This window comes from Prionailurus viverrinus, chromosome F2 (genome assembly GCF_022837055.1).
Source record: "Prionailurus viverrinus isolate Anna chromosome F2, UM_Priviv_1.0, whole genome shotgun sequence".
NCBI classification, from domain to species: Eukaryota; Metazoa; Chordata; class Mammalia; order Carnivora; family Felidae; genus Prionailurus; species Prionailurus viverrinus.
The window spans coordinates 37,768,883-38,012,675 of record NC_062578.1 but is presented as its reverse complement, the minus strand read 5'-3'; the positions used below and the strand labels follow the sequence as shown (position 1 = coordinate 38,012,675).

The following is a 243,793-nucleotide window of genomic DNA, read 5'->3' as shown; positions in this document are numbered from 1 at the left end:
GCTTTCTGGCTTTATTGAAAATGACTTAGAACAAGATGCCACTTTGTTCTCCGGGGCAAATGTTCCTGGTTTAAAAACTGGCAGTCTTCCAGTTTTGGCCGGGAGCTGTTTATTGTAATTCAGAAATCAACGATTGAAAATCCTTTAAAGCTTTTTCCTCAGTAATGATCAGGTGAAGATTTGCTGGCATCTGAAAACTTCCTCACAGGAACATTGGAGTCAAATGGGAGTTTGGTCATATTTAAAACTGAAGACTGCTGCTTTAGAGTTCTTAAGACTTGGATGCTGTTTTTATTTTGCAAACTGAAAACAATTACTGGCTTTGGAAAGGAAGTTGCATGCCCTGGGTGGGCGGTGCCACCTTTTCATAATTCATTGTACACACTTCAGATCTCAGTGGAAATATTAGAAACACTACAGGGTAAGAGGAAGATAAGAGGCTTGCATAGCAGGCAGAGTGTTTGGGAAAACTTGGGTTGCAGGGGCAAATGCTTGTGGTTTAGAGGGAAAAGTGCAACTCAGGGGAAGAGACCGAAAATCACAAAAGAAAGGAGACAGCATCGCAAGGTCAGAAGAGGCACGAGGGCTCGAGAGAGAGGCTACCCTTGTGACAGAAGAGGTGCAGTCGTGGACTTAGAAGAGGAAAGGAGAAGTGAGGATAAGTACTGGTTGGGTAAATGTGGGGATGGAATTTGGAGGTCACGATTATTTCAGTGACTAGGGTACAAGTGAGACAAAAGTTTGAAGGCAGAAATGTTCAGGATAATATTTGTGAATAATGTGAAAGAAAGTCAATTCAGTGACTGAAAAACAAAAATGTTGACTGGAAGGAGGGCTGGGGCCAGGATGCACATCACAAGTCTAGAAGAGAACGATCAGCTAGGCTACGCTTTCTAAATTCAATTAATAATTTTAAAATAATTTTAATATAGATAAAATGAAAATCAGGGTAAATCTTTTAAGGCAAATGAGAAATTTCAAGTAAATTAAATGTTTGTGGTCAGCAGCTCTTAATTACAACTCCCAACACTCCCAGGACTCTACAGGTGTCTGTTCATTTCCTTCCGCCAATGAGAGCAACGTCTGTGGACAAGTCTGGGGTGCTAGGGTGCTGATGTGCCTGCCAGTGTAGACAGCGTGAGCAGGAGCAAGGAAAGCAGAGGATGGCTTCCTCCCCGGGATTGGCAAGGGCTGTCGGCTGACGAGGTGAGAGATTCCAAGGCATTTGTGCAAGGTGCCATAGGTGGCCTTTCGCTCCATAAGATAAGGTGATTCTCACCACCCTCTGCCCTAGATGTTCTATTATGTCTGTTTTAGAGCTTTAGAAACTGAACCTCAGAGTGCTAAGTAATTTGCCTAAGACACACAGTTGATCAGGAACAGGGGAAATGAGTGAGTTTGGGAGGGCTCTGATGGCTTAGGAAACCAGACATGGAAGGGATTGCAGGCCTTGATGAAGGCAAAGGCAAGAGCCGCAGGGGGCGGGGCTTAGGCAACGGAAATACAACAAAAGGGAGACACAGTTATTCGTTGGTTGTTTGATCCAAAGTCATGGCTTAGATTTATCAAAATTTTGTAAGCATCAGTCAAAAATGTCAAATCGGCAGTCAACCTCCAGCCAGCTGTTCCGGGTGGTTGTTCCTCTGTTTCTCCATTCCCCTCTCCCAGTTAAAGAATCCATAACGGGGCTGAGATTCCCTTCCTCTGTTGCACGTGGATCACAAATTCTACAGACCTCAAGAAACTGGAGGAATCTATGTTGGATTAGTTCTAAGTAGCTCAGTTTCTACACTATCTGTTTGGAGAAAGGAACAAACGAATACATTGCATCATCCTGCTTCTCCTCAATAACATACATATAGTGTACTAAAGATCGTGGGACCTAAAAGAACTTTTGTGCCTCCTAGTTACACATCATTGAGGCTTCTCTGTGGTCTATGCTCAGGCTTCTCTGCTACTTAAATTTTGTTTTACATTTATTTATTTATTTTGAGAGAGAAACAGAGAGGGTGAGCAGGGGAGGGCCAGAGAGAGAGGGGGAGAGAGAGAATCCCAAGCACACTCCACACTGTCAGCAGAGAGCCCAATGTGGGGCTCAAACTCACAAACCATGAGATCATGACCTGAGCTGAAACTAAGACTTGGACGCTTAACTGACTGAGCCACGCGGGCACCCCTCCTTTGCTACTTTAAGAGATTTATTCCAAGTAAACATTAAGAAGAACTTTTTCAGTCTCTTGGGGATTTAAAATTATTAATACCGTTGCTCACTTGATATGTTTTTCTTGAACTCCAACTACATTTTCAACGTTGTGCTTTTATTTATTTATTTTTGGGGGGAAAGGCACTGAGAGACTTATTTATAACCCAGGAATCATCTTTAGCAGCTACCTACTTTGCCTATGAATCATTCCTGAACCCATGAAAATTCTAAATTACTAAGGTCAAATGTAGGAGGAGTTTGCAGTAAGCCTGGTTGGTAGAGATTGGAACCTGGTGTTTTGAGAGAAGCATGATCCAGGAGAGTGTAGGAGTCAGGCAGGGGATTTGGGGCACTAGCTGCAAGGTGAAATCATCAGCAGAGCTGGAAGGTCACAGTAAAACTCTCACAAATTAGGGAGGTCGACGTTCTGATTGGTGGGCTGTAAAGTACATTCGTCAGCTGCATGCCAGGCTGGTGGAAATGAACCAGCGCATCTCCACCCCTACCCAGGTTCCCTTCCTCAGTCCAACCCGCCAGCAGGAGCAGCTGTCGACTGAAAACAGCCATAATAGCTCTGAGTCTGCTAATCCTGCACACATCCTCCAGGCCAGAGAGGCCACTGTGTCTATATGTTGGATGATTTTGTCAACAATGTCCCTCTGCCATGATGTAAGCCTGGGAATGGAAGAAGCAAATGCGAATTAGGAGACTTATCTTTCATAAATGAGGTCACTAGATTTCTTTATTAAGAACAAAGTGCAATCTTGCTGCCTTGTCTGGGAACAAATATTTCCAGATTCTTTTGGTATATTTTGTTCAAACAGTGGAGGCTGATTGCAGTAATATTACTGATTGTCAGATTAGGCAAGTTAATTGTTAACCTAATACAGACTGACTTAACTAATGTACATCTGAGTTGACTGGAGGAACCTCACCCCGTACAAATCGGTTTCTAAATCAAAAGAATATTTGAGATCATACCATTTTGTTAAAGGCAAACGGACTAGTAATGGAAAACACTGCAGGCCTAAATAAGGCTAAGTAAGACACATGAATAATCCATGATTGTATTTTGAATGTCAAGTCGGTAAAAATCTGAACATTATCTAGTTATTCAAAAACAATAATGCAGAAATGTCATGAAAAACATAAATGTCGAATTCATAAAGTACCATCTGACAGACATTTCAGGGGAAGCGTAGCAGCGTGATTTCAACAACAAAAGCATTAATAAAACCTGAAGGGTCTTCCTGGTCTCTCCATGAGACATATATATGACAAGTGTGGGGATGTCTTAACAGGGAATTTGGTGGTTTTATCAGAATGACGTTCTTCTTCATGGATTCTAAGGAATGGGACAGGTACCAGTGCATGGCATTAGGGCAATTATGGAGATTAAGTGTCCTCCATAGAGGTATGCAACACTCATTAAACATTTCTGAGTGGGAACTGTGTTCCAAGCACTAGGCCAACTCTGGAAAATCTACTTATGCTACTTTTTAACCATTAAATGGAAAGAAGGGGTGTGGGGAGAGAGGCAGGGTGAAAGTAGCACTAAGAGGGACATGCTGAGAACATACTAGAAAATCAAAAGAGTTTCCTAACGCCCGGGCAAATGTAAGTATGTTTAGGAGAGGCAGTTTAGAAATCACGAGTATAACGTGGACTGGAAATTAGAGACCGGAGTTTGCTTTTAAGTCTTTTAACACAGATATAAGTGGAATTTAATATTGGAACTTGTGTTCATATTTTTAACTAAGCAAAATCAAGAACATTGTGATCTTCACCAGTTGAGGGAGCCTTGTTTGAACAATTACTTTCCTTTATTCCCGAACTGTGGCTGTGTAACAAAAAAAAAAAAAAAAAAAAGAAAAAAAAATTCTTTTTTTTTTTTTTTTTGTTTTGGAAAGTGAATTCACATGGTTTTGGATTTCCTCTATTCCTGTCGGAGAGGACCACATGGTTGTCTATTTCGGGAAAGCAACAGTTGATTGAAAGGCAATGGGTAACTGAAAGTCAGGGGTAAGGAAGTATCACTGAGCCCTTTCAGACCCACCCTGACTGCCTCCCACAGCCTGCTGTCAACAAAAGGCACCAAGAATGGTGGCCACAGGGTGCCTCTTAAATCAATTTCTCTCCAGCTCCTGCCCCACTTTAAAGCAAAAAGCAATGTATCCCTTGTCCTCACTGAGGAATTGACCTTTAATGTAACAATTTACTCTAAATTTAGACTTCTGCCATCTTTACCCTGGAGACCAGAGATTGTGTTATAATAGCAACTATTTAACTCGTGTTAATCTCTGGCCATTCAAAAAGAGAGGTCACCTCCCTGGAGCAACTTGCCATCTGAAAGAAGAGGGGAAATTTAAGTGGGGAAACTGAAATGGGAAGGGCATTTCAACTTCTATACTAAAAAAATATTTTTAAGTGAGTAACATTGAATTGTGATAGTGATGACAATGACGATGACCAGGAGGAGGAGGAGGAGGAGGGGGAGGTTCTGAGCCAGCCTTCTTGCTTTGAGCCAGCTGCTACAGAGGACTGCTTTCAGGGGGGATGATTTTTCATCTTCAAACTAACCTCGTGAGGCTTGCCCTACTGTCTTACCTTCTAGGTGGGGAAACTGAGACTTTACGATTAAATCCTTGTGCAAAGTCAGACAGAAAGGGTCAGACTCAAGCCCATGTGCACTGTAGAGTTCACTGTTTGTTCCTGCCTTTCATTCTTCTCAGGCTAACAGAAAAGGGAAGTAGGAGTATTGTTGTGATAAATACAGAAAAGGTAGCTAGAAACAGGAAAAGAGAAGAGAAGGTCAGGATACCACAGGAAGAAAGATGGACTGAGGAAAAAACAAGGAAATCACAGAAGAACGAGAGGAGGGGTGTACTGGCAGAAGGGGAAACTGAGGCAGAGTGTGTCTGTGGGGCTGCTGCTGGAACAACAGGGAGGTCTGAGTTCAGATCCTCACCCCTCTCTTACAAGTGTCTGCCTGAGCTTGTTGCCTCCTGGGCAGGGAGAGGGGCCTAATGTATGAGCTGAGTGTGGCTCTGGTGGCCACACCCCCCAGCTTTTAGCAAGTTACTTCACCTTCCGCAGTGTTGCCGTTTCTCATTTGTAAAATGGGGACAAAATCAATGCTCAGCTTACAAGGTCACTGTTAAGATTAAAAGGCCACAAGTAAGATGCCCGGAATACGTGTGGTGTGGGCTCAATGACTACTCACATTGTTGTATGAAAAATCGGAACCTCATTAACAATGATCATCACAAGGAGGATCAGATATTAAGTATAAAGTAAGCACTCAATCAACTATTGTCATTTCTTGCCAAAATTTAATCTTTTCTTTCCTTTCTCCTTCTTTCCTGCCTCTCATCCTTCCTCCATCCTTCCTTTCCAACCTTCCTCTCTTCCTTCCTTCCCTCCTCCCTGCCTGCCTGCCAGCCTTTCTTCCTTCTTTTTCTCTTTTATTTCTTTCTTCCCTTCCTCCTCTACTCTCTTTTTTCTTGCTTTTAAAAGCTTTCTTTTTTCAACCATAAATCAATGTACGTAGCCTCTCTCAGTTGAATACTTTTAAAATCTGGCTTTACCGGCAATAATTCTAATCTCTGGACATGATTCTTCCCAAGGCCCTTGCCCTCAATAAACCAGTTTGACTATTAAGCTTCAAAAATTCAGATCAACACAACTAGCTCTTTCCAAACCTAGAGCAAACATTGACAGAACAGATTGAAGATCTGAGCTGATTTCTGCAAACCTGTGGTGAATTCACCTATGTCTCATATCGGGATCTTTCATTTCTATTGTGTCATGGACGACCTAAGTCAGATTGGGATGGAGTTGAAGTGAACTGTGCCCTAAGGGGCAACTGAGAAGAGCTGCAACCAAAAGCAGGAAGCAAGACTAGAGAAGAGGGAAGAAGACTGAGAGAGGCGAAAAACGGACACACAAACCAGGGTAAGAGTCAACAGGCACATAATGGAATCACAAAAGCAATCTTTTTTAAGTCTTACAAATGTGCACATTGGCGAATGATGCCTTGCTTCAAGCTAGGTGAGAGCAAACTGCAGTAAACGCTTGAGATAGTTCCAAACATCCAAGGTTGGACAGCTGTTGGAACAAAGTGCCAGGATTTTTCACTGAGTTGCTTCTGTAACAGTGCAGGTGGAATACAAAGATTATTGTAGACGCTTGCTCTGGTTCTTGAATAATTTACCGGCAGTAATTGCAATGGGCCATTCTAGTTGCTTGGCACTGAAGGCAGCTTGTTACTATATTTGGAGAAGGGGTGGGGAATGAAATCGCATCAGTTACAATTTAGAATAACCACTCTGGTCCTTCAGTCTTTTCTAGATGCTTTGTTGAATAGGTCTAACAAAATGTGGGATCCTGGCATGAAATTTGTATAACAAAAAGAAAAATCTGCTATGTGCATCTAGATGAAGTTAGGCAGACACAGAGAGTGGAGGACTACAGTAATAAGTAGCTTTCCTTCCTTTGAAACCCAGGAGCTGCTCCTGGAGTCCTTCCACATTCAGCTAAAGTATCAACCTCATCTTTTTAGTTAAAGGTCAGTGCTATTCTTAGAATATGAAAACTATAATTGTTTTATCTCTTGTCTGACAAGACATTTCTTATTTTTAAAATGTTTTCTTTTTAAATTTATTTTTGAGAGAGAGACAGACAGAGTGTGAGCAGGGGAGGGGTAGAGAGAGAGAGGGAGACACAGAATCCGAAGCAGGCTCCAGGCTCCGAGCTGTCAGCAACAGGGTCCGACGCGGGGCTTGAACCTGTGAACCGCGAGATCATGACCTGAGTCAAAGTTGGACACTTAACCAACTGACCTACCCAGGTGTCCCTAGACATTTGTTTATTAAAATGAAAAATAATTAGCCTATTAAGGTATCACTCTTAGAATCTAATGACTGCAGAAATTTATGTCAAAAAATGTTAATCAAAACAGTGTAGGTAGAGGGACAACGTTGTGTGTGTTTTCAGAGGCCTACCTCAATTGGAAGTTTTTGTTTTAGGATGAAATGAATCTGTAGATCCTTTAGGAGGATTCCCTATGTTCTTAACTCTTTTTAAAGTTACTTCATTCTAGATGCTAACTCTCTCTCTGATACTTTGGGGAAACTTCATACAAGTAGTCCAAATAAGATAACACTGTAGTACTGAACATAACCACAGGATGGCAGGATGCTAACACTTTTGACTCAGTATTTCATTAAACCTTGCTACGTCTGGAAGTTCCCTTCACGGTATTTTTGGAGAATGGGGTAGAACAGTGTTTAAAAGACTCGTGTGTTCTGTGTGTGTGTGTGTGTGTGTGTGTGTGTGTGTGTGTAATTTTACTTAATTTCATGTATGTGTGTGATAAGTGGATAAGTGTGATGCCAATCAAATATTTCATGTGCAGGGATCAACATAGACAATAAATACATATAAAATATTTATATTTCATAAAATAGTTACGCATTTCTGGACCAAATAAACGCACATCATAACACCCTAACTACTGGCTTATTGCAAATCCTTTGTGTGTCAGTTAATTAGTGAAGGATATAATTCCATTTCTCAGGTAAGCTAGAAGAAACAATAAACCTATTTCTGGATCCTCAATTTTAGTGCTTCCCTAAGGAAAACAGAATTTGCACTACTTTCGTTTCCAAGAGGTGTACAGAAAAAATACGACTGATTCTATGCTACTGAATTGATTTAGAATCACTATTTGGGTTTCAGAAATAAGTATCTCAATTGAGCTTTCCAGAGTTCAGGATAAAAAAGCCTACATAAACTTAAATTTAAATAGGATATTAGAATATACTGGGTAAAACTAGCATTAAGTAGGGATCAGTCTTTCGAACCATCTTTTTTACATCGAGTTAGAGTTTTTGTATTTTTCTTAGTTTTTATACTTACTGATAATTAAATAGTTTAATAATCACTAATTAAGTATTTGAAAAAAGAAAGCTTAGTTTAGAAAACAATTGGAATGAAATAGAGTATAAGGACATGGTAACATTGTAAGACTTTTTTTTTGTCACTGAATTTTCCTAAAGCAAGCTTTGAAGTTTTATTTTGAATTTAATTGCTCCATTTAGTGGTCTTCCTTTACGTATATAAATGTCAACTTTTAACTATTAAATAATTTGTTTTCTCTCTGAAAGACACATATACACATTAACTAACTACCATGAATCTAACTTCTTTATTTGTAGGCTTTTAAGTCAGGGAAATTAAAGTATATTATTTCTTTTATAAGTCTTCCCAAAAATATTCCCAAAGCTACCAGAGACAAAAAAAAGAAAAGAAAAGAAAAGAAAAGAAACAGTTGATTAAACTCATGTGAATGAATTAAATCTTGCAAAAATTAGTTAACAGGTGTGTATTTTTATACTTAGTGTACATTTATATTTGTGTAATTATACAGGGTAAATATATAATTTGGTAGAGTCATATATGTGTTATAATATATGTGTTGAGTATTGGAAATTTGTCGTATATAGTGAATCTGAAATTTTCTGGTTATGTCTTTTCATATAACAAAGATAACATAATATTGTACTCATCTATTCATCTTAAAAAGAAAGATAGTGTCTAAAGGGAAAAATTGACTTCTGGAAATGTTTCTGTAGCATTTTAAAGACATTGCTCTTTAAAAATGAAATGCTCTTCCTTATAATAACTGTTAGCAATTTTTGCACTATGGAGTTTCATTTTCTTACCCTTATCACATGACTGGCATTATATATGATTTATAACGATTTGAAAATATGAAAGGCTTTTTATTTTATTTTATTTTATTTTTTTCAACGTTTATTTATTTTTGGGACAGAGAGAGACAGAGCATGAACGGGGGAGGGGCAGAGAGAGAGGGAGACACAGAATCAGAAACAGGCTCCAGGCTCTGAGCCATCAGCCCAGAGCCTGACGCGGGGCTCGAACTCCGGGACCGCGAGATCGTGACCTGGCTGAAGTCGGACGCTTAACCGACTGCGCCACCCAGGCGCCCCTATGAAAGGCTTTTTAGATTTCCTTTTTAGTTTTGCATATTTTCTGTGTCTGTCCTAGGATACAGACCACTTCATAAAAGTGGGAAGGGGTGTATGTATCTACCTGTCATACACCCTCAGCTACCCTACAATTGTTTCTTCAGTCACTCCATACTCTGTACTAATATATTGGTCTGTGTCATCTGTCTTCTTGCTTAGTTGTGAGCTCCACGAGGCCAAGACTATATCTGTTTTGTCCACTATTGTATCCTCAGTGTCTAGAATAGGACCTGGAACTTAATAAATGCCCTGCAAATATTTGTTGAATAAATGGTTTGCGACCAGTTACTACTGCATGAAATTGATATAACATATCAGGACCTAGAGATACAGGCAGTCCTCGCTATCTATTCGCTACTTCACTAACTCCATTCAAAACTCTCTCCCAGGTACATCCCTCCATTAGAAGATTAAGGCGGGCATTGGTGTTTTCACTGGGCCAACAAGTATTATGGAGGAAATGAAAATCACTTGATCAGTCTAACTCAGTGCCCACTGTTTGATAATATCTTGAGGTGATCAGCCTGCTGGGGACACTTTTCCCTGGAGGAGGTTTAAGGCATATGAGAAAAGAGGAAGGAGAAACGAGGAGGTGTATGCTTCTGCTTTCACCTCGTCCATTCTATTTCCCTTCTCAGTGGACTCTGCTCATTCTGCCCTTGTGAATGCCTGACCGTGGACATACCCTTGACTCCTCTCTTTGTTTCACATTCCACATTCAATCCATCTGCGCATTCTGCAGGCACCTCCATTGCTATAATCCTGGTTGGAGACACTGTTGTCTCTCACTTAAATTACCATAATAACCTCTTGATTGGTCCTCCTGATTCTGCCATCGGTCCTTGCACTCAATTCTCAACACACTGGTCAGAGTGATATTTGAAAACCCCAAACAGGGGCGCCTGGGTGGCGCAGTCGGTTAAGCGTCCGACTTCAGCCAGGTCACGATCTCGCGGTCCGTGAGTTCGAGCCCCGCGTCAGGCTCTGGGCTGATGGCTCGGAGCCTGGAGCCTGTTTCCGATTCTGTGTCTCCCTCTCTCTCTGCCCCTCCCCCGTTCATGCTCTGTCTCTCTCTGTCCCCAAAATAAATAAATGTTGAAAAAAAAAATTTAAAAAAAAAAAAAAGAAAACCCCAAACATATCATGTCAGTTCCCTGCTCAAAAACTTCCACTGGCCTCCCATTTTACATAAAATGCCAAAATCCTTACAACAACTGCCTGTAAGATCTGGTCTCCTGTATTTCTCTGTCCTCATGGTCTATGGTTCTTCTCCTCAGATAATTCGCTTCAGCCACCCAGGCCTTCCAGCCATTCCTGAATCCACAAGACTCACTCTTGTCTCCCGGGGCCTTTGCACAACCAGACTTTCTGCCAGGAATACTTTTCTCCCAAGATATCCTCATTCCCTTACCTCTTTAAACTCCTTGCCCAAATATTAAGCTCCAGTGAGAGCTTTCCTGAGCACTATACTTAAAATCATTACCCTTCGTGCCCCTCCACTCCCAGCAGTCCAGATCTCCTTCCCATGTTTAATTTCTCCCTAAAGCATATAATACCATCTGATGGCTTATATTTTGTTCACTATCTGTTCTGAAATCTCAACAAGTGAGTCCACTCACCAGCCAAGTACTACAGGTACTTGCCTAGGTCCCTGGGGTAAGAGATTTTGTTTGCCTTTGTCAGTGCTATGTCCCCACTATTAGAGTACATGACACATTTAGGTACTCAGTAAACAGTGTTGAATAGATTACTCACTGAAGGACAAATTCAAATCCTTTGGTAAATCTTCATGTATCACTGACTCTTCTGCAGCAACCTTCATAGGGAGACTTTAGTTTCCACTGTGGTCAGTGTTTTGAAGGCCAAAAGAAAGATGCCTGCTGCATGACCTTTACCCTCCCCTTGTCTCCAGGAGGGCAGCTCCTGTCCTCCTAAAGCTCTGTGGGGTTGCGTGCTGTAGGTCAAGAAGGTGGGGACATCAGCAGGAATCTAGGAATTTGCACCAGGATTTCAGAAGGCAGATTGGGAAGTCATGTGCTTTTTACCAAATGAAAAGTAAACAACATAAGACAGAATGAGCATACACATTGGGGATCAGAGGAGAGACAGCATTTCTGGTGTATGGGAACATTAGCTCCAAGAGAATGGGACAATTTTGTTAGCAGAGAACAGGAAAAGAGAGTTCTCATGAATGTGTGCGTTGGGAGTGAACAGTGTGAGTCACAGGCTGAGTCAGAAAAGTGGACAGCATTTTGAAGGGTAGAGAGCACAAATTTGTTGTCAAGTAACCCTTGAGAAAAGGGTTCCTGTCCTAGTTTTGCAAGGGCTCCCAGTATCATCATAAGTTGTGTAGAACCCTCAGGATTCTCATTTGGGAATCAGGAGAAGCCTCTACTGGGACACATGCCATCAAATCAGCATGCTGGTCCTTAAAGAAACACAGAAGATATCAAGATCTGATCCTGGAGAATTTTTGACTCTTTCAGAATGTTCAGGTTTAAGTTTTTCTCCAAATTAGCTCGACTTGGAATCTCAAGAAAGGAACCCACTTGCCAACTAAATACTATAGGTAAAAATGATTCAGACAGGAAATCAAAGTGAGAAGGCTAAATAAATAATCAAGGAATTGACCCAGGCCTAAAATGACTTTGCTGCCCCCCTCTAACAGGATCACATATGGACTGTGACGAACAGCGAGCACGTGATGCCATGACGCCAGTCATTGGAAGATTTATCTCAAAGAGAAACACTTCTATGTTTCTTGTTAAGATAGGAAGCATCACAGCTAGGTCAGGTCCAGGGAAATCAAAGGGGGTATTTGGGAGGAAGGAAAAGGAGGCAGCATCATCACCAACCGGCCCTTCTAAAAGCTACCTGTAATTACCTATAGTTTGTAATCCACAGAAACAGTAATCAACAGAAACTTTCTCCTTTGGTTGAGGAGCATGACCTAGAGGGCAAAGGAAAGATCCGATCATCCAGGTGTGCATGAGGTATAGGGAAGAAAGTAAAATTCCCAGTGACCAGAAAAGAAGAGACAAACTTAAACACAATTTCGTGACGTCACCACATTGGATCCCGCTGGTATATAACAGGGATTAAGTCATCAGGTTCACACAGGCTTCCTTAATTTCTCATGGCTTCATGGAGCACAATACGGGAGAAATCAAGATGTTAGCCACGTGGGAGGGAAAGAGTGTGGACCACTTGTAATGTCTGCCTGCAAGGAGGAGAGAGAGAGGGTTGATGCATTTGCCAAACTTGGTGGAGCTCTGTTGTCATGAAGGAATTTGAAACCCAATTTGCAAAGTTTTTTTTTTTTGTTTGTTTTTGGTGGGGGGATGTGTTATTTTTTTCCTCAAAGATCTTGCTGCTCATTGTGTATTAAATCCTAAAATCTCAGCAAAGACAACGTGCCCGCTTTTTCCCTTTGACTTGAAAAGGTCATAGTTATGAAACCCTGTAAAAACATCCTGGGTGCGAGAGGGGATTTTGTAGCTGAGTGAGGCAATGAAAGTGTTCTTCTTTGGGCACACCAGGGACACCCACTATTTGGTGGTAATTGCCAGGAGTGTATGCTCTGAAAGCTATGATGCACTAACTGGGCGACGGAGGTTAGAGCCTTCAGCACCAGCAGTGATCCCCCATCCTCTTGCTTTGCAAACTCAGTGCTGTAAAGGTCCCCATTTGGAGCCTTCTCTAAAACCCTCCTGCTCTGGAAGTTTCTGTTTAGGCCTCCACTCTCCTTTTGGCATTGCCCCTTCACTTCCTGACTCCACACGCCAGGTACCAGGCCTCTGATGGCTAGCTCAAGGTGCTAAATATGCCTTGCACCCATCACCCCCCACCTTGCTCCCTCAACGTGCCCAGCCCAATCTGTTCCCATACTTGTCAGTGCCCTCTTTTTGAACTACCCACAAAAAAGAGACATCTGACAATCATTTACACTCCAAGGCATTAGTAACTGGAAACAACTAAAAGTGTTATTCCTTCATTCTAACGGGTAAACCAGGAGTCAGTGCCCAGCCCAACTGTCAAGTGATGGAAGGAGGGGTATTTGGGTTGAAGGTGCGCTGCAAGGCCTCTGTTGATGCATAAAACCAGCCCTTTCCATAGTTTCTGCTGATAATTCAGGATCACAAGTTCTTACAGCAAAATATTGATGAGCAAAATGTTCTTTTTTTTTTTTTTCCTTAGAACGATATGTCAACATAGGCTGGAAGCAGAAACAAAATCTCTTTAATGTTTTTTTTATTTTCCTTTGCAGTCCAGCAGGAAACTTTTGTAAACTACTGAAACATACGTTTTAAAGCTTTCCCTTATGTCTTGGTTCCCTTACTACAGAAAAAAATCTTCAAAACATTTTAGAAAAAAGGTGAGTTGCCTGTGAAGAAAGAATTTTAAAAACTAAAGAACTGTAAAGAAACCATACTTGAGGGATGAGAAGAGACTAACAGTGGAAGAAAGGTGAAAATTTAACTTGGAAAGCGAAGCAAAAAATAGATGTGAACAACTAGAAAATATAAGATAAAGAAGTCGAACGTTAAGGTGCTTCTTTTGAGGAGCTGAAACAAAGTGCAAATGCGGACATTGTGAAACGAAGTGAAAGGAAGAACAGAAAGAGAAGGAAGTCAGAAAAGTCTTTGGGGGGAAAAAAGGGTCAAAATAAAAGTAAGTTATGAATATTCAGTTTTTTATTTTGCCTAAAATTTGTTTTTTCAACATATGAGGTCATACTGAGACCAGACTGGACTTATCACATCATTTTAAATTTCTGTTGAAAATTCAAGCCAGTACCTGATTAAAACCGTCTTTATGAAGAGAAAGGGGCCCTAGGAGAGGAGAAGGAAGACAAGTAGAAAACAGAGGCAATATAAAAAAAAAGAAAAAAAGATCACACTACTATAGTTACAAAGGTTTGTTTGCAAAATCTGAGAGGAAACACTAGGTGGTGGCTAACACGTTTGTAGCTTGGATTTAAATTCTGACCTTGGAGCTCTGATGGCAGTGTGGCCCTTGGCCAATTTTCTCATCTGTATGCTTTAACTCCAAACCTTACAACAGGGCCTGGCACACCCAAGGAATGCAATTAGTATTTGTGAATGAATGAATGAATGAATGAATGAATGAATGAAAGACTCCTCCAACAGGAATAATAATTCCCATCTAATGGGGTTGTGGTAAGAATCAAGTTAGACAATATCTATTAGCCTGTTATTAGGATGTTGCCTGTGTTGAAAGTGGACTGTATTCTGGGTAATGTGGAATTACACATGCAAGGGCCAGCTTTTCATAAGCTCTTGACACATAATTTAGGATCCAAAGTTGTACTTAGGTATATGTGGCCCCAGAGCTTCTGCTATGTCATCTGCACCCTACAACCTATAACATCCCTGTTATACATTATTATATATTTGCCCCGTAAGAGAGTCTATTGATAAATAATATAGAGTTATATACACATGCATGTATTAGTTGCACATACTAAGTATTTGATAAATGATTACTAAATGAATAAATGAGAGGAAGCTGGAGGAGAGGGTAAGAGAGCTGTTGGGCACCATTGCCAAGAATCCCCTTGCGACTCATACAACCCTCACGGCCACATTATTCTGCTGCTCCACACAGTGGAGGTGTCGCAGGTTGCCAGTCACTGGATTCTTAAGTCTGTCCCTCCATACTCAGAACACACTTTGATTCATGTCTAGGACCCTAGTTCCCTTGTATCCAGTTATCATCTCCTGAGGTAAAAACCCAAGGTTGGGAGAATGTGGGGTATGGATAAGTAAAAATACATGGATTCAAACAATTTTCTGGTTCAGGGGAAAAAAGCAATTCAGACAAGGACTAAAATCCCTATAGTTGGGGTGGATGTGAGCTAGCATTGCAACTACACATCCTCAATCTTCAAGACTGCTTGATTATTATTGGAGGTGACATGGTGGCCTGAGAAGATGTGGATATCACCAGCCTCCTCCTCTGCCCTGCCCAGGTTAAACATAAAGAGATACTAGATAAAATATGTATTAAAATATTATATCTCAGATAAGTTGAAAAGAAAGAACCAGAACTAGTTCGGAGTCTGATACAAAGTGGAAGCTCAAAACCATTACGATAAACAGAGTTGAAGTCATGTGGTTTTTGCTGGTATGTGCTATGGGATATTTTCCCAGCACCTACAAGGTGATGGGAAGTTGGTGATGGACTCCTTCAGTGGTGGAGCCATGAAGGAATATCCAGGCTGTGAATTATGAGCAGATGAACTCTGTCCGTCAGTGGCCATACTTGGGCACAGTTGGATGCCAGATCACTTTACTGGGCTCTAACAGATAAGCATCCACAAAAATATGAACATCAACCCTATGGTTGGTATGTGAATATATACTACCTTCATATGGTAGACACCTTGATGAAACACCAATGTTAAAAGTGGCGTGAAACCAATGAGACTCATAAAATTGGTAGAGGCAAATGCTGAACTTCAAGAGGCAGAAACCCCCTCCACTGCTCCAATCCAGCATAGGAAGCATTTCCACAACATCCACCAGAAATGACCTCAAGTAAAAAATGTGCAAGAAATCTCACTATAAACAGAGGTTCAGAGCACAAAACACCTGTGACCCTTGACAGCCAGCCTCTACAGACTGAAGAACTACATAAAAGGGGATTTTCAAGTAAAAATTTAAATTAATCAAGGAGGTTAAAAATGAATCAAATCTATCAAGATGAATTCAGGACATTGGAGAAAAGGAAACTGGATATATTAAGAACAAAATAGTAATTCTAGAAATAGAAAATATGACACTGAAATTTAAAATAATAAACAGACCCAGTTGAAGGAAGAATTTGTGAATTAGAAATTAGATCTCAGGAAATCACTCAGAATAAAACATAGTGGGGAAAAGAAATGGAAAATACGAAAGTTGTAAGACACAGAGGAAATAATTAAAAGCTTCACCATAAGCACTAGGATTTCCAAAGAAAATGGGACACATGCAATAATCAAAATGATAATGACTAAAACTATTCCAGAATTGAAGAAAAAAAGATGGGGTAGAGGAAAGGATTCACCTTAAGGCTTATTTACTTCCCTGATTCCACAGAGTGGTTTGGCTGTCCTTGATCTGTGCTCTAATTTTATGTACGTTTTTCACTGCCCCTAATACACTGTGTATATACGCTTTGGGCTCAGGAATGATGCCTTATGAATCATGTATATCTAGTGCCTACTATTCTTGGCACATAATAGGTACTTGATGAACATTTGTGGAGGAGGCAAAGAAGAAAGAAGGTAAGGAAGAAAGGAGAGAAGGCAATGGAGGCAGGGTAGGAGAGAGAGAGAGAGAGAGGGAAGAGAGAGAGAGAGAAATTGTTCAGCCCTAAATGCTAAAGAACTCCTTGAAAAGATGTTGTGTGTGTGCATGTGTTTGTGTTCACACACACACCAGGTGTTGCATAATAAACCTGATTACTCTGTATATAAGCCTAGTGTTATGTAAAAAACTCCCTCTATTTCCAGAGAGATGGGAAAACAATTTTCAAAGTTGAAAATGCTATACATTCAGTATCTTTTCAAAATTTATCCATGATGAATAATGACGAGTAACCAGTTGTAACAAAACAAGTACAAAAGATAACAAGGACAGTGAATGTTTAGTGCTGACTTGGCAAGTGACGTCCTGCCTGACGTTTGAATGTATCTTACAGATTCAGGGATTGAAATATTTTTACTTCCTACTCAAAGTTGAGCTGAACAGTATCTGTTTAAAATTTACATATTCTACTCAGAGACTCTGCCTTTTCAGCAGTAGCTGACATGATAAATGCTAAAGCATGCTTTAAAAAACTTCTTTAAAACAGTGAAGATTTGAAGTCATAAAAATTATGAGAAAGTGTTTCTGCAAGAATTTCGGTATATCTTATCGGACAAACTTTATCCTCTCAAAATAGACTTTCATAGAAGTACCTGAGGAATAAACTTCAACCTATTGAAGACTTCTGTGTAATGATCTCTAGTGGGAGGTTCATACACCTTGTATCCTTTCCTCTTTCCCCCAAATCCTCACTTAGGGATGAAGAAAGTAGGGCCATAAACTGTATCTACTGAATAAGGTCACGCCGTAGAAAAAAACAAAGTTGACATAGGCCTGGCTGTCTTCAAATCCCTTACTTTTCCCTCTATCGAGTACAGACGGTTTTATAGATTATTTGCATTGTTTTAAGAGTCTATGTGAGTGGTTTTTGATAAATAAACATGAGTGATATAAAGAGTTAATGCGATATACTTTCCCGTCAATGATGGAGTGACTGATCTCAGACTCCTCCTCCCACTGTAAACAAACAAACAAAAAAACTAGATAAAATATATGAAGCAACGTTTTCAGACATTAAACAACAGATAGCACAGGACTATGATCCCTGAGAAGGGAGAAACACTTAAGTGAGCTCTGTAATTACCCTAACTTTTTGCCTTAAAATTTTTTGGACCAAAGTACCAGAAATGGAATCCATGCAGATCATAGATATCTCACTAAACTGATGTGGCAGAGATCAGAGTTCACAAAGGGAAATAACTAGAATGAATTCTGGAGTGCTGGATTGGAATTGAGGTACTAATGTGAACTCATCGTTTACAATAAATAAAGGTATAGAAATAAATGTAGATGTATATGTATACATATGTATACATATATATGTGTACACACACACACACACACACACACGCACACATGTATTTCCTAGCATATCTTCTGAGAATTTTTGAAAGCAGTTGTACCTCAATAGCAATTAGCAGAGCCCAAGTATTGGCTTCTATTTAAAAAAAAATTTTTTTAACTTTTATTTATTATTGAGAGACAGAGAGACACAGAGTGTGAGTAGGGGAGGGGTAGAGAGAGGGGAAGACACAGAATCTGAAGCACGCTTCAGGCTCTGAGCTGTCAGCACAGAGCTCAACGTGGGGCTTGAACTCACGAACTGTGACATCACGACCTGAGCCGAAGTCAGTCGCCTAACCAACGGAGCCACCCAGGCGCCCCAAGTATTGGCTTCCAAACATGATTTTTCCCTACAAGGAAATGTCTATTTACTTCAATCATAAACTGTTAGATCTTATTGGCCTTTGTATATCTTGTCTGGAGAAATGTCTATTTAGGTTCTTTGTCCATTTTAAAAATTGGGTTGTTTTGTTTTTTGTTTTTAATTTTTGTTTTGTTTTGTTTTGTTTTTGCTATTGAGTTGCATGAGTTCTTTACATAGTTTATTAACACCTTATCAAATATATGGTTTGCAAATACTTTTTCACTTTCCATAGGTTGTCTTTTCACTTTGTTGATTTTTTTGTTGTTGTTGTGCAAAAGCTTTTTAATTTGATATAGTCCCACTTGTTTATTTTTTATTTTGTTGCTTGAGCTTCAGGTGTTACATCCAAAAAATCATTGCTAAGACCCATGTCAAAGAGATTTATTCCTATGTTTTCTTCAAGGAATTGCATGGTTTTATGTCTCTCATTTCAGTCTTTAACCCATTTTTTGTTAATTTTTGTGAGTGGTGTAAGATAAAGTTTCATTCTTTTACATGTGAATAAGCAATTATATTAGCATTATTTATTGAAGAATCTGTCTTTTCTTCAGTGAATATTCTTGGCTCCCTTGTCAAATATTAGTTGACCATATATGCTTGGGTTTATTTCTGGGCTCTCTATTCTATTCTGTTGGTTTATTTATCTGTTTTTATGCCAATGCCATACTGTTTTGATGACTTTAGCTTTAAAGTGTAGCTTGAAATTGGGGAATGTGTTGCCTCTTGCTTTGCTCTACTTTCTCAGGATTCATCTGGCTATTTGGGGTCATTTGTGGCTCCATATAAATTTTAGGAGTGTGTTTTTTGTTTTTTTGTTTTACTTCTGTAAGAAAAAATGCTATTGAAATCTTGAGAGGAATTGCATTGAATCTATAGATGCCTTTTGGTGGTATTCACATTTTAGCAGTATTAATTCTTCCAATCCATTAACATGGGATACTTTCTATTTATTTGAATCTTCCTGAATTTCTTTCATCAATGTTGTATAGTTTTCAGAGATCTTTCACCTCCTTAAATTTATTTCTAAGTATTTTATTGTTTTTGATGCTATTGCAAATGGGATAGATTTCTTTTTCAGAAAATTCATTGTGCATAAACATGGTACTTATTTTTTAATGTTAATCTTGTATCCTACAAGTTCACTCAATTCATTGATTAGATCTAACAGTATATATTTAAAGATTTTATTTTTATGTACTCTCACACCCAGTATGGGGATTGAACCGACAATCCCAAGATCAACAGTCACACTCCACCAACTGAGCCAACCAGGCACCCTGGATCTAAGAGTTTTTGATTGAATCGTTAGGACTTTCTAGATATAAAATCATGCTATCTGCAAATAGAGACAATTTTACTTCTTCCATTTCAGTTCTGATACTTTTTATTTCTTTTTCTTGACTGATTGCTTTAGTTAGGACATCTAGGATTATGTTGATAAAAGTGGTGAGAGTACACTGTTGTTTAACATAGTGTTGGAAGTTCTAGCATCAGCAATCAGACAACAAAAGGAAATCAAAGGCATCAAAATTGGCAAAGATGAAGTTAAGCTTTCACTTTTTGCAGATGACATGATATTATACATGGAAAATCCGATAGACTCCACCAAAAGTCTGCTAGAACTGATACATGAATTTAGCAAAATTGCAGGATACAAAATCAATGTACAGAAATCAGTTGCATTCTTATACACTAATAATGAAGCAGCAGAAAGACAAAGAAACTGATCCCATTCACAATTGCACTAAGAAGCATAAAATACCTAGGGATAAATCTAACCAAAGATGTAGAAGATCTGTATGCTGAAAATTATAGAAAGCTTATGAAGGAAATTGAAGAAGATATAAAGAAATGGAAAAACATTCTGTGCTCATGGGTTGGAAGAATAAATATTGTCAAAATGTCAATACTACCCAAAGCTATCTACACATTCAATGCAATCCCAATCAAAATTGCACCAGCATTCTTCTCGAAGCTAGAACAAACAATCCTAAAATTCATATGGAACCACAAAAGGCCCCAAATAGCCAAAGTAATTTTGAAGACCAAAGCAGGAGGCATCACAATCCCAGACTTTAGCCTCTACTACAAAGCTGTAATCATCAAGACAGCATGGTATTGGCACAAAAACAGACACATAGACCAATGGAATAGAATAGAAACCCCAGAACTAGACCTACCAACATATGGCCAACTAATCTTTGACAAAGCAGGAAAGAACATCCAATGGAAAAAAGACAGTCTCTTTTACAAATGGAGCTGGGAGAACTGGACAGCAACATGCAGAAGATTGAAACTAGACCACTTTCTCACACCATTCACAAAAATAAACTCAAAATGGATAAAGGACCTGAATGTGAGACAGGAAACCATCAAAACCCTAGAGGAGAAAGCAGGAAAAGATCTCTCTGACCTCAGCCGCAGCAATTTCTTACTTGACACATCCCCAAAGGCAAGGGAATTAAAAGCAAAATTGAACTACTGGGACCTTATGAAGATAAAAAGCTTCTGCACAGCAACGGAAACAATCAACAAAACTAAAAGGCAACCAACGGAATGGGAAAAGATATTTGCAAATGACATATCGGACAAAAGGCTAGTATCCAAAATCTATAAAGTGCTCACCAAACTTCACACCCGAAAAACAAATAACCCAGTGAAGAAATGGGCAGAAAACATGAATAGACACTTCTCTAAAGAAGACATCCGGATGGCTAACAGGCACATGAAAAGATGCTCAACGTTGCTCCTCATCAGGGAAATACAAATCAAATCCACACTCAGATATCACCTCACGCCAGTCAGAGTGGCCAAAATGAACAAATCAGGAGACTATAGGTGCTGGTGAGGATGTGGAGAAATGGGAACCCTCTTGCACTGTTGGTGGGAATGCAAACTGGTGCAGCCACTCTGGAAAACAGTGTGGAGGTTCCTCAAAAAATTAAAAATAGACCTACCCCTATGACCCAGCAGTAGCACTGCTAGGAATTTACCCAAGGGATACAGGAGTGCTGATGCATAGGGGCACTTGGACCCCAATGTTTATAGCAGCACTTTCAACAATAGCCAAATTATGGAAAGAGGCTAAATGTCCATCAAATGATGAATGGATAAAGAAATTGTGGTTTATATACACAATGGAGTACTACGTGGCAATGAGAAAGAATGAAATATGGCCCTTTGTAGCAACGTGGATGGAACTGGAGAGTGTGATGCTAAGTGAAATAAGCCATACAGAGAAAGGCAGATACCATATGTTTTCACTCTTATGTGGATCCTGAGAAACTTAACAGAAATCCATGGGGAAGGGGAAGGAAAAAACAGAAAAAGAGGTTAGAGTGGGAGAGAGCCAAAGCATAAGAGACTCTATGCTTATCGATGGGGGGTGGGAGGGAGGGGAGGGTGGGTGATGGGTATTGAGGAGGGCACCTTTTGGGATGAGCACTGGGTGTTTATGGAAACCAATTTGACAATAAATTTCTTATATTGAAAAAAAAAGTGGTGAGAGTGAACACCCTTGTCTTTTTCCTGATCTTAGAGGAAAAGCTTTCATCATTTCACCATTGAATATAATGTTAGCTGTGGCTTTGTCACATATAGCCTTTATTATGTTGAGATATGTTTTCTCCATGCCTAAGTTGTTAAGAGTTTTTATCATGAATGGATGTTAAATTTTACCAACTGCTTTTTCTGCATCTATTGAGATGATAATATAATTATTTGCTTTCACTGTATAAATGTGACCTATCACATCAAATTGATTTGTATATGTTGAACCATCCTTGCTTCTCAAGGATGAATCCCACTTGATCATGCTGAATGATCATTTTTATTTTTTTATTTATTTAATTTTTTCAACGTTTATTTATTTTTGGGACAGAGAGAGACCGAGCATGAACGGGGGAGGGGCAGAGAGAGAGGGAGACACAGAATCGGAAACAGGCTCCAGGCTCTGAGCCATCAGCACAGAGCCTGACGCGGGACTCGAACTCACGGACCGCGAGATCGTGACCTGGCTGAAGTCGGACGCTTAACCGACTGCGCCACCCAGGCGCCCCCTGAATGATCATTTTAATGTGCTGCCGAATTTGTTTTGCTAGTATTTTATTGAGAATTTTTGCACATATATTTATTAGAGATACTGGCCTGCAGTTTTCTTTTCTAGTATTATCCTTTCTGGTTTTGGTATAAGGATAATGCTGGCCTTATAAAATAATTTGGGGAGTGTGTTCCCACCTTTTTGATTTTGGGGAAGAGTTTGAGAATGATTGGTATTAATTATTCTTTAAGTGTTTGGGAAAATTCAGCTGTGAGGCCAGCTGTTCCTGGGCTTTTCTTTGATAGGAGATTTTTGATTACTGATTCAGTCTCCTTATTAGTAATTATTCTATTCAGATTTTCTATTTGTTCCTGATTCAGTCTTAGTAAGTTATATGTTTTTAAAGAATTGTTATTAGTATACAGTTTTTCAAATAGTCTCTTATGATCTTTTGAACTTTTGTAGTATATGTTGTAACGTCCTCTTTTTCAATTATAATTTTGTTGATTTAGGTCTTTTCTCTTTTTACTTGGTTAGTCTAGCTAAGGGTTTGCCAATTTTGCTTATCTTTTCAAAAGCAAACTCTTAGTTTGGTTAATTTTTTCTATTATTTTTCTGATCTCCATTTCATTTATTTCTGGTCTAATATTTATTATTTTCTGTATTCTGCTAACTTTGGGCTTAGTTTGCTCTTTCTAGTTCCTTAAGGTTTAGAGGTAAGCTGCATATTTGTGAGCTTTCTTGCTTCTTAATGCTGGCATTTGTTGCTATAAACCTCCCCCTTAGAACTTCCTTTGCTTCATCTTACAAGTTTTGGTATGTTCTGTTTCCATTTTTATTTGTCTCAAGAAACTTTTAAATTTCCCCTTAATTTCTTCTTTGATCTCTTGGTTGTTTAGGAGAATGTTATATTCCATATGTGAATTTTCCAGTTTTCCTCTTGTTACTGATTTCTAGTTTCATGTCATTGTTGTCAGAGAAGATACTTGGCATGATTTCAATTTTCTTGAATTTGCTAACACTTGTTTTGTGGCCTAATATATGGTATATCCTAGAAAACATCTTATGTATGCTTGATAATAATGTATGTTCTGTTGGTGTTGGGTAGAATGTGCTACATGTGTCTGTGTTTGGTCTATAGTGGTTTTTGTTTTTTTTTAATTTTTTTTTTCAACGTTTATTTATTTTTGGGACAGAGAGAGACAGAGCATGAACGGGGGAGGGGCAGAGAGAGAGGGAGACACAGAATCGGAAACAGGCTCCAGGCTCCGAGCCATCAGCCCAGAGCCTGACGCGGGGCTCAAACTCCCGGACCGCGAGATCGTGACCTGGCTGAAGTCGGACGCTTAACCGACTGCGCCACCCAGGTGCCCCGGTCTATAGTGTTTAAATCTGATGTTTGCTTGGTGATTCTCTGTCTGGATGATCTATTCATTGCTGAGAATGGGGCATTAAAGGCTCCAACTATAATTATATTACTGTTTAACCCCTTTTAGCTCTGATAGTTTTTGCTTTATGTATTTAGGTACTCCAATGGGTGCATAAATATTTACAACTGTAATATATTCCTGATGTACTTAACCCTTTTATTACTACATAATGATCTCCTTTGTTTTGTTTTGTTTTTACTGTTTTTGGTTTAAAGCCTAATTTGTCTGATAAAAGTATAGCTCCCCCTGTTTTTTTTTGTTGTTGTTGTTCTTATTATTTTCTTGAAATGTTCTTTACCATTCCTTCTCTCTCAGTCTATGCTGTCCTTAAGGCTAATGTGGTTCTCTTGTAGGCAGCATATTATTGGATCTCTCTCTCTTTCTTTCTTTCTTTCTTTCTTTCTTTCTTTCTTTCAGAGAAAGAGAGTGCAAGCCAGGGAAAGGAGAAGAGGGGAGGGGGGAGAGAGGGAGAGAGAGAGAGAGGGAGAGAGAGAGAGAGAGAGAGAATGAATGAATATTAAGCAGGCTCCACACTCAGTGCAAAGCCTAATGTGGGACTCGATCCCACAACCCTGGGATCATGATCTGAGCCAAAATCAAGAGTTGGATGCTCAACCGACTGAGCCACCCAGGTGTCCCAAATCTTAATGCACTCAGTAATTTTGTGTCTTTTAATCAGAGAATTTAATCTGTTTACATTTAAAGTAATTATTGAAATGTAAGGACTATTGTTGCTATTTTGTTAATTGCTTTCTGGTTCTTTTGTAGATTCATTTTTCTTTATTTTTCATCCTGCTCTTTTTGTGTATGTGTTTTGGTATCTATTGATATCAGCATGCTTTCACTTCTTTATCTTGTTCTTTTATCTCGTCACTACAGGATTTTTCCTTGTGGTTATCATGAGGCTTACATAAAATATCTCAAACACCCTATTTTAAACTGAAAACCTAACTTTAATAGAATTCATATACTTTACAGTTTTACTTCTTCCTCTCACATTTTAGGTTATTGCTGTTACAATACATGTTTTTTTATTGTAATAAAATTCACATAACATAAAATTTTAAGGTGTGCAATTCAATAACAGAGCATTCATGTAATGTGCAGCAATCACCTCTCTTAGTTCAACATTTTCATCATCTCAAAGGGAAACCCCATATCCTTTATGCACTCACTCTCCATTTGCCTTCCCTCAAGCCCTTGGCAACCACTAATCTGCTTCCTGCCTCTATGCATTTACTTATTCTGGATATTTCATATAAGGGAAACAATCAATACGTGATCTTTATGTCTGATGATTTTGACCAGGGTCTTCACCTTCCCCATATTCCTTAGCCCCGAGGGCAGGAGAAAATAATTTATTTTTAAATGTTACGCAGTGAGTTTAAGCCCAAATTAGGGATTCTGACTTGACGTCATGACTTAGAGAGCTGGCAGCAGAGCTCTCAGCACCTTTCTTAGAATGTCATGAAATCCAGTTGAATTACTGGTGGTGGCGAGAACAGAGCTGCAGTTTTTCCCAGGTCATGGAGGAACCTGTCAGTGATCCAGAAAGATCAGGGACTCAGGGCAGAAGTTATGCCATTTAAAACCACTTCAGTAGGTATCTAGTGTGGTGGACAAGACAACTGCAAGGGATATGGAAGCATTGCTTCTAGCCCCTGCTCAGCCAGTGCACATTGGTAAGCTGGTAGGTCACTTCACTTCTCGGTCCTTGATTTCTCAACATTAAGATGAGTAGGTTGACCTACAACAAGTCCAAAGTCCCTTCCTCTTATAAACTTCTCGGACTCTCCAAGATGGAATGCTGTTAGCATAAATACATAAATATCAAGGTTATGTGAGAAGAGACATTGCAGCCTGGAGGCTGATTTCCAGTTTGGGAACATTACTATGTAACAATTTATTACAGAGGAAAGAAGAAATGGATAGTAGGATAGATAATTGTAAGAGCTAACATTCATTTAGTGTTTTCTATCAGTTATTGTGTTAAATACTTAGATGTATTAATTCATTTGTGTGTCACAACAACCTGTGAGGTAGGCACTATTACTACCGTCTTTATTCTCAGAAACTCAAGGCTTAGAGAGATTAACTTTTAAAGGCAGGTAGAGGGGGCCTGGGTGGCTCGGTTGGTTGGGCATCTGACTTAGGCTCAGGTCATGATCTCCCGGTCGGTGGGTTTGAGCCCCATATCGGGCTCTGTGCTGACACCTTGGAGCCTGGGGCCTGCGTCGGATTCTGTGTCTCCCTCTCTCTCTGACCCTCCCCTGCTCCCGCTCTGTCTCCCTCTCTCTCTCAAAAATAAATAAATATAAAAAAATCTAAAAATAAAGGCAGCTAGTAAGTGGGGGAGCAGGCATTTTACCTATAGTTTATTTATTTTGTAACATGAGAACTGAATCATTACATATTAGCACGTATTAAGTAAAATGATTTTTTTTTTCAACGTTTATTTATTTTTGGGACAGAGAGAGACAGAGCATGAATGGGGGAGAGTCAGAGAGAGAGGGAGACACAGAATCTGAAGCAGGCTCCAGGCTCTGAGCTGTCAGCACAGAGCCCGACGCGGGGCTCGAACTCACGGACCGTGAAATCATGACCCGAGCCGAAGTCAGCTGCTTAACCGACTGAGCCACCCAGGCGCCCCTAAGTAAAATGATTTTTAATAACTCCTATATCCAGTGTCTTATATCGTATGGCTATAAGTACATCCACTCTTAGGGACAGTTAAACAGAGATTCAGTGATAGTTCAATCAGACAGGACATGTTAGGATAGCCATGTAAGTGTTCAAGTTCCAGACCTCAAAATTCCATTGGTTACATTAAAAGCTCATTGGGCACTGGTTATAGGACTAGAGATTTTTTTTTAAATTTTTTTTTAACGTTTTTATTTATTTTTGGGACACAGAGAGACAGAGCATGAACGGTGGAGGGGCAGAGAGAGAGGGAGATACAGAATCAGAAACAGGCTCCAGGCTCCGAGCCATCAGCCCAGAGCCTGACGGCGGGGCTCGAACTCCCGGACCGCGAGATCGTGACCTGGCTGAAGTCGGACGCTTAACCGACTGCGCCACCCAGGCGCCCCAGGACTAGAGATTTTAATTCAATGTGGTAGTATCCCTAAGCCCTAAATCTGGAGAGTTTCTTTCTTTCTCTCTTTCTTTCTTTCTTTCTTTCTTTCTTTCTTTCTTTCTTCCTTCCTTCCTTCCTTCCTTCCTTCCTCTCTCTCTCTCTCTCTCTCTCTCTCCCACATACTTAAAACACTGTTTACAAGAAGAAATTGCATCATGGATTGGCCATATGCACTTAGATCTTCAAAAAGTACTGAAGATATTTTTTGTATTAATCATGAGTAATTTTGCAACTATTTGTAGCTTATGAAAAAGGATTAGTTATATAACTCTATTTTCAGGCTTACGGTGACTGCTAAATATTAATTATCTGTTGTTAGTTAATTAGAAAGTTACTGTACCAGAGTCCTGGAGAAAAGATATGGCACTCCCCAAAAAGAAGCTTTGGTAAAGACTTTTCAAAAACTTTAGTAAAGATTTTTCAGTGGTTAAAGTGCTACTTACTGGGTGAAGGGTGAAGGGTGAGAAGGTGGTGAAAAAATATAGGGCTAATAATTGCAGGAAACCAACATCAATCCTAGGAGGGGCAATTAATGGAACCCTGCAAACGTAACTATAGCTCTTACAGGACCTGTGGCCTTGTGGAAACAGAGGCAGTTTACCTATGGTAACCTGTAGGGAGGGGGACAGTGGATAAATGTACTGAACTCCCTCTCTGCCACCTTCTGATTCACTGCTTATGCCACAAGGACATAAGGGGACAAGCAAACTTCTTAGTAGAGTCAAGGAAGGTCAGCTGCCAGGCAACAGAACAGGACAGAAGGGGTAGAGAATAGATCTGTAGGGGTAAATGTAAATGTTGTAGAAATAAATATTTTATGTAGTTACAAGTTTATTTCATCTTTCTATGCCAATCATAGCCCATAAGACAGGAGGAAAATGAGAAAAGATTTTGGCATCCTCTCCCTGAGTCCCTGACCATTTCTCATGCTAATAAGTCAAACAAGGGACAAATAATCATGTATTAATATTTACACAATGGTGCACTTTAATTCATGTTAAAGATAATCAAGGAGATTCTCACTATAAGAGGATAACTCTGCCTTGTGTGGCTGCCAGGTAGTTGATAAGTTTGTTGCACTAGGTGAGTCCTAATGAAGGCCTTCAGACCTCTGTATTCACAAATATATGATCCCAAGGGCTGTCCAAAGGCAAAGACAATGAAAGCTGGGATTTATCTTCTGTGACTGTCCTTACCTATTTATTTGTGTATCCCTTGGGCCTCTGCCAAATGTCCTCATTCTATCCCTGGCTGTCTAAGATACCCACAGTGTGCACCGTCTAGGTCTACACTCATAAAATAGTCCATGATCTAGATATATTTTTGTATTTTTAAATCTTGGCCCTTACTAAAACTTACTTCTCCTAGATCCCTTTCTGATGAAGCCTGCATAGCAACTGGATACACAAACTGAGAAACCAATTCAAGAAGAAATATGCTTCATGGTGAATAAATTTTTAATACAGTGCCTCATTTGTAATAGGAAAGGGATCTTCAATGGCTCATCGTACAGAAGTTTCTGAAGTAGGAGATTCTTTGCTTACATGTCAAATCACAATGGGAACCATCTTGACTACACATGGCATAAAGTTAAGGTTGTCTAATGTCTTTAAGCTGTCATTCGTTTATTCAAACATGCATTTACTCAAGATCTGCTATGTGCCAGGCATCAAGTTAGTGCTGGGAGTGCTGAGATAAAAGTACTCTGGTCACCTGAAAAATGCTCACAGTTAAGATGCTCTGAACCATGTCAAAGAGATACAGTGAGATGAGTTCTACAAGTGCACAATTTCAGGGGCTACTGGAGCAGAGAGTAGAAGAGACTATTAAAAATTGGGAAGCAGAAGGTGATGAAAGGACAGGAAATTCTTTCTGAAAGGCTTTCTTCAGCTGAGCCCTGAGAAACTAGTAGGCAAGAGTTAAATGAGGAATGGAAAATTTTCTAGGGCCCCAAAATGTCATGACAGCATGAGACATTTGAGAAACAGTCAAATGGAAAGAGTGTCTGTAAGAATAAGCAAGAGATGATACTGGGAAATGAGACAGAAATAGGTTCTTAAGGCCATTATAGGTTAAGCAAAAGATTTTGGACTTTATGCATTATCCAATGGACTTTATTTCATCATCCAATCAGGATGAAACTCAAGAGATAATACATAATACATTTGTCTTTTTCTGACAAGAGATGTGATGGAGGCAATGTTATTCACTGTGCCATTTAATTTTCTTTCTAGGCATATCCTCCAGACTCCCATCATCTAACTGGGGCCTTAGGACTTATTCTGATCAATGGAATATGTACAAAAAGTAACATACACCATCACTCCAAAGGGTGAAGCTTCAAATGTCCTGCATCATGTTCCATATTCTCTCAATTCACCTGTCAGGTAATTAAATGTAGGTGATCCAGTAGAGAACTCCATGGAAGCCCTAGGAGATAGTGGAGCTATCCTTTTGTCATCACTTGTACAACTCTAGGAGAGCAGCCATTGGACTATGGCACGAGCAGGGAGGAAACTTTGTTGAGGTAAGCTCCTGGGATTTGGTGACTGTTTTTTAGAGTAGATAACATGAATTACACCGACTAATACAAGAGAGTCCATTGGATCCTCAGCAAGGGAGTGAAATAATTAAGTTTATGTTTTAGTAAGATTACCGTAGCAGTATATAGAGGATAAGCTAGAGATGGCATGGAAAACTTGGAAGCAGGGAGACGAGTCATATGATTAGTGCAATAACCCAAGCAGGAAATGAAGATGTCTTGATTTACAGCAATGGCAGTAAAGATGGCAAGAAGATACAGTTACAGGATATTATTAACATGCCAGAATCGCAGTACTCAGGGATTAGTATCGGGGATCTAGAGTAGTGGTTCTTAGCCTTGCCTGCAGCCTAGGAGCTTTTAAGGAGGCTAATATCCATGCCACATTTGAGATCAAGTAGGTCAGAATCAGCATATTCATAAACTCCCCTTGTTATTCGAATGTGCAGCCAAGGATAAGAACCACTCGTTTAGAGCCATGGTCTCAGAATATAGTCCCTGGATGAGAGGTATCAGTTTCACCTGGGAAGTTGTTAGAAATGTAGATTCCCATGCCCTACCTAGGGTAATCAATTACTCCTGTTTATCTGAGACTGAAGGGTTTACCAATAAAAGATTTTTAGTGTTAAAATTTGATAGTCCCCCATATCAGACCTACTACACTTCAATTCAAGGGGTGAGACCCAGCAATCTGTATTTATATAATCAGTCCATAGCATCCTATTTGGCACACAATAAGCTCTTGCCAGGTTTTTGAATGAATAAATGAATGAAGAATCCAAAATGTCTTGCCTATACTCTTTGTACTAAACCAGACACCTTTAGCTCAGATCACACTGATAATAGCATTTGGAGCTACCCAGGTTAGCTCTTCAGTTTCAGAAGACTCAAAATTAATTCCTGCCCCGAACTAAATTAAGACTTTGTTCTAATCAGCAATCTTTTTGGGGCACTGGTTTTGTCTTGTCTTTTGCCTAGTGCTGACTCTTCTGGGCATTAAGCCCAGTTGGAATTAATCTGTTTTTTTTTTCTTGGACAATGCTTCTAATTTAATGGAGAAATGGTCAATTTACTTATTATTATTATTACTCCATTTACTAGAATAAAGTTGTCCTGAGATATAGGCACAGGGTTAAAAGTCAGACCTCTAGGTTTTGCTCCTGCCTCTTACTGAATGACCCCAACACATCTGGATAAACAGTCAGTCAAGCCAAGTAAACACAAACACACCCACTATAGCTAGAGGTGGGTTAGCCAGTGCAGCCTTGTTTTCACACATAAGGAGAGCAACCATACACCATGATTTGGCAGGATATGTTGTCCCTGAGTAATTATTACTCATGCCCCCCTTCATTGTTAAGAGTGTCTCCATTTAGAGAATTAATTATATGGTTACCCAATACATGAGGGATTTGAGAATTGCTTTAATCTAAGCCTCCAACATGCAGAAGGTTAGTGACAAAACTGGACACATGGAAAAAAATATTTTCACCTCTTTCTACATTAACCTGATTTTCCAACAGCTCAGGATATGATGGTTTTTAGTTCCAAGTTTTATTATAATTATCACTGCAATAATTTGACAAAAATATGAATATCACCATATCCAATTTGAAGTCCTAGAGGATCCCACTAGGATTAGTCCAGCATAACACACTGAGTCTAAAGCTTCTGATTATATTTTATTTTACTCCATTTCAATATTATCTATCTATCTATCTATCTATCTATCTATCTATGTACCTACCTACCTACCTACCTATTTTTCTATCTATCATCTAAGTTTCTGATTTGAAAATCCAACTTACATAAGGGGATTTCACACCAGCAATAAAGCGGCAGCTAAGCACATAGACCTGCAACCAGATGCCTGCCATGTATTCTAGATTCATCAAGAGCCCGCTCTGGCTTTAATCTCTCCACGTCTCAGTTTGCTCACGTGTAAAAGACAGATAATGACAATAACAATAGCACTTAACTCTGAGGGACTTTTAGAGACTAAATAATGAATCACGCGCATATTATATAAACTACTTAGTCATTGCCTGGCATGTAGAAAGCACCATGCATGTGTGAGCTATGATTATTGTTTTTATGATCACCTCACTTGCTACTAACCACTCTTCTCTCACTGGCACATCAGAGTCCAGCAGCACTAAACCCTGGCCCAGATTCCTGTGGCTTCATGAAGCTGCATGTCCCTGAAAGTGAGCATGGCAAAGGCAAAAGCTACAGCTTACTGACTACTGTATCCCAGCTACTCACTATGGAAATGGCAGTAAGATTGGCTCTTAATACATGCTTCTTGAATAAATGAATGAAAGGATGAATAAAATAATTGAGCTATTTGTAAGACAGATGTCTCTGCTCCAACCTCCTTTTATGACTTTGTCTTTTGAAGGGAGTACCGTAAAATAAATCCCACAAAACCTTGGATCTTTTAGCGAGTTCCTGATTCGGAAATGGAGCAGGAAAGACTCTGAATAAAGCAGGAGTTAGAATTACTGACAATCAGGATACAATGCGAGATGCAATTTCCCTGTTTTTGTGGTGGTCTATTGTGGACTATCTCTGGAGTTTTAAAATTTAATTTTCTTACATTGCCTGTAATTCTATCAGTTGGACAATAACGTAGATTCATAAATATCTGCTTTGAAAGAATGGAAATACCTATAGGGAGGGTATAGTGTTATTAATAAAGAAAGATTCATACATTATAGCTCATTCCAATTTCATTTTTACTGATACCAGGTAAGATAACTTCCACTGAATTTAATGGAGATTTTGACTGCAGAAGATGAAAGGAATAATAAATTACGTGGGATCATGGAGTCCTTAATGGAAAGGATTAGGCCTAGAAGTGTGTTTCAGAAAAGTTTAGAGCCTGGGGAGCAGGATAGCATGAGATGAGAAAGAGATACAAAAGGAGAGAAATATTAAAATAGTGTTTTCCTGGTTTTTGGAATTTTTTTTTAACCCAGAGCCACAGCTAAACACAAGAAAGAGAAGAAAACTTCCTTTTTCTGTCTTGTTTTTTTTTTTTTCTCATAACTACATGGACACTACATTACAGAGTTTATGGTAGATGTTGGGAATAGCATAGAAACTATTTATAGATATGGATATAAAGGCAAGAATGGGTCATGTATTTCAAAAAGTAAGGTGCCTGGGTGGCTGGATGGCTCAGTTGGTTAAGCATCCAACTTCAGCTTAGGTCATGATCTCACTGTTTGTGAGTTCAAGCCCCACATCCGGCTTCGTGCTGATAGCTCAGGGCCTGGAGCCTGCTTTGGATTCTGTGTCTCCCTCTCTCTCTGTTCCTCCCCCACTCGCACTCTGTCTCTCCCTCAAGAATAAATATTACAAAAAAATTTTTTAAAAAGCATCTTGATAGAATAAAAAAGAGACATAATCTAAATGATTATGGTCAACTTATTTATATTAATCAAAGGAGACAGAAGGATGTCAAAATTAAGATAAGCAATAAACCAGATATTACTAGAACTGAAGCTCCTTTTTTTAATTAAAAAAAAATTTTTTTTCAGGGTGCCTGGGTGGCTCAGTAGGTTAAGCGTCTGGTTTCAGCGCAGGTCATGATCTGATTTTGTGAGTTCAAGCCCCACATTGGGCTCTGCCCTGGCAGCGAATGGCCTGCTTGGGATTCTCTCTCTCCCTCCTTCTCTGCCCCTCCCTCACTCACACTATCTCTGTCTCTCTTAAAATAAATAAACTTAAAAAATTTTTTTATGTTTATTTACTTTGAGAAAGAGAGAGCGTGTGCAAATGGGGGAGGGGCAGAGAGAGGGAGAGAGAGAGAATCCAAGCAGGCTCCATGTTCTCAGCACAGAGCCTGATGTGGGGCTTGATCCCATGAACCATGAGATCAGGATATGAACCACAATCAAGAGTCCAGCACTCAACCGACTTAGCCACCCAGGTGCCCCTAGACCTTAAGTTTCTTGAGCAGAGGGGCTGAGCCTTACTCACCACTGGATCCCTATAACCCAATCCACAGACAACCACATAGATTATATGGAATGAAGGGATGGATGAATTTGGGGTTAGAATCAAGTCAGGGACACACATATATTCTCTCTTCTTTGTTTTACTCTTTTCTTCCTTTTCTCATCTTTCTCTCAGCCTGCCTCTGGGCCCTTTTTGACTTAGCTCTGATGTTTGAGGTAAGAATTATTTAAAAGTTTTCAAGCCAGCATCTGTCAAGGACACAGACTACATGGAATCCAAAAAAAAAAAAAAAAAAAAAAAAAAAGGTGAACCAACCAAGAACCCAGAAATGGGCCTTCAAGAGGCAGGGTCCACCCAAAAGGTGTGCCATTAAAGATAGCTATCTACTTTTCCAGTCTAGCTTTCTAGTTAAGAGTTATGAGAGACTTTTATTGGCTAGTGCACAGTCAATGGGTTTTCTTCCTTGGACTTGTGTACTTCCCTGGACCAACTGGTTGTGGGCAGAAAGAGTAGAATCAAGTCAGTCTAGGTCTTCCCACTTTGGGCCGATGGAAGAGTGTTTTCTTAGTTTTCTGGGGCTGCTGCACAAGGCACCATGGATTGGGTGGCTTAAACAACAGAAATTTATTTTTTCACATTTCTGAAGTCTAGAAGTCTAAGATCAAGGTGTCATCAGGATTGGTTCCTCCCGAGGATCATGAGGGCAGGAGCTATACCAGGTGTCCCTCACTGGTTTGTGGATGGATCTCTTCTCTCTATGATTCACATTGTCTGCCTTTTGTGTGTGCATGCCTGTATCTAAATTTCCTCTTCTTACAAGGACACCAGTCACATTAGAGTCCATTCTAATGACCTCATTTGACTTTATTTACCTCTGTAAAGATTCTGTTTCTAAATACGATCATGTTCTGAGATACTGGAAGATAAAGCTTCAACCTTTGAATTTTTTTGGTGGGAGAGACACAATTCAGCTCACGGCAGGTAAATTCTTTTAAATGGTAGCAAGAAAGTATGAGCATTTCTTATATTCCTGCTATTGACACTTTACTCTGATTGGTTATCCAGGGATAGTAATGCTCAGATAACAAATAGTAGGGAGTATCACACACAATACTACTATGTCCTATTGGAAAAAATTATACTTCCTTTTAAAATGCAAGTACTTATTTTCAGAATAGTGAGAAAATATTTTTTTCCCAGAGGGTGATAAAACTCTCATTATAATATTTATATGTTAAAATATATATTTCAAAATTATGACTTATTAAGAAAATAGTAAGAAATCTAAATTACTCCCAACTTGATGTGGGAAGTCCTCTGTATCCCAGTTCATTTTTGAGGTATGTGTTACATATGGGGTATAGTAATTATTCCTGATATTGGAGCCTGGCCCTTGATGTTACAGAGCATACTACACCAAATCAGCATAAAAAGCTTCTTACAAGGCATACCAAATTAAGCTCCTGTTCAATTTTCAATTATTCATCATCCCCAGGGCATGGGGAGTGGATGCCAGAATCAAAACAATGGAAACAAGCAGTCTGGATTAGGACTCGGTGGTATAGAGCTGTGTACAATGCAGCAGAGACAAGAGGGGTTGACAGAATGAATATGCAGTTCCAGCAGTCAGTGCCGCTGCCTTTAATCCTACTGGACAACAGCAGCCCCTGAGCAGTGGAGTCACAGTCCTCATAAACTATGCATATACACAGCAAACGAGGGAGAAACAGGAAAGCTGAACGAGGAAAGATAGATGTAAATGAACAATTTTGGAATGCCGCCTTTGTATCAATGGAAGGATAGGGAAAGCACTTTATGGGAAGCTTACTATCACTAAGTAGAACCCCAAAGCCTACATACTCTGTACCAAGATGCTCTTAGTTTTATCTAGAAGTAAGAAATTAATTCCACGGTAAAGTTTCATGTGTGTATATACATATATGTACACACACACACACACACACGGATGTACTATTTCTATTTCACATTAACTGCTATGTAGTTTAATCCTAATAGGAAAAGAGTGATTTCAATGTACTAGAAAAGATCAGCCCAGGTGGAGCACAAGCAGGTGACAGTACCCGGCACTATTCTTTTTTCAGGGCAACAGTGACACACGCCCGCTCATAGAGTTGGCATTGCAACTCCACTGCCTTACTTGGCAGGAACCAAATGAACTTGCTAACGTTCACACTGACCCACAAGGCCTGTCCACTGAGAAACACTTTCCACTGAAAATACTTTTCCACTGAAAAGTACTTTGTTGTAGGTTTTTTTTTGCCCTGAAATTTGATAAACTGTTTTCATTTTTATTGAATTTAGTAAAAATATTGCTATGGACTGAATTGTGTATCCCCAAATTCATAAGTGGAAGCCCTAACCCCCAATGTGATGGTAGTTGGAGATGGAGTCTCTGGGAGATAATTAGCTCTAGATGAGGTCATAGGGATTAGTGCACTTATAAGAAGGGACACCAGACAGCATGCACGTGCACACACACACACACACACACACACACACACACACACACAAACACACACACACATGCATGCACACATGCACATGCACTCACACCCCTTCTCCAGGAAAAGCCATGTGATCACACGATCAGAAGGAGGATGTCTGAAAGCCAGGAAGAGCGCCCCCACCAGAACCTGATGATGCTGGCTTTCTGATCTTGGGTTCCAGTCTCCCAAAACTGTAAGAAAATAAATTTCTGCTTCAGCCACTCAGTCTACGGTATTTTGTTATGGCAGTTGAGCTGAATCAGACAAATATATTAAGCATATAAGGTGGAGTTTGAAAATTCAGAAGAGAAAAATTTCAAAAGGTCTTGGAATGGCAGAGGCATTCTATGTTTTCTCAATGCACAGGTAATAATGTCTCATTTCTTAATGAAGTGTAGGAGGTAGAAAGGAGTTTATTTATTGCGTACCTGAAAGTCTGGATGTGTTCCAAGAATATGCATTTTATCATTAAATCCATAATCATTCTATGAAGCACATTGTCTTTATAGCAGAATGTGAACATAATTGCTTAAGTATGAAAACTTACTTCCGTTTTGCTTTTCCTTCATTTCTTTTTCACATTGAAAAATGGAATGCAACTATTCCCTCCGCCTCCAAGACCCACCTTCTACTTCTTGGGAGGGTTTACGGACTAAGTCCTTCCAGTCCTAGATGAAAAAGCACATTTTTTTGGTAATGATTTTCCTTCTAATTAGGACCAATTAGGAAATAAACAACAAGAAAAGAGTAGAGAGATTTTCTTAAGAAGCAGAGTGACCTGGAAAAAGAGAGTAGAGAGAAACCACAAAACCTTCACTTCCCAACCCATCAAGAAAGAGGGTTTTCCCCAGCTGGGATAGGATGGAGAGAGTTCTGAGGGCCTCGAGCTGGAAAGTTGAATGATCCCGGAGAAGTGTGGCTTGTGGACATGGCTAGGGCCAAGAATCATACCTCCTCAAAAAACGTCTCCACATTGATGAAGAAGGGCTTAACACTCCCCTCAGCTTGTCTTAACTTTAGATAGGTTTCTTCTGTACTATCAGCCTCCAACTTCCCTTTTCTTGGAGCAGTTACTTTAGAAAACTTACCAAGTAAAATCCTCTCTGCTCCTTTGAGATGTAAATCATCTCCCAGCCTCCTCCCAATTTTGCACTCCAGGAATTGGTTTCTTGAAGGTCTGCCAGCTACCCATTTGAAAAGTAATCATCAAGAAAGATAAGGCACCTATCTCCTAATCTTTGTGAGAGTGTAGGAGCCTTAGATAAGCACCAATTAGCAAACATAGAAATCCTAAGCACCTTGACAAACCCCAAGGATAAAAGCAGGCTGGAGTACTTTTCCACTACCTCACCCCACACTTTAAAACTCTCTGGCATTTTAGGGGAGCCTGGGTGGCACAGTCGGTTAAGCGTCCGACTTCAGCCAGGTCACGATCTCGCGGTCCGTGAGTTCGAGCCCTGCGTCAGGCTCTGGGCTGATGGCTCAGAGCCTGGAGCCTGTTTCCGATTCTGTGTCTCCCTCTCTCTCTGCCCCTCCCCCGTTCATGCTCTGTCTCTCTCTGTCCCAAAAATAAATAAACGTTGAAAAAACAAATTAAAACTCTCTGGCTTTTTGGTTTCAACTAAGTTGAATTTGGTCTCTCTTCCCAATTGCAATAGTTGTGAATGAAGTAGTCCTTGCTTGTTTAACTTCTTCTGGTAATGTTACTTTGAGAATATCCCAAGGCTAGAGGAAAAGAATGGAGAGAAAGGACAGTGTAGGCATCAACATGAACACCTCAGCATGAATCTGTGTGGAGAGATGACCAATTACCAGAGAGACCCTCTTCTTAATTCTTTGACATCACATAAAATACACACTGTGGAGGGCACCTAGGTGATTCAGTCAGTCAGTTGAGCATCTGACTTGACCTCAGCTCAGGTCGTTATCCCAGAGTTGTGAGATTGAGCCCCGTGTTGGCATGGGTTAAGATTCTCTCTCTCTGTCTCTCTCTCTCCTCTCTCTCTCTCCCTCTGCCCCTTCCCCCCTCTAAACAAAAACAAAAACAAAAACAAAACTTCAAAACAGATTGGTGAACCTATGACTGTGATTAAATTTCCTACCAGTCCAGCAGAACGGGAGCTCATGGTTAAGACACATAAAACATGGGAATGCAAACTGGTGCAGCCACTCTGGAAAACGGTATGGAGGTTCCTCAAAAAACTAAAATAGAACTACCCTAGGACCCAGCAATTGCACTACCTGGCATTTATCCAAGGGATACAGGTGTGCTGTTTCGAAAGGACGTATGCACCGCCATGTTTATAGCAGCACTATCAACAATAGCCAAAGGATGGAAAGAGCCCAAATGTCCATCGATAGATGAATGGATAAAGAAGATGTGGTATACATATGCAATGAAATATTACTCAGCAATCAAAAAGAATGTAATCTTGCCATTTGCAACTATGTGGATGGAACTGGAGGGTATTATGCTAAGTGAAATTAGTCAGTCAGAGAAAGACAAAAATCATGTGACTTCACTCATATGAGGCCATTAAGAGACAAAACAGATGAACATAAGGGAAGGGAAACAAAAAGAATATAAAAACAGGGAGGGGGACAAAACAGAAGAGACTCATAAATATGGAGAACAAACTGCAGGTTACTGGAGGGGTTGTGGGAGGGGGGATGGGCTCAATGGGTAAGGGGCACTAAGGAATCTACTCCTGAAATCATTGTTGCACTAGATGCTAATTTGGAAGTAAATTAAAAAAATTAAAAATAAAATTAAAAAAAAATTAGGGGGGCGCCTGGGTGGCGCAGTCGGTTAAGCGTCCGACTTCAGCCAGGTCACGATCTTGCAGTCCGTGAGTTCGAGCCCTGCGTCAGGCTCTGGGCTGATGGCTCGGAGCCTGGAGCCTGTTTCCGATTCTGTGTCTCCCTCTCTCTCTGCCCCTCCCCCGTTCATGCTCTGTCTCTCTCTGTCCCAAAAATAAATAAAAACGTTGAAAAAAATATATACTTTAAAAAAAAAAATTAGGGAGGGGAGGGTGGGTGATGGGTATCGAGGAGGGCACCTTTTGGGGTGAGCACTGAGTGTTGTATGGAAACCAATTTGACAATAAATTTCATATTAAAAATAATTAAAAACAACAAAAAAAATAAACTGACTAGATCCAAAAAAAAAAAAAAGAAGAAGAAGAAGAAATGTGAAACTCTTATTTCCTGCTGTTGGGATTGCTACACCGGAAGTCTGGAATGGATGTGTATCACTGAAGTGCTCTTGCCACTAGGGTGAGATACTTTAGAACAACCATGGATAGATCATTTGATCTGGAGCCAGCAATTCTAGAAATCTTGTGCCTGTATTTTTTCAGTATATATGCCAATAAAACAAGTGTTCCTTCTCATCTCCACATATTTGTTGCTGTGTCACTGCCATGATACCCAGTCAATTGAGAAATGACAGAAGGAGGCTCAGATTCAGTTAATGGGTCAAGAGACATGAGGATAGGGTGGAGCCTAGGACATCTGAAAAGGAGATGCCACGAGAAGTAAAGGAAGTTAAAGTGACAAACTAGTTGAGAGGTAATAGCCTGGGAAAGTGGAAGAAGAGTTATAAGACGTTGCAGGTAAAATGCGCGATGTTACAACAGGCAGGGTACAGGGAAGCCTGCTTAATTCTGGAAAATGGGGTGGGTTTGACCTAGAATTATTTTTAGCATTACTCCTGGACCACAATATCATTATCATCATCATCATCATCATCATCATCATCATCACGCTAACATCCAATAATTACTAGAGACTTTCTATCGTCCAAACCCGGGATTTACACTATTTTCACAATAATAAGCAATTCAGATAACATAAGACTTAGAGCATTAATAGGACCACTGTTCACTCAGTAGCTTTGAATCCTCTTCTCTCGGCCTTCTCATCATATATTAATAAGTCCTGATAATTTTTAAAGTAGTGGATTCCAACCACTTTTTCCCATTTCTTACAACCATTATCACTATCCAAGCCACCTTCATCTCTCCCATAGGCTATTGCAAGTATCCCTTCTCGTCTCCCTCTTTCCACACTTGTCTTTCTATGACCTATTCTCCAAGGGGGAGGATGAATAATTCTTTTTCCAAAAATGCATATTAGATCTTATTACTCAACTGTTTAAAATCCTCTAATGGCTTCCATCACCCTTAGACTAAAATTGCAATTCCTCACTCTGATATGATCTGCCTCTGGCCATGTCTGCAATCACATTTCAGATCTCTACCTCAGAATACTCTCGTTTGCCCTGTCCTCTACAGAGAATGCTTTTTCATCAGCCTTTTTGCCTCCTCGTGATTGAGTCCTCAGTTTAAATGTCCTCTTCAAGCAAGCCTTACATAACATTCCTAGCCAAAGAGCCTAGTCACTTTTTACTTCACTGCCCTTTCATTAATACATTTCTGTCTGAAATTTTTATTATTTAATTACTTATTTTCTCCCCTGCTAAGAATTCAATGAATACAGGGATTCCCTGTGTCTCTTGTTCACTGATATATATACCCCCAGGATCAGAGTGGAGCCCAAGCTACTCAACTGAGACTATTCATTGAGAAAACAAGAGAAACGGATGTCAAACATCCGTTGAGTTTATCACCAAAAGAGAACACATAGGATATTTTAAAAATATTTCTGTTCCAATGGACAATTGAGGATAGCATTTTCTCAGATTTTTTTATTTTATATATATTTTTTTGAGACGCTACATTGATGTTGGCAATAACTGTAATTTTTGTGCTTAGTGACTGGTAATATCTGAACAGAACAAACTCTACAATTGCTACCATAAAAAAGAAAATATTTGACTGCCATGAAAATAATGACTGCCATGTCTTTGCTATTGAAATCATTCTTTAATTCTTTATAGCAGATCCCTATTTTATATGTTTCACAAATGTTATATGATGTTGAATCCAAATTTTTTTAGGATAAGATTCAAGGCTAACTCTGACCTTGCTCCTGCTGACCCATCTGGCTTCATTTTTCAACTATTCTCCCTTGTCTCTCTCTTGCTTCTATATGTTAGCTATATTCACACAGAACTTGTGCTTCCTCTAAAGTGCCATGCACTTTCTGGTTGGGATGCCCTCACACTGTCCTGCCAGAGATACTATTTTCCTCTTTTTTAACCTCGATAGCTTTTGTACATTTTGCAATCTCGTCTAAAGTGTAATCTCCAGGAAGCCTTTCCTCACTTCTTCCCTTTTCCCTCTCAAGGTTAGTTGTGAAGCTGACACGTTTGTAACTGATTTCCATGTGCCTTCAAACCTTATCATTCCAGGGCATACCAGCCCAAGTTCCAATTGCCAGCATCTACCCCCCTTAGCCAGAAGCCTTCTCCTTCTCTGCTTGCTCTCACAGCAGGTGGACAATGCTAGGAAATTAATGATCTAGCCCCATTCCTCCAAGGTGTGTGTTCCACACTGTTTCCCTGAGTTCCCTGGGAGGTGGTACCTCACAGTGGCACCTTGCTTTATATCGCGTCCTTCCTTTCTCACTTCCCCACTTCCCTACTGGTGTTTCCTTCACCCCTCAAATAAATCATTTTTACTCAAATCCTTGTCTGAGGTTTGTTTCCTGGGGAAACAAGGCTAGGAGAGCATCTCATAGCACTCACCACAGGGTATTACAACTATTTGGTTGCTTTGGATCTTGCTAGAGTGCTTTTGAGAGCTGGGATTGTATTTTGTAGCTATATTCTCTGCATTTAGTAGAACGTATGCACCTAGTAAGCATGCAGTAAATGTTCACCAAATCAGTGAACAGTGCTTAATAGATACCTGCTGAGCTGAACTAGAAAATAGGATTTCTTAATCTAGGAAAGAAGGAGACTGGTACTTCTCACATGGCTTGGTTTTGAGGATGCTTTGCAGTTTCTAGCAGTTTCTGCAACATAATTCTGTTAGTAGAGATTTGTAGAATAATTTTTTCCCAACTCTGATTTTGTTCATTCCGTTGTATAGATTATTTATAACATATAATTTAGCAGCTCTCAGTGTCCTGGGCTGCTCTTCAGCAATGAACAAATATGCTGAGATTAATTCAGAAAGTCCATTTGCTATCCCTCATGGCACAGCCATTGCTTCGGGATTGTGAATTCTGCATTTCCTTTTAATTCTGGAAAAATCATGCCTCCGCTCTTTATTTTAATTTTGGTTATTGTAATCTAAATCAATCCAGAAAAAAACTTGATAGAGAAAAAATATTTTCTCTTTTTATGGTAGCAATTTTAGACTTTATTCTGTTCAGATATTACCAGTCACTAAGCACAACAATTACAGTCATTGCCAACATCAACATAGCATCTCAAAAAAAAAAAAAATCTAAAATAAAAAAATCCAAGAAAATGCTATCCTCAATTGTCCATCGGAGCAGAAATATTTTTAAAATATCCTATTTTTTTTTCTTTTTTGGTGATAAACTCAAATTGCATTCTATAGGTATTAAAACTAAATCTGTGCCAGAAGAGATTAGCCTGTATGATTCCGTCTGTGGATCAACACTCACCTTCTCTTTCTCTGGTGCCCTATTCTTTGATGATTCCAGAAGCTTATGATCACATATTTAAGTATTCTTGAAATTTCCCAATAAATTTCTCTGCTGTATTCCTAACTCTACTCTAGTCTTCGCATCTGTTGTTCAGGAAGTACTCACTGTTCCCCTTGCCCAGCACAAAGAGTAAACATTTTTGCTCCATTAATATTGGACTTAACTAGGTGCCTTGCATTGGGGTATCAGAGAATGTGATCCATCCGTACGGAATCAAAGGCTTTGCACAGGCTCCACTGTTTGGCTTGCTCAGCCTCTTTCACGACTGTCTTTGTCCTGAGAAGGTGAGAAGGTAGTGCGCCAGAGGTTGCTGTCTCTTTGACCTGAGTTCCAGAACGGGAGACAATGGAAGCCAACTTAGACATGTTCTGTAGTCCATGGTGGAGCCACCACAGTTCTGGGAATGAGACATTAGTTTATGTTGGCAGGCATGGAAATAGTTTGGGGAGTGTTTGTTATGGATTATCACCCTAAAGCAGACAAGTGCAGCAAATGTCCATGCAAATAAGTAAAACAGTTAAAACTGTAATACTCAAAAGTTGGTTTAACATTTAGCAAGTTTATTATCTATATTCGCTATGAATAGAATTCAAAACTTGATGTCATAAAACAGCACCAATAAACACAAAATGGAGTACTTTGAAAAATGTCAGAGAGTTTACAGTTGGTATTTCTTCCTTTTTGAAGTCTGAGCTAAACTATTTGTCTATTTATGCATTCTGATACTTCCAAATGGAGCTAAATAATTTACTCAAAAGTATCACAACTTTTTAAGAAATTAGTTTTTTGCTTGGTTTCACCAGCATGCTTATGAGGCTAATTTGGGCACTCATGGTATGTAGGCTACATGCTGGGGGGGGGGGGGGGGGGTGGGGGCCAGAAAATGCACCTTTCCTTGTATTCATGGCTTTTGCACTGTGATGAATACACTGTAGGTGATTTATAAACATTCGATTAAATTTAACTGCAGTGTCTTGACATTATTCTACTCTGTGCTTAACACTAGGGTTGAAACAATACCATGGTAGAACAACTTGGCTCTAGGGCTTCCAGATAATAGTTCTATGAATCAGCCATGCTTTCCTTTTAAAGCATCAAAAATTATTATTAAGGATTTTATTTATTCATAAGACAAATATATATTGATGATCAACCTGGCTTGGGTATCTGTGTTCCCACCCCAAAGAAGGTCACAGTGTAGTTGAATAGAAAACACTAATGTGAATCAGGAGAGAGGTAAGAGGTGTTCTGTTGCCTGCCATTGAGGACAGTATGTTTCCTTTCCTTTCCATGCTAGGAGAGAGAATCAATGGCCTGGTAATTATGCTCATTATTGGGAAAAAGGAGTTTTCAACACATAGCTTGATTTTGCTCAAGCTAATTCTGATGATAATTTTTCTTGACCATTCATCGCCATTTTAGTTTCTAGCGATGGTGCCAGTAATGTTAACACCTGCTTGAAGAAAAAATATAAAAATGTTCTATTTAATTATGAGATATTAGCACATTTTTCCAAGAAATTCAGTTTTGGAACAGATGCCTATAGTGCTTATCTCTCACTGAAGGCTTGGCACATGGCTTGTTTCAGGTCTTACTTACAATTGACTTGATCAGGGAAATAATCCTTACAGCTAATTCATCAAGATCAAATTTTATATTTTCCTGCTGGCAAAAGGGCTTTAAAGTTGAATTCTAACATTCCTGAGACTCTGTTAATTATAAAAGGAAAGTCCTTATGAAGTTTATTCCATTACAGAAATCAGCAAACTATGGTGTGTTGGCAAAATCCACCTAGTGCATTTTTTTTCCATGTATAATTAACATATAACATTATGTTTGGTCTAAGTGTACAATGTAGTGATTTGATTTTTGTATATATTGCAGAATAATCACCACAGTAAGTGATTTATCACCACAGTAAGTCTAGTTAATGTCCAGCTATTGTCTGTTTTTGTAAATAAAGTGTTATTGGAACATGACTGTACTCATTAGTTTATGTATTGCCTACCACAGAAACAATATAGCCTGCAAAACCCAAAATTATTTCCATGTGGCCCATTGTAGAAAAATGCTCCAGACTCCCTTATTAGCTATATCATGGTCAGTGACAGACTATGATCTTTTTTTTTTTTTTTTTTTTTTGCATTATTATCTAAAATCTGAGTTAGGCATATCCCCTGAATTGGATCTTAATTGCTAAGATGTTAGAGGTAAAATAATATATCATATTTGAAAGGCCCTTTGTTAGGAGATGAGAGGACTTTTGTCATGTTGTTTATTCATTCCTTCATCGGACCAGAAAGAAGGATGAGAAAATTTTTCAAATGATGATGACTCTGTTATATTACCTTTAAGTATTTTCAGGACATCCTTTTCAAGTGTACGATAAATGTGGATAAACAAGGAAGAAACAGGAAGTAAGAATATTGAATTTCTTTAAGAAAAAACAAAAAACAAAACAAAAAAAAACGTCTGTTTTCTTACTTACTCTGTTACTTTTCCACAACAGTCTTCCAGCACATTCTGATTTTAGTGAGTTTCTATAACATCTACTGATGCCTTCTCTCTATCTCTCCATTAAAGCATATGTTATCTTTACAGGACATTAGTAATTGTCCAGATTATTTATGTTACTCAATCTGAAGAGAGAATAAGAATGATTTTTGACTTGCTTTTCGCTCATGTTCTTGTATTTATAAGATGCTGTCATGATTACTTGGAAAATACACAAAGCGAACCACATCTGTTGGTTTTGAGATGGCACAGCTGGAAGTTCCTTAGTTTATGTACTAAACTTTTTATATGGGTATGATTTTTAGTTGCCTATTCTGTCTGTATTTATGCAAATCACAGTTTATTTATAAGTAAGTAAATAATCATTTCTAAGACAACATCTGCACTACTGTCTGATTATTAAACACCTGCAAAGTCAGCTTGCTATGAATTGAAGGCCATATACTGCTTGAATCAGACCACAGCCTGAAATAAATTTCAACCATTTGTGTGCTTATTGATCTCAGTGTTAATTTGAGACATTTATTTATTGGTGATTGGTCTTAGATACATCTTTTATTTAAAAATATTTTTGGATCTTCCAAATATAAAAATCTGATGCAATAGGAACTAAAGAAAGATGTAAATTTGAATTCTGGACTCCCACGTCACTTACCAAGCGTGTGACCTTGCGACCACGTGGCTGAACTTCTTAGTTCCTCTTCTTTCATCTGTGAAGTAGGGATCGCAACACCTATCTTGTAGGGATTCTCTGAGGATTAAATAAGAAAATGTATGTAAGCATCACGCACACTGCCTGATGCCCAGTTACGTATGCAGTAATGATTGGTTATCTTTCTTTACATTCTTGTTATCCATTCTGAAGCGTAACTGCCCTTTCCTCCAGCCCATCCAAAATGCCAGAAATTGGGTTGCAAGAGGTATTCAGAGACAGAAAGAGACTGCTTGAGGAGGTTTTAAGTGATGCCTAGGACTACTAGAATAACTATTATTCAAATGCATACAAATTTCTTTTGGGAAACAATGAAAATCAAAAGGAAAATAAACAAACTGGAGGTAGAAGGTATAAATTTTAATATTTGAATGTCTTATAGGTAAAAGGATGGAGCTGTGCATAAATTATTTTTGAAACCATTAATGCCAGAAATATGTCACACAGTAATGTACCCTATATCTAAAGTTTTTGTCAGACATTAAAACACAATTTAAAAATTTTACTGATTTTTGTTTTATCTCTAGCATTAATATTTCTGCTAACCAAATAAGTCACAAACATGTTGATAACAGGAAATTGGATTAAAGTGAGTTCATAATAGATTAAAACTTATTTCAATTCAGTATCTACTGGTTAATGAGACCGAGTTTATTTAATCCATCTTCTGTATTTACTTCTTGGACAACCACTAGCCAATTATATTGAAACCTTTACTGCTGTTTTTCTAACTCCTCTATTGATCATTCTTCCATCAGTGGTGCTCTCACATCTAACTCATTTATTAATTTTTTCTGCCCCGTCAATGCTGACCTCTATTCATTAGAGGCAACATCTGTGGACTTGAAAGCAAAAAAAAAAAACCTGGGTTCTCATCTTTTCTCTGCCACAATTAGTCACATAGCTGGAGAAATCACTGATATTCTCCAAACCTCCAATTCCCTTTTTTGTTGGGTCCTTACAGAGTTGTGGATTCACAGAGTTGTGGATTAGTTGAAGAAATACTGGACCAAAAATCAGAAGACGTGAAATGTAGCATTGTGTGACCTTAGGCAATTTAATTAATCCTGTTGGGCTTTACTTTGCTCATTTGCAAACTTTCATGCAAGTACTTTCCACGGTTACTGGTGCCATCTACATTCCTTAACAACTGAGCATCCGGTCTCTAAGTGATCCATACCAAACAAGTAGACTGTCCTAATTGGTAAAGGCAGTTTCCTTTATTTAAAGGGTTATAAATCGTTTGGTCTGCCTACTCTGGGCAGTTTAGCAACATCATACTTAAGACAATTTTGTTTTTTTTTTAACTTAAGTAGAGCTGACACAGTATATTACATTGGTTTCAAGTGTAAGATATAGTGATTCAACTTCTCTATACATTATTCTATGTTCAGTACAAGTGTAGCTAGCATCTGTCCCATTACATTGCTATTACAGTACCATTGACTATATTCCATATGCTGTGCCTTTTATTCCCCTGCCTTTTATATATTCCATAATTGGAAACCTGTGTCTCCCTCTTTTTTTCACCCATTTTGCCCAACCCCCACATCCCTCCACTCTGGCAACCATCAGTCTGTTCTCTGTATTTACAGGTCTGATTCTACTTTTTGTTTGTTTATTCTTTTTTTATTTTTTTTTTAAGATTCTACTCATGAGTGAAATCATATAGTATTTGTCTTTCTCAGCCTGACTTATTTCACTAGGCACAAACCCCCTACGTTCATCCATGTTGTCTCAAATGACATGATCTCATGATATTCCACTATATAATATTCCATATAAATATTCCATATAAATATTCCAATAAAGCTGCATAATATTCCATTATATAAATGTCACATAATTTATATAATGGCAAAATAAGAAATCAATAATAATCAAACCACACGCTGAAATGAGAGTTATATGCATTTTCCACACAAGGAACACAAAAATCATATTTAAGCAAGAGAATAGAAATAAATTTAGTCAGATTATGTCATAACATTCTTGACCTCCTCCCTAAGGAAGCGTGTTTGCTATTGGGTATGGAGTTGTCTTCTCCTGACATCTTTATTCATTCATCCATTTTCCTCCCTCTGCCACATTGACCTTTCCCCATGCCAGTCCATGTTGCAATGATTGTTCCCATTTTACTGAATTTCTAATATAATTGGTAGAGGAATTCTTGGTTTCTCTGTTTGCAATTGTTCAATGGTTAGATTTTAACAAGAAATTGCTTACCAAATAACTCATTAAAGAGGTTTGGTTTTGCCTATATGCTAAACATATTTGTATTTCTGAGAATTCTGGTTGACATTTTCTGTTACGCCTTGTGTATCTCTACTGATTTATGGTAGGATTTAGGGACAATACCATCACACCCTCTGTTTGATTGCAAGAGAACTTATTGATCAAAACCTATATGCAGATAATTCCTCCATTGGTAGAGGAATAACCCCATGGTCATCCTTAGGAGATACCCCTCTCTGATTATAGTAGTCTGAACCTTTTTCTATTTACTTTCGCATTATATCTGCTGTTGTATAGAAGGAATTTAGTTTCCATAAATGCCAGTCTGTTCTGCTTCTTGTGCAGAGATTAAGTCCACATCCCCAGCCACCTCACAAACTGGTATCTCACACTCTGCATCATTATACATCTGCCAACTTATACCTATGGCTATATACCTAATTGCTCCAGGGTCAAGTACTGGACAACCAGAGACAGCCCCTGTGCCCCAAAGCCTACTGAAATTATCCAAACTAGCCAACCCAAAGTCTGCCTATCCTGCCTTACCTGTTTCTTCCCACAGAAACCACGATAAAGGTGCTTGCATATAATTCCCCTCTCTCCCTCTGCCTCTGGAGCAAACCCGAGTGGTCTTGCATGGTATGCGGTGTTCTCCCCCAGGAAACTGTGACTGTAACAAAACTGCCAAATACTTTCTGGTTTCTCTCTCTTGACCTGTATCTGGCCTCACCATACCTCATCCAATGTGATATGGTTAAAAGAGTAGGTCATATGTATTTCAAGTTTTTCTCAAAGATTATACTTCTTATCAGTAACCCTGATAAATACCGAGAAAGGGAAGAAAAAGGACATGATGCAACAGCAAATAATTTGCCATTTCTTAACAGATCCTCAGAAGTTTCCAGGTAAATATCTGAAACAGTTTTACGTAAATACAATTCATGCTGGAGCTGACTACTAGAGATTACATTGGATTCACCAGACATTTCTCAAATGGTTTGTTTTTATCTCATCACTTCTAGCATTTGAAGATTCATTCTTCTTGACATTATTTAAGATCCCTACACTTATTCACTACCAACTATTCTTCTGAAAAACTTTCAACAACAGCCAAATTATGGAAAGAGCCTAAATGTCCATCAACTGACGAACGGGTAAAGAAATTGTGGTTTATATACACAATGGAATACTACGTGGCAATGAGAAAGAATGAAATATGGCCTTTTGTAGCAACATGGATGGAACTGGAGAGTGTTATGCTAAGTGAAATAAGTCATACAGAGAAGGACAGATTCCATATGTTTTCACTCCTATGTGGATCCTGAGAAACTTAACAGAAGACCATGCGGGAGGGGAAGGAAAAAAAAAAGTTAGAGAGGGAGGGAGCCAAACCATAAGAGACTCTTAAAAACTAGAATAAACTGAGGGTTGATGGGGGGTGGGAGGGAGGGAAGGGTGGGTGATGGGCATTGAGGAGGGCACCTGTTGGGATGAGCACTGGGTGTTGTATGGAAACCAATTTGACAATAAATTTCATATTAAAAAAAAAAGAAATGAAAAACCACACCCAGGAACAAAATATCTAAACCTTCATCAAATTCTGGAGATGAGATGATTAGTTTTGGTTCCTTTGAACTCACCCAGGTTCCTAGCTCAGGAGGCTGTGACTGTATCTTGTAACTCAGATAGCTGGTGAGTTCATTTCATCCCTGGTGTCTGCGTAGCCTTTCAAGGACCCAATTATTTTCTCTAGTGTTATTATGATCTGAAGTAGAACTGGGTACACTTTTTCTGTAAATATGTCATATGCACTAGCTGTTCTCTAAACTTAAGAGTGAGGCAACATTGGGGGAACCAAAAAGTAGAAAACAGGAGGCAATAAATAGGAAGAAGGAATTCCTGTTTGTTGCAGCATATTTTTAATAGTGAGAAATAGTGTCACCTGGCTATATAATTCTGACTCTATAAAATTGGCACTTAGTCTTGAGCTGTATCTACACACATACTCTAAATAAAATTAAGAATTCAAAAACATTCTTTGATTTATTTACCTCACTCTGTGTCCTCTCTCCCTATTTTTCCCAAGATATTTGGCTCTGTTCTCCATTTTCCTTCACTTATATATCTAACAACTGCTATATAATTTTTAAAACAAGTTAATGAGGGACAAATACTGTCACTAAACTTACTACTGACCAATGTTTCAGGGTACAGTTAAAAAACTGTCCCCTAAAGGAAAAAAAAAACACTACTCTGAAATCTTTATAATACAATCAATAATTTAGAGCTACCATAAATAAAGAACTTTTGAGTTTATTTGAGACAAATCTTATCACTGTCATCTATGAGCACCTGATGGGCCATTCATCAATAATTAATCCAAAAAAAGCTTCCCAGTTGGTGAATTCAAATAGAATTTTTCTCTCTAATTAGCGTACTGTAGAAATGGGTATTTCCTACGCTCATTGTATATTCTTGAATATGCATAAAAAGATACTAATGAAAATTGCTTAGATGGCCTAACAATACTGAATGGTGGTAATTGGACTAAATTTTACATGCCTGGATTCATTTAATAAAATCTTTCCTGTGCATAAGAAATAAGAATCAGTTTCTAAAGCCCATACATATTACATAACTCATATCTCGAGAATCTTGCTTTAAATAGCGGGTCATGTTAGCAAAAGCAAAAAAAAAGACCACTTGTTAATCAACAGATTTTATGACTGGCTTTTTTTCCTCTCTTTGAATCTTGCAAGTCCATTCAATGGACAGTGTCTTGTGGTTCTCCTTTGGGTCCATGGGTGAAGATGCAGCCTGGGACAAGGTCCTTGAGAAGTAACTTGCTCTCATCTTCTGACTTTCAGTCTCTGCTTCCATCTCCTATCTCTGTGAGGGCTATCCTTCTTTGTTTCACATCCCCAATTTCTGTGAGTGTATGTCAAAGGTTCGGTCACATGTGTAGACCAAATCCTGTAAGTTTGAATCTGATCCAGTTTTACTAAGTGTCCACCCCTGGCCAGACTACCATTTCTAAGGAGGTACAGTCATAGGGTATCAGTATGGCTGCTGGGTCATACACTGGGGCCTGGGGGGAAGCTCCAGGGGGAGCTTCCTGGGGGGTGCAAAGTGGATCGAATAGATAACTTAAAGTTGCCCACAATGAAATATCCATTTCTCATTTTCCAGGTCTTTGCCTGCAGCATTCACTTCCAAGTGAAGAACCAGGTGGTAGCTCTAAAGCCGATATTAAGTCTAGGTGTCATTATGAACATTATATATTTCATTCCAGAGCTGGTTTCTGTTGAGAGAAAGCAGTCTATCTACCGTTCTGTTGTATGAAGTATCGTTAAGTTATGCGTCATCTGGCTATTAGCCATCTCTTTCCAAAACCAATTACTATAGGATCAATAATGTTGGATTTTCTCTAATTTCTTAGATTGCTCCTAGGACAAGTGTTTGTACTACAACTTGCATAAAAGAAATCAACTGGGTGGTACCTAGCTGGACCCTATCTTTTGATATTTAAAAAAAAATTTTGTAATGTTTATTTATTTTTGAGAGAGAGAGAGAGACAGAGTGAGTGGAGGAGGGACAGAGAGAGAGAAGGAGACACAGAATCCAAAGCAGGCTCCAGGCTCTGAGCTGTCAGCACAGCTCAGATGCGGGGCTTGAACTCAAGAAATGTGAGATCATGACCTGAGCCGAAGCCAGATGCCCAAGTGACTGAGCCACCCAGATGCCCCATATCTTTTGATATTTTCAAATATCAGGAGGAAAATCTTTTGTTTCCATGTATCAGCAAAAACTTTGGTGCACTAATTTGTACCTTTATGTAGAGCACAGCCAAATGAATGCTGTGATTATGTCATAAAATTTTTAGATATAGAGAAGGAATTTTTGGTTTTTCAGGAAATTTCAGAGGAGGTCAGTAAGCATAGAACAAGTGGTCATTTTTTTTTCCAGAATAAATGGACTGAAGGTGCTTAGCATTAACCTGTGACACCCCCCCCCCCCAAAAAAAAATAAAAGTTTAGGAAAATATAAAAGGGCCGTAGCAGAGAGTTATTTAAATTCTTACTTAACATACGAAGAACGTAGCAATTTCTCTTTGTACAATTATCAGCACATCACACACGTTGCAGGAAAGCACAGTTGCTCAGAGCTTGGACTTCGCATCACGCAGACCTGAGCTGGAGTCCTAGCTCCATCATTTTCTATATGTGTGATGCTGACCAATAACTTGGGATCTTTGAAACTCAGTCTCCTCACCTACAAAATGTAAGAGCTTGCTCCGTGGATTGTATTGATGTTGATAAAGGGCTTATTATGGGAACTTGGATTGGATCAACAACACTCAACAGGAATGACTAACATTTCCTGAGTACTTAAAATAGGCCAGACACCATTCTACATACCTTACGTACTCATCTGATCCATAACAATCCGAGGAGGAAGGTCCCCATTATTATCCCTGTTTTAAAGATTAGGAGATTGAGGCACAGAGAGGTGCAGGATAGCCTGGCTACAAGTGACAAACCCAGGATTTGAACCCAGGAAGACTGGCCAACATCTGTGATCTTAACACAACGCCAGACAGCCTTTTCAGGGAATGTTAGTTATTACTGTCAATGTTCTTGTGTTGTTGCTGCTATTACCTTAAAATGAGAGCAGAAAGTAACACGCACTCACACACTAAAGCATGGTTAACTAATTTGCGAAAGAGGACAAGCCAAGGGCAACCAAGTCTGATATATCCAGAAAAGGGCATCTTATTATATTAGAGTGTCTGTAAGGATATTTAATATGAGTATAGGTTGAACTTTCCTCTAGTGCCTTTTCTGCTTTTAAAATATCCTAGAAACTTCAGAACTTCCTATGGCTGTCCAAAGTGCCAAAGATGTGTGTGCCCCCCACCTGCCTCTTGCTCCTTAATTACTTCTAATTTCTGTTCATCATTAACTCTTTTTGAGAGAGAGAGAGAGAGAGAGAGAGAGAGAGAGAGAGAGAGAGAGAAGAGAGGCAGAGGGAGAGAGAGAGGATCTTAAGCAGGCTCCATGCTCAGCACAGAGCCCAACATAGAGCTTGATCCCATGACCCTGGGATCATGACCTGAGCTTAAATCAAGAGTTGGATGCCCAAATGACTGAGCCACCCATGTGCCCCATCATCATAACATTCTTAATCCCTTGGTGACATGTATCCCAGCCATGAGCTAGCAGGATATATAGCTAGTTAACTAGTTAATCCACTAAAGTAGATTTCTTGATATACTCCTAAAGAATTGACATTTTGAAATAAAAGCTCATTAGCATAAATGAGGTTCTAATCTCAGACACTGTGTTTAAGAGATGAATTTCAGGAAGTATAGGGTTTGGGGTTGGGAGGAGGGTGTGGGCAGGTGTAGGGCAGAAAATGATTTCCTGACGGTTAAAATCACACTCCACAGTTTTATCCTGCTACTAAGTTATCCTGGTCATTAGGTTATTCTTGGATAATTAGATAGCCTCTGCACCATGAATTGTAATGCTCCTTAAACATTATTTTGAGTAGTTTTCATTTGACCAATTCATGAGATGCATTTGACTCTTCTCATTGAGATCGTGTTTTCATGTTAGCTCTTTTCAGTGAGAATTAACACTATAAACTCATATTAGAAGGGTGTGGTAGGGCATATGAGTCACCACCAGCCTCTCAGTTGACTTCAGCTTATAGGAAATATAGATTCTGAATAATAACATAATCAGGGAGGAGGTTGATTAAATCAAAACTTAGACCCTATTTTGGGTAAAGAGGTGATTTTTATAATAATTGCGTATTTAAAGGAATAGTACTTAAAAATCTATGTTTCCCACCTTGCATTATGGCTTACAATGTACACAGTCATGGACTTACATTAAACACACACTTTTAGGGATTGATGTTAATAATTTAACTAATTGATGCTCACTTAAGGACCATGTTGGGCAATATTTACAAGATTTGTGACCTAAAACATGCAGACATTGATGTTAAATCTATTTTTCAAAAGGAGGAAAGTGGGGTTCAGAGACATTAAGTGTTTTCTGCAGGGCTTAGTTGGTTCACGGTTGAATCAGGAATTGAACTCAGGTCATCTGACAAGAAAGGTGGTGCTTTCTTCATGGTATCTTATGGATTAGAGGCCAGACTGTCTTGGTGGCTCTCATGCCTCTTTCCACTTCTCCACTCATGTAATAATAGCTCACCCTGTATATACTTCAGATCACCATTTCACGTATGTTTCCATTGTTATTTCTTGCCACGTTCTCTGCCTCTTTATTCTATAAGAACGCCACACTATTTGTGATTCAATGCACACATCTTCATTTTTGTCTCCTCCAAGTTTTTGTTCACAATGTACTCTCCATTTAGAATATCTTCATAGCAGGCCTGACCTCCTGTCTTCTCCTCTCCCTTTGGGATAGGTGGGTTCTTTCCCTCTTTTAAGGTCAACCTCAGTTGCTACCCACTTCAGGAAATCTTACTGATGGATGCTAAAAATAATTATGCTTATTTATTTAATAAAATACATGCACTACTATGTTAATATAATGTGTAACATCCTCAAAAATGGAATTTATAAAAGGATGAAATAGAAAAAAATAGAAATCAAATTTCCTCTATTTTCTTGCCATACCCTACTAAACTGTCATGTGTATTCCACTTGGGAGACCACGGGTCTATCGCTGTGGTTCTCAAGTAAAATCCACCAGGAGATCTTGTGAAAATGCATTTTCCCAGGTTCCCCTTCAGGCAATGAATTTGGTGGAGATTAAGTGGGGCCAGGAATCTGCCATCTTCAGATACATCTCTAGTAATCCTGAGGCAGAGTTTAATAGACCACATTTTGAGAAACACTGTTCCAGAGAAAAGAAGGTGTTTGAAGCCGGTGCTTATGAAAATACAAGTTCATGTCAGGATTCCTTTCTGAGTAAGACTGTTTTTCCTAAGAAACCCGTGAAGTGTCTGTTGCTGTGTAACAAATAATGCCGAAATGTCGGTGGCTTAACACATGAGTTATCTGCTCACGACTTGGTAGACTAACATCTTGGACTGGACTCAGCTATTGTCCTGCTGATCTCGCTGGGGGATACTCATTGCAGTTACAGTCAGCTGGCAGATAGGCTGAAAGGAGGGGGTCTGGGGATCCTCAGCTGGAATGCTTAGTTTGTGTTCCATATGTCTCATCTCACAGTCGGCTAGTCTGGATTTATTCACATGGTGGTTTCAAAGTGGAAGGAAAGGATCAGGTCCTGTGCACAAGCACTTTTCAAGCCTCTGCTTGCATCACATTTTCTACCGCTCCATTGGTCAAAACAAATCACATGGCTAAGCTCAGTGTCACTGGGGAAGGGTACTACACTAAAACATGGATACAGGGAGGTGTGCTTCATTGAGAGAATGGCTGTAGAAATGTACTAAAATAAGGACTCATTTTACATAGACTATCGACAATATTTAGCCAATTTCTTATTAAGTTAAAATCTAATTTATAGCAATGGCTGGCAGTACTTTAAAAACAAATATTTTCTAAAAATAACTGAGGAATAGTATATGAATATTATTACCCCTAGCTGCCTCTGTTTCAAAGAGACACAGCATAGAATGGAAAAACAAAATTATGACATAGACCAGGAAACTCTTTTGCTTCATAGTTTGTTTACGGATTAAAGTAGAAGGTAGATCATCCCCACTTCAGATTTCCCTCAACAGCAACTTTTAGGTTTGCATGGAGGCTGCCAGAGTCCCATATACTTGGGTCAAACAATGTCAAACACCAAAGGCCAAAGAAGTTGTTTATGGCACTCTGTGGGTACAGCTGGCCAAGGTGGGTACCTGGGTAGAAGTCATAAGAGAAAATGAAAATCATGCGACATAGGCTTTCAAGGATGTTGGGGCTGATAGTATATTTGTAGAAATCAGGGAAATAAAAGGTTTATGTTAGTCAGTTATGAACATCTTAGGGTTTTTAAAACAAAAAATCTACCAAGCAAAATCAAGTAACAAATGGATTATAGAGTAACATAGGGGAAATTTAAGTCATGTTAACCAACGAAAGAAAACAACTAGAGTTGATTTCATCTAAAAAATTGTTAGTGGAAATCTGAACCCCCATTCGACAAACCAATTGATACTTACAAACCAATTGATACAAACCAATTGATAAGTACCTCTATATGTAAAGTACTGATTATGTTGAATATGATATTCAAATTTATAGTATATTAAAAAGCTGACAGTTCAGTTACCTGAAAGGCAAACCATCTCAATTCTTGCTTTAAATTATTTTTACTAATAGGGAAATACAGCACATTAGCAATTGGTGGGAACCATTCATTTAATTTTGGCTCTAAATTTTCTAATTTGCATTTTACCTTTCTGTTCTTTTGGCTAATTTGAAGTCTAGGGTCACAGAGTCATAAATCTCTATTGATGGTCCAAGGTTAATAACACTTGGTAAGAGAAAGAAAACCCTTTGTTTATATCAAACACATGTATTTAATCAGGTATCTAAATACTAAAACTGTTTCTGTTCTAAAAGGCTATTTTCTAACCTTCCTGGTCTCCCTTCCATTTCACAAGTCTTTAGTAAGTACAAGGCACTTCTTACAAAATGAGAAACATCTTGGTCAATACCTAATTTATTTGATCTGTATAGACAGCTGGACCAGAACATCTTGGCTCAGAGAAGGACTATTTCATCACTTTTAAGTGATAGGAGCATGGATTCAAAGCTCAGTGTGGTACTATAGAGATCATCCCAAAGTCAAGAAACAGGACACTCAAAACAAACCCAAGATGAAGGGGTTATTGTCTTACAGCTGATGGGCCTCGTTCAAGGGCTTCCTTAGCTTTCCTTTCAGAGTACTCAGATATAACCCTCAGTCACATTCCAAAGGTTTTTCCCTTGGTGGATTCTTTCTCTCCCTATATCCTTCAGTCTCTGCCTTAACTGTTCCTCTTTTCTATGAAGATAAATTTGTCCTGAATCATCCAGATTATGAATGGGTACAAAGTAAATGTGTTCTAATGTTGCTGAGCATTGCATCTGCAACATACATTGATAGATGTTCTACAGGATGCCAGGCATATTTTTAGGTGCTGGGGATACAGCCATGAGGCATTACAAAGTCCGTGCCCTCAAGGGACTAACACTCTCTTGGGAGAGATGGATAATGTAGATTATGATCCATTAGTGTAAGCTATACATAAAATAGAAACTAGAGTTAGGAGACGACATAATGGTGGTTATTAGTTTAGCTGGATGGCTAGGAAGCACCTTTCTGAAGAGGTAATATTTTAGCATAACCCTGGATAAAATGAGGGAGCCAGTCATGTGTGCAGTTAGGGGAAGAGAATTCCAGGTAGGAGAGCACCAGCGTGTGATAAGGATTTTGGGTCTGATTCTTTTTTTTTTAATTTTTTTTTCAACGTTTATTTATTTTTGGGACAGAGAGAGACAGAGCATGAACGGGGGAGGGGCAGAGAGAGAGGGAGACACAGAATTGGAAACAGGCTCCAGGCTCTGAGCCATCAGCCCAGAGCCTGACGCGGGGCTCGAACTCACGGACCGTGAGATCGTGACCTGGCTGAAGTCGGACGCTTAACCGACTGCGCCACCCAGGCGCCCTGGGTCTGATTCTAAATGTAAAGGGAATCCGTAGGTGTGACATGATCTGATTTATATTTCAACTATTTCTCTTAAGATCTTCACTTTAGCTAACAGCATAATAACCACAACTTACGTAAAAATCATGTCATGGCGGCCATTGTTTAGGTTTACACAGTATTTCATTTAATCCTAACCCATAAAACAGATAGCATTCCATTCAATTTATAGATGGGGAAATGGAGGTATAAAGGGTCTAATTTATGAGTTGTCTCTGCTAATAACTGATGGAGCTGGGATCCAAGCCCAGGACCGTCTTGTTCTGAAGTCCATACTCATTCCATCCTGGAGCTGCTTCTCCTTTTCCTTAAGGAATCTTATATAGACTAAACAACCAAATGTAAACACACACTTTCAGTAAGTCAGGAATGACTTAGGTATTGATCTGGGTATTCATGGCGCAAGAAGTTGGAAGGATTCTGCATTCCTGAACCTTGGGTCTCCTACACCAGCCTTGAACACCTTGATTCAAGAATGTTACATGGTCAGGGGCACCTGGATGGCTCATTCGGTTAAGCTTCCCACTCTTGATTTCATCTCAGGTTGTGATCTCACAATTCGTGGGATTCAGCTTCTTGTCGGGATCTGCACTGATGGTGCAGAAAGGCTTGGGATTCTCTCTCTCCCTCTCTCTCTGCCCCTGTGCCTCTGTCTCTCTTGCAAAATAAATAAACAACAGCAACAACAAAAGAATGCTACATGGGGAAAAAATAACCTTCTACCTTATTTGGGGGTTTCTGTAACAGCAACTAAGCTAGATAATATTGATTTATTTAGATAATAAAGAGTGTGAATATCTTGAGAACAAAGCTTTCATTTTGTATAACTCTCCTTTCCACTCCTGTTCTCATATACTGTTCTTTACATTGCAGGTGTTAGGTATTTTCTTCAAGTATTTGAGCATGTTTTTTAAACGTTTATTTCCATTTCTTGTCAAAGTCATATGCATACTAGATTTACCTATCAAATAATACTATAAGTCTCATCATGGAGACAAGCTGTCTTCTGTCTCCATCTTCTCATTCACCACTCCCATTTCCCAAAGCCAAACACTTTTTTAAATTTTTTTTTCAACGTTTTATTTTATTTTTGGGACAGAGAGAGACAGAGCATGAACAGGGGAGGGCCAGAGAGAGAAGGAGACACAGAATTGGAAACAGGCTCCAGGCTCTGAGCCATCAGCCCAGAGCCCGACGCGGGGCTCGAACTCATGGACCGCGAGATTGTGACCTGGCTGAAGTCGGACGCTTAACCGACTGCGCCACCCAGGCGCCCCCAAAGCCAAACACTTTTTAACTGTTTTCCTCTGGATTTTATCTCCATGTTTCTAAATAATATGTTTAGGAGCACCTGGGTGGCTCAGTTGGTTAAACGTCTGACTTTGGCTCAGGTCACGATCTCATGGTTGGTGGGTTTGAGCCACGCATTGGGCTCTGAGCTGACAGCTCAGAGCCTGAACCCAGCTTTGGATCCTGTGTCACCATCTCTCTCTGTCCCTCCCCCAATCATGCTCTGTCTCTGTCTCTCAAAAATAAAGAAACATTTGGGGCGCCTGGGTGGCGCAGTCGGTTAAGCGTCCGACTTCAGCCAGGTCACGATCTCACAGTCCGTGAGTTCGAGCCCCGCGTCAGGCTCTGGGCTGATGGCTCAGAGCCTGGAGCCTGTTTCCGATTCTGTGTCTCCTTCTCTCTCTGCCCCTCCCCCGTTCATGCTCTGTCTCTCTCTGTCCCAAAAATAAATAAACGTTGAAAAAAAAATTAAAAAAAAAATAAAGAAACATTAAAAATTAAAAAAAAAAATAATACATTTATACTTTGTTTCTTGAATTTTCAGTTTTAGATAGTATCTACTGACTTCCAGCTTTGAAAGATGAGGACTTATTTTATTATTTTATTTTATTTTAGTAGTTTCAAACTTTTATGTAAATTCCAGTTGGTTAACATACAGTGTAGTATTAGTTTCAGGTGTAGAATTTAGTGATTCATCATTTACATACAACACCCAGTCAGTGCTCATCACAACCGCCCTCCTTAATACCCATCACCCATTTAGCCCATCCCTCCACCCCCCCCCCCCCAGCAACCCTCAGTTTGCTCTCTGTAGTTAAAAGTCTGTTTTATGGTTTGCATCTCACTTTTTGCACCCCACCATGTTCATCTGTTTTGTTTCTTAAATTCCACATATGAGTGAAATCATATGGCATTTGTCTTTCTCTGATTTATTTCACTTAGCATAATACTCTCTAGCTCCATCCATGTCATTGCAAATGGCAAGATTTTATTATTTTTATGGCTGTATAATATTCCTCTGTGCATGTGTGTGTTCTTTATCCATTCATCAGTTGATGGACATTTGGGCTCTTTCCATAATTTAGCTATTATTAATAATGCTGCTATAAACATCAGGGTGCATATATCCCTTTGAATCAGGATTTTTGTATCCTTTGGGTAAATACCTAGTAGTACAATTCCTGTATTGTAGGGTAGTTCTATTTTTAACTTTTTGAGGAACCTCATACTGTTTTCCAGAGTGGCTGCACCAATTTGCATTCCCACCAACAATGTCAGAGGGTTCCCCTTTCTCCACATCCTTGCCAACATCTATTTCCTGTGTTGCTAATTTTAACCATTCTGACAGGTGTGAGGTGATAGTTCATGTAGTTTTGATTTGTATTTCTTTGATGATAAGTAATGAACATCTTTTCATGTGTCTGTTAGACATCTGTATGTCTTCTTTGGAAAAATGTCTGTTCATGTCTTCTGCTCATTTTTTAACTGGGTTATTTGTTTTTTGGGTGTTGAGTTTGATAAGTTCTTTATAGATTTTGGATACTAATCCTTTATTGGATACATCATTTGCAAATATCTCTTTTCCCATTCCAAAGGTTGCCTTTTAGTTTTGTTCATTTTGACTTTCACTGGGAAGAAGTTTTTTATTTTGATGAAGTCCCAATAGTTTATTTTTGTTTTTGTTTCCTTTGCCTCAGGAGACATATATAGAAAGAAGTTGCTGTGGCTGATGTCAAAGAGGTTACTGCCTGTGTTATCCTCTAGAATTTTGATAGTTTCCTGTTTCACATTTAGGTCTTTCATTCACTTTGAATTTATTTGTGTATGCTGTAAGAAAGTGTTCCAGTTTTGTTCCTCTGCAAATTGCTATCCAGTTTTCCTAACACTCTTTGTTGAAGAGACTGTCTCTTTTCCATTGGATATTCTTTCTTGCTTTGTCAAATATTAGTTGACCATATGGTTGTGGGTCCATTTTTGGGGTTTTCTACTCTGTTCAATTGATGTATGTGTCTGTTTTTATGCCAGTTCTTTGATACACACTTCTAACACACATACTTACACTCACACACACACACACACACACACACACACACTTGCACACACACATATACATACAGATGTCTTTCTCATCTTCCTCACTTCTTTAATATATTTATATTGCTATTTTGGTTTAATTCAACATTAAGGGTTTACATTATTTTAAGATTATATTTTTCTATATTCCCAATAACACTGTCTTTTCCATATACTTTCAAAAGTCTATCTACTTCTCATTGCATACATGGCTAAAGGTCTGGCCCAAGGAATCTTCACCTCTTGCTAAATTATTTCAATAGCCCACTAAACAGTCTTACTGCTTCTGCCCTTGTCCACCTACAGATAGTTTTCAACAGAGCTGTCAGAGTGAGCTTTAAAACTCTTAAATCAGATTCTGGCAGTCCTCTGCTCAACAACTAATGGCTTACCATCCATTTAAGTAAAATCCAAAGCCCTTGAAATGATCTTTCAGATCTCAGGTGAAGAATTGGCCCCAGCCACCTCTCTAATCGCATGTCACTTTCTGTCATTCTCACCATTCTCTCCAAACCCCGCTGGCCTGCATGCCATTTCTCAAAAACGCCAAATGTGCTCTGCCTTGTGTCCTTATACTTATTCTTTTCTGGGAAGACTCTTACTTCAGATACCCCATGACTCAATCCCTCAGTTTCTTCTGGTTTCAGTATAAAAGTTATGTCCTGTGTAAAATATACCCCACAGTGCTCCTTTTCCTCCTTGCCTTACTTACGTTTTCTCTGACCTATGATGTTTGTTCATTGTATGCAAACACGGTTGTAATTTCCATGATGATGACAAAATTGTCTATTTCATCCACTGTTCTATTTCCAGGGCCTAAAATAATGCCTGGCACACAATAGATGCTAATTACATATTTGTTGAATGAAATCAATGAATTGTTTATATGTGAGCCATATAACATACTACTGTTCATTTTGTTTCTTGTGCAACTATTTGTCTGCCCTGGCATTAATGCTGCTTTTGTTTGCTGGATTGTGTGGTTTCTAAGTTAAGTTGCACTTAATCAACTTAGGCTAAATTATGCTGACGTAAAAAATACCCCCCAAATCCTAGTTGCTTATGACAACAAAGGTTTATTTCCTGTTCAGTTCTTTTTAACTTCCAATGGCTATGGGTCACCTCCAGGTTCATTTTTCTAGGATCTGGGATGAAGAAGCAGCCCTTATCTATAACCTGCTAGGAGACAGAAGAGAGAATGGAAAAATTACGTGATGTCTTTAAAACTTTGACATAGAAGTGGCTATACTACTCTTGCTCTCATTCCACTGACCAATACAGGTCACATGGCCATCCCTGCTATCAGTAATACAGAAAATATACTCCTCTCATAGAGAAGAGTGTAAGAGAAACCCAGCAAATATTGTTGAGTAAATAATGCTGTTATGGCACCATTCCTTCTTTCCCAACTGTCTTGTAGAATGACACCACACCTTTCAATATTATTAAACTCATAAGGTAACTTTCTTTTGGAGGCATCTCCATGGAGCATCTTTCCTCCAACGTAGCTTTCTTTTTCTCTAGTCCTGTTGGTATTCCTAATAGTTCACTAACACTCTAGGAATTTTCTTTCCCCTCTTTCTTTCACTTAATTCCTAGTTGCTAGCCCTTCTCCCTCTTGGTGTCCTCTTAATCTTTGTGAAGCACTATCTCCAGTGTGTCCTTGACAGTAAGTTTTTGGCAACATTCACCTTTGGTTAATGTCTTTGTTTTATCTTCATATTTGATTATTTGTATCTCTAGGTTATAAGTCATTTTATCTAAGAATATTGTCTAAGAATTATACATCCTAGGCTATAAATGATTTTTCCAGAGCATTGTGAAGGCATTCCTCTATCTAGTATCCAACGTTGTGCATCTGAGGCCATTCTACTACTAATGTTTGGAATGTTGTCCACTCATCCCGGCCCCACAAACTTTCAGAACTTTTTTTTTTTTATCCTTGCTGTTTGGAAATGTCACGATAATGTACTCTAACCATCAGTTTTGTTCGGGAGTTAGAATCAAATATTCCTATATTTTCTAGATATTTCAAGTAGGAGTAGACTTAATACAGTGAGTTACAAGTTGCCACAACTAGGGAGTGAAGATGAGGAAGTGCAGTTCTCGCGAGAGGGCAGCGGTTATCGATCTCAGCTTCTTGTAGCACCAAAGTGGGTGGTTCTCAAGAGGAATTGCAAACTGTGTGGAAAACTTCACGTCTGGCAACATCTAGTAGCCTCTCCACCGCTGGTGCCTACGAATAATGGCTTTTCCTTCTCCTCTGCCTTCCAAAGCTCTTGTGAATGCTTCTTGTTGGTAACATGAACAGAAATCCTGAGGTAAGGGAGCATGGGAAACAGTTTCCAGGTTTTAGACTAGGGATGACCTTGCTGTGGGTCTTTATTCTTCTGGCACTTGGTGGGCTTTTCCAGTCTGAAAACTTATGCCATAGGAAATTCTGTTGAATTCCTTACTTGATAATTTCTCCATTTCTTTGTTCTTGGTTATCTCTTTCAGAAATTCCTATTCATGAAATGATAAAATGAAAGTGCTTCAGTTTTTGAGCTTACTCTCCTCTTTTCCATTTTTTTTTTGTGATACATTTTTTTCTAAGATACTTAATTTTATTTTCTAACACTCTATTGAGTTTTCAAATTTTCAGGACATATATATATATCCATATATCTGTATATCTGTATATCTATATATATAATTCCCAAGAGCAATTTTACACTTTTAGACTCTTCCTCTTTTAAAAAGTAACATTTCCTGGGGTGCCTGGGTGGCTCAGTTGGTTAAGCATCCAGTCAATGCTTGATTTTGGCTCAGGTCATGACCCCAGGGTCATGGGATGGAGTCCGGTGTAAAGTCCCACTTTAAGCATAGAGCCTACTTAAGATTCTCTCTCCCTTTCTCTCTGCCCCTCTCCCCCACTCGTGCTCTCCTCTTTCTCTCTGTCTCAAAATTATTAAAATTTTGTTTCTGTTCCATGGGTTATCTCTGTTTTCCTCTTGTGGTTGTCTCTGGCATTATTTATTAATAATTATAAATCTCTACTTTATAAGCATGTGGTAATATTGTGCCTTTAGACCATTTATTATCGAATGGCCCCATGCAACTAGTTCAAGTGGATAGTAGTGAGCTGAAGGGATGTACAAGTCAGATCATGTAACTGCTCGTTCAAGGCCCTCTAGAGTTTTTCCCCTTCAATCTCTGGCATGGTGATTGGCCAGGTTTGAGATCGTGGTTGTTCTATAGGTTTAGGTTGCTGAGCAACTATAATGTGCAAATCCGGCCCAGCAACCTGTGGTGAGGACATGGCAGGAGTGTTATTTTATACCACTGGAATTTTCAGGTTGTTTGTTTCATAACATAATGTCACCTGTCCTCACTAATTGGGATTTGTTTTGTCTGGTTAGTGTCTTCCGTCTTACAGAAATATGTCAACCAGCTGGGGATCCTTGGCCATCCTGTCATATTTCAGAGTAAGGCTCTGAAAAGGTAACACATACTTGGTGGATGGGAGCAGGCTTTCAACCAGGATAATTGCATGGAAGTCTATATATGCATGCCATAGTTTGGGGACATGCTAGTGTTGTGAGAGGAATTCTCCAATATTCTACCTGGTGGTGAGAGGGAGGAGGAACTATAAACCTGGATTCCAGCTTCCTGAAGACTGAGGAGGGAAGGAAATTTGGAGTCTCCCTCTAGCATCAGTATTGACCCTGTTTTCCTCCAGGTCTTTTACCTCTTCCTTCCGATCTGACTTGTATCACAAAGTCTGGAGTCTAATTTCTCCAGAGAATAAACCTCCTCTCTCCCACTGGGCTTGGCAATGGGCTTGTTGTCTGAGTGCACCAAACAAGGAACAGGATATTGAGCTCTAATTTTTTGAAATATAGACTTTCAATTGGTCTATTTTGAGTTTTGCCCCTCATCCCAAATGTGTCCAAAATTACCTGGCACCTCAAAATCCAGGTACTCTTTCTGCAGAAAATTTCAGCTTTCCATCTTTCAAAACATTATCCACGTTTCTTGTTTGTTGTTATTTCCTCTTCGGTTCTCTTTGTCTTTGTGGATTTATGCCAGCTGTATTCTGTTCCTACCACATTAGTGTTATTTGAGGAAGAAATGGAGATAACTGTGCTCAATCTTACATTTTTAACCAGATGTCCCCCCAAAATGCATACTCTTGTTTAACATGGCTATTTTAGTCCACTTGAGCTGCAATACTAAAATACCAGAACCTGAGTAGCTTATAAACAGCCAAAATGTATTGTTTACTGTTCTGGAGGCTGCAAGTCCAAGATCAAGGTGCCAGACTTCTCGTTGTTTCCTCACATTGTGGAAAAAGTCTAGGGAGCTCCCTGGAACCTCTTTTATATGGCACAAATCCTATTCTGGGATTTACCCTCATGACTTAAATACCTCCCAAAGGTGCCATCTACTAATATCATCACTTTGTGGGTTAGGATTTGAACATATGAATTTTGAGGGGACACAAACATTTAGACCACAGCAAAAATGTAAAGCTCCCACAAGTCTTCTAAAAAGTCTGACCCAAGTTGCAGTTTATGCCATCCAGCTGTTGGTACACCATGGTTTCCATGGCCAGATTATCAGATACAGAGCAGAAGGAAAAGAGAAGGAAAAATGTCTCATTGGGTGACACTCTATGCCCGGCACTTTGTTACGTAGTTCAATTTTTTAATTGAAATATCATTCCCATGCCCCTTTCAAAATATAAAATTTGGTGGTTTCTAGTATGTTCACAAAGTTGTGCAACCTGCTCTGTACTTTTTCATCTTATTAATCTGATCAGTCTCAGTAGTAGCTATCATTAACATCATCTTTGTGATAAACGCACTAAATCAGGCTCATAGAGACTAAGTAGGTTGCCCAAAGCCTCACATGTATTTTAACAAAGGTTTACAGGACTTCAAAGTCTAAGCTTTCCCACTGCATCTTGCCACCCAATAAATGGTGATTTTTTTTTACCATGTTCTTGATCATACCTGTGAACCCTGAGAAATTACTGTGTTAAACTCTATTCAGCTTGCTCATTCATATGATGGAGAAGATCACAACGATCATCACACTTTCTCGTTTGTATTGAACTTTTTTTCTGAGCTCCTTCACATGTATTACCTAACTTGATTTAAATGGATATGATGGGAATTTAATATGCAATACTAACCAAATGCAATGAAGTTCATATCTATGTAAATTAAATAAAAGATAACATAGCTTAATTAAATGTGAGAGGCTTGATCCAAAATTATGTTTTCATCTCTAATCCTGACGGCTCATAGGTCAGAGACCTTGTACTCTTTTAAGAAATTCATCTAAAACCAGGCTGATGGCAAAGAACTCTGATTCTGTTAGAAAGGCCTGGAATGTGGCAGAAAGTTGTCAGAATATAATACCCAGTGTCATCTCTTCTTTAATGGTAACTTTTACACATTTTACAGATAATCCCCTGATATTGTCCTCCAAGAGATTCATTTCAAAACTTCATGTTCATTCGTTAATACGTGTTGTAGAGGAAAGAGCACATAATCCCATGCTCTTGTGAAATGTACTGCTATTCTCCACACATATTGCAGCCATGGTAACAGGAATGAGAGGCAGCAATATTGTATTTCATGTACTTGACCTATGGTCCTCTTTCTCTTTGGTTGGGTGCTTGTGCTATCAATATCAAAAATGTCTGCTGGAAGGAAATGAGAAACACTCCCGTTCCCCTACACCTCAAAATAAATGACTAGAGTAAATATTACTAATGAAAACAGAGCATTTACTGCTTTAAATAAGCTTACAATAGAAAATCAAAATGATCAATGCAAAGCAGTGGCTATCAAATGTTGTCTTCAAAGCAGCAGCATCAGTATCATCTGGGAACTTGCTAAAAATGGAAATTCATGGCTGGACTCCTGACCTACTGAATCAGGAGCTATGGGGTTGGGGGTCCAGCACTCTAATTTGACAGGCCTTCTACCCTGCTGCTGCTAATGCCTGGTGAAGTTTGAGACCTGTGCTATAATGATTAACAGAAAAAAAATAATCACAATGAGATCACAATATACTCAAATTATTTTTGAGCAGTGTTCTATAGTACAATCATAAGATGATTGAGCCTGAATGGAATTCCAGGACACATTTGGTCCCGGTCTTTGTATCCTGTCAGGTGATACCTAAACAAGAGAGAACATTTCTATTCTCTTACTGAGGTACAGGAATGGAGAGTCCTCCATTGTGGTCATTTCTATTTCACACTACTAGCTATCATGAAGATTAGAAAAATCTGGTAGGATCCAACTATGACTCAAAGAATGGTATCCATCAGACAAAAATCAGAGGGAAGACAGCAAAGATGCTAATTGTGAACTGTGTTTTATGATATGAGAATCAATAACTTCTTCCTCAAGTCTGGCTACTCTCTTTATTCTCTGGGAGACAGGAGCCTCATTTTGGAAATTTTCTAAATGGATATAGATTGATTGTCCTTATTTTAATAGTTGACAAAGTGAAATACTGGTGCCTCCAAACGAAGCTTTCTGAGAGCTAATGCACATTGCACACCATATCTGACTTATTTAATGTACTTGTTTAACTTAAAACATAAAATAATATTCTTTATTATATCTTTGGAGAACAAAGAAAAGTAAATGAAAAGTAAGTTACGTGTAAAGCCCCCTGAGTTAACCAGCATTAGTATTTTCTACATAGTCTTCCAGTCTTTTATCTGTGCATCGTGGTTCTAGGGTACTTGTAATTTTGTACTTTCTGCTTAATTAACCCAGTTTATATATCACAAATACTTTATGTCATTAAGAAACCTTCATAATCATTGCTTAATATAATCACATAATATGTCAACATATAGATATGCCATGATTTATCTATGTTTTTATAATTTGGGGAATTAGAACTATTTCCATTCTTTTCTTTTTTAAACTTAACTCTTTAATAAAAATCTTTGCCCATAAGGCTATGTCTAAACTGCTGGTCATTTTCATTGAGTATTTTCCCAAAACTGGAATTAGGAGGCCTTAATGCCATGACTATTTTAAAGCATTTGGTACTTTTTGCCAATTTTCCCCCAACAATGTTGTATTAATTTCTCTACCCACCAGCAGATCTTAAGATCTGTCTCATTTCACCTTCACCAGCAAGGTTTTCATTTTGTTTTAATTATAGGTGAAATATGCTATTTCATTATTATGTGAATTTGCATTTATTTCATTACTAATTAAGTAGAACATATATTCCAATGTTCATTTATTTGTATTTGCTCTTTTTAGAATTCCTTGCTTGTGCTGTCCATGTTGTTAGAGTCTGAGCACTTTTCTTATTGATTTTATAAACTTTTTCAAGAGTTTTTTCTCTATTAAGAGTATTGAGATTTGAATCTACATTAAACAGCACATTAAATAATAAAAAATGGAAGTAGTCAAATATAAGCCCGGGCAAAATTCAATATAAAGGTTTGTTTATAATGAGTGTCTTCCCTAGAGTGCTTGGTGGACAGCTCACCCAGCCTTATGTGCTCAACTGGAAACATCTGGTCACCTGCAAATACGCCTCTCCTCCAACCTCTGTTATAATCCTCCTGGATCCATCACCTTTGCTTCTCTCTAGTCTAAGCCATCATCAACCATCACCTGGATTATTGCAAGCATCTCCTGATTCCTGGCATTATAACTGACTCCAATTTAATGGAAGTCAGATTATATTCCCTATCCCTTCTCAAGCTTAAACCTTGAGGTGGATTCAGTGCCTACCTGTAGATTAACTTGATGTCTACCTACTGTGCTTAGTACATGACTTGTGTCTCTGTTCTCAAGCTTCATTCAGTACCGTGTTTCCCCCTCCCATCTTTGCTTCACCCACACAGTTTGAGTTTGAGTTTCTTTGAGTTCCTGTAAATCACCATCCTTTCTTCAATTGCAGGATTTTGCCCAGGCTCTTTTGTCTTCCAGAAACATTTATTTATGCCTCCCCTCCCACCACATTCCCTTTATCTAGTTAACTTGTGGTCTTTTACAACTTTGAGGTTTCTGCTCAATTTTTTTTATTACAATTCCCCACTGCACCCTACCCTCAACCATCTAGGTTAGATTTTTTGTGCATTCATAAATCTGTGCATGCATTATGTGCATTCATAAATCTGTGTTCCACTGCATTGTAGCACTCTTCTGATTGCAATTATACATTAATTACTATGAATTTGATTAATGCCTGTCTTCCTCACTATAGGGGCTAACTTTTTGTCTTCCTGAGAAGAGGTAGTTTTACAACTTGGAGCTAGGTGGCAACGGAAGTTAAACTCCTACCCTCCCAAGGACTGGGAGACAGAGGTGCTATCTTCCTTGATAATTACAAGTCAAAGCGATGGCTCCTTGAGAAGGACATTCCTGTCTTACAGAATTGGCAAAAGGCAATTAATAATTAATTAATCATGTGAGAAAGAGAGAGTGAGCATGAGCAGGGGAAGGGGAGAGGAAGAGGGAGAGAGAGAATCTCAAGCAGGCTCCTCATCCAGCTTGGAGCCCAACCCAGGGCTTGATCTCACAACTGTGAGATCATGACCTGAGCTGAAATCAAGAGTTGGATGCTTAATGGACTGAGCCAGGTGCCTGGCAAGAGGCTTTTAAAAGATTTACATCTCAAAGGGACAAAGAAAGAATTCACAAGTTTTCTAAGGTAAATATTGGAAGAAAAGAGAGGCCAGAGGTATAGTCAAAAACTGTTTAAATTTAGAGTGGCATTAAGGCTGTTCCGGTCACTCCCCAGGTGCAAGTTCCCTACCTTCTACTCAGGATGCTTGAAGGAGACCAGGGCTGCTGATAGGGAAGGTTCCCAAGAGAAGGTTCAGTGGAGTTGAGGGTATGGGCCTGGATCTGTGCTGGAAGACTGCTTTATCTTCTGAGACTCTTCTACTCTGCTCCAGGGTGACTGAATCTTCTCACCTTCCAGCAAACTCCTTCTCCTTCCTTTCATTTTCACTTCATCGTTCTCCTCTTCTGACCTTCTCTAGTATCTTGGAAGTGCTTTTGTTTCTGTTGTTGTTTGTTTGTTTTTGTTTTTTAAAGAACCTCTTAAAATGGTTCCAAGAAGAGAATCTTTGCCTTGAATTTAGGTCCACCATCTCTCTGAATCTTGTTATGACTTCAGTAAAAGCTGGAGAGAGGAAAAAAAAAAAGACTCTCTGGGTACCAGAGAGAGACAGAGAGAGAGAGAGAGAGAGTAAAAGGAATTAGAAACATCACATATAAACCGAATAATGCTTTGAGATATAATCCTGCCTCACAGTAAAGCCCTGTTAGGACCCTTTGTGGGTCCACCTGTTCCAAACAGGCTCCTTGTCCAAAGGTGGCACTGGATCTGTGGAGACTCTTCTTCCTAATAAGCTGTACACTGTGAATTTCCACCCATCTTTTAGATAATCCCATTCCCTACCTCCAAAGTATGTTCTTAACCCAGAACTCACTCCATTCTTCTCCCAAATATCAAATATTTATTGACCACTGAGGATACCCACAGCAACAAACAAGACAAAGCCAACCAAACAAAAACTTCCCACTTTCACAAAACTTTTATTTTAGTGGGGAGACACTGATAATAAAATAACAAGTTAAATGGTATAGTATAGCACAAGTTAAGAAGGGCTGTAAAAAACCTAAGTCAGGGGAAAAGGTGGAGGAGTGAAAAGAGGGAATAACCATTTTAAGCAGAAGGCAGTCGTGCTGGGTCTGCTGGAGACGATACAGTTGAGCAGAACTTGAAAGATTTGGGTAACCGGGGAAGAGCGCTCTAGGCAGAGAGAACAGTGCCATGGGAAGTTTTGCAAACTCAGCACTGTTGACATCTGGGGCTAGATCACTGCTGTGAGGGGCTGTCTATAGGATGTTTAGCTGCATCTCTGGCCTCTACCACCAGATATAGCGACCAAAAATGACTCTAGACATGGCCAAATGTTTCCGGTGGAGGTGGGCAAGTAGTCCCTGGTTGTAACTGCCGATTTAAGACAAAGGTGCTAAGCTAGGAGTTTGCTGAAGTCAGGATAACCTTTCCTTTTATCCTCTCAATTGCATATGACTTATAACTGATGCCCAACGTGTGTGTTATAGTAACTGGAACATTTTGGGCCTTAATAAACATTTCCTGACTTAATCTTCTCTGAGCCTCTTCCAATTTCTCCATCATCATCTAGAGAAGAAAAAACAACCTGAATATTGTAATGTCTTTTCTTTTTAATTAATAAAGGGATTAGTTCCTGGTTCTTATGGATCACAATAGTCTTACGTATCAGTCTCTCTAGTCTCCCGGGAGACCAGGGTTGGGTTTATTCTCTCTCTTCATCCTGTTTAACTCAGTCTAAAGACACTCTTCTTTCTCCTCTCTTCATTGCTTTTTGTTATTGTTCCTCATCCTCCTCCTTCTTTATTTTTCAGTTCCCTTAAACTTTCTTGTTAGGCTTCACCTAGTGAGACCTCTGGAGCTTCTCTTCAGAGTAAGATCAGCCCAGGAAGTCCCAGCAGACTTTAAAAACTTTCCAAAGATGATAGAGAGATGAGAAGGAGGAAGTGAGAGAAGAAGAAACAGAGAGAGACAGAGAGAAGAGATTATGTATACAATTTAAGCCATTATCATAAATAATTGAGAAGTAATTGACACCCTTTGTATTGGATATAACGCTGGTAGCCTATTTTTAATTTTCACTATGATAATTAACTTGGATTGACCCATTTATTTATTTATCTGATTTTTAGCTCAGACCCCTGCTTATTAGCAATGTGCAGTTACTTTTATTATCTGGCAATAATAAACCAATAAGCAGTAACATCCTTGCCTGAAGTAATAAATCTCTGAACTCCCTAACATTTTAGTTTTAATTTTTCTATTAAACTTACCACTCACTATCTTTTATAATAATTATTGGAATATGCATCTTCTCTCTTCTGCTACATTCTATGAAGACAGGACCTTTATTTTACATACCTTTATATAAACCTACATAAATCACCAACAGCACCTAGTTTACTCAAAATTCCACATTCTCAGGAAACAAAAGAAGAATAACATCAAGCAGAAACTTGCATTTCCCGATCGTAAACCATCCCCTTAAATATATTTTGATCCAAGTCCTTCCTTCCCTGCTTTCTGATCTCAGTGGAATAGCTGCCATTTTCCTATCCAAGGCTAATTATACTTCCCCTGCCTGCCCTGCTTTGAGCTTTCCCACCTCTCAGTAGACACCTCTTCATAATGTATTCCTTCCCTCTCTTTTGTATTTTTACCTCTATCTCTTTACAGGCTTATTAAAGGTATAAAATACTCAACTCTCTCCAAACTTTAAAATAAGGGGGGGAGAGAAGAAGAGAGAAGAGGAAGGTAGAAAGAGGAAGGGTGTGGAGCAGAAGGTCTCTACCCCTTGGTACCTTGTACCCAGACAACCTTTTGGCTCTAAAAGACAATGTGTTTTGTCCTCAGGTTCTTTACTTTCTGAATGTCCTCCCTACTAACCTCACTTAATTGCTATTCAATCCTGGAAACTCAGACTAAGTCATTTCTCTCAAGAAGTCTTCTTTGATACTTCCAGGGTCAGTTAGGTATCCCTCCACTGTGTCCACATAATAATTACCATATGATACTTTTATTGCTGCTTGATTGTCTCCTGCACTAGACAAGTTGATAACAAAAATTATATACTTCAGTTCTGTCTCCTTGTATGAATGAGGGAACAGATGATAACTACGTAATACACATTTGTGGAATGGAAAGTATTATTCCCACATGGTTTGACTTTGTAATAGTGTAGTATTTCATTTTAATAAAAAGGATATAACTAAACACTACAAGTGTTCATTTCTAGGTTCCATTTTTCGAAAATAAGTTGTATAACATGTTTACTTTTACAACAAAAATGGAATGTTTTCCTTGTGGAATAGTCGCACATAAAGAAATGTTTCCTATATCCCTGTCCTAATTGATTGCCACTCTTCAAAAGAAACCTAACAATCTTTTTAGGCAGACATACACAGATAGAACTTTAGTTTTAAATATGACAGGCCGGTTTGGAGTATTTAATTTTTTTTTAACAAACAGTATTTTCCTTAAAAATTTTCCTTAAAAAATACTCTTGCCTATTACTCCACTCCTAGTACATCTTCAATCACTGCCCCAACTACCAGCAGTGAGGGCAGTCCTCAGACTCACATTTTCCTGGCATGACTATACTACACAAAAACATAGTAAAATAAGTTGGACAGGATATCAAAGAGGTGGATTAGAGCAGGATTTCCCAACCTCAGAACCAATGAAATTTTGGACCGGATAATTCCTCAGTGTGAAGGCTTTCCTATGCATTGTAGGATGTTAACAGCATCCCTAGCCTTTCCTCACTAGATGCCAGTAACATCTCCAGTTGTAACAACCAAAAATTTCTCTAGATATTGGCAGATATCCCTCGGGAGGCAAACGCACCCTTGGATGAGAACCACCAGTTACAGTAGTGGTTATCATTGCCTGCTGCTACTCATAATATCATATCTCTTGCCTTTGGATATGCCAGGGGTTGTTCATGATCTGGTTCGTGGCTATAGCTATAAACATACAGACAGATGTGGAAAAAATATATATTAAGTATATTATATATAGAATACACAATTTATATATATAAATAAATAATATATAATACATATTATATATAATAAATAAATAATATATAGTATATAATGTATTATATTATACATATTTTATATATAACTCAGATGGCAAGTGAATAAGAGTAAACTGGCGGCAGGAACTACAGTCAAAATCATGCTCCAAGAGGGTCTGGTTAGGAGCCATAGCTGACATCAGCACTCTCGCTATAGATACCTCTGCCCTAGGTTGGGAATTTTCATTTGTACTTTTGTCTGCTCTGGAGACAAAGTCCAGGGTAGGGAAGCATTCGAAGGGCTGATCTTCGTCCAGTAGCTTCTGTTTTATCTTCTAAGAAGTGAAAGATAAGAAACAATCTGCTCTCTTTGGTCTCAGATTGGGTATTTTTTAACTCAAAATTATATGTGTTCATAACACAATCCCTCTGTGGTTCACTTTGGTGGTTCTTTAGAATTTTCTGCTCCTTTTCTCTGGACTTCCTTCTCATTACTCTCTCCTCACCATGCCCTCTAGGTCTTTTCTACCTCCTGACTTGCCCTCAGGGTAGTGGCTACATCGGGAGGAGTATCCAGATCCTTGGGTCTCTGAGTGGTGACTTCATGCTCTATCCTGAAAGCCAGCATTGAGATTTAGTGACTGTATATTGAAAAAGGCCCTAAATCTTCTCTAACCCTCAAAGTGGAGCAACTATAAGACAAGTTTTCTCTTGCCAATATTGAGCTCAATGCAATCAATAGGGTTTCTTCAATGAGTTATTGTATGAAAAGGATGCCATTTTTAAATTGTCATATCAAATATTCTCTCCTCGCCTAGAAGGAAGGTGTTAAGGGAATGCCGAGGAAAGAATAAAGAAAGGGAAGAGGGGAAGAAAAAATATATATGTATATATACATGCATACATATATATTGGGCAAAAAAGTAATTCACATCATCAGAAATGATAAGCTTCATGATCATCATCTTTGGGAAATATGTTTGACACATATCTCAGTCATCACCAAGGAAAATCTGTAATAAAGAGCAAAAGCATGCTGGAATAAGAGTTCAGATTCCCTTGGACTATGGTTCCCTTCCAAAAGCTGAATATTAATATAATCAATGACTTTTGTTAAAAGGCAAAAATTCTCTTCAAATTATGCTAAATTCATTATGGCTATGATTAGACATTGGGTTTGGTTCTTTAGCCAAAATGCATCAATCACTGCAAAAACACTGCATTTCCGACCCTATGTGCCTATGCTAGGCACTGGTCTTGTGAAAAAGTGGTCTCTGCTCTCATGATCTAGGATCATAATATACATAATAACACATGCAATTCTGATAGATCCCATGGCTGACAGGTCCAGGGTGTAGTGGGGGCACAAAAGATGATTGGGAAGGGAGATTAGGCTTCCTAGTGAAAGTATTATTTGAATTGGTTCTTGAAATAGAATTTAAAAAATAACTTTATTGTGGTATAATTTACCTATCACAAAATCCACTCATTTTTAAGAGTCCAATTCAACAAATTTAGTAAATTTCTAAGTAATGCCACCATCACCACCATCCCTTGTGCCCAATTGGAGTTCCTTCCCTTTCCCAGCCCAGCCCCTGGCTGCCAGTAATCTACTGTCCACGTTTACAGATTTCCTTCTTCTGGATAGTCCATATAAATGGAATTATAAAATAGTCTTTATAATGTCTGTCTTTAGTGTCTTTAGTGTCTGTCTTCCATCACTTAGCACAATGTTTTTGAGGTTACTTCATGTTATAGCATACATCAGGATTCTTTTCCTTTTTACTGCTGAAAAGTACTCTGTCATATGGATGTTTTGTTTTTGTTTTTCCATTCGCTGATTGATTGACATTGGGGTTGTTTTAATTCTAGGCTATTATGAATAACACTGCTTTGAACATTCATGAACAAATCTATTTGTTGATACACTGCAGAGGAGTTAGGCCAACCCTAAAGTTTAAAGGGAGTACTATCCTCCACAAGATGGCCTCCTTTGCCTTATGCTTCTTGTGAGTCAGGAGAATCTTTACGGGAGGAAATGTGTTTGAGAGAAAAAGATAAGGCCTTATTTACTACATAACTATATCCTATTTCCTCTTTGTTTTGGATTTAAGAACTAATCCCTCCTTTATCTAGACAAACAATCTCCATATACTTTGGAAGAAAATGTTTAGTCTTCCATGGAACAGAAAAGACTGGGGTAAAATGTTATATAGCTGTATGGAATGGATTTCAAATTTAATAGGATACGATATTTTAGAGAATCTCATTTTGTGTACATGGTAAATAGAGTAGGTATCCTGTAGTTTAATAACTCTATAATGTTAGCTACAATACATCAATGTTTTGGCTGTAGAACACTTTTAGGCCTCCAAGGGCTCATTTAATGGGATAAAGTTAAGGTGAAAGAGTATTCTATCATAGTGATGTTACTTTAATGCAATCAAGCCAGGGTCAACTTATTCTTACGGCAGGCACATTTACCAGAGGGCTTACAAATCCATAAGAGTAGTCCATTTTTCTAAAGCATATTTTATATTAAAACTAAGTTGCATAGATCACAAATGAGAATGCCCAAACCTCATAAATTCTTAAGATTAAGCACGAAGCTCTAAAGACAATTCACAACTTCAGTAGAAAGTTTTCAGACTAAGTGTGAGGGATACATATTTATTCCCTTCTGTTGCTGTTATTAAAGTTTAAAATTTTTGAGAAGCTCTTTCCTATATGTCTCTGTGTATCTGTTTTGCCCATACCTCCACAATTTAAGTGGGGACAGCGGTTTTCCCTCCTCTTGTTGGATAAATAAAGCTCAACGGCAACAGCACAAAATAGCAGCCTTGTGACCTGACTGATTTAGGACAACTTTCTCTAACTCCAAAGAATTAAGCCTAGGCAAAGAAATTCACTGTTCTCACTGGGAGTAAAGATTTTCATTCACACCTGGGAACATGCTCCCTCTGTATAGTGATGACCCTCCTTTCATTGCTTTCCTAGTTAGACCAAAAAATACTCCAGATATTACCCACAATTATGTTCAGCTTTGCATCATGAAAGAAAGAAAGAAAGAAAGAAAGAAAGAAAGAAAGAAAGAAAGAAAGAAAAAGAAAGAAAGAAAAAGAAAGAAAAAGAAAGAAAAAGAAAGAAAAAGAAAGAGGAAAAAAGGTAATTAACAGCTTACGATGGATGGGATGTGTGATAGAACCAAAGAGGACACCAAATAAATTGCCACAGCTCCCTCTTTCTTTCATAAACCTTCCTAAGAATTCACTCCTTTGTTAGAGTGAACCAGAGTGAGCACATGTGTTCATCGTATTTATCTCTTGTAATGTTAAAATTCTAATATTTTGCATACTTTATTTGTAACAGATATACTGAGTGCATTCTAAGTGCCAAGGACTATGTTCAGCCCTGAAAATGCATGACTATCTTTCCATTCAACTAAGGACTGAAAGGGTCGTTTGACTTGAATATTGAAAGTTGCTTGTTGTTCTTAAAAAGGGGATCGCCAGTGGAGGGGTGAGAAGTGAGATTGTAGTAGGTTGGAGCAGGTGGGGAATGCTGACTAGTAGTTCCAGAAAGTTAATTGAGAAGGAAAGGTAATATATGTGACAGTAGCTAGATGATGACATTAGAGAAACAGTGAGAGTTTGTAAATCCTCCCACCCCAAGATTAGAGAGATTGAGGTATATGCATTGTGTTTAGAGAAAAATAACAGAAAATATGGGAAAAAAATAGAATTATGGTCAGAAATGTAGGGACTGAGTTTGAAATGAACCTCTGGGTGGGAATAAAGGATAATGTTTTTGCATGTTGCAGATGGTCTTCTACTGGATGATGAGGGTAGGTGGGTCAAGGACAGAAATCTTAACACACAAAGAACTCTAAGATTCAGAAAACTGATTTCTGCTCTGTTTTATGTTAGCAGTACAAATGCTTTGTGGAAGAGGTAAAAATCTAAAAAACCATAAACAATAAATTAATATACAAAAATATGTGATCTAGACATATCATTTAAATTATCTGGGCTTTAATTTTCTCATCTATAAAATTAGGGGCCAGATTAGTTTCTAAGATCCCTTGTAATTCCAGAATTCTAGTCAATGGGAATTTTAAGGAAGGTTAATATAAAGACCAAATAGTATTATACATATGGCCCAGGGACTTGATAAATATGAGGTTCTGTCATCATTACCTCTTTCGCTGAGTTACGCTTATTATAATTCTTCCTGTTTAATAACTTTTCACTTCAGATTACAAACGAGTTGGTAGAGTTAATGTGTTTAATGGCCTCAAGTAAATGGCACCATGTAAATAAAATATAATTATTAATACAATTAGGAATTACAATGCTATTTCTAGATCAGTTACCCAAGTTTACAAGCACCTCTTCCAGGAAATTATAAACACATTATTTAACTGCAATTAAGCTTGACAAATAGACCTGGCCTATATTGTTCCCAGAATGACAAGGTAATTGCCTCAACCTGTTAATATTTAATAACTGTTCACACTTGACAAAGCTGGTTCAAAACTCTACTCAATTTACTGCAACTACTTAGAACAAAAGAATAAAATAAAACACACTTTTTTTTTAGATGGGGAGAAAAAAGGGTTAGTGAAGGTGTGGAAAAAACAAAAGCCATTAAAGTTTCTTTGTCCTTATATTCACCCAAATAGTAGCCCATGATGGAGGCACTCAGCACAGCCTGAAGCAATGTGACATCAAGCTTTCACGTCTCCCAACACTTCCAAACCCAGCCTTTACCAGCCTTCCTCCTGCTCCACCTGTCCTCTTTCCAGATCTATTGTTTCTTTTCCTTCAATTTCTGGGCACTCTTTCCCACACAGATCTCTCAAATGATCTCACGTTTCTCAGTTCTTTCCTCTCGCCCCACAGGCCCCCATTTACTTATAGTTCTATTACCTACAGAGAAAAACGAAGCTGCCTCTCAGACCCAGGTCTAAATTTGTGGGACAATCTGTTTGCCCCACCCAACACAGGACGGGAATCCAATGCTTCTCGGTCATCACAACTGCCTTAAGGGCAAGATCACCCAGTTCATATGCAGCTGCCAGATTTTAACCTCCAAGGACTTGATAAGGAACATGAGGGGAGAAACACTTGGGGGGAAGGAATGATAAGGGCATTTTAGAAAGGCATCATCCATATTGAATCCAACAAAATAAAACAGGGTAAAAAGAATATAAGAGTTCATTGTAAATTATCAAATGCTATTTAGAAGAAAGAACAGCATTGCTCTAAATGATGACATGACAGGAATAGCTATACTTTTAGGTCTCTGTCAATTGCATTTCCAAAGATGGTAAGAGATTTCTTTTTATAAAATGTTACTGTCAGAACAGTTCTTTATTGCGTTTGCAGGAAAACAGTTATGCTCTTTTTCATATACATCAAGCTCTGTGTTAGATACAGGGGAACTAATAACATTAAATCTACCCTTAAAGAATATATGGCCTAATAAGAAATAATTATAGGTTATAATGGGAGTACTTAGGACAGGGTGGTCATACATTCAACAAATATTTATTATGCATATTTTATCACCATCTGATATATATGAGATTTTTATTTTTCATCTCCTACTAGTATGTGAGCTTCATAAAGGTAGAACTCTTGTCTAGATTGTTCAAAGTACTTGGCACAAATTAGACACTCAAAAATTTTTGGTAAGGCAATAGATGAGTGAATTTTCTTGGAGCCTGACATGGTCCTATGTGCTGGGTCTACCATTATGAATAAAAGAGATAAATTTTGCCTTCAGAGATCTTGAAATATATCAAGGTAAAGAGATATTAAGTCAATAACTTTATAAATATATAATTGAAGCAAAGTGATAGGAAGTATTACACAGTTCTATCTGAACTTGAAGGAGAGCATATTCAAAAAGGATAGGGAAGAGATACAGCCTGGAGCTGTTTTCTTCTTCTTCTTCTTCTTCTTCTTCTTCTTCTTCTTCTTCTTCTGTTTTTTTAATGTTTCTTTATTTTGAAAGAGAGAGAGAGAGAGAAAGAGAGAGAGAGAGAGAGAGAATGGGGGAGAGGGACAGAGGAGGTGAGAGAATCTTAAGCAGGTTCCACACTCAGCATGGAGCCCTAGGAGGGGCTAGATCCCACAACCCTGGGATCATGACCTGAGGCAAAATCGAGAGTGGGATGCTCAACAGACTGAGCCACCCAGGCATCCCTATATATGCGTTTTCAACTGCACAGGGGTCTGTGCCTCTAACTCCTGCATTATTCAAGGGTCAACTGAAAAAGGAAAGTCAGGAGTTTTTGTGTCACTTCCGTCCTCTGGTTTCTCATAAACATTACCTGAGGAGGGATTCTAGAAACAGGGCTACCCAGGCCTAATTCTTAGAGTCTGGTTAAACTGTACATGGGTGCGGCCTGTGTTTGTGTTTATTTTTTTTTTTTTTCTTTTATTGAGAGAGAGAAAGAGAGAGAGAGAGAAAAGAGAAGAGAGGGGCGGGAGGTGGGGAGAGAGAGATTGAGAGAGAGGGAGAGGTTAAGTAGGCTCCACATTCAGCACAGAACCCGGCGTGGGGCTTAAAGCAAGGCTTGATCCCATGACTCATGATCCCATGACCTGAGTAAATCAACACCCCAGTAGTCAACTGACTGAGCCACTCAGGCACCCTTGTTTGTGTATTTTTTAAAAGTTTGCCAGGTAAGGGGTGCCTGGGTGGCTCAGTGGGTTGAGCATCCGACTCTTGATTCCTTTTGGCTCAGGTCATGATCTCACAGTTTGTGAGTTTGAGCCTGGTATTAAGCTCCATGCTGACAGTGCAGAGCCTGCTTGGGATTCTCTCTCTCTCTCTCTCTCTCTCTCTCTCTCTCTCTCTCTCTCTTTGCCCCCCCCCCCCAAATAAATTAAAACATAAATAAATAAAAGCTTACCATGTAATGCTGACTTGCAGCCAAGGTTGAGAGCTTTGGACCTGAAGGAAATGAAAGTTCTATTTTATGCTGAACGCTCACTCCTATCTGGGTCTCAAGCATGAAATGACATTTGGGACTACTGCCTCCTTACAGAGTAAGGAGTACTGTGTACCCAGGTGTTACAAAGATGTGAGGACTTGCACGACGCTGTCTGCCAGGAAAGAAAGAGGCCATCTTGGCATGACTTGATCTTAAAGCCATTTGAGTTCCTTCCTTAGACTTTGTCTCTATTTTTACCTGATGTTTATGCAATTTAAATTTAGTTTAGGATTCTTAAGGAGTATTCTAAAATGGTGATTTTCAAACTATATTCTGTAGAATTCTGGGATCCCTGGTGGTGTCTCAAAGGTCACTTTAGGAAACAGGTAGGGTAGGCGGAAGTTCGGCAGGAAGTCCATGGACCGCCTTCCCTTTAACCTGAGCATTCCCACTCCACTTTGCTGTATGAGTGTGTGGGAGGGAGGGAGGGAGGGAGGGAGGGAGAGAGAGAGAGAGAGAGAGATACTTTCCTTTAGAAAAAAGGATGGCTTTGCAACTTCAAAAAATATTTGAAAAGCACGGTTTCAGAATAACTGAAATAGAATTGTGCTCCTAAATAATTAGTATTTACGTCTCTAATCTCAGAAGCCTCAAATATTTAACACACGAACTTTTGAGCTACTGGTAGATAGAAAAAGGAAAAAGAGAAACTTTTCCTTTGGCATAGTGATACCACCGAGGTTTAATTAACTCTCCAAACATTTTCTTTGTTAGAAAGGTGGTTACTAGGCGTGCCTGGGTGGCTCAGTTGGTTGAGTGTCCACCTTTTGATTTCGGCTCAGGTCATGATCTCACGTTCATGGGTTTGAGCAGAGCCCGCTTGAGATTCTCTCTCTCTCCCCCTCTCTCCACTGCTCTCCCACTCATGCTCTCTCTCTCTCTCTCAAAATAAATAAATGTTAACAAAAAAGAAACGAAGGGAGGGAGGGAGGGAGGGAGGGAGGAAGGGAGGAAGGGAGGAAGGGAGGAAGGAAGGAAGGAAGGAAGGAAGGAAGGAAGGAAGGAAGGAATGCCCCAGAGTATTGGCATTTTATAGAGGCTTCCTCACATAGGCATGATCAATCATTAATTCCATTTCTAATCCCTCTCCCTTCTCCGGAGGATGGGGAGGTAAGGCTGAAAATTCCAAAGCTTCTAATTATGACTTGGTCTTTCTGTTGACCAGCTCCCATTCAGAAGTGCCTCATTAGAACAAAAGATGCTCCTAGTGTTTCTAGAAACTTACAAGGGTTTCAGGAGCTCTTTGTCAAGAACCAGGATTAAAGACCAAATATTAGAACAGAAGATGCTGGGAGTGCCTGGGTGGCTCAGTCAGTTGAGCATTGGACTTTGGCTCAGGTCATGATCTCACATTTCGTGAGTTTGAGTCTTGCATTGGGCTCTGTGCTGACAGCTCAGAGCCTGGAGCCTGCTTTGGATTCTGTGTCTCTGACTCTCTCTTCCCCTTCCCCACTCACACTCCGTCTCTCTGTCTCTCTCAAAAATAAATAAACATTAAAAAAATTTTAAAAAATGAACAGAAGATGTTCCTATTATTCTTGTAACTTAGGAAATTACAAGGAGTTTAGGAGCTCTGTGCCAAGAACTCAAAGTAGAGACCAATATATATATATATATATATTTTTTTTTTCTATTTTCCTGCTATACCTACACACACACACACACACACACACACACACACACACACACACATCAGAAAGATATTAAGTGTTTGATATATATATTTATAATGTTAAAAATATTGACAATGGTTTATGTGACTAAGGTAAAGATATATTTAATAAAATTTATTTAGAAACTATTAGTTATTGTGAGGAATACCAGTAGTCAGTAGTCAAGGAAAAAACTTAGAATTGCTTAAATTTCTCCTGTGAAAGGAGTAATGGCCACTCAATAGAGTAAAAACCCAAATCATTTGTCACAGGACTGGCAAATTGAAGTAAGTAAAAAACTACAAATAGCTGAGAGTTCTTAGATAGGCATTAGGGCCGAGCTGACCAGACAGGCACAAACCCTGCACAAGGACCTAAGGGGGTTTCTCTGTCGTAGTAACAAAGAAAGGAAACGGGAAGGGAAAATAGGAAGTGGCAGGTGGTAAGAGGAACATTAAGGAAAGTCTAAATCACTGAGCTAAATAGTGAACAGGGAATATATATAAGGTGTAGTTTAAGGAGAGGAATTGCACTGAAATGCTGAAAATTGCTGCCACCTCCTGGGCATTGCTTTTTCAACTGCATGTTGCCATGGTCACTTTTATTCTATAAAATAGATGCTTCCATTAAATAGAATAATGAAAAAAAAAACAGGACTGATTTTGCTGTGCTTGCACACGATGCTGTTGTTAAGAGAGAAGAAGTGAATCTCTTCCAAGATCAGATAACAGGTATCTGCCATTTTCAGGGGCACAGAAAGTAACATAGTGAATGTCTGTTTAATTACTGAAGGAAAACAGAGCAGGCTGGTAGGGTGGTTCACAAAGCTGTCCGGCTAAGGTTAGGTTGAAAAGATAATGCAAATAATACTGAAATAAATTTGATAAAAATATTTGACATGTGGTTGCAAATAGGTGAAACACTTAATAGCTAAGAAGAAATTGTTGATTGAAAATTCAATGTGATTGCTTCTTGAAATGTTTTGGAACATTAAAAAAATTTTTATGTTTATTTTTGAGAGAGGGGGAAAGAGAGCATGAGTGGGGGAGGGGCAGAGAGAGAGAGAGAGAGAGAGAGACAGAATCCAAGCAGGCTCCAGGCTCTGAGCTGTCAGCACAGAGCCCAACGTGGGGCTGGAACTCTCGGACTGTGAGATCATGACCTGAACTGAAGCTGGGTCAGAGGCTTAACTGACTGAGCCACCCAGGCGCCCCAATTCTGGAACATTTTAAAGTAAAAAAAAGTAATCAGCATCACAATAAAACAATACATTTAAATATTCATGTCATTATTTGGAGAGGGTTTTTTTCCCCCCAAACCTATTAAAAATCATTGCTTACAGTGGGTTACACAATTTGTTTTATCAAAAATCAGAACACAGAGTTTTGCTAAAGACTCTGTTGTATTGACAAAGATACATTTAGCAAGGCTTACATTTTTGTTTTCCCCTAACTGGAGGCCCATGCTTCAAATAAGGAGGCGAACATTCTGAAATAAGCGAGGAGAGATTTGTTCCAAGAACTCTTGCTGGCTACATATAAAAGGGCTGGGAGCTAGCCAACAGACCACAAGGCAGGTTATTATGTGTGTGTGCAGATACTAATGTAAAAAGAACTCTGCTAGTTGCCACTAAAATATTTGCTGATTGTTAAATGTCAGGTATTAGGTATTCACACACACACACACACACACACACACAGACACACACACACACACACAGACGGACATACTAATTTTTCCCCAAGTCATTTAATTCCATTTATACACTACCTCATACAGTACATTAAATTTTCTTCAAAGGAAACATGAGTCATGAACTATTTTCTCTTTATCTTTTGTCCCTTCTCTGCTTTTTAGGCACACCATTGCAAGAACAGACTCACGCTTGGTTACTTCTATACATTGTGGAGAAATGTGCCCTCTTGAAGCAGAAAAGAAAGGCAATTTTTTCTATAAGCTCTCATTTTAAAAAACAGAAAAATCTTAAATAGGATGGTGCAATATACAGTTTCTTCAGTTTTCATCATATGCTCAGTTTTGTCTTGATTTTGTATGTTCTATCAATAAAAATAATTTATTTTTTTAATGTTTATTTCTTTTTGGGAGGCAGAGCGTGAGTGGGGTAGGGGCAGAGAGAGAGAGAGAGAGAGAGAGAGAGAGAGAGAGAGAATATCTGAAGCAGACTCCAGGCTCTGAGTTGTAGGCACAGAGCCCAACGTGGGCTTGAACTCACAAGCCATGAGATCATGACTTGAGCCGAAGTCAGACGCTTAACTGACTGAGCCACCCCGACGCCTCTATCAATAAAAATAATTTAAAAGAGGGGCACCTGGGCCACAGCCGTCAGTTAAGCATCTGATCTTGATCTCAGCTCAGGTCATGATCTCATAGTTTGTGGGTTCCAGCCCCATGTTGGGCTCTGTGCTGATGGCGCGGAACCTGCTTGGAGTTCTGTCTTTCTTTTGCCCCTCACCTGCTTGTACTCTCTCTCTCCCTCTCTCAAAATAAATAAATAAATGTAAAAAGTAGTTTACAAGAAAATCTATTGATCACGCTAATCCCATCAAAGCAATCTATTTGCAATTGTAGGAATGTTTAATTTGAATGAATTTTAATCCCTGCTAGGCTTTGTTATAAAACCTATTTTTACTATTTCTGTTGATCCTTTGTAATGATATAAAAATCATGAAGGTAAACATCCATAATCCAAACAAATGGCTTAGAAATAAGTAATAGTATTATGCAAATAATTGTCATGAAGAAATTTCTCATCTAATTATTTGCACCATTTGCGTGATGCAACTGAAAACTGTATTCTGAGGCATGTATTAGAAAAGTAGAAAGTTCTTAAGTTAATGATCCTAGTACTTCCTCTGTAAGAACCTAGGGAGGAAAAGATACAAGGAAATGTCTGTACCTTCTGCTCAATTATTTTGCTGTAAACGTAAAAATGCTCTAAAAAATTAAAGTCTATTTTAAAAAAGCAAATGAAATCCAGAGTAAGCAGGAGGAATGAATGAAAATCAAAGCAGGAATCAATGAAAGAAAAAACAGAAATAATGCAAGAAATCAAAAGCTGATTCTTCAAGATGAATACAATTTAAAACTCTAGCCAGAGTGATCAGGAAAAGAAAACTGTAAGTGCTAATAGCTGACTTTACAGATTACTTTCCCACAAAGAAACTTCCAGGCCCCAATGGCCCCACTAGTTAATTTCATCAAACACTTAAGAAAATAAGAATAATATCAATTCTACATAACTCTTCCAGAAAATGGGAAGCATCCCAACTCATTCTATGAAGTCAGCATTACACCGATTCCAAAATGAGACAAAGACATTACAAAAGAGGCTGATATCCCTATGAACACAAATTCTAAACATTTTTGCAAATCAAACAGAAATAAAAAGAATGAGAATGAGATGTGTACAAGATTTGTACCCAATCAACATTAGAATATAAACAAAAAATCAAAGACATAATTGTCTATATACTATGACTCCTAGGAAATTTGGTCAAGGCAAAACAAAAACAACAAACAAACATGTGTTCCGGTGGGGGAGGTCACCCCTGAAGAAGGCAATGATTTTTAGCATCAGGACAGCTGGCCGACGGGAGGAACAAGTAGCCCCTTGCCTGGAGAATACTGGACTTTTCCAGGGTGTATTTAATTGGCTGTGAAACATTGCTGTTGCTACATGGGCTATGAAGAGATGAAACTCTGGAAATATATGTGCCCATTGATGGCAGGGCCCCTCTTAGGTATTATATATGGGGAGAAGGACAAGAGTTAACACCAAGACTGTGCCTTCCAAGAGGTCAGTGTTAACCAATACCAGAGAATTTTAGGGGTTAGACTGGGGCGTACGGTCGAAGGTCTTGAATAGCAGGCTGGGAAGTGAAATGTTTATGAAGCTATTGCAATGGAATAGTAAGAAACCTCACTTAGGCAGTGACAGTGGAAACTGGAAAAAAAGAATGAATATAATTAGAGAGGGAGCTTGGTAGTCTGAATATTACTGAGAGTTGGGTTTAGTTCTCACTTCTAAACTGTTGGTTAAAACGCCACTGGAAAAACAACTTGCGTTTAATAAATTAAACTAACGAGTTCATTTAGGAAATGCGAGTAGAATCAGATGCTTTATTATATTTTCTCTCCCTGATAACCTATATCCCAAGTCTCCTTCTGCCACTCTTTCTTTGGAACCCTTTAGTATTTTTCCATTACCAGTAAGATCCTTGGGGGCAAGGGCACGAATCACAACTAATTGAAACGTGCTCTGAACAAGGAGATGAGAATAAACTGAGTACTAGACATTTATTTTCCATTTATTTTAGAGAAAGATTCGATTCTTAAGAATTGGAAAGAATGGTGCTCTCACTCAAATATGATGAGCAGCTGATGATGGAACCAAGACATTATTAACAGGCTTGAAGGGCTGATCAGCAAGAGGGTTTTCATTCACCCCTTAATATGTGTGAAATATAATTCCATCCTTAAGAGTTCCCCAGCGCATGAAACCATACAAAGACATAAAATCCCGTTTCCACAGCCTGTCACAATCAAGAAAAGAACACACATTGCAGTGCTGAAACCTGTTTAACACAACCAAAGCACAGAAATCCATTTAGGCAGAGGGCAGCCAGGAAGTTCAAAGAACAGACCTTTTTCTGACTTGACCAAAGCTCAAGGAAGTGCAGAACACTCGTTGGCTTTCATTCTCCTCATGGGCAGCACACAGCGGTAGAGCAGAAGACCAGAGAACAAATCATTACCAACAGGCTTCTTTCCCAAGGTTTTCCACCCTCCTCATATGAGGCCAATGCCAAGCTATCACCTCTCTGCAAAAGAAACGCGTAACAATAGCACTGAGCTCCAGACCCCTGTTGAATGGAGTAGCATTGTAGTAAGAAAAGGGGTGATCGGAATCTGAAGACAGATCCCTGTGTTATTTTTGCCATTAAATCACTGGGTAATCTTGAGGCAACTCACGATCAGCAGTCATTTTCAAAATATAAACAGCTGCTAGGGCTCTGGCTAATCAGAACGGATGCTGGCTGCTGGGCTAGGAGAGTGCAAAATAGACTGAATATCAGGTCTGCTGATGGGCCCAGAGACGGTTGGATTATTAGGGTTTCTCAGTCTCAGCACAGTCAACATCTGGGGTAGGATAATTCTTTGATAAGGGCTTTCCTGTGCATGGTAGGACCTTTAGCTACATCTTACATCCTTCATCTTTGGACTCTGCCTACTAGATGCCAGAAGCACTCTGCCACCCCCAGGCTACCAAAAATGTCTCTAGACGGTGGAAAATTCCCCCAGTTGAAAATTACTAAGGCATGCCCAGGTGGCTCAGTCAGTTAAGCATCTGATTCTCGATTTGGGCTCAGTTCATGATCTCAGGGTCATGAGGTCAAGCACTGTGTTCGACTGCCTCTTCGTCTCTCTCTCTCTGCGACTCCTAGGCTCGCACTCTCCCTCTCTATGGGGGGGGGGGGGGGAAGAAGAAGAAAGAAAGAAAGGAAGAAAGAAAATTACTGAATTAGATTCATTTATTTAATGAACTGGTTCATTGAATCTTTCCTCTTTTCTTTTCCCTTATTCTGAACGCCTTTCTCCAACCTTATAGATTATGATCTATTAAAACAAAACAAAACAAAACAAAATTTAGGTATGTCTGAAAATATAATGCTCTAATTTTGACTAGGTTTCAGTTACTAGGACGTTGCATAGTATTTCTGTTATATTACTAGTACAGGGAGGTTAGAACACTTAGTCCTTAATCAAAAAATAAAAATATTGTAAATACTGGCACTCATGGGCAGGATTGCATTTTGAGATTTAAAAAACTACTCTTTCCTGTTCAGTAAAAGATCACCATGGGGGCGCCTGGGTGGCTCAGTCGGTTAAGCGGCCGACTTCGGCTCAGGTCATGATCTCGCGGTCCGTGAGTTCGAGCCCCGCATTGGGCTCTGTGCTGACAGCTCAGAGCCTGGAGCCTGTTTCCGATTCTGTGTCTCCCTCTCTCTGACCCTGCCCTGTTCATGCTCTGTCTCTCTCTGTCTCAAAAATAAATAAACGTTAAAAAAAAATTTTTTAAAAAAGATCATCATGAAAGCATACTAACTACATTGTCATATATCTGTTATATGTTCTTAAAACCAACTTACATATATGAGAAAAGTTGAGTTGCAAAAAAATTAATTACAAATCTCTGTGGAATTGTTCTAATAGCTAAGCAAGGAAGAATCCAGGAAAGCAAGCAGCTGTCATTATGATAGAGATACAGCAATAAGAGCCACCATTTATGGAACCCTTATATTGTTCCATGTCCCCGACTAAGTAATTTATATGCTTTCATTTAATCTCCCAATAACACATTCATTCGACAAATGTTTATTTCATGCTTACTATGCTGTAGATACTGTTCTAAATTCTGGGATATGGCAGTAAACAGAACAAATCCCTGCCTTTATTGGAGTTATAGAAATGAATAAATCAGGGTAAAGGGGATAGTATTCGTGGGAGTGGATAGGGGGTTGCTGTTTTATACAAGGCAGTGATGGAAAACATTTGAAACATTGACACTGGAGAAGAAACCTGAAGATCTTGAAGGGGCATCTTCCAGGGACAGGGCACAGCTGGTGGAGAATTAGCAGGTGCAGAAGTTTTGAAGAAAGAAGTTTCTAGGCGTATTCAAAGACAAGCGGGATTGGGCTGGCAAAGGAGAAATTGATAGAAAATGGGATGAGACGGGGGAGTCTACGTATCCTCAAGGACCTTTGAGGCTATTGTTAGGAAAGGCTCTTATTATGAATGAGATGAGAAGCCAGTGAAGTCATGTGAGCAGAGAAGAGACCATCTGATTTAAGGGTTAGAAAGAGCTCTTTGTGGAGAACAGAGCATGGAATAAGACCAGGGACCAGTCAGTGAGGTAAACATTAAAAATTCCTTGATTTTGACAGAGGCTACATTTGTATATGTAACATTATGTATAAACTTGTTGAATCACTATGCTGTACATCTGAAATTAATGTAACGTTGTGTATCAACTGTACCCACATTTTAAAAATCCCCACTTTTATTGGTAAATAACCCAAGGCTTGTACACAACTTCCAGAAAGACACTTAGTAAATAAATGGTGGAACTGAGATTCACACTCAGAGCCTATTTCTTTTCCTGGAAAATGAAAAGGAATATAAACTCTAAGAGCAATAGGCCATTGACACTTCAGTCAAAGGAGGGAAAGGAATCAAGGATCCTTTTCATTAACGCCACCAAGGGAAAAGAAAATATGGACAAGAATTCATAATCATTAAGGATTAATTTATAAGCTTTTTGATGTATGTATTACTTAGTCTTCTTTTAATATTTACATTTTAAGTATTATGCATAAATATGCTTTTGGGGTCTGTATAACTGAATACTTTCCTATAAAAGTTCCAGTTGTAAGGAGAAGAATAATTAGATAAAAACCATATTAATCTGTGTATTTCCAAATAAAGCAAATCTATAGTGAGTAGCTGTTGAGAAATAGCAGTCCTCAATCTAGATTTCAGTACCTAGTTGGGAGTAGTATACTCTAAATTTAATTATGAGCCAATAGGTAGTTTCTTCTAAATTCCAACTTAAAAGACAGTGGCACATGTCATAATTACTTACTGGAAATTTTTTATCCTAAAGATGTTTTACTTTTCCTTTGCAGAAACATTCAAAACAAAGAATCAATTATTTTAGCTGGTATATGTCCTCAGAAAAGTTAATTCTCTTCAACATGTTTTGTGAATTATGGCGTTTTGTTGGGTTTCTTCCAGCCTCGTAAGTCTATGATTCTGTTAGGGGTGCGTTGGTTAGAGTATAAAGTCAATGAGGTCAGTACCATAAATGTGATACTTTTCTAGACTGATGAAATGCATTCAACCTCACGATCACAGTCTCTGCATCCCCTGTATTAGTTAAGGTTCACATGAAGCTGCTTCAACAGTTATTTAGCAGCTTAAATAGAATACAAGTTTATTTCTCTTTCATAGGCAGTCCAGGGCCCGTGCAACAAGTCTTCAAACTTCAGCATGTGGCTTTCAGGTTTTCTTCAGTCACTGAAATTCCCCAACTAGGGGAAAGTCAGGCCAGGGCATGAAAGGGGAAGTCAGGCAAGGAGAAAGTGCGTGCATCAGCACTCCCATTTTTTGGCTTAACTTTTCCATGTGGCCACACCAAACTGCCAGGGAGGTGGGGAAATGCAGTTTCTACCTCGCGCAAGCATGTTATCAACTAAAACTAAAAGAAGTCTACTTTTGAAAGGAAAAAGGAGAAATTGGTTATTTGGAGCATAATTTGTGTGTGTGTGTGTGTGTGTGTGTGTGTGTGTGTGTGTGTGTGTTTTGGCCACAATTCAAATTCAGGAAGTCATACTGCAAAAGCCATGGAATTCATGTCTTGGGCAGTAAAATGGTAATGAACCACTGGACTGGAGCAATAGCATATTGTCACTGGAGAGAGATTTCAGAGCTCATCCCTTAGTCAAGTTTTCGCTTATAGATGGAATACTACATGCTATCACAATTCTAAATTTGGGAGGATTCCAGTGTCCCACTGCTCCTGCAGGGTTCCCACAGTCTTAAAACAGGCGTTTAAGCTCTGTTTAGGTATGCACTACACATGTGAATATTAGCCTTTCAGTGGTGCTTAAGAAGGGATATAACACTCATAGCAACGCTGAGCGAATCAGCAATAAGGGCAATGAAATCACCATCGCAGAATTACAGTGTCTATAAAAGTATGTACAATTACGACACCAATTCCTGCGTTGACCCTTCAGCACCGTGTTATATTGAATCTAATTATTTCCTGCCTGGCCTGTTCTTCCTTATGTGTTTCAGTAGACTCTAGAGCTTATTTTGGCCCTGACTTGACAGTTTGCTCTCCCTCTCTTACCTTTCACAGCAAGTTTTATCTCACTACTTGCAAGATGCACGGCAGTCAATGTTCCACTTGATAGAATGTTACTGAAGCAATATGCAAACTCGATTAAAGCAAAACTAAATGTTACATAATGAAGGGAATTTGATGGCAAGTCTGTGAAATGTTTATGGCATTCAGAGTGGAGCCACACAGCTGTCAAGTACCCTGAGACTGCTGTTCAGGCCACTCTGAATGGCTAATTTGGAAAGGTGCCCCTTTGGAAAAGAAGAGATTTGTAACATTAACAAGTAGAATGGCTTGCTCTATATGTTGACTTAGAGTTCAAGCATAAAAGGTCATGCAGAAAGACAGTGTTTTATGGGGTGGACCTTTAAAGGTTACTACTTCATGTATTTGGATTAAAGATACTATTAGTCTTTTAATCCCCCCCAGAAAAAAGGGATTTGGGGATCTCATAAAACCAAGAGCAAGTTAAGACAGAAGAAAGGAAAGTGCCAAGGTTCAAAGTGAGAAGCAATCCTCTTGCACAGTAGCACTTAAACGTGGGGGTTTGCTTTTCTAAAACGGAACACTTTGGCTCTCACATGTTAAATCAGAAAATTCATTCAGGACTTACAATAACGAGAAGATTGATTTTTAGTCATTCTTTGGAAAATTGAAATTCTCATTAACTTGAAAGTATCACTCTTGAAACTAGCCCCGGCAATAATTACCTGATAGTGAACAAGGCACTGATAATTCTAAAGGCTCTCCTTTCTCATTTATGAACTGTAGTAAATATCAAAAGAGCTAATTAACTTGGAAGTGTCTTTATAAACTATTAAGCATATGTGAATGCCAGCTCTAAAGAAGATAAAGATGAGGTTACTTACTGAAATACATTTTAAATGAACAAACTATTGGGATAAGCTCATCACACACAAGTGTGTTGTAGGTGAAACTTATCTTCAATCTCACATCCTTTTCTTCGGTAGTGTATTTTTCCTGTCCTGTAATTGCTCCTAAGTATCTACTGTCTCATTCTTACTAACTTTTTAGCTTCGTGGGGAAAGGGAACATTGGTGTCTGCAGCTTACCTCTTCCTTGGAAGCCCCTCAGATGGCAGGTACTTATAAGACCTCTGTCACAAACTCTTTTTTTTTGTTTATTTATTTATTTTGAGAGGGAGAGCACGAGAGGAGGAAGGGCAGAGAGAGAGAGAGACAGAGACAGAGAGAAAGAGAATCCCAAGCAGGCTCTGCCCTATCAGCACAGAACCTGATGTGGGGCCTGATCTCACAAACTGTGAGATCATGACCTGAACTAAAACTCCAGAGTCAGACGCTTAACTGACTGAGCGACCCAGGTGCCCCCTGTGTCACAAACTCTTAAGTGAATCAATTGCAAAGTGAAAGTGAAGGATGTTGGATGACTTAAGGCTCTTATAAATTATGTTAATTGAATATCATCTTCATAGAAGCATTATTGCTTTAGGGATATGTGTACATATGTGACAGATATATATTGAAAAGTATGAGAAATTTTCCCTCTCAAATAAATTTCCAAATCTTGGCTGAGTGGCATAGAGAAATGGGTCTGAATGAAAAATGTGTCACTATTCATAAAAAATATTTATAATCTTCATTAAGTTGCTACATGATCACAAAATTTTAGTTCTGCACTCAATAATGCTGTGCCTGGATAAAAATATTTTTGTTCAGTACATATAATATAGCACTTAATTTATCAGACAACTTTCACCTGACTAGTAGAAGACACTCAACAAGACATGATGGGGAATAAAATGTAAATTAAACTTACTCACTGACCTTAAGATATTCACAGTATGCTAGGAGATACACGCATATCAAAATTCACAATGAAAGGGAAGCTCTAATTCAAAGAAAGGAGTAAACTAAGTGCTATAGAAAAAGTAATTCTGAATATAGAATTAATTTATAAAACAAGTGATGAAAACTTTAAAGGTTTTGGAAAGAACTGGATCCTAAAAAGTAAACCTAAAGAAGGGCTCACCTCAGCTGGAGTGGGCAGAAGAGATATAGGGACAAGGTGCAGGCAAAGCTGACGTTGAGGTATGGGGAGGGTTTGCATAGTTATTTAGGAAGGAGGAAGAAGTAATAGTAAGGAAAACCAAAAAGGTGGACAAATGCTAGGCTCGTCTGCAATGCTCTTTTCTACCTTGTTTATTTCTAACAGAACACGTGGTATTCATCTCTCAAAGTCACCTCCTCTGTGAAGACTTCCCTAAATCCTTTTGCTCTACAAATGCTCTATTCCAAACACACACACACACACACACACACACACACACACACACACACACACAGAGCCATTCTCACTTCTTGTTTATATCTGTCTTAAGTACATTTATGAATTATTGTATGTATTGTGTTGCAATATAATTATTGGTTATATTTGTTTCTTCTACTATTCTGGGTATTCCTTGAAGGAATGGATTCTGATTTACTCATCTTTGTATCTCTAGTAAACTCAAGTTACTAGTTCAAGTTACCTTGAACTGAACCAACAGAACTCTGTAGGAAGTTAGGGATGGTAAGCAGGCAATAGTAGATCGGAATGAGTTTGAGAACGATCTTAAGTGGACAAAGATAAGAATTTTGAACTTTATACTGCAGACGATAAATCCATTTTATTTTTAAAAACTGGATAGTAATCTCAAAAATCATTTGTAAGTATATTCTCCCAGGCATCACCAGCCTTTTATCACAATGTTTAGATTAACTTTAATAGCTGATTTTGTTCTCGGTATATGGCCTCTGCCATCACTTCTTCAAGAACATAAAAACCACCACACAAGTCTACTTAATTTGGAGGTCCCACACAATAAACTGCATATACTTCACAACAAACTTGTTCATACTCTACTTATCTTTTGTGGAGGTCTGTTGTTCACCAGATACTGGAGAGAGGCACCCCAAGAGCCCCAAGAGCTCTGAGAATCACTGCTCTTTCTTCATGACTATTCTATAGGCCAAATTGTTCTGATAACCTCTCCAAACCCACATAAGGCATCCATTGACCCTTGGTGGAGGACTGTCTTCTCCTTAAGTCTGTGTGGAGCTTTATCACTTGAATGCTGATGTAGAGTTAGTCATGCCTTAAATCTCACAGGCCCCATTAGCTTCTGCCTTCCCTCTCTTACACCATGCACAGATCTGGTGTCTTTGGCTAGGAAATGAGCACTCTCCATATCTCTCAATCACCCTTGATTTCTCTCTTTCACCTGTCATCCATGTCGAGTGTCTATCCATGCCCCAGACTTTTCTCTCTTTTTTCAGCCCACCTCTATCCCAGACAAAGACATCATACAAACATATTGCTAGTCGAAGAAGTAAGTCAGGAATATATGTTTCATATACCCAGTGACCTCTTAAACTCAGCCAAGACACCCTCCTAAGGAAGAGTGGTCTGACAGTTGTGTGTGAGACAGGAAGGTCCATTTCATAATGTAAGAATACAGTAAAAAATAAGGTCCACATCACTGTGGGCGGGGTGACCATGTAGAAGAAAAGATGGCTAGAAAGAGGCAGTGGAGTGGTGAGCCACTGCAGATATGACTGAGAAAGGCGCAGAACATGTCACTGAAAGAACAATAGGAACTTTCTTAGGAAACAGAGGAACAAGGAGAGAGAATTACTTTATATTGAAGTCCAGGAGCCTTAGGCTTCTTGAGTTTGGGGTGTTGGCAACATTCCAAATAGAAATGTTCACCAGGAAATAGGAAATCAAAGATGTGAACATTGAGAGCATATCGAACTAGTTGTTTTTAAATTTTTCAACAATTTTATAGATTTGTTTTGATGTTCAGAAAGAGAATGAGATTCCCAAGACAGAGAGTAGGGGAGGAGAGCAGAACATCCAGTCTCTACTGTGTTTTTAAAAGTACCAGCACTTTATCAGCTCTAAGCCTTTACAACCCTTGCTATTTTCCTGTAAGCAAAGCACAGTGGTTCTTACCCTGGGACAAAGGTACCAATGCATAAGAATGCCTGTCATTATATGATTGTTACTTAATACGGAGATAAACAATTGTTACTTAAATCTCAGTTTGTAAATAAAACACATAATTATATCCAATGTGGTTCCTAGTCAGTGTGTATCACAGAAAAATAATAATCCTGTCTCTTTATTATGCCTCTCTGGTACATATTTTTTATTCTTCTGGATTCATGTCACAAATACAGCAAATATTAACACTTCCTGAATCTGCATACATGCAACCATCTCTCTTCCATATTCATCGTCAGCAAATTACCTCTGAATTCTCCATACCTAACAAGGTGTCTGGCACATAGTAAGTGCTCAATAAATATTTAGTGACTGTGTGAATGCATCAGAACAGCATTCTATGTGATTCCCAAGTGGGAAAATTCATAAAAGCTGTAAAGGAAATTTAGCATATGGTGATATTTAGAAAACATGATGGAGATCTTCACTTTGAAATTTTTTACAAACACTGTACCTTTAAAATAGGTTTTTAAAGCTTTTCAAAACCCAAATAGCATATTTATTTCCAAAAATAAAACTGCAAACATCTGGCAGCAAGATATAAACTCTTGCCCTTGGAGAATATTCCTTCTTTTGAGACTTATCCTCTGGTGTTGCCATGACTACTGGCCACGAACTCAAACTGCTGTGTAATGCATTCTATCTCCCATTGTGATTGAATCTAAAACCAGCAGTAAATTTCGAATAATTAGAGGAGACAACCTCAAAAGCGGACTTGAGAGAAACTTCAAACATTGTCTCAAAATCTTCTCCAGAGGTGTAGGCTATTGTTGATTCAGACGCTGCATTAGCATGCTAAGGTAATCAAATATGGAGCTGAGGATTTGGTCAAGGAGATATCTTTTTGCCACATTCAAATATGTCAAGTCATGTCAAAGAAGGAAGGAGAGAGAAACCCTAAGCCAACGTTTATTGGACATGCAAGAGAGTAAGTAATGCATTTGGTAGATAAATATTGGTCCTCTGAGAGCTCCTAAAATAGTGACTTCTGACCTCTGGCATACTAATTCTGAATTGGATAGAAAGGGGTAACATTTGTTGTTCCAAAAAATAAAAAGGATCCACGTAGGCATGCTTATACATATAATACCTAATAATTTACTTTCACGGTAGTGCAAAGGTGTTTTAAATTATTTTTGCATAAGATAGCAAAGTTTGTGAGTTGTGTAGGAGAAAGTTAATCATGTTTTAATAGCATATAGTCTCTGCATTCTTCCTGAATACAGACAGAAGGCTACCTTTACCTAGTGTAATTTGGACTAGAAGAGAGGAAAGGCAAAATCAGATGCTGTTGAGAGCATTCATGTCTATTTTTCTTTATGTACAGAATATATACATATATATATATGTACAGAATATATATATATATACATATACATACATACATATATATATGTGTGTGTATATATATATATATATATATATATATATATATATATAGTGCTAAGAACCCCCACATCCTCCAAGGTCAGATGTATCTTTTGTTTTTAGAAATACTGGATTCATATCCCAGTACTTGAACCTAAAGTAGGACTTCAAGAATTATTCTAAATGAGCTGCTGCATCTAGTAAGATAATGCGTACATTTAGGAGAACAAGAAGGAATAAGCCCCCTGTCCTCATCCTCAGGGTGCTTCCACGGTAGTTGGAAATGAGATAGATTAAAGGAGAAAGAGAGACAGAGAGAGAAAGGGTGGAAGAAAAGCAAACAAGTTGATAACTGTGAAGAAAAGGAAGCAGAGTGCTGAGATTCTGAATAATGGGTGGCAGGGGAAGTGAGAAGGGACAGCTACTACATAGGTAGGGAGGTCAGGCCAAGTCCCTGTGAAGAGGTGACATTTAAGAGGGATCTGAAGGGCTTATATGCTAGAGGCAGTATGTTGGCCAAAAAAAAAAAAAAAGGAGAAATTTGGATTTTGAATCCTGTACCTCCCATTTAATCACTTATTAATTTGATAAATACTGTATGGAACCACCTTCACCATCTGCCAGTCATTTTGTTATATGCTAGAAGAAACCACAGAGAACAGAACCACCTAGTCCCTCAGTCATGCCTTCATTTTAGTGGAGAGGATGGCTGTTGACCAAATAGTTTCTATTGTCATGTACATCACTGTAAAGCTGATTCTATATTATCCATTTTAAAATAAACCGCATCATATCAAAGGCGGGATAAAGAGTGCAGAGAGATGAAACTGGTTCTTCATGAGCCACAGGGCATATAAGCCCATAACGTCCCCAGGAGATGTGAGAACTGGGCACAGCAAGGAAAGGGAAGATTTATAACTTGCTGAGTCCCATGAAGGGCTCTTTTTTGCACAGACTAAGTTATATTAAGCAGCCTGATAGCAAAGTAGGTCCAGAAGCCTCTTTTCCTCTCCTCCATTGTTCCCCAAACCTCTATCCCCTGCATCTTCTATTTGATATGTGTATGTGGCGGAGATGGGAGGTATGTCGGGAAGAAAAGCTTTTACCGGACTTCTTTTGCAAACAGATGTGAAGAACATTACTCCTTGTCTCCACTTCGGCTGTATGTAAAAAAGAAGGAGACCACAAGACGTCCTCCATGCACTCTGAACGGAATGGATTGACTCGCTCGTCAGCATGAAAGCACTCTACCCAGTGCTGGAGCTGAGTCAAATGTCCTTGTTCTGGACTTTGACCTTTCCTTAAGGAATAAGTAGACAGAGAAGCACAGGATCCCTGGTCAATAATAGTGATGAGAGATCCTCTGTACTAAGCTTATTATCAAAAGCCATGTTTATTATGTCTCCCCTTTGTACGACGTGCTCCCAAGAGCTCAGTCACCCTACAGTGCTGTAGATCCCTCCAGATCCTCTTGTATCTGTTTGAAAAAGTCTCTTAGAGTCTCTGCTCAGTAATAATACCATAAGAGAAACGAGATCTGAAGAAAACATTTGCTGCAGTTATATTGATTCCCATACCAATGGCTGATAAGAATTGCTTTTTGAAAGAGAGTACGAGTTGGCAGGGGCAGAGGGAGAGAGAGAATCTTAAGTAGGCTTCTGGCCTAGCAAGGAGCCCAACGAAGGGGCTGGATCTCAGGACTGTGAGATCATGACCTGAACCAAAATTAAGAGTTGGAGGCTTAGCGGACTGAGCCACCCAGGTGCCCCCAAACGAAATATTTTTTTATTGGAATAGCTAACTCTTAGCTTTCTAAAAGTGATATATATTACCTACTCAGCTTAACTCAGTATTTTTGGTAAAAGCAGAGTTCTTATTTGGTTTACAGAACCTAGGAGATTATGCTGTATAAGCCAAAACAGCAGTCTGTCTTCCTTAGGGAAAGTATGAACTAACAAGCTTAATGATAATTAAAGCTTTGCTTGAGTCAAGGCTTTTCATGAACTTGAAAGAAGTATCCCTTACCAGCACAGATTGGAGAAGTACAAAAGCACCATAAAAATGTGACTTCCCCATCTCTCTCCAGTTCCATGAATGGGAAGGTATTTGGTGATATATAATGATATAATGATATAATACTGAACCACAGAAAAACTTGTATATTAAAAACTGATAGGGGCGCCTGGGTGGCGCAGTCGGTTAAGCGTCTGACTTCAGCCAGGTTACGATCTCGCGGTCCGTGAGTTCGAGCCCCGCGTCGGGCTCTGGGCTGATGGCTCAGAGCCTGGAGCCTGTTTCCGATTCTGTGTCTCCCTCTCTCTCTGCCCCTCCCCCTTTCATGCTCTGTCTCTCTCTGTCCCAAAAATAAATAAACGTTGGAAAAAAAAATAAATAAATAAATAAATAAAATAAAAACTGATAAAGACAAGTAGATAAGACACTGTCAGTTTATACGGTTCATACTACTCAAGAATGTCTTGTTTTTTCAAAAGACAGAAACTAAATCATAGAAATCTAGCCATCAGAGGACAGTTCAGTACAATGAAGAATCATCATCCTCTTTTCTCATCATCTAAGGTGAAGGGAGAAGAAAAATGGCTTCGGTAACCCAACATGGCTTTCACTGTCTCATTGCTTTACCATTATATTTATTTCCTATTTTCTGTGCTTTGGTGAATGCTTATTTAAAAATAAGGAGGTTGGGGCGCCTGGGTGGCGCAGTCGGTTAAGCGTCCGACTTCAGCCAGGTCACGATCTCGCGGTCCGGGAGTTCGAGCCCCGCGTCAGGCTCTGGGCTAATGGCTCAGAGCCTGGAGCCTGCTTCTGGTTCTGTGTCTCCCTCTCTCTCTGCCCCTCCCCCGTTCATGCTCTGTCTCTCTCTGTCCCAAAAATAAATAAACGTTGAAAAAAAAATTAAAAATAAGGAGGCAGTATTGAATTGAAACAGCGATTCCTACATAGATTCATAACTCATAAGGATAAATATGCAATTTTATATCACATAAAACTCTATCCCAAGAGTATATAAAATACTGAGGCTTGGAAATTATTTCATAAGAGCTTCATCATGTGTAAAATGAATTATTACATGCTAAGAGTATTCTAATTCTAAAATTGAAGATGATATTTAGGATGTAGCTGTTTAAATGAAACTTAAAGAGAATAATTAAAACTTCAAAATTAAAAAAAATGATTACTGCTATGCTAAATGGATAGTAGATATTATAAAATTATACTGAGAAAAATTAATTATAAGAGAGAGATCTGAGGTGAAAGGTATCAAAAGTCACTGCCAATCTAAAAACATTACAATTAATATCTTACTTTTATAAAATTTTATTCCTATATTTAAATAGGAGTATGTAATATTTTCAGGTAATCATCTTTTGAGTATGACATTAACATAGTAAAGTACAAGTGATGTATTCTTTTTACTGGATTCCTGATCTCCCTTTCTACTGGGATGAGAGTGTATTACTACTTAAATTGGTGAGAAATTCTGGCCTAAAACAAAATTAACCTTCATACTTTAATCAAAAAACAAACCATTATTTTAGTTTATTAAAAGGCACGCTCATCTAGCTCATGCCAAGGTATTATCAATACCTTTATCAATAAGTGATAAAGCAGAATAGATAAAAAAAATTGTGACTTATGGGAACCTGATAGTTATTAGAAATGTGTATTTAAATATTAAGAAGGGGAATACAAATACAAAGCCAGTAGAGGGTCGAATATAGGAATAGCCTGCATACTTAAATAAAATATATCTTAGAATATTAAAGAGGAAGAATCTGACCCTTTTACATGCCAAACAAAGCAAGTAAGAAAAGAAGCTCAGTTTAGAAATGTAATAAGCAACTGGGTGATAATCATTAGGCTCCAAAGAGCCAGCATAATTTTCTGAATGAAGACTAATAGTCTAGAATCTATCGGTGCAAATGGTATGTCACGCCAAGATGAAAAAAAATATTCTCTCAAGTGGCTCCCCTTTTATTGTTTTTCCTAATTGAGATATAATTGACATACAACAGTATATTAGCTTCAGATGTACAACATAATGGCTTGATATTGGAATATATTGCAAAATGATCACAATAAGTCTAGTTACCATCCATCACTACGTATAGTTACAAATTTTTTTTTTCTCGTGCCAAGATCATTTAAGATCTACTCTCTCAGCAGCACGTGAATCAACAAGGGCATTTTATTGGTAGAAGTCCGGGGATCTTACAACAAAGTAAGTTGGAAAATTTCAATAGAAAATAAGAAGAAAATTTAAACATATGTTCAGAATTTCAAGATAAATGTCTCAGGAAGTTGACAACTTTAAGGCACAATTTTTTTTTAAAAAATCCTAGAGCTTGACTATATTTCAACAGAAAAACAATGATAAAACCCCCACAAATATGTCTGCCTCTGCACACAAGTCAGGATGAAAATGTTAAAAGGAACTACGTTTGAGTTAGTGAGAAGAGAATTGAACTAGGAATCATGTGGTTAAGTTCTGGCGCTGGTTCTGCCACTTACAGCCTGGTTATATGTAACATAACGTCTATTCATCTGTATTCTTATCTGTGAATGGAAGTATCCATGCCTAACTCTTCTGCCCTCTTTTTTTTTTTTTTTTTTTGGAGGTAAGAGGTAAGGGTCATTTGAAGCACTCTGTGTAAAGATGCTTTGAAAAGAATTAGACAATTTAAAAATATAAGGTAATGTTACTATGTTTAGGATATTATTAAATATATGAAACAGGTTTTATGTAGCACAGAATAGGGGTGTGGTAACCTAATTAAGATTTCAAAACTAGGCTATACTAAAATTAAAGAATGATATCAAGCCAGAGGTTGCCTCTAAAACTTGATTTTGACTAAGTAGTTCGGAAATAAGTAAAAATCAGTGAGTGAATTTTGAATCATGAATAATTAGGTTTAGTCTCCATTTCCTTCCACACTTCTGTTTACACTGACTGCTTGCTGCTCTGAAACTGGTCCAAGAGAAAAAAAGTGAATTGGCTTGCTATGGGACTTCAAAAGGAGGTCAATTCCTCCCTTAGCATATTTCAGATTATTCTGGGAAAAGGCCATGCTGAGCTGTCGGAGCGAAAGTGTGGTTTCATCAGGTGCTACATTCCTAACACGGGTACACAGCAGGCTGCCCACTGGGATCTCTGGACAGCTTAGGAAGTGATGGGCACTGTCATTATTTCAATGAGATGGGTTTGCTAATTGGTGGCTCAATTTGCTCCCCTCCTAAAATCTACTCAGGAGTCTGGAACCACCTGACCCTTTGTTTGGGCTAGTCCTAGAGTCTACTTAGGAGGTGGGGTCGGCACTGGCTGAGACCTGCTCTCATAAGCACTCTAGGTGAGGGCTTTGGATGTACATACAGCCTTACTCAGTTTGATGGCCATTGGAATTGCATGTTTGGGAAAGGGTGAACTTTCTGTCTGCTGCAGACCCTATTGTTCTTCCACACAAAGAAGTCAATGATAAAGATTCTAGCATTTCTTTTAGGACTTCAGGGAGAAAATCTTATGAAACCCTCTGATTATGTCCCAGTTTAACGTATGAATTAGTGATAATTCTCTCTGATTCAGGAATATGAGCTTGGCTTACATTTCACAGTGGCCCATCTGATTCCCTTTGTAAGAAATTTAGTTATATTTCTCAATTTCTCCATGATGGCGTAATTGTTATTGAAATCCTAAACATCAGACTTCCTATCTCCTTTGGTCTGATTTCTTAATGAGTGGCTTGGCCACTGAACTTGGGTTTATTAAGAAATGACCTTGTTCCATGTTTATACCCAGCTTTGTGGAAGTTTAAACTATCTAAAATATGAAAATAACAAAACGAATGACAATAAAATTAGGAGAACACATAGTAAAGGGGACCACTCAAAAGTGCCAAGTTATTTGGATAAACTTCTTCCAAGAAAATTATGAAAGTATCTAACAATATTAAAGTCAAGTTAGTGGAAAAATTACTTTGTTTCCTGTGATGAGGAAACCTAGTACAACTGAGTGGAGGCATTTCCAGCACAGATTTATAACTAAATATTTATTTGTCTGTATTAGAACTCTTAATCTGATACAAGAGGACTGGAAAGGCTGAACTCCATAGTATGCCTTAACAACCAAAAAAATAAAATAAAATAAAACCAGTTGTCATTTATTTTAGGTCTATTAACAACACTAGAACTATTATTAAATTGGAGCAGATAACAAAGGGCTCAACATAGAAAAAGCATATAATGAACTTTTCTTGACTCATTTGTTGTTATCAATGCATTCAGAGCATATATATTTATATACTTACATACTTATAAGTATATATTTATATACATATATACATATATTTATATATTTATTTATATACACATATATACAAATATATATACATATATATTTGTATACTTACGTAAGTATATATTTATATACTTATTATGTATTTATCTACCTACCTACCTAGGTACCTACCTACTTACCTATCTATCTCTCTACCTATTGATCTATCTATAAAATATATGAAAGCCTGGAACCATAAATGGTTTTACAGTACAAATTTCTTTAGGGGAATGGCCTTTATTGAACAAAGTAGGCATTATTGTTCCAGAATAACTGTGGCAAACAAATGACTATATGTCCTATGACAATAAGGACTTAATTGGCTAAGTTAAGGGTAGAATGCTAGAAAGTAGAAATTTGAGCTTCGAACACAGATTTTGCCCAGTTATGCTTGGGTAATAGGTTGGACATTGAGGAAGCATCTCTTTTAGCACAGAGGGGTCAGTTATTTCATTTGTGATATCGAAATAGATTATTACTAGTTAAGACACCTTACATTTACTCTCAGAGCCCAGCTCTTTTCTTTCACATTAACCTTTTCTACATTTTTAAACTGCTGTTTTGAAAAGTGTGAGAAATTCTGCCCTAAATATAATAGTCACCCCAGTTCTCCCTCTTTGCACAGAGCAGTGCAGCATGGAGAACAAAATGTATAGTGTTTTCGCAGGCTGGACTAAATTTAGCCAAGAGAGGAACTGCTTTCTTCCCTCGAGTTAGAAGTCCAAAGTGATGGAAGCTCATTAGAAGCCCAGAACAAATAAAAAGGAAAGGATGGATAAACTGACCGGAAGGGGGTTGATACAATCCACTTTCCCCCAAACGTACTTTTTTTCTTCCATATTCTAGTCTCAAAAGTGGGGAAGGTGGTCTTTCTTTCTAAATATTATAATGTCTATCTCTTTAGAGTCCCTTTTGAATTCCCATTATGATTTTTTTTCACACTAGTTAGATAAAAGGCCTCCAAGAGGGCTTCAACTTAAAGGAGAACGTTTTGTTTGATGCATAAAGTATAATAATTGGCTATTCATAGAGTCATCCACATATTACCAGTGACCCATTTCCAGGAGAAATGTGAGGTGAAATAAATTTCATTATTTAGAAAATAAGAAAATTTTTAGCAAAAATAATTGAAAAGAACAGGGGAAATACAGGCTGTTTACCAGGGAAATGTCACTTCTCCACAGCCTAACTGATAAGCAGGACTTTTAAGACTTAACACTCTCACCATTTTCCCCATCAATATTGTGAAACTCCCCTCTCTTGCACTATCTGCCCACTGCATCCTTCCCAATCTGTTCTCCACACTCCTGAAGGATAGTTTCTATATCCCAGTGCTCATGAAAACCTGATTGAATCACATCCTTGTATAAAATCCACCAAGGCTCGTAGCAGAACATCTAAATGCCTCAGCCTGGTTTACAAGGTTCTTCATGATCTGGAACCTACTTCATTCTCCAGCCCCATCTCTCAGCACTGTCAGCCTCTGCTCTTTACAGAAGCTTTTCTGAATTATTTTCCTTACCTGAATCTTCCAGGCTTATTACTTTAATGTCTTGCAGATGCTTCTTCCACACCTGAAACACCAATGCTTCTCCCCAGTTTGCCTCCTTGACTCTTGTTCATCCCTCACCCCTGATAGGGTATGATGTCTCCTCACTGCTTCTGTAAGACCCTCTTCTCCCCATCCCCACAGTTTTTCCCATGCTCTGTTGTAAATATGTGTCTAGTTCCATCTCTTCCAATAAAATGTCATTTCTTCAAGAGCACGGTTGATAGATTTTCCATTTCCATGACTAATTTCTAAGCTTTCCTTGAGCGTAGTACTCACTGGTTGCTAAGTTCTGGACCCTGCAGTCAGAATGCCTCCAATGGGTTCAAATCCCATTGCTGCCACTTTTTAGCTGTGTGACCTTGCGCAGGTTATGTAGCCTCTCTGTGCCTCAGTGGCCTCATCTCTAAAATGGGGGAAATGTTTCTCACACAGCATTGTGAGAAATAATGGAATATGTAAACTGCTCAGAACATGCCTGATGCTTATATTAGTATTAGTTGTTACTCTAGCCTCTGCACTGCCAGTGTTTTACACACAGTAAATGATTCATACAACTTTGCTGCAAAAATCCATGGATAAAATATTAAATGAAATGTTTTCAATTATCCTTTTTTATTGTCTTGTGCTCCACCCTATTGTCAATAATTGACCCATTAGTTCAACAAGTATTTAGTTTGCTGTCTACTCTGATAGAACTGAGAATTATATTGAAATACCTACTTCATTTTGTAGAGGGCTTTGAAAAAAAAATGCACCTGTCAGAAAAATTATAGAATTGGGTAAAAACTCATTCTCCATCTAGAGTACTCATAATAATAGCCTCCAGTTAAGTTTAAACCGGTTGCTCTCTGGGGTCTTTGCAAAGATGAAGAAAATGATTACAACTTCTGATTTTTTTCTCATTTCCAATTTGTGTGAGCTTTTTAACTTCTTTCAGTCCCTCACCTAACTCGAATGCAATCAAGATCAAAGGCAGTTTCTTAAAGAAAAAAAAAAAAGAGTAAATCTGCTGTGAAGCTAGTTATTTCATAAAACTACATCTTTTGAAAAGCAAATTATATTAACAAAACTGACCAGTAAAAAAGATTCAAAACCCCACAAGAAGTGGCAGAAACTTCTATGAAATTAAACTTATTTGCAAAAAAATCCAATTAAAATCAACAATAGACATTAGCAAATGTCCTACTGCCCCATGCTGTACTTTTTAACCTTCTTTGAAAGGAATGGACCAAGCTAGCCTTTTCTAACTCTATTTCCTAAAGGTTTCCATAATCCTTTTTCCTGTTCTATATTTCCTTCAATCTTGGCCCTGTCTTGGGGAAGTAAATTCCAGATAACATTGGAGATGAATGATCTGTATTCTCCATGTGCTCAGAGGATGTGGAGACCTTTCTGGAAATCGTGAGAGAAGAACAGAGGGGTGAATGTGTCCAATCCTAATGATTTCTGTCTGTGCCTCTCTTCTCTCCTCCTGTACTCCTGGCCTCCATTTTATTCCACAAAGGCCAGATGTCCTCCTGTACCTGTGGTGGCAGTAAGGTAGCTCCTAAGTTGTCTATCTGGTTAATGAGATCCAGCATAGGTTCTGGACACAGGTAGAGAAGCCCATTATAGGAGAGGCAGGGGCAAACATTTTATTTTGAGCTCCACTGTGAACTCATGATGAAACCCTGGCATCGGGGCGCCTGGGTGGCTCAGTCAGTTGAGCGTCCGACTTCGGCTCAGGTCATGATCTCGCAGTCTGTGGGTTCGAGCCCCGCGTCGGGCTCTGTGCTGACAGCTCAGAGCCTGGAGCCTGTTTCAGATTCTGTGTCTCCCTCTTTCTCTGTCCCTCCCCTGTTCATGCTCTCTCTCTCTCTGTCTCAAAAATAAATAAATGTTAAAAAAAATTAAAAAAAAAAAGAAACCGTGGCATCCAGTTTCTACTGAATGAGCACCTGTCATATGCCAGCCATTGGGCTATGCTGACGGGTGTTCAGGGATGAAAGACACTGAAACTCTGGCCCTTTCACATACAGCTTTGGTGACTTTGGGTTGGTTGGTTCACTCTCCAAGTCTAAGTCTCCTCTTTTTAAAAAAGGAATGATGCACACTTGATAAAGTGGTTGTAAGGATTAATTGAATAAAATTTTAGTACATTCCCTTGTGCACTGTAAGTGCTTAAAAGTGACAGCCGTTATGTTTGATGATGATAATGAAGAGGAGGAGGGAGGGGTGGTGGTGGAGAAGGAGGAGGAGGAGGAGGAGGAAGAGGAAGAGGAGGAGGAGGAGGAGGAGGAGGAGGAGGAGGAGGAGGAGGAAGAAGATAGCAAGTCATCCTAGTGTCGAAAAAGCCTAATGTCTAGTGAGATTTAATGAATCCTGACAGAGTCTCTCAAATCTTATTATTGTGCCTAAAATTTAAAATCCAGTGCAAACTCTGATTAGTGTCTGTTTTTTTTTTTAAATTCCTAATTTTTGTAATGGGTCCAAGAGTAAGCTGTGAAAGAATCTGAGATGCCCCTTTAAAACATTTTTTTAATGTTTTTATTTATTTTTGAGACAGAGAGAGACAGAGCATAAGTGGGGGAGGGGCAGAGAGAGAGGGAGACACAGAATTGGAAGCAGGCTCCGGGCTCTGAGCTGTCAGCACGGAGCCCGCCACGGGGCTCAAACTCATGGACCGTGAGATCATGACCTGAGCCAAAGTCAGATGCTTGCTTAACCCACTGAGCCACCCAGGCGCCCCTGAGATGCACCTTTTAGAATGACAATTCTGGTTCCTACAAAAAAGCAATTGATGATCACGAAGAACAAACCTCTGTTGGTAAAGAGAATCCTGGGAGAAAAGGGGGGTCATGTCAGAGCAGACACAAAGCTACCTCCTCTGTTGCTTACCCCTAAGTGAAAGAGAAAGAAGGCTGAAGCTCTCAGAACGGAAGGCTGCTCCCACGGACAAGAGAGACTTCCATCCTGGGAGGAGAAAAGGCCCTTGAGAAGGCGCTGAGGCCTCTTCTCCTCACAATTAACATAAACTGAAGGACTGATAGGAAAGCCAAAAGCAATTACATTGTTTCCTTTCGGCAACATTTTTTATGTGCTGATTATATGCCAGGAAAAATGCTCAGAGTCTTAGAAGACACTGGCGAACAAGAGTCCTTGTTCTGACTCTTGAAGAGCTCTCCTAGTTCAGGGAGGGGCAGACAAACGAATGCATAAAAAATGAGTAATCACAAACTGGGGCAAGTGCAGGAAGGAAACAGTTTGCTTTATGTAGTGGAGGCTCCACGTACCCCACACCGTGACTCTCGGTTCCCTCTGACTCGCTGCAGCTGTGGGCGAGTGGCCAGTCCTGTTGAAGGCTTCCCTCCCCATGTCCCCTCGCCCCCCACCACCACCTGCACCCCCGCCGCTGCCGGGGCCTGGCTCTGCCTGGGAAGGTATGCAGATGAGGTCCCCAGTGCAATCTGCAATCAAAAGGGAACCTAGCTGGTGGATCAATGCCCCAGCCTCCCTTTCTTTAGAAGGGCAATTCTGGAATGAATTCGACACAACTTCTCAGAGCCCTCAGCCGTAAGAAGCCTCATTGCCCACAGATCACTCTTGGCTTCATCCTCCTCCTTGTTCTCATTCTGCCTTTTCCCTCATCACTACTTCCTGGAATCACTTCCCGAATAATCTACCTGCAGCCAGCCCTCGCCCAGGCTCTGCGTTCAGGGAACTTAAACTAAGGTCTATGGGAGAGAATGGAAATGTTACGGGAGGGGAACCCGGACCTGAAGGAACAGAGGTACCGATCACAAAAAGAGGTCTGGGCACAGCGTGCTGTGCACGCAGACCCTGAAGTGTGAAAGCACCTGGCGAGACTGAGGAGCAGAAAGCAGCTGAGGCAACTGGCAAGCAGAGCAAAGGAGATGGGGAGTGCCTGCAGACCGCATCTTATCAAGATGCCATTCTGGGAAAGGAGTCCACCACTGGCTAGGGTCCTGCTAACGGCAGTGGGTGACTCTGGAACTTGGAAAGACAAGCATCATGGGGCTTTATGCCAACCAGCACCATGATTATTCTAGCCCAGAGAACGTGTCATTCTTACAGATAAGGTATTTCGGTATATTCCACAGATATCTTCTCTGCCTTGCCAAGAACCTTTCTGTTACTTACTTAATGCTCTTGGCACTGCAAAAAATAAACCCAATTTCTTTTTGTGGATTATAGGACCACCTCAGACTTGGGTTTGAATCTCGGGTTGGCCATTTATGACCTTACGACCAGTCTTGAACAAGCTGCTTAAACTTTCTTCATTTCTTATTCATCTGATAAAAGAGCTGGGCTATACGTCACTACCTCACAGGGCGATGGTGGAGATTAGGTGAGCAAACATATGCATTAAGCACTTAACTCAGCATTTCACCCACAGTCATAGCTCAATAAGTGTTAATTTTTAGCAAAAAGACCAGCAATGTACCTTTCATAGAAACTTTATTAGAAAAAAAAATACTTCAAAGATTCAACTGAGAAGCTGCTTTGCTGTGTTCAAAGAGAAAAATCTAGGTGTCCTTTCAGGGTCACAGGGTCTTGAATATGTGCAAAGGGAGCTCTGGAACCACCTAGGTACCCCCATGAAGGAACATGTGAATTTCATATGAAAGTATAAATTGTTGAGTATTTTTAAGACCACGGTGCAAATATTAAGCCTTGAGCGTAATCACCATGCTTTCTGATGGGTAGCAAATAGTGAAATGTAGCAAAGCTCTCATTTATTAAACAACATTTTTGTGTAAATTTGATTAAAGCCTCATGGCATTGGAGTGTGGCTCCTTCTGGCTATACTTGTGCATTGTGAGAAGAGCTTCCTAGAGAAGGAGCTTCCTTCTGGAGATGAATGATCAATAAAAGCTGCCCACTGTGAAATCTTTAGTCAAGCACCTTGAATTCTGATTTTCCAACTTGCTAAAGTACACTCCAGTTGATGTTATATCCTGAACTAAATTTGAGTTACTGGTCTTAAGCATTTGATTTTTTTTTTTTATGGCTATGATGCATTGAGTAGGGTTAAGATAGCTCTTTGAAATATAAATTATTGAAATGAAAAAGCTTAAGTAAAACTATATGGATGAGCATTTCAGCCCTCCACAAATTCACTTGTCTTAAAAATCCATCATTCTTTTGAATGTCACATATTTTAAGCGTCCTATAAGGAAGCACTCTGGTGCTTGAGGAAGTTACAGTTGGAAAGGCTCTTTTTTCATGATTCATATACAAAGAGATCCTGCAACATTATTTGAGAATATTCACCAACTGCTGCTTTCAAAAAAGAAGTGTTCATAGACATCGTGTACGATTTGTGAATAACATGAAACATTAAAATTAGCATTTAAAACATTAGTATAGTAATCATATTCTTCGATATGATGTTTACAGTTTATTACTATTGTGTACAAAGTTGTTTGATTTTAAACTTGTACCAGGACATTATAAACAGTAAATCATTGGTTGCCTTAGAAGTATTTAGTCAGGACACATGAAGCAAAGTATGCTATTGCTATACAAATTTGGTCCCAATGTTTAGAGGGTTTTTTCCTTTAATTTTTTGATATTTATTTTATTTTATTTTTTGAAGGAGAGAGAGACAGAGCATGAGGAGGGGCGGAGCAGAGAGAGAGAGGGAGACACAGAATCCAAAGCAAGCCTCAGGCTCTGAACTGTCAGCTCGGAGCCCAACACGGGGCTCGAAACCACGAACTGTGAGATCATGACTCGAGCCGAAGTCGGACGCTTAACCGACTGAGCCACCCAGGCACCCTGAATGTTTAGAGGTTTTGTTGTGGTTGTTAACAGGAAGAATTGAAATTTCGATACTGGCTAAAAATGGTGATTTAACAGTGAATTAATGAAAGAATTCCTTTCCTAGAGTCAAATCAGTTACTGAGTAATAATCAGCTATTAAAATTATGTCATGGGTTACTAGGCCACAAACTCAATCAAATCTTTGCATAAATTCTGCCTTCGCCTTTTCATTCTTGTTTTCAGACTCAATAAATGTCAACTATCCAGGCAGAAGATTACAGAGTGCTTGACCCTCATTTCCTAGCTATAACTTCTGCATAAAGGCATTAGGAAAAACAAGATTTTATGTTTACTGATACTTACTGTGCAGCAGGCACTACGCTAAACTCTCAAATGAATAATCGTATTTAATTTTTTACAACATGCTAACGAGGAAGATATTCTTTTTAGCACCTCCATGTTAAAAAAGGGGGAACTGATGAGCAGAGCAGTAAAGGAGCATGCCAGATATGCAGAGCCCAGGTTTCTGCCTCCAAAGCCCAAAGCCTTAACTGCTGTGCTGTGCTTTGTCTACACCAAACTTTTCCTGGCCTTTTTCACTGTCCATAAAACCAATCCACTCGAGGAAAGACCAGGTACTGACGATTGGCCCCAGGAGGCTATCACCGACTCCTGACTGCAGCAAATCGAGCTCGTGAGTAGTACCTGTCTGTACCTACTTTGTATCCCTGCAACAGTGAATCCCATTTTGCCCCTTCTCTGCTCCCTGGACAATAGCCTCTTGACTATCCTCCTGAGTTCTCGTCAGTTGTTACTATTCACCCTTGCTGTTAGTGATTTTCTTGTTCAGCACATTTCTGCTACAGGTGAAATTCATTGGCTTAGATGGCAATAACAATAAAAATACCAATTAAATAATCGTATAGTGGTTTGGTTGCTATCAATAATAATTGAATAGCTGTGAGGAATGATGATGGCTACCATTTTTTGTTGAGCTGAATGCTAAATGCCTTATATGTATTATTAAACTACTAGCACTTAATACATTTTCATAACTTCTCCATGATCAGACTACCTGACCGAAAGCTCCTACAATCCTAACTCACTGGAAAGAAGGAGAGATTGGGAAATGGCTTGGAGAATTTGTAGGATGCGCCTAAATTCACACAGCCACCAAGTGGTGAAATTTGAACTTGAGTTCAAGTCCTGGTTCAAAGTCCATAGCTTTTTCCAAAATATAACAATTGGTGGAGCATGTGCAATTTTGGAAACATGACTGACTTACTTCCAGAGTCATTTAAATTGAGTCTTTGATATTGGACTCATTTTAATGTACCCTGGTAATATACTCTGAGGGGCACCTGGGTGGCTTGGTTGGTTGAGTGTCCGACTTTGGCTCAGGTCATGATTTCATGGTTTGTGAGTTTAAGCCCCACGTCGGGCTCTGGGCTGACAGCTCAGAGCCTGGAGCCTGTTTCAGATTCTGTGTCTCCCTCTCTCTCTCTCTCTCTCCACTCTCCCCAGCTTGTGCTCTGTCTCTCTGTCTCTGTCTCTCTCTCTCAAAAACAAATAAACATTTAAAAATATATATATACTCTGGTGTCTAAGATTGAGCTAAAGGTCAGAATCAGGAATGACTGGTCTGAAAACCCCAGACCTTATTTCCTGAAGCACCTCCCAAATTAAAGTGATGGTACCACACAGCTCATAGATTATGTAACAGCTAACCAAAACTTGCAACCTTACAGCTACGGCTTTTCCATTTTCAACACGTTTGAAAGTAGAATGAAATCCATTCCCAAATCAACACAGTCTCTTTTTGTCTGTCACAGATACAAACTAAAGAATTCATTCGTGAAAGAATTAAAGCCAGTCAATTTAACCAATATCTCAAAAAAAGTGAAATTATAATTCAAACTTACATCCTGCTCTTCTCTTTAATTTATGAGGAAAAGATTATAAAGGTGTCAAACATGAGTCAATTATAAAATAGACCTGAGGAAACAGAATTTCAACAGAAGAAAAATTGGGAAATTTCTTCTGCATCCAATCAACACTGGTCCAAAGAGCAGCAGAGAACATAAAAAAGATGGAGGCTGTGGGTCAAAGATTGACAGCTCGTTCATTGAGTTTTACAACTTTGTTGACATCTAGTAAACTAAACTTAGTTCTTAGGTTCCCCAGATGATGATGTATATTTTTTCCCTTTAATGTCCAGAAGGCACGGGATTTCATAGTATTTTTATTTTTAACAGTATCCATTTTTTGAGCAATCATTTAAAATACCTCAGAAAGTGTATACATTTCATTGTGTTACTTTGTAGGCTGTGTGTGTGTGTGTGTGTGTGTGTGTGTGTGTGTGTGTGTGTCTTTTTGAGGCATTTGCATAAAATAAAATGCACAGGTCTTAAAAGTAGAATTTAATAAGTTTTTTATAATTACGGGCACTGATGAAACTGTCACCAAAACAAGACAATGAAACAGTTCCATACAAACGAAAGTTCTTCATAGACCTTTCAAGTCAATGTCCCTCTCTTCCTAGAGGCAATCACTTCCAGATTTCTATTACCATAGATGACACTGCCTGCTCTGGGACGTCACATAAATGGAACCATATGATACATAGTCTCTCTCGTTTGTTTTAAATTTTGACTCAACATAATTATTTTGAGATTCTTCTATGTTCTTGTGTGCCTGTGTAGTTCATTCTTATCTAATGAGTAATATATCATTGTATGAATATACTACAATTTATTTTTTACATTTTCTTGCTGATGGGCATTTGCATTATTTTTCATTTTAGGGTCATTGTGAAAAAAAGCGTTTTGAAGACTATTGGGTAAGTTTTTGTTTCTTGGCTTGTTTTTCGTGGACATATGTTTTCATATCTTTTGGGTAAATCTTGTTCATATTTGTGCTAATCACTTATTACCTTAAATTAACCATTTCCAGGAAGAAAAATAGTCAGTTTTAAAAAAGCCTGGAATATTTCTATTTAAAATAGGAAATACATGTGAATGATGTCAGGAATATTTAAGGAGTGAGGATTAACTAACAAACGAATATTTATTAAAATGCACATTTTGATTGTCTATCTGCAATTCCAAAGTTGCAATGAGAAAATAGTGTGGGACGCCTAGGTGGCTCAGTCGTTTAAGCATCCAGCTTCAGCTCAGGTCATGATCTCACAGTGTGTAGGTTTGAGCCCCACTTGGGCTCTGAGCTGGCAGCTTGGAGCCTGAAACCTGCTTCAGATTCTGTGTCTCCCTCTCTCTCTCTGCCCCACCCTCACTTGTGCTCTTTCTCTCTCTCAAAAATTGGCCCAAAGAAGCTACTTCTTTCCTTCTAAAACAACAACAACAACAACAAAATAGTATACTATCCTTCTCCTGGGGTAACTGAAAATCTATCTGACTTTTGTCAGAGTACTAAGTGAGAACAATTGTTTATGATACAATTTTCTAATGTGGAAACCTTTAATATATATTAAGAAGAAAGGAAATAGAAACAGGAAAGGAAGAAAGCACTGCTTTCTCTATGGCTTAGATGTCTCTATGTAGCAGGTGTTATGTTATATACGTTCACCTACTTTTTATAATAATTGTAATTTAAAAAAATTTTTTTAACATTTATTTATTTTTGGGACAGAGAGAGAGAGAGAGAGAGAGAGAGAGCATGAACAGGGGAGGGTCAGAGGAAGAGGGAGGCACAGAATCTGAAACAGGCTCCAGGCTCTGAGCTGTCAGCACAGAGCCCGACGCGGGGCTCGGACTCACGGACCGGGAGATCATGACCTGAGCCGAAGTTGGACGCCCAACCGACTGAGCCACCCAGGTGCCCCAAATAATTGTAATTTTTAAAAAGCCATGAGTACTGGAAATTTATTTGGGCCATATATGGTGGGTACTCTATGCTCTGTTGGCATTTTCTCCTTAAATTCTCGGGATTCTTGCAATTTGTCCAAGATCATGTAATTGGCGCTAATGCTCAAACACAAATCAAGTGTTATCTGAATCTAGAATCCAGGCTCTTTCTCTTGTGCTGTCCTCACTCCCACTTTATCATCTATTCCTCACAGAAACCCTGCAAAGTAACTATTTTTAAAACCCTTTTGCTAATAAAGTATAGGTTGAAGAGGTTATGTGATTTGCCCATAGTCTCAGTTACTGTTTCTTAGTGACACATAATTCCTAAGGCAAATTCTGAGGCCCGCCTCACTTTTTTCCCGATAGTTCTGAGAGAGAAATATGAAGGCTTATATTTGTTTCTTTACCATGCAGGTTTTTTCATGTAATTCATTAAAAAAAATACCTTGCTATTAACATGAAATGGTGGACAGTGGGAAAGAAGGGCAAAGACAGAAAATGTCATCTTTGAAGGGACTTTAGCAGCGTTAGCATTAGAACACACACACCACTGTCCTTTGCAGGTAACGGCCACCCTGACAAAACACAGTGTGATGATGAATGCTTATTAAGCCGTACCCACTGGCCCTTAGACTAGTGGGACCTTCTCTGTGATTAGCCGACAGGAAGGAAACAGTGCCTAATTTCTTTGATGCAATGGACTCTATTCATGTTAGTGGTGGCAGGCAGATTATGCAACAACAAAAGAACAATTCGTCTCCTTCTGAAGAAGAATGCCAGTGATGGATTCTGGAAATCCAGGAGGCATTTGACGTGACAGCTTCAGTGATTCCTGCTTATCGACAGTGTCCTAAACTGAAGCAAAGCAGTGATAGTGCCAATCATAAGAAGAAGTGGCTCCTTAGACAGAATGTAGTGTCCAGGATTCAGAAAACATTGAAGATTTGTGACTTAAAAGAAACCACTGTCTGACCAAAGGCTAGCGTTATGCATAAGTGATTATAAAACGTAAAACGCCAGTAATTTGTTCTTTACCGATAAATACCTTGAATGGATGGTTTATAAAAACGATTGTTCAGTTTTCACTGGCATTTTGATTAATTAAAACTGATGGATGGCTTTTCTAAATGACATTGAAGATTCAATACCACAGACCCCACATAAATATTTCTGACCCACTGTAAGCAACTATTCATGGAGTGTCATTCAAGAAGCACAAACAGGGCCCTCTCTCCAGATCCCTTTACTCTCGCTTTCCCTTTGCACCCCACCACACTACCCTATATGTATGTGTGCACATATGCTCGCATACACAACCTATACTAAAAGATCCTATAGGGCAGATTGGTTCTCAGAGCTTACAAGGGCTCCAGCCTAGAAGGCGCTGAGGCCGGGTTGCAAGCCCAAATTGTTTCAGTAGGAGGTATGTGCTACCCCAAGAGGAAATAGTTCAAGGGAAAAACTCCAAAGTACCTGTGTTTAAATTTGAAAGGATTTCAGGGCACCTGGGTGGCTTGGTGGGTTAAGCGTCTGACTTCAGCCTCAGGTCATGATCTCACGGCTCCTCAATTTGAGCCCTGTGTCAGGCTCTGCGCTGATGTGTGCGGACAGCTCAGAGACTGGAACCTGCTTCGGATTCTGCACCTCCCTCTCCCTCTGCCCCTTCCCTAATCACACTTTGTCTCTCTCTTTCAAAAATAAATAAACATTAAAAAGTTTAAAAGAAAATAAGGGGTGCCTGGGTGGCTCAGTCGGTTGATCGTTTGACTTTGGCTCAGGTCATGATCCCACAGTTTGTGAGTTCAAGTTCCACATCCGGCTCTGTGCTGACAGCTCAGAGCCTCAACCTACTTTAGATTCTGTGTCTTTCTCTCTCTCTCTCTGCTCTTCCCCTGCTCATGTTCTGTCTCCCTCTCTCTCAAAAATAAACATGAAAAGTTTTTAAATTTAAAATAAAAATGAAATAAATTTGAAAGGATTTCATTCACCTAGAATTAACTAAGTTTATATTTTCAGCCAAATCTCAAACAGGAAATTAAGCTATGATAGAAGAATTAAAATGGCTGTATATATCTTGGAAACTTTTAAGTATGGTGAGAATAGAGGAAAAAAATGTCATCAGCTATCTGATCTCATGTGAGCATAGACTGACACTTAAACAGAAAATGTAAACAATTTGTGAAAGATGGTCACAGGGAATCTCCAAAGAATGTCCATAGACTCAGCAGGAGCCAATGGAAGGTCTAAAAGGACAGAAGGAACAAGAAATTCATAGTTCATTCATTGCTTGCTTTAACCAGGCCAAGAAACTTTGACAAGAAATAATTTCTCTGGAATCCTACGGTGTCTGGGCTAAAAGTTTAAAATTTCCAGCCTTACTATGAACGATGTCCCAAGACCGATACAGGGGAGCTGGAGCATAGGTGGCTTTGCCCAACATTGTCGTCCTGTCCAGCCCCACTCTAGCCTTGTCCCATGAGAATCTCAGAGGTTTGTTTTGAGGCTGCCCTCTTGTTGCCAAAGGGAGGGAACAATTCTCTTTCTCTCGCTTCCATGTAAAACTTCGAAATCATCCCCCTATGAGTTCACAGCTGCATGACGTCTGCCCAGAGCATGTATGCATGGATGTGGTGTGCCTGTGGGAAACGAAGGCACTAGAATTTCATGTTCATGTCACTGCTTTTTCATATTAATATTTTACTGAGAAAAATATAATGCTTAGCAATGACTCACTGGAGTTTTTATTGAAATGAAAGGGCAACATAGTCATTAATAACTCAGCAACTCTGCCAATGCAGGGATGAGTAGGACTAATGTTACTTCACATGCAAAAAGACTGGGCAACATCTGTCTCACTTTCCACCAAAAATCCAAAACAAAGCACCGTGCCTGGTGCTCAGTAGACACTAAATACTGTTAAATAAATGAGTGATTATGTCTTTCTATTCCTAGAAAGTAACCCACAGCCTTTTTTGAGGAAATCCATTGAATCAGTAATCACTATGACTTTTTGAGAATATCTCTATATTCCTTATTAGGTGTAAGCCTCATATCATGGGACACATATGACTTATTCACTGAATTATTCCCAGAGTTTATCAAAGTGCTTGGCATGTAATAGATACTCTGTAAATACACATTGCACGAAGAAGGAAAGAAAGAGGTTGCTTCCTCTCTGAAGTTAATGCAAGTCTGTCTGCCCTCCTATCGGTTAGAGGCATGGAACTTCTTTTGAAGTTTTCAGCATGGTTATTAAGGGTTACTATGTTCCTTCTGATAGAGGCCTATGTGACACCTTAAGGTTAATCAAAATGTTCAGTGTTGAGCTACAGAATATACTAGGAGCTCTATACATTACTGTTTCACACTTTGGGAAAATAAAGGCCATATTTTTCACTTCCTTTCCTAAGTGAGTATCCATGTTGTGTCTTACCCTGAAACAGATACAACCATAAGAGGGACTTGGTTCCAAATGGTCTCATGTCAGATTCTAATTCTAACTCTGCTCATTGATTTTGTTTTACTGTGACATATCATTTCTGGTTTTCCTTACTCTCCCAGCTGAGCCTGTCACCCAGGAACTCACTTCGGGTCCCCTGAGCGTGATAGCATTATTTCAGTTGAGGACCAATGATTTGTATTATAGAGCTTCTGTTCATCATTTACTTTTCCCATGCAAATTGAGGACACGGGTTCATATTGATTTAGTAACTTAAATCCTTATCGTTTGGTTCTCTCATTAAGTGGCATAGCCTTTTCTCGGCACAAAAATGTTGCAGAGGAAAGTTCTATCGGAAGAAATCTGTTTCCTGAGGCAAGATCAAAGGACCTCCATATATCACTTTGTTTGATGCCCTTTGGTTAAATGTTTGCAGCTTTTAAAAAAATCACTGAAGAGTCTCATACAATCTATTGTAATTCAGAGTCAAACCTTGTTATAATCAGAAGTTTCAGGAAACCCTATTTAGATTACCTGCTCATGAGTTATTCCCAGAATAAACAAGAGCAATAAGAAAAGCATAGACACTCAGTCTTCATGAGAGGAATGTAATTTATCTGGAATTATTTCCATTTTAGTGATAGGGCTCCATAATCTGTGACTAGCCCAGCCCCAATTATGACCATAACACAAATATTTGCATACTTGGTACAGCTTCTTGCCTCAGCCTCCTGGTCTCACCCCCATTTCTTTTTTTTTTTTATTTAAAAAAAATTTAATGTTTATTTATTTTTGAGACAGAGAGAGACAGAGCATGAACGGGGGAGGGTCAGAGAGAGAGAGGGAGACACAGAACCTGAAACAGGCTCCAGGCTCTGAGCTGTCAGCACAGAGCCCGACGCGGGGCTCGAACTCACGGACCACGAGATCATGACCTGAGCTGAAGTCGGATGCCCAACTGACTGAGCCACCCAGGCGCCCCTCACCCCCATTTCAAGGGTCAGTTTTCTCTGCCCCACAGGAAGAAGGAAAAAGTCTTAGGGAATTCCTCACACATACCCTTCCCACAGTCTCAGGCCCCCTCAAGGCCCTGCTCTCTGCTCCCTGTCTGCCATAGCTTCCTTTGTTTTGCCAGAATACAAGGGTCAGGAGAAAGACTGAATTCCAAGGATTCAAAGGAGTTCTTGACCAACTCCATTTACTCTTTACACCCCCAATAACACATGAGGCTGGATAGGGGTTTCAGAATAAACTGAAAACTTTGGGTCATTGAAAACAACTCTAGCTTCGAGAAGAATGCTGGTGCAATTTTGATTTGGATTGCATTGAATGTGTAGATTGCTTTGGGTAGTATTGACATTTTAACAATATTTATCCTTCCAAGAAAGTGGATGATGGGCATTGAGGAGGGCACCTGTTGGGACGAGCACTGGGTGTTGTATGGAAACCAATTTGACAATAAATTTCATATTTAAAAAACTAAAAATAAATAAGACAACTCTAATGTGAAAGGGACAGTGTTAAACCTGTGCTCTTAAATATGACTTTTCCCATAGTTCAAAAGGAAGCATCCATAGTTACATCCTCCAGGACATGGGAGTGATGTCCTCTGTTCTTTGCCTTTGTGTCTCTGTCCTGAACTCTTCTAGCTTCCATCTTAAGTATCATCAACTTCCAAGAAGCCCTTACCCCTCTCACACAATTGCTGGTCTCATCCTATACTCCCTTCACCAAGGGCCTCATTCCCACCCAACATTCCCAGTGTTGGGAGGCAACCCACCTCTCTAGGTCATTTTGAAGAGCTTGAGCAGGACACTCGTTTAGAGCCGTGGGAAGCTCAAGCTCAGCAGCAGAGCTCCACATGGGCATAGGCAGTTTTACTTATGTTCCCTTCAAGACCATCTCCCCGGTGTGAATTGCATACAAGCGTATTTAATCTGCTGATTATCAAGAGAAAAGTCACTAAACCAAGTGTGCACATGGGTATCCACACACTTCCCAAGGACACACAGTTCTCAGGGATGTGTTGGCTCACGTGATTGTGAAATACAGAGGCCATTCTAATTATGCCACCCAGGATTCTCTCTTCTTCTCTCTTTTAATCCTGCTCCCCTATTCTGACTCCTTATCTCTTACATTCGGCTTCTGTACACAACCAGGGAATATAGCCACTTCGTGTTTTCCTGGCTTCACAACCCTAGTGGAAAGAAAACGTGTCTCTCCCAAGCTATATGTGCAAATCTCAGAGAGGATTCTAATCAGCACTGATTGTGTTGGACTCCAGTTTAATCGTTGTGGAAGAGGAATGGATGGATTACCATGAGTAGCCCATTCTAGTTCATGTGCTACCCTGTTGGAGAGGCAAAAGGGTGTGGGTGTGGGTGTGTGTGTGTGTGTGTGTGTGTGTGTGTGGTTATTGCCATAGTTAAAAGCTGTGCTAGAACCACATTGAGGAAGAGGAATTCCAGAGGTGGGAAGCCAGGAAAATTCATGAGCAGACAAAACATTCCCACACAGTGTGCATTCCTGGTAAGACACCAGTTCCAACTCCACCGTTTCCCTAGGTTTTGTGCTAGCCTTTGCGGGCTGTGTCTCTCCTTTCTCATCGGAATTCTCCAAAACAAAATGTGGTGTGCAGACTATACCTTCAGCCAAAACCATTACAAAACAAGTAAGCAAACAGAATTCAAACACCACTTTCAATATCCTGATTGGGATGTCAAGAGGGGGAAATGTACGTGCAAATTTTAAAAGGCTTTCCAGAAGATTCTGGTGAATAATCAGACTTTGGATCCACTGCTGTGAAGGATACAACTCTGCAGAAAGAGATGCGATACCCCAAATCTTTACAGCTACCTTTTCCTTGTCATACTGAGCCACCAGCTATGCCTGGCTTCCCCTTGACTATGACATCTGTTGACTGTGTTCAGAAGCTTCTCTGTAGAGCACGTGCTTACCTGATGATTTTGTCAAGAAACAATGACTTCTGGGCAAAATCTACTAGAGAAAAAAATGTCTCCCTAAGAAGTAGATGACAACTTCTTATTTCCTCGCTTTCTTTTCTCCCTGAATGTTCCCACTCTTCTTCTAGGAACTTTTCAGTGAGAGGCTTTGGAGTAAGACAGACCTGAGTAGGTATTCTGGCTCCCCCACTTACAAAGCTAGGAGATCTTCAGCAAGATATGTAACCGCTCAATGACTCCATTTCCTGACCTGTCAAAAGGATAATAAGAACTGAGTCCCTATATCATGAGGACTGTGTAAGAATGAGGTGATTCGTTTTAAAAAAAAAATTTTTTAACGTTTATTTATTTTTGAGACAGAGAGAGACAGAGCATGAACGGGGGAGGGGCAGAGAGAGAGGGAGACACAGAAACAAAAACAGGCTCCAGGCTCTGAGCCATCAGCCCAGAGCTCGACCTCACGGACCGTGAGATCATGAGCTGAGCTGAGGTCGGACGTTTAACAAACTGAGCCACCCAGGCGCCCCAAGAATGAGGTGATTCTTAAAAAGCATTTAGCACAGTGCCTGATGTACAGCAAACGTTCAATAAATGTTTGATATCATACTTCTTTACTTGTTCTAAGCATGTACTTGGATGTTTATTCATTAATCCAAAAGTATATTCATTGAGACTTTTCTACTTACAAGAATTATGCTGTATTAAGGATTTCAAGGTGAGCAAAGAAACGGGGCCCTTTCTTAGAGCCTAATGAAGGATGTAGATGTTAATTAAACCATTGATCATATGTGTAATTATAAAATGTGAAACAAGCTAGGAAGGAAAAGTACAGGATGCCAGGAGACCACATCAGTTCCGCCTGATCTAATGGTGTGAGGTGCTCTAAGAAAGTGCTTTGGAAGCCGAGAGTTCAAGAACAGAAATGTGACGGGGCAAAGAGAGGGAAGTCTTGGGGGAAAATGTTCCAGCAGTGGGAACAATATGGTAAAGTACCAGATGTAGGAAGGATAAGCATCTATTCAAGGAACGGCAAGAAGGCCAATATGAGAGGCACATAGCAAAGAAGGATGCAGGGCTTAGAAGAGGCATCCAGAGAGTTGGAGAGGGTTTCTCCAGTTCAGCACTATTGACGTTTGGAGTCAGATGACTCTTTGCTGTGGGAAGCTCTCATCTGTGGGATGTCCACAGCATCTCTGGCCTCTACCCACCAAATCCCAGGATCACCCCTCTCCCTTCAGTCCTTACAGCTCATAATGTTTCCAGATATTGCCAAATGTCCCCTGTAGGGACAAAGGGGAGCCAAAGAACCACTGGGTCAGATCACATAGAGCTCTCCAGGCCACATAAGGAGTTATACCCTTACATGGGAGGATCCTGAAGGATTTGAATAGGAGAGCTATGTGACCAAGTTATATTTCTCGTGTAGACTATGAAGTAGTCTGGCATATAAGGGAAGGGTGTCTTCTTTCTCCTATAAAATAATCCTTTTATCTCCTCATATACCCTCTCCAATCTCTACCAAGGCATAAACTTTTACATGTGATTGTTACCACCCATAGTTAAAATGCATATGCTTAGCTATCAATTATGTTGGAAGAATATCCAAATATTGCTTTTGAGCATATTGTTGTGTCACGATAACAGAGTTATAATTATGCATTCTTCAGGGTTCCTACCAACTCATATGTTCAGTAGCTTAGAACTTTCAGAAATGTGTCTTGGGGAATCAAATATATACTTTGGTTCTTTTTCTGAGAAAGGGATATTTAGAGCACTTTATGATGATTTTTTTTCTTGCATTAATCAAATAAGAAATAACTGGTTTTCAAGATGCTCAACATTGCTCCTCATCAGGGAAACACAAATCAAAACCACACTCAGGTATCACCTCACGCCAGTCAGAGTGGCCACAATGAACAAATCAGGAGACTATAGACGCTGGAGAGGATGTGGAGAAATGGGAACTTTCTTGCACTGTTGGTGGGAATGCAAACTTGTGCAGCCACTCTGGAAAACAGTGTGGAGGGTCCTCAAAAAATTAAAAATAGACCTACCCTAGGACCCAGCAATAGCACTGCTAGGAATTTACCCAAGGGATACAGGAATACTGATGCATAGGAGCACTTGGACCCCAATGTTTATAGCAGCACTGTCAACAATAGCCAAATTGTGGAAAGAGCCTAAATGTCCATCAACTGATGAATGGATAAAGAAATTGTGGTTTATATACACAATGGAGTACTATGTGGCAATGAGAAAGAATGAAATATGGCCCTTTGTAGCAACGTGGATGGAACTGGAGAGTGTGATGCTAAGTGAAATAAGCCATACAGAGAAAGACAGATACCATATGTTTTCACTCTTATGTGGATCCTGAAAAACTTAACAGAAACCCATGGGGGAGGGGAAGGGAAAAAAAAGAGGTTAGAGTGGGAGAGAGCCAAAGCATAAGAGACTCTTAAAAACTGAGAACAAACTGAGGGTTGATGGGGGGTGGGAGGGAGAGGAGGGTAGGTGATGGGCATTGAATCTTTTGGGATGAGCACTGGGTGCTGTATGGAAACCAATTTGACAATAAATTTCATATATTAAAAAAAAAGAAATAACTGGTTTTCAGTGGGGGATTCACTTCAGCTTCTTTTCTCTTTTTTTACTGTTATGACTCTTAAAATGGCCTTTAAAAAAAAAATTCAGATTTAGCATTTAGTAAAACCAAACAAAAGGCACATTCTGTCTGGCCAGGGGGAAAATGGCCTTGACTCCAGTCTCAGATATTTCAATATAGCAGACTTGGCAGATGCATTTTTCTTATATAGTTAGAAAGTTAGAAAAAGACAATTGAGGTAAGGATCTTGGTTCAGAGTGATTAAAAAAAAGACACTATAAAAAGGCGATGAAAGATGTGCAAATGCTTGGAGAGCTAATGGTTGATTCTTCTCAAATGGCAGAAGCTATGGGGCGATGGGGAGGAAGAGGAAAAGGAAAGAGGGGCTGCAGCTGTTGAAGGGAAGAAGAGAGAGGACAACAGAGCCGAACCCAATGCTGCCATTGCACTGCGCTTCATGAGAACTCACCTCATTTCTCCAGGAAACTGGGGGTGACTGATGAAAGTTCAGTGGGAGGAGCTGACCCACATACTCCTGTGAAAGCTGGAAAGTAAAGAAGTGGAGAGTGGGCTTACTGCCGGGCATAGGAGTGAGTAGATGCAAATTCTCTGAAGCATTGTCCGAGGGAAGATTCAGCCAATGCACAAACGGCTCAGTGAACAACCATTCCAGGTTGCCCGGGACTGGAGAATTTCCTGGGATACAGGCCTTTCAGTGTTAAAACCAGGCAAATGGGGACGGCTGGGCGGCCTGTTCCCCGTGCTACCTTCCACAGAGGATCACCACAAAGACGCAAGGACAAGCATGACAAAGTTTACCCATGATGGTGGGGCAGATGCAGCTTCAGCTGTGAAACCCACAGTGCAGCAGCAGCAGCAGAAAGTATTAGAGAATGAAGCCCCAGAACATGGAACAAATGCTGCGTGGACCCAAGCATCTCGTGTACAAACTCTCCTGAAGATGGATGTAAGGTGAGTTGATGTGAGCTCCTCTCTTTCCCCAGAGGGGTCTCCCATGGAACAGAATGACCAGAGAGCAGAGATGATCCATATTTGAGACCCTTGAACAATACAGATTTAAGCTGTACAGGTCCATTTATACATGGCTTTATATATATATATATATATATATATATATATATATATATATATACACACATATATACACACACACACACACACACACACACTACACACTACAGTAATATAAATGTATTTTCTCTTCCTTATGGTTTTCTTAACATTTTCCTTTCTCTAGTTTACTGTATTGTAAGAATATAGTATTTAATACATAAAACGTACAAAATATATGTCAATCCATTATTGATGTTATTGGGAAGGCTTCCAGTCCATAGGAGTTAAGCTTTCGGGGAATCAAAAGTTACACATGAAGTTTTGACTGTGCAGGGCGTCAGCACCCCTAATCCTGATGTTGTTCAAGGGTCAACTGTCCATATTTCTGGTCTCACATTTAAAATGTATGCAGGGGCGCCTGGGTGGCTCAGTCGGTTGAGCGTCCGACTTCGCTCAGGTCACGGTCTCATGGTCCGTGAGTTCGAGCCCTGCATCAGGCTCTGTGCTGACAGCTCAGAGCCTGGAGCCTGCTTCAGATTCTGTGTCCCCCTCTCTCTCTGGCCCTCCCCCCATTCATGCTCTGTCTCTGTCTCAAAAATAAATAAATGTTAAAAAATATTTTTAAAAAAATGTATGCAAATCACTAAAACAGTTTTGGATCTACAAAAATCCAATTTAGTAAAACCATTGCTGTGTTCACAAGACTGAGCAGTTTGAGAGAAAGGATACCAGTGGATGCCAGAGGTGATTGGTGTAGATTTGCAAAAGATTTTCTTGAAGATAGAAAAAATGTATGTCCCGTTTCCTGATCTCTTGCCAGCCTCTTCCAAATCTGTGCATTCTTTGACTCTTCTCTAAGACACTAATAGTTCATGAGCAAAATCAAATGCAGAGAGCAGCCTTATAGCATGGATTCCCATGTAAATAAACTGACAGATAAATAAGAAAATTAAACACATTGACACATGCAATGGGAGTTGTTGGAAGGAGAGGTTTGACTTAGTGGCACTATAACTTTGTGATTTTTATTACCCTCATCCTACTTTCTTTTAAACCTGAAGCTTTCCCCTGAGCCTGTTTTCCTAAGTAGAAGGGTGCCTTATCAAATTCATGAATACTTTTATGTTCATTTATTTATTTTGGGGGGGGGAGGGGCAGAGAGGAAGGGAGAGAGAGAGAATCCCCAGGACTCTGCATGCTGTCAGCCCAGAGTCCAATGTGGGGCTCGATCCCGCATGAGATCGAGATCATGACCTGAGCTGAAATCAAGAGTTGGATGCTTAGCCAACTGAGCCACCAGGCGCCCCTTCAAATTAGTACATACCTCCTGATGTCACGCTGTCCTGAAGGTGTTTATGTCTCGTTGCAGAAATAACAGGATACGTGAAATGGCCTCAAATGATGTATAAAGTATATACTTAAATATAATGATGATTCAGAAGAGGAGATCATCGACAGCTAGAGAAACTGGAGATCGTGGTAGAGCATTGAAGGATGGCTCAGACTGAGAGAACTTTCCAAGTATGGGAAGAGATGAAAGTGGAAAAAAATTAAAAAAGACAGGAAGCACAGAGTGGAGGACGAAGAGGCTGAGCTGACAATTATTGTATGTTCACTATGACACATGCAATGTCCTATGTAAATGATGAAATGCATTTCATTCTGGTGGGGACTCTTTATGGAAGGTAATTTTATTGCCCCATTTTAGAAATTAGGAGAGAAGCTTAGAGAAGTTGAGTAATTTGCCCAGAGCTTCTGAATAATCAGGTTTCAGTGCAAAGAGTCTGGCTTCAGAGCCTACGCTCGTGTGCAGCAGGCCCCGGTTCATCCTGAGCTGTGCCCAAACCAGGCAGAGAAGCAATTTCGGGGGAATTCTGGAAGACTCTGTTATTTAGGCAGTGACATGTAGACCTATGCATTACAAAGTGATTCCTTAACCTGGAGAAGATGTGATTGTTGGTGGATCTATGTGTATCAGAGCAAGGCCATTTTATCTATTTGATACATACAGTGTCTAAGCCCTTCACAGTTTTTGAAGGCCTATGAAAATGCATGTGTTATGAGATGTAGTGGCTTCAGAATATGAAAACAGTATAAACTGCCTTTAAAATGTAATTCTAATGCTCACTACCCATTTGCAATTCAACTTTCATATATGCTAATATAATGTTAAGAAGGACTCCTGAAGTTCCTTATATGCAAAAAAAAACAGGATTAAGTATGCATAATGTTGCAGTAAAATATAAAGTCATTTACTAGTGATGCTTTAAAACTTGTGGGAGGCATCTACTGTACAAATCGTTATTTTTTTCAGAAAAATTATCTGAAATTTGGGTAAAAGGTACAAAGGTGGGGTAAATCTTTTCAATATCACATGGGCAAAGGCCATTCAATGATCATCTAGAAGAATGTACTTAGTTGGTCTCATTATTTATTATTGATTAGAGGTCCAAGACTTAATGAGGTCACTTAACTCATAGATTTTTGTTTAGCAAAGGTGAAAATGATTCCTGTTCAGTAAAATAAATGCTGCCAAATTCTTATGACTTGTTGGACCATCATAAATCTGTTTTATTCTTAAATGGAAATCAGCAATCTTTACCCAGAATTTCTTTGTTAAATTTCCTATAAACATCTTAGCATTGTAAATGTTCTTTAACATGTTCATTAACATCTTATTGGTTCTCCCTGCCTAAGAATTATGCTTTTTCTCTTCTGTTCATTATACTTTGACATTTGAAAATATATTTTGTGTGCAGTTTCCTCATATCTGTGATTCTAAAAGATAGAAAAAGGACATCTGCTTACTGGTGACATGAATTCAGGGGTGGAAGCTTCTTTCGTCACTAGGGTGGATGTTCATTTTGTTCACTAAGCTCTGGAATAACTGCATAAAAATATTCTTAAAACATCTTATCCTGAAAGTGTTGTTCTGTCTCTTTACTTACAATGATCTTTATAACCGGTGGGAAACTATGGAGCCTGTAGTGAATGGGAATTAATGAAAACGTCTTGCGGTGTGGCAGCCTGCCATTTGCTCCTATAGTAACAATTTGCTTTAACATATGGCCTTCTGATTCCACACTTGCAGTTCAGCAAATTTTCTTCTTAGGATGCAAGGAGAGGCCTGACTTGCCATTATAAAAATGAAATCCTAGGATTGATTTGGCCACATTTCCACATCCATAAAAGTAGTATGGTCTTTATCTGCACCCCATTTAAAAGATAGGAACAAGACTTTTGAACAACGAAGCATTTTCTTTTCCAGGATATTACGTGAATTAGAACTTCAGCTATCAGAAAAATGACCTTTAATGCAAAGATTTCTAAAGTGTTTGACATTTGGCTAACAATGGGGTTCAAACGTAAAATGGAGAAAGTGGCCGCAAATGAGTATTTGGTTTAAAAAAAACAGGCTTTACTTTAATAGCCCTTAATTCATGCAAAGATATTCAAAACTATTAGCAGGATGAATCTCAATGAAGCAAATTAGAATAAATTAAAATATTGCTCAACAATTCAATTAACCTTTCAAAATCGAAGAGGAAACCGAGTAATGTCACGCTGTGCTTGTTACCTTAATAAAATACTATATACATAAATATGGTACTCAAAATATACTATCACTAGCATTTTTCAGGGTAAATTCTGGCATTACTTACACTTACCAGAGACATTTCCTATGTAAAAATATAAAAGGTTTAGGACAAATTCTCTTGCTCGTGATTTGGGGTATTTTGCCACAGACACCCCAGTTCTAATTATGTACTATTTATTTTTGAAAGGATAGAGGGAAAAGCACGTATGTACGTCCTGTTTGATAGCTTCCAAGGAGGCAGATTTTAAGAAAAGTGCATATTATGATCTGTGGTTAAATAAGAATGTTTGGATTCAAAAGTTGAACATATCCAAACCATCATTGTGAGAAATATGTACAGTTTTCTCTTCGAAAACCCCTCCCAAGATGCAAGAAATGAATTTTGTTTTTTTTTCCTGTGGATCAGGGGAGATCATTAAAAGGAATTCTAGCTGAGTGCTTTGCTAACTTTCCCATCAGAGATAACTAATTCTATCTCACATATGTTACCACCAGATAACAGCATTCTCCAGTATTTCACAAACTAAGGAGTTGAGAAACCAAGAAAATTTCCAACTGCATCTATTACAGTTTTGAGAAAAACGCTGGATATGCCCAATTCTTCATGTAAATATATGCCATCTTTTTCTTTCAAAGGGAGGGAAATTACATTAATGAGCCCTTACTGTGAACCAGACATTGATCTATTTTATGCTTTTTGGAACTGTTGTTCTTCTGCTGGGGGTTAGTAAAGCAAGGCGTGGAGAAGTTACATAACCTGTTCAAGGACACAGTGTGATTAGATGACAGTGCTGTTGTGTGACTTCAGAATTGTCTCACTGCAAACCTCACGTTTTTGCAACTGTACCATGCGGCACTCAGTTCCATGGGCGACACTTCAATCTCTGTTCACCCCTCCCCTCCATTGAACTAAGGTATCTCTGAAGATATTGGACAGTTTAGAACTGTCATGATCCCCTTTTTGTCATGATCTCTATTCATTCTCTCCTAGTAACATTTCAACTGTTATATGCCTCACTGAATTCCGATGAGGGAGGCAAAAGAAAGCACTTGTTCAAAGACCGATGATTCTCCCTTCAGAAAGCCTGATGAAGATTGTGATAAGATTTGTATCCACTTACTATGATCACCCCTTCTACTTCCATTCTTTCGTCTTTTCTTTTGGTTTCTGGAATAGAATTGTACATTTTCCTGAAATTAAGTCTCAATTTTATATCACCAGAAAGGAAAAGAAGGTAAGTATAGTATATGACCCCAACTTAAATAGAAGAGAGAACAATCAGGACATTATCCATTTATTAATTGAACCTAGATAGAAAGATGAATAAGAAATAAATGTAATTCAGTAGAGGATTCAGACACATAAACAAGTTGAATAATCATACTATGATTAATATTCAAATAGAGATATGCACAAATTTCATAGGCACTTAGAGGTTAGAAAAATTAATTATGCCTAAAAGGGTCAAGAGAGTCTTCAGAAATACATTAACTGAACTGCATCTTGGAGAATCACAAGAGTTTTACCAGACAGAGAAGAAGGTGCAGAAGAGATTTCTGGCACATGAGATAAAGTGAGTCAAAGGCACAAAGAAATATGAAGACATAAGAAAGGTATAGAAATGATAAATTGTTCCTCAGGTCTGGAGGACACATAGATTAGGGTGAGGAGTATTTATTGGAAGATTGGTCATTCTCAGGAGTTCGGAATTATCCTACAGCCAAAGGAGAGTAAGGAATTGAAACATGGAAGGGCATGCTTCTAACCTAATGAAGCATATGGATGGATTTTATCTGTCCAGCCAGAAATCTTACATGGTGTTTAGGATTATATATATGATGCCCTTAGGAAAGCCACTAGTTCTTAGTGTGTATCTGAGATCTGGAAAGGAAAAGGCCCTTCCTTTCCAATTCTCCCATAGTTTCCAGAACAACCAACGAATAGTTTTGAGGTCATCCTTCTAGACACTGCTGTTTGGAAGAAGGAGGAGCCAAATCTACATGTATGCATACTTTATGTTCCATGGAGATTAGAGCCAGCTGTATAACCATGTTGGCCAGCTCTGGCTCACAGCATTCCTAACCCCTTGAGCTAATCCCCTATAAAATCTACAAAACTCAAGCCTATACATGAGGAACTAAATAATTTTACATTATAGGAGGGAAAGTGATTTGGTGCAGTAAGACTTGGATTTCACTTTTTCTTTTAAAGTTTATGTATTTATTTGGTGCGGTGGGGAGAGCAGAAAGAGAGAGAGAGAGAGAGAGAGAGAGAATCTCAAGTAGGCTCCACAATGTCAGTGCAGAGCCCGATGCAGGGCTCAATTTCACACACTATGCGATCATACCTGAGCCAAAATCAAAACTCAGATGCTTAACCAACGGAACCACCTGGGTGCCCCTTGAATTTTACTTCTGACTCAACCACTTATTAGCTGCCTTGGCCATGTTACTTAACTCCCTTGAGACTGGGTTCTCTTTTATAAAATGGAGATAATGACATTTATGCTGCAGAGCTGTTGTGGGAATTAAATAGTATGCAGAAATAATAGATCCTCAATAAATGATACATACCTCTGGTACAGAGGCTTAATTTTCTTTGCCGAATAAAACATTCCTCTATTGGTAAGGGGGAATCAGGCAAAGGGGAGAAGAACATTTAGCACATTACACATGCTAATTGCGATGGGGATAAGGCATATTTTCTTTACTTCCCTGAGATTTCCTGAAGACAGATGACATTATTTCATATCCCATGCTAATTAGTCATTCACTGTTGAGAATAGCAGTGTTTCTATTTAACAACATGAAATCACCAATTGTCCGGTCAGAAGCTGAGAGATTTATGCCTTAGTGAAGCCAGCAGAAAGCTCATAATTTTCAATTTCCTCTGAGAATTTTTTTTCATTTTCTTTGATTATGAGGCAGAATATTTTCAACATCAGATCATTGTACACATGTTGACTTGCTTAAATACTGCTACCACTAAGGCTCTTTGGTGGAAGCTGAAAGTTCTCTGCTTTCAATGAGCAATGATGAGATGTGCCTGAAAATTTTCAACTGACAGTTCGCGGTATCTCTTGGTTCCAATTAAATCAAACACTATTCTGGCAGAGGTCATAGTTGAGTGCTCTATTATTCATTTACCTCACCTTTAGAGATAAAATTCTGCGCACAGAGTGTGGGTTCAATTAATATGTGTTAAGTAAAAGAAAAAAAAAGCAAGACCATTGTAAAGACAGACATCTGGGTAATTGTGTGTGCTTAAGACGGTGCGGTGGTTGCCTGTTTTCTTATTTGTGTCTTTATTAGACTGGATGCTCCTTTCTGTGTAGAACAATCCCCAGAATTAGTGTAGTAAGGAAGATACAAAATACCAGTAGAAAAAAATGGCATGACTTCTATAGCCATGTTTTCCGAGAATGTTTTATCATGCTTTAGTGGGTTGCATATGGTGAAGGAACCAATCTCAAGAATGTAATCAGTGAATTAAGGGTCCCATTAAGGACAGTCTGAGACTGGGACCTGGAGGTGAAGTATCTTCTTGCGTGACAACTGTGTGGCTGGGATTCATATCAGTTTCTTAACTGGACCTTGCCAAGAAGTCAGTAGAAAATAGACTGGGATAGAAACCATAGTTCATTCCCTCATGCCTCCCATTTTCTTCATTCATATCAAGGAAACATCCAGGTTATATAAGACTTGAAGCTCACAAGTCTTTGAAAGTGGGCTCTTTAAGAAAAATAATACGAAATTATAAATTTAAAACAAGCAGAAAAGCAATTATTTATTAATGATGAGAAAAACTCGTAAAATTTTCAAACTTTAGAAAGCTGACAAAAATAACATCAGGTAATCCAGAAAAAGAGTACAATATTTTTATTAATTAGCTGGCAAAAACTTTGCATAGAAATAGCTGCAAAACTAAATAAATATATCCCATTAAATCCAAACTAAATGCATCTAGCATTCAGTTTCCCCTTATCCAGATTTCAAAAATGCCTACAACTACTCCAACATTATCAGACATAAGAAGAAATAATGACAGAAGAGAAGTTGGAATGAAAAGAGACAACTGTGGGTAAACATCTTACTTTTTCAAAGTTTACAAACATATGATTGTGACCACATTGAGAGGGCCCCTCTGGGACTTTGGGAGAGCCTGTGCAACCCAGGAGCCTGGCAATTTCAACTCCATTAGCTTCATAGTAAATTTGCCAGGTAGGGAAAATCAAGGTGACAGTTTTCTATCTGCCTAATGACTAAAGTCACTAACAATTGACACCCTAGAAGTTCAAATAACATCTCATCAAGTGAACACCAACAGGCTTTTTAGTCTACTATAAATGCTGTGACTTTAATTCTATTTAGAAATTCTGCAGTATGCATGCTCTTATTAATTAAAGTTCCACAAGTTGGGGCACCTGGGTGGCTCAGTCGGTTAACTGTCCACTTCGGCTCAGGTCATGATCTCATGGTTCGTGGGTTGGAGCCCCGCGTCAGGCTCTGTGCTGACAGCTCAGAGTCTGGAGCCTGCTTCTGATTCTGTGTCTCCCTCTCTTTCTGCCTCTCCCCTCCCCTTGTGCTCTGTCTCTAAACTAAACATTAAAAAATTAAAAAAAATAAAGTGCCAGAAGTAAATATAATGTATGTAGTATATTTATGTATTTTAAGTATATATGTGTGTGTATATATATGTGCGTATATGTGTGTGTATATATGTGTGTGTGCACTTATTTATTTTGTATTTTTAAATTTTTTTAATGTTTATTTTTGAGAGACAGAGAAAGAGAGAGACAGAGTGCAAGCAGGGGAGGGGCAGAGAGAGGGAGACGCAGAATCGAAGCAGGCTCCAGGCTCCGAGCTGTCAGCACAGAGCCCGACATGGGGCTCAAACCCACAAACCACGAGATCATGACGTGAGCCGAAGTCAGATGCTTGGCTGAGCCACCCAGGCACCCTGTGTGTGTATTTAAATGTACATATGCCATGCTCCTACAATGTGTGAGCTATGGTGAAAACAACTTTCTTAGCCCTCAAAGAACTTAGTGTTGGAGGGCCACAAATAAATAGGTAGTCAATTATGATACATGTGATTAAGTGGTGTTACAGAAAAGTGCCACATGTTATGGAAGCATGTTGGAGGAATACAATTCCTACTGAGGGAAGAAATAAAGTCAAAATCAGGTGATCAGATGTTTTCCAAATGAAATTGGAGGAGGAAGTTGGGTAGAAATGTGAAGTTCCTGAGACAAGAGGAAATGTATGCAAAGAAATGGATGCAAGAGACTTCTTCGTGGCATGGCTGAAAAATTGAAAAAAAAAATGAGACAACAAGATTGTGGCATGTGGTACAGGAAAGGTATGATAAGAGTGCAAAGAAGGGGTGGCAGGAAATGAGAATGGGAAGCTCTGTAGGTATAAGATCCGGCAGGAACTTAGGGACCATATAAATCACTGACCTTTTTCCCAAGAGTATTGGGGAAGTCACTGAAGAGTTAAGAAAGATAGTGTCCTGATGAGAGTTGCTTTAGAAAAGATGACTCTGACTATAGCATAAGGAATGATTTGGGTGGGACAAAGTTAAAAGTCATGAGACTAGTTGGGTGTCTGTTTCAGTAATCTAGGGAAGAGTTAGCAGCAGATAAAATTAAGAGAAAGGTAGGCTATATCATAACAGAATTTAGGAACTGATAGGATGATGATGATAAGGGAGAGGGGGGAAAAGAAAAGAATAAAGGCCAAGTTTTTAGCCTGGGCCATAGGATGGCAGTCATGACATTCGTAAAATAAGAAAAACAGGCTAGTTTTGACATCTTGAGTCTCAGGTGCAAAAGGATATTCAAGAAGAGAGATCCAGGGTACATATGGTTAAAAATAAAGTTCTAGGCAGATATCTGGCTTTAGAGATGTGTAAATCATTACTGTAGCTCAGGTTGTTGAATCAATATTTCCTGATGAAATCACATGGAGTGGGCGATCCAGACCCAATGTGGGTTCAAGTTTGGTCTGTGTTCAGACTCAGATTTTTAGTTCCAGTAGGCTGTCAAGTATGCAGTGGAAGAGGCCAAATCTGCCTTATTAGTTTCCTATGCCTGGTGCCAGAACAGTGTCAGATCCATGGTGGATGCTGAACAAATATTAACTTAATAAATGAGTAAGTAGTATCAGTTAAAGAATAAACAAAGAATAAAAAATGGATTAAAAAGTAGCCAAGGAGTTCGTAGAAATACCAGAATTTTTCAGTCTCATAAAGTCCAGGGCATGAGAGGGTTTAAAGGAAAGAGCGGACAACTGAGTTATCTGTAACCGAGAGGTCAAATAAGAAAATGTACCAGGTATATCCGTTGAATTTAGCAGGAATTAAAGTTGTTGCTTACCTGGGCACAAACCTCATTCTAGATACATAGTTATGCGATTTCCATTCCACATTTCATAATGGTGGTACCAACTTAATCTCAATTCTTTTGGAAGCTCATTCTATCGTCAAGATTTAGTCAAGTTTTTGAAGAGTCTTGGCAATTGAAATGTAAGAGATGGCTCTTACCCATGATACATACAGGATGACTCTTAGACATCTCTTGTTTAGCCTGTAGGGGCTCTTAAGTCCTGAGGCTCCCAGTTGGCTTCTGTGTCTTACTTTTGAGATGAGCGTCAGTGGTCTCATTGGTTAGATATAGCAGGGAGCCTTTATGTTTCTTGGGCCTCCCTCAAAGTTGTGCCTAAAAAGCAAGGGCATCCTCTTTGCCCTCTAAAGCTACAAATATCCCCGGGGAACTGCCTTCTCTGTGAGACATTGCCTTCATTGCTTAACCTTTCTTCCCTAAACATTTCCTAAACTTTTCTGCCCTCCTCAACTCAAAGACATCTTTCACCAGGGGAGGGGGGTGTTAGGATAATCCTAGTCATTCTTCTCTTTTCCAATCATTTTGTCTGCAGTCCAAACATCTTTTTCCATAATGGAGTTAAAAGGAAGTCTCAAAGGCACATTCTTCTCTCTCTCTAGTCAATCACCCTGCTGAGAAAATTACCAAAGAGGCAACTACATACTCGAATAGAGAGAAAGAGAAATGGGAAATAATAAAAGAAATTCTTTGACGTGGATAACTTAGAAATATTTCCACCATATAAGAGGATAACTTTTTTCCAGAAATGTAACCATAAAAGGAACAACTATGGAAGCTAGAGGAGGATGCCAGTTTGAGATACGGTTTTATTTTTACTCAAGTATATTTAAGAAGGACCCAGAGAAAGAGAAACAGACATAGCTAGAAAGAGGGATTTATCAATAGAGGAAGGCCCCTGTGACAGTAGTAGAAACTGGGACCCAGATTTCTGTGGCATCGAATAGCCTTATTTTTCCCAGTTTATTGAAATATAATGGACAAAATTATATATATTTAATGTATACAATATATTTTTATTAAAGATGATTTTAGAGCAGTTTTAGGTTTATAATAAAATTGAGAGGAAGATAGATTTCTCATCTTCCTCCTGACTTTCCCCACATGCATAACTTCACCCATTATCAATATCATATATGGTATATGTACATTTTTTTTAAACCAAGGGTGAATCTACATTGACACATAATAATCATCTGAAGAGCTTAGTTTACCCAAGAGTTACTCTTGGTGTTGTACATTCTGTGGATTTGGACAAATGCAAAATGAACTATTTATCATTATAATATAATACAGAAGATTTTACTGCCCTAAATCCTTTATTCTCTGCCTATTCGTCTCTCCTTAGCTTCCCTACTCTCACTGCCACCCTTAGTAATCACTGATCTTTTGATCATCTCCATAGTTTTGCATTTTCCAGAATGTCATATAATTGGGATTATATAGTATGTAGCCTTTTCAGATTGGTTTCTTCCACTTAGCAATATGTGTTCAAAGTTCCTCTATGGCTAGTAGCTCATTTCCTTTTGGAGCTGAATAATAGTCCATTTTCTGGATGTACCAGTTTATTTATCCATTCGTCTAATGAAGGACATCAGGGTTGCTTCCAAGTTTTGACAATCACGAATAAAGCTGCTGTAAACAGTCATGTGCAGGTCGTTGTGTAGACATAAGTTTTCGACTCCCTTGGATAAATAACAAGGAGCACAATTGTTGAATCATTTTTAGTTTTGTAATAAACTGTCAAACTATCTTCTAAAGTAGCTGTACCATTCTACATTGCTACCAACGATGTATGAGAGTTCCTGTTGCTTTACATCCTCACCGGCACTTGGTGTTGTCCATGTTCCAGAATTTGGCCACTTTAATTGATGTGGAATGGTATCTCATTGTTTTAATTTGTATTTTCCTGATGACATATCATGTGGAGCATTTTTGCCTGTATTATTTGCCACCTGTGTATCTTCCTCAGTGAGGTGTCTGTTAAGGTCTTTGGCACATTTTAAAATCAGGTTTGGGGGCGCCTGGGTGGCGCAGTCGGTTAAGCGTCCGACTTCAGCCAGGTCACGATCTCGTGGTCCGGGAGTTCGAGCCCCACGTCAGGTTCTGGGCTGATGGCTCGGAGCCTGCAGCCTGTTTCCGATTCTGTGTCTCCCTCTCTCTCTGCCCCTCCCCCGTTCATGCTCTGTCTCTCTCTGTCCCAAAAATAAATAAAAACATTGAAAAAAAATAAAATCAGGTTTGTTTCCTTATTTTGAGTTTTAAGAATTATTTGTATGTTTTGGGTAATAGTCCTTTATCAGATGTGTCTTTTACAAATATTTTCTCCCAGTCTGTGCTCTGTTTTCTAATTCTCTTGATATTGCCTATTGCAGAATAGATATTTTTAATTTTAATGAAGTCCAATTTATCATTACTTTTTTCATGTGTTGTATCTTTGGTGTTGTATCTAAAAAGACATCACTGTACCCAAGGTCATCTAAGCTGTCTCCTATGTTATCTTCTAGGGGTTTTATTGTTTTGTGTTTTCCATTTAGTTCTAGGATCCATTTTGTGTTAATTTTTGTGAAGGGTGAGGTTTAGATTCATTTATTTGCATGTGGACATCCAGTGTTACAGCATGATTTGTTGAAGAAACAATCTTTGCTCCATTGTATTCCCTTTACTCCACTGTCAGAGATAAATAGACTATATGTGTGCTTTCTATTCTGTTCCATTCACCTATTTGTCTATTCCTTCACCAATACCACAATGTTTTGTGGGGTTTTTTTTGCATTTTTTCTCCTTTCATTTTTTTTAATATATGAAATTTATTGTCAAATTGGTTTCCATACAACAACCAGTGCTCATCCCAAAAGATGCCCTCTTCAATACCCATCACCTCCCCTCCCCACCCTCCCACCCCCCATCAACCCTCAGTTTGTTCTCAGTTTTTAAGAGTCTCTTATGCTTTGGCTCTCTCCCACTGTAACCTCTTTTTTTTTCCTTCCCCTCCCCCATGGGTTTCTGTTAAGTTTCTCAGGATCCACATAAGAGTGAAAACATATGGTATCTGTCTTTCTCTGTATGGCTTATTTCACTTAGCATCACACTCTCCAGTTCCATCCACGTTGCTACAAAAGGCCATATTTCATTCTTTCTCATTGCCACATAGTACTCCATTGTGTATATAAACCACAATTTCTTTATCCATTCATCAGTTGATGGACATTTAGGCTCTTTCCACAATTTGGCTATTGTTGAGAGTGCTGCTATAAACATTGGGGTCCAAGTGCCCCTATGCATCAGTATTCCTGTATCCCTTGGGTAAATTCCTAGCAGTGCTACTGCTGGGTCCTAGGGTAGGTCTATTTTTAATTTTTGAGGACCCTCCACACTGTTTTCCAGAGTGGCCGCACCAGTTTGCATTCCCATCAACAGAATACCACAATGTTTTGATTACTGTAAATTTATCGTAAGTCTTGAAGTTGAGTAGCATCAGCCCTCCAACTTTGGTCTTCTCCTCCCACAATGTGCTGGCTATTCTGGGTCTTTTGTTCCTCCACGTCAACTTTAGAATCATTTTGTTTATATAAACTGCAATTTCTTTATCCGTTCATCAGTTGATGGACATAATGGAATACTACGTGGCAATGAGACAGGATGAAATATGGCCTTTTGTAGCAACGTGGAAGGAACTGGAGAGTGTGATGCTAAGTGAAATAAGTCATACAGAGAAAGACAGACACCATATGTGTTCACTCTTATGTGAATCCTGAGAAACTTAACAGAATACCGTGGGGGAGGGGAAGGAAAAAAAAAGAGGTTAGAGAGGGAGGGAGCCAAAACATAAGAGACTCTTAAATAATGAGAACAAACTGAGGGTTGATGGGGGGTGGGAGAGGGGAAAGTGGGTGATGGGCACGGAGGAGGGCACCTGTTGGGATGAGCACTGGGTGTTGTATGGAAACCAATTTGACAATAAATTTCATATTGAAATAAATAAATAAATAAATAAATAAATAAATAAATAAATAAATAAAAACAGGTTCTCAACAACAACAACAACAACAACAAAGAATCATTTTGTTGACATTCATAAAATAACTTGCTGGAATTTTAATTGGGATTGCACGGACTCTGCAAATAAAGTTGGAAAGAACTAAAATCTTGATAATAGTGGGTCTTCCTACCCATGAACATGGAATCTCTCTCCATTTATTTACTTGAATTTGTTCATAGACTAAAGTTTTCCTCATATAAACTTTGCATATGTTTTGTTAGGTTTCTATGTATTTCATTTTGGGAGTACTAATGTAAATGGTGTCGTGTTTTTAATTTCAAATCCCATTGGTTCACTGATATACAAGAAAGCGCCTGACTTTTGTATATTGACCTTGAATACTGCAACCTTGTCATTATCACTTATTAGTTCTGGGAGGTTTTGCTGTTGTTGATTCCTTCAGAATCTCTCTATAGATAAGCACGCCATCTATAAGCAAAGGCAGTTTTATTTCTTCCTTCCCGATATGTATACCTTTGATTCCCTTAACATGATGATTTGATATGTGTACAGTTGTGAAATGGTTACCATGATCAGGTTAGTCAACGTATCTGTCACCTCACAGTTGCTTTTTTGGGTGTCAGGAGTGAATGCTTAAGACCTACTCTTTTAGCAGATTTCAAGTATACAATTCGCTATTACTAACTACAGTCACCATGCTTTATGTTAGTTGTTCAAATGTTTTCATCTTATAACTGAAAGTTTGTACTTTTTGATGAACATCTCTCCATTTTCTCCACACCTCAGCCTCTGGCAACCATTATTATACTTTCTGTTTCTATGAGGTTTTTGTTTTTGTTTTAAGATTCTACATATAAGTGATGTCATACACTATTTGTCTTTCTGTCTGGTTTATTCACTTAGCATAATGCCCTCAAGCTTCATCCATGTTGTTGCATATGGCAAAACTTCCTTTTATTTTGTTATGGCCAAATATATAACAGTCTTAGACTGGAAGAAGAGTATCTCTTACAATTAATAATAAAGGAGGGAGGGTAGTTTTATAGGTTCCCCAGAAGAGAATTGATAAATATTCATTGTGGTGGTATCTAATTTCTCAGTGAAATAGAAGGCAATTTCTACAGAAATCTGGGTTTGAGGAGATAAAGTTTGGAGAGAATAAAAGAAATTCTGAGTTCCAAGGCTCAGTTGGGATTGTTAAGTGGGTATTTACTGTTACTCATCTCAATGGTATTTAAATTTTCTTTAGCAGGATTTCACAGTCAAGATTCAGGCAAAGAAGAGGCAAACATTAAGATTGAGCCCTGTTTGGAGTTTGACCAACTAAGTATAAAGGATACACAGCCAAGTTTTCTTAATTTGCTTATTAAAAGCAGGAATAATGGATAGACAGAAATTTTCTTAATTTACTCAGAAATAATTCACTATCATATCCAAGTTCAATTTCTCCCTGATTTTAACACCATAAAATTATGTATTTAATAGATCCCCTTAAGCCTAATGGCCCCCAAGAATTGTAGCAGCTGTAAAGCAGATTTAATTAATGGAAGTCTGATTTAGTGAGGAATATGCAGTAGAAACAACCACAGAGTCTCTGGGACTCAACAGAGAAGTTGAATTTGTGTTCATTAAAAAAGAAAGAGAAGCAAGTTTACAAAAGTTTCAGTAGCAGCAGAGAGATTGTGAGAAATTCGTGTTTCACGTTGACTTCTTACAAATGAGAGTATATTTTGATTACGTGGAATCTAAGCCAAACACACTAGATGGATGTGTCCTCATTTGACATGAAAATGAACTCTAATAAATATATTTGGGTTTCAATAAATATAAATATATATTCATATATATATATTTATTGAATATATTCAATAAATATATTTGGGATGTGTTTTCTATTTCTGTAGCTGGCTTTAATTCAAAGTAATAATTAAAAAATAAATATATAAATAACACATAAATATATTCTCACTCTAAAACATTGGTTGATATAGAACTATACAAAGTAACAAAGTGTTCATCTTTCTTCTTTTCCCTTCTCTAATGTCATTCTCCATCCCCTACCCCAGAAGTAAAACTGGTGAGACATACCTATATTTGTATATAAATTCTTCCAAACATAGTTTCTGCGATTTGTCTTCTAAAAATACCATACTATTTATATCACCACGAAGAGATTATAAAATTAGTGTATACTGACTTCAACTCTAAATGTTCTTTTTTTAAATTAGACTCCATGTTGGACATGGAATGGGGCTTGAACTCACAACCATGAGATCAAGACCTGAGCTGAGATGAAGAGTCAGACACTCAACCAACTGAACCACCCAGGCATCCCCTAAGTGATCTCTTTTAATTTTTATTAATGTTTTTAATTTTGTCAACCTGATAAAATTGTGTGTATTGTTTTTTTTTCCTGAAAACTAGTAAGATTGAGGATCTTCATTTTCTTTTACAGAGATTTGTATCTCTTCTGCATATAATCTTTGCCTGCTCATATTCATCTTTTCAATTATGATACTTTTATTTTTCCTAAAGATTTATAAAAGATTATGCATTGTAGATGTGAATCTTTACCTTTTAAATAGATAATAATAAATACAGATATGTCAGTTAAATGATAGCCTTAATGAGTTTCACATGGTATTTTTTTTTATTTTACTTTGTACATAGTATAATTTATAATCCAGTAGCTTTTAATTTTAATGCATTCAAAGCCTCACTCTTTTCCTTTATGTCTTTTAAATCCAATATAGTAGGAACTTCCCCAAATTATACAACCATTTACTACATTTTCTTCTAATACTTAGACCTTTAATGCATCTTCAATTCATTTCTGTACCTTGACTGACTTTTTTCCCTTTTTCTCCCTCACTTGGATAGCTGAAGTGAGCTAAATTCAGCTTGAATTTGCTGAAGGCTCTACCTTTTCCCCCACTATTAGTATGAGTGTCCCTTACCATTAATGAAACACCAAAATACAAATGAATTTTTTTTAGATTTCTATTTCACTGCTATGTTTCTAAAATTATATCTTAATGATTTAATATTTTCATCTTTGTAGTATATTTTCATAGGGGGTAGAAATCATTCCTTATTTTTTTCCCCAAAGTTTTCTAGTCTATGCTTGTGTAGTATCTTTCAGAAGACCCTTAGAATTACCTTACATTCTTTGGAAAAACCCTTTTGGAATTTTTAATAGAACCTGTTAAAGTAATAGATAATTTGGTGGCAATTTATAACATGAAAATAGTAAATCTTAGTTTTTATGAACATGGTATTCTCTTTGTTCAGTAAAGTTTTATAGCCTTACTCATAAAAGTTTTGCAAATTTCTTAAGTTCATTTCTAAGTATTTTGTATTGTTATTATAAATATGTAAATTGGCTATTGCTGATATATTGGAATTTAAAAGTTCTTATTTGTAGCTGTTTTTCTTATTGAACTCTCCTGTTAGCTTTAATAGATTCTTATTTATTATCTTTGAATTTCTAAGACAGTGATTGTGCTGTCTGCAAATAACAATATTTAGAAACTTATTTTATTTTCTTATTTTATTGCATTTTAGGAACTCTGCTTGCATAGTAGTAAAGTAGAAATTCTTGTCTTACTCTGATATCATTAAGAATGTTTCCATGTTGCAACAATATGATACTTGCTGTAGACTTAGGGTAAATACTCTTTATCAAGCTAAGACAGTGATTTTCCCCCCTGAGATTGCTAATAGATTTGGATTTTTAAAAATTCAAGCCTAAGTATTGGATTTTACTTATTAAGTAGTTGTTGAACTAAGGCAATTATTATTATTATTTTTTAATGTACTAACAAATCTAGAGTGTTACATTTAGTTTTTCTTGGGAATTGCCTTTAGAATTTTTCTAATGTCCAATAATTATTTCACATGGGATAGATTCTAACTGTTCTTAATGTTTTATACTTTTCATATATTGATATATTCAATTTACTAATAATTTATTTAGTACGCTTTTTAGTTCCTTTCATAAATGAGATTTGGCCTCTGGTTTTCTTTTAGTGTTCTTCTTGTCTGGTTTACATATTGGTATTATACCAGCCTTATTGAATTAATTAAAATGTTCTTCTATTGTTTTTTTTTGTCTTTATGCTTTGAACAGTTTACAAAACATGGAAATTTGCCATTATTTGAAGTCTATCTAGACCTGTTGCCTTTTTAAAGAGCAAATCTACATTTTCAAAGAACAGGTTTACTGCTTTTTCTATATTTTCAATTGTTATTAGCACATTTGAATTTTCTATTTATTTTTTATTCAAATTTGTTCATCTATATTTTGTTAGAAAATTATCTGTTCATTTTATATTTCAATCGTTTTAAGTATTAATACTAATATCTGTTCTCCACTGTATAGCCAGCCTCTCTATAGATATGAAGAAGACTTTCCTAGGAAACATTTTTCTCTCCTCCAGGCAGACATGACAATTTTTATTTGTTCATTCCAGTGGGTTGATATTGAAGACATCCTACAAATATCAATTAACTCTGCCAACACACAGTAATTTTCTGACAAGATAGAATGGAAGCCAAAGAAAACAAAATAGGAGAGTAAATACAGCCTAAGAAGGTAGTAGAGGTAATGTTTTGTCACTGCAATTTTTTTAATGCTTTGCATGTAAGAAAGGCCATCACAACATTGAAGAAATTAAAGAGAGAAAAGCCACACTTACTGCAAAGCCTAAAATGAAACTAATAATACTGTATTCTATCCTTAATATTCAGGCTCAAATACTTTTAATTAATGTCAACACAGGAATGGCATGAGATCTTTAGATCATTAATTATGCAAGAAAGAATTAATAGTTCAAAGCTGTGCTTCCTTTTGTTCTAACATGCTCCCTTCTCCCTAATCTTCCTAGTAGCATACCTCAGAATCACTGGAGAGATCATTAAAATGAAGATCACTGAATCTCATCCCCAGAGTTTCTGAGTAGTGGTTTTGGGAGAGGGCTGGAAAATTTGCATTTCTGACAAGCTTCCAGGTAATCCTGATGCTACTGGTCCAAAAACCACACTTTGAGAGCCACTGTTCTAAAGTAATAGCACTTTGATTTGGGTAAATGACCAGCAAAGACTTCCTTACTCAGTGTCCCTTGAAGTTGGTTGTGCCCATGTACCTGGGTTCCAGCCAATGGGTTGCAAGTGAAACAGATGTTTGTGCAATATCTGGAACACATCCTTCAAAGAAAAAGAGCATGTCTTCCCTTCTACTTCTGCCTTCCCACTCGTTGGAATGCAGCCATGGTGGTGATCGTTTTTTGACTCAGAAAAGATGAGAGGTGTCCTGGGGATAATGGAGCCCAAAACACTATCAAATCACTTTATCTATCCTGAGTATGACCTGAACTGCTTGTTCAAGCCACTGCCATTTGGGACATCTTATGACTACAACCTAGACTGATTCTAACAAACACAAATATTTTGCTGTTCTAAAGTCTGCTTTCAGTACATCAGGCAGAGTAATCCTTTTAAACCTTAAATCAGACCTCTTCACTCCTCCACTCAAAATCCTTAATGGGTTCTCATTCTAGAATAAAAGCCAAGGTTGTTGTACTGGTCTATGACATTATGTAATCATCAGCAACACACCTCCCAAACCCCTCACCATTGCCTCCTCACCCTTGCTCGCTCTGCTCTACCTATGTGGGTTCTTACTGGTTTATGGCACACCTGTCAGCCATACTTCTATAACACTCCCTCCCTCCCTTCATATCTCACAGTATCTCCTTATTGAGACCTTCCTCAACTACTCCTACTTAAAATGCTATCCAGAAACTTCTTCCCTTCCCTGGCAGTTCTTATATCTTTTCCCTGCTCTATTTTTCTCTGTAGCACCAATCACCCTCTGACACAACATATATTTTATTTATGTTACTTAATGTCTATCCTTTTCCACTAGAATGTAATTCCGAAAGGGTGGGGATTTTTGCCTGTTTTTGGTCACTGCTGTGTCCCAGAACCTATATGTAACCTGCGTATATAGTAGGTGCTCAACAAATAATTCTTGAATTAACAAATTCATGTATTATTGAATGCATGCATGCATGAAAAAATGATGTGCGGGGGGCACTGCTACATGTTCAGAAGATAGTAAACTTGTTAATGGCACTGAACTGGGAACAGATTCATGCCAGAACTTCAGCTCTGCTGCTACTAGTTTTTTAACCAAATGACCTTCTTCATCTGTGGACAAATTTGTATAATTAGAATAAACATAATAACTACTAGCTGTGATTGTTGGGAAGATTGAATGGTGACATCACTAAAGTGTTTACTACAGGACCTGACATATAGTATGAGTTCAGTAAATGTTCAGTGTTATTATTATCTTGAGCCATTTTCCTTCAAAAACATGGGAAGGAAAGTCTACAGAGAACAAGTGTGTTTCAAATGAGGGAGAACATGTCAAGAAAGAATTATCCCTCAACTCACCCCAAATAAAATGTTTGAACTCTGTCCTCCTTTCAACATCTTCCCTTTAACCTTTTATTTTTGACCTATGGATGTAAGGATTTTTACCATCCCTGACTCTTCACAAAGCTAGAATTCTTAACACGGGTTTCCAGAATGACCTTTATCAGGATCACCTGATACGTATTGAAAAATTTAGATTCCAGTTCTTGCCAATTTACTGAATGGGACTCTGAAGGGATGGAGTCTAGGAATCTGCATATAATAAGCTCCTTAAGTTACTACTACATACATTAATGCTTGAGGATGTTGAGTTTTGATTAATAGCTCTTCAGGTATTATGGCTAAACAGTCTCACGATGATATGGCCAAGAGATATCTGAAACAAAGTTTTCTCCAAGCTCATCTGATTTCCTCATTAAGAAATAAGCACTCAAGCCTGAACTCACCATGGGTATGTATACCACTCTGGAGAAACAGATACCAGACTTTACATGCTTATTCATATAAATGAAAGCATCTAAGAACATACAGCTATAACCAAGCAAATAAAAAAAAAGCCCTCCATCCAAGAAGTTACAAATATGAGAAGTTTACAGGAATGGGTGGGTTGGTTGGTGTGTGTATGTATGTATGTATGTATGTATGTATTCATTCGTTCGTTCGTTCATTCATTCATTCATTCATTCATTCATTTATATAAGCCCTACAACAAATGTGGGGCTTGGACTCACAACCCTGAGATCAAGAGTTGTATACTGTACTGACTGAGACAGCCAGAGACCCCATTTTTTTGTTGTTTTCTCCTTAGCAATCCCCAAGACTCTCCATCTATCCTATCTCCTTAGTGAGCAACTCTGATGAGGTGAGAGAGGATAATGGAGTCTCCATTCTACCACCTGGTGCGGTTTTCTGTCCATTCTGTTGCCAAAGGTCAGTTGTCCTCTCTGCTCACAGTCTTCCTTTGATCACCTCCCATCATGTTGGACAATTTACATGGCTGTCCCTCTGAATAACCAGTTCTAAGTGAGGTCGTGCATTAAAGACATGGACTGCTTCAGGGGCATCTAGGCGGTTCAGTCATTTAAGCATGCAGCTTGGGCTAGGGTCATGATCTCAGGGTTCATGAGTTTGAGCCCCAATCGTGCTCTCTGCTGTCAGCACAGAGTTCACGTCAAATCCTCTGTCCTCCTCTCCCTATGCCCCTCCCCCACTCATTCTCTCTCTCTCTTTCAAAATGAATACATTTTAAAAAAAGGTATTGACTGCTTCAGCCATAATAGTACCTGGCCTGATGGATGAATGGGACCTGAAAACTCCATGGCCCACAGTGGAAACCTTTGGATATTGACACAGCCACAGCCTCAAATCAAGAGCAAGATCATTATGTTATTAGGGGTATAGTCTGTAGTTGACCTACCTGTCCCGTAGCATCTGCTCAACAACAATATCAGCTTTTTCCAATCCTTGTTTTACCTCTTTCTGGCTTCCTCTTTCACAACAGACCAAGCCACTGGTATTCCATAGAAATTTTGGCTGAGTCAAGCAGAGTGTGACAAGTTTAACTTAACAAGGGAAAGCTTAGAGTTATTGACAAAGAAATGTCAGAACCAGACCTCAGGTGAAGTGGATTAGACTGGAAAAGGCAGAACAAGGGAATTTAAGCAAATGAGGAACTTAAAAAAGTGTTTATTTATTTTGAGGCAGTGGGAAGGGCAGAGAGAGGGAGAGAGAGAATCCCAAGCAGTCTCCATGTCATCACCATGGAGCCCAATACAGGGCTCAATCCTAGAAACCATGAGATCATTACCTGAGCCAAAATAAAGAGTTGGCTGCTTAACCGATTGAGCCACCCAGGTACCCCAAATCAGGAACTTTGATAAAAGTAGTAATATATTGGAGTTGTATAGCAAAGGAGAGTTCTTCTTTTTGAGGAATGACAAGGGAGAAATGTAAGTTTGAATACGGACCCAAAACATGAAAGTCAGCTTATGGAGAGAGAGCAGCAAGATACCAACATTATTAGCTAAATGTCCAAACTAAGGTCAAGTGGCAGAATGTCCCCTAGGCCAGAGTGACCTGTTCCTTGGTGGAAATTGACAGGATCGAGACAGATAATGCCAGGAAGCTCTAACATCAGACATCAGGGATGTTGTCTTAAGAATCCTGACCCAAGGATAAAAACATCACAATGAGTAGCACTCAGGAGAATGAAGCAGGGGCTCTACTATAGAGAGCATAGGTAGTAAAATTCATGTGGTAAAGGCAACACGACATGTAAGATGGAACACTGCATACCCCTCAAAGGGTCTGTTTGGTCCCAAACTGGAGTTTGGGGCAAAACCCATGGGGAAATTTGAGTGACCCAACTACAAACGTTTGGGCTACCAAAAGTCCATTTCTAATAATTATATAAAATTAAGCCCTATAAAGACAAACATAGGAATGCAAATCCAATAAACTAGTTTAGCATTTGACTCAGATAGTCTATAATAGTACCAATCTAGAAATCTTTGGATAAGTATATGACATTTGGGAATATTGAGATCATAATAGAAAACATTCAAAGTTAGCAGTGCTATTTTTCCTGGAACTTTAGCTTCTCTTCTGTGAAATGTTTAACACATCTTCACAAGCTTGCTATGAGTATCAAATAAAATCATGTATATAAAAGTCCTTATCATCTAGAGGTAGATTATTAAGATGATGTTTTTGCATGTAATTGGTACACTAGTAGATACTGTGGAATGTCTTTTCTGTAAAATCGTAAGGAAAAGTGAGGAGGAGCTAAGGCAGTGGGTCTTGACAATTTATCTTGAATGGGAAGATGATAGTTCACAAAAGCTACCAATCAATGTTAAAGATGGCAGCCATGGCTAAGATTCATGGACTTGGTTAAAGCGTAAGGACAAGAACTGAGGCAAGTCTATACTTAGGAAAACTATTCAGGAGGTTGGAGATGGTATCAGAAATGAATCAGAAAGCAAACACAAGATAGGTTAAAGTCCTGGTCAAGATAGAAACTAAGAACATCAGGAACCACTTAAAAAATCTTTTTTAATGTTAACTTATTTTTGAGACACAGAGCACAAACAGGAGAGGGGTAGAGAGAGAGGGAGATGCAGAATCCAAAGCAAACTCCAAGCTCTGAGCTGTCCGCACAGAGCCCAAGGTGGAGCTCGAACCCATGAACTGTGAGATCATGACCTGAGCTGAAGTTGGACACCTAACCAACTGAGTCACCCAGGCACCCCATGAACCACTTATATGATGCCAGCTCTGTGGTTTTGGGAAGTTCTCCAGATTTATGAGGCCCTATATATTCAGACATGCAGTATAATGAACACCATCTTGGTTGTTCCCAAATGGTACTGGTTTATACTTATTGTTCCAGTGAAATTCTTAATAGGATCTATTTTCACCCTCAAATGTTTTCTGGAAAAAGTGGAATGAGTGGAAAAATGAGAGCAGAGATAGAAGATAGAACACCAAATATGACTGCAAAGAGAGCAAAGAATGCAGGTGTAGCAGGGAAAACCCCAACCCACTGCTTTGGATTTAAGAAATGTTGAGTGATGTCTTACTCCTAAATGGTAATACTTGCCCTAAAGCATGTATTTTCTAGGGTGGAACAAATATTTCCTTCTCATTCCCCTTGATAACCTGCTTGTGGAAATTTGCCAGTCAGCACCAAACAGTGGACTATAAGTTTTGAGAACAAGCAGTACTTTAATATAATTTAAAAACTTGGGGGCTTTTAGTTTGTTTTTAGTTTTTTCTTTTAATGTAGCCCTACACTCTTTTCACATTGTCTGTTCAGAGGCACTACCCTGCAGTGCTTCTGACAGTTCGTTCTTACTGCCTGAGTGTATAGAAAATTTTCCTACAATGCAACCTTTTCTTCCAGAGGCACTTAATCAAGATTTTGCACTATGGAGAGGTCACAGAAAACCAAAACAATAAAAGCAAATAATGGGTTGGGTTAGAAGGCAAGGTTAGGAAAACAGAATTTACAATGGGAGCAAGACTCCAGGATATGAAAACTGGCTGGAGATCTATATGAGGTTGATTCAGAAGGTGATGCAGAAATGACTAAACCTGAATCAAAAGCAAATAGATACTATGAGCTGCAGTATGTCACAGAGTGTGAGGTCCTGCACTCTGCCCAATAATTTATTTTTCACTTGGATAAGGGCACAGGTATCTAAGTCACTTATTTTCCCCTTAATCTTATTCTAGTCCTTTGCTTGTGCTTGGCTTTGGGTAATCCAGATGAATTTTGTTAATGTGGTCCTTGAAGTTCACCCTGACTACCTCCTGGGTCCCAGGGGGTTCCACTACCTTGGCATGACACAACCTCAGACACTGGGGCTGTATCTCAGTCTCCTCCAGGCTTGACCCTATCTATCTTATACAGAAGAGCATCAGATCTAAGTGTGTGATCTTTGCAACAGTATGTGAAGATATTTAAAATTGATATTTGGTAGGGAATGCCTTCATTTCTTCCAGTGACATGGTTATCTATTTAGTCTCTCATTTAATTCCATGGGTGAGTCACATATTCCTCTGACCAGTTGTTTCTTGCATTTCCTGAGGGAATGACTCTCAGTTACAATGCTGGCAACTGAAAGGCCCTGCTGTGTTAAGACACGGTATTTGAATGCAACCCTGGGACCAAAGTACATGAAGAGGATGTACCCAGGGTTAGAGCCCCAAACTCAACTTGGAGATCCCTCCCTTCTGTTCTTATAATTCCTAACAGGCAACATTCCTTGTTTGCTGGGCTCTTTACAGGAAGTCTGAAGCTGAGAGGTAGTTCTCCATTTGTGGCACCTGAAGAGCTTTCAGGCAGGTGGTGAAGGAGGTTGGAGAGAGAATGTTCTACCATAACTCATCACTAGAGAACTTCATGAGTCTAGGTAAGTGCTTTTCATCTTCTATCCAATTGTATTTCTTTGATAACCCTATAAAAAACAAGGTAGATGAAGAAACAAATACAGAAAGCTATGTCACAGGCCACGTGACTTAAATAGGTGTGTCACTTAACTAAGTGACCCATTTAAAGAGAGATCCATGATGAGAAGACTAGACTCCTTTTTTAAAAAAACTTTCATTTACATTATTATTTAATTAAAAATTTTTTGAAACCTAAACTCTGTAAATGCAGTTCCTGGGTCAGTCCCTGTTCCAATCGGGGATGGACATCAGGATGTCCTGAGGGCACTTTTAAAATGGAGATGCTTTGGCCTTACCCCACTCTCCTGAATCTGTAGTCCCAAAGAGAGGCCTGGACAGGTGTGTATTTACAGAGCACTCCAGATGCTAGAGTTGAGAACCATTAAACTCTGCCATATTGATTTAACAAGACGAAAATCAGTCAAAATGACTACATGTAGTGACTCTTCTGTCATTTTCTAAGATCAAAAAGGACTTTATGACAAGAAGAGTCTTCCTTCTCTCAGAGATAGCATATTTAATCTTAACTACCCAGAATAATAAATATTAATATCTTATTCTAGAAACACAATTTAGAAAGACTGAACCCTGGACCTATCAGAGAAAAATACTTACAGAAAATTTAACTTATATTCACCCCCTCATACATAAACACTCAGGAATGAGCTGGTAGGTTACTTGAATGTGATAGCTTGGGCGGTTTATAGCATGAGAGGTATCTTGTGATAGCATTTTTTTTTAACTTGAGGGCCTTTTTTTTGAGGGCCACATTTGAACCAAATATATATCTATATATCTCTATCTATCTCTATTTATATCTATATAAACCTTTGTAGTGGATCCATACATGAAGAGAAAACTCAGAGGTGATACATCAGATGAAATGAGATGAGACATAAGACTTCCAATTGTTCAGTGTCCTTTCTACGGCTTGATGTTGTCAGTCTTAATTGTAGCCATTCTGGTGGGTATAAAGGATTTCCCACCACAGTTTTTATTTGAATTTTCCAGATGCTTAGAGGTAGTATTTTTTCTTATGTTTATTGGGTGTTCAGATAGCGTCCTTTGTGGAATTCTATTCAGATGTTTTTTCCCATTGTGTTAAGCTGTCTGCCTTTTCTTACTAATTTACATGAGTTCTTTATATATTTTGAAGATTAGCCTTTTATCTCTTGGGTGCTATCTTTTGATGAATATATTTTCTATTTGTAACCCATCCCAATATATAAATATTCTCCTGTATATTTGGCACTTTTTGTCCTGTTTAAAAAAGTTTTCTTTCCACAAAGAACATGGACTCTGGAGCCAAAGGGCCAGGTCCTGATGTCACTAACGTGTAGCTTGAGTACATCACACAACCTCTGTATACCTCAATTTTTTCTGATTACAATACTTCTATCTCGTAGGACTGTTATAGGAATTAAGTCAATTGACATACATAAAATGAAGAAAAAAGTGCCTGGTACATGATAATACTACATTCAGCATTTGCTAAAACTTGCCTGTCTTAGTACATAATTTCATAGACTCTCTTTGTTAATTCCTAGATTTCAGTATGCAGTTTTGGTTATTCTTATCTGAATAGATGATTTACATACCTATCTTAAATATGAAGACATGTGAACTTGTCACCTTAATTCCAATGGTCTTCCCCCTGACTCAACTGGAGAAAACCAATAAAGGATTTAAAACTGATCCCTAAAGTATCAGTGTGTCTGCTACAGACAGTGACTGAATCAAATTGATTCTCCCTCCCTTCATCTTGACTGTCAGTGACATTATACATTAAATTTAAAGTCTTGATTTCAATTTTCAGGTAATTAAAAGTCACACTCCCAGCTGCCTTTGAGATTAAGATACTCCTAACTTCTCATTAGTGTTCTTAACCTTTGTTAAGAACAAAGGAGAGGCTTTTGTAAGTTGCCTTGCCACCAATTTCATCCTAGGGCCATTGCATTTACTTCTGTTCTAACTTAAGGATGGCAGATCAACCCTTATACGTAGTTCATGTTCAACATGCTACCAAGGTAAGTTCCCTTAGGGAGAAAATTGGGTCTTATGGCATGTATGATTTCCCTGTCACGTAGAGAACCATCAGTTAATGATATTGACTTAATGATATATAAACATACTGTGTATGTTTATATACATATATAACCATATTCGTTACTTCATATGCATTATATTACTTTAAAATTATTTTTATTATGTTACTTTATTTATATGCTTTTAGTTGAATGAATAATTAGATCACTCGCTTTTAGTATTTAAATTTTGATTAGGATTCGGTCCACTGTTGGGGGAGATAGGTTGGGAGGCATGGATTCTATGTAGTAAGCTCTTTTGATTCTAGTGTGATTCTAGCCCTGATTCACCTATCTTGACAGTCCAAAAAATAGTCGTTGACCACTTAATACTTCATTGTATTAAATATTAGTGATCACACAAGAAAATAAGAAGGTGTGTTTTTTTTTTAATTTTTTTTTCAACGTTTATTTATTTTTGGGACAGAGAGAGACAGAGCATGAATGGGGGAGGGGCAGAGAGAGAGGGAGACACAGAATCGGAAACAGGCTCCAGGCTCTGAGCCATCAGCCCAGAGCCTGACGCGGGGCTCGAACTCACGGACCGCGAGATCGTGACCTGGCTGAAGTCGGACGCTTAACCGACTGCGCCACCCAGGCGCCCCAGAAGGTGTGTTTTTCAGCACTTTAAGGAATGCTAATACAGTTGAATGATAATTGTAGACAAGTACTTATCAAACTTTAGTTTTATAGAAATTGCCTGAAATACTGTTTAAAGTATTCAGGTTCCACCTGCAAAACTTTTGATTTAGTATATCTGAAACTAAATAAGTATGAACTAGATATAAACTAGAAATATGTACTTTAAGCAAACCCTTTGATAATTCTAAGGCAGGATGACATAGGGGCCATAGTTTAAGAAACACTGCTCTATACTGTAAATACAAACTTCAGAGTAAGGATTCTAACTGTTCAAACCTACTAAAACCAAGCTGATGGACTCTAGTGTGTACTAAAAAATATCCTGGTCCATCTTGAGATGACAGCGGGCTTTTCAATCTTACCCTTATCTTGAGAATTAGATTGTAGAACAGCTGGGGAATTCGAACTCTGACAATCTGATCCACAAGATTATGATATAAGTACTCCCAGTACCTAAACCTATAAATGGTAGATAAAATATAATACATTTTAATGTATAGCCAAGTTTACCAGAAAGTTAATGGAAATCCACAATTGCCTGAAACAGAGATGAAAGAAAAAGGTAAAGCAACAAGCAAGTGGTCTGATAATGCTTCAGCTCAGGGATGTAGGGGGTAACATATAGGCATTTCCTACATAAGGCCAAGAATTGGAGCTGAGACCTTGCATAAAGCAGGATCTTTAGTAATCCACTAACTGAGGAAAATGAGTAGAAATATTCCCTACCCAGGAACTGGGTAAAAATATCTCTCATGAAAAATTGATGGCCAGCCTGTGAGTCTTAAGGGTTTGGGATCTCATTTTGTATTATTAATGTAATTCTGGAGTTTCTAAGCCAAAAAGTGAATAAAAGAGTATGGATGACTAGTAGAAGAAAACACAAAACCACTCAGGAGGAACAGTTGCCCAGTCAAGACATAAACATTTCCTAAAGTATAAAACAAGTACCAATAAAGACAAGATCACAATCAAATTTTACAAAACACATGAGGATTAATCTATCATGAATTAAAAATCAGAAAAATGAAAACACAAGAGATTAAACACCTAGGACCTTGAAATAATAGAATGACAATCATAAATAAAATACAAAATAAGTAAGTTTAAGTAATTAAAGGATTAAGAAGAAAGAAAACTTGAGAGAATGAAACCAGGTAAAACTTTAAAAGGAAAAGAATGTTGTTGAAATTTAAAACTTAATGATGGCATAAATGGCATATTAGCAATAGCCAAAAAGCAATTAGTAAACTGAAAGATGGTTCTGAGGAAATTACCCATGATGCAGGACAGAAAAAGTAAATGACTGAAAAAATGAATAAGTTAAGAAACAAAGGATTGGATAGAAAAAAGTCAATATTTACGTAACATTTTTTTCTAGAAGGAGAGAATAATAATATTTAAAGGTATAGCACCTATAGATTTTCCAGATTTGATGAAACTCACAAATCATTAGTTTGAAAAAACATAAAAATATTTTTTTTAGAAATACAAATCAAGTGATTCCATAGGAAAACTTTAGAAATTCCTTTAGTAAATAAGAAGTCTTAAAAGCAAACTTAAATAAGAAACAAATTACATAGAAACATTTATGATTGCAGCAGACTTTTCAGCAGCAATAAAAGAAGCCAGAAGACAATATAGTAATATCTTCTAAGTATTCAGGGAGAATAAATTTCAAGTTAGTAGTATAAACCCAGTTAGACCATCATTCAAGAGTGAGAAAGAAATAAAGTCATTTTTCAAATAACTACTAAAAGAATTTACCACCAACAAAACTATTGAAGGATTTTAGTTAGAGAGTAGGAAGCTGAACTTAGAAGAAAGGAGGAGGATGTAGGTGGCAATGTTGAAAAATAATAAAGTACTGCATATAGGGATCAATCTAAATAAGCATTCACTAAATATGAAGTAAGTCAGACTGAGAAAGACAAATAACATATGATTTAACTCCTGTGGAATATAAAAAAAATGGATAAACAAACAAAAAGCAGAGTCAGACCTTAAATACAGAGAACAACCTGATGGTTGGCTGCTAGAATAAAGGAGCCCAGGGAATGAGAAAAATGGGTGAAAGAGAATAGGAGGTACAGGCTTCTAGGAACGGAATGAAGAAGTCACGGGAATTAAAGGCACAGTCTAAGAATCTAGTCAATGATACTGTGATAGCATTGTATGGTGACAGATGGTAGCTACCCTTGTGGAAAACATCTTATAATGTATGTTGTATACCTGAAAATACTGTAACATTGTTGTCAACAATACTCAAATTTTTAAAAATTGGAAAAAAAAGAACTGATGAAATAAATTAAAAAGAATTACTAATGTGGTAGATTAGATATAAATAAAATAGAATCAAAATATTTAAAATAATTTGGAATGTGGAGATGATTGATCAGAAGTAAAGAATCCTAAGGTTCTTGTAGTATTTGTGAGGTGGATAGAATTTTTAGTAATTTCAGACATAATGAAGTCAAATATTCATGTTAAGTATTTAAAGGTAAAGAGTAGAAAGAGAAAGAAATACACTGTGTAACTTTCAAACTGATAAAGGGCAAAAGATAATAAAAAACTTGTTCTTTTCAGGGCACCTAGGTGACTTAGTCTGTTGAGTGTCCTCCTTTGGCTCAGGTCAAGGTCATGATCTCATGGCTCTTGAGTTCAAGCCCCACATTGGACTCTCTCTCTGTCTCAAAAATAAATAAAAATTAGGAGGCAGAAAATTTAGGAAGATGGCAGCATAATAAGGGGCTGGGCTCACCTCGTCCTGCTGATCACTTAGATTCCACCCACACCTGCCTAAATAACACAGAAAACCACCAGAAGAGTAGCAGAATGGACTCTCCAGAGCCAAGCATAGACAAGAGGCCCATGGAAGAGGATCCACCTCAGCTAGTATGCCAGATCCCATCAAAGCAGCACCACAAGCCTGGCAGGTTGCAAGTAGCCCAGACAGGGACCACACCACTCCACAGTGAGTCCTGCTCATGGTAGAGGGGAAGATAAGGTACACACCAGTCTGACTCTGGCCCCAGCAGTGGGCTGGGGACAGACATCTGGTCTGATTGCAGCCCCGCCCATGAACACAAATTACTCCAGACAGCACAGGGGAAGTGCCCTGCAGTTCTGCGCCACCCCAAGGGACTACCCAAAATGATGAAATGGAAGAACTCCCCTCAAAAGAAACTCCAGGAAGTAGCAACAGCTAACGAATTGATCAAAAATGATTTAAGCAATATAATGGAACAAAATTAAGAATAATAGTCATAAAATTAATTGCTGGGCTTGAAAAAATGTAGAGGACAGCAGAGAATCTCTTGCTACAGAGATCAAGGGACTAATAAATAGTCATGAGCACTAAAAAACGCTATAAATGAGGTGCAAAATAAAATGGAGGCAACCACAGCTTGGATTGAAGAGACAGAGGAGAGACTAGGTGAATTAGAAGATAAAATTATGGAAAAAGAGGAAGCTGAGAAAAAGAGATAAAAAAAATCCAGGAGTATGAGGGAAGAATTAGAGAACTAAGTGATACAATCAAACAGAACAATATCCTATAATAGGAATTCCAGAAAAAGAAGAGAGAGAGAAAAGGGCTGAAGATGTACTTGAACAAATCATAGTTGAGAACTTCCCTGATCTGGGGAAGGAAAAAGGCATTGAAATCCAAGAGGCACAGAGAACTCCCTTCAGATGTAACTTGAATCGATCTTCTGCACAACATATCATAGTGAAACTGACAAAATACAAGGATAAAGAGAAAATTCTGAAAGCAGCTAGGGATAAACATGCTATAACATATAAAGGGAAACCCGTAAGACTAGTGGCAGACCTATCTACTGAAATTTGGCAGGCCAGAAGCAATGGCAGGAAAACTTCAATGTGATGAACAGAAAAAATATGCAACTGAGAATCCTTTATCCAGCAAGTCTGTCATTTAGAATAGAAGGAGAGATAAAGGTCTTACCAAACAAACAAAAACTGAAGGAATTCATCATCACTAAACCAGCCCTACAATAGATCCTAAGGGGGATCCTGTGAGACAAAGTACCAGAGACATCACTACAAGCATGAAACCTACAGACAATGACTCTAAACCCGTATCTTTCTATAATAACACTGAATGTAAATGGATTAAATGCACCAACCAAAAGACATAGGGTATCAGAATGGATAAAAAAAAAACAAGACCCATCTATTTGCTGTCTATAAGAGACTCATTTTAGACCTGAGAACACCTTCAGATTGAGAGTGAGGGGATGGAGAACTATCTATCATGCTACTGGAAGTCAAAAGAAAGCTGGAGTTGCCATACTTATATCAGACAAACTAGACTTTAAATTAAACGTTGTAACAAGAGATGAAGAAGGACATTATATAATAATTACAGTGTCTATCAGGAAGAGCTAACAATTATAAACGTCTATGCATCGAATATAGGAGCCCCCAAATATATAAAACAATTACTCACAAACATAAGCAACCTTATTGATAAGAATGTGGTAATTGCAGGGGACTTTAATACCCCACTTCCAACAATGAATAGATCATCTAAACACAGGATCAATAAAGGAACAAGGGCCCTGAATGATACATTGGATCAGAGGGACTTGACAGATATATCCCAAAGCAACAGAATATACTTTCTTCTCTAGTGCACATGGAACCTTCTCCAACATAGATCACATACTGGGTCACAAAACAGCCCTTCATAAGTATAAAAAAATTGAGATCATACTATGCACACTTTCAGACCACAATGCTATGAAACTTGAATCAGCCACAGGAAAAAGTCTGGAAAACCTCCAAAAGCATGGAGGTTAAAGAACACCCTACTAAAGAATGAATGGGTCAACCAGGCAATTAGAAAAGAAATTTAAAAATATATGGAAACAAATGAAAATGGGATGTGGCGAAGGCAGTCCTGAGAGGAAAATACATTGCAATCCAAATACAAAATCTAACAGCACACCTAAAGGAACTAGAAGCAGAACAGCAGAGACACCCCAAACCCAGCAGAAGAAGAGAAATAATAAAGATCAGAGCAGAAAAAACAATATAGAATCTAAAAAAACTATAAAGCAGATCAATGAAACCAAGAGTTGGTTTTTTTAAAAAATAAACAAAATTGATAAACCTCTAGCCAGTCTTCTCAAAAAGAAAAGGGAGATGACCCAAATAGACAAAATCATGAATGAAAATGGAATTTACAACCAATGCCTCAGAAATACAAGCAATTATCAGGGAGTACTATGAAAAATTATATGCCAACAAACTGGACAACCTGGAAGAAGTGGACAAATTCCTAAGCACCCACACACTTCCAAAACTCAAACAGGAAGAAATAGAAAACTTGAACAGACCTGTAACCAGCAAATAAATTGAATGAGTTATCAAAAATCTCCCAACAAATAAGAGTCCAGGACCAGATGAATTCCATGGGGAATTCTACCAGACATTTAAAGCAGAGATAATACCTATCCTTCTCAAGCTGTTCCAAAAATAGAAAGGGAAGGAAAACTGCCAGACTCATTCTATGAAGCCAGCATTACTTTGATTCCTAAAACAGACAGGGACCCAACAAAAAAAAAGAGAACTACAGGCCAATATCCCTGACAAATATGGATGCAAAAATTCTCAATAAGATACTAGCAAATCAAATTCAACAACATATAAAAAGAATTATTCACCATGATCAAGTGGGATTCATTCCTGAGCTGCAGGGCTGGTTCAACATTCACAAATCAATCAATGTGATACATCACATTAGTAAAAGAAAAGAACCATATGATACTGTCAATAGATGCAGAAAAAGCATTTGACAAAATTCAGCATCCTTTCTTAAAAACCCTTGAGAAAGTCGGGATAGAAGGAAAATACTTAAACATCATAAAATCCATTTATGAAAAGCCCACAGCTAATATTATCCTCAATGGGGAAAAACGGAGAGCTTTCTCCCTGAGGTCAGGAACATGACAGGGGATGTCCACTCTCACCACTGTTGTTTAACATAGTGTTGGAAGTCCTAGCATCAGCCATCAGACAACAAAAGGAAATCAAAGGCATTGAAATTGGCAAAGATGAATTCAAGCTTTCACTTTTTGCAGATGACATATTATACATGGAAAACCCAAAAGACTCCACCAAAAGTCTGCTAGAACTGATACATGAATTCAGCAAAGTCGCAGGATACAAAATCAATGTACAAAATCAGTTGCATTCTTACACACTAATAAGGAAGCAACAGAAAGACAAATAAAGAATCTGATCCCATTCACAATTGCACGAAGAAGCATAAAATACCTAGGAATCATCCTAACCAAAGATGTAAAAGATCTGTATGCTGAAAACTATAGAAAGCTTATGAAGGTAATTGAAGAAGATTTAAAAAATGGAAAGACATTCCCTGCTCATGGATTGGAAGAATAAATATTGTCAAAATGTCAATACTACCCAAAGCTATCTACACATTCAATACAATCCCAATCAAAATTGCACCAGCATTCTTCTTGAAGCTAGAACAAGCAATCCTAAAATTTGTATGGAACCACAAAAGACCCCAAATAGCCAAAGTAATATTGAAGAAGACGACAAAAGTGGGAGGCATCACAATCCCAGACTTTAGCCTCTGCTACAAAGCTGTAATCACCAGGACAGCATGGTATTGGCGCAAAAACAAACACATAGACCAATGGAATAGAATAGAGACTCCAGATTTGGACCCACAAAAGTATGGCCAACTAATCTTTGACAAAGCAGGAAAGAATATCCAATGGAAAAAAGACAGTCTCTTTAACAAACTGTGCTGGGAAAACTGGACAGCAACATGCAGAAGGATGAAACTAGACCACTTTCTTACACCATTCACAAAAATAAACTCAAAATGGATAAAGGACCTGAATGTGAGACAGGAAACCATCAAAACCCTAGAGGAGAAAGCAGGAAAAAACCTCTCTGACTTCAGCTGCAGCAATTTCTTACTTGACACATCCCCAAAGGCAAGGGAGTTAAAAGCGAAAATGAACTATTGGAACCTCATGAAGATAAAAAGCTTCTGCACTGCAAAGGAAACAATCAACAAAACTAAAAGGCAACCAATGGAATGGGAAAAGATGTTTGAAAATGACATATCGGACATATCAGACATGTTCAAATCGATAAAGAGCTCACCAAACTCCACACCCGAAAAACAAATAATCCAGTGAAGAAATGGGCAGAAGACATGAATAGACACTTCTCTAAAGAAGACATCCAGATGGCCAACAGGCACATAAAAAGATGTTCAGCATCGCTCCTTATCAGGGAAATACAAATCAAAACCACACTCAGGTATCACCTCACACCAGTCAGAGTGGCCAAAATGAACAAATAAGGAGACTATAGATGCTGGAGAGGATGTGGAGTAACGGGAACCCTCTTGCACTGTTGGTGGGAATGCAAATTGGTGCAGCCGCTCTGGAAAGCAGTGTGGAGGTTCCTCAGAAAATTAAAAATAGACCTACCCTATGACCCAGCAATAACACTGCTAGGAATTTACCCAAGGGATACAGGAGTACTGATGCATAGGGCCACTTGTACCCCAATGTTCATAGCAGCACTCTCAACAATAGGCAAATTATGGAAAGAGCCTAAATGTCCATCAACTGATGAATGGATAAAGAAATTGTGGTTTATATACACAATGGAATACTACGTGGCAATGAGAAAAAATGAAATATGGCCTTTTGTAGCAACGTGGATGGAACTGGAGAGTGGGATGCTAAGTGAAATAAGCCATACAGAGAAAGACAGATACCATATGGTTTCACTCTTATGTGGATCCTGAGAAACTTAACAGGAACCCATGGGGGAGGGGAAGGAAAAAAAAAAAGAGAGGTTAGAGTGGGAGAGAGCCAAAGCATAAGAGACTGTTAAAAACTGAGAACAAACTGAGGGTTGATGGGGGGTGGGAGGGAGGGGAGGGTGGGTGATGGGTATTGAGGAGGGCACCTTTTGGGATGAGCACTGGGTGTTGTATGGAAACCAATTTGTCAATAAATTTCATATATAAAAAAATAAATAAAAAAAAAATAAAACGTCATTGAGGTATTATTTCCTGCCCTTCAGGTTGACAATATTTTAGTCTTGTAACAGCTGTTGATTAAGAATATGAAGAATTGTTTATGCTAGTATATTTGGTACAACTACTTGGGATCTCAATTGGGCAATATCTTGCAAAGCTGAAGATGTTAATATTTAATGGCTCAACAAGTCTATTTCTAGGTGTTTTGTCAGCAAGAAAACAAGGAGATTTGTAAGAACTATAAAAAAGAGATTTGCTTCAACAGTATTTATTGTGGCAAAAAGTGGAAACAATCTAACTGTCCATAAGTATGAAATAAATACACTTATGTATTAATACAATAAATACCATAAAACAATTATAATGAATTAGTTAGATCTACATCGATTATTAATAAATCTCAAAAATAGAATGAAGAGTGGGAAGATCAAATTCAAAAAAGATATGTCCTATAGGATATTATTTTTAAGCAGTTTAAAACATAAAGAGCAGTATACAGATAATGAATACAAACATATGTAGAAAGTGTATAAAATCATGCAATGAAATATTACACATAAGGCTTGATATAGAGCTACCTCTGGAGGCCACGAGAAGGGATCTCTAATTTCTTTCTTTCTTTCTTTCTTTCTCTTTCTCTTTCTTCCTTCCTTCCTTCTCTTTCTTTCTTTCTTTCTTTCTCTTCCTTCCTTTCTTCCTTCCTTCTTTTTCTTTCTCTTTCTTTCTTTCTTTCTTTCTCTTCCTTCCTTCCTTCCTTCTTTTTCTTTCTTTCTTTTCTTTCTTTCTTTCTTTCTTTCTTTCTTTCTTTCTCTTCCTTCCTTCCTTTCTTCCTTCCTTCCTTTCTTCCTTCCTTCTTTTTCTTTCTCTTTCTTTCTTTCTTTCTTTCTTTCTCTTCCTTCCTTCCTTCCTTCTTTTTCTTTCTTTCTTTTCTTTCTTTCTTTCTTTCTTTCTTTCTTTCTTTCTTTCTTTCTTTCTCTTCCTTCCTTCCTTTCTTCCTTCCTTCCTTTTCTTTCTCTTTCTTTCTTTCTTTCTTTCTTTCTTTCTTTCTTTCTTTCTTTCTTTCCCCTTCTCCCTTCCCTTTCCTTCCCCTCCTCCTCATCCCCTCCCTCTCTCTCTCTCCCTCTCCCTCCCTCCCTCCCTCCCTCCCTCCCTTCCTTCCTTCCTCTCTCTTTCTCTCTCTTTCTCTCTCTTTCCTTCTGTTTCTTTTGTTAGAAAAGTCCAGAAAAAAAGTGGCAAAATATTAACAACTCCCGGATCTGGGTGCTGGGGACATGGTATCCGTGATATTATTTTCTGTGCCTTACCATAAATTTGAAACATTTCAAAATAAAATATTACTAGGCCTAGCAATATTACTAGGTATGAATAAACCAGACACAGTAAGCCCATATCTTTTATGCAGAGTGAGGTCAGATTTCATAGGTCCAAAATACTCCTGATAAGCATAGTCTTAAATTCTTAATTTTAAAAACCATGTACATTTTAAAAATCAATACACAGGTAAGGTATAATCATTTTTATTTACTAATCAATCAAGTCTATGCTCTGGGTATCTATTCTAGGAAGTAAAATCATAATCCTTTGTATAGAAGATACAAAAATCTATGATTTTTAAATGCACATAAAAATTTTCTTTTAAAAAATATAAAAGTCTTGTTAAAACAAAGGAAAACTCAAAACTTTGGGTGATACTCATGTATAATTGAGATTCCTATTGTAAAAATGGGAGATTAAATTACTTACTACCATTATATAATGTTCTGCTTACCTGTGGGACTGACTGACAATACCCTGGGATTTTGTAGAAGCAGAAAACAGACCATTGGTGGGGACAATACGATTCAAGTTCAATGTTATGGATTCTTCATCTACTATCAAAATTATGGTCCACTTAACAGAAAGTACAAAGCCCTATTGCTTTACCTTCTTTTTCTTCTTCTCCTTCTCTTTTCTCCTCTTTCCTTCTTCCTTTCTTCCTCTCTACTTACTTTCATGCTGTTGTTCTGCTTCAGTTTTTGTTTCTTCTTCTGATCCTTTAACTGCTTCTTATTCTTTTTCTTCTTCATCAGTTATTTAGCACTTACTAAATACCAGAAGCCATGTTTTATAAACATTATCTCAATTTTAACATCAATGAATTGTTTTTCTTCTCATCAGATGATAGAACTGAGGCTTCAAGAAGTGAGGAACATGTCAAATCATACAGGTAAGTAAGTGAAAAAGTCAAGATTAGGAACCCAGTGAGAATGTAGGCTTTAACTCCTGTGGTATAAGGGCCTCCTGAAAAGATGAACCACTGAAGGAACATTGCGAACTGAGAATCTTTGCCTAGTCTTATTTTTCAAAAAGAGAAGTCCATATCCTGACTTAAAGTAGAAATCTGTTTGAAAGAGCAACTCTGGATTAGAAACCAAAAGCCAGAATTCTGATACTCTTAAGCAGAACTTTTGGATGTCATTTAGGACCCTTTCTATGTAGAAGTTCCAACTCAATACAGCTCTATCAAGAGATAATTTGTTCACTCAAGGTCCCTCTAGTGATCCAAGGTAAAGAGTTTCTTTCTTCAGGTATCACTATATTCATGGGTCACACAAAATATTATCTTATTCTGCCATTTGATGGCTTCCAGAAGATTCAGATTGATTCCTTGGGGCAATAGGAAAGCTATAGCAGACTTTGATTTATAACTTCCCAATTTTAATTCATAATAAAAGATCAAGAGACTTTTTTTGCAGGTTCTGTGAAAGGAACACTGTAAGAGGTGGCTTAAGTCATACAACCATCCCTAAAATGATCAATATTCTCTGGAAAGTATTTTGATTGTCTAGACCTTTGTCAAGTGCTATATGTCACTGGAGTGAAGAGAATAGGCCTATGTGGGCCAGAGAGGCCAGAAAGACTGGAATGGATGCTGGGAGGTAAGAAAACCTATCCGTTATACCTAATAAAGCTCATGATCCCACCCTCCTCTATTCCCCTTGAACCCTTACCTCATACAATCAGCCATCAAGTATTGCAGATATTACCTCTTAAATATTTCCCTTCCTTTTGATTTCTATTATAGCTACCTTAGTTATCTTGCAATACTTACTTATAATTTTATTTTTTTTCCAGCAAGTATTTACTATCTATAATGTACCAATCCCTGGGTTAGGCAGAAAGGATATAAAGATGAATCAGACATGGATTCGGACATTCAGGAGCTCACAGCCCACACAGAAGAAGGCACTGATTATTATAATACAATGTATTATTATTTAAATATATACAGAATGCCATGGGAACAGAATTAAAGGGATAAAGAAGGTGACACCTAAGTAATGGGTGTTATTACAAGAAGGTAAAGGTTAGAAGAGGGGAGAGGAGGAGGAGGAGGAGGAGAAGGAGGAGGAGGAGGTGGTGGTGGTGGTGGTGGTGGTGGTGGTGGTGGTGGTTAAGGGTAACTGAATTGTCTACATTGGGCAAAAGTACTGAGATAAATAACAGAGTCAATTTCCTGGCTTCCATAGTGCACTATAGTTACATAGTTTCAATAATGTCACCATTCAGGAAAATGGGGTAATGAGTACACAGGACCTCTCTATTATTTTTGTAACTTCTTTGAGTCTACCAGTTATTCCCCCAAGGAAGTTTTTTAAAAAATAGCATAGTATTCCAAAGTGTTATAAACTTGTTCAACACTGTCAGAGCATATGCTGAAAGTCAGGGTTTGCAAGAAGATGTAGCAGGAGAGGTGTGCAGATGTCATTTTGAAAAGTAGGTTCATTAGCTTGGACTTTCTACTAGAACCACTAAAGAATTTTAAGGTGGGGACGGACTTGGATCTTCTATTTGCCTGTTTTACATGTATATCCAAGTGGATGCCAATCCTTACTCTCTGTAAAAGTTTCCCTAAAACTTTAGTGCTTTACTTGCTTTTTTCAGATCTTTTGAACTGGTTGGTGGAACTTTCAGCTTATCCTCTGAGCTGCCTCACCAAATCTTGCAAGGTCTCGGTTTTTCTCCATGTAAGTCTTGAAGCAAATTTTGTCAACCTTCTATTGTGAGCTAAACTCAGGATAGAAAGTAATCACACCAGTGGAGAAGTCAGCTCAGATAAAAGCATCATTACTAAGGGCATGGGCTACCAAGAGCCCAGCAACAAAGAGACATGAAAAGCAATTTTCAATGTGTTCTAGAAGTTTATTCATTAGCTCATCCACTTATTGAAAGACATTTATTGTACACCAACTCTCAGGCCTCATTGTAAGTGTGGAAACAGAGAAATGAGTACAATGTAATTCCTGTCATCATCGTTGAGGGGCCATGGACATAAAATAATCCTGTAGAGGGTAAGAGCCATGATTATGGTTTATAAAAGGCATAGTGTCGGCACAAAAAAAGATAATCAATTCTGCCTAAGAGAGTTGGGTCACCAAGGAGGCAAGGAATCTAATCTAACTTATGAGGCATAGAAACTGGGCAGTGGGTAGCAGTGACCTGCAGTATATGAACTGTATTTGTCTTTCTGTCCTAGAGGGTCATCAATTTCCCATGTTACAAAAGTAATCTGATATCCCTTCCAGAGAGGAATGTGAAAGACTTGAGCATGCTTTCCTGTGCTCCTGCACATTAGAGAGGTTAGAGGTTCTAAGACATAATGGCAAAATAATTCTGGAGAGAAAATATTTTCTAAGAAATGAAATAATGTAAATATGGGACAACTATTTTAGATGAGGGGAAAGACAGAGGAAAAAAGGGAAAGGGGGAAAATCAGTCATTCATTCACTCATTGAATATTTATTCAGCCCTACTTTATGAAAGCACTCTGGCAATATCTTAGCATTTTGAGAATTACAAAAATCAATCACTGACTTGACTCTCTAAAATACCATCTTCTTAGCAGGCTCTGATGCAGCATCTCAAGACTTCCCATCCAAATCCAAATGAAAACACAGCAAAAGGAACTATTATCTTAAAGAAGAAAACAGTTTAAATATTCTTTATTATCTTTGTTGGCTTAGAGACCTAGAGACTCTACTGGCTCTGTAAATGTGGGTTGTCATTTCTTTACTGGGTAGGTTTCTCAGTAAACAGGTTTAGACTTTAGGTTTGTCAGAACAGCATCCCCAAACCGTCATCCTTGCACAGCCAGAGAGATAGCTTAATGTTATTAGGATGAGGTACAGAGGTATAAGAATGAGGGAAGAAGAGGAGTTGAAGTGGAGCTCTGCACTCCCAGAGCTTTAGATCTAATTATTAAAGTGACTTAAACATGGGAAAAAGCCCTAGGCTTCCCAAGGCTTGGTGCAAGTTACAGGGAGATTTTGGATGTTTAAAGTGATATTCTATCACTTCAGTAAGAAAGTCCCACCTAAGACATGTAAAGCTGCACTAGATACAGGACTTGCAATCCCAGACTGTTTAATGGGAGTAATTACAATGAGCCTTTCAATTGAGTACCTGAAGGTATCAATAAGCAATTAGGGGAATGACTGGCAACTCACCTCCTCCTCTTATCTGTATAAATACCACTGGAAGAATAAGTAAATAGTAACTATAAAAGAACATATAAATGTATTCTGGTATACACAAAGCAATAATATTAAAACACTGGTGATGGGCTTATAATACATGAAGATGTAGTTTACATGAACATTTTAATACGAATTAGGGGAGTATAGGAATTATTTTGGAACAAAGTTCTCCCATAATATTGAAATTAGGTTGATATTAATCCAAACTATAATATTTTAATTTAGAATATTCATTGTAGGGGTGCTTGGGTGGCTCAGTCAGCTGAGCACCGACTTTGGCTCAGGTCATGATGTCACAGCTCATGAGCTCGAGCCTGGCATGGGCTCTGCACTGACAGCTCAGAGCCTGGAGCCTGCTTTGGATTCTGTGTCTCTGTCTCTCTTTGTACCTCCCCTGTTTATGCTCTGACTCTCTTTCTCTCTCCAAAGTAAATAAACATTAAAAAAAATTAAAATATTCATTATAATCTCCAGAAAATAAGAAAATAACTACAAAAGATAGTAACAAAGAATAAGAAGTCAGTTAAATAGTACACTAGAAAATATCTACATAACACCCAAGAAGGCATTAAATATACAATAGAGGAACAAAGGACATAAGACATATAGAAAACAAATAGCAAAGTTTCAACATAAATCTTACCTTATCAGTTAATTATATTAAATGTAAATTAATTAAACACTCCAATCAAACGGCAACGAATGGCAGAATGTTTTTTTAAAAACTGTTTTTTTAATGTTTGCAGGATGTGATATTCCCTATTTCATTTCTGACCATGCTGACTTGTGACTTTTCTTTTTTTTATTTTTGTCACTTGTACTAGAGGTTTACAATTTACTGATTTGTCATAGAACCAACATTTTCTTTCTTTGGTTCAATCTGTTGATGTTTTACTATTTTCAATTTCATTGATTTCTGCTTTTATCCATATTATTTATTTTTGTTTGCATTGGGTTCGTTTTACTCTACCTCCTCTATTTTCTTGGGTGGAAACTTGGATTATGGATTTGAGGCCTTTCCTAATTTCTTAAATTGTTTAATTTTTTAATTTTTTTATTTAAATTCTAGTTAGTTAACATACAGTGCAATATCAGTTCAGGAAGAGAATTCAGTGATTCATCACTTACATACAACACCCAGTGCTCATCATAATACATGTCCTCAATACCCATCACTCATCTAGCCCATCCTCTACCCACTCCCTTCCATCAACCCTCAGTTTGTTCTCTATCATTGAGTATCTTATGGTTAGTTCCCCTCTGTGTGTCTCTCTCTTCCCCTTCCCATATGTTCATCTGTTTTGTTTCTTAAATTCCACAGAGACTTTTCCTCATTTCTAATGCAAATATTTAGTACTTTTATTTTCCCCTTAGTACTGCTTTAGATACATCTCACATATTTCAATATGTTGTATTTCATTTTATTTAATGCTACGTGTTTTTAATTTCATTTGAGACTTCCCTTTGGCCTATCAATTATTAAGAAGCATGTTGTTTAATTTTATGTGTTGAGAGATTTTAATATTGTTTTTCTGTCATTAATCTCTAGTTTGATTCCATTACGGTAGAGAGAAATCCTTTTCTTTCCCTCCTGGTATAGAACATATCTACATTCCTGAGACATTCCTGCAGTTAGCTAGGGATGTGGAACTCAATTCTGGCCAATAGAAAATGGGTGGGAATAGCATACACTATTTTCAAACCTTCAGTTCTCCATATTCTTCTCCCTCCATCATCTGAAACCATAGAAGCATGAAAAGAGGATGACAGAATTAATTGATGTGTCAAGCCTGGGATCCCTAATGACTGAGTAAAATAGAACATCCCTGTGATCATACTGGTTGTAATATAAGTGAGCATCACTCAGATATTCTGGACTTTGAACTGTATGCAGTAATGGAATGGGACTCTGAATTGTCTCCCTTGTGAAGGGAAGAATAAAATTTGGTGGTCAGAGGTGTAGAATGTGGTAAGAACAATGCCATCTATCGACCAAATAGCATTTCCTGCTCTACCTGGCCTTGCAGTTGGACTTTATTTTCCACTTCATTTGCAGTTAGGTGGGGACATGGGACTGAGTTCTAGATAAGAGAATAATAGGTGGAAGTAATATACAACTCTTCCATGCCCAGCACCAAAAAAATACACCTCTTCCACAATTCTTCATGTTCTTTCTTTTTCTATCTTCTGGATAAAGCAAGGAAAACAGAAGACTAGAATATGTCAGTTGAATGATGAAAGGAGCTTGTACCCTAAATGACTATGTAGAGCATAGTCTCCGGTGACCCATATTTAACTCTGATATGAGTGATTAGTAGATACTTATTCAATAAATGCTTACTGAGTCAAGCCATTGAAATTTTGGTATTGTTTGTTAGATGAGTTATGTACCCCTTACTAATAGAGCATTGTTGGAGACTGTGTTTAAACATTAGGGTGAATAATACATAGACACGTCCTTCAAAGAGATCATGATACAATGGATGAATACACACATACAAAGAGATAACAATTATTAAATGTTATAAGTACAAAGATGATGTACTTTATGCTAGGATAAAGATACCTGACCCAGTATCAGGGAGTTAAGGAAGACTTCTTAGTAGAGGCAATGCCCAAGCTTGACCTTAAATCAGAAAAACCCACAGAACACAGGGTGTTAAGGCAAAAAGACAACAAAAGCAAACAGAAGCAGTAAATGACAATGTGTTTGCTCAGTGGACTCCAAGCAGAAAGGCCTTGGTGAGTATTAATTTTAAGGTGAGAAAAGACAGGAGAGGTCAATCAGATCATGATGAATACGTGTACTGGAGAGAGAGGAGAATGGCAGAACTCATATAGTTTATAAATCCATTTAACTTCTAGGATTGTCTCAAATCGTGCAGATGCTGTTGATGCCCCAAGATGTGTCAGTCTTCCCAAGTCCTCTGTTCTCACTGCTAATCCTCAAGTCCTGGCTTACAGCTCTTCTTTTTCTCCTACCCCACTGTGGCAGTCTCTGTGAACTGCCAGCTCTCTTCATGTACATAGAGGGATGAATAATTTACACATCCATTTTAAGTTTCCTTAGGAGAGGTTCCTGACGTGAATTAGAGTCTTCCAATCAGAGGCACTCATAGAGGATTTCGATTTTAAATTTAGTTATGTGTAAAGAGAAACTAGGAACCTTAGCCAATATACTCACCTAAGAAGTTCCTAGCACATATGAAATTGACATTGTGTTTTTGTGGAAAAGGATTTATTCATTCACCTAAGTTACTGAGGCCTTATCATGTGCTGAATACTGTATACAATTTTTTGTACTTTCATAATTTCATTATCCACCTAATGAACAATACTTGGATTAACAATACTTGGATTATAGAACATCCTGTATGAGGTTCAAATGAGAAAGAACACATACATATAAAGCAACTTTAAATGTAAAGCACAATTACACTTATATAATTATTAGCTGCAATATTTATCATGCAGCTAATAAGTGCATACTTAAAGGACTTTATAAAATTAAAATCTTTCCTAAAAAAGATTGGGTTATAAAGTAGATTTCCCATCACTAGAATTGTTCAGAGACTAAATAATAACTTAATGGATGTCACATGAGATTTTTGCATTGCAGTGTGATTTGATTAGATGATACTCAAAGAATCTCTGCTTGTCCACGTAAGGAATCCACATTTCAGCCCCTGCATCATACCATCAAAACAAAGCAACAACAACTTGCACCGGAACTCTCTCCAAGATTCTCAATCTCCTTTATATATATACATATACATATATACATATATATGTATATATATACATACTTTTGGAGGTAGCATGTGGCTCATTTAAGTAAACAGATGTCACTTGAAGGGTTCCTTTATCTGTCTTGTTCCTAATTATTCCTGCCCTAATATGGCACGTCACTTCCTTACATGGCAAGCATCTCTTCCTGGTGCCACCTCCACCTCCCCCATTCCAGGGGACTGTGGAAGAGCATTCAACAGCCAACTTGATGGATCATGAGTGGTCTAAGTTTTCATCTTTTCCAGGTGGCTGGACCCATCACCACTGGTAATTATAATACCAGAATCTAGTTGAAAACAAAAACAAACATACAAACAAACAAAAATGAAAAACCGAAGCTTTGCAAAACGACATCTCAAATTGGACTCCGTGTATACTGTATCATTAGTTACAGCTCATTGGATTGTGTTGTGATGGCAAGAATGGTTTGGTGTGTCCCCCATTTGAAGAAAAATGATTTTCAACCAAGAAAGCTAAATATTTTCATGTTCCTAACACATTTATACAATCAGCTTATCTAATCTCAGGTAGCATGGATTGAATATTTTGATGCCCAGGGACCACAAAAGAACAACAGCAATAAGCTGAAGGAAGAAATGTTCCTAGGGAAGTATGGGTGTCTCTTTGTCTAATGAACCATTCATATAATTATCAAAGTTATTTGTAAATGTACTTTCTTTCTGAGATCACTGCCTACAGGAGAGACTCAAATCTGGTTCTTTGGCTGGTACCAAGTATGAAAATGTGCCCCCCCCCCAAATACTGACTTAACGAGAGCATGAAAACACTGATCTGTATGGCCAGGACCTAAAAGAATCTAGCTTCCTCCTAATGAAAACCAGGCACTGGGCCAACTCCTTTTATATTTGGTTTTCATGAGAATCTGTCTGTGGGGGAGCTTTGAGTGTTTTTAGTGCAATAACAAGCTTGTGTTCTCTGAGCCAATTAGTATGTAATTAGGTGTTGGCTAATGAGGAGGGGGATAAAAGGTAGAGCTGTCGAAGAGAGTCGGTGTGGGTGTGATTCTTGTGTATGCAGGTGGCAAAACGGCACATGTTGAGAACTAAATTGAATTTCTAAAACCCAGTAATTTGTTATATGCTATTAGCAAGCACAGCACTGGTCCTTCTGCAGCTTTTTCACATCTCCATTGAAATGTGCTTTTATCCCTCTCTGCAAAATAAGGGTGTTCAGCACATGTATGTTAACATTTTCCACTCATTATTTTCTAGAAGTTTAAAGTTAGGCTTGGTTGTGATGTTTAATAAGTATTTGAGTTACCTATTAGAGGGAGAAAAGGCAACCATTTATTTATTCTTTCACTGAAAGCACACGTACATTTCTTTAGGGTCTACTCTGTGCCAGACATCAGTGGACTAACCAAAGATCCCTCCCCTAATGGACCTTTATATTCTGCAGGGGAAGGACAGGTAGTAACAACTATAAATAAGAAAAATATATAATAGGGGAGCCTGGGTGGCTCAGTTGGTTGGGCGTCCAGCTTTGGCTCAGGTCATGATCTCACAGTTCATGGGTCCGAGCCCCGTGATGGGCTCTGTGCTGACAGTGAGCCTGGAGCATTCAGGTTCTGTGTCTCCCTCTCCCTCTGCCCCTCCCCCATTCATGCTCTGTCTCTCTCAAAAACAAATAAATTTTAAAAATAAAAAAGTTTAAGAAAAAATGGCCAAGTAATCTTTGACAAAGCAGGAAAGAATATCCAATGGAAAAAAAGACAGTCTCTTTAACAAACTGTGCTGGGAGAACTGGACAACAACATGCAGAAGGAGGAAACTAGACCACTTTCTTACACCATTCACAAAAACAAACTCAAAATGGATAAAGGACCTGAATGTGAGACAGGAAACCATCAAAACCCTAGAAGAGAAAGCAGGGAAAAACCTCTCTGACTTCAGCCGCAGCAATTTCTTACTTGACACATCCCCAAAGGCAAGGGAATTAAAAGCAAAAATGAACTATTGGGACCTCATGAAGATAAAAAGCTTCTGCACTGCAAAGGAAACAATCAACAAAACTAAAAGACAACCAACAGAATGGGAAAAGATAGTTGCAAATGACATATCGGACAAAATCTATAAAGAGCTCACCAAACTCCACACCTGAAAAACAAATAATCCAGTAAAGAAATGGGCTGAAGACATGACTACACACTTCTCTAAAGAAGACATCCAGATGGCCAACAGGAACATGAAAAGATGCTCCACGTCGCTCCTCATCAGGGAAATACAAATCAAAACCACACTCAGATATCACCTGGCACCAGTCAGAGTGGCCAAAATGAACAAATAAGGAGACTATAGATGCTGGAGAGGATGTGGAGAAACGGGAACCCTCTTGCACTGGTGGTGGGAATGTAAATTGGTGCAGCCACTCTGGAAAACAGTGTGGAGGTTCCTAAAAAAATTAAAAATAGACCTACGCTATGACCCAGCAGTAGCACTGCTAGGAATTTACCCAAGGGATACAGGAGTGCTGATGCATAGGGGCACTTGGACCCCAATGTTGTTGGTTTTTTTTTAATTTTCTTTTTTTTGAACGTTTATTTATTTTTGGGACAGAGAGAGACAGACCATGAACGGGGGAGGGGCAGAGAGAGAGGGAGACACAGAATCAGAAACAGGCTCCAGGCTCTGAGCCATCAGCCCAGAGCCTGACGCGGGGCTCGAACTCACAGACCGCAAGATCGTGACCTGGCTGAAGTCGGACGCTTAACCGACTGCACCACCCAGGCGCCCCTGGACCCCAATGTTTATAGAAGCACTCTCAACAATAGCCAAATTATGGAAAGAGCCTAAATGTCCATCAACTGATGAATGGATAAAGAAATTGTGGTTTATATACACAATGGAATACTACGTGGCAATGAGAAAGAATGAAATATGGCCTTTTGTAGCAACATGGATGGAACTGGAGAGTGTTATGCTAAGTGAAATAAGTCATACAGAGAAGGACAGATTCCATATGTTTTCACTCCTATGTGGATCCTGAGAAACTTAACAGAAGACCATGGGGGAGGGGAAGGAAAAAAAACGGTTAGAGAGGGAGGGAGCCAAAACATAAGAGACTCCTAAAAATTGAGAACTGAGGGTTTATGGGGGCTGGGAGGGAGGGGAGGGTGGGTGATGGGTATTGAGGAGGGCACCTGTTGGGATGAGCACTGGGTGTTGTATGGAAACCAATTTGACAATAAATTTCATAATAAAAAAAAGAAAAAAATATATAATATTTTAGAAGATGACCAGGTAAGTTTGAGTGAGACAAGGGATTCAACAGCCCCAAAAACTGTTCAGGGAGGTGTGCAAGTTTCTAAAAAGAAGTCAGGGTCTACCTCACAGAGTAGGCAGAATCTGAGCAAATACTTGAAGAAGCCATGGAAGCAAAAGTTTGGGGGGGAAACTTAAGAAGTAACACTAATATGTGGTCTCCTGTGCCCCATATGGCCAAAGATTCAGTAAGACCACATCAAAAAAAGAAAATCATCTTGTCCCCCCTATTCCTTTTACATTTGATGTTTTTGAATGTCTGTGTTGGTAGAGGCACTTTTGTTGTTTCTGTGGCAGAAAGAGGCTCCTGTTCTCTGAGGTCTTGGATGAGCTCAAAAAAAAGGTGGGAAGAAGCTGGGACAAGAAAGGAAAATTACAGCCTTTGTGAATGGGCAGAAATTCTGGTTCACATTGAATGGGTAGGCTGAATAGGTTACCTTTAGGCAGCAAATGTTTTTAACTGTGCAACTCCTTCCCAAGGATGGCGGACACTCTTCAGTGAACCAACATTTCACTGTTTCTCCTGTTAACTCATTCTTCTTCTCCTTTTCCTTCTCCTTCTTCTTTTTTTTTTTTTTTGTAATCTTCACAATTAGGAAGATACTTTTCGTAGCTCTCCTGACTTTCTCTTACTGCCCTTCAGAGATATTTTAAGTGAAAATATCCAATGCAGTATAAAATACTTAAAAATGTAAGATGCTACTTTACTGTTAATCTTTACTGTTAAAAAAAAAGTTAAATGGATGATAAATATGGTTGTCCTTTTTCTCCAGGCAAGAAAGATAATAATTTGATTTTTGAGTTAATCTGATGAGTCTTTGTAGTTGAAAAAAGCTCTATAATTAACAAAAGCCTCAAATGGTGGTAAGTTCTGATATTTAGGTCTTGTTTTCAGCCAGACTAATTCAATGAGGCATCATCCCCACTTCCCATCAAGGGACTTCTCATATTTGCCTGTGCCAAATGATATGCCAACAGCAGGAAGCAGAATAAAACCAAACCCTTTTATTCATAGGTTCTTTGCATATCACCACCTGTCTATTATATTCATGCATCATCCAGGAAACCACATTACCAGGACATGTTTGTTTCTGCTTGCTGTGCGCCCAGCAAGCTGATAATCTAAAACTAATGTCTCTTCATTATTTATACAACATTTAGCAGAAATGGGACAGGCACTAGTAAAGAGTGTTTATATTTTGGTTTTGGTTTTAATTTTTACTCAAGAGTGCTTCTTTATTGGAAAGGGAACCAATTTACATGTCTCCAAGTATGTAAGGAATTGCATGTGAAAATATGGCTTAGTCGACATCATAGATCTAAATTATTTCAGTGATGTTTAATCCTTTTTATAACCTAGCTCTTGTGGCAGTAGTCACACTGAACTGCTTCTTAAATGTACTCATTGTGAATACCCTTTCCAGTCTAACTTTGCTGTTTCGGAAGTTTCTGCTAACTTATTGACTTCCCTCAATCATCACGGTTAACTGCAGGTACACATTTAATGTTTGAGCAGATGGTCTTAATTTTAATACTGTCCTCTGTGTATGTAGGTGATCCAACTGACTGACCAGCCATGGGGCAAATATTTGATTTTTTTGTCCAGTAATGGGTATAGATTTGTTCTGGTATACTTATGTCCTTGCTGGGTAAAGCTGAGGCCTTGAATGAATGTAAGGCTGATTAGCCTGCATGGGGCACTGGCCACATGCTATATGATCATGCAGTTGTTAGCACCATGGTTTAATCTGCTACATAAATGGTTACAGATGTTGTGTTTTCTACCTAAGTCAAAATTGACCTTTGTAAGGCATAACAGACACTGTGCTAAGCACCAGACATAAGACTATTTTCTGAACTCTGACGAACTGATGAGATACTTTTATCTTGATTTGGAATGAGAAAATAGAGACTTAAGGGGATTAGGTAATTTGTCCAAGGTGACAATGAGAGTGTATAGTGGACCCTGGATATGAATCCAATGTATTATAGAGCCCTCACTTTTTTTTCTTTCCACACTAAACTGTCTGTCTCCTTAACTGAGGGCATAAATAAACTATAGCCCATACCCCATGGTCTAACATTGTAAGGATCAAAAATAAGCTAAAGCATCTATACTAGAACTAAAATGTCAAGTCATGGGGATTTATCCTTGATCAGGAGAACCTCAAAGCTTCTAATCAAATTTTCTTCTAAGAGTCATCCATAGAAAATCTAGGCCATCATGCAGTAGATTGGATATTTAAGATACTTTCTGTAAGAAAAGATTCATTGGGAAATTGATTTACTAAATGGCCATGGGAACACCATTATATCAACTACAGTTTAAGTGAGCTGACGAATTGGTTTCTTATGCCTCAGAGGCAGGCTGCTTGCTAGAATCTGATTTACTGAGTCCATCAAATCATGGTTTAGAGTGTATACCAAACAAAAGCAAAATGATCTCAGTTTCAAAGATGAGCTTATTAGAACTTGGACGATTTAAAGGATAGATTATTCTACTAATATCCTTGTTTTTTTTTAAAGTTTATTTAGTTTTGGGACAGAGAAAGACAGAGCATGAATGGGGGAGGGTCAGAGAGAGAGGGAGACACAGAATTGGAAGCAGGCTCCAGGCTCTGAGCCATCAGCCCAGAGCCCGACACGGGGCTCGAACTCACGGACTGCGAGATCGTGACCTGAGCTGAAGTCGGACGCTTAACCGACTGAGCCACCCAGGCGCCCCTAATATTTATTTTTTAAAAAGTCATTCCAAGATAGTCTTTATATTCTTTGCAATTTTGACAGAAAATAATTTTCTTCAATTAGAAAAATATGGAAGAGGGGCACCTAGGTGGCTCAATCGGTTAAGATTTGACTTCAGGTCAGGTCATGATCTCAAAGTTCATGGATTCAAGCCTCACATCAGGCTCTGTGCTGACAGCTCAGAGCCTGGAGGCTGCTTTGGATTCTGTCTCCCTCTCTCTATGCCCTTCCCCCACTTACTTTCTCTCTCTCTCTCTCTCTCTCTCTCTCTCTCAAAAATGAATAAACATTAAAAAATTAAAAATACATATGGAAGATATATATAGAACATAATACATTTGAAAGAAAAGCAGAAAACAAAACTGATATTCATTCTTTCATCAGCTATGAAATGTTAGTTGTCATCATAGAAAAATGGCCAAATATATAAAATTTATATATAAAATTTATATGTACTAATAATATATAATATAGAGGATATATATGTGCGTGTGTTATATATATGTTATATATATGTATATGTTATATATGTATATATGTAGGATACCCTTCCGCAGAATCTTGGAATGACTAAATTACATTATACTATTTGGGTAAAGGGATCCACACACTGCATTCCATACAGCAAATGCTCAATAAATGTTACTCGCAGTCTTTTTTCTAGCTCAGTTCTCTCTCAGACAATGAAAGCATAAGTTAAGTGAAAGAAGGAGAAATCAGCAGAAGTAGAAGCAGTTTTAATCTTAAAAGCTCTTAGAAAAATACAGAAAACAACAGGAAAATATGATTTCTTTTTTATAAAAATAACTGGAGTGCCTGGGTGGCTCAGGTCTTTAAGCATTCAACTCTTGATTTAGGCTCAGGTCATGATCTCATGGTTGTGAGATTGAGCCCAGCATTGAGCTCTGTGCTGGATGTGGAACCTGCTTAAAATCTCTCCCTGTCTCTTTGCTTCTCCCTTCTCAAAATCATCATCATCATCAGCATCAACATCTGGGTGTTCTTCAAAACTTCAAGAAAAAGAAAGTTAATCCATTTAATAATATAACACTTAAAACTCACAAAGGGAGTAAAACATTCCCCCCAAATGAGTAATAATAGTATTTTAATTGCTAGTTAAATGATAGAACTGTAAGACCCCATAAAACTTTTCTTCCCTTTATTTCCAACAGAGAAAACCCCAAATTTTGATTTTGAAGACGATAGCATCTAATCTTATAGGGAAAGCTTTTTTTATTGCCACTGAATATCATCCACATAATATTGGCTTTTAAGATGCTATTGTTAAATTATTTTAAGCTATGTTTTCTTTTCCCAACTCTAAGAATAAATAAAGGTATCATCTCCTGGAATTTTTCTACCATGTCATCATTTGAGTACCAGATACAGACATACTTCTAACTAGGGCTCCACTACTGAAAAGTTTCTGTTTGATCTTGCAAAAGTCGCTTCATCCTATTTCTTTTCTGTGTTTTAGCTTTCTAGCATTATTAGGGTTTAACAATGCCTTTAGTTTTGCAATTGGGATTTTTTTTGATATGGCCAAATGGCAATTTACATTCTTAGAAAACTGGAATTAGAATATTTGTGGGGTGACAAAACAATGGAATACGACCAAAAATCTAAACCAGAAGAGTTCAGAATATCTGATGCCCCCTTCCTACCTCCAGCCCCCACTCCCTACTCACACATTCCCCATAGCACCCACAAGGACTGATGTGTTTTAAACAGCAAAGATAGAAAATTTTCCAAGGACCCTGAACATTGCCAAGCTGAGCCCATCCTTACTAGGATGAGGAAGAAACCCTTGCTCCTAAACTTTTGATGCCAAGTACTTTCTTCTTTCTACCTATGTTAGTCCAAAGAAGAACCGAGGCTGTGAATGCACAAAACTCTTCCTTTTCTTATTTATGTGTGCCACAGAGAGTGTGGTTTAAGATCAGAGTTGTCTAGCACCTTGTTCTGGGTGTTGTCACTTATCGTGTAGCAGGTGGTGCCCAGGGTAACTTGGGGCTGTGGAATGACCTAATATGATTAAACTATAAATGATCACTCTAGTTGAAGAATTTACAGGCAATTGTATTATTTCTACTTTAAAGAGTTACTCTTGACTTACATCACGATTTTCACAGTGGGAAAATGGCAACTAAGTAACTTGAGCTAAAAAAGCAGGGGTTTGGTGTGTGTGTGCCCTCTCTAATCCTAGGGGTTTTTTTTTAATTATATTCTTGGAAACTGCTATATCATATCATTGTTTTAGGTGCAAGTAGTGTTGGAATGGGAGAAAAATTATTTCTTTTAAGGGAAATGTTACAAATCTTTTATAACGATAATTTCGTTGGGCCTTATTTTAAAAATCACACGGGAGAGACATCTAAAATGTCACATGGAATGGTGGTGCATCAGTCAGGGCCATGGTATCCAACAAAGTGCTCAGCAGGTATTTTGCAGAGAACTTAATAATCTGTGTGCATAGGTATGGGTGGGGCTAAGGGTATCAACAAGAAGTGGAGCACCCAGGAGCTTAGAACCTATTACCACCCAGTTACCTGAGGGGGCAAAAAGAGAATATGATGTCACTAGGGCCCAGTGATAGGCGGAGCCCAGAAAGGAGCATCACATGACAAGAGAAGCCACTGTCAGAACCCCAAACTTGAAGAAGAGAGAGAGTAGGGAAAGAAGCCCCTTGACCTCTCGATGCTTTCACTTCTGGGTATGCTCCCCATGTCTTCCACTGGTGGTTCCATCGAGAAGCTAGAGTGTGAGATGCCCAGTTTATACAGTTCACAAGAGTCAAATTCTTAGGGCAGAGAACTGGGCAGAGAAGGGCAAACAGATCAATGAGGGGTGGTATGAAATGTAAAATAGTCACATAACCCCTCAGTGCTGGCAAGCCATAGCATTTGCTTTTGGTCCTGCGCAACATTGTTTTTTAAGTTTACTCCTTTTACTTTGGGAGAGAGAGAGAAAGCTGCGAAGGATAGAGACAGGGAAAGAGAGAGAATCCCAAGCAGGCTCCACACGCCAGCACAGAGCCCAGTGTGGAGCTCGAACTCACACACCGTGAAATCATGACCTGAGCTGAAATCTAGTAGGATGCTTAACCGACTGAGCCACCCAGGAACCCCACGTCCTGTTCAATATTTTTAACCATGTTGTTAAGAAATAGTGTATCAGATATGTGAATAGCAAAAACTAGAAATCTGTGACGAATCAAGTCTGGATGCAAAATTATCTTGACAGGTAGAAACCAATAAAATGAAATTAAACAGGAAAATTAGATAAATTTCCCACTGATGATAATCTTTGCAAGAGAAAGGGGAAGGTGGGAAAAGTGCTTGATGGCACAACATGTCCTAAAAGACATCACTATCAATCGATGATGGCTCATGATTGCTTACAAAATGAATGAAATTTGAGGTTGCACTTCCAGCTGCTGCTAGACATCTCCAGCTGCTTGTCCCACACACCTCAATCTCAGCTTGCCACAGCCTGATCTCGTTACCTTCTCATCTCCCTCCAGTACTGTCTGGGCTCATGTGTTTTCTTTTTGATTAACAGTATATTGTCTACAGGGTATTTCAAGCTAGAAGCCTTGGGATTATCTTTAGTTTCTCCTTTACATCCCACATTTAATGCATCAACAAGTCACGTTGATTCTGTCTCCAACATCATCGTGTACCCTATTTCCTTTCCACTGTCACTGCCTTTTTCAGGCCCTGATATTTCCAGTCTCTAGACTCCTACCATAGCCTCTTCATCTTCCTGACTTCAGTCCATTCTCCCTACAGCTGCCAGTTACCTTCAAACAAACAAATGGCCATTGGCCAGTCTTAGAAAAATCCTCTGCTCTCACTGTGGTAGACAGGATTAAGGGTGGGCTTCTTTAATTATACAAGACATTTCAGTCTTATTCCCTATAGGACCTCTCTCCCACCACACACACACCTTTGCTCCAGGCACAAAGAACTGTTGTTCTGCAAACATTTCAAGCCCTTGTGCATTTGTGCATATTTATTATCTTTGCCCAAAGTACTTCCATTACTCTGCCATTTTTATCCCAACAAATTCCACTCAGCCTTCAAGACGTCTCCAAAAAATCTACCTCTGATTTCCTTCTAGAAAGAATATGCCCACAGCTCTTTGCTCTAACCTATGCAATAACATTTGCCAACCTGTTTTTCTATCTGTGTATATCCTTCTAACCACCACTTCTAATCCATCTTTACTGCCCTACCACTCAGTAAAATATATGCCACATGGAAGATGTTCAACTCAATCATTGTTGAATTACTAGTGCATTAATTAATTAATTACATTGTCTAGAGTATGTAAGATAATGGTCTCCATTACGTTACCTTGGTCAGGCTACAGGTAGAGTATTTAGCTTGATTTGGCTGTTTTATTTTAAAAGCTATACAGACAAACTAGTTCATTATCAGAAAAGGACAGATGGCATTGAGGCTCTGTCATATATTGCCTTCCATCATTATTTCTCTGAAATAGAAACAAGATCTTTATTCTGTAGCCATCTCCTATTCCAACATCTATAACAATATTAGGACAAAAATAGTCTTCATGTTATAAAGTTGACATAACAGAGAAAATGCACGCAAAGTGTTTATATGCCTAACATAATAAGTATTCAATAAATGTAGACATTTATTATTATTATTATTATTATTATTGGGATTTTATTAAGATATTAAATAGAATATTTAGGGGTGCCTGGGTAGCTCAGTCAGTTGAGTATCCTACTCGACTTCAGCTCAGGTCATGATTTCACGGTTCGCTAGTTCTAGCCCTGCATGGGGCTCACTACTATCAGCACAGAACCTGCTTTGGATCCTCTGTCCCCTTCTCCCTCTGCCCCTCCCCCACTCATGTCTCTATCAAAAACAAGCATTTAAAAAAAAATAAATAGCACAAATATTAAAATCGTATACCTTTTGCTTATAATGTTTTGCTTATAATGTTATTTTACTCCGATGTATAGGAGTCCTGCATAAGGCATAACTACCTATGCATATTATTAACTCTTGGCTGAGATAAGGAGCAAAACAGTCCTTTTTTTTTTTTTAAATTTATTTACTTTGAGAGAGAGAAGTGAGTGAGTGGGGAGGGGCAGAGAGAGTGTGAGAGAGAGAATCCCAAGCAGTCTCCATGCTGTCAGCTTAGAGCCCAATGTGGGGCCGGAACTGACGAACCTGAGATGATGACCTGAGCTGAAATCGAGTCGACACTCAACCAACTGAACCACCCAGGTGCCCCAGGAACAGAAAAGTTCTTATGTTGTTCATTCCCTCTGCTTTAAGGTTGGATTGCTCTTTAACCACGCCAGATAATATTATTTAGCTCTGTCCCAATCAAACTTATTTTAACTGCAAGCTATGGAAACACACTCACTACAGTTAACACAATAAGTGAAGGGCAGCGAGAGGATACCAGGGCTCTGCCTGAAATGTGAGGTCAAGAAGGATCATCAGGTTTCACAGGAATTGGTAACTCTCTGTTCCCCATGGTATCATGATCATTTGTTCTTAAGTTTCTGATTCTATCAGTTGATTTTTTTTTCAGACTCCATGATGGCTTTAGCTACTTTTCATGACAGATGATGAAAAATGACACCCACCTCCATAGAGTTGGATTGCTGCCCAGCCCAGTATGTTGGAAAAAAGACTGGGCTCTCTGAACTTCAAGGGCACATTCATAGGAATGAAAACTGGTCTTGTTTGAGTCCATTGTTTCTCTGTGACCAATCTGCTATGGCCAATAACAGAGAGAACAAAACACCCTGTAGGAACCCATCCCAGTCGTGAGGAGTGTGATTTTTATAGAAGGGATGTGTGGGATGGCCAGACATTGCAAATCTGTCTACTCCACAGTGCAATTGCCCATGATCCTCAAGGCAGAAAACTAAACGAGGATTAATCCAATTTTTAAAAAAAATTCATGTATAAGGCATTCTTTCTTAGGTCTAAATTAAATACTTTCTATTATTGCTTAATAACCTAAGTTCTTTTATTTTTCTGTTCATAGTGCACACGAAATTGCCTGGTCATGTTATCTTTTCAAATAAGATTACCAGTTTCATTGTAGCAAGAGAGTCTGGAAAATTACTTCCATTTGAATTTCCAAATGTCTAAAGATAATGAATTGTGAAAGTTCACTAATTTTACTGTCCTAAGTAACTCTCTGGAGATCCCTGGGCCAGGAAGGTCATTTGCTGATATCTAGAAAGAGAGGGCACACTGAGAAAATGGAGTATACACGTGGAAGAGGCCGTGGGTTATAACTAGACAGAGTATACTATAGCTGCCATTAAAAAGACAGAACGGAATTTTAAACAGGAAAGACAGTGATCCTCTTTCCGGTGATAACTGGGGCTGATGCTGTGGGAGAGAAGAGCCGTGCTAATAGTGTGAGACGGAAGGATAAAATTATGTATTTGACCCAAAGTACATAGCGAGTGACATAGAGTCAGGGATTCAGGTAGATCGAACCACATAAGAGAGATTGGCCTCACATAAAGATAGAAATCGTCTTAGTGTTTCTAGCAAGAAGAGCACGAATAAGACATTTCCATTAGAGGAGAAAAGTCTGGATTCTCTCAGGAAAAAAATTGCAAGATTTACAGTATTGAAAAACACAGAGTGACCCAAGAATTAACTCTCCTCTTGCCAAGAACAATGGGAGAGCCAGCTCCAGGTGAAGGTGATATCTGCAAGGTCAGGAAAGGATGGCCTAAAGGCAGTGGTACTTGCAAGGGCCAGAGAAGAAAGTTTCTTTTATTCATAGTCTTCCAGGAAACAGAGCATATACCAAGAAGGCAGACCGGCAGAGGGTAAACAGCAGCAAGGACTGATACATGGAGGAAACCTGGAACCAGGCCAGTCACCTTGACAATGGTATAAACAAGGCAAGGCAGGATATACCAGCAGTGAAGTTGGGATTCTATTTAGACCTTGCTCTGTCCAGACTAAGGCATATTCATAGACTTCCATGTGTCAACCATGGATGGAAGAGGTAAAGCCAGTACTGAGGACAAGACTAGCTCCAGCCTTTGCAGGGATGGCAATAGATATTCAATTCAGGCTCTCCTGGATGAAACTTCAGGAATTTAAATGTTATTAGATATCTATGTATATCAGTTATCTCACCTACCAAACTAGGACAGTAATTATCCCTATTTAATAATGCTGTGAGAATTAAATATGTAAACTGTTTGTAGTAAGCAGAATGCATATATATATATATATATATATATATATATATATATATATATTTATATATATATGACATATAAGTGACAAAATTTAGAATCAGTTATAAGCATGAGAGAAAACACAAACCATAAGATTCTTTGAAATTATAAAATACTTCTCTGTATCTCCTTTTCCGTTTACCCACTATTTAGATGGGACTAGCAAAAATGGGAATTTCAGAACTTATCTCTAAAGAAATAGGCTTTCTCAAACATTGTAAATGGTCTGAAAATTGGCAGAAACTTTTGAAGTGCTATTTTAAAATGCTTATCAAAATCTAAATGCATATACTTTTTGATTGAGGAATTTAACATCTAAACTATAATATAATGAGGCAAAGCTACTACGTAAGGATTTTCATTGTAGTGTAGTGTTTTTCTGCAGTAATGCATTAAAAACATCACCCAAAGAGCAATCCATTCAAAATATGCTAGGTAAGTTGCAGGATATCCATAAAATTAAATTCTTTGTAAATATTTAAATGAATAATAAAAGTAAGCTTCCACTTCTAGCCAGGGTAGAGTAATAGGGACTAGATTTACTTTCCCACCTGCATCAAAACATAGACAAATATATGAAACAATATATTTGTAAGCACCAACACCAGGCAGTAAGGAGTAGTGATCTCTGAAAGGAGGAAGAAAGGAGATGACCCCTACTATTCCTTTAGCTTACTGCCTTGACAGACTTCCCAGAGTAAAGTCTGCGCAGGCAAACCCAGCAGAGTCTGGTAGACCATTTGCATTAAGCATATATTGCTGAGAGTTTGGGAGGACCAAAGCAGTGAGAGTTCATAGGACAAAGTACTGGAGTAGAAAGAGATGGACAGAGAACTCAGAGTTCTGGAAAAGTTCTTCCTCAAGAATCCAGTGGAGTAAAGGATAGTGCATGCACAAGAGGAAATGGTCAGTGCATATACCAGAAAAGAACCATATACAATGATTAGAAGTAACAATACCTTGTGCTTATCCAGGGTCAGGAATAATGCCCATTCCTACCAACTAGACTAAAAACCTCAAGATTTACAAGGCACTGGGTATAAGACATAGAAATGTGGAATTATGAGCCCTAAACCTAGCAATACTTAAAAGTAAAAATTGAGATGATCAAATTGTTTCCAAGTAACTTAAGTACATCGCTGAAAAAAAAAAAACTCAAAAGTATTTACAGGAACAAAGAAATACATAGCATCCAACAAGGTAAAACTCACAATATCTATAATCCAATTAATAATTACCAGGCTTGCAAGGAAATTACCAGGCAAGCTATGACCCAGTAGCAAAATCAATCACTTGAAAACAACCCAGAGATGACACAGATGTTAGAATAGAAAAAAACTATGAAGGCAGTAATTATAACTGTATCCCTATGCTTAAAGGTAAAGCATGTACATAGAAAATATTTTAGAATCCCAAATTAAACTTCTACAGAGAAAAACTACAATGTCTGAGATTTAAGGAAAAAAAAAAAAGAAGAAATTACTAAAAGAGATTAAATTCAGATTAGACAAGGTAGAAACAAAAAAAGTGAGCTTGAAAACATAGCAATGGAAACTATACAAAATGAAAGACAACAAGGTAAATTTTAAAAAAGTAGGGGCGCCTGGGTGGCTTGGTCGGTTAAGCGTCCGACTTCGCTCAGGTCATGATCTCACAGTCTGTGAGTTCGAGCCCCGCGTCGGGCTCTGTGCTAACAGCTTAGAGCCTGGAGCCTGTTTCAGATTCTGTATCTCCCTCTCTCTCTGCCCCTCCCCTGTTCATGTTCTGTCTCTCTCTGTCTCAAAAAATAAAATAAACATTAAAAAAAATTTTTAAAAAAGAAAAAAAAAGTAAACAGATTATCAGTGGGCTATGGAACAATTTCAAGCAGGTTGGATGTCCATGCAATCTGAGTCCTTGAGAGAAAGGAGAGGACAGAAAAATATGAAGAAATAATGATCAAAACGTTCCTAAATGTGATGAAAAATACAAACTCACATATCCAAGAAGCTTAATGAACTCCAAGTATTAAAAAAATGAAGAAAACTAAGACAAAGGGTGGTTTTGAATGAAGAGCTGACCAAGATAAAGATAGGGAGCTTCTGAGCATCCCTTCTCCCATGGATGTACCAAATGTGTAACTACACAAGAAGCAATTCCCTCTGAAAGAGATCTAGACTAGCTCAACAACTCCTACACATTGGTAACTAAGAAAACACCCACATCTCAATGGGTAGGAAAGGTTGAGACACTCTCTTGCAATAAACCCCACTTCTGGCACAGCACCATACTATCAGGAAGGAATGCCGAACTCTCAGCTTCTCCCTGAGGAACAAGGAGTCTGGACCCCATGTAGGGCCCTTTCTTTAAGACAGCCACTTGAAGGACGGGCTCCGAAAACACTTAGCCCTGAAAAGCAATGGGCTTGTGTTTAAAGCCCACAAGACTATAGCAAACAAAGGAGCAATTCTTAATAGGTAGTAACACTTAATGTACTATCCTCCCTACCCCCAGGGCTCAGCCTAGAGGAAGAAGGCAAAATCACCCATCTCCCAGTCTTTCCATGAAAGAGGTTTATGTGCATAGTTTTAAAGCAGCTGCAGGAGGACCAGGGTTTAATTTGGCAGGCTCCTAGGGGCCTTCTTCTTCCAACCTGCTCCAAGTTGTCAGTATCCTCCTGGGAGAAACCTGTACATGACTACACCCCAGCTTTTATGGCTGTCCCCCAAGGGATGGGTCCCCAGATCATCTGGCTCTGAGAGCCAATGGGGTTTCCATTCACAAGTCCCACAAGACTATATAGCAAACAAAGAAGCAGTTCTTAACCAGCTATCCCCTCAGAGCTCTCATCAGTGCAGAGGAGGCAGAGAATAAACAAAATAAAAACAAAAACAAAAACCACCCACTTCCCAGTCTTTCCCTTTATCTGCATGCTTTCAAGGCTACTGCTTAAGGGCCAGGTTTTTCATTTAGCAGGTGTCTAGAGGCTGGCTACAGTCCTTTCCAGGTCCAGTGCCAGTGGAACTTTCCCTGCCTTCTCCCTGTAGCCCATGCTAACAATAAAACCAAGTTCCCAGTCTCTCGCTGAAAGGAGCTTGTATACATGCTGGAGCCCCAGATTTTGTGGCTGCTACCCAAAAGGTGGGCTCTGGATCACTTGGCACCAATAGGCAGCGGGGCTTACATTAGCAAGACGGTAGCAAACAAAGCAACAATTCTTAATGGCCTAAGGAGCACTCTCCACCAGATGCAGCTATATTCTGGAGCCTACCACAAAGTGGGCGGGTAAAAATGCCTGTATTCCAGGTCTAACTGGGAGGGTATTAACTGCATACTTTCTCAACTGTTGCCTAAGATCCCAGCTTTCTAACCAGTCTTCCTCTAGGTGCTGGCCGTGATCCTCCCCTTTGGGACCCTGACAGGTCTTGGTGCACTCTTAATTTTGGGAGCCACTAAGAACAAAGAAATTGGAGAGATAATGAGGAGCTTGGGCTGCGCTGATCAACAGGGATCATCTCCTACTCAAGACTGCTCTGTCAAGAGGGAAAGAGGCAGCTGTTTCATCTAGTGCACAGAAACTGACACTAAGTGTCAAGGAAAATAAAACAGATGAATATTGTGCCAAACAAAAGAGTAAGATGAACCTTCAGAAACAGATCTTAATGAAAGGGAGATAAAGACTTAAATATAAATCTGAAACCACAAAACTCTTAGAAGAAAACATGGGGAGTAAGTTCCCTGACATAGGTCTTGGCAATAATTTTTTGGATCTGACACCAAAAACAAAGCAACAAAGGCAAGAAAAAAAAAAGAAAGAAAGAAACTGCATCACACTAAAAAGCTTCTGCTCAGTAAAGGAAACCATCAATAAAATGAAAAGGCAACCTATGGAAAGGGGACAATATTTGCAAGCCACATATCTGATAAGGAGTTAATATCCAATATATAAAGAAACTCATGAAACTCAATAGTGAAAAAAACTTTTTAATTGGCACAGAATCTGAGTAGACATTTTTTTTTTTTAAAAAGGCATACAAATGGCCAACAGGCACATGAAAGGCATTCAATCTTACTAATCATCAGGGAAATGCTAGTGAAAACCACAATGAGATACCACCTCGCACCATTAGGATGGCTATCATCAAAAACACAAGAGATAACAGGTGCCTGGTGGCTAGTCTGTTGAGCTTCCTCTTCAGCTCAGGTCATGATCTTACAGTTTGAGCCCCACATCGGGCTCTGTGCTGACAGCTCAAGGCCTGGAGCCTGCTTTGGATTCTGCGTCTCCCTCTCTCTCTGCTCCTCCCCCACTCAGGCTTACTTGTTCTCTCTCTCTCATTCTCTCTTTCAAAAAAAATAAGCATTAAAAAAAAAAAACAAGAGATAACAAATGCTGGTGGGGATATAGAGAAAGGGGATCCCTTGCACACTGTTGGTGGGAATAAAAACTGCTACAACCACTATAGAAAGCAAACACTATGAACATTCCTTAAGAATTAGAACTACTCTATGGTCCAGCAATACTATTTCCAGTTAAATGTATACCCAAAGGAAATGAAATCATTACCTCCAAGAGATATCTGCATTCCCATGTTCATGACAGCATAATTCAAAATAGCCACAATATGGGAAAAACCTAAGTGCTGGTTGATGGATAAACAGATAAAGAAAACAGTGGGCTTATATAACAATGCGATATATAAATATATATACACATACAGTTACATATGGGTGCAAAGAACCCATGTAGTTGAAAACCCACATATAACTTGACTCCCCAAATATTTAACTACTAATAGCCTATTATTGAATGGAAGCCTTAATGATACCATAAACAATACATATTTTTCACACTATAAGTATGATATCCTACATTTTTACAATAAAGTAAGCTAGACAAAATGTCAAGAAAATCATAATGAAGAGAAAATATATTTACAGTACTGTTTCAAACAATATCCATATTTAAGTAGACCCACTCAGTTCAAACACATGGTGTTTAAGGGTAATATATAATTTTCAGCTGTGAAAAGAAGGGAATCCAGCTTTTATGACAATATGGATGGACCTTGGATAATCTACTAAGTGAAATAAAACAGAGAAAACCAAGTTTCAGCTGATCTCATTTACACAGGGAATCTAGGTGACTTTGTCTTAGATGAAGACTTTTTAGATTATGGTGCCAAAAACACAATCCATGAAAAGAAACTGATTAGTTGTACGTGCTTAAAGTTGGAAACTTCTACTCTGTGAAAGACACTGCTAAAAGAATGAAGAATGAGTCACCGATTGGGAGAAATATTTGCAAACATATATTTGATGAAGGGCTTGTATCCAAAATACACAAAGAACCCTTAGAACTCAATGATAAAAAAAAATAATCAATCCAATTAAAAATTGGGCAGAAGATCTGAGCAAACACCTCCCTAGAGAAGATAAACAGATGGCAAATAGGCATGAGAAAAGAAGCTCATCATTGTATGTCATCAGGGAGTTGCAAATTAAAGTAACAATGAGATGCCACTACACTCCTATTAGAATCGCAAAATAAGGAGGAAAAAAAAACTGACCCCAAATGTTGGTGAAGGGGTTGGAGCAACAGGGACACCCATTAACTGCTGTTAGAGATGCAAATTGTATGGTTGCCTTGGTTGATTGACAATTTCTTATAAAGCTAAACATACCAAACAAGCCAGCCACTGTACTCCTAGGGATTTACCCGACTGAGTTGAACATTTATGTCCACATAAAAACCTGCACACAAATGCATATGGCAGCTTTATTTATAAGTGCCCGAAATAAGAAGCAACCAAGATATTTTTAGTAGATGAATAGATAAACAATCTGTGGTATCTTCCTACAATGGAATATTATTTGAGGATAAAAGGAAATGAGCCATCAAGCCATGAAAAGATGTGGAGGGTCCTTAAATGCATATTACTAAGCGAGTGGGAAATGTCTATGTACTATATGATTTCAGTTATGTGACATTTTGGAAGAAGTAAAACTATAGAGACAGTGGAAAAATCAGTGGTTGCCATGGATTTGTAGGGAAGGAGGGGAGATGAATGAATGAAGCACATAGGATTTGGGGACACTGAAACTATTCTGTATTAAAACCCTAATGGGGGTTACATGTAACTATATGTTTGTCAAAAATCCTTAGAGCTGTAAAACACAGAGAGAACCTTAATGTAAACTATGGACTACAGTTAATAAAAATAATGTATCAATGTTAATAGATTAATTTTAACAAATGTACGATATTAATGTAAGACATTAATAATAGAGGAATTGATTGTGAGTGTGGGGGATGAGGGGTAAATATATGAAACTCTAACAGCTATCTGTTCAGCTATTCTAGAATTCTAAAACAGAATTAAAAAAATAAGTTCTTTCAATTATTTTTAAGAGGGGAGAGGTGGGCATATATATCTATTTGCATATCCCATAGACTGCTTCTGTGTATAATAATATGGAAAATAGTGAAAATAGTTCTTCCACCTTGAGGTGGAAGAACTTGAAGTCTGGGGTGGGAAGGACAGGATTGTACTTTCCACTGTGAGCCTCTTTATACCATTTGAATTTTGAAATAAAATGTCTTGGGACGCCTGGGTGGCTCAGTCAGTTGAGCGTCCGACTTTGGCTCAGGTCATGATCTCGCAGTTTGTGAGTTCAAGCCCTGTGTCGGGCTCTGTGATGACAGCTGAGAGCCTGGAGCCTGCTTAGGATTCTATGTATCCTTCTCTCTCTGCCCCTCCCCTGCTCATGCTTTGTCTCTCTCTCTGTGTCAAAAATAAATAAAACATTTTTAAAAATTTAATAAAAAAATAAATAAAATGTCTTAATCACAATAAATAAATATATAAGTAAGCAGGAGCCAACCAGGATTGTCAATCATTGACAGTGGATTGACCAAAGATAGTTTCGAGGTTTGGAGGTTGAGACCCAGTGAAATTGCAAGAGCAGACCAGACCATGCCAGGAAGCAATGCCCAGTCAAGCAGAGCACCTTCTCAGCATTTGTGCTCCTGTTCACTTTGTAGGGAGTCATGGGTACAGCTCAAATAGGTGATTTCTATTAAAATGAGACTGTGAGAGTCTCAGTGGTAGGGCTATGTTTTCCACTCCTTTCCTCCCTCCTGTGATGGCTCTGTACCCAGTGGCCACTTAGGGCTGCCTGTGGTCAGTATACTCTCAGCATGCTGGTACTCATGAAAAACTTGTTGACTAATGACTGCAACTCTGTTATCAATTCCAAGCCTGCAGAGCTTTTAAGATCAGAACAAAAGAATGAATGAATCAGAAATGATGAAAGGTTGTAAAGCTTCCTGGCTCAAGAGAAGCCTAAGAAGCTGTGTTGATTGAACTCAGAGAAAAAGGATGTCTCGGTGCCTATTTTAGAACAGCTGAGTTAATAGGTATTCTGTATTTGGATCTATTCGGTAAGGTGGAGAGAGGCAGAAAAGATGAAAAATGGACCTCTTTGGTTTTATAAAATACTTATTCCATGAAAAAAAGTGTTTTCTTGACTGAGTACGTTGTCTCAGTGTCAGTACCATGGATAGTGTCCTTCATGTGTACCTTCTTCATCAAAGTTCCAATTGCTAGGGCTGGGCTTTGATGACTAACTTCTCCCCCAAACGCCCTCTTTCATTTGTAGTCTTCTAAAACTCGTCTTTCTCTGGCTTCCATGACTTTTGGTTTCATTGATTCACTGTTACTAACATCCCAGAAAGAATATTTGCCCACTTAAAAAAATGATATCTTATCTCTTCCTATCATAAAAAGCAGTAGAAAACTTTATGCTTTCCAAATGGCCTTTTGTTACTCATTTAATTAGATAGAATGAGCATAATCAATACCTCTAATTGCCATACATCCAATTGTTATGTATAGGTTATTAATAACCTAGTAATGACAGCATGTTATTATATGCTATGACCTATGACATGCATAGGTCATTAATAACCTAGTTTAATGACATATTTTTAAGGATCTCACAGATTAAGACTTTTATTAGCAATACAAATAATGCAAATGATATTTCTTGGTTTAAATAGAACGAAATGCTTCTGTTTGCATATATACAAATCTGATTTCTTAGAAGTATTTCATAAAATGGGGCACCTGGGTGGCTCAGCCGGCTAAGTGTCTGACTCTTGATTGCAGCTCAGGTCATGATCTCACAGTTTGTGAGTTAGAGCTCTGCATCATAAATAAAGATTAAAGTAAATGAACATTAAAAAGAGAAAGAAATATGTCCAAAAGTCATGAGGCCTTCTTTCTTGTAGTCACAAATAACATCAGAGATCGTAAGTTTTCTTACAGTTTTCTTGAAAGTATGAAAACTCCCGTTTATGCCACCTCTTTTGTACTTTAAATATCATTCTACCTTCCTTATTGCCTTCTGTTCAAAGGATTATGCCCCAGATTTCTCCCTGGCTAGCTCTTTCCCTCAATGTGAATTTTATTTCATTTATTTCTTTACTGGCCATTTGCCATCTCAGTGAAACAATGTGCTCCCACAGAGACATAAAACAACTCCAGCGAGATGCAAAACTGCAAAATTATGCTTGTCTCGAAAGTATGCAAGCTAACATGTCCTGACTCACACTGCCTTGCAGAGATTTACAGACATCAGAGCTTACAGGTGCCATGCTCCCTTTGTCCCTTTCTTCTTTCACATAAGCCTCCCTATTCCCATTTTGATCTGCCGGTAACCTAGTTTAAATGACCCATTTATTCTTATATCGTAAATGAGCACATTGTTGTCTAGCAGTTAGTAGTCCACTTGGAACAAACTTGGCTTTATGAATGTTTTCAATATGTGTTGGAGCTTTTGCACAGGACCTAAATCTCCCTTCTGAGATTTGCACACTGTAACCTATAAAGACCTACCAAGGACTCCCACTGCTACCTTCTTCAGATAGCCCTAGCAGGAAGCATGTGATTCACCAAGCATAAAATTTCATTTGCTGAGATTTAAATCTAACTTCCTTTAGCTGATTCTACCTGTGTTACTTCACTCTGACCATGTTGGGGAAGATTTGTATTCCCCTTCCAAAACAGTTAAGTGCTCAGATAGTTTTCCACTGACTCTGCTCTTGGACATTTTATGCAACTTCAATTTCTATGATAAATGAATAACTGATATATTTGATTATCAAATCCTAGGACAGGGAAAGACTCTAATAGATCAACTCAAAATGAGAATTCATCTGGTGTTCAAAATCCCTAAGATGCTATGCCTCCTATACAGATTCCTTAAGCTTTTCCAGGCATATTCATAGTAATAGAAGAGGTAAGAGTTAATTTATAAACATATGACTTATGATTACTGTTTTGACAATGGAAGTGGCACATTAAAGTCTGAAAAATATCTCAGGATATAAAATGTTTCTCGGGGCTCCTGGGTGGCTCAGTCGGTTGAGCATCTGACTTCAGTCTAGGTCATGATTCTGTGATTTGTGGGTTTGAGCCCCGCATCAGGCTCTGTGCTGACTGCTCAGAGCCTGAAGCCTGCTTCAGATTCTGTTTCTCCTTCTCTCTGCCCCTTCCCTGCTCAAGTTCTGTCTCTCTCTGTCTCTCAAAAATAAATAAATGTTAAAAAAAGATTTTAAAAAATCAAAATCAAAATAAATAAAATAAAATATTTCTCTTCAACTTATTAAAGATCTCATGCCAGTGAGATTTAAATGTAATCCTTATTTTAAAAATTCAGCTTCAATTAATGTTTTTAATAGAGAACCTTGTTACCAGAATACCTTATAAATAAAAATTGAAAGTTGTTACTATTCACCTTGATTTTAGCCCAGTGAGACCCATGTTGGATTTCTGAACTATAGAACTACAAGGTAATAAGTTAGTATTTAGGCTCTTAAGTTTGTGGTATTTGACAAATGGATGGGTGGGATGCCAGGCTTTGGTGGGGGAATCTCTATTGACATGTTTCCTCTACTGACAGAGTACTATTCCAGAATTATCTGTTTTCTTCACACTCCCCTACTTTCCTATCAGGTTCTCAGCCCTTTAAACCCTCCCTGCCAGTCGCATTCTATCTCTGAATTTCAGCCTCTTCTTGGTTCCTGGACTGTCTCCCTTCACCGTCCCAATCTTTCTCTCTCTCTGATTCTGGAGATTTTTAGCCTGCAGCTATTTCTTCCTGCACCCATTTCCACTGCTGGGAAAGGTCATTTTCTGAAATGTAGAGAGCACAGATCTTTTTAAATCAATTTTTATAATGTTTATAAATTCTAAATTTGGGAGCTCTGGGAACAAAGACCGAGTTGCTCTTTCCTTACTAAAGCACCAATTGTATACCTGATATATTCATTTTAACCACTTCTGCTCAGCTGTAGCAAAATCAATCTTGTAGCAATTTGCACGAGCCATGAAAATCTTCAAAAAGGACAGACAAGGGTTCATTTATTTCAAAAGAACAGAGACAGTCCTTAGTTGCCATCAGCCCCAAATTATTTTTTATTCGCAACAGATGCACTAAAATGTTTTTGTGGATAATAATACTACCCAAATGGAAAAGAAAAATAACTTAAATGACTTGAGGTTTTCAAGTAACTTCTCGGCATTTAGAGTAGCTAAAAGAAGAGCATTTTTGAGTGAACCTGAATGAGAATTCTCAATTTGTAAGTGGGCAGTATGAGTTGTAAAGTGTTGTAAAGTGGACACCTTTCTGTTCCTGTTCTTCCTCCATCGAAAGGTTAAACCTAATGATGTCCATTGCAATGAAGAGGGCTCACCCCAGTGGCAGAGATCTCAACTCTAAATTGCTAAGTCCAAAGAAACACTGCTCTTGATGTGAAACAAAAAGATTGGAGATGGCTGGTACTTCACCCCCACCCTTCCAGAGAAAAAGCTTTGATGAGGGATATGGCTATGGAGAGGGGAGGGGGCAGAGAAGAACATAAGGACAGACAAGTACCGAGTGAAAACCTGAATAGAGTTCATACACCTTGAACTCTTAGAGCAGAATCTGAAGGGGATGGGAAAGGAGGGAAGAAAACACAAGAAGGCCCTTCATGAAATTTGGGGGCATTTGAGAGAGGAGTCAATATCAGATAGAGGAGTTTCCTATCTGCAGCTTGAGAGAAACAGTCCTGCAAGTGGTTTCTGCCCACCTGGATTTAGGAGAAACAAGAGAGATGGCCGCATGACACACATGTCATGAGATGGGCCTCAGACTTTCACTTCCTATAGTGGGGTGAATGGTGGCCCCCCAAAAGATATGTCCACATCTTAAACCTTGGGACCTGTGAATGTGACCTTATTTAGAAAAAGGGTCTTTGTAGATATAATTAAGTTAAGGATCCCAAGATGAGACCATCCTGGATTGTACAAATGGTCAGAAACCCAATGGTACTATCCTCATAAGACAGAAGAGAGGAGGCAGACACGGGGAGAGGAAAAGGCCATGTGAAGATGGGGGCAGAGATTGGAGTTACACAGCCAGGAGCTGGGGGAGGCAAAGAAGACTTCCCCCCCAGATCTTGGACTTGTAGCCTCCAAAAATTTCAGAGTAAATTCCTGTTATTTTAAGCCACCCAATTTATGTTAATTTGCTAAGGTGGCCCCAGAAAACCAAGATACACCCTCTCTCTAGGGTTTGAGGACCTGAGGGAGATATAGAGGGAATTTGTAATCTTTCTGTGCATCTGGAGTCTGGAGGGAAACTATGGCCAGCTCCAGTGTGGGTGTGCTGCTAGCGTGGGGAGAAGGGCCAGGACCCCCAACCAGGGATGAGAGGAGAGAAGCTGCATCAACATGGAATCTTCTATAATCTGAACCTCTGCTGGAACCAAATGTGACACCCACTAAAGCTACCACTGGTATCACTTACTCCATGAGCACAGGGCAGAAGGACATTGATTATCGAGAACAGTGTGGGACTCGGAGGCAGAGGAGGAGGTCGAAGAAGTGGACATGAACCTCCCCTCACCACTAACTCCAGCATCAGGTGGCTGTGTAAGATCCCCAGTGAGGTCATCAGTACCAGCAAGAGCAGGTGTGGAGCTCAGCTGGGCCAAAATAATCATTACGGATTTGACCAAGAAGTCACCGAATTTGGACGGAATTTATTTATAACTACCTAGATAAAGGTGAAGCCAAGAGACAGCCTTGAGATTTAAAAACAGGATGGACAGATATTTCTAGAAACAACTACTAACTTCGGACCCTTAAATTCTGTTTCCTGTTATAACCGAAACTGTGTTTCTACCTGTAACAACAAAACAAATTATTCTAACAATTTAATAGTATATAGTTACACTTAAATAGTATGAAAATACAGTTGAATTTTGTGAAATATTGGGAAGAGTGATCTAGCAACAGAGCAAGTATCAAGGAGGGCCAGAATTGTGCTTAAAAAGGAGAAAGAAATAACGATAGGGAGTATAAGTAACTTTTTTTTAACTTCCCCAATGTCTCCTATTCTTTGGCTGGCAGAGACTCAGTTTTCTTTCAGCTATTTACCTTCCTTTGCAGGGATCTGGGCCCAAGAGAGGCAGTCCTGTCCTCAGTTACGAATGCAGTGGAGGGTAATTTGTCAAAGTCAATCATGACCATTTCTTTTTTCAGCAAGTCACATGTTAAAGACAGGTGGTGCAGTCTCAGATAATGAGACATAAGAGGAAGTCTGTTAGGAAGTTTCTGGGAAAGGGTCTTTGGTAATAAATAGAAGCATGGAAAAACTTCCCTTCTTCATTTGTTGTATGTTGTAGAGACTACACATGATGTTGGCAACTGTGTCATTCATGTCCTGACCAGGAGGGCCAAGAATGACAAGCAGGTGATGACAGAGAAGAAATATGGGGGGAAAACACTGGGGCCTGAAAATTGAAATTGAATTTCTGAATTACTAGCTCCAGACAATTCTATCTCCAGACACCTTATTTTTTTCTTGTCCCTTACAGTTAAGAACATCCTAACTAATTAGAAATAAAATGAAATTATTAAATCCTGATATAAACTGATGGATGAAAATTTAAATTGAAGAAAAAGGAAAGGGATTCTCTACCACTTAATTTTGTATGAAATATGGCAAATCGGTGAATACTAGCCACTAAAAAGTAGGCCATAGTATGAAATAATGAATTCTTATCTAGTAATATGATAAAGAAAATATATCTGTAAAAATTGATGCACAAATTAAATGCAATAACTTTGAATGAGTTCCTACACAGGTATCTATTGTATATGCAAATATTTCCTGAAAACTTTAAAGGAATGTTAAAGACATCTTTGTACATTCATTGACAATAAATATTTCCCTGAATGTTAGCACACAGCAAGCAACAGAAAATAAAATGGAACGAATTTAATAGAAATTAGTTTGAACAAAAAAAAATAGAAAAATGTCTATGGCTTTTCAGCCATGGATTACCATAGGATACTACTACATTTAAATCTAAAATGCACTAATCCAAGTACTAATCTAGTCTGTACAGCTTCTGGATTGCACTTTTAGTAAGAGAAATGTTCCAGGGTACGAAACTTCATCTTTGTCTGAATTCCCATGTTCTATCACTTGGAAATTGCCTTATATTTACCGTCGTATTCCACACTACCTTTCACCTCTAGCATGTGGCAGGTGCAAGAATATTTCTTCAACATTTGTGGGGAGGATTTTGTCATAAAGCCCACAAAAAGTGAACCCTTTCAGGATTCATGGAAGTTAATGCATCTGTAAATGCCTTAGGAAGTAAAGTGCTACACTAAAGTGCGTAAGTAAGTACATGCAATTAATTATCTTACTTCAGTAAACGGTTAGACTTTGAATCATGTGATAACTCTTGAAAAACACACAGAAGATATGATTTCAAATACAGTTGCATATGGAACAGTTGCATAGCAAAATGGTAACAGCTTAATGTTTGGTGTTTTCAGTGGCTGCATAATAGATAAAGAGTATTAATGGAACGTTCACTGTGAGCTCTGGTCTGGGGCAATGTGTCCAGTACTTTGTAGGAAAAGAATTGGTGTTCCAAATGACCTAGGTGGATTCATAAGTGATACAGAAGAAGCTGAAGAGATTCAATAAACAAATCTTCAAGAAATTGTCCTGTAGAGGGGTGCCTGGGTGGCTTAGTCAGTTAAGCATCTGACTTCGGCTCAGATCATGATCTCATGGTTTGTGAGTTCAAACCCCGCGTCGGGCTCTGTGCTGACAGCTCAGAGCCTGGAGCCTGCTTCAGATTCTGTGTCTCATTCTCTCTCAAAAATAAATAAATATTAAAAAATTTTAAAAAATAAAATTAGATTTCCCTGTAGAAGGAAAATCCAGTAACGGGGAAAGAAAGCAAACTTCACTGAAGTCACACCTCCAAGAAGCTTTATCCATCTATGCCTTCCAGTTTGATCATTTAGCATATCTACTGCACTACTAAGTCAAAATTAAATCCAGTGAAACTGTATCAGCTTCATGGATGATCCAACTACTTTTATACACAGCTATTCTCATATTTAGAAAATGATTAGTATCATATTAAGAATATGATTAAGAATATCTTAGACATTCTCCCTATGTAGTACTCCTGGCTCACCAAATAGGGTACGAATCCACTGAGGGAAGGAACCATGTTTTATTATTCTTTCTCTCTTTCCAGATAAATATATAGAACATACTGAATGCTGTACCTTGGTTTGTGTAATAAGTTAAAAGCATAAGCTTAGAAATTTGTCAGATGAAATTTCAGGCTGGCTCTGCTACTTATTTCCGTGTAAATTTAGACAAGCCATTTAACTTTTCTGGTATCACTTTTCTTACCACATATCACTGGAAATAATTTATGTAAAGCTCCTGGCAGAAGTAAGTGTTGACAGAAGAGAGATTTTTGTTTTTACTGTGTTATGACCAATAACAGTAAGAGGAATGGAGTCCACAAGATGTGGACTCAGAAAAGGACGGGGAGGACCAATGATGCAATGACTTTGACTACTTTGAAGATCATAACTTTATCATCTACCTAATGTTTGAGAGAAAGAAAGACAATTACAGAACAACATGGAAGATTGTGGCCAGCTATAAAGGACTTTAAAAGAGGTGTTACAATGTTATAAGAGATTATAAAAGTTACACATTTCCTTGAAATAACTTAAAGGCAGTTTGTGGAAAAGAGTAAGGCAAAAAAAAAAGCATGTACAAATTTTTGTGGCAAAAAAAGTCTAAGATGGAGTAATTAAAGAAACGTAAACATAAGAAAACTGAGATTCATCAAAGAGGATGCTCTAGTTAGAAATAATATTGCAGCTGAGAAAAGGAAATAAGATATAGTTAAGGTAATTTACAGTGTCAACTGAGATGAAGAAAATGACTATGGCATATATAAGGAAAAGGGATAGATAGCTTAAGTGTAGACCTCGTTAAAGCACAGCTCAGCCTTTATATGGTACTCAAAACACTGTTATTTTAGCACCTTTCAATGATATGCCTTTTACTACCTCTCATCCACAGGTTTGATTTATAGCTTCCCCAGAGAAGTTTGAGTACTTTTCCATGCCTGTCTTTTGAACCTACCCTTGGCAAGCTTTTCAAACTGTCCTATCTTCTGCTCTTCATCTAACTCTATCTTCCCCTTGTCAATTCATCCATTCTTTCAAACTCATCTCAAGACCTGTCTCCTTTAGGAAATCTTTCTCACCTTTTTTGTAAAATTAGACAATATTTACTGTTTAAGTGTATGACTTCTGAACAGACCTCATATCTATTCACAATCCAACTTTTGAAAATAAAGTCAATAATTTAAGGATGAATCATGTACATTACTCTTGGTTATTGGATGGAACTTAGTATAGGAGTCAGTCTTGGATTTCATTTTCCATTAAATAAGCTGACAGCTTATTATTATTGCTCAAAGTTGATTACAACATATTCCATAATGTGGGATAATGATCTTTTAGTAATCTTTCACTGTATGGAACCACTGAGAAATTCTCTTCATAACATCCTTTGTTCACCAGCAATCTTTAAAACTTTGCTACACTCAAGCCATTGCTGGAAATGACATCAAGTCTCCACCTTGTCAAAAAAAAAAATCAGGGAATGCCTAGGCAGCAGTTACTACTTGAAAAAAATCTGTCACGGAAAAGCTTGTTCTATGCTTTAATAGGAAATGAGCAGTTTCCCTTTTTCTGATTGCAAAAAATTAGTCACACTCTCATCAGCATAATGATGCAACATTAATGTTTCTTATACTTACTCTCTCTGATTCATAAAAGAAATAGGGCTCTAGTGATGTTGGAACCTTTGGAGAATGGGCTTGAAAAGCAGTTTCAAGTAGAAAGCCATCAGAAAAATGATTCCTTGAGGAGAATTACTCAAAGGAAAAGCTACAGGAACTCACAGTGACTTTTGATGGCCCAAAGCCATAAAACAAGGATGTGAAAGCAAATTAAGAATACAGATGTGTCGGAAAGAAGTATTCTAATTATGGGCTTACAAAGTTTGGTTAGATTAACTCTTAGTCATAACATCTAAGGATTAGTAAGAAGCAAGTGCTTTTGTCTCTAGATGTGCTTTCCTTTTATTTCCGCATCACCACCACCCCCTGCCCCGTGGGACTTAATGTTTCAGTTGGTATTAATAAAAATTTCTGACTTAGTATAAATTCATTTTAAAGAATAAAATAATTTTTCTCATTCCCCCAGGCTTTCTATGAAGATCACATAATATGACTGGTGAATAGTCGAACTCCAGATAAAATTCTGATTGATAAATTAAACTATACTAAAATTAAGGACTATAAAAAAGAGAAGCCAGGAAATAGAAGAAGATATTTATAGTCTTGCCTCAGGTTCTGAAAATATTAAAAATACACTGCTCTCATGAATCAATATGGAAAAGACAGACAACTCAGTAGAAAAATAAGCAAAAAAAAAAAGACATTTCACAAAGAGCACATCTATACGACGCATAAATGCATGAAAAGCTGCTGAACCTTATTAGCCATGATGAAAGTGCAAACTAAAACACGATGCAATAGGGCTATATATCCACCAGAGTGGCTAAATTTAAAAAATTAAGACTGACAATGTCAAGTAAAGGTGAAGATGTGGAGAAACTAGAACTCTCATTTCCTTCTGAGAGTGTAAATTGAGACAGTCACTTTGGAAAACTCTTTGTCAGTATCCTGTATAGCTTTCATTTTCTTTTAAGTACTTCACTACAAATGGCCATGTGTATGTACAGCAATTTACATCCCATATGCAGTTAATTGACATTGTAACCAGGAATTCACGCTCAAATAGTATTTAAATAGCATTTGAAAGATCCTAACCAGTAGTCTTCTCTCCAAAGGCTAACAAGTACTTCAAAAAAAGAAATCCTTTCTAATCAGCTTCAAACTAACAAAAAAGTATCAGAAATAAGTTTTCATTAGTAAAATGAGTGATGTTCAAGACACGTGGTTGACTTAATATGTTGTACAGGACCTGTACCTTTCCAAGTATACCTAGCTTAGCTGGAAGGTTAGCTCTTCCTGCCATCAGAATACTGTCATTTTCTTCAGCATGCATTTTTCATTCAAGGTGCTTGTGGAATCTCCAAAAGAACAGAGGAGAGGGACTTCAGGAGCCAGCATCACAGGTTAGATAACCATTTCACTTGCCTACAAGTGTTCATACGGGTGGTAGAGTTCCATTGGAGACCTGTTCTCACTGTAGTGTACCACCCTTCATATGGCAAGGTTGTGGGAGACAAGAATTACTGCCCCCTCCCACCTCTAGTCCTCTGAGACTGCTGAAATCTATGAAAAATAACTTGACAATCATAAAAGTCAAATTGGCTTAGGTCAGTTCACAAGTAGAGAATAAAACTCCTGAAAGCTGAACTGGAAGCATTATAAGTAGACAATGGCAAATAAAGCTATTAAGGAACTTATGTCTACAAAGCGTCAAGGTCTTCATTTAATTGAAATCATATATAGAATCCATAACAAATATTAAAAGGTATCCAATAAAAGAGTATAAGCAAAAGTTAGGATTACGTCAACAAATACTTATTAACCACCTAATACATTTCTGGCACAGTGCTCAATGTGTCAAGAAAATATAATGTTAAGACTCTCCCCAAAGCTCAATGAGGGAGAGAGATACCTCCATTAAAATCAATGTAGGGGCTGTAGCCACTTTGGAAAACAGTGTGGAGGGTCCTCAAAAAGTTAAAAATAGATCTGCCGTATGACCCAGCAATAGCATTGCTAGGAATTTACCCCAGGGATACAGGAGTACTGATGCATAGGAGCACTTGTACCCCAATGTTTATAGCAGCACTTCCAACAATAGCCAAATTATGGAAGGAGCCTAAATATCCATCAACTGATGAATGGATAAAGAAGTTGTGGTTTATATACACAATGGAATACTACGTGGCAATGAGAAAGAATGAAATATGGCCTTTTGTAGCAACGTGGATGGAACTGGAGAGTGTGATGCTAAGTGAAATAAGTCATACAGAGAAAGACAGATACCATATGTTTTCACTCCTATGTGGATCCTGAGAAACTTAACAGAAGACCATGGGGGAGGGGAAGGAAAAAAAAAAAAAAAGGTTAGAGAGGGAGGAAGCCAAAACATAAGAGACTCTTAAAAACTAAGAATAAACTGAGGGTTGATGCGGGGTGGGAGGGAGGGGAAAGTGGGTGATGGGCATTGAGGAGGGCACTTGTTGGAATGAGAAGCCAATTTGACAATAAAGTTCATATTAAAATAAATAAATAAATAAATAAATTAATTAATTAATTAATTAAAATGACCTAAGTTCTTAAAAATAAATAAATAAAATAAAATCAATGTAGGGAATGTGATAAGGGATGTACACAGTGCAAAAGGCACCCAGAGAAGGAGAGACTTAACTGGTATCATAGTGAAGGTAGAGTTTTATTCTGGTCAAGAGAAGAGGAGGACTAATACTGTTTATTAGAAGGAAAAATATCATCTGCAAAGCCTTTAAAAAAAAAACCCTCCAGAATCATGTTTGAAATATGAATGTAGGAAGCCAGACTTGTCTAGAGACAATGAATGTAGTAGGGAAGGGGAAGGCAGCACCAAGTACATTCAAACTTCTCTAGGTTAAAATTACAATTCCTCTGCTTTTCAAGCCTATTAACCCAACAATTTTACTAATCTCTCCATACTGCATCTTCCACCTTCACATAAAGGAGATAAGATCATGTTACCTCGTAGTTGTTGTGAGGACCAAATAAGTTAAAATTTAAATTGTAAAGAGCACAACATGGCATATAGTAAGCATTCAAATACCATACTAGCTATTATCGTTTTTATAAGCGTATCGTGTTCATTTGCAAGGAATTCCATAACAAAGCACCACAGATTGAATGGCTTCAATAACAGAAATTTATTTCCTCACAGTTCAGAGGACAGAAGTCTGATATCAAGGTGTTTGCAGGATTGGTATCTTCCGAGGCCTCTCTCCTTGGTTTGTGGATGGCCATTTTCTCTCTGTGTCTTTATACAGTCTTCCCTCTGAAAAGTCTTTGTCCTAATCTCCTCTCATATTGGGTGAGGGCTCACTCTAATGACCCCATCTTAATAACCTCTTTAAAGACTCTTACCTCCAAACACATCACATTCTAGGGTACTAGGAGGGTGAGGACTTCAACATACGAATTTTAAAGGAAACACAATTTAGCCCATAACAAGCAGAGCAGAGATATAGCGGGGTATGTATCTTGATAGTGTGAAAGGTTTAAATTTTTTTGTTCTGGTTTGATTTGTTTTGTTGTGTTTTCTTTTTAAATAAGGCACCCTAAATTCAGGTCTTGATGACTCTTCTAATCAACCTCTCTTACATTTTATCAGTGACTTACATGTCCTCAAGGCTGAATACAAAAGAAGTGAGTGGATGGGGAATGGAAAGGTAGAGAGTAGTTTATGAATTGGATATGCCAAGGTAACTGGAGAGGATAAGAGATCCAAAATGAAAGCAGCTCTTTCTTTTTCAGCCTCAGTTTGCACCACCAAAGCTTTATCTTGTCTGTAAATTGAGCTCTTGGATTGCTGGGGCGTAAGGAATAGGCAATACGTAGACGCAATCATTTTATCTTTTTGTTGTTGTTGTTTTATATTTGTATTGCTATAGATTGACAGAAACTGTGTTTTTCCCTACGTTTTATTAGTTTTAGTTTACAACTTAGTGATTCAACACGTCCATACAACACCTGGTGCCCATCACAACAAGTGTACTCAATCCCCATCATCCATTTAACACATCCTTCCACCTCCTCTCTGGTAGCTATAAGTTTGAAAACAGTATGGAAGTTCAAGTTAAACATAGAATTACCCTATGATCCAGCAATTGCACTACTAGATATTTACCCAAAGAATAAAAAATACTAATTCAAAGGGGTACATGCACCCCAATGTATAGCAGCATTATCTACAATAATCTATAATAGCAAAATGATAGAAATAGTTCAAGTGTTCCCTGACTGATGAGTGGAAAGAGAATATATATATACAGGAGTATGCACACACAATGGAATATTACTCAGCCATAAAAAGAATGAAATCCTGCCATCTGCAATGACATGAATGGAGCTAGAGAGTATTATGCTAAGCGAAATAAGTCACTCAGAGAAAGACAAATACCATATGATTTCACTCATGTGTGGAATTAAGAAACAGAACAAATGAGCACAGGGAAAAAAAAAAAGAGAGAGGTACACCGAGAAACAGATTCTTAACTACAGAGGGAAGGAGCTGTGTTTGAAAGAGCTTGCCAACCATCTTGAGTTTTGATTTTGTCTTGTGAATGATAGAAAACTGACAGCTGTCTCTAGGTAAAAAATTAATATGGTTAAATTCAATTTTCAGAATTGTAATCCTGAAAAAAATGGAGGAGGTTGTAACTGGAGGAGAGAAAAATTAATGTCAGAGAGGCCAAACATGGCATGGTCCACACCTATCATAAAGTAAAGGCCATGGAGGAAAGAGGAACAGCTGGATTCAAGAGATGATCTCTTTATTAATGAATAATATTGTGTAATATATTTGAAAGTTGTTATGAGAGTAAATCTTTTTTTTTTAATTTTTTTTTCAACGTTTATTTATTTTTGGGACAGAGAGAGACAGAGCATGAATGGGGGAGGGGCAGAGAGAGAGAGGGAGACACAGAATCGGAAACAGGCTCCAGGCTGTGAGCCATCAGCCCAGAGCCTGACGCGGGGCTCAAACTCACGGACCGTGAGATCGTGACCTGGCTGAAGTCGGACGCTTAACCGACTGCGCCACCCAGGCGCCCCATAAATCTTAAAAATTCTCAGTACAGAGTTGTACACCTGAAGCTAACATTGTGTGTTACCTATACTTCAGTTACAAAAAAAGTTCTTTTCACGAGAAAAAAATTGTAACCATATGCGGTATTGGATGTAACTAGACTTATTATGGTAATCATTTCATAATACCTATAAAAATCAAATTATTATATCATATACCTGAAACTAATATAATGCTATATGTCAATTACATCTCAATTTTCAACAAAAGAGAAATACAGATAATCTCTGACTTCAAATGGGCATGATTTGAATGAATGAAAAGTAGCAATTGCTGATCATAGATTGCAAGTGAAGAAATGGTGTCACCAACCAGGACAGAGAACACAGGAGAAGTAAATCTGAGGACAGCCCTATTCAAAAGGCCATAGAAGCATTTTTAGACATGTTGAGTTTCAGGAGCTATGAGACGACCAGATGCTGACAGAGGTCAGCTTGTACATGGATTTGGAACTCAAGACTGAGATGTATATTTGGAAATCCATTACTTTGTGATTATTAATCTTGGAATTAATAATCCTAACCAGGAATAAGAGACACAGAGACAAGAAAGACAGCTATGAATATTGGTATCTAGAATGAAACAAAGGCAGTGAGCAAGACAAGGAAGTGGTAGCAAAAAAAAAAGATTAGAAAGGCAGGAAACAAAATGGTTTACACTAGTCAGTAGAAGTTTAACACATCCTGGGTTGTACTTCATTGTCTTTCATTCTCCACCCTAAGATATGTACAAGTCCTGCTTTCTTTCAGGCTCCTGATGCAGTTAGGGTAGTGGATTCTGTGGATTCATGTGGATTCTGGAACCAAGCTACTGAAGTTCAATATCCAGCTCTACTACGTACTAGGTGTGTGACCTTGGACTAATTACATGATCTCTTCTTGCTTCAGTTTCTCACAAAGTAAAAGTAACAGTAGTACCTATGACATGAGGATGTTCATAGGAAATGAGAGGCTATATGTACAATATTTAACACTCAATAAATGTTGGTTGTTATTAATAGGGGCCAAAGGTATCATATTATTATAAGATGGTTTCAACTTAATATGCCTTACAATGATACTCCAGAGAAAGTCCACTGAATTAGTATACAAGGGAATAAATGTATCTTACTCCTTCCGATTTTGTCTTTCCTGGAAAAAAAATCTGCCCCAGGAGTTTTACTCAGCATCATCTCTCACTTTATTGCCACTCAGTTAAGCCAGGGTAAGAAAATAACTAAATAAAAATTTTGAGGCAGGATATTTAAATACACAAATCCCTACTTGCGTACATTCTAATAATTAGGAACAAAGGGACTCTTCCAGGTATCTGTTTAGACTACTTGAATGGCTTCATTTCTGAAGGAAAACTCACATTAAGCAAACTTGGCTCTACATTATCATGAGGTGTTCTCATCATTCACCAGTTAATGATGCCCAAAGTATAACAGGCATACAATATTTATTTTTGCATGGACTTTACATTCATATACAATAAGCAGTTAAGAATAAAACCCACAAAAAACCAGTGGATTCGGGGCAGCACCTCAGGGATACATCCACACTTCTATATTAACCAGAGCTTCCTTCACAGTTTACGAAGGGCTCAGTCTTCTCATTTATTTTTTAGCATTTCTCCACAGACATTTCAGAGAAAACAAAGAGCTTATAAGTATGTTCTCCCCTTCTTCATATATGAGACAAGAGCACTGAGATCTGGAAATAATTGAAATCTGGGTACATCGGGGTAAGAGAGAGGCCAAGTCTGTCCTTGGCTGTCATTCTTCCCTCCTGAACATTCCAGCCCATGATGTTATTGTGGAATGCAAGACAATGGTTTTGCATTGGCAATTTAGTTCCTCATATTCTCTGCAATGGCAACTCACTGTTCTAGCCCTCTCACAATGCCTGCTACTTCCTTCCCTTGTATGTTTCCTTGATCTCCTTTTCATCTCTCCCCAAGAGCAACTAATGTTTTAGATAAGACTATTTCAGTTCCTTTCTTTTTACCTCATCAAACTCTGATATCAATAGAGCCCAGGCTTCAAACTGTGGCTGAGTTTCTTAGGACGTGCAACCTTCCCTAGAGCCATGGACAGTGGAATGAGGCAAACAAGGCCGAATATAGATCAGTAGACCTGCAACTTGCTGGCCTCTGAATGTATGCCTGACTCAGTTTCCATGTGTGGATAATGACGTTTCCTAATCAGGGAAGGATTAAAACAGTGTAGAAAAGAGAAACAGATATACAGGTCTGTGGTAAATACCAGAAGGAGAGAGTCATAATGTTCTCTCAGCAACCATTGTGTTAACTCAGCAGGTCAGGTAGAAAGTTTTTCTGGTAAACAGCTGCTCCTATTTGTTTACCTCCAGCTCTATTTTTCCAATCATTTTGAACATCTTTTGGAGAAGATTAAAATTCATGGACTGAATCTAAGGGATCAAATTGCTAATAACATATGCATTAAATCCAGAGGTCATCATTTGCTCTAGATTGAGGACATCACTTGAAGTTGGATGTAGAGAGCTATTACAAGTATTCCATGGTCCATAGTTTAATGATGATCTTTAATTCATGAGCTGGTCTAATTAAAAAGTCATTTTCTCAATTAAAATTTGTAAGCATTAATTTCACTTAGGTCATATTTTCATTTTAGCTAGCAGTTTTTCAAAGATCTGATTTTTTAAAAAATGCCTATATTACCTAGTCTAATAATTTACCATTTACATCCAGTGGATGAGAAAAGACAAATCCAACAAAATATGTTTGAGGATATGAACGGTTAACTATTGTTATTTTGTTACAACTAAATATGCTTAAAAATCCTCAGTGTTAGGGGCCATATATTCACAATCCTCACTCCCCATCCAATAAACAGCCACCCTCTAACATTAGACCTAACAGGTGCTTTAATATAAGAGATAATCACCATTTGCTAGGATGGGCCAACAACAGAGGTATGTACAAGATATAGAAATCATAAAGAAAATAGAATCAATGATTTAGGCTGGAGATGTCGAGGTAGGAAAGGAAGGAATGGATAAAAGGGTTATCAAGCCCTTTCCCTGCTGCACAAGACTCCAGCTTTTTGTTACCCCCTAAGTCTGTTACTTGGAAGCCAGAGATGATGGTATATAATAACTTTATCACTAGGTAAATTTACCTTATGATAAAAATAACCCTGATTGGTAAATTGCATTTAGACTGGGAAAACAATAAATGAACTATAAATACCAGATAGGGGAACCACAGCTTTGAGCTTTCCTGACTATAAGTGACCCCTGAAAGTGATGCCTATGAATTTTTTCAAGAGCTATTGACCCTGTGAGGCATACGACTTATTCTGTGACAGAGCAGCACCCATGTTAGCCCTGAGTGGGTCTCCTCTCTTTAGCCCTGAGCCACCCCCTGGGAGATGACAGCTCACGGAGGACCATGGATTGCTGTGTCAGTTGTGTATGGACTCTCACTGTTGCTCTGTAGGCAAGCTGTATCTTCTGAGTAAATTGGTGCCAACTGTGACCGGGGCAAGCCTTGTACGTCTACAAGTCTTGTGGAGCCTTAGACAACCACCTTGGTGGGCAGAGCAGAAAGGATGCCAAAGGTATTGGTAAGTCAGAGAAGGCAAGGAAACGGTGCTCTAGGATGTGGTGGAAAGAGCCCAATAAGTGGCTTTTTTAATTGCAACGTAAGGTTCTGCCATTACGCTTCTTATTGCCTAGGCATCCACTTCAGACACACTGCCAGCTACGCAACCGAATGAAGAGCCAGCCCGCCCTATCCATGAAGTTCCCCTTTTAGAAGGTCCTAGTTGACCTAGATAACTGACCTTTTCTGCAACCCTGTTTTTGCCTTACTGTGCGTGTTCCCACTCGTATGTTTTAAATTCACCAATAAAGAGTGAACCTGTGAAACCCTTAACCCTTTAGGTACGCCACCCTTAACCCCAGTAAAGGCGGAACCAGGTCCACATTCAGTATCTCAGTCTCTCTCACCCTCTCCCTCTCCTTCCCCCCTCCTCTCTCTCTTCCCTACAACCTCATCGTGTGGCCTGGCTTGCCTTGTACCTTATACAACTTGTAATAAACCTTGTGTTTTGCGTTTTTGTTTTTTCTTCAAAACTCTCTAATGGTTGTTGCTGAGGCGCATCTTACAGTCACAATAAGAGAACCACAGGGCTGGTCCAGCCACAATGCTGGCTTCAGATGGGGAAATGTCTGTAGGCACTTGTCACATGTAGTGCTGTCCCAGAGGAGTGCCCAGGTAAGACTTGGAGTCGGGCAGCCGGAATAGATTGAGAGGTGGGAAAAAGGTATTGATTGGAAAGCTACTTTTAGGAGACACCGATTAAAGAGAAAATGAGAGAGGGCCAGGAGTCTAGGTGATTCCCAGATAGGGTGTGAGTGATATTTTGAGTAATGCTAATGAGCCTGTTATCCTGAGCTTTAGCAGAGAATTCTTTAACAATAAAATACTAAATTATATTCTCAATGTTTCTCTTTATCATTACGCTCATGGCATTTTACTTCAGAGAACTGTACAAATCCCACTGCCTTGCCATTTCCTAATTTTAAATATGTGATTTTTAGTTCATTTCACCGTATAGGTAACAGTTTATTGAATGGGTCAACTCATTTATGCCAATCAGAAAAAATCTTTATTTTTCTCCTCATGAAAAGTCCTCCAAGCACACTCTACCTCATCTGCCTTCCAATTTCTCTTCCCCGCTTTGAACAATATCCCTGGAATATCCCAATTTTAAGCAATAGAACAATCTTATTTTCAGGTATTAACGTATCTACCGTATCTAAATCAGAACATCAACTCCCATCCGGTATAAAGATGTCCCCCGAAGAGGAGGTGGCAAGGAAGTTATTTATTGCCTCCTGCTCCTTTTTCTACTTCCTACCAAGTGGTTATGCTGCCTCAGGCCCTTCCAGAATGAGGAAGGGGCATAGAGAGGTAAACTGCATTTGGTTGGAGCTGTTGTTCTCTGGCATCCTTGTCTAGTTGGCAGATGGGACCTTGCGTGACCGCGTAGAAATCCTGGTGTGTGCCATGTTGCCTGCCCCAAGCCACTGCTCTCCCTCTGGCTTTTGGCAACCCCTCAGCAATTGCTCCAAAGGCACATCCACTTAGGCTCTTCTTCTGGGGTCACTTTAGCTCATACGCTAAACTCCCAAATGGCTCAAGCCCAGCTACTTAGCAGCTTGTCCACTCTGGCCACTGGAAAGCAAAGCATATCCTTGCCCTTCTCAACTCTGACGCCTTCCTGCCGCCCTTCTTGACTCTCACTTTCCGTTATAGTCGTCTTTACCCTGCCCCTTGCCCTTAGGACTTTCCAGGTCAGAGGCAGACACCACAGTCTTTGGGACATACCGCCATACTCCCCAGTGGACACAGGGATGGTTTTCTCAAGAATTCCAAGGACGCACCAATTCTCTTTCATTTACCCTATCAATTATTTTCAAACGTTCTTTTCTCATATATGATGAAGGAAGTATAACAGAAGCAGTTTGTATCTTACTAAGTCTAAATGCTGACGGATCTAGCATTTCCCTTTAAAATTTGTTGGCATTTAATACCTCTTCTCCTTAACTTTGGGGCCCTTAGCTGAACACTGAGAGAACAGAAAAGGTAACATTTATCATCAGTTACATGTATTAATTATATGTCAGTGCCAAATACGCCAATTTACATTTACATTTACAGAAGCACAAGGAGTAATTGAGGGTACAGTTGGCCCTGAATGACCAGGCAGATGGAAATGAAGGTCGACTTTTGGGAGGGGAGTTCAGTATGTTCTTGTTTATGTTTTTTGTATTTACCTGGCTACAAGGGTATTATTTACACGCTTGTAGCTGATGGGCTAAATGGTGTCTTGGTTGTCTGTGAAGAAGGCTTGTTAGAATTTCCTGCTGATGAATGCTTTTAGGCTACAGTTTTATCTTCTTTTAGGACCAACAATAACTAGCAAAACAACAACAAAAACAAGCTATGCAGTTTATGTAGAGTAGAGCTATAACCCTTAGTAATGTGGAATTTTATGTTTGCTTTTTGCTCTGGAAAATCATCAATTTTTACTGACAGGCAATCAATAAGTACACTAATAGTCTCTCTTGAAAAACATTTAATTCTGCATCTGGGCTGTATATTTACTATTATGGAATTTTCTTACAATGCTTATTCAGTCCGGACACCAGTTAAAAAGGCTAAACAAAGGTGTGAGTGTTGAGAAAATTGGGGTGGGGTGGGGGTCATGAAAAGCTAGTTTGTTTTTAGGCAAGCAATTGGTTCCACATTTGTTAAAGCTTATTGGATTGAGTCCTGTAACAGCTTTTATGCAATAGATTTGTTCCTGTAAAGTTGTGTGTAAATCAATTTCTCATAAATTGATTCATACTTTGAATGCATTCAAAGCTTGCTATTTAAAGCAACACTACTCTAAATTCTCTTGTAACATAAAGAATTCATTTGGTGAAATAGATAACTGAGAGAAAGAAAGAAAGAAAGAAAGAAAGAAAGAAAGAAAGAAAGAGATTTAAAGAAAGACATGTCTACATAACCAGTCTGTAAGGCACCATCTGAAAAAAATAGACGTATGACTTATTTTTAAAGCAGCCTAGCTTTGGGGTCACAGGAACTCTAATGGCTAAGAGCTTTGTGACAAAATTGTCTTCTTCAAACCCTATAAAGTTTTTACACTACAGTGCATGTCCAGAGGGCTCTTGTTCTCATTTCTGCTTTTATCTGAGTATCTCACACTGGTGGGTGGAATGGGAATCAATGAGATCACTTTTTTTGTTCCCTAGCAGCAGGAATAAAAATGCCCAGGAAGTTAAACATTACTGGAGATGCAGGGCACAAACTAATCTCAGTCCCGATAACAAATCTATGCTTGAGCAACTGTCGTTACCCACATTTTGCAGATGAGAAAACTAAGGCACTGGAGGTTAAGTGAATTCCCAAAGGTACTTCATTAATAGTTGGCAGATGTATTGATAGATAAATAGAGGAATGGAGGGATCGCTGGGTGGGTACGTGAGTGGGTAGATATATAATTGCAGATACGGATATAAAATGTTTAAGTACTGATAAATGATGTAAATTTATATGAATCATTTGTAACTATCACTTTCAGTGTTAAATAACAAAGCTGTTGTCAGCATGGATCTTGGACATAGTTCATTGGTTTTCATTCTTCACGAGGCCAAACATCTGCCTCAGTTATTACTGTATAAAAGTTTGCAAGCTATTAATGGTGGCCCTGAAGCATAGTCATGCTTTGAAGTATATGAACCTATCCTCATTGGGAAATTTTATATCAAATTTCAGTATTCTCCCTTCTTTGACAAAACTGAGTATTTGGCAATACTAGCTCACGTTTTTATAAGAGAAACAATTAATTTGGGACTACATGCTCTTCAGTTTACTGTAGTTACTATAACACCTCACAGTGTTCTTCAAGGCCTTTCTCACCCATTTACTTTACCTCTTGGCCTCTCAGGGTAAAGGAGTTTTTTGAATCTTGGACAAAAAAAGCAATCAAACAACAAAAAACCCACCTCATTGTCAGACAGTTCACGTGAAAACTTCCACACATCTGATGCCTAATTGTACGTGGAAAAATATAAAAAAAGTTCTGCTAGTCAGAAAGGACTTTCAAAGAAAAGTAATAAAAACAAATATTTATACATAATATTTTTAACATAAGTAAGTATGTATTTAATATTAATTTTTCCAGTACAAGGCATCATTTGATGTGTTAGTCCTAATGGATTTGTTTTAAGAATTCCTGGCTCTGCAGACGTATTCATGAAGGAATGCAGAAGTCGTGTAAGAAAGATCTGATCTTCCATATCTGGTCTTTGCGCTCAGGAAGGAAGGCTGGGGAATTTAAATAAGTTTCTGTGTATTATCCAAGTACGAGCAAAAGGGATGTTAATACACACGTGAATAGACCAGAAATCAATAGAAATGTATGAAGTAGAAGAAAAAACTAATATATTTCCAATACATTCCTAAATTCCAACTAAGTGGAAATTATCACTTGAAAATAGCGAGGGTCCTACTAAATACATATTTAAAAATCTTACAGGATAAAAGTGTTAGTTGGCTTAAGCCTTTCGTTTTCTTTTCCTTGCATTTTATTCTATCTGAAATTAGGTTCTGATTGTCTCAGTAGGAGACTAAGGCAATATTTGTAGTAATTATACTACTTTGAAGGAAGTCTATGAAAATAACTGTGTGCTGTTATATTTCTTTTCACAACTCTCCAAACACCATTAATGAGGAATCAAAAGTGCCCTGCAATCAGAACAGTAATATAAATACCCACTCACCCTCCTGTGCAGCCAGCACAAACAATGAATACAAGTTTCCTGACTAAACAAATATGCTTTCTACTTCCTGTTCTATTGGTAGGAACACGCCAAATGTGGGAGGCAGCCATGAATTTGGTCCACTGAAACAGCTTCTTTCAATGTGCTTGCTGCTAGTTGTGTTTCAAAGAACACTTTGTAATCATCCCTGACAACTGCCTTCCAGAAGGGAAATACTGAAACATTTAAAAACACAAGTGTTTAGAAGCAAATTGAAACAGCATAACAATAGTGAAGAGGTTTATGATCTTTGAGATCTACCAAGTGAATGGCGGGGGGGGGGGGGGGGGGGGTTGTTGAGGACCAAATATTTTATAAACTCCTTCAGAAAAACCAGGATTTGTTTCTGTGAACATGGGCAGGACCATATGTTTAACATGTCCCTCAGACAGCTTATGAATTGCTTGATAATTCCTTCTTCTACACCCAAGATGAATGCTTCATCTGTAATAGTCCTTTCTGTGAATGCCTTGGCTAAATTGTGTATTTATTAAACTTCACTTAACATTTACTCAGGTTATTCGCCCGCCTGAAATTCCTTCCCTTTTCTTCTCAGCTTAGCAACATATTAACAGGTCCAGAAGTATCTATGGATTATATAAACACCAATGATCCAGCCTTTGCCCCATATATTATGAGACTAATATTTTTAAAATCTAAAATATTAACTCATATGTTGCTTTGCATTGTATTTCAACTTTTACTATACATGGTCTTCTTTATCCAGCCTTATTTTGGTCTTTGGGGGCAGAGACTATATATTATGCCACTCGGTGTCTGTCTCCAGAGCATCCAGTAATATATTCCTAAACATTGAGTGAGATACAGAATGCTCACTTTTCTAGTTAGTGAAAGACCGACACAGGTCCATAAACATAATTACCTGTAACATCATTATGACGTTCCAACATTATCAAATGAGTTAAGCAACTGAAAATGCTAAAACCCCAGTATTTTTTAACTTTCATTTTTCTAAAATTTCATTAATGGGGCAAAACACAGCATATTCGTACATATATACATAAATCTAAATCTATGTTTGTAAGCTAGAAATTTACTAGCTGGACAAAATACTAACACTTATGTTGATAAAAAATAATTTCTTGCATTGAGGTATTTTTTTACATGAACATGGTGAAACGTGTATCTCCCCCACATACTATATTATAGAAATCTCTTCATATCCATCCAGCTTGGTAGGGTTTCTAACATTGGAAGATTATATATATATATATATGTATGTATATATATATATATATATATATATATATATATATATATATATATATATATAAATACATTCAAGTAATATGCTCAAGTTTTAACTCCTCACCTGGAACTTTCTCTACCAGACCACCTTTTGTACCTGATACAAAAGAGCAAAAGACTTAATATTTGGGAACCTGGAGAATGGGCAATCATTATCCTCCCTTGATACATTTTATTCTATAGGAGTCCAACTCTGGAGTCATAACATCAAAGTCATCCACTCTTTTCAGTTTCTTCCTTCCTCCTCCTAAACCCACAGACTCTCTAAAACCTCCATGGTTTTCCTGAATTAGCACTTGTGGATATAGCAATGAGTAGGTGAGGTTAGGAGAGCTATTTTGCATTTGATAGTTTATAATTTTCAGACTATTATGAAACTGTGTTGGCCATGCCATTTATGTGTGTGTTTCCGAGTATTTTATTTCCACTACTGACTAGATGTGTATCCTTGAACACATAACTTAAAACTCTTGATGCTTCAGTTTCTTATATATGAAAATAGGATAATAGCTACTTTAGAAGTTTGGAAGCTTGGAAGGATTAAATTGAAAATTCACCTAAGGCACTTTATGAATACATAGTAAGGACTTACTTCGTGTTAATTATGATGATGAGAAGGTTGAACTGCCCCATCCTGCATGTACATGTTCACTGTAACTGATTATGCCAACTCTAGAAATATGCAATGATCTTCATGCCTGAGAAATCAGAACAAAGATAGTGGGAAATCAGTTTGGAGTCTTTAATCTCTTGTTCTACTTCTTGCTTCTATTTCCTTTAGACATCTATATTTTCATGAGAATCCTAAGACCCTTTCTAAATTAGCACACAGAACTAAATCAAAAGACTAGGCAAAGCTATAGCTTGACATTATATGGAAAAAAAATCCTTAATCTGAAATGGATTTTACAAGAATATGTTTTTATTTTCCTATTGATGATGGATTAATATTAGGAAATCAGAGGGGGAAAGAATGCCATTTGTGAACTTGTTGTATCAGTCAGGATTCCAACAGGAAAATTTACTCCAGCAGAAAAACAGGATATACCCTAGCCATTTTTTTAAAGCAAAAGGGGACATAATATAGGGAATTTGATCCCCACAAAATCATTTGAAGAGTTGGTTAAGTAAAACAACAACAACCACCACCACCACCACCACCACCACCACCACCACAAAACCCTACTGTTTGCTCTCTGGTTTGATGCCAGGTTTCAGGAAGTTGCAAGAATCACAAGAAACCACTGCTGATAATCACAGCTGCCTGAAGCATGAGTTAGGTGGTTCATCGGCAAACACTCTGAGAAACTACAAAATCTCATGCCTACCACTTGGCAAACGTCTATATCTGTTTACTTTTGCTGAAGATGCGATAATCTCATATATGTGTCTCTCACTGGTGGATTCTAAATCCCGTTTATAAGACATATTTTTAAAGATAGTTTGAAAATGTCCAGGCCCTGGGGTATACAAAAGAACCTAAGAGATTAAATGAATAAATGCTGTTTGATTAAAAAAAAGAAGTCTAGGGGCACCTGGGTGGCTCAGTTGGTTAAGCATCTAACTCTTGGTTTCGGCTCAAGCCATGATCTCACGGCTTCATGGGTTTGAGCCCCGTATCGGACTCTGAGCTGGCAGTGCAGAGTCTGCTTGAGATTCTCTCTCTCCGTCTTGTTGCCCCTCCCCCACTTGTGCTGTTTCTGTCTCTCGCAAAATAAATAAATAAACTTAAAAAAAGAAAGAGAAGTTTATCCAGCACAACCCACTCCTTTGCCTACTTATCATCCATCCATACCTACTAAATAAATATTGAAATTTGTAAACAGTATGCTTACATTTACCATAACCCAACTATCCTTCAATTAACAAAGACTGACTCATCCTGTCTCCAAAGAATGAAGACCAGAGTCCCACCAGTCACCTTTATTCATCTCAAGTTAATGATCATTACTTTTTTAGTATAGTCACAACCCTTTGATATCCTGGCATCTGAAGACATAATTAAGAAGATGACCACCATCGATTTATATTTTATTATAAAATAGTAGGAAAAAGGATAGTTTAAAGGAAAAAAAATACATACTTATAATAGCTTTGGTTTCTGCTATTGGTTACAAGACCACAGTTTATATTCATGACACCCCTCTTGCACTACCCGTCCTTGCTCCCATTGTCTTCAGTCACATCTGGATGGCCATGCTTGTTTATTTTAATTTTGGAAGGGTCTGAACCCTTATTAGTCCTGCCCACATTTGATGGCTGCAGTTTTCCATTAATTTTTATCACTGAACCTACGAGTACTAATAAATATGCACATGATCTCCTGGGTTCTAGATGTAATGCCCTCTGCTCCTATTGTGTAGCCTATTTCCCCCTGATCATCAAAACCAAGCATCAAAGCTAGACATTCTCTTTATACTTGGTGATTTAGTGGTATGAATAGACTAATACAGCCAGGTCGACACTCTCAACCTCTAGTTCATTGAGATTCATAAAACTCTTACTGTGAACCATCTTAAAAGCATTCCTCCATTGAAACCAAGATCTCCAACTAGCACAGACCTAAGGTAATGTCTATTCTCTAGATCTAAGGTAATTTCTATTCTATAGGAATAGAAAGCATAATTTTTGTCAGTTAATCATCAGTCTATGGAATCACCCATACTTCTACCCTTTGTTTCCCAAACCAACATTAGGGGTTTCTGTTGTTCACAGAGCTATTGGAGAAACACCACCACATTTTGGGTGCTTGTTCATATATTATACCATTTTTTGAAGGATAATGCTCCAACCTATAAATTGTCACCAGGCCAGTGCTGTCTTGGGTCTTTACCAGGTCATTTGACTACTCATTAAGCCAGCTGCTTTGGGTGAATGAGTATATAGTAATACCAATAAATTATGTGCCTACAAGAATATGATTTTTTTTCTGTAAGAAGGAGTTCTTAAGTCAGAAGCAACATTTCATAATATACTCTGAAGGTAAGTAAGAGTTTCTTTAAGTCTAGGCAAGAGAATACATGAAGAGTAGATGAGAGATGGAGAAACATATGTATAACCTCTAATTTTATTTCAAAAGCTAGAAGCTAGAAACTTGAAATCTGTACACCCATTTTATTATACCTTTTAAAATATATGTAGATATAAATTCCATTGTGTGTATGTATATATATACACACTCAGATATATATATGGATAGATAGATAGATATAGATATATATATGGCACATCTTCTTTATCCATTCATTTATTTATGGACACTTGGGCAAAGACTATGTTGTGTGTATATGTATACACACACACACACAATGGAATATTACTCAGCTATAAGAAAGAATGAGATCTTGCAATTTATGACAACATGGATGGACCAAGAGACTACAATGCTAAGTGAAATAAATATGTCAGAGAGAGACATAACGTATGATTTCACTCATATGTAGAATTTAAAAAACAAAACAAAACAAAACAAAAAAAAGAGAAACAAACAAACAAACAAACAAAAAAACCCAGATTCTTCAATACAGAAAACAAATTGGTAATTTGTTGACAGAGGGTAGGTGGGTGGGGGGAAGGATAAAATAGTTAAAGGAGATCAAGAGTACACTCATCTTGAGTACGGAGTAATATATAGAATTGTTGAATCATTATATTGTACACTTAAAATGAATATAACACTGTATGTTAATTATACTTCAGTTTTAATAGAGAAAAAATATATGTAGGTATAAATTATAGAAAAAAATAGGAATTTTAATCTTTTCCAAAATAAAATTTGATATTGACAAATTTAAATCAGTTTCTTGCAAAGAGAGCTTCCATACATTCTTCTTATATGGAGATCACTAAAAATTCCCCATGAGTGTGGTCATTATCCGAACTGAGTAACTTCGATCATGTGAAGCTACTGTTATAAAGCAAAACAAAAAACAAACAAACAAACAAACACCAAAGAGATATTTGACCTGCAGAGGGAGGGAGAGAAGGATAAAGAGAGAATAAAACAGAGACTGAGAAAAAGATATGTGTTATTTTCTTTATTGCAGGGATTCTTATCCCAGGGAAATTTTGTGAACATCTTAAAATTAAAGGACAGTGACCTATACATACATAGCAATTTATCTGGAGAGAAGGCAATGTCACATTGTCGATGGAGTCTGTGACATAGAATAAAAGGTTAAAAAAACACATGATTCCTCATTGGATCAATAGTTAGCATGAAATAGCTGAGTAGTTTTTTCTCCTTGTTTTCAATCAGGTATAGCGCACATGTCCTGTTGCGCAATTATCAGGTTCAACTAGACATGTTTTTATTTATTTTTATCTTTTTCTTCTTTTCCCGCTCTTTTCCAATATAATTTTCTACCTACTCCAATATAACTATTGTAGCAATACAAACTATTGCTAATTTAAGGTGCAAAAGCTAGTTCTGAGGTTTCAATATAGATTAAAATTATGTGTTGTTAATCAGTCTTTTATTAAACAAGTTTTAATTGTTTGGTTAGTGCCAAGTATTGCATTAGTCTCTACAGATGTCAAAGCATCATTTGTTTACTCAATGAATTTTCAGCCTAGTAAAAGGATAAACATTTTAAAGTAACAGTAACAAAACAGTGCAGTAAATAGGGGAATGAAGGTGTGTAATACTACTTTGTTTTTGGCTGGCTCTATTTCCTCATTTTCCTCCATTTCTCAACTTCCTTTGACACTTCTTCAGTCCAGCCTCTACAGATAAAATGCTATGAAAAAAAATTCAACGATTTCTTGGTTACTTGATTCAAAGAAAAAATTTTTCCTTCTTTATTTTACTTGCTCTTTCTGTAACATTTCACATTTTCATCAGTCAGTGTTTGGTCAGGGAAACAGAATCACTTTTGAATATTATGAAACACAGGATTTGTTACAGGAGTTAGATCTCACACAACTGTGAAAGGATCTGCAGAAGTAAGGTGTGGAAATAATGGGAGAAGTCTCTAACCAACCCTGACACAGGTGGTCAAGTTGGAGCACTCAGGGGAACCTGAGACATCGGGTGCATCTAGCTACTCGAGTATGGACTGAGAAAGGAAGAGTTGCTTAATAGATCCATAGGAGACTGCTGTCCTATGGCTGGTAGTGGATCTGGGATCACTCTCAGGATTGCTGTTTGCATCACTACAAAGTGGGAATGAGAAAGAAGAGTTGGGTGCAGAGCAGGAAGAACAAAGACAAGCTGGAACTTGCTAGAACCTCTGTACCTGTCTCTCACCAAATTTAACCACTACACCTTTACAGAGAGCAATGGTGTCATTTATACGGCTGCCTTCCAAATCTTGTGCACATGTCTCTTTGGGAAACAACCACCCATACGGGAAAGGAGATTCCAGGAAATACAGGTCCAATTTAGGTTGAAACTGTGCAAACTATCATCTTTTTCCCCTTTAAATTAATCTCCCACCTGGATTTCAAGAGCATCACTTCCCCTCTTCCCCTTACTGTCTTTCTGACTGCTTCTTCTTAAAGATAAATAGAGACATGGGTATGAATATAAATATGGGTATGTATGTAGATATATATGGATATGAGGATTAATTATATTTAGGTTTGGATTTACTTAGATATGTTTAGATAGGTTATAAAATGATCCAAACCAATTAGATCACTTAGCAAATATTAGGTTCTTTTAGGTAATATTAGTAGACTCTGTAAGTAGTTATGTGGGAACTCTACATTCCATTTTCTTACAACCTTACTAATAGATGCTTATAATGAAAAATAAGGTCTCAGAACAAAATTCTACCAAATTTACAATAATATATTAGCAAAATGATCCTCCAAAGATCTTGCAACCTGTTATGTAGCTTGGAGAAAAATCCAGTCTCTGCCTAACTACACTGATTACCACGTGGCATGAGAGGATGACACCAAGGTGAATACAATAGCATTCTGATGGCTTATCAAGTCAACCTTGGAATAGAATCCACTATCTGATTTCTCCAGGAAGAGAAACATAGGACTGAAACATAGGGCTAGTTGTGAGACTATAGACTTTGCCATTCTACAAATGGCACTACAGTGCTGGGCTTACTGGAAATTTATACTTCATTTATTCAAGGCAGTGAGGGTTCTACAATATTTTAACCATGCATCTATCTTAGACAACTCTCATTTCAGCCATGGTAATGAACAAACACTCTGGGGAATATTTCAATAAATATATTTTAAATGTTAAGTAGCCATTTTGGGGTGCCTGGATGGCTCAGTCGGTTGAGTGTCCTATTCAAGCTCAGGTCAGATCTCACAGTTGGTGAGCAAGGATTGGGCTTGCTGCTGTCAGTGCAGAGCTCGCTTCAAATCCTCTATCCCCTTCTCTCTCCGCTCCTCCCCTGCTCATGCTCTCTGTCTCTCAAAAATAAACAAACATTAAAAAAAAAAAATGCTAAGTAGCCATTTTGAAAATGTTGATTCCTGGTTAAATTGATTTCAAATGCCAGTAATCACACCTGAGGTGTATATTAGAGTTCATTTGCATACGCACACCCACCCACCCCCTCCACACAGACACCTGTTTATATAGAACTATTGTAAAATAGATTAACATACTACCAATATAATTATACATAATAATAAATAATCTAGGTATAGCCATCTATAGCTGTATAACCCAATAGTTATGCTATTTATGTTTGGAAGGGCAGAAAAAACCAGTCCATTCTCAAAAATCTTTTACTATATTTCAAGCAACATCCTACACGCAGACATAGGTAATGCTTCTACATGCTTGAGACAATATCACTTCACAACCCTCTCTGGAGCTTCCCTGGTGTAATCTGAAATTAACCCCCATACACAGAGGGCAGGGAGAAGAAGAAAGAGGCAGGCCACTTTGAGCTGGTAGGTGGCAGTTTTAATAAGCAATGGAAACTTACATATAACAATTGTCTTGGGCAGTAGCAAGGCAAATGGAACCCAGGACCCACTTGCCAAATCTTAAAACTTTATAGTCAAGTACACTGTGCAGCACGTATTCTCAACACCATATTATTATCTCAAGGCTATGTCCTTGGAGCCGCCCCTGGGAGCAGGAAAGGCAAGTGGAACCCATATTCCAAGGACAGGGAAGGAAGTGAGGAGTCTCTGAGTAGGCAGGTCCAGCTCACAGATCAACTAGTGGTCACATCTTTTCTATGACCTCCCACAACAGACAAGTTTAGCAATCCGTTCCAACTCTGCCTCAATTAATGGGCCATGTAGTCTTCCTAAAATTAGAGTTCTGACCATGGGACATTTGCTTAAAAACATCTGATGTTTCCACTGTCCACCTCCTGTTATCATTGCCACACGTTTTAAAATTGCCAGTTCTCTATGCATAAACCACAAATAGATCTTTTCTTTTACCAATTCCAGATTTAACTAAGTTGGAAAATGCACCCTGCCTCTTAATCACTGAAGTTAAAAGTAGAAATATGTGTGGCCTAGACAGTGACCTTATGTGTTGCTCAGTCCCCTTCAGCATGATGAGTTTCTGTATTGCTGGTTCTTTATCTTCCTACTTTCTTTCCCCAACTTAGCCATGGCCTTCTATCCTTCCATGCTATGTGTCACCCCTCATACCTGACTACTATCCTGAAGGAAACCTTGACCAATATAGGCTCATATCAGAGAGGTGTGGGGTTTTGTTGTTGTTGTTGTTGTTTGGGGTTTTTTTTAATGTGCTACAGATTGGTACATGGCCCTACAAGAACATCAAACATGGGAGGAAAAGCAAATCAACAGAGAGGGATGCTTTACTATATAAATACTATCACATAGAATTTGTATATAACTCAAAGTTACACAATATAACTAAAAGCTACCATGAGATTGTTTGACAGAATAATGTGTATTTTCTCATGTGTTTATGTTTTGATTCCCTAATAAAGTAAGAAACACTGAAAAAACACGAATTTCTCAAATCTCCCCAACATTAGTTTCTTAGTATTATACTTACACCAATACTACGAAAATGACTTACATCTATTAGAAACTCAATATTTTGAATATTTTAGATACACATCTAAATCTATCTATGTAACATGTGATTTAGATATGTTTAAATATTCAAATATTTAAAATATGTTATTTAGATGAGGTTGAAATACTTTAGGTATTTTGTGGATTCAGTGAAAGAGAAAGAAAAAACAGAGAATGGGTAATAAATTATAAGGTAACCAATCACTAATGGGATTGGAGAAGATTATTCCCTATGGCCAAATAACTAGGTAAAATAAATAAAGAAGTTAAAACCAATTCGATGTATATATAGTATGGGAACATTTATAGCGACCTATACTGTCGAGATTAGAGCCTAATGACACCTAAAACAAATGTAGCATGTGACTGCATCCAGTTAGAACTGAATATATTGATGTGATTTTGTTCAAGCTTATTTTTATAAAGAAGACATTCTGATTTAATGAAATGTAGTTCATATTGACTTTCTATCCTCATCCATTTTCATTAGATGTCTTAATAATTGCAAAAGTTTATTGAACCCATGAGTCATCCTTTCTTCCAAGCCTCCATTTCTTCAGGCAAATTATAATTTTCAATATTCAAGTTCTCATTTTCCATCTGATGATTTGTATATTACAAATAATAAATTATTGAAAGCTATCATTTGTGTTTTGTGGCTATGTAAGACAGGCACTTTGGCTTCTGTGGTGTAGATTGAACTGGCATTCCCTCCTTTGCATTTATGTCTGGAATTCTAAATGCATGATGAATCTGAGACTTGAGTCTAGGCTGTCTGGTCTATCATGTTAACAAATCTCTTCATGGGATATTTTCACCAATTAATTGATGATTGGTAAAGCTTATCCAGTGATGTACCATAGAGACTGCAGAAAAAAGAATTTGGGAGAGTTTATAGGCCTTCCAACCTTCTCGATTATATAGGTATACATTTTTAAAAAATTGTTTCATACTTACAATGTCTGCTCAGACCATCTGCATTATTCTCAAAGATTCTTGACTTTTATAAACTATAAAATCATTTATACTATAAAAGGAAAAACTGTTTTCTTCAAGATTCATCCTGTCAAAATTCACGGTGGTTATGAGTATGTAATAGGTCAGTTTGATAAAATGTCCCTGTGATCTGAGTAAGGCAAATAATTAGAGTCACTTGTTTTGCAATCCACTTTTACATTGTTAACCTTCTAGTTAATTCATCATATCACAGGCAAGAGGACTGGTACAGTGAGTGGAGCCTGGATAGGCCGGGGGTCTTTGGCAACAGACAGCCTAGGTTCAAGTCTCAGATTTTCCTGTTAGTAGCTGTGTATTCATTGTCTAGTTGTTTAACCTCTCTATGCCTCCATTCATTCCCTTAACTATAAAATAGGGATATTAATTGTCAATAATTTACAGGCTTTTACAAAGGTACAAGAAATACAAGTAAAACTCCTACCGTGTTGGTAAGACTGTCTGGCATATAATAGGCACTCAGTAAAAGTCGCCTATAAGCTGAATAGCAAGCTTCTCTGGGCGCATAATACCAGTCCTATGCATTTCTGAGACATCATCTCACATTTATTTTTTTACAGTGTTCCAATAATAGCCTGTCAAAGAAAAAGCCACAGGGATTTTGTCTTTTGGTTGGAAAAATATTTAGCATTTTTTTCCAACTCATAATTAACCAAAGATTTGCAATTTCTCTTTGTGAATTATCTGGCCCCTTTTATATTCATTCTTACTACTATTGTCTAACTTTGGGGCAATGCTGTGCCATTATTAGCTGTAATTGAGAGCCAGCTGAAAGAGGAGGAGAGAGGAGGAGAAGCCCAAATCAGTTTACTTCTGTTTCTGTGGAATCACCTAGTTAGAAGTTTAAATCTGCCGGCCGTGAGAAAGTTTTGCAAGTATGTATGGATTTAATATTTCTGTATTTCTGTTGTTCTCAAAGGATAAAAGAGTTGAAATTTGAGATTTTATCTTTTCTCTCACACTGAAAGGCATAAAACCTGGACATTCACAGCATAATCATGTTTTTGAGGCATTCTGAAACTTCTAATTGTATAAGCCTGAGAGAAATCACTCCACTGTCTGTCTAAACAACAAAATAAAACGTCAGCCTCTGGAGACTTTAAGTAGAAATCCTCTTGAAAGGGAAGCTGTTCTAATGCTTTCTCAGATCATTTATGTATAAGGGCTCTACAGACAAGCACACTATAGGTTCTTGAGAAGTCCATGATAATTTCAGTGATTCTGGTCCCTTCTGAACAGCCTATTTGCTATCTTCCTTCTTGTGGGAACACTGCAAAGGAGTGGCTCTCTCTGGTAACGTCTGCTTTTCTGCCGTACTGATGCCTCCCAGTGCAGAAACATTTCAGCCCTTGTCAGATTCTCCATTATAAGTTCTGGTTTTCAGCACTTTATAAATCATCTATAAATATTCACTTGTGGTAGGAAGAGACTTGACAGGATTTTCACAGTGGTCATTTGAGGAATTATGGAAGAAATTATATCTTACAGCTGACATGTTAGAGGTGAGAAGAAAAGGAGAGCGTGTGGATGGAGCAAAATGAGCTATTGGGAAATTCACAAGTTTTAAGCTATTGGGAAATTCACAAGTTTTAAGCCTTATTTTCACAATACAAGTTTATTGCTTATGATTTTATGAGACTCAAAGAAAATCCAAAAATGTTATGGCAGGACACCTATAAAAATAGACAAATGAGAGGGCATAAAATTTTGTACGTATGTTATTGAATCAAAGCTTCTTTATTTGGGGGAGGCACCCACTGTTTATCTTGGTGTTAGAAAACCATCTGTAAATTAAAGCAGGGGAATTATTTTGTTGCAGATTGGCAGCCACCCAGTTTCCTCAACATAGTTTGGCAAGACTTGTGATGGAGTACACACAAAGAAACCAAAACATATATTGGAAGAAGGAAAAGTACTGAAAGCACTGAACTTGCAAGATTATAGAAGGAGCAAAGATCTAAAAGAATGTCATTATGGTTCTTTTCCCACCAAAAGATCCATTTTAGTTTTATGATAACACCTGGGGCACAGTTATTGTGGTTTTTTTTTAATGTTTTATTTATTTTTGAGAGAGAGAGCCAGAATGCGAGTGGGGGAGGGGTGGAGACAGAGGTAGACACAGAATCCAAAGCAGGCTCCAGGCTCTCAGCTGTCAGCACAGAGCCCGACATGGGGCTTGAACCCATGAACCATGAGATCATGACCTGAGCCCACGTCAGGCGTTTAATGGGCTGAGCCACCCAGGCGCCCCTGTTGGTTTTTTTGCTTCTTTGTTTGTTTAGTTTTTGAAGAAAGAACTAGGTTAGAACAACTCTTTAAATAAATCTTGCTTGGGGGCGCCTGGGTGGCGCAGTCGGTTGAGCGTCCGACTTCATCCAGGTCATGATCTCGCGGTCCGGGAGTTCGAGCCCCGCGTCGGGCTCTGGGCTGATGGCTCGGAGCCTGGAGCCTCTTTCAGATTCTGTGTCTCCCTCTCTCTCTGCCCCTCCCCCGTTCATGCTCTGTCTCTCTCTGTCCCAAAAATAAATAAACGTTGAAAAAAAAAAATTTAAATAAATCTTGCTTGAAGAAAAAAAAATGAAAAAGGAGGAGAAGAAAGAGAAAAAGAAGAGAGATGACAACATCACACATAAGCTGGTCAGCCCAATGTGACTACTGATTTGGGTGTGATGGAAGGCTTCTTGAAAAGGCAGCAAACATGTTTGCCTTAATTAAATGAAGTGGAGGGGTGGTAGGAAGAGAGGAAAAGCCAGCTATGCTCAGACAAAACTCAGACAAAGCAGTATACTTCAAAAGGTAGGATTTCTTTAAATGAGAAAAGGAAATATAAAAGATGGTAGGAGACATGGATTTCTAAATGGATTGAAACTTAAATTGGATAAAATAATACTAAGACAAAACTTTTGAAGTTACAACAGTACCAATGCCTTGTCATCTTGCAATTCTAAATCTCAAGGGACTGCAGACAATCTGTTTAAGCTCAAAAAAATAAAAATAAGAAACCCATAAGCTAAACCATTGTGATCATTTTCATGTTCCCAGTAAACAAAACAAAATATGGAGAATATATGTCTGCCAGGACAAAGGTCATATGATATTTAGGAAGAGATTCTAAACTGAAAATCACTGATTACAAGCTGTTGGCTATTTCATTTATTCTCCTTCGTATGAGCCAAACACATCCTCTTTACCTAGTTACTTATATGCAAGTCGAAAACATAATCTAGTTTTCCCTTTTTAAATATCTGGCAAACATCAATGTATACTGAAGAAATTAGAAGCCCATAGCATACCAATAATCAGCTTTAAGAATGTAAATAAATAAAATTAGATAAATATAGTAATATGCAAAACTATCCCAAATCACAACAAATATCTTTAAAGAAACATTTCCATCTGAAACGTACTTCTTCCTAAAATGCAAATATCAAATTAGCTTATCTCTAGATATATTTGAATATATCATTATTTACTCAATAAATATTAATATCTCAAAATAAATATTGAATATTTATACCAAGTATTATACTGCACACATGAAATATGAAGATAAATATGGCTCAATTTCTACCTTCAAAGGGCTTACAGTGAAGTGAGTAAGAAAGACAAACACTCATAACTGCAATGTGGTATGGTAAGAGCAATCCATACCCATTAGTGCTGTTTCTGATCATTGTTGTAGACAAAGACAATGAAGTCACCCACTCTCCTTTTTCTACTTCTAAGAAAGTGGTTCTCAGATTCCAAAGTTCATAAAAATCACCTTGGAAGCTTGTTAGAAGATAAGAAAGTTAAAATGCTAAACTCACACAAACACTGTTAGATTCCAGTTCAGTAGATGTGGCCATGTCCAGGTAATTCTGAGACGAGTCACTTTGAAAAACACTGATAAATAGTGCCCTAGCCATGAGTAGATGTGTTCCCTAAAGGAGTCTGGTATGGGAAGGGAGCCCAAGTGCAGAAATCTAAAGACCAATATTTAAGAACTGACTAACGATGGCAAGGAAATGGCTCTTATGTGTTGCTTTTGTTTCCTAGACTTTGAGAGCCAATGTGTCCAATTTTCATTGCAACTCTTCTCTGGAACCTCTGCTCTTGGTCATGAATGTCTTATCCAATGCCTTGCATCTGAGGAAGTTCCAGCCAGTCGTGGGGAGAGCCTATGAAACCAGAGGGAGTCTCAACACTATTTTCAAGGACATATTTGGAATCCCAAATTGGAATTTTGACCATACTTTCCCATATAAATATCATACACCTGGTAAATTCTGTAAGACTGTTGGTTATGTTCTACTTCAACTATAACACAGATTTAATGTATCTGATTAGCCTAGCATGAAACCAAACCAATTAGCCATAATTTTAATTCTATGATAAAAACTTCTCAGGTGTGAAGGTGCATCCTGTGGGAGATTAAGCTTTATCCACCCCCCCCCACTCTTAGATGAGTATTCTGCTAATATGACAAAGAAGGTATCTCCTTTTTATGCAGAGGATGCATCTCTTACGTGTGGAGGGTGTGGGTTCCCTGACGACAATATATAAACAAGTCTTCAGCATTTAGAAGTTATAGGTTCCCCCTGAAGACAATCAACTTTCATTTTCCAGAAAAAAAGACCAAATCAATCTTTTGTGTTCTAAAGCCTAAGAGTGGAGGCTATGAAATCCTAAGGGAAGACTGCTCTTTGTAGGCAGACTACCATCAACCAGTAGATTCTGACTCACATTAATTAGCACTAATATATTGGATTACTACCCATAAATTATTGTCATTTAGGAAGGACAATTCCATAAACACCACTAGATCCTACAAATAATGGACCTCACTGAATATGTAACATAGAGAAGTAGTAGAAAGATGCCAGGACCTGTCACAGACTCTGAGTCTGGAGTTCTCGCTTGTCCAGCAAGAGAGCAGACACAGAATTGAATATGAGAGAGGCTAATGTCCAGGAGGAGACAGGAGCCCCAAACAGGGGTTTTGTCTCCATATTTATTGAACTCACGAGATATTACCCGTGGTGAACATGAAGAAAATAAGATACTACTCACGTGGTGAATGTGAAGAAAACAAGGTCTTATACATGTGAACGTGGAGAAAACAATCAGACAGTAATCATCAACTTGGGTGTGTAAGAAACAAAGGGTCTGGGGAGGGGTGGGCAAATGGAGTTTGTGATCAAAGTACAATAGTATATTGACATCAGATGGAAAGTACTCATGATCCCATTCAATATCTCGCTAGCTCACCTCAAGGTGTTTTCACCACGTGGTGGCGGCTTTCAGCCCACATCCTTGCCAACATCTATTGTTTCCTGAGTTTTTAATTTTAGCCACTCTTATCAGTGTGAGGTGGTATCTCAATGTAGTTTTGATTTATATTTCTATGATGATAAGTGATGACAAGCATTAAAGGATATTCTTGATCACTTTTTGAGTTCTCTGTTCCAAGCACTTTTATGATTTTTAAAAAGAGACACACACACACAAAAATAGGGAACGTGAACGTGACAAGGACTTTTCTTGTTAATGGAAAGAAGTTCAAATCTGAGGTCTTGGCCCTTTTTGCATTGGGGTAGCCCTGGCACTCAATCATAGAGAGTGGGGATGCCCCTTGTATATTAACCTTTTTCTCTACTCCGGTTTGGCTGTAAGATATCATCCATAAATTGAAGGGATGATTATATCATGGCAGAGTAACTTACTCTACTTGATTTTTTTTAAATCTTGTCATTCATTTGATGAGAGATTTCCTATCAGTGAGGACGTATCAAAAGGTACAATTAATAAAATCTTTCATATTAATTTGAAATAGTGATTAGGAAGGACAAATTCCAATGGTATTTCTTGTTCTTAATGTATATGAAAGAGAAAGTTTAATAGAACTTTAACTAAAGGCATCAGAAAGAGAACTCTATTAAACGACATAGAACCCAAATGTGAGCAGTCACATAAACCCATCAATGACCATTTATGTCAACAGGTTTCTTCACAAACCCACTGGGGTTTTGGTGCTCAAATAGTTTACATTTCTTTTTTTTTTTTTTCAACGTTTATTTATTTTGGGGACAGAGAGAGACAGAGCATGAACGGGGGAGGGGCAGAGAGAGAGGGAGACACAGAATTGGAAACAGGCTCCAGGCTCTGAGCCATCAGCCCAGAGCCCGATGCGGGGCTCGAACTCACGGACCCTGAGATCGTGACCTGGCTGAAGTCGGTCGCTTAACCGACTGCGCCACCCAGGCGCCCCTCAAATAGTTTACATTTCAAACATTAAGTAATTCACAATTGTCCATTCGTTTGGATTCTCAAGAAACCCCCAAATTTCACAATCAGAAACATTTCCCCATAGTCATCTACTGTACAAAAGGGAAAAGGGAAAATATGTGAATGAAATTTAAAATCATAAACAGAAACACCATAGCTTGTTTGGGTAGCAATATGGGAAAGAGAGATTGCTCAGTAAGTTCACTGTTTTGATATTCCTTTAAAACCCTTCACCTGTCATTTTTCAATATCAACCTTTTTCTAAGGCTTGTTTATACAGGAGAAAATTTTCCCACTTTATTATTTTTTTAAAGTAAATGCAGCAGAACAGAATGTTTATTAGATGGAAAAGATTTGAGAAAGGAAAAGTGTTGATCAAAAGTAAGTATTTCTCAACAAGTCAGGTTGGAGCACAGGGATGCTATCAATAACTGAATCTAGAAGATCAAATTCATCTTCAACTTTTCCTCCTCTCTTGTCTTTCATTTCTATTGCTTCCTATTCATTCTATTATTCAAATCTGTTTTTTTTTTTTTTGATAATGAGAAGGGAATGGGAGAAGGAGAGGGAGAGAGAGACTCTTAAGTAGGCTCCACGCCCAGCATGGAGCCCAAATGGAGGATTTGATCTCACAACTGTGATATTGCGACCTGAGCCAAAATCAAGAGTTGGGGCACTCAACTGACAGCCACTCAGGCGCCCTGCAAATCCATCTTTAATCTCACTCTTCATCACCATTTCTGTGATCTTCATTATCTCTTACCCACCTCCAAACATCCCATCTTTCTTCACTCTTTTCTGAGCTCTCCTGTTACTTTTTGGGGGGATAACATCTTTATTGAGAAATAATTCACAAATCATACAATTCAACCATTAAAAATTCAATGATCTTTACAGTATATTCAGAGTTGTGCAACCATCACTACAGTTGATTTTAGAACATTTTCACCCAAAAAGACATACGGTGCCCTTTAGCAACCACCCCACCTCCCCATTTCCCCTTAATCCTCTTAGCCCTAAGCAACTAGTAATCTACTTCCTGTTTCTATTAACTTGTCTATTCTGGACATTTCATATAAATGGAATCATATCATATGTCATCCTTTGTGACTGGCTTCTCTCACTTAGCATAATGTTTTCAAAGTTTATTCATGTTACAGAATGTAACATACTTATCCATACTTATTTCTTCCTATTGCTGAATAATATTCCCTTATATAGATATACCCTATGTTATTTATCTATTCATCAGTTGATAAACATTTGGAATGTTCCCACTTTTTTGCTATTATGAATACGATGCTCTGAACATCCATTTATAAGTTTTTGTGTAGACATGTATTTTCATTTCTCCTGGGTATGTACCTAGGAGTGAAATTTCAGGGCAATATAGTAACTCTATGTACAATTTGCTGGAGAAGCTGCCAGACAATTCGCCAAAAGGGCTGTGGCATTTTAAATTCCCACCAGAAGTCTATGAGCAGTTCTCCACATTTATCTTTTTGATTATTTCCATCTTAGCAGATGTAAAACAATACCTCATTGTGATTTTGGTTTGCATTTCCCTAATGCAAGGATGTTGAGCATCTTTTTATATGCTTATTAAACATTTGTATATCTTCTTTGGGGAAATATCTCTTCACATTCTTTGTTCATTTTTTAACTGGGTTATTTGTCTTTTTATTAAGTTATAACTATTCTTTATATAGTCTCCTACAAGATATAATTTGTAAACATTTTCTGTTTTTCACTTTCTTGATTGCATCATTTCAAGGACAAAAGTTTTTAAATTTGAGGAATTTCAAATTATCCAAATTTTCCTTTGCTGTGTGTGCTTTAGTATCATATTTAAGAATCTACTACCTAATCTAAGGTCACAAAGATTTATGCCTATGTTTTCATCTAAGAGTTGCACAGTTTTAGCTTTTACGTTTAGGTCTTTAATCTATTTTCAGTTAATTATTATATACAGTGTAAAGTAGGCATGCAATTTCTTTTGCATGTGGCTAATCCAGTTTCCCAGGAAAAAAAAGATTATTCTTTCTCCAACTTGACATCCTCATTTAAATTCAATGCACCATTCTATAACTACTTTTTAAAACACGGTTATGATTAATCCTTATTTTTGTTTCAGAACCACCAATTTTCTGTCCCAGTCTAGTATAGCCCCTTTCAACTATAGACAGTCATTTTTGTAACCTGTAGGCTCAGCTCTGCTTAGTTCCTGAACTAACCTAAATCACAACAGGAAGTATCATCCCGTTTCTTTGAATACAGTGTATTGAACTGTTGACCCCCAATTAATATCCAACCTTACAGCTAGTTACTTTCTCAAAGTCTGTCTAGTCCCTGCTTGTTCCATTTCTCCAATGATCAGTGGTGATAGGGAATTGGTATGTCTGCTGACTCTGGTTAGGGCTGATATATCTTCACTGTCAAGAGAGAAGTTTAATTTCCTTACGTTAACATATGATGCCTTTCACCACTTGGTTCCAAGCTATCCTCCAACTTCCTCACCTCCTGCTGGAATCCCCCAACTCATATTTAGCATAATATTTCAGTTCACAAGCTTCGGATACAGACTATCTAAGTTCAAATTCAAGTCTGTTACTTAGTAGCAATGTGACTTTGGGCAAGCTACTTAACCTCTGAAACTTAGTCTCTTTATACATAAATGGAGATATTGAGAGAGACTCTTATCCATACTCTCCCTTGTTCTCAGATGGTTCCTCTACTATTCCTCCATTTGTTATATTGTATATTGAATTTATCTGTTTTAATATCTGCCTTTCCTACTAGACTGAAGGCTCACTAAGAGTAAGTCTTATTCTCCTTAATGTTCACTAAAGCATCTGACACGGTACTTGCTCTATAGCAGAAACCTTATTTGATTCCCAGAAAGATTGGGAGATTCAGGGAGGTCAGTGTGACCATGGCCTAGGAGTTGAGGTGTACCTCTTGTTTTAAAATGGGAATCCCTCTAGCTTTAGAATGTGAATCTCAGAGATGACGTACGAGAAGAAGAAACATATAGGGTTTCTGGTAAGTAAAAACTTAGAGAGTATAGAGCTGTGGTATCATGTCCAAATTATACAAAATAAGAAGCATATTGCTGTCTGAATACATGAGCAGGTCCAAGATGCTAGTAAGAGAGTGGTATCTAAAGTATCTCTGAAGACAGACATGGCAAACATATCCTAGGGTGACCCCTAAGGATTCACTGTCCCGTATAGACCCCTTCCCTTGAATATAAGCAAAATCTGCAACTTGCTTATAACCAATAGAGTATAACAAAAGTAATGGGATAGTCACTCCCTTGAGTAAATTATATGTCAAACATGAAGGGATTCTGCAGTTATTCTTGAAGTCCCTAATTAGTGGCTTTAACATAATCAAAAGGAAGGTTATGGAGTAGTGAGCTGACCTACTTAGGTGAGCCCACCAAAAGAGGGTCTAGAGATCAGAGACTCTCTCCTGGTGGTCTGGAAGAAACAAAGAGCTATGCTGTGAACAGCCTATGGAGAGGGGAAGCCTATCGTTGCTAACAGCCTCAGCCTTAAAATCACAAGATTGAGCTCTGTCAACAACTTAATTGACCTTAGTAAAGAACTCTGAGCTCCACATGAGGATGAAGCCTCACTGATGATTTGATCACACTCTCATGAAACCCTGAACAGAGAACTTAATTAAGCCAAACACATGAAGCCATATATTAGAGATAATATATATTGTTTTAAGCCACTAAATTTGCAGCAATTGTCCATGGAGCATAGAAAACCAACAGACCAGAGTATACCAGAGTTCAGGTGATTAATACCCCTTGTTAATGTGATTCATATGAGTTGGTATGTGCGGTAGAGTCATTGAAAGAACCAGATCCTACTAGATAGTAGGCACTTTGTAAATTACTATTTATCATGAATGAATGAATGCTCATGGTTTCTCAATGGTTATTCAAACAAAATGGATAAACTCACAGTGAAATCTGAAAAGGCTGTAATATAGTTTATTATACTACAAATATTTTAGAGATTGTTGCATATAAAAATGGTCACCTTTTACAGTTAGTCAATATATATTAATTGCCTTCTTTGTGTGTAGCACAATGTATCTACCACAAAAACACATGAGTTTTATCCTTAAGAGGCTTACAAACAAGAAAAAGGCACATAAAAATGTAAAAAGTTGAAAAACAGTGGCCAGTGAAGTGTATTCCCTGATACTAAAACTAGATAGACACCACAAAAAAGGTGAGAGAGAGAGTCCAATATCTCTGATGGATATGATGCAAGATTCTCAACAAAATACTAGCAAACTAAATCCAACAATACATTAAAAAAATCATTCACCATGATCATGTGGATTTATTCCCAGGATGTAAGTGTGGCTCAATATTTGAAAGTGAATCAATGTGATGCATCACATCAATAAGAGAAAGGACAAAACCCATATAAACATTTCAACAGGTGCAGAAAAAGCATTTTAAAAAAAGTATGTCACTCATGATAAACACCCTTAGTAAAGTAGGTTTAGAGGGAACATGCTTCAACATAATAAAGGCCATATATAAACAGCCCATAGCTAACATCATACTCAATGGGGAAAAACAGAGGTTTTCCCCGAAGGACAGGAAGAAGACAGGACACCACTCTTTTTTTTTTTTTTTTTTTTATTTTTGGGACAGAGAGAGACAGAGCATGAACGGGGGAGGGGCAGAGAGAGAGGGAGACACAGAATCGGAAACAGGCTCCAGGCTCCGAGCCATCAGCCCAGAGCCTGACGCGGGGCTCGAACTCACGGACCGCGAGATCGTGACCTGGCTGATGTCGGACGCTTAACCGACTGCGCCACCCAGGCGCCCCATACACCACTCTTAACCAACATTGTACTGGAAGTCCTACCCACAGCAATCAGACAAGAAAAAGAAATGAAAAACATCCAACTTGGTAGGAAAGAAGTAAAACTTTCACTATTTGCAAATGATATGATGCTATATATAGAAAACCCTAAAGACTCAACCAAAAAAATACTAGAAGTGATCAGTAAATTCAGTAAGGTTGCAGGATACAAAATGAACTATGCAGAAATCCACTGCATTTCTACACACTAAGAATGAAGTAAGCAGAGAAATTAAAAATACAATCCCATTTACAATTACACCAATAATAATAAAATACCTAGGAATAAACTTAACCAAGGAGGTGAAAAATCTGTACTCTGAAAACTATAAAACACGGATGAAAGAAACTGAAGATGCCACAACCAAATGCAAAGATATCCCATGCTCATGGATTGGGAAAACAAATATTGTTAAAATGTCCATACTATCCAAAGCAAATTACAGATTTAATGCATCCCTATCAAAATACCAAAATAATTTTTCATAGAACTAGAACAAATAATTGTGAAAGTTTTATGGAATCACAAAAGACCCCAAAGCCATGCAATCTTAAAAAATCTTAAAAAAGAACAAAATTGGAGGTATCACAATCCCAGATTTCAAGATATAGTACAAAGCTGTAGTAATGAAAACAGTATGGTAATGGCACAAAAACAGACACATTGATCAATGGAACAGAATAGAAAACCCAGAAATGAACCCACAATTATATGGTCAATTACTCGTCGACAAAGCAGGAAAGAATAAAATGGGAAAAAGATAGTCTTTTCAGCAAATGGTGTTAAGAAAACTGAACAGCAACATGCAAAAGAATGAAACTGGGCCACTTTTTTATGCCATACACAAAAATAATTCAAGATGGATTAAAGACCTAAATGTTACACCTGAAACCATAAAAATCCTAGGAGAGAGCAGAGGCAGTAATTTCTCTGATATTAGCCATAGCAACATTTTTTCTAGATATTCCTCCTGAGGAAAGGGAAATAAAAACAAAGTTAAACTATTGAAACTACATCAAAATTAAAAGCTTCTCCATGGCAAAGGAAACAATGAACAAAACTAAAAGGCAACCTACAGAATTGGAGAAGAAATATGCAAATGGCATATCTGATAAAAGGTTTGTATTCAAAACATATAAAAAACTGATACAACACCTCAAAAACAAATAATACAATTTTAGTTTTTAATTTTTAAATGGGCAGAAGACATGAACAGACAGACATTTCTCCAAAGAAGACATACAGATGGCCAACAGACATGTGAAGATATGCTCAACTTCATTCATCCTCAGAGAAATACAAACCAAAACTATAATGAAATATCACACCATACCAATCAGAACGGCTAAAATCTACAACACAGGAAACAACAAATTTTGATGAGGATGTGGAGAAAAAGGAACAGGCTTGCACTGGCGGGAATGCAAACTGGTGCAGCCACTGTGGAAAACAGTATGGTGTTTCCTCAAAAAACTAAAACTAGAACAACCCTATGATCCAGTAATTGCCTAGCTTGATATGTGCCCATAAATATAAAAACACTAACTGAACTATGTTTATTGTAGTATTATTTACAAGAGTCAAATTACGGGAGCAGCCCTGGTATCCATCAATAGATGAATGGATAAAGAAGATGTGGTTTGTGTATACAATAGAATATCATTTAGTCACAAAAACGAATGAAATCTTGCCATTCACATGATATGGATGGAGCCAGAGAGTATAATGCTAAGCAAAAGAAGTCAATCAGAGAAAGACAAATACCGTATTATTTCACTCATATGTGGAGCTTGGAAACAAAACACATGAGCAGAGGGAAAAAGAGAGAGAGAGAGAGAGAGAGAGAGAGAGAGAGAGAGAGAGAGAGAGACAAACCAAGAAACACCCTTAAACATAAAGAAAAAGTTGAGGGTGATCAGATCAGAGGGAAGGTGGGTGGAGGGATGGGTGAAATGGGAAATGGGGATTAAGGAGTGCACTTGTGGGGCACCTGGGTGGCTCAATCAGTTGAGCGTTTGACTTTGGCTCAGGTCATGATCTCCTGTTTTGTGAGTTCAAGCCCTGTGTAAGGCTTTGTGCTGACAGCTCAGAGCCTGGAGCCTGCTTCGGATTCTATGTCTCCCTCTGTCTCTGCCCCTCCCTGGCTCATACACTGTTTCTCTCTGTCTCTCAAAAATAAATGTAAAAAAAAAAAAAAATAAGGAATGCACTTGTGATGAGCACTGGATGATGTATGGTAGTGTTGAATCACTCCATTGTACAGCTGAAACTAATATAATAATATGTTTACTGGAATTAAAATAAAATAAAAAATACCATAACTGCAAAAACATTACCAATATTTTAAATGTCAGCCCACATACTCTCATCTAGTAAAAGGAGCAAGAGTCTTCTCTGTCTTTTTTGTGTACTCCTATAAAGTCAAGAGATATTTATTTATTTTTAAGAATTCCCATTTGTCACAAGATTTTGGTTCATTCACAAAATTTTCATAAAAGGTTAAGATAAATTAATAAAACATCCAACTGTCTAAACTCTAAAATTGCAACAGCAAAGCTTAAACAGTTCTGGCAGCATAGAGCTGTGATTTGAAGACACGACATGAAATATTTGGGTAAAGAAGTTCTGTCTGTAACAACATAAACAGTGACACAAACAGTGAAGTAAGCACATTTCATGTATCTTCAAAACTAAACCAGGTTCAGCTGAGGTGAAGTGAAATCAGTTTGAGCAGGAGTTAATATTTAAGTATTTATCTATACTCGAATGACTTTCAAAGTACATTGTGGGAACATTTCAATAATAGCACCAGTACAATTAAGTCCAAAATACAAGATAAAAGACCAAAGGTAGCAAATAAATGGGGTCAGAAGTGGGTCACTATATTAAAATGTTCTAACTTGGGAAGTCTATACCGCACTCTCAGCTTCAGAGCACCTGGGTCAAAAGGGGAACTATCAACTTAACCCATCCTCTAACAACAGAATGGGGTATCACCTTAGTAGCAAAAATGATTTCCTTTCCTCTCAGAGTGCTGAAAGTAATTCCCATTCTGTAGTTTTTCTTCTATGTTCTCTATCAAGTTACAACTTTCCAGTATGTGTGAAAGTCTTTTTTTAGGACCCTACCAATAGAAATCTAGGTAACTCTTAAGCTTAAGATTTGAAAGATGTCCATCAACGGCTGAATGGAGAAAGATGTTGTGCATGTGTAAGTATGTGTATACATATAGATACATATATACACACACGTATAATGGAATATGAGAAAGTCATGAGAAACAAGGAAATCCTGCCATTTGTGACAGCGTGGATGAACCTTGAAGGCATTAAGCTAAGTGAGATAAGTCAGACAGAGAGAAGACATATATTATAGGATCTCACTTCTTTTTTTAAATTTTTTTAACATTTATTTATCTTTGAGAGATAGAGAAACAGAGCATGAGCGGGGGAGGGGCAGGAGAGAGGGAGACACAGAATCCAAAGCAGGCTCCAGGCTCCGAGCTGTCAACACAGAGCCTGTCGGGGCTCAGGCTCACGAACCGCGAGATCCTGACCTGAGCTGAAGTTGGGCACTTAACCAACTGAGCCACCCAAGAGTCCCTGATCTCACTTATATGTAGAATTCTAAAAGCCAAACTCAGAAGCAGGATATAGAATGGTGGTTACTAGGGCCTGGAGTGGTGGGGAATTGGGAAGATATTAATCAAAGGGTACAAACTTGCAGCGAGATGATTAAGGTCTGGAAATCAAGTGCACAGCATAATTATTATAGTCAACAATGCTACATTATAGACTTCCAAGTTGCTAAGAGACTACATCTTAAATGTTCTCACCACAAAAAAGAAATAATAACTATGTGGGGGTGATATAGGTGTTAGGTAATACTATAGTGAAGGTCATGGTGCCATATATAAATGTATCAAATCAATATTTGTACACCTTAAACTTACACAATGTTAAACATCAAGTGTATCTCAGTTTAAAAAAAATTCAAGATGGCTCTCATCAACCTAAAAGGCAATTTTGAAACCCAAAAGTTTTTGCTGACATTCAAAGCACTCACTGATGGAAAATGTAGATTGCTAATATAGCAGGAGGTCCCCGAATAGAATGATTTTCTTGCAAAACTTAAGTGAGAAGAATAAGTGAAAAGTTTCCATGCTTACAGATTGGAAAGCTGATGTCCAGAGTCAATCAGTGTATCAAGAGGCATGCAAGAAAAGAATAACAAAGTTGAAAACACTTGCTCATCACCCAAACCTGTCTTTTTCATATGAAGTAGTTTATAACATGCTCGACAATGTGAAGAGTTTTTACTAAGAAGATGGAAGCTCTCCCTTGCCTCCCAGAGGACAGAATGAAAGTTAATGGACTTAATAATCTACAGCAAAAGGGGTCAGTTTAGATTGGACAGTAAGGACAATTTTTCAGTGGAGAGGGTATCAGAAGATTGAATTTCCTGCCCTGGAAATCTTTTGAAATAAGAGCTCTTCTTATCTGTGCGTAGTAATGGAGATGGTGTTATAACAGCAGCAGGGAAGGAGTTGGATTATAATGAACTCTCATAGTCCTTCCTATCTTTAGACTGTATAATTTAAATGCTATATTTTTATGGTAAAAGCAATAGGGAACAACACTGAATTTCCATCCTTTCAAGAGCCATCTCAGTATGCATCTTGACGAACTTCTGCCAACATTTAGAGTTTCATTTGGTCTACAATGAACAAGGAAAATGTTACTCATGTACCCTCCTTGGAATAAATTGCCTGGCTGATTGATTTACTCATGAATGTTTTCATTTGTGCTATTTACTTTGGGAAAATTTCTTCTGAACTTAATAAGAACTAGAAACCATTAGCATACAAGTTTAGAATAAATGCAAATTTAATTGATGGTCTTTTTCTCTTTTACATTAGCTAAGGCTACCCAAGAGCAGTGATGGGGTCCTGACCTATAATCAACAATTCCAAAGTTCTCATTGAAAACACTCACTCATGCCTGAGGAGGCAATAAAGATTACTAGAAATATTAAGTTTCTATGCTTTTTGACTGAAATTAATGTTGTGATTGGCAATTATATATGTCTTTGGTGAATAATATTTATAAAATAAGAAAATGAATCGTCACTAAATCCTTGCATACCTGAACCCAGGAAATCTGGCTCCAGAACTTGTACTCACACCCACTATGCTTCATTGTCTCTCAAGTTTAAAAATTGGGATGCGGCAGGGGTGTTGATGGGTACGGGTTCATTGTAGGCAAAGGGACACAGGAAAATTAAGGACATTTTTTCCCTGGAAACCAAAAATTTAGTGTAAGCCTTTGCATTGACAATGCCAAGGATGAGATGTGAGAGAGGAGGCCTATACTGGCCATCCTTTAGAGTTTGGAAATTTAAATGGGATTGAGATTTTGAATTCAGTTCCTTACTCACACTAGACACCTTTCAAGCATGCAATAACCGCATGGGGCTATTACCTATTGTTTTGGACAGTATTATCGTATTGGGAAGTTTATAGAACATTTCTATTATTGGAGAAAGTTCTATTGGCCAGTGCTGTTGCAGACAGTGCATATATACCTTAGTCACAGCTCAGTATCTAATACTCAGAACAGGGTCTGGCACAGTACGGATAATCACTAAACCTTTATTGAATGGATAGAAGAAGAAATGCCAGATGATTACAAGAGCTATCTATTGACATCTTTCACACAGAAAAGCAATAGCATTTCCCTGTAATGGGGCTTTTGATGGAAATCTCCAGAATTTCCCCAAACAGTTATGATATAATGTAGGTGTATTTCTTTAAACTTGCACCGTGAATTCTGAAGTGGAACATACACAATCTGGATGCTAATAATACTCTAAAGAATATCCCCATAATAGTTTTCTGCATCACCCCTACTCTTAATTCCCCATACAGGCACTGCAGTTCAAACTGTCTGACACTGTGGGAAGACTTTCATCTTGTTATTTTTCTGCTCCAGGCCCTCTGAAAATCATTCACCTCAAATTGCAACTTCTGGCCTAATCAGAGCCAACCTAAACTCTTCACTCTGTCCTCACTGCTCTCCCACAAGGGCCTGCCATTCCAATTAGGCATGTCAATATGAAAGCCACATCTCTCTGAAACAGTTCTTTAATGCTACAATTTTCTCCCCAAATGATTTCTCAGAGAGTTTGGGCAGAACTCTCAGAAATTGTCACTAGCTTTGGAGATATGAAAAAAGACATTCATTCAGCAAACATATTGAGCACATCTAGAGCTATCTCTTAATCTGGCTTTTAACTCATGCTTTGTGTGTGCACCGTTTATTTGGAGCTCAACTTAGGCAGGTCTGTGATTCGGGGTTCCTTGGTAGCTTAGTCCGTTCAGTGTCCAACTCTTGATATCAGCTCAGGTCATGAGCTCACAGTCTGTGGGATTGAGCCCCACATCGGGCTCTGCACTGACAGCACAGAGCCTGCTTGGGATTCTCTCTCTCTGCTCCTCCCCCTGCTTGGTCTCTCTCTGTCTCAAAATAAATAAATAAACATTTAAAAAATTTTAAATAAATATGAAAAAATTTAAAAATACACCTGCGATTCTGCACCCCTTCAGCTGACAACTAGAATGGCCCACGATCTACAGCCCAGGTGACAGCCGAGCTCCAGGAAGAGACTATACTCATACCCATCACACAGTTCATTAGTACGTCGCCTTACCCAGTACAGTGCTAAACACATAGATAACTGCTTTAATGATGTGTAGAGACTGAGTTTCTTTATGCTTCTTAGGCTATCAGAAGAAAGCATTTGTCACTTTCATTTATTCTACCAATAGTTACCGAGCACCTACTATGTGTCAAACTCTGGAGAGTTGCGATAGAAAGTTGAGCAGGATGGATGTAATACCCATTCGCTGCAGCACAGATGAGACAACATAAAAGTGCTCTGATCAGAGACTTACAGGGTGCCGTTGGAGCACAGAGGCGAAGCGTTCGCTCTCCCAGGGACAACGGAAGGCCTCCCTCCCCGAGGAAGTTGTGCTTAAGTTAAAAACTAAAGCACCTGTGAGAAGTCACTGAAAAAAAGGAGAATGGTGGAGAAAAGAATGTTCCTGAGAGAAGGGGTAGAGCCAAGAGGTGAGAAGGAAGCTCGCTGGAGGAATACAGAGTGTGGACAGGATTGAGGAGGTTAGTCAGACTGTGAAAGGCCTCATAGGCCATTTAAGGAGTCTAAAGTGTTCTCAGGCAACTGGAAGCTAATACATTTCAAACAGGGTAGTGACATGGTATTTATGTTTTAAAAAGGTCAGCCTGCCTGCAGGACACCATTAAGAGGTTATGTGGCAATCCAAATATTCCCCCAAGAGCTTCACTGCGTAGGACCTGGTTGCTGTTGCTCCCATGGTTCTGAGCATACACATGTTATTACAGAGTTGGCTGTTAACCATCTAGCAGTCCCCACTTCTCCAGATTTGTACGACTATTGACTTAATGAGTGTCTTCGTCCCTAGAGATGTTTTGATAGGCTGTTTAAATACTTGTGCCAATGACTCCTTTATGGTCTCAACAGAATACCAAATGGACTTCATAATCCAGCCCCACACTGCCCACGCCCCTCAAATGAACTTCCAGTTAGGGCTCACTCACATCACAATGCCAAAATCAAGCTCTTTTACTCTGCTTTTCTACTGACTCATATGTAAAAACTGTTATTTGAGCAGAGTTCTAACACGACGGCTGCCACCTGTGTACTTATACAAGTCCTAAGACCTTGCTGGAAGATGTTTTCCCTGCTGTGTGCTCTGGCCAATGAGTATTTTCATTTCAGGTAGTCCAGCCATTAAGGCTTCACTAAGAAATCTCCATCATGAGTAGAAGAGTCTTGATGAAGATAAGGCTTCAAGTATTTTTAATTTTTAAATTTATTTTTAACTCTACAAAACATTTAGTTAGAATACCATGTGTCATCTTGACCTGGCTTGTCCTGCAGCCACTGTGTATGGCTTTATAATGTCTCCTGTGTGCCGGGGTCTTTATTGCACTGTCTCATTCAACCCCCAAGTCAAGTTTATGGATGTGCAACCAGTGTAGTCACACAGGCACCTGCACTAAGAAAAGCCCCAGGTTTAAATGCTCTGCAATAATCTGTGTGAAAAGATTAATCATTTTGGTTGTGAATTTGTGTTTAGTAAATGAAGTCTATGGGTCAACGGAGGAAGCATGAGAGCTTTGGAGCCTCTGGTCATATGTGGTCCCATCTCCAGCCACCTTCTCTCCTCTCTGGGATGGGTTCTCAGCCATGCACTCATCCACTGCTGGCACTGGGTCACTGCCTGTCATCCTGCCATCCTCCACCCTCAGGTAATGCTAGCTGATTAGACAGTTCTCAGGCAACTGGAGGCCAACAGGTTTCAAACACACACCCAGGAAGGGACAGGATCAGACATGCACCGTATGGTGTCTCCAGGGAGGACACAGCAGCAGCCTTTTCTGCCCCAGGATGCCAGGGCCATGGCACATTTCTGTTGATGACTCCTGCACCTTTCCCACCCCTGATCCATCTTCTTAACATGTCTTGGCCCACAGGTTGCAATCACTTGGGGGGTTTCAACTCCATCTTAGAGCAGGAGGCTGCGGGATAGGAGTTTCCTGAGAGGGGTGAATCCCCATGCAAGGAAGTACAACTTATAGAGCAAGTAAACCCCCTGTGATCAGTAGAAAGAGAAGCCAAGAAAGAAAGGGAAAAGTTTTATATATCTAGTACTTTTAACAGCACTTTTTCTTGCTTCTTCACCAAAGGTCCCTACATTTTCACTGTGTACTGGGCCTCACAAAGTATGCAACCAGCCCTGTTTAACCACAAGTCTTTAAGGCTGGTAGATGAGCACCCATTTTACCATCAGGGAGACTAGGGCTTGAGAAGTTAATGGATGAAGGGCACCTGAATGGCTCACCGGTTGAGCATCTGACTCTTGATTTCAGCTCAGGTCATGGTCCCAGGGTTGTGGGATCAAGCCCCATGACAGGCTCTGAACTGAGCCTGAAACCTGTGTAAGATTCTCTCTCCCTCTGCCCCTACCCCCAGTTGTCACACACTCTCTCTCTCATTATAAAAGAGAAAGAAAAAAGTGAATGGATGAGACCACAGTCATGGAGCTTGCAAATAGCATGTTGAGATGCAAATACAGTGTCAGTAGGCTCAAAACCCAGGCTCTTAGACTTCTCACCTTTATTACTGGTACCTGCCCTTCTAGGCTCGTCAGCATTCAACCCTAGCTGTTGAATTCTCTCAATTTTTTTGATGTATAAATTGGAGATACCATTTCTGGGAGTTTCACACTTCTGCTGTCAGCGAATGTGGGGTTGTTCTATGGGGAGAGCTCAAATAAGTACAAAGAGGTCCTAAATACTCCATTTCGTGGTAATTTTTGACACATATTTGAATCTCTTCCCTGCGCTTTCACATTACAACAGAGTCTTATATAAAATATTTAAAGAAATCTTGCTAAATTTAAGCTTTCTTTTGGTCAGTAACCAAACAGTACTTATAGACTTTTTCTTCCATTAAGGGCTGCTTTGAGGAAGAAAAAAAAAATCACATTTGGCTTATTTTCTAAAGATAGTGATGAAGTTTCTCACCATTATTTAT

At 38.4% G+C, this 243,793-nt stretch overlaps 1 long non-coding RNA gene across 2 annotated transcripts; it reads left to right on the top strand.

The window, feature by feature from the left end:
• Window positions 1–1,212: 1,212 nt before the first annotated feature.
• Window positions 1,213–127,173, top strand: LOC125156574 (uncharacterized). Of its 2 annotated transcripts, XR_007148677.1 has the most exons (4): window positions 1,213–6,157; window positions 113,144–113,179; window positions 123,557–124,185; window positions 125,657–127,173. It is a non-coding gene; the product is annotated as an uncharacterized LOC125156574 (long non-coding RNA). The 2 variants fall into 2 exon arrangements; XR_007148676.1 differs by lacking the exons at window positions 113,144–113,179; window positions 123,557–124,185; window positions 125,657–127,173 and adding exons at window positions 28,310–28,386; window positions 29,176–32,756.
• The last annotated feature ends 116,620 nt before the right edge of the window (window positions 127,174–243,793 follow it).